Below are 288,358 nucleotides of genomic sequence, written 5' to 3'. Positions count from 1 at the left end.
TGCCCAAATATGCTACTATTTTAGTTTAAACACATTAAAGTGGATGACAGGATGACCTGGTAAAACAGAACGTTTTTTACCGGCACAACGTACCTGCAAAAGTTCTTTACCGAAGTTCGGCTTACTTTTACCAGCAGTACAAATTTTTTAAGTAAATTATAAAATCGTTTTTAATACTCAATTAACATACAAAAAACAATACACATTGTTAATTTAGTATCATTTATGATATATAATTAGTATAATGATGAATTTGCTGTTAATATTTTGGAGCATAATGGTTGGAGGTTGTAGTAAGACGTAATAAGAATATCAAAGGCCATACAGGAGTAGGTATCATTTTGAACGTTTCGAATAAGTCTTTATTCATTTTCAACATCAAAAAATATATCTTGTTCCACATGTTCGTTCTTCATATTATTTTAAGGTCAACTCAATCCAATAGAGGCACAAGAATAAAGGTATTAACTTTTTACAGTGCACACTTAAATATTAAACAATCTATCACAAGGCGAAATAGTAAAACGACCTCGAGATTGCGTAGTACTTAGATGGATAAATACCAATGTTGTAGGAAAAACAACTGGACAATTTGCCATAAATGCGACGCAAAAGTGTTAAAGAAATTGCTCGTTTTACTTTTAGACGCTACGCCTCCCGCCAAGCCAAGATGAAAATAAAATGTAGCGCCTACAGGTCGATGAAGCGACGACATTCAGCATTGCGGTTTACCACTGCCGCTGCTGGTTCGCAGAAGTGAGGTCTTTAAACTCGGAGCTTCAAACTGCTCGCGGGGATCAAAGGCGATGTTGTGGCGGCTTTCAACTTGTTTGTAAACTCACAGCTTCTCTCTGGCATGAGACTGACAGCACAGGGCCAGCTGTCGGTTAACGCCCTTCAACATCACACTTACTCGGCCACATTTCGAGGCCGTTCGACCAAGGCCGGCACCGTTTTCTTCCTAGTCTAGTTTGGTTTCGTTACGAGTTTGCCTGTTGGTTTGTTGACTTTATAAAATAGGTCATCCTGGGTAATATGACGTCATTAAATGGCCCAGTGGATCATTTGACGTCATAAAATGCCTAACTGGATTATATAACGTCATTTAACACCACTATAGACGATACGACTTCATAGGCTACAACGTCATTTAGAAGCTTAGGCTTACCGGCACAATACCAACGTTTGACGATGCCATGTGGTTTTAAGAACGTACCAAGCGTCTTAAAGCATTGAGACCAGATTATTGTGTTTAGTTAACCCAAGGTCTCTGTAGCGGGAATTTTATAGTGGTGTTATACAACAGGATATTCAAAAAGTGATGCAGAAACGCTAAATCTTGTCAATATTAAAGCACGATTAGTCATTAGCACCTGATTAGGCTGGTTGTATTGGAAAACATAACAGATTATGTTCTAACTTGTTTTTATTCCTTAATCCGATAACAAGTCTTATCACCTACAAAACGTACTTTATAGCTACAGAATTTTACTTTCGGTAACTTATCGTTAGTCTTTTTTTAGTCCTGCATAACTGATGCAAGATAAACAAAAAAAAAATCGAGTGGTCATTTAAGAAAACAGTCTTTTTCCTACCTTAATCTGATAACAAGTCTTATCACTTCAAAAACGTACTTTATAGCTGCGGAATTTGCTTTTTGTAACTGACCGGTTAGTATTCTTTGTTTTAGTCTTGCTCGACTGATGCCAAATAAAAATAAATAAACCTCTTATTAAAAAAGTGATAATGTTTTTTCCTAAATGTTCGATTTAAAGCTGGAGTTAAAAAGCAAAATACCGCATTTTTCTACAAAATTTTGTCCTCAGAATTTAAAAGAACCCCATGCGTAGAGTATTTGTGGCTTCAAGTGCTCTGCGTACACAAAGAAAACAGCGAGGCCATAAACTTGGAAATTCACTGGTTTTAACGCTTTGCCGTGGCCACATGAATGGCAAGAACTGGCGGTGCAGACTGGAGCCGTCACTACTAGCGGACTGACGGTTCCATCAGGCAGAAAACGAGAAAGTGATTGGATTTCAAACGGGACCACCTAAGCGGGTGAGGTTTTGGGTGGCTGCTTTGAGCAACCAGCGATCGCCGCAATTTCATTCGCACCTTTGGCGATTTAAGTGAAACAGTTTGGGAATTTTGGAAAATGAACAACGGGTAGATTAACAAGCGAAGTTAAGAAAACAAAAAACGCCTTAAAATATAAATACCTTAATAATTACAAATCCTATACAGGAGTAAGTTGAATTTTGTGGTTTGATACTCATTTTACGTCTAAATATATCCGCTAGCCATTATGCTACAAACAACAATTAATCCTGAAATTCGCTTTTTTTCTTAATCTTAACCATTACGTTTGTTGCGCGCCCGTCGCCCAGCCGTAAACCAAACTTAAAATAATATTAGGATTACAAAGTAAAACCAAGACGATAAGAAATACTTAAACTTTTTCTAATTAATATGTGTTCTTTATGAATTCTTATGGCAACCGGCTGGAGTTGTTTGCAAATTGTTTGACCATAAATTGCATAAACAATGTTCAATCTGCCATTATGCTTGGAATTTAATGATTTAGGCGCAAAACTTGAGATAAATAGCTGAAATTTAAAAAAACATGGAAATAAAACCATTTAACGCCATGAATATAAGTCCAAGTCAAGTCATTTGTCCATAAGACTTATGTTAAGTTGACTCATTTTAGCAAAACGCCTTTAAGTCATTTAAAACAGCGACCTAAGTGCATTTAAGTCAAGTCACGGCCTTTTTCGTTTACCACCACTTTAGGCGGAAAACTACAACCAACTTGATGGAAACGTCATGAGTAGGATATTCCCTAAGCCCAACGTGCTCGCCAATGGGGGTAAATTTACCCACGTTGGGGGCCAAAGCAAAACCCCAGTAACCGTATAGTTTGGGGTCGCGGCCTTGAACCAAACAAAGAACACTTTCACTTTAAACCCAGGTAAAGGTCAGTTCCCAAAGCTTTGTGGAGACGAGGTATTTTCGTCAACAGTATTGAAGTGCCTTAACTATGTTTGTTTTTCTTGCACGGTGAAAGCTACTGGTGTGCTGTTGCAAACTTCGACTCATGTGGTTATTCTTTTGACAGCTTGTGGTTTCTTGGGCTTTCTGCTTTGTCGTATTGAATCGAATATGTACGCGCATCAATTTTCTTTTGACGCGATTATTTTATAGGATTATTTTTTTTTGATTTGCCGCGTTTATAAAATTATTTTTTTGCAAAATTAACTTGTTAAAAGCAAGTAGTCCCGTGATTTAAAAACTGTCTGCTTCAAACTAAGGAATGAGCTTCGAGAGATTTCTCAGGTGCGCCGTGAAAAGTTTTGTTATTTTGAAAAATAATGCTTTTTTAGACTTGTATAGACTACGATGTTGAGAGCGAACTAATCAATATGTAGCGTGTTTCGAGCGATTTATGTACGACAACAGAATAATCTTTAACAAACCTTAGAAAAACATTGAAACCCATCTGCATCAGACTTTGAAAACAATAAACACAAGGTCGTTGCAAGTTCAAAATGGACAAAAATATTTTAGTTAAAAGAGGACTTCATATGGATTGAACACCGAAATACTTGACCTATGTTAATTCTTGATCCGGGAAAAAACAAAAAAAATGTTTCTTCACGCACGTGTGGGTCGACTGTTCGCATCACTGCATTAAGCTGGTTGGCAAACAAACAATAGACGCCGTATTGAAGTTTTATGCACAGCTATATCATCCTTGGAACACGATACACGTTTTATGGCAACAAGTTTAAAAATATTCACTGTTTGTCGGAACATTTTAAAGCAGAGAAAAAGCATACGAGTTTATCGTTTGTCCCGGCTTCTTGTGTATACCGAAATAAACGATCATTGCTTTGCTAGAGTTTGTCGATATTTTGGTCAGAATAACGCCAGAAGACACTTTGTTTTTACAACCTCCCAAAAAATATAAAGCCTAAACACCTTATTGCCGAAACGTGTGAATAAAAAACATACGTCTGATATAGCTTGACAATAAAGTTTACGTCGAATTACTAGAACTTTTTAGCTTTGAGAATCAGTATCAAGGTACATTACAGATACGTGTTTACTCTAGTGTATACCTATAAGTCTACCATACATTTTAAATTTTGGTTTATTATCTGTTTTTATTTAGTTTCCCATAATTAATTTGTAAAAAAACGCCGAAAATCAGTCATAATTGCATTCAGTTGGCGCTTGTTTCTCAGGGGTAACATCTCTTGAAGGTATACATTCTTAACATCTAAAAACCTTTAAAAAAAAACGAGAGAACAAAAAATGCTTCAAATATTGTACCCGGAACGGTATCCAGTTGGCGCGTATCTTTCAGGGAAAACAAATCTCCTAAAAAAGTAAACGTTTAACTAAACCAGGGGTTCTTAAACTTTTTTTACCGCGGACCCCTAAAATTCCTTTTTGGCCTCGCGTGGACCACGTAGGGAAAAAAATAAAAAATGACGTCCTAAATTGACGTCACAATACAAATAACCTTCATAAATCTGCTGATTTCGGTCCAAAAATGTGAAAATGTGAAATGGAGTCTCAATACATTCAGTCCAAATCCATTTTATTTTTAATTAAATTGTTTTCTTTGAAAAAATGGTAACTCCTTTAATATACACTAATATTTCAATTAGGCTTTCATGGACCCCCTAAAACTAGTTCACGGACCCCCAAGGGGTCCATGGACCCCAGTTTAAGAACCCCTGAACTAAACAGAGAGACACAAAACACGTGGATTTTGCAGTGGTTGAAATGGCAACGCGCAGCATTCAGCGTTTTTACGCAAGAGGGAGACGAAAACTTTTGCTTAATTTTTTGAAAACAGAGAGACACAAAAATGCGTCAAATATTGCAGTCGGATTATCGCCCAGTCAGCATTTTTTTTTCGCATCCCCAAAACAAACGCACAAATCAGCTTCTGTTGACAGCTCGCATGCAGCAAACTTTGCTGCGCTATTCCTAGATTCGCGCTCTCGTCTAAAACTGGTTTCAAATTTCCCAAACACGCCTTTCATCTCAAATCGTATCTTCGTACAAGAGAGGGTCCAAAAAGCGAAGTCAACCACCTCGTTTAACATTCCGCAACGCCGGAGGGGGGCACGTGCAAAATTGGGACCCAGGCCAGGCCCCCCAAAGTGGGGGTAACGACCCCGTGACCCCTCTAACCGAAAACAATGGCAGCGCTTTCATGGCATTGTCTTACGTCATCGTTTTTTTGTTTGTTTTATGCGAAATTTTTAGAGATGCTTTTTTTCGACGAAAGTTTACGAAAAAAGTGGAATGTGAGAAAAAAGGTCAGCACAACAAAATTTTAAATGATTAAGCCGCATTGTTTAAGAAAGATTCATTGCCTTAATTGGTTAAAAGCAGTCATCAAAATTTACTTACAAAAAAAGTCGCTCAACTTGGAACAACAAAGTCCACAACTTATTTTTATTTGTTCACAAATTTCACGTCAATTTTGAACGAAAAGGTGTGGTTTTTAAAAGTGTATCAACAATCGATTTAAATTTAACTTTAAACCGAACTTTGCGTTTTTTTTACAAAAAGTGTACCCCGTAACCTCGGTTTTGCAAAATATTTATACTAGGGGGCTTTCAAAGAAACTTGCTGCCACGCAAAACGTAAAAAGTTCCACTATATAAGAAAGCGTATACGCCTAATGTTTTTTTCTCGCAAAGCTTACGCGGATCTAAAATAGGAACTGAAATAAAATAGTGCCAAGCGATCTATTATTGCACAAGAGCTGTATGTTCAGTTTTAAATTTGAACCCTAGATGGAACAAAAAATGCGTATTTTTAAAGAACAATGTTGTTTTTGGTTTTAAAATTTTTACCTCCAAACAAAAAATTGTGCGCCTGTCAAACAAAAAATGATCCTTTTAACAGTCGAAACGGCCTTTTTCCTCTGCACCGACGCCCACAAGTTTCGCATCAGGTGTCAGCTGCGCTGCAAAAAGGCTGGCAGGCAGCTGCTGACTTGTGGTGTCGCCAAAACAGCGAATTCACGACCCGTCACAAATGTAGCGAACCGCGGTGATTTCGGGGCAAAGCGTCAAGGCATTGGCGGAAAATTGCCTAAGCCGTAAAAAGCCGTCTTTCAGATGAAACAGTTCCCCGAAATCCTGGCAGATAATCGCTGGATTCGCTGTGTCAAGTCTTCTTAATGCGCTTGGCCTTTTCACCACTGACTCTGCAAAGGTCAAACCCCCCACTGTGACGCAATAATCGAGCCGAACGTAATGCGTTTATTCGTCACAAAAGGGCGTTGTTATGCTTGAAATGCACCAGACTTTCTTTGTAAGGGATATTTGCAAAATCTATTTGTACTTATAGGTGTGTTCGATAATATCGGACCGAAGCAAATATCGATACTGAGTTGCATCCGATACTAGGGTGGTATCGTTTCCGATTCGTTTCAAATTAATTAAAGCATTTCAGCCGTAATTCTCGGAACAAGTGACAATTTTTTACTACTTTTTTTTTTACTTTTTTTTTTATGGGTATGGCGTTATTTCGTATCACATAGGCGAATATTTTGCAAAAAAACTAACTGCGGAGGACCAGATTAAACAATCACTTTACAAGTTCCTTAAAACATATCGCTTTAAAATCAAATTCAAAGCCAAAAAGGTCGAGTAAATCGACACAATCTTGATAATGACGTTTTCGAACTTGCATCATTTTCAGTAAATGTGACACAAGTTCGTATCGAAACGTCTTATTCAAGACGATGTCGATTTACTCGACCTTTTTGGCTTCCCAATTCATTATCAAGCTACATTACAGATCCGTGCATGGTGCGCCCAAGTATATCACTACACCCTTATGAATAACTTTTAAAATGGCTCCAAATAGAAGTAAATAACAAGTGTTGAGACCAGACAAAAACTGACTAATGATTGCAATTTTTTTCATTTATTGATTAATCTACAAACGCTTGTCAATCAATCATTATTTATTTTTACCAAATAAGGTAGCTCAAGAGCGCCCCATGCGACTACAACTTTACAAATATCAACACTTTTTTTCTTGTGTATGCTTGGAGTTTTACACACTTTTATAAAGGTTCTCATAATAGGAATAAATTATATCTGTGGTTGTGTATACGTTTAAAGGTGCAATATTGTTTCGCCCTGGTGATTTAGCACTTCACAATAAAGCTCCAATACAGTGCGTTGTACGTTTTAACAGTTCGAGTTAGATAAAATCGCCCTTTATGCTTGGACTTGTACGATGGAATACGATGGTGTTTCTGCGGCCCGCTTGGTGTCTTCAATCCTCTAAAAGTTGTAAAAATGTCAATTGAAACTTCGAAACGACAAATAAATTTGATACATGTTTGTTATCCTATCCAGCGTGCCGCTACCGCTGTTGTTAGCGGTTTAGGTGCAGCGCTTTGGTGCGACACTGGCACCACAGTCTACCCTGGTGGTTCTCAACCTTTCATGAGTCGCGCCCCCCTATCATTTACACTAAATACTCTGCGGCCCCCCTTGTTCACAAACCACATAATTACTGCGCATAATGTTACAAGAGAGGTCTCTAAAGTCATAATGAAAACAACAAATTTTTGTTTAACTGGCTAATATTCAAAATAGGACATGCAGGGGGGCCGAGGGCCACGGTCGGGAAACGCTTTTCTACCCTGTCCCTGCACACTACCGAAAAACTGTGCCTTGAAGTAGAGCATTGCGCATGCTTAGGGTTGTCAGAATTGGGCGACAGTTTAATTTGATTTGAATCAACGACAGTTGTTCACGTGGTGTGACTTATTTAAATTGGTTCTAAGCAACATTTCTCCGAACACTAAATTAACCAAAGCAATACTTACATATGGCTAATATTTAGTAAATGCGAATTATTGAAGCTATTCTTGCTTTACATGCGTTTCGTTCACTGTAAGCTTACAAAACGTTTAGTGAAGAGAATTGAATTGCCAAACCTTTGCTGTTAAATTTACGCTTAGTATTTGGGTGGCCGCGAAAAAAGATTGAGAAGCACTGACTTAGATTTATTATGTGTATTCTTACAAAAAATAATTAATTCTACACAAATCAGTATATTTAACCGCCATAAAACAGTTATTTTCTAGATAATTTCTAAATAGTTTTATCTTTTATCTAAGACTAAGTAAATACCCGTACTTGCTAAAACGTTTTTTCAAGAGCTTTTCGAAAAATAAAAAGGTGAGTGAAAACACTTCAATGTATATCCGTCAGTGTTGTAATGACTTAAGTCATTGACTTGACTTAAGTGCACTTAAGTCACTGTTTTCAAACGACTTGACTTGACTTAAGTCTTTTGACCAAAATGACTTGACTTGATTAAGTCTTTTGGACAAATGACTTGACTTGGACTTAAGTCATTATGTCAAATAACTTGGGATTAAATTAAGTGTTTTTCATTAAAATTTATTTTAAGTTTTGCACATTAAACACTTTAAGTGCTGTATATTGCGTTTGTGTTAGTTTTTTAGTTAAAATGTTGCTTATAATCGGACAATTTTACCAATTTCAATAGTTTAACAATTTACTTTTATGTCAATGACATGACTTGAAATTGACTTGTTCTAATTATGACTTGACTGGGACTTAACTTGCGCAACCGATGACTTGGACTGGGACTTGACTTGTTATTTTTGCAAAAGACTTGACTTGGACTTAAGTTATTTTTCAAATGACTTGACTGGGACTCAAGTTATTTCAAAATGACTTGTTTACAACACTGATATCCGTAGTTCAAAACGCATGTATACAATCTCAACGAGACACAGTTTGGCTACTCCTTTGGCAACACATGACGTCAAACTACAGAAAGGAGGGAATAAATGCTTTATTGGCATAAGGATATAAGCAAAGGCGACGGTATGCAATCACTACTGAAGTGAACAATATGCGGCAGTTACAACGCTTACGTTCGATGTGTACAGCAAAAAGTTACAAAACGATCAACTTTTCGATGCTGTATACAGGCTAATATGTTGCGGGAGTGCAAGAGTTAAACAGGTTAGATTTGATGCTGGGTTCGTGCTTAACTGAAAAACACAGCGACGAAAATAGACTGGCAATAAACAAAGGTTGCAAGACTCGTATAAGGAACATGGTGTTTAGGTTTTTGGACAGTACATGCATCTTTTAGAAAACTTGAAAACGAAATTTCGAAAACTTGAAAATAAAATTTTAAAACTTGAAAAGGGGTAAGTTGTTAAAAAACAACGGCAATACGAAAATTCACCAATTAAACAAACAGACTCGCTTGCATGTCTATTTTCGCTGCAAACGGTAAAGGCAATTATGTGGGTTTACCGTAGATCACACTTAAGGTGGCTATAGCTCATAGTTTTGAATGCAGAGATTGGTATTCTTGCCGTAACATCACCTAATCATTTCAAGTCGTCGGGCCCTTTTAGCGGCTATACTTGGACAAAACATGCAAAGATGACATGCAGACGCGGACGGAATAATTAGCATTGTGTGCACGCGTTTATACAGCGCTATGAAATCTGATTAAAGGGCTTTTTTAGTAAAAAGGTTTTAAGCCAACGGCAGCTGCTTACTAGCGCTGACTAGCGGTTGTTTTTTGTTTGTTTTTTTACTTTAAATTTACACAAGTTTGTTTTTCGACTAAATGTGAGTTGTGCTTCACAAAATCGTTGTCAGGGTTACAGTCAGAACAGGGTTAAGGGGTCGGGGAAAAAGGGCTAAATTAGCTTGCAAAACAGATTACACACATGGGTAGACTATGCACGGATCTGTAATGTAGCTTGATAATGAATTGCAAAGCCAAAAAGGTCGAGTAGATCGACAGCATCTTGATTAAGACGTTTCGATACGAACTCGTATCATCTTCAATTAATGTGGAACATTTTGGCTTTGCAATTCATTATCAAGATTACACACAATTATAACATTTAAATTGCGAAAACAGCACAGTCAATTTTCCAACGAGTCTATATATATTATACACTTGAGAGCTATTGGAAATAGTGCATATGAAACTGTTATGTACAACTGGTTACATGATAAGCATAAGATAACGCAGAAACTTGAACGATAAAACAAGTAAGGCACTTTGTCATAATCGAGCTAATCATTATTTCGCTAAAATTGAAACGAAAAACAACTTTAAAACATGGAAAAAAAGAAATAAATGTAAAATTTTCGAAAAAGTGTTTGTTTTAAAAATGGAAATATTACGTTGTTTTTTCAGATTTTTTTACATAATCGTACGATTTAATAGATTTATGTTTAGACTACTTGGAATATGATGCAACAAAAAAAAACTGAAACAGAAAACAGAATTGCACTCTCCCTGTGAAGGGGACTATGTTATTGAGTGTTTTTGCCCCAAATAACTGGAATATTTACGTTCTATCTGAAAATGCAAAAAAAATATATTGGAAATTTGGCTGAAAGAAATGCTGTTTCAATAAAACAACCAACAATTTTTGAATAGGTTACCATACAACAGGGATCACCAAACAACGGCCGCGGGTCAATTAATCTGTCCCGCGGCCCATTTCCTTAATAAAGATAAACTAACAGAATGTGTCGGACCTGAATTTCTAGCTTTGCTAGATTATTTTGCTGTTACTGATCAGGAATTAAGGTCGACATTTATTTTGCAAGGGTCAAGGTGATTTCTATTTTTCACATATTCAGTGCAACATAAAGATAAACTACACTTTGAATGTTGTCGAATGCAATTCAAAATTAAATTTTATGTAATTTTAGGCTGAATGACAATTTATTAAAGCTAATAATTTAGTTTTAATGCATGTACTTTTTATATTTGTTTCGCATAACGATAATTAAGTTGTTAATAAAGTTCGAAACAATTTTTACCGGCCCGCGATCGTAATTACTACAATGGCCAGTTATCACAGTTATCCAGTCATTTATAAAAAAGTGTTTGGTGGCCACTGTTACGAAAAAAATAAATTGACGTTAATTAGAATTTACGCGTTAGGAAGAATGTGCGTTGATGGAATGAAAAGTGTTTGGCAAGCGGGTTTTGCACGGAGATAAATTGAACTTAGAGATTCAGAGAGTGAAGTGGGTTTGTGAGATAAACGTGAATATGTGATTGGGAATGTGACTTTGGCGAGCTTAACACTGAAATTAGAGGGAAGGCAGTTTAAATGGTTCGTTAACACATTTGGGATAACACAAATGAAGTAGCTGCGATTCTTAACTAACCGGGGCATTTTTAGCTGAAGCAAATTAATAAGAACATAACTAAAAGTAAGATAACTTGCACATTATAATTTCGGGATTCCAAATTAATAATACATAACATTTCTAAATTAGAAAGAAAAGATTTTGAATTAGAGAGACATAATACCATAATCTATAGTTGCTAATATTCCAGTTGCTCGTAATTAAACAACTTGGTAGAAAAAACTAAATTTAACTTTTTGAAAAATATCAAAAAGTTCAACAGAAATGTTAGTAAAGTAACAGCAACCAAGCTTTAAACTTTTCCGTTTTCAAATCATTCATCTTTTTAGCCTTGTCGTCGTTGCGTGGGACGTTTTTGGGAAAAAGCAGAAATATTTTCGTATGTAGAACATTAACAGATTTGTCCGATATTATCAGATCGAAGCCGATACCCGATACTTGTTCGTAAAAGCGTTTAGCGATCCAATAACGCATTTTTTAGCCAAAGCTATTTTTGTAACAAATATAATTTTAAAAACGAATTTAAATTTGCGAAAAAAATACAGTTAAACCATTTTTTTCGAACTTTACATGCTTCAAGTCCAGGTATTTCACTAATTTCAGCTTTCTTTCGCAAATCGGATAAAACGGCGATACGATAATATCGGGTATCGGTATGGGAACAAAATTTAAAGTATCGGACATTTCGATAAACAACACGCATATATAGGAAGAAACAAACTATAGTCGAGAATAAAAAAGTTTACATAGAAACAATAATACTATTGTTTACAGAAACTGTCTAGGATGTTTGTGTTGTGATCTAGCGGGGGCGTTGTCATGACGACAAGGCCCCAACTGCAGCAGATTACGTCATAATGTACAGATTACGTCACTATGTACACATTATTTCATTATGTACAGAAACAAGCGGGGTTATAAAAACTAACGGCAATGTACAGAAGTCAAACAAAGTGCTGGGGACCAAAAAATCATCGAAAAATAGAAATTAAATCACTTAAATCAGTGAAAATATAACGAAAAATTATTAAAATTGATAAAATCCTAATTTTTAAAATTTAAAGGAGTAAAATATACTGTCATTTTAAAAAGTAAAATTTGGTCACAAAACGCGGTAAATTTACAGTAAAAACAAGTGTGCAGAATTGGGGAATAGCTACACTCTACATATTTACATGGAAGTTTCACAGAAACAAAAAGCAAATCTCCCGTTAGGCGCAGCGCGTAATTAACGCATGCTGATATTTTCGCGGCGATGTTGGTTCCTTTCGGACAACAAGCTTCCAAGTTTCAAAGATCGTCGCTCTCCGGAAGAAGACTTTCCTCCAGGTACTTCATGGATCGAGTTTGCGGATAGCTCTTGTGCGGACTTTCTTCGCGGAGAGCTTTAAGAACTTCCGACTCTTCTCCACTGTCTTCCCTATTTGTCGGTAAAACATGTATGCACATATAAACTATATTTCAGCTGTGATAAGAATATCAAAGCCCATACAGAGGATGGTAGTATTTCGTGAACATTTCGAATAAATCCTAAGATAATAGCTGGAGGTTGTAGTTAGACGTAGAATGAATATCAAAGCTCATACAGAAGTAGGTAGCATTTTGTGAACGTTTCGAATACATTTTTTTCAACACGTTCAAAATGCTACCTATTTCTGCATAGGCTTTGGTAAGAAAGTAGATTTTCTGTGATCACATAAACATATTTGAACATATTTCCAGGATTTTCTTATTATTTTTTCGCTTACAAAAAAGCGAATCCAAAACCGTTGGCAGCAAGTTTCTGCTTGTCGATCACTGTTCCGCTGGCGCGTATAATAACAATAAAACTTAAACTTCAAAAACTAGAGTAAAACCAGAAAGAAACATTTTTTGAGGAATATTCGAATAAAGGAACTGACGATGCCAGTATGGGTGAAATATATATTCCTATAAAAAATGTCTGATACTGTTTTGAATCGGGTTTTTTAACTTTAAATTTTATTGTCGGTAAAACATGGATCCGAGATGCGTTCCAACACAGAGTTGCGAAATTTGTATTAAGAAATATTAGCGTTCAGCCTGACGGAAATATGCTGAAAATTGCATTTCGAACAGTTTTAAATATTTTTTCTTTTGAATAAAATAATGTGCCTGAAGTTTTTAAAACGGCTTTTCGTGTAATTTGGATGGGCAAAAATATTTTTTGTTTTAATAAAAGAAAAATGGTAAAAAAAACATTTTTTCTGGTTGCACGTCAAATATATTAAACTATAAGTACAAGGCTTGGAACTGTAGATCACTTTGCTTAGAACAGCGGTTATCAACCAGTAGGCCATGGCTCATTGGTGGGCCATGGAAACTTTTTAGATGGGCCACAGACCAATTAAAAAAAAGCTGGATTTATTAAAGAATTTAGTTTCATTTGTCACTATACCTAATTTTACAGGAATAATGGCTTGGGGAGGAATTGAGTAGGAATGTAAATTTATTGTTATACGCTTCGCTATATTTTGTTCTAAACCTTTTTATAGTTTGTTCTTTCATAAAAATTTTTTGGGCCACAGAATTTTTGTACAACGAAATTGGCCACGAAGGTTGAGAACCACTGGTTTAGAAGGTATACGGTAAATATGTTTCATTCTTTGCGAGCATTTAAGTATCTTATTTCAAATGGAAACCTTAAGATAAGATTAGATACTTGCAATTAAAAAGAAACCCAATTAATACATTGACTTCAAGTATTGTGTGTTTTACAACAAACGCCATGTTTACTTAATTCTTTGCATACTATTGAAAAGTAAAATGGTGTTAATGTTATTTACAGGAATAATTTATTTGAGGGTTGTTTCCATGTAAGGCAACGCTTTGTTGTACTTTGTGAGATAATACGTGGGTGTAAAACTACTTCCTGTGTTACTGGAAGTATATACAAGCGTTGCTAAATTCGGGGAATGAGTCATTGTAATATAACCAACATAACCGTTTTCAGAACACGCCACGGTTACACAATGTACAGCGTTAAAAGTGATTTCTGCCAAGCAATACATAAACAAAAGTATTTATGTATCAAAAGCAGAAGTCAAAAATACTTTTTAAATACAGTTTGATTTTCAGCAAACTAAATTTGAATCAAGATATGGCCACACGATTATTTCGGGTTTAGCATCACAAATCAAATATGAAAAAGCCTTTCACTTCGTTTTTGTTCTTTGCGGAGATCAGTTGTGAAACTTGCAAACATAATTATTGAGTTTAATGTTATGTGTGAGTTGGTGGTTAGGTGACAAATCTATATGAGACTGTGTTTTTCTATCGTTTATTGAACCCACATTCTCCGGCAAACTAACAAAACTACTACTAACTTTAAAAAGCGTTTTTATGCATTCCTAAAGGTGAAATAGATCAGTGTTTTTCAACCGTTTTGGGCGGCGACCCAATTATTAAAAAATGTTGTACGGCCGAAATAAGCTGTGAAACGTTTGCTGTGCAACTAGTAATAGGGATGCCGATAATATCGGATCGGTGACGACACTCGATGCGAAGTAGTAGTATCGGTACACGTCTGATACTAGAGTCGTATGGGCGTCCATCTGATACCAGTTTAACACACAAATGTCAGACATATTTGGCGATCCAATGCAGGGATTATACCCTTAAAGGGTAAATTTTTAAGTTAACAACAGGAAGTAACTAACGTGGGGAATAGCCTCATGACCCAGTTTGGAAGAGATGCAGAGTTTGCCGACCCCTGGGTTAAGTTGTCAATATTTGCCGGATCCGACTTATAACCTATCATTTATGGTAGAATCAAGTTAATATATTTAGAAGTGATTGCATCTATTTAACACATCTCAACAACTGGAAGTAACCAAACTTCTGATGTATAAAGTAAAATTTGGCCCACTAACCTAAAAATACTTTTTGAACGTTTCAATTTCTTGTTTTTTTCCTTACTGTCTAAATTCTAAATCATAGGGTATCGGTAACATGATAAAATGTCAAGAGCACAACAACTGCCTTTCTAGAAATGGACTAACAAATCCTTATTTTGTTTCACAGACTCAAACTTCGCACAAACCTCGATGAATTCGACTTAATTTGTCCTTGGTATGACTGCTGGGCGTTCTGGGCGGAGTAGAGACCCAACGAAGTGCTTGGGATCACTTTCTTTGCATCCTTGACACCAGGGGGCGCATAGCTGGGGGTGGGCTTCGGTTGCTGCCAGAAAAATTAGGGGGTCACAAAAAAGAAAATATAGGGGTGTTTGAAAAAGGAAAATCGGGAGTAGAAAAAACAAAAATCGGGAGTCAAAACAAAAATAGGGGGTCATTTTATTTGAAAAAGAACTTTGGTCATTTAATTCATAAAACCAAAAGCAAAGAGAAAAAAAATAGGGGCATAAAATCCGGTTTTAATTTTGATATTCGAAAACACGAAAACTGTAGAACTAAAAGTTTTTGCTGATAAGAAAGCGCTAAAAATGCTTTTCAAAATTTCAGAATGGATATTTGCATTGTTCAGAAATTTAATAGGAAGAGGGTAAGGGTTAAAATTGTACCGGTATACAAGCAAAGCCCATCGATGTCCTTACTAATAAAAAAACGGCTAAATGCGAAATGCTGCTTCAAATTTTCGTAAATTTTTATGTTTATAAATATTATTGAAAAAAAATTGCGGAGAAATATAACAACTATAATTCGGGCATGATATTAACAATTTACAAAATTGAAAATAAGTTAACTCTTTTATTATAAAACTACAAAGTCACGGTAATAAATATGATTTTAAGTACAAGGGAACAATACATCCCACATTACAGAATATAATAAAATAAAAAAACTGGCTTCTTACATGTTCGCCGTCATTCTTGATGGCAACTTTGCATCTGCAAGATTTTGACCCATACTTGTTCATAATGGTGCAGGTGTAAGTTCCCAGTAGCTCATTGGAAAGCTCACCAAGCACAACTGTGTGGACGGGACCTGAAAGTTCCATGAAATTAACATGGTGTTATACGATTTAGAGTAACACCTTTTTAGAAGGGATTTTTAGTATAACACATTTTTTTGGATTTGATAGAAGGTTTTGTATTAATGTTTATGTCGGACAATTTCAGAGGTCCACTTTTGTGTGCATCTTATTGGGAATTTAATGAACTCTTCTAAATTAATTCTAGTTTGATTGGTTAATATGACATCTTCAAAATTAAAATTCAAGAAGTCGGTGTAATGTTTTTTTAATAGAGAATTGAAAGTTTAGGAAACGTTTAAGTTGCTTTGTAACTTAAAAAAAAATAATAAAAGTTATATGAATATAGTGTTGCTGCCAGGCATTATATTAATTATAAAGAGGGTTCTTCCGACAATTATCTATTATTATAAAGAGGGTTCTTCCGACAATTATTTATTGTTGAACAAGTTATATGTGTGAAAAATAAACTAAGTCAAAACGGCAGTGGTTTAAAAGGTATTCCAGTTAAACTAAGGAATTTATGGTGTAAGTTTTAAATTGTGCCCTAAAATAAAAACATCTACTACTAAAAAAAGACGAACATTGATAACAACTGAACAACGACAATTTGTTAGAAAGCGTTCAAGCAGCAAGTATAAAACACGACTTACCGTTGCTTAAGAAGCGTATGTCTTTGTCCTTTGATTCCCTGGCGGGCCTGTTGTTGTGATACCAATGTACGGTGGGGGTGGGCATATTTGAACCAAGTCGTATCTCAAGTACAGCAGGGTCACCAAGGGGGGAATAAATGTCCTTCAATTCCTGGGTGAAAATATCATACGTGTATTGTTGTATTGTGGTTATGCATAGGCCAGAAATAACCAGCCCACAGCTGTTTAAGATCGGCGGTGTGCTGAACGTCAATATATAAGTTCGTTTACACTAGAAAAGCGATTTTGTCGGTTGATATTTTATTCGGGTGATCTTATTATATAATATCCTTACATTTCTAGACGCCTTTCATTAAGCACAGACTGGGTGTGTTCATTTCGTTTTCGAAAGAAATGCGCTGATAAACTTATTTTTTTGCAACGACAGTTAAGGTTCTCTTTAAAACATCCTCAAGCGTTCCAATAATGTTTTTAGTCGCAATATTTTCCTAGACGCAGGAAAAACCAAAACTCAGAACCTTTTGGTGGGCCGTAAAACATTTGAATTGGCAATGTTGTAGTTAAAACGTGTAGTTTTCGGGCTTTTAATCCTACCAACAGTTAATGAGAGGCGGACATAGAGTTTTGTTTGTAATGGAAAATAGGTTTAATGACATTCACTTAGAAAGTGTTTTAAATCCCAAAAATAATTGTATTTATTTGTTTTAACTTGAAGTCTATAAGGCTTTATCAATACTCTTATTAAAATGGTGTAATAAAAAACTTAAACACGATAATTTTTCACTATAATCAATAGTTTCTGGGGTAATTTGCGGGCCGTTAAACTCTCTATGTTATGTTCATGTTTAAACACGAAACGAATTTGTGCGAATTGCAATGAAAAAAATTCTAACATACTAAGTTACAATGGAAGTATTGTTAATAGTTACCTATACAAAAATGTGGGTAATAGCCTCATGGACCAGTTGGTAAAATAGGCAACACGCTCAATAATTTTAAGTGGGGATCGAGTTGCTGACCTCTGGTATAAGTTGTTAATATTGCGGATTAAACTCATAACCTATCATTGATGATCGTATAAGTAAATAGATTTTAGGAGCTTCAGCAGAGTGATTGCATTTATTTAGCAAATCTTCTAGTGTAAATAACTAGTGACTCGAAAATAGCCTAACCAATTACGTAGCTGTTAAACTGCTGGAAGGAACCTAGCTGAGCAAAGGTATATGTATAGAATGGGGTGACATTTATTTAGGGCAAATGTATAGGTTGTGGCTCTTACTTTTACCAAGTCACCCCGTTACAAACTAAAATAAATCAATTATTATGCCATTGTTACCATTTTGACAAACTAATATAAAAGCCCATACAGAATTAGAGAAGTGGGCATTTTAAAGTTTTACATGAACTTTGACAACATAATATGTCTAAAACCTTTAACCCATATACTGCAAAATATAGCTAAAATTTAGATAACCGTTGTAAGCTTAAATACCATGTTACTATGACACCGACGAAATTTGAAAATAAACAGATTTAAACAAAACTAATGTCTTTTGAAAGCATAAGAGACCACAAATGGCCATGGGGCAAAATACAATGCTTTTAATCAATCATAGTAAGACAATTTATAAAAAAAGAAGTCTTTAAATATAACTCAAACCCCCTTAGCTGTTACTGAAATGTATTAAAAGGGTAAGGCCTAAAGAAAACAACAATATCAATTTTCAAAATTAAATTGACACAAAAACAAACATATACTTGAATTTTTAAATATTGTCAGTGTTAAGATTAACAGTGAGCTTGCTAAACCGCATTTTTATGTAAGTACTTTATGACCTATTTAATTGTGTGATCATTCTATGACTTGCGGTCAAAGGTCACTGAGCACATGGTGCCTTGACATTGTAGTTGTCCTTACGGCAGTTGGTGTTACTACCTTGTCGCGGTAGGAGCTCGTGTTGTTAGTTACTTGTAAGTGTTTGGCAATGATGTTTAACTTACTGATTCTGTTTCTGTTTAAAACATTGTTTTGTATTGGATTCATTCGAATTAAGGAATCCACTTGTTTAAGCCTTTACGTGTTTTAATAAATTCCTGTACGTGTACACTGATAAAGACTTCAGTATCGGATCGGATCCATTAGTTTTCATGGTAGCAGAGGATGGTTACAGGAAACCAGCTGTAAACACACAAGATGGCAACAAGTGCAAAGAGATCTCCACCAAAGTTTAAAGACGACTTGCCTTATTCTGCATGGAAAAACAAGGTACAAATGTGGCAGCTTGTCACGGGCGTCGTCAAGAAAGAACAAGCAATTATTGTTCTACTGGAGAGCCTAGAGGGCAACTCGAAAGCGGAAAAGGCTGTTTCGCAATTAACGCGCGAGGAACTACACGCAGAGAGTGGAATGTCCACGTTGATTGGAAAACTCGATGCAGCGTTTAAGACGGAGTCTGTAGATGATGCGTACTCTACATACACCAAGTTTACAAGGTTTGATAAAAGTACTGATATGACGATGATTGACTACATTTTAGAGTTTGAACATTTATCGCATAAGATGACGTTTCACGAGATGGAATTGCCAGATACAATTCTTTCTTTTAAACTGTTGGATGGCGCAAATTTAACTTCTAAAGAACGACAATTGGCTTTGACATTTGCAAGTGATCTTAGGTTTGAATCCATGAAGTCTGCTCTAAAACGCATATTTACTGAAAGCCCAATTTCTGATAAACTGTCACAATATATTGACGTCAAAGAAGAATCTTACGTAGCCAGTAATCCAATACATCGAAAAGGTTTTGATAAAAGAAAGTTCAATCCTATTGATAAGTTTGGGAAAATATCTAGATGCGTCATATGTGATTCTAAAATGCATTGGGCGGCAAAATGTCCTCACAAAAGTTGTAATACGTCTACTAATGATGTTTCAGACGGTGAAGTCAACATTGTGCTATTTTCAAGTGTTACCAACAGCTGCGTAGCTGAAACCTACAAGTCGGCAGTTATAGACGCTGCTTGTTCGAAAACTGTCTGTGGTGAACGGTGGCTGCGAAATTATTTATTCAATTTACATTCCAAGTATAAACGTGACGTTAAAATCACTCCTTCGCGTACAGTTTTTAAGTTTGGTGACGGAAAGAAAGTCATTTCCAAATCCCAAGCCCTAATTCCTGCTTGTGTTGGTGGAAAATTGTGCAGCATTGACGTTTCTGTCGTCAAGAACGACTTGCCTCTGTTACTTAGCAGGTCGTCACTCCAGAAAGCAGGTGCTGTACTTGATCTTGCTCGTGGTCGAGCAACAATGTTCAACAAAGACGTTGAACTGTTTTTGTCGTCGAGTGGTCACTACTGTGTTGGTGTTATCCCGAGGAGACACAACCCTGGTGACAACCACTTCCATGGTCGGAAGAAATGGAAAAGCCCTGGCAATTTGGCCAGATCGTCGTGCCCAGTAAGAGTGGTACCTAAGGTTAGCGAACGTAGTAAAGAGCACACTAAACGAGTTGTGCGTGTAATCAGTAAAATCACAGATGCAGCGCAGTACGAAGACTGTGGTGAATGTCCACATCTCTCCAATGATGAGCGGAATCGATATTACTTCAACGCGTGTAAAGAATGCAAGAAGGTAAAAGGAAATATATCCAATGGCTGGATGCTTCGCCCAGATGATATAAGTACGGTGGTCGTCGAGCGACAGATGAGTTCGTCAACATATCATCGGGTTCTTACTTTACGTCCTGTCAACTTGAGGTTGATCGGTTGCTGTGATGGTATATGAGGGAGCCAAGGTGCATTGCTGTACTGACGGCCCCTATTGTGCGTGTCACATCAACGCAGTAAATGAGTTGGTGTTGGGACGGACTGTTATGTTTCTATTCTTGCGTTTGCTATACATTGCCGAGTGTTCGTTAATCTTTCTATTCGTTGCGATTCACTTTTTTAAGAAAAAAATAACAGTGAGTTTGTTAAGATTAACAGTGAGCTTGCTAAACCGCATTTTTATGTAAGTACTTTATGACCTATTTAATTGTGTGATCATTCTATGACTTGCGGTCAAAGGTCACTGAGCACATGGTGCCTTGACATTGTAGTTGTCCTTACGGCAGTTGGTGTTACTACCTTGTCGCGGTAGGAGCTCGTGTTGTTAGTTACTTGTAAGTGTTTGGCAATGATGTTTAACTTACTGATTCTGTTTCTGTTTAAAACATTGTTTTGTATTGGATTCATTCGAATTAAGGAATCCACTTGTTTAAGCCTTTACGTGTTTTAATAAATTCCTGTACGTGTACACTGATAAAGACTTCAGTATCGGATCGGATCCATTAGTTTTCAGTCAGCTTTTAAGATACTTTGTTGAAAACAAGTGGATTTCTGAGGTACACTATGTACAGATCTGTTATGTATCTAAAATATGACTGTCATTACACAAAAATGTTGAGTAAATCAACATACACTTGATAAAGACATTTTTGCATTCGATCATCATCAGTTAATGCGACTAAAATATATGCAAACCTCTTATAAAAGGTGGAACGCAATGCTGATGATTCTACAAGTGGTTATCGAAGTATCTTTATCAAGATGATGTTGATTTAATCGACCTTTTTGGCTTTGACATTCGTAATTAAGGGAATTCTTACCTTTGCAAAAGTAGGTTCACCGTATCTCGGTGCGGCGGAGCCTTGAAAGAACTTGCTGATGTTGCCGACAGCTTTGCTTCGTTCGCCATTCTCAACTTGGGCGGGGGGTTGTGGTGAAACACCGTTTGTCGTGGAACTACTAAATCAAACACACGGTCTAGCTGTCTAGTAAAATGTAATAAGTTAATTTTCCATGTTGTACATGTCAAAAAATCAATAGTATGTTAAAAATGTAAAAAAAATTATATTACAACAACCATCATGTTTTTTTTATTAGTGCACAGACGTCTAACACTTTATGGCCTGAATTATATATTAAGTTTTATTTAATATTACCTGTTCATTAGGAAAAAGGAAATTACTTTAATTTACTTATGTGCCTTACAACTATATAAAAAAAAGTATATAAATTGTATTAGACCAATTTAAAGGTAAAACCATTTTCCAGTTTGTTCAAAAATGTTTTTATCTTGCCAAATAAAAAGAAAATAAAGTTGAATAATCCAAATGTCAACACTAAGTTTGCACAACGAATATAAACACCTACTGTACTAAATATATACCAAGATATCTTTAGAAAAACTTTAAAAAAAATCTTTTTTTTTTAGGAACGATTACAGCAATATAAAGCCTTAATAGCGTAATGGTTGGAGGTCTAGCTAGCGTAGGAACATCAAAGACCAGATGAAGGAGGGAACATTTTATAGTTTCATGACTTTATCCGTGTTAAAAATGAATAAAGAGTTACAAGACAAGTTCAAAAGTTACTTCTTTATATGGGGGCTTCAATATTTCAACTTAGACAATCAAAGCCCATTTATTTAAAACTTAAAAATTTACACTTAAGTTTGTCATAGTGCCAAGGGGAATGCTCAGAAGTTAAATTTCACCACAAGAATGTTGTAATGTATTTTAATAAATTCCCACAATGACAATGTTTCAGGCTGATTTACTACAACTTGTCCCAAGCACAGAAGTACTATAATTGCCCACTGAGAGCCCATTCACTGCCAGTGTATTGTGACATCACAATAGCAAAACAACGACTCTGGAATGCAAACAATCGGGGGCATTGAGAGCTCTTGGCTGAGCGGCACAACAAAGTACATTCCATGGTGGCTAGGGGAATGACATGTGTGTAAAACAAACAAGGCAAGTATCTCACACTAAACAGCCAAGACAAACTGTTAAAAGTCCCATGTTCTTGATATTTGATTGGCTGGTGAATAACACCCTAGTGGCACTTAACAACAAGTGTGGCATCCACAAATGATGTAATAGAATAATGAAGTTAATTATAAAAGCCATGCAATGGTTTAAAAACATTTTAGAGCAAAATAATTTGGAAATTACAATCTAATTAATGTAAAACAAAAATTATTTACTGAATCATCAAAAACAACTGAAATGAAAGTAATTATTATGTTAAGATCAGTTTAACAATTTAAGAATTACTTTTAAACAACTCTTTTAAACAAAATTTAGACATTTTTTTCTGGTTAAAATTATGCATAAAAGCCTAATTTTACCCTAACCCTCAATAACATAAAATATGACATTGGCCTTTTAGTTAGTTGGTTTTAATGGCATTCAAATATCTGGTCAAAGAAGTCCTCAGACACTCAGGTTGCTGTAAGAGTAGCTCCCTATACACTGGAAACATGATGCAATTCACTATAAATAATTTATTACTAAAATGAGATAACATGTAATAAAATCTAATACCAAAGTTTTAAGTGACACAAGTTTATAGTATAACTGATTTTAGATATTTTTGGAAACAAATGATTTATTATGTCAAAGAATTACTTTTATGTCATTCTGTTAAAAAGTAATTAAAATTTACCAAAGTTATTTGGGTGAGGTGTTAAAATGTTATATATGTAATTGTCACTCATTATGAGTCACAATTTTACAAGAGTTTCTTTCAGGGATACGATTCATGTATGATACACAATAGGTGAGGTATGTAGTGATGTAATGATAATAATTATTATAATTATTAATATGAAATTTTGAATACAACTGAAAGTCTTTAGTAGAATTGTAAAACACAATCAAACCTAATGCAATTTGTAACACACAGGATGGGAATTTCCGTTGGTTGTTAGTTCAACATGAATTGGTTATTTATATAAAATTAATGATGCTTTGTCACGTTCATAAAACTAGCCAAAAGAACAAATGTACAAAAAAATAATAAAAATTGAAGAACGGACACAAAACACATCATAAAGTACTTAACTATATATCTACAAATTTAAAAAAGACTTACTGTTCTAGGTTTAATGTTGATAAACTTAGTTAGTTTAACTGCTTGCAAATTTCTTAATAAACTTTCTAAACTTTGTAAAAACTACAAACCTGTTTTCGTGTGTCGGCCACGTTTTAATTTCACTCGCTTTCATTCCACCGGGTGGCGCCTCTTTGCTTCTTTCTTCTTCTTCCAGCATTTCTTTGATCTCCGGAGTAATCGTCACTGTTTTTGTTTCGTCACTTCCCATGGGCGCTGATCACATTATGACATCACAGTTAGAAAAATATAAGTGCATCATTTAAAAACGATTTTTAAATCACATTTAATTGAAGCCTAATTTCATAAGTTTAAAACACAAACCTTGGAAAACATTTACAAATGCACCCACTCTTAATCACTAAAAAACTCAATTATGTCTTTATTTAAATTGCCTTGATTTTTACAATGTGGCAGCACACAGTTAAAAAAACATGCTAACACAAATATCAATACCCACAGAAAGCAGTTACTGGCAACATTGCTTGTATAAATAAATTTTAAACAGCAGATATTCTTAAAAAGAAATACTGACAAATACCTTGGACTTTTATAGGTTAATAAAGCCCACTTTTTGCTTCACACACCTCTGTATGGTTTGACGAGAGCTTTGTTCATGGCTTTCGACTGTTGGATAGGTCCATCTTTTTGCCAATCTCCCGGGTTGTCATACTTTGTGTAGCGCGACTCTCCTGGCTTGTACGATGTGTCACTAAAAAATAAAAAAATTCAAAAACTTGCTAAGAATCTCCAAGAATTTTCATAAGATACATATAGCCATAACTCTCCCCAGTTGGTTTAAACACAGACTTATAAAAAAGGCAACCTCTCTTAGGAGTCATCAGTTTTTATCAGTTAAACTTTAATCAACTATAGTATTTCTTTATAACTATTGTAGTTTAACTGGTTGGTTTTTTTAAAATAATAAATTCTATTATCTTAATGCAAAGCAAGCATGTTTAGCTTACAGACACTTTTTTAGAATTATGCCAGTTTTATATTTAAACATTTTTCGAACAATGACAGGTTTAGTTCTTAGGACACCGTTACATAGCTGGTAAATATCCCCAATTTTTGCCTATACGCTCAAAGTGGGCAAAATGAGTGAACTAAAACAACAAGTGTGATTCAAGGCATTTACTTCCAGGGCAAATATCATGTTAGCCACAGGAAGTGTGTTATGAGTGTTATATTGGGGCTAAGGCATACATATATGAATTTACTCTTTCATAAGCTGGACATTCCAATGAAATGACATAGCGTCTGCAAAAATCACACGTGGTTTATATTGTATTGTTTGGTATTTCTCCTTATTGGCTAAAAAACGGACTTGAAACTGTTTAGTAAGACTTTTTTCTTGTTCCACGATCTATGCAAATTAAACAAATTATTTTTGTAATTTTAAAATAACTTTATTTGTTTGGGTAGAATTTGCGTTTAGGTTAGATTAAGTTATTATTGTTAAAAAATGTTTTTCAAAGCCTATTAAGTTATTTACACAATTTTAACTTTTTGCTTGATTTTAAGATGCTAAACTCTGCAGTGTTAAAACAAATACATGTTTTTTAATCTTAAAATGTTTTTGGTGTTAAGGTTTAATTTTGTTAGATGTAACGGGATAAGAATTTTAAACAAATTTTAAAGTTTTGAGTATTGTCAAAATGATATCCAATTGCTAATATATTATTTTAAACTATTTGAACTTCAAATGCACCACAACAACTCACAAACAATTTGCATTGAAAAAACAGATAAGTCAACTATATGTGTTTATGAAGTTCACTAACAGCATAAAAACTCAAAGAGCTTTACGTAAAACAAGTCAATTAGCAAAGCTCATACAGAAGTTAGTAACATATTTTGAACCTTTTGAATGAATCTTATTTCACATTTAACATGGCCAAGCTTTGTGTATATTAATTCTAAATCCAACGCAGTCTGCATTTCATGGCATGGCAAGATCTCGGGTGTGCAGCCCGAAATTTCTAGGCGTGTAATTTGGGTTAGCACACAAATTTCTTTAAAAAACAAATATCAGGTGTGCACTTGCCACAGAATGCAGACTGGCGTCCAACCACAACCTCAAGCCATTATGCTCGAAAGAAATTTATACTAATATGTTAACATAAAATAAGTACCTGACTTTAGGAGTTGTATCAATATACGCTGTGTTTGCTACAGGTGGTGCACCCGCTGGCTTCGGTTTACTAGAAACATAAACGAAACATTAAAATGGAAAAAATGAAACGAAAACATGTTTATGAAAGCACTGTTACAAAAATTGACATTATAATATGCAGAAAAGTAACTTTTTAGGAGTTTTTTTTTTTCTTATAAGACAGCATTTTGGAACACAATACACAGTTTTTTTTTAGTAATTCCAATAAAAATATTTTTTTAATTAAAACTAACATTTGCTTCCAAATTTGTATACATTTTTCTAGTTGGAAATTTATTTGCTACAGCTGATGAACAGAGTGTTTCAATTTAATTAATGTGGGAGAAACAAGAGGCACGTTTTGCAAACATGCAGAAGTGATCAAAACAAACTTTTAAAGGGGATTGGGCAGAAATGACACGGTGGCTTGAAGTGACGTATACACAGGAAATGCAAGCAGCCGAATTGCCATATTGGCCTGGATTACCGCGCAGCGTAACTAATACCAGCACGAACTGGCTGTTATGAGAAATCAGGAGAAAATTACAACAGATTGCTGTTGCCCATATAAGGAGCTCTGCAAAGTGCCTAAAGCAAACTTGAGCTTGTGTCTGGCCGGCAGCTAAGTACCACTCTCTCTCTTCTACACACTGATTGAATGAATAGTGTTGATTACACCTACTATTTAAACAGCCATGACCTGGTGTAAGTCACACCTCATTTGGTGGACACTCAAATATAACAGATGAGTAATTTGAGTAAGTGGTTAATTCATTTCAATGGGAAGAGATTTTTGTCTTACACTGTTTATTATATACTTTTTTTTGGTTGATTTTGTAGTTGAATAAAACTTTTACCTGTAAATAAAGTTACTTTGCACAAATATACATTACAAAATATTATACCTGAAAGTATCACCCTATAGTTCGAGAAGATGCAAATTTCAGCAATATCACAATGCTATACTAAGTTCACAGCTATTAGCAGAAAAACTAAGCATTAAATTATTTACATATATAAATTATTTACATACTGTTATTCAATTAATACCTTTTTTTTGCCATTCATGCAAATACAAAATTGAAATTAACATGTTGGTGATACAGATTGAAAATATTTTCCATGAAATATTGCAAAGTTATAAATATTAATAAGAACTAAATTCATAAATATTAAAAAGAAATAAATTTAAGATGTATGTAGTAAGAATATCAAAACCCATATAGAAGTAGGTAGCATTTTGAACATTTCAAATATCACTTTATTCATTTTCGTTGAAAGGCTTTGATATTCTAACTACATATTTGTAACAGATTGTACAATGTGTATATGTTGTTTGTAACAACAACAAAGTAAAGACTTATCAAGCCCATACTGAAGATAGGTAGCACTTTGAATATTTCAAATAACTTTATTCATTTTTAACATCTGCATTTCCAGTAAGGACTCCAGAATGGCTTGATTACAGAATACACATTTTGTAGACGAATGTTTCAGTTACTTTCTTTAATATTTCTACTATGTCTTACTACAACATCGAACCAGTATTCTCACAAATTAGCTAAGTTAATCAAATTCACCTCAAATGCAGAACTAAGGTCGAGCCTGCGTTCTTAATCTTGTTCTGAGCCTCGTGGTGGCCGAGGTTGGAGAAATCTTCCCCGTTAACTTTTTCGATCACGTAGCGCTCAACAACTCCGGACCTCGAAGCTTTTCCTCCTGCCGTCACCTGAGGATGCAAATTACACTAGAGGTCACAAAACTTTTTCTAAAAGGGCTGGATAATTCCCCCCCAAGGCATGACTGTTGCGTGCCAGAAAACCTCGTAAAGTTGAGAGTATATATGATTGTATGTGTATGTTTCATTATGAACAAATTAGAAGTGTAAACTGATCGATAGGACTTACTGTATTAAGGCGCATTAAACCCGAATTATTGAATGATAAATTTGTTTTTTAATTTTGATAAACAATAAATTGATTTAATGATATTTCACAAATATTTAAAAAATGGCCAAATTTATATCTATTGGTTGTTTATATTTTTTGTGCAAGGAATTTCAAAGGCTAAAAATGTAAAAAACCAACAAAAAAAAACAACATTTCTTTAAAATTTTATAGAAAATATACATATAAACTTTTAACGAAAAATAGAGTAATTTATGTTTCCACAGTTGTTTCAAATGTGTTACAAGAAAGTTTAATCAAAACAAAGGTATACTGTTAATATCTCATCAATTGACTAGCCATACCTTGGCGACTGCGAGTGGTTGATGAAAATCCTTTCCACCCTTCATCTTAAAACCCCAAGGGGAACCCCCTGTCATTGTTATCATTAGAGCCATGTTTAAAATATCCTACAAAAAAAAAAAAACAAGGAAGTTGGCAAATTAAAATTATGAAATCGTAAATCGCGTTGTCTTTTATTTGCTTTGTTAACCAGCTTAAGAACAAAAAAACGCCTTGCTAATTTATTTTTTATTAAGGTCTCATGTACACCTTATAATAGGAATCCCACCAGCTAGACTTTTTTTCAAATTTAGGTGGGAAATATACTAATTCAGGTTTGTACACAATTTGCTTTGCAACAAATCTCCGGTGTAAGCTTGCCACATAATACAAACTGGGTACGAGGCTAGTTTTTCCAATGTATACAGATATATCATTACAAATTTTCTGATAAGAGAAAAAAATCGAAATGGTACTCAATTATTCCACATGTTTAACAAGCAGGATATCCATGCACTTTTGACTTTAAGTGCACAAAGTCAATCTGATTTTTTTAAGGTATTTTTAAGCTGGACTAGAATTTGACCACATTTTCGCCGTAAAATACGACCAGTAAATTTACCACAAAAACTGTAGATTTGGGTGTGGGAATTCAGCCGACAAAATTAGGGCGTAAATCCTTGGTGGCCACAAATTATGTAAAAGTTTCCAATGTGGGTCAACACATGTCATACTTTCTTGACTGAATTGTTCACAGTTAATTTTTCACACTGCTGCATTTTTGTAAATTGAAAGGATTTTTGTAAACTGCTGAAAGCTGCTTTGCATTACGAACTGATTGAGTTTTTGAAGCTTTGTTACAGAACCAAATAACAGAAAAACTTAACTAAACCAAGTGCTTAAAATCGTTTTAACTTTCTACAACATATTAAAATAAACGCCATTAACTCCAATAGCAAGTTAAACGCATTGCATAAATTTAATTTTAAAAAAGGCCGCAAACTTAGAACAACAGAACAAAACAAAAAACTTGATTAAACAGTTACTTCAGGAATTATGAACACCTGCTGATCTATTGCCACAAAAACGGCAACGCAACCTGTCAACGCTGCAACAACGCAATAAATCCATCTGCAAGATAAAACCTGGCGCCGGGTGGCGAGCCAGAAGTGCAAACAAAACGTAAAACTTCCTCGCCTTGGTTTTTTTTTGGAACATCACGAAAAAAGACAACTGGGACTTACCCCAATAAGCTACTAAACCAGTAAGGTGACGCAAAGAGACTTTGGTTTCAATCTCTTTGGGTGACGTTTAAAGTTTAGACAAAATAATACAATTTCAAATGAATCTACCAAAGAGTATGTATTGTATGATAGGGCGTTTAGAACAATTTTATTTCTAATGCTAAATAGCTTAACAAACGTTTTTGATGTTTTTCTATTGCTGCAAATTTCAAGTAGGCCTACCGGGTATATAGATAGGCCTATTGATATTATCAACAGGGGCGGTAACATTTTCCCACCCGCGGTAATGTCGCGGGCCAAAGCCATTTTCCATTCTCAGAGAGGCCTCGGCCAGCCATAATAAATTTAAAATTATAATTTTTTGTAGTTAAGTTAAAATGCAATTTTAGGATTCAATTGAAACATATGTTTTAAGTTGGCATATCAGACTTTTTGCATTTAAAAATGTGTCTAATTGTATGCTAGGTAAGTTTGCGCGAAGCTCGAATAAAACGCATTTGTTTGTTTAAAAATTTGAGTCCACACAACAGCTACAAGTTTATTTAAAATAGCCAAAAATATAGGAACTTATGCCCATTAAGAGGCGGCGCGCCGGATAATTTGCATTGTCAGACTTCGAGCCGTAGGTTGCCGACCCCTGTCACTGCTAACTGTGACCTTTAACTTTAAGCTACAGCGATATAATCAGCCACTATTAGTCAAACTTGGCAAACAAAAAGGCAAAGATTGTTTAACTGTAAGGTGGCGTAAGTGAGCTATGTAGATTTTATTTATCGATGAATCTTTTTTTACACAAGGTTAAAGTTTAAATGTTTACTATGCAAACACTTTCCTGTATCAAAAAAAGAAAAAAAAGGTAAAACGTTTTTGCAGTCACCTTTTATTTATGTTCTATTTGTCAATATCATAGATTTTTTCAAAAACAATTTAAAATTTCAAGAAAACACCGCTTGCGTCGAACGGCTTGTCGCCGCTGTAGGTGACAATAAATACTGAAACATTATTTAGCACCTTGTACATTTGTTTTAATATTAATATTGTACATTTGTTTTTAAAATTATTTCATATTATTTAAACTTCCGATTGCAGTAGGCCTACAGCAAATTTTAAAATAACATTTTTTTCGATAGAAGTTATAATCTCTTCTTAACGTCTTAATCAAATTGGTGTCGATCTACTCGACCTTTTTAGCTTTGCAATTCATTACCAAGCTACATTACAGATTCTTCATAGCGTACCAAAGTCTTGCCATTAATATCAATTTACGACTAGCTATATAGATGTGAAAGTAAAAGTAGCCAATGTGGCAAAAATACCATTTTTTGATCTCAAAAAGACTCTATTTTTCAGCAGGAAAAAGGATCTTTATTTGTCGGGAATGGTTACACGAAAAGTAACGACAATCATATTCGGAAACAACTGGAACATGCAACATTTGGTAAAGTACAATAGAAGAAGAAAAGTCAATGAAAACACAGTCAGGTTTAAAGGATTAGGCAAAAGGGCATTTTATGGTATTTCACTCTGACCAAGTGTATGACATGTCAATCTACTCTGACCAAGTGTACAACCAACAGGCGTACTTTGATCAAGTATTATGCACTGAACGTATTGTTTGCAAAATTTCAAATTAGAGGTACTGAATTCATTAAAGGTAAAATAGTAGAAATGTGTTCACTGGTAAATGCAGCGATAGATAAACGAAATATTTGGAATACTGTCCATTAACTATATTGCAAGTCTTTGAAGTCATGTTATTAGGCTAATTCAGTTATGGCCAAGAACACAGCAATACTTTTACCAAATGCAATCTATGTCTGGTAAACTTCGAATTAAACAAATATAAAAAATGTAGAATGTTATTTAGAAGTGCAACCATGTCGGGATGTCAGAAGTTTTATAAAAATAAAATTCATATCTGTTTGGTCTAACACATGGGTTCTTAAATTAGGGTCCATGACCTCTTGGGAGTCCGTGAACTAGTTTTAGGGGCCCATGAGGGCCTAATGGAAATAGTACTGTATATTTAAGAAGGAATTAATTTTTAAAATAATTTTAATTAAAATTAAAACGGTTTTGTGCTGAATGTAGACTCCATTATACTTTCACAATTTTTGGACCGAAGACGGCAGATCGGTATTGTGGCGTCAATTTATGACGTCATTTTTAAAAATTTCTCGCCTACCGTGGTCCATGCTAAGCAAAAAAAAATTAGGGGTCCGCGGTAAAAAGTTTAACCCCTGGTCTAACATTATGTTCGTGTGTTGGAAGTGAAGGGGATTGAATGATTTTAAAAGATTTCAAAGATTCTGTGAACTACGAAAGATTACAATTGATAGCACAACTGGAAATACGTAATCAGGGTAGCGTGGATATTTATAATTAAATCACTCGGCTATTTTACGGGCAATATTTTAGTAGTCAGGCGGGCATTCTGCTATGTGGTTTATATTTCGGTTATCTATGGTTGTAAACCAACAAAAACAACGAAATCTTTGTGGGTTTCTTGGCGAGCAAATGTGCGAACCAGAACTTTCGTTGCACAGCGATGTCCGTGCACTCGCGTTACTCGTTGCTAATCGTACTTGCTCTATATAAGCAGTGTTTCTTAATCAGGTGAATGATTCACCCCAGGGTGAATAACGTTTTTGCAGGGGTTAACCAACCAAAAGGGGCGAATAAGGGTGAACCGTCAGAAATGGATGATAGCTTGCGAAACAACCTAAGTCATTTTGCGCTGTTATATATAGACGAAATAGTTTTATCATATCATGAAACAAGGGTGAATGAAATCTGGAGATAGATGCTAGGGGTGAACAAAACTAAAAAAGTTTAAGAAGCACTGCTCTGTATCATCTCGTACTCAGCATCTCGAGTAACTCGACTCGGTTGATTTCCCCGTTACCATCGTCGTCGATAAACTTGATCATTTCCTCGAACTAGAAAATAAACACGTGAGTATAAGGGGGAAGCAGTTTGTGGAACTTTACAATAGAATGAATATCAAGGCGCATGCAGAAGTATAGGTTACATTTTGTGAACTTTTCGAATAAATCTCAGGATAATTTCTGGAGGTTATAGTTAGACGTAGATTGAATGTCAAAGCCCTGACGGAAGTAGGTAGCCTAACATTTTGTAAATATTTTGAATCAATCCTAAGATAATGGCTGGAAATTGTAGTAAGATGTAAAATATAAAGCCCGTACATCAGTAAGTACCAATTTGAAAGTTTGGGAATAAAAACGGTTATTTTTTTCAACATCTTAATCTTTTTTAATAAAAACTGCGAAAATTCCTGAATACAAAAAATTAGGGGTTATACTTATTGTCAGTCAAATACTAGCGTCACACAAAATTCCCCAATAGCATGTGTGGACATTTTTTGACAAGAGGTTGCACGCGAATAACAAAATTTCTTGGGAGGGCCGGGTCAAAAAGCGAATCCAAAAAAATGTTGGAATCTTTTTCAAAGAAAGCTCTAAAATAATTGTGAAGTTGCCTTACAACTTTACAAGTGTAAATTCTTCAATCAAATATTCCCAAATCAGGATAACAACGTAGAGTTACTGCTACTTAACAACACGGAAAATCAGCCGCGGGCGCGTGGAATTTTGTCTGGCCTGTTTTCAGTTATCTGATTTTTAACAAGTATGCCTTGTCTACATATTTCGAAGTGTTTAACCGTGTTCTATGCTCTGTGCAAGAATATACAATGGTCGGGTGAAAAAGGCGCATTTTTGATTGGTATTACGCCTGGTAACAAAAGCTCATCGCAAATCGTGTAAGGGCGAGGAGACATATTTCATATTTTAAACATTCAGTTTGCCATGGGACAATAGCATTAGCGCATTCAAATTAATTTAAAATGCTCCTCGTCTTTCGATAGCTGTTGGATTTTTTCAAATTTTGTAGGAAGATTTACCAAAGCAATAGCAATAAATCTGACCATGTGACGATTGCCACAGCAATTTATCACGTGAGCTCTTCGGAAGGTTGGGAACCAGGGTCGGATCCAGGGGGTTTGCAGCGTTGGTATGACCCCCCTCCAAAAAAAAGGCGTTTGTTTGCCTATTTGTGTTGTGTAATTTATTGTTGATTTTCTTGGTTTAATTTGATTTACTTCACTGCACTTCACTTTTTGTCTCAGTTCGTTTCTTTCCGTTACACCTTTGCGTTTTCACTTCTAATCACTCATTGTTTTACACTTTTGTTTTGGCCCAGAAGGACATTCCTTCGTTTTGGATGCAAACCGTTTGAGAGAACGAAAGCAGTCTTGTTTTAGTTGTGGTGTGGGTTGGTCACGTTTTTGGATCAAGCTAGTAGCGTGCGCGCTAGCTGCATTCGCTCAAGAAAAAGCCATCGTTGGCGTTCGCGCCACTACAATATATAAGTTTACAATAAATAAGTTCTCTAATTTAGTTGTGTGCGTACACGAGGTCAGCGACAGGCCGTTAAGCACGAACAGTATTTTTGGCGTAACATTTAAACCAAGTAAATGCAAGATACCTCATCGAGGGGAGCCATCTCTGTGAGGAAGTCGTTCCAGATGTTGCGGAGGTCGTTGACGTCGATGGATCCCTTTTCATCTCGATCGAAGACCCGAAAGATGTTGCATAAGTCCTCGTCTTCGTTGTTAGCCTTGTCGAAACTGCCAAGAAATGAATTTGTACAATCCCTTCCAAGGTTTTAATGAATCAGGTTACTTTTTAAGTATCCATTAAGTACTAAGCATCCCTCCTCTGTTCCATGTGGTTATAATGATTTAGGAAACTTTTTTAAAAAGAAAACGATATTGACTTGACCTGATTAGGTTTTGTTGCAGAATATTATAAAAAAAAAACTACGAACGATTGCTTTTATATGTAGTAGTTTTTTATAACTCTTAGAAAGTAAAACTGTTTATAACTTTTATTTTACAAAAGACTGTAGGCTACTAAGCTTTTGGGAATTTGTCGTTGAAAAAAATCAAACAACTTAAGTTTGTAAATGCATCCGACAACATTTCAAATATATTTTATCTCACTAGGGGAAATTCCGAGGGATGCGAGGGCTGTCAAATTTACCACGCGGGCCCTAGTTTGGACACCCCTGTAGTAAAAAATGCCAAATCAACAAACCGATTTTAATAAAAATATTAAAGTCATTATAGGCCTATTCGATAAAATCGACATTTCGCTGTTACAAACGTTTCGGCAATACCTCATGCCATAATCAGTGTGAAAATACAAGTGAAGATAAAAACGTCAAAACACGCACAAAAGAAAAAAGGACAAAATTAACAGGAAAAGAAGACGATGTAACGACACCGAAGTTAGTCACATACACTCAAGCCGCACCCGACTATATTTAAAGGATGAGTGATTGCTTTTTTGGAACACCGCGCCATCTCTTGGGAGTAAACCCTAAGGGATGTGAAAACAGTCTTTTAAAAGTTTAGGCACTAAAATTAGCGCCTTTAGATCCGAAACGAAGATAAGGTTTTAGTCACGGTTCTCTCAAAGGTCAGATATTCACGCCTTGTCGGATCAATATTCAGGGTACCGTACTGAAAATATTCTTCAAGAGGATAACATTTTAACAACTTAATAAATTCCAATTAACACATGCTATAAGCTTAGTATGTGTATTCACAACAGAATCTTGCCTCAACAGAACACATCATGCCGACGATCAAAGTTCTAAAATTTTTAATAATTTTGTTTTATTTAACATTTTAATATTTTAATTTTTTACTATATATTTGTACAGACAAACTGATGATGCCAATTATATGGCGAAATGCATATTTGTATTAAAAGTTTTAGAACTTTGCTGACTGATTTTTGTTCGGAGCGGTGCGCTTCTCAAGCTTTTAACACATTTTCAGGTCAATTAACAGTTCTTTTATACGTTAACCGTAACGGTTTAGATTTAACTTTTTATCAACCATCTTTTCATGTTACGGTAAAAAAGGCAAAAATCCGAAAAAAAAGTTCTGTGAAATCGTTATTTCTAAAATATCATAGTTGGTAAACGAATAAACACCCTGTCGCAGCCAGGCAGTGCATCAACTGTAAAACTGTCCTTTCGGCAATTCATTTTTAATTAATATATGACGTTTCGATAACCTATGCAGGGAATATTCATCAGGGAAATGATAACGAAACGGCGGTATATTTAATAAAAAAATAATTGCCGGAAGAGCAATTTTAGGGGGGCAGACGTAGACAACTATATTTTATGTTGGCTTTTATAAATTAAAATTGGAATTAGAATTGGAATATTTAAGTTTTATCAAATTAGATAAGAATTGGAACCGAATTTCTAAAAAGACAAATTTTGCCTAGAATTTTAACTGGAATTACATATAATTGTTTACAATCAATTTAATTTAAACCACAAATTATTCTAAAAAGAATGTTGTAAATATGTTAGTCCCAACTTCTATACTGTTTAGCAGTTGCTGAATGTAAAATTAACTACATTTTAAATGAAGTTCTTTGTTTTGACAGACAGAATAAAAAATGCCATTGGACAAAATATCATTTTTGGTAAAACCCAAATTAGATTAGAACTAGAATTAGTCGCATTTTGCTATAATTCATAGAATTAGAAAACAAAAATTATCTAGATAATGAATTGCAAAGCCAAAAAGGTCGAGTAAATCGACAGCATCTTGATTAAGACATTAGAGATCCGTGCATAGTGTACCAAACTAAAATTGTCTAGTTTTCCAAGTCTGACATGGGGGAGTCTAGCCCCCTAATCGCCCCTTAATAGCGGCGCCCTAAACCCCGGGGACTTTATTGCACTCGAGAAGTTGGCGCCAACACCGGGAAAGTAATTTTCCTCCGATCTGGAAAACTCAGGGGCTGTAAACAAAACAAACGGTAAAGACTTTCCCGGCTTATGAATTATTGATCCTTTCCTTTTGGCGGAAGGTTGCGTCCCAGGAATGAATATTTGATACAATAATAACTGTCTGCACCGCAAGCAACACCGGCCAAAGGTGGGCGGGAAAGCACCCTCGGCTGCAAAAGTTTGCGCTGCTGTAATGGACTTGCGAGAAGGAGGCATTTCAAGGACGGACATATTTTTGTTTTTGTCGCTTTGTTTTAAATGGATGTGAGGATCCTTTGGGAGGGTTTTGATTAGAAGAACTTTGAATCACTTGATATCAGAGGTTTAAGTAGAACGAATTTTTACCTAAAAGTAGAATGATTTCGAATCTAAAATGATTTTTACCGAAAAGTAGACGGATTTTTTTTACCGACCAAGTTACGTAATACAAGTGACCGTAGGAAAACTAAGGTTATCGCTCCATTCAGTTCACCAATACGCAAACTGAAATCCTAATACGTTTAAAGAGATGGTGGGCTGGACTGGTGAAAAAAAAACATAACCAAGATAAAATATAAAAAAAAACTGTACGAGAAATGTAAATCATTAACATTATAATGAGACCAAATCAATTTAGATATTCTTTATTAAAAGATTCTCTGCGAACCCTTGGAAACTTTCTCAGTTTGAGAACAGCGTGGCTAGTAGATTTACGCCTAAGCATTCTCCCCCACAGGTGAGTTTCGTCTCACGTTCCCTGGCTCAAGCACTCTACTAAATGAGCTTCCTATAACCATTCGTCTTTATTAAATCCTAAGCTGATGAATAGCGATCAAGTTTCCCAATTGAAACCGCGTTTCTTCGTCCTATGCCCTTCAGGTTACAGCTTACAAAACTCCCCCGTCGCTTCAAGCTAAGCCTTTAAGGTTCCCGCTAAGCCTACTTAGAAGATTGGAATTAGGGGATAATTTGTCCCTTGGAATGTTGACTTTGGCGCTGGTAGTTTTATAGCCGCAACATTGTATCGGCAATTTACCTGTTCCCTGCGGTCACATCGATAGTCGTTATTGCTCGTTTGTCATCCTTTTAAAGGCAAGGCGTTTAAAAGCGTGAAATTAATACTCTGCAGGTCTTATAAAACGAGTCCCATAGGTACGCGACAGATATATTCATATAGATGAAATTAATATTCCTACTGTTGCGCAGTTTTGTTTAAAAAAAAGGTTTATTATTACAAGAAAAATCGAAAAATATTTGGTTTTAAATATGTTTTGGTTTTTGGGAAAGACATTAACTTAGTTTACAATTCATTAAATTTTGGAGTAAATTTTGTTTACCCAAATGTAATAATGGGATGAAAAAGTTTAGACAGAAAATTTCGCGTTTTGAAATACTCTGGCGAGTGACGAAAAATGTAAATACTTCAGGATGCTTGTAAAGCCCATATTATTTCCATAATTTGCGGGTGGAACTGAGCTAAAAAACAAAACAATTTTCAACTCACTATCCAATCATGATGATAAACTCGTTGAAGTCAATCTTTCCATTCTCATCCATGTCGACCTGTATAAGAATAATGTAGTATGTAGATTTACTTGGTTTTCCGACCGCAGTGGACAGGGTTGTAATGACTTAAGTCCTTGACTTGACTTTAGTGCAATTAAGTCTCTGTTGTCCACAACTTGACTTGATTTAATTTAAGTCTTTCGGGCAAAATTACTCGACTTTAAAATTAAGTGTTTTTATGAAATACTTTTAATAAAGTTAGTTATTTATCCGTGGGCAGATCTACTCGTTGAACGTAAAGCCCTTTCGCTGTCCTTGTGTTATTTTATGCTATCTTATTTTCAATGTTTGCAAAGATGCATAAAAATAAATTTAATGTTAAATCTATCCCATCTTTTGAATATTAAATATTTTCTTGCTATTTGCTGCTCGACACGCATAACATCCTAGCATCAAACTTGTACCGATACTACCATTTAGCTTAGGGTATCGGCACCGATCCGATATTATCGTACGTCACCAGTAGGGTTGTCGATACTTGACATTTTATTCCGACAACGATACCCGATATTTGGGAGGAAAAATATCGCGATCCGGTACCAAATGACGTCATTACTATGGTCAAACAAGCAAAATAAATGAAATTTAAACCTTTAAATGTATTTTTCAAGGCTATTAGGGTAAAATTTGCTTTGCGTTGAAAAGTTCTAAAAAAGTTAAGTTACTTTCGGTTGTTAGTCTGGGCTACTATTTATCAATAAATTTATCTTTTAAAGTTGGATAGCTGAACTTTATCGCAAATGGTGGCTGTAATTTTTTAAATTAATTTGTTATCAAATCGGCGCCGATACAACCAGTGGTGGGATTCAATTTTTTTGTCAGCCGGTTCTATCACAAAATTCAATAGATAAGATGCAAAAGTTCATTGACATTAACCAGTAGTGCTAACTGGTTTGCTGATCTCAAAAACCTTCGTGGGACGGTTCTATAGATCCGGTGCGAACCGGCTGAATTCCACCACTGGATACAACCCTAGTATCGAACTTTAACCGATACTACAACTTGCATCGGGTATCGACATTATCGGAAATCCCTAGTAATCAGTACAGACCTGGTTGACCAGTTCCCTCAGTTCAATATCGCTGGGATTGTGACCCAAGGTTCGCAGCAGACGACGAAGCTGCTTGGAGCTGATGATCCCACTCGAATCCTGCGAATAAATGCAAAGTTCAAAGTGAGTTGTAAAAGGTGCTAAGGTTTCCAAGTATGTTCAGTGTTCACCTGACTATTCGAACCGAAACAATTTGTTTGACCATTGCTTAACGTAAATATTCCAGATTGGAAACTTTGGATATTGCAAGGCGATATGTTTGTGCAGCTTAAAATTGGAATTCTGCGGATAAAGGTAAATATTCAAATTGACCTATTTTGCTTGTTTAAGCACAATTATGTCATCTGATATTAGATCGCACCGCGATACTGGTTGTTCAAATACATCTGTTATCGGATATCGACACCATGTGCTATATTGGTGAACGTTTTCGATCAGCAATCGCCTTGTGAATATTTTATTACCAGCGATAAAAATACACTTGTATTCAACCGAAAGAAGTTTGTTTGGACAATAGTGTTCAGTAACAAAACGTTTACTTTTGATTTGAACTGGGGTTATGTATGTATTGCAGAAAGGGGGTTGTGAAAAAGCCTATGGTCACCCGTGAGACCGACTTATTAACCTGTAATCAGTTTGAACGTGGAATAGATTCCGAACTTTTAAAACAACCTTATATTGAAATTAATTTGATTTTTACGCTATTCGATCTTGGCCTTTAGGCTAAGGTCAACCCCTGGAACTAAAATGCAATTTTTAACAAAAAATGAGTTACATTTTTTATTTTAACCTTACTCGTTTTGAACAGTGAATAAATATATGGCTTTCAAATGCCTTAAAACACAAGCTGGCGTATTTTACTGCCACGCTCGGACGCATAATAATTAAAAGCTTTAGCCAGACACGGATTTCAGAACAAAATATATACAAAAATCTTCTTAAAGGGCGTCTCCGCTGACCTTTGGCAAAGTAATTCAAAGCTCGTCTGTTTAGCGACAAGTTTCCGCTGGAATCAATACGTTGGAAATATTGTGTCGCCCGAAATCACTCAAGCCAACTTACGCTTGTCGCCTTGGGGCATTAGGGGCGGGGGAAGCGACATTTTGCCGCGTACCGACGGACAATGTTCGAACTATTGATCCCTGGTGATAATTACACGCGGGTGAATGTCGAGCGATCCTATTGGTCGAAAGAGGAGGGCGCAGAATGAGGAGCAAAGTGGGAGTAAGAGCAAAGTGCTTGCGAAAATTTAAAGGGAATAGCCAGGGTTACCATACCGTGCTTATTTCTCAGATTTGTGCTTATTTTTGATGACAGTGTCTTAGAAAACATAAATGTGCCTATTTCTAGGAAACGTGCTTATTTTTGAGTTGTGTGTTTAGTTCGTCTTATTTTAGAATTTATTATTCAATATACTGTTCACTATTAATATACAGAATTTATTATTCAATTACTGTTCGAACAGTATTATTCAATTACTGGTGAACCCTGGCCAAATACATAACGGAAGTTTCGCCAATTGAACCTAACAAAACTATTTTTTTCTTGAACTTTTGCTTTAAGGTTCATAACTAACAACAAGGTTTTTGAGAGTATTGTATTTGGATGCCTCCCCACAACAAAGTCCTGGGTCCGCCCGCCTTATCAAAAGTGTCCTTATTTTTTGGTCTTAGCAGATGGTAACCCTGGATAGCGCAATCAAACGTTCGTGAGTGGTGTCCCCCTTGTATAGACTCTAAATACTTTTGTACTGTCAGTCACAAAAAGATTAAAGATACACCTTGTTCTGTTTGTATGATAGTCTTAAAAATAGTTGAGGGGCACGATTTTGCTCGAATATGAGTTATGTTTTAATCAAATTTTACGGCCATGTTGACAAACCTTGTCAAATTTTGCGAAGGCGTCTTTGTACTGAATGATTCTAGCTTCGCCCATTTCACAAAGAATGTCTTCGAAGATTCCCTGAAACGACAAACACCAGTTAATAGCATTATATTAAATGTCTTGCTAGAAACGTGCGTTTTACTTCAAACCAAAATCCTAACAAACTTTCGTACAACCTTGCTACATCTGATTAAAGGTTTCATGCCACACTGTGCCATAAAGCAGTGTTTCTTAATCAGGTGAATAGTTCACCCCAGGGTAACTAAAATTTTTGCAGGGGTGAACCAACCAAAAGGGGTGAATAACGGTGAACTATCAGAAATGGAAAATAGCTTGCGAGCAGGGCGAATTTTCTGTGTTTTTGTGCTTTCATAGCTTAAAAAATTCGAAACAACTAAAGCCATTTTGTGCTTTTATATATATAGACGAGATAGTTTTATCATATCATGAGACAAGGGTGAATGAAATCTGGAGATAGATGCTAGTGGTGAACAAAACTAAAAAAGTAGCACCGTCATAAAGCACGCTTTTGTACACAAAATGTACTTGTTAAGTGCAGACCTCCGTTTAAACTTGTTCGGACCTTGCCTTTTAGAGGCCCTAAGCACTAAGACTTTGGTGTCTTTCGAAATGTATACACAATAAACCACACAAGATATTATCCATTAAATAAGCACAACTTGTTTCAACCGGCCACTATTGAGGTCTAAGTCGTCTGGCCAACTCGGTTTATTTTTTTAAACACTGAAGTATCATAAAAAAAATGGCTATGAAAACGTATGTGGTTCCCTAAGCATGTGCTAAGTTTATCCAGTATTGGTTGTTGACTTGTGTGGGCGGAGAACACCGAAAATAGTTCAGTTCATCATAAATTGAAACAAATAAACTGTTTTCGCCACGCATAACCCTAATATTTAGCCGAAAGCGAAAAAGGCGCAAACGTCACCCACGTGTTAAGAGCCTTAATCGCATCACGTGGCATCAAGTTTGAATGCCTGAGGTACAAAATCGAATTATAATGGATTTACCGGTTCGCCGAAGATAAAAAAGTTTATTTCGGATTTTATTGGGAGTCCGTAAAAAGATTACATCAGAAATGAAGGTAGACGCCTCACGGTAAAGTCAGAAGGTGAGCAAAAATAGAATAAATTGAATCAACGCCGTAGTTGTTTCTAAGTATAGTGCCTAACGCAACAAAATAAGGCAAAAATCACTCGTTACATTTCTTTATTGCCTTAATAAAGCTTCCAGACGTGGTATTAGGTTTTGGGAAAGTTTTGAATGTATGGATCATTTACCCTTCAACATTTTTACTTATTTAAACAAACCGCAGAGGACAAAAAATTGTTCTATTAAGGTCAGAAAAAAAATTTAATTTTTTAAAAGGTATGTTAGACACCCAACGTTCACACTTAAAACATCACCTAATGATACAAAAATCACCTAATAATGACTTTACCATTAAGAGAATGTTCACAGGTTTAACAAAACAATTCCGGCACTGGTAAATATCGCAAGTTGCCGCCATGGCCATTTAGGCTGGCTAAGAAAAGTTAAAAACGTTTTAAGAAAATCATGCGCCTTTTCTTTAAATATTGGTCATTTCGGGCAAAAATACGTGAAGATGACAAAAATAATAAACAAAAATTATTAAACATAGCCCAATGGAAATATGTTGTGTAGAAATAATACGTTTTTTTCAAATGGAATTAAGTTCACAAGTATAAAAGGTTTACTGAAAGATATTAGGATTTAAATAGGCGAAACACCTTAAGGTTTTCTGCAAGAGGAATTTCATTTCAAGATGTTCGATTCTTGCATTTCAATAAGGTGTTTAGGAACCTACTACACTTGTCGAAGGGTCGCAATTTAGGAATTCAACTGATAACTTAGCACCCTTCCAATTAATATCGGATTAAAATTTATCGAACAAGTGAAGTTTTGTAGCAGATGAAAAATTATCCATCAGTATCGACCTTTTTGTCCTATACTGGCAGTGGCTTGTCTCCACAGCAAAGTATTTCAGGTACAAAAAGCACCTTGGCCTTATTAATAACAGAGTATAGGGGTTACTTATACTTCGATTGTGATCTCAGTTGTACGGTCAGCCAATGATATCGATTGATAAAAGCCCTCGCGATGCGAACTAAAGTTCCCCAGTGCGTCACACATGGTTTAATATAGACTCGAGAGACAGAGTTTTGGAAACATATAGTGGTGCAATTGGAAAGCGGGCGCACCTTAAAGCAAGGTAACTTTGTCAATTTGGGCTCCGGTTCAAACTCATTATGGCCGTTGTTTATTATTATTCAGTTTAGGCAAATTTTTTGTCTTCAGAATAATATCTGCGAAGAAACAGACAAGTCTATTGCCGAAAATTTATATCTGCGAATACTAAAAATTATGCTAAACTTATTACAAACAAATCAGTCCCATAAGTGTTTAAAACGGGGCTCTTATGAGGTTAAGGCAACACCATGCAATAAACAAAAAAGCCACATCAAAAGATTAGACGTGTGTGTTCTAACTAAATGAAATAATAAAAAGCGCATAATTTTCAACCTTTTAATTTCATAATAAAATCTAATGAGCTGAGTCCTGATTCATCGGTTGAACCCGTGGTAGTTACGGGCCTGCGTTATGAGTTTGAAAAAACGCAAACAAGAAAACGATTCTCTCAATGAAATTTTTAGTGGACTATATTCCAATAATTTACCAGAAAAAACATTCCAGAAATAACTCTCTCAGGTCAAACATTAAAGCGGTATTGTAATGTAGTTTATTAATTTGTGAGATTGTGAGACCGATAAACAACTCGAACTGCGTTGTAACCTTCCCACTAAGCGATTTTTATCCAATCTAAATAGGTCAGCATTCATGGCTAAATAAGATTGGCAACGGGTCGGCGCTGATACTATACTTCCTTAAATATCGGACGAGCACCAATAATATCGTTTTGCTTAAGCTACCGATTGGACATTATTGTTATGGGACACCTCTATAGTTGTTGTTCTTATAGTTGTTAAGTATATTGAAATTAACCGCTGAAACCCACCTGCACCCTTCGTGGGTCGCTGGGTCCTACAGTCATCAGTCTTTCACTCAGGGCCTTCTGCTTTTCCTTGGTTGTTTGCTGCTGATCAGAACTGTTCTTGTTGTTTGCTGGTAAAATGCTACGCGATGACGTGGCACCGACCACGTTGGCAACAGCTAGAAATAACGACAACAAACAGTGCTGCTTATTGCAAGAATTTTGCTGCTTGAATAAGCACTTTAAGCAACTGATTAATGACAAAAAGTACATAACTATTTTTGCGATTAGTTAAGTCGACAATCTAATCACTTTTTACCGTAACAAAACGAGTTGTCAAAAAAAAATCGCAAGAAACAAATGAATATGGGAGAGTAAATATAATAATAATATTCTCCCGACCGAACCCAAACGCTAACTCGCACATTAAACCTAAAAATGTTAGCAATATAAACCTCCAGACGAAAATGTTGTAGGAATCTTGACCAGCGCCTTTACTTCAATATAGTTTTATGCTTCAATTTACAGTTGAGTATTTTTTTGTATTTTCAAATTAAAGGAATTAGTTTGAGGCCCATGGGTGTTATTCAAAACTACACCGAAAAAAAGTAAGATTACAGGTAATAAAAACTCTAAGCATATAAAAATTCGACACTAAAAATCTTGTTTAGTTTTTCTAAACGTCAAATTAGCAAACAAACATATTTTTTTAATTCTCAGTAACCAGATGTCTGTAATTGAGAAGATTACTTAGCTTTATCCTAATTTGATTAACATGAAAATTTAATTTGTTTACCACGAAACTCGCAAGGACCGTGGGGAAGATTTGTAGGTGATTATGCGATTGACGTTGAAGAATCGATTAGAATGCTAAAGCCTTGCGGATCAAGATTAAGTCAACTGTGCGGTTAGCGTGCTTCCTGGGCAATTATCATTACTCCGAACCGGGTTCATTTGATCGACCGAACCAGAAAAGGGTTTAAAACCACCACCTGGACAGTTTGGAAGCTTATTGTTTTGTTTGTCATATGCGCAAAACTTCGAAAGTAATTTAGTATTGTTTAATTTTAAAACGCGCCAGTATATGAAATATAGCTAAGGATAGTTTTAAACGTTTAACTCCTGAAATTATTTTAAATATATATAACTTTGTAATAATAACAAATCTGTATAACTGTGACGTCACAATTTAAGAAACAAAAGTCGGCCATAAAACTACTAAATATTATCTTAAAGTGCAGTTAATACAAGCTTTATGAACACTATAACACACACACACACACACACACACACAAAACACACGCACGCATGTTATGGACGAAATACTTGTGGCTAAGGATGTTCGATAATATCGTATTGGACGGATAACCTATGCCAGATAATAATTATTGAAATTAGTAATTATTACGTCTAACTACAACCTCCAATCATTACGTTCCAAAGTTGGCAAAATACTATTTTGTGTTAACTAAAAAAATGTTTTTGTTTCTACTAACTATTTATCAATGTGTTTTCTATGCTAGAAGGATAATCTTCTCAAAACAGCAAGTGCTTTGATGTGATGCTTGTTACAGCCGCCACCAATACCAAATTAATGTCGAGATTTCAGCCATTGTTTGCAAAAACGCAGCGATTTTAACTTTGAAAGGTAATTTGATTATAAAAATAGTAGCTAGAGGTAACTACTAACTAGAGTTCTTATACCGACACATCGATGTTTTGACAAAAAAGTTCGCCATTTAATCCAATACAAAGTGATTTGATAAGATAAGGATCTTTCAAAGGCAATCTTAATTTTTCAACGTTATTGGGCCTAAATTTGCTAAGATATACTAGTTTTAATACATTTAAATTTCAAGGAATAAATCACTCGATTATAGATTGCAAATTTTAGCTGAAATCCCTATATTAATTTGGTATCAGATCGGCGCCAATATCATTCTAGTATCGGACAAGTAGCGTTACTATCAATTGACATTTGGTATCCGCTCCGATCCGATATTATTATATTATCGGAAATCCGAAATGTGAAGTATTGTGCGTCTGACAATAAGCTATACTTAACCAAAAACAAGAATAAAATTCGTACGTTAATTTGTTATCGGATCGGCACCGATAGCACCCTAGTATCGGACGAGTACCGATACTACCACTTGGTATTTGGTATCGGCTCCGATCCGATACTATCGGGCGACCCCTAAGTGTGACCTACCGTCTGCAAGAGCCGACTTCACCGACCCGCTCCTCGACATTGCTTTAGTTGCAACATTGGTGGTCTGGTTGTTAGGCACAAGTAGGGGTGAACTGGTCACACTACTTGGGGGTCGCAGGGTCCTTTGGATGGCAGGGGAGCTCGAGCTTGGATCACCCAGGGGAAACACCTCACCCTGCTGTTTGCCACCGTGAACAAATGAAGGCTTAAACTGAGTTTCTTTCTCTTCACTGCCATTCCTTATTTCCGAGGGGGTGTAAGTTTGTGTAGCAAAGGTAGGCCTGAGTTCAAGCTCGTACTTATCAACGCTGTGGGTCGGGAAGGGTCTTCTGAACCCGGGGCTAAAATTACCCCGCGGGGGGCTACGAGTGACTTTGGGTAAAGTCGATTGCTTTACCAATCTAGGCCTCTCAACTTGCTCATACAAAGCGGGGAGCCCTCGATCTAAAGAACGATTTGGGTTCGGGGACCTTGAGTAGACAATCACAGGCCTGTCGTCGTCTTTTTCATCATCCTGGGGGTTCGTGTCCCGGTGGGTGATTGGTGAAATGGGGGCCCATGGCCGGTGGAGCTGTCTGTGCAGAGGGTGAGGGGGCAGATGGGGTGATGATTGAGGGGTTACTTCTTGGACGTAGTTGTTGTTTGTGTATTGCTGAAATTGTAGTAAACTGATGAGTTGTAATGTTTAAAAAAAAACAAGAATCATGTGTAAACGACGAAACAAGAATGTGTAAACGAATTAAAGGGCAAAGTTTTTTTTACAATGTTAACCAGTGATGTTGACAAGCATTTAGAAAAAAATAATATATGTCATTTCCAAATGATATAAGTTATTCAGAAATGAGATAAGTCATTTTTAATAAATAGATCTTTATTTACCCAAGAATAGGTAGCCTACAACAAACCATTTTTACGATAAATACGATTAAAACTTAGTTTAAAGTATTTGTCAAAGTGACTTTAGTCTAAGTAAAGTAATTTGCCTTGATTCAAGTCAAGTCATTGAATAAGTTCAAGTAAGTCAAGTCTTTAATTTAGTCAGTACAACGCGAATCTTAGTCGCAGTCTATTTAAAAACTAAACAGTTTGAACTGTGTTGGTTAATGTTTTTTAAGGTTGTAAATAGCGCTTATAATTTTGAGTTAAAAAATAAAATACACGCACAGAAAAATATTTCACGTACCGGTATATAGAAATTAACTGACGCTACTTTTGTACCCTTAATAGAAATTTTAGGTGTGTTTCAATAGATAAGCATGTATAAACACTCATTACGTTTGAAGTGTCAAATAGTATACAAACTGACAAACTTACAACTCTATACATCAAGTTACGGTATAAGTATAGGAAATTTCGAACTAGACACATTACAAGAATTTTGCGTGCCCAATAACTTGGTAAAGTTAATTGTACATGCCGCTTTAGAGATATAGGGCTTACAAAAACGCAAACCATACAATATGATCCAACCGATCTTATGATATAGCAGTTTACTACCAAATGGCAAGGTAGAATTTGAGCTTTACACAGATCGCAAAAACATCAAAGAAGCTGTTAAAATGACTTGAGAGAATGGCCTTGTGTCACCTAGGATCCGGGAACGTGGTTTTAAGTGACGATCGTAACCTATGCACAGGGGTTTGATATTTGCTCTCAAAATTGAAAAGGCTTGCTTGGTGAATGGTTTAAAGTTGTGTGGTACATTATTACCGAAAAATTACCACTCCTTTTAGTCAAAATTATGAAGTTATACTGCGTCTGTCAAACGCTTTATCAGTGTGGTTCGCGTCTTTTTAATGTATAGTCACCGATGAAAACAACTTTATAGATTTTAATTAAGCACTTAAAAAAAGGCAAAAAGTTTATCTTAAAACGATACGTGATGAATTAATTATGCACATAAACGAGACGCATATTCCTTGAAATTTATAGTTAATTTTTTTTATGCCCAAATTACAATTTGTTAAGTTTATGAACTCACGCGGTGTAACAAACCCTAACACTCAATATGCTAAAAGCGCGAAAAAGTTGTGGAAAAAGTTGGCAAAAATTCTAGTTTGTAGAGGGATGACTCCCCGTAAACTTTTTAATAACTTAAAATACATACCTGGTGTGATCTTGTCTTTGACATCTGTTGTCCACCCATGCTGTGTCGGTTGTACCTGCCAGTCGTCGTATCACTGAAACTCGGGCCTCGCTTTTTGTAAACTGTCCGCTTGCTTAAACCATCGTTCTAAGCGCAAAAGATGGACAACGCATTAATAGATGAAGTGATCAGCAAGTCGGTTTTGTGGCAAATGAACATCTATAAAAACACTAAGCATCAAACAAGGTTCTTAAAGGTTTGTGTTGGTAAAACCAGTGCAAGGATTAGCCAATATACACAGCAAAACACAAAGTTGAAAAATTCGTACGTCTGGCTTAGAACCAGTGCAATAATGCATACTTGGTCATGTTAAAAGTTAGTAGCACAACATGTGTCAACTTCTTTTTGGGTTTCGATTTAATTCTACATCTAACTACAACCTCAAGCCATTATAATAAAATTTATTCTAAACGTTCACAAAATTCTACTTATACTTCTGTATGAGCTTTGATATTCATTCTACGTCTACAACATCTAGCCACAATCAAAATACAGATTCGAAACATTCACAAAATGCTACCTACTTATGTTGTTGCCGTTTGTCTCCTATAGCTTAAAAACGCTGAAACAAAAGGCTAAATTCGCACTATCTGTCACTGCTTTGCGACGTACAGGCATGATCTACTCTCATAAGAAACTGCATAGGTTTCTGCGCACGGCACATTTCAACTGAAGTTTAGTGTTTAGAGCTGGATTAAACCGCGATTACGCTCATCTCACAGAAACCGCATAAACTGCGACGAAATAATCTCAGCGCCTATGACGTTGTTAATCTTAGCTCAACACAGTCCACGTCGTACCATGAAGAAATTTGGTTCCTAGCGAAAAACGTCACAACTGCCAAATACCAATTTTGAAGTGCGGTTTTATGCTTGCTTGGCATAGCCCTATGACCATTTTAAAAGCAACTGTCATCTCTTTTTCAAAGCAGCTTTTTAATATGTTTTTTCTGATAAAAGTGTGATTGCTGCCTAAGTTAGATTGATTTTAGTACAGTAGGCTAACGTGTAAAAAATTCTGATCGAAATCTTGTTTACTTCAGGAGATATTACACGATGAAATTTCAAGCTGCATACTTCCCTTTGGTCATTATTGTTACGTTGCTAACTCAACTGTATGCTTTGATAATAAATCAAGTGGTCGTTTGTAAACGGCAATTTAAACTGGCCTGAAGGTAAAACTGGCGCAAAATAAGGTAAATAAAGGTCCTGGTAGCGGGTTTCTTTTTTTAACGTGTTCTTTTGACATTTTTCGTTAAATGTAGATCGTAAAACAGCTCATACCCCGCCGTTTATGAAATGAAATGCAAACCAAATTTGAAGGTAAAATAGGCGCAAACCATAGCTAAAAATAGGGCCTGGCCGTTAATTCCAAAGTGGTTACTCTTTAAAGCATTTTGTTATGTACTTTTGTGGTCGCACGGCAGAGCAACGCCTCGACTGGCTTGTTAAGCATTCGTGGTCAACTGAGAGGTTCGTTGATTGCTCGCTGCGTGATACTCAATGCAGGAAAATTGGAAAACGACGCAAGGTTTGGAGACACTCTGCGGCCCAGTGAGCAATTGATTCCACGCGCGGTGCGTCTCAATGCTTGATTGGCGGCAGAATTCTAAAGCCGCGAAAGCGTCTGCGGTTTAGCGTCGAATTAGCGCCCATTCGCCATTGTTAAGGTTATTTTCGTCGCAAAATGACCAAGTGAATTTGAACGACTTGTTTGTGTAACTGTTACTGGCCACTGCAGGTGCGCATAAATGTGTAAGCCACAGAAAAACAACTTTCCTTCGTAAAGCGCTTGTATTATCACGGGTAAAGATGAAAAATGCTCTTAAAAAGTGACTCTTTGAAATATAATTTCGAAAAGTAAAAACAATATATTTGTCGCTCTCAGATGAATAAATTTTTGTTTAAAAAACAAAGATTCAACTACATTACAAGAGTATTAAAGTACTACACCGTTTCTTAAACCTTTTTTATTACTAAATTTACCTAGGCTAACTGTACAATATTTATATATCAGTTTGCCTATACAACAAAAACAGACGTAAATGTTAAACCGTGAAATATGTTCAACTAGTTTTTGCCAAAACATTTTTTGATCCGCCAAGCAATCTTTCCACATAAAAGATGAACGCATAGCTACAACTTAAACCAGTTGGCTCTTTTCAAGATTTAGATTTGTGCAATGTCCCACTTACATAAACTAACGTATAGGACGTTTATTATTTGTAGCTTTTCTAAACTTGTATAACATAAACAACTTACTTAATTAACACAATGTAACAGACAGAGGTGGTATTATGCTAACCATTAGTAGTGCATCCTTAACCTTTCTCTATTCCTGTAAGTTGATTGCCGTTCTGTTGTATACAATAGGCCTACACATTAACGGTGGATCAGATATCAAAACACGCAACCTAAACAAATAGATTCGGATTCAATTCTAGAGTAAACCAGCATCAGCCTAGTAAACTTAGCTTAGCCCCGCAGTAACTGCTTATTCTCTGCTGACAGAAAATTAGGCTACATTTTGAGATACCGGGAAATTCCCGGAGAGAAATCCTCAAAACATCTAGATAGGAAAACGCGGACGAAATGCGTGACGCTAAACCAGTGGTCTACACCAGTGGTTCCCAACGCATGGGTCGCGACCCAAAGTTGGGTCGCCTGATTATTTTGGAGGCTCGCTTGTTTTTCAGGCATATTGTATCTTTTCACAAAACTGGAAATCATAATCACAAAATATGGAAACTAAACAGCGAAACCGGCTGGAAGTTAAAGCAGACATGCGTGACTCTATAATATGCTCAATCAAAATAACGCCTCGATTTCAAAAACTCACTGAGAGTAAGCGAGCACAACTATCTCATTAGCAAATTAAAAACATATTATTTTCGGAAAAAGTAACTGCTTTTGTAGTGCAGTTTGTTTGCAACGCAATCTTGTATTTGCTTGGGTCCCAAGATTATACCAAATTAATTTTTTTTTCAAAATGGGTCGCCTTAAAAACGTGTTGGGAACCACTGGTCTACACCCTTTTTGGCCCATTTTCCTTGCCCAAAAATTCTGTGGCTGAAAAAATTTATGAAAGAAAAAATGTAAATTTAGAATAAAAAAACGCAGAACATACTTTAAAAACAATTTATTTATGTAACCGTGCATTAGTGAGATACTTGCTGTTCAACAATACATTTACATTTCAGATACACTCTTTCCCAATTCTTCCCAAAGCTACTGCTCCTGAAAAATTAAGTATACTGACACACAAAAACAGTCTACACTCTTTCAATAAAAAATACATTTTCTAAATTGGTCTGGGGGTCACCTAAAAATGTTCCCACTGGTTGAGAACCGTTGCGCTAAAGCACAACACAGCAACCCAGTATGTAATTACCTGCTAGAACGCACCCTAAGTTCCTAACCCAAATACTGTTAGCAGCATAAACAATTAGGTAGAATTCTGTTAAATTATTGCTGCAGAACAAGCAAACTAACAAGCAGGGTTGTATCAATCTTCGTAAACCAGCATCAGTCTAGCAAACTTAACTTTTTCCTGCACTAACTGTTCATTCTCTGCTGTTACATAGTTAGGCTACATTTTAAGACACTGTTTGGTAGTTTTTCTAGTAAGAAAGCCTTGAAACAGCCTAAAAAAACACTGCCAGTTTAAACACAAATCAGCGAAACGCGGACGGAATGCGTCACGCTAAAGCATCTTAGCACAGCAATAGCATGCAATTACCTGCTGAAATTGGTCTTGTTCTCTGCAACCGGCACAGTTATCCTGGTTCCCGCCGCTGCCTTTAGCCTTCGCGACGTTAAAAGCAGGACTCGAGATTCGAGCGCGCGGCCTCAACATCTCGCTGACGTCACCGATGACGGCATAATGGTCGTCATTGTTGTTGGCGTCGAAGTAAATCGCGCGATCATTCTTGGGGTGCTGCGTCACTCGAGTCTGATAAGAGTCTCGCGGTTGTGCAGCTGGAGCCTGAAATTGAAGGCAAGAAGGTAATTGTGGGTTTGCCGACTTGCGCAGTCTTCGTATAAGAACGTCGGGGATTACCGCAGTTTGATTTTGTGACGTTAACTTAAAGGCGGGCAAGGAAACCAGTGGCTCTCAACCTTTTTTGGTCTGGTTGAGAACCATATGGCTTCAAACGAAACTATTATGCTCATATTAACTTTTGTTTATTAAAAATGATATAACCTTCGTCAAGCTTTTCGCTGTTGCAGTTTAAATTTTTGACGAAGATACCATCAAAGTTGGGAAAAAAACAAGTATCAAATTGCTTCGAAAGAAACCATTTTGCTCATATTTACTTATGTTTATTAAAACTCAAAATAATATAAACTTTAGCTGCAAATTTAGATTATGGGTCGATCAAATGTGACAAAGAACTTCGCTCTCGAGAGAGTTGAACTTCCGACAGACGCAATAATACTACACTTGTGTAAATTTGTTTTGCATACTTCTATTATGACGCCATCTCCGAACCCTTTGCGTCCACCCGGGTCCACCCAAATCAAACATATTGTTTAGGGATACACGTTACAAAAACCTGACAAAATACATGTTTCGATTTAACATCAGAATTAAGCACAAATAAACCACGAATATAAATTCTTCAAATTAGTTTGTTTCTATGCCACTATAGACATATTTTTACCATTCAGGATGCTTTTTTTGTTGATAACCTTTTCATCGAGAAAACTACCCATAATTCTAAGTAGGCCTACAGATAAATTGGTAAATGGCCTTACACAAAATGGGCCATGGACATTTAGAAGTTCACCGTTTCTGATCAAAAGCTACATATAAAAACAATAATGAAAATACTGAAATCGAATAAAGCCATTAAAGAGGCAGGTAAAGTGTGTTTGAAGGTCAAAAATAATTAGGTTCACCCTGCGTTAAGCCCAAATTATCCAAATAAAATCCTTTTCTGTTTTGCGTTGAAGTTAGTAAGATGCCAAGTGTATCGGTACTACTCGGATATTATCGGTGCCGATCTGATAATAATTTGAATTAGGCATTTTAGAAACGATTTGCGATATAACGCAGAAACTAAGAATATAAAAAATGGGGATTAACAACTGGGGTAACTTCTTAACGAAATAAAAATATTGGCCCAAAAACGTGGACAAAGTAAAACGCATTTTGTTAAATTTTTTATTTATTTGGCTTGGGTGGGCGTAGTAATGACGTCATTTGGTTTGGATAGATCGCGATACATTTTTGTCAAAAATATCGGGTAATAGTATCGGAATAAAATGTCAAGTATTGTATATCCTTATATGGATCAGTAGCGAAGTTCCTCTATTGATATTCGTAAATGCCGTATTCTCCAAGGCATCTATGGCTGGTGCATTGACGATGCAAACTAAAGACCATTGTTCATAAATCCCTAAATTCCTAAGGGACAAAGCACCGACTAATGCGGGTCAGGTAAGGTCTGTGTTCTCAGTTCATGCATAATTGCAAAAAGTACCACGTCGTAAATCGTGCTGTTGAAACGGATCGCAATACAACTTGTTACTAACACGTGATACAGTCCCATTGATTGCACTTGAAGATAAATTCCGAATTAAAGAGCATAATGTCCGGAAGTTGCAGTTAGTCGTACAACAAATGTCAAAGCCCATACAGACTAAGGTAGCATTTTTGAAACGTGTTAGATATTTCTTGCATGCTGGAAATAAATGAAGAAAAATTTAAAACATTTAAAATGTGCTGCTTACTTATGTATGGGCTTATACTGAATTCCGAATTAAATCAACCTTAAACTAGAAACAACTAACAAAACTCAACACATGTCAACAAAACGTTTACTTTGATATAAACAGTACTATATAGGTTAAGAAAAACATTAAAGCTGAGTTTTACCACTTTTTTAGTTTTTTCATTCTTCAACTACATTTGTGAGCACTTTTCAGGCCTTAAATCTCAAATCCTCCACAGAGCTGGCTTGTGTTTTAAATAGATAGAACATTTTAGGAATAAGATCTATATTACTTGAAACGGAAAATTAGATTGATTTTATTGAGATTTTTAGGTGATTGAGATGTGGAAATTTTCCGAACAGTATACAACACACCATTTGAGCAGTAATCTAGTTATTACTAAATGTTAAACGGCTAAAGCGCTTAACAAACAAGAAGATTTTTCGCACAAGGGTAGGGGTAAAAATTACGATTATATTAAACATTTATTTGAGGAATAACTATCTTGAAACGAAAAAGAGCCAAAACCTAGCCTACATACGCGTTTGAAGTGACCCAACCCTTTTTTAGGTTATAAACGGTCGTACGTTGATGAATTACTAATTCACAATGATGGATTACTGGTCTTTCTGTGTAGACATAGCACCTTAGGGACCATGGCCCTTCCTAGGAAGAAATTCCTGCAACCTAATGCAAACGGATGCAACTATTTCTCTACTGTTAGCTACAGCATGGCAAAGAGTTTTAACGAAATCTTGAAAATTAAGGATTGTCAAATTAAACAAGGCAATCGTGTCACTTTACGCAATTCGTGCGAATCTTTTAAAGAATCACACAGTGACTATCATACCAGTACAATAGGCTTGTTTAACCTAATACTTTTCAAAAACAAGCTATTCGAATGTATTTTTACCACAAATTTCCTCAAATAATAGTTTATCGGCAATTTTTTTCGGGATTGACAAAAGGTTCTTTGCGCTTAGCTTCGTAAAAAAAACAGTTTTAGACGCTGTTTTGCAGTGTTTTAAACAAGTCATTTTGAAATAGCTTAAGTCCCATTAGTCAAGTCATTTGTAAAACGACTTAATTCAAAATTCTGCCATTTTGAATAAATAACAAGTCAAGTATCAGATCAAGTCATCAGTTGCCCAAATCAAGTGATTTATTGGATAACGTTAAACCGAAAAATCATCCGATTATAATAATCATCCGATTATAAAAATAACAAGTAGTTGACTTACGTCATTACAACACTGTAATCTTTGTGACAACAGCATGAGTCCAAAACGTCAAAGCAAACCAAACTAGACTTCTTGTTTGTAAAACGTCTTTGTCTCGCGCCCGTGACAATCTTGGTCAGAGGAAAGTTGTTTATTTTATAAACATACAAACTTGGGGAGCTATGGTTTAAAAGTGTTTATGCCCCAAGGCCAGTAGAGATGAGTTATTGCATTGAATTTTGTCGAATTTAGGTTATCGTCAAAATCCTATTCAAACAAAGTTTTTGAAGAAGTGAAACCAATTTTCTTTAAATATTTGTCACTATACCGGGCCTAAATAAACTGTAACAGCAGTTATTGTTTTTAGAGATTTAAAAAACAGCGCGTAACAGATAAAGCGTTCTGCTAAGTAGCCTAGATAGATTGACTTAATTTATCCTTCATTAAATACTATTGGTTTGGTAAAATAAACGCAATACCTACATAGCAACTTCGTTCCGAAATGTGGACAATCGAATTAGCCAATAACACACAATTTGGCCCTCACAAGTTTTTGCATCTATTTTTTAGAGCTTATAGCCACTATTCTTGAAATGTTTTGCATATTTGGCTGAAAGCCATTTACACCCAAGTTCGTATGAGTTGTGAAACTCTCTATGGACTGATAAGCTTAAACTTATCGGATTAAATTCAAAAACAGCCCGAAACGATATTTTACTACAAGCTTTAACGTCAGCGCAGCTAAAGAGGAAATATAAAATTAGATTTAACCTTCTGGTAAGTTTTCCAACCATATCACTACAAAACAGTGGAATCTCGCTTACCTAGGCAATCCCTTATTACGTAAAATTCGAATTAAGAATAGCAAAAATAACTTATTTTTTAGGTCAGTTTTTAATTAGTCATGCTGCTATTATGACTTAATTTAACAAGATTACCTATAGCCTTGATTATGCTATCTTTCTATCGTAAAAGGCTAACAGATAATGCGCGTACAGTCAAAACAAGTAGGTCCCCTAATTTTTAAGTTATAAATCAAATCCGAAAAAGTTTGAAATCAAACCAATAGAATTTCAATCTTGATGAAAAGTAATTTCTCAAACATTAAACTTTGCTACGTTTTTAAGTAATAAAATTTATAATTTTATATGGAGCCCAACTAACAAATGTAACCGAGAGAACCCCTAAACCAAAAAATATTTTTTTAAAGTTTTAGCCCATCCAAACCTTAAAAAATTATCATATACATAAACTCAACGGCTGATCAAACAGTATAAGTTTACTTAGTAATAAACATTACTATATCACGGGACCTTTTGGAGAAAAACTTAAAACCGAGTTTCAAAAGTGTTGTTTTAAGACGATTTTTTTTTCATTTTCCAAAAAATATCCATTTTGAGAGCATATTTTAAGGCTTAAGTTTTAAACCAAGACGAAACTAGAAAGTAGTACCTGGTTTTCGTTCGAATCGTTGTGAGTAGGCAATCTTCTTTCCGGTCTGCCCGGGTAAATCCCACATCCAGGTCGAAGGTCAACCGGGGTGAAAGGTCGCACCTCAGCGCTCGACTTCACAACTTCGCTCTTCGACATGGAATCAGTCATTTTACAAGCGCCCCTGATTTCAGGGTTGTGCTCGTCGGTCACGATACCCTCGTCGGTCGAAGGTGACCTTGAGTAGAGCGGCGACCTTGAAGGCACCTTGAGAAAGTGCCTGGACTGGGTATCGCGGTCCAACGACCCGTGTCGGTCACCTTCCTGTGAGCCCTGTGGTATTTTGAGCACGCACCCGGATTCAGTCGATGACAAGTTTCCTTCTTCTGAATTGACGCTGGAATTCCGCGCCAGCTGCTGCCTGTTCAGCCACGCAGAGCGCTTCTTTACAGCACAACTTGAAATGGATCGCTCCTCGTCCAAAGAAAGCGCTTTCGTTTGCTGACGACGCCTCTGCTGTTTTTTCTGCTGCTGTTGTTGCTGTCGTTGATCAAAGTCCTCAAGGTTTTGCGACATCTCGTTAAAACCGGATAGCGCTGTTCCAGCTTGTCTTTCAGCCGAGCTGTCGCGAGTGGCGGGAATAGCAGGGCCGCGAGCAACCTTTGGCGAGCCGCAAACGCCTTCTTTCCCTGCCTTAGCGGCTGTACCGGCAGCCGATGCTTGTTGCTGCAAACCGCGCGACGCCCGCGAGAGATGACCGATGCCACTCGGGCTCTCGCTGTGGTTTCTAGCTGCGGGCGAGCGGCCTCGGCGTACAACCTGCTCATGAGGCTCAGGCTTGTCTCTCGACTTCGATCCGTTGCTATGGGGATCAAGAAATACGTCATCGCTTAGGGCTGGACTCACGTTGAACACACTTGGGACTTCACTTTTATCGTTGTCGGGTTTAGAGCGGGGAGACTGGCGGCTTAGACCGCTACTTCTGCCGCTATTTCTGCTGCTGTTGTTCCTGCAGAGGCAAGACCTGGCTCCTCTGTGCGTGTGGCGCCCTCCTGTGGCTCCCTGTTGGTCCATGACATCTTAATTTGCCCGGGCACTCGCAAACGACTATCGGATATATCCTCAATAAATCGCCGGGTGTTTTTATAAAGGTCCTTTTTCACAGTACAGCTATAGCTTGAAAATTGAATCTTAAACCTTTAGTCCAAAGTCCTTTAAAGTTGCAAAACATTGTTAGTCAAAGTATTGAGTCAAATTCGCAGCAGTCTCAATAGCATTTTAAAAAGCATTTTACAAGCTTTTTTTAATATTAAAATATAACGTTGGCATGGTTGAAACAGAGCTCTAATAAATACCGGCCTGCAGTAAGTTAACTGAATCACGCAGAACTAGAGAACAAAGCGTTCAAACTTACTTGCGTAAACAAAATTAAGTTTTATGTATTCGACTTCACATTAATTTGGCTGTCTACCATACATTATTAACGCTCCTGAAATTGCCGATATTGCTATACGACAAACATCATCAATTTTAAATGCGAAACTCTATGCGGGTCAATAAACGGAGTCACGTCGGTCTACCCACAATTGACATTTTAACGATGAATAAAGGAAGGTATATAATAAAAACGCGATCTTAGCGAAATTTCGAAAACATTTTGAAAAAATTCCTATAAGCAAAATAATTATACACAGCAAAGTAATCACAAAGTTAATAAAAAAAAGTCAAAAACATATGAAATCAGTATAGATTAAGTAAAAAGTTTAAAAACGAAACAACCAGGCTGTCAGAAGGAAACTATAACTTTCTTTAAAGTGATGTAAACCAGAGCCGCGCGGACAAGGCAACCTCTGACTTGATATTTATATACATATATGTATATATATGTAACGACCAGTGTGCCTTTGGACATAAACCTTCTCTCTGGTTTGAGCATTAGATCAGGGGCAATTTATAAGCACGGAAAGGGAAGGGCGGGCGGTCGTTACTGGGCCAAGATCAATCTAGACGCCAGCGATGCGGCAAATTAGGCGAAACTACGCGAGAGACCATCTTGATTGCGGCCGTTCCATTTGACTAATAGAAACCGCTACGGTTAGAGAAAGGGACTGCTTCTTTATACATAATGGGCTTTTGGCTTAAGGCCGGGAAATCTGCAGAATAAAAAGTAGAGCAACAAAAATAAGACTTTATTTTGATCAATGCGCAAATATAATAAAGCTGCCTGCGATTTTCGGTGACTCACTTTGATTTTGATAGAAATCTTTTGAATTCTAAACCAATTTAACAAAACTGAGCCATGGAATCGACACACGGGTATATTCTGTGATCAGCCATGCTGAAGTAATACTGACTTACGATTAAGACATACTTAAAATATTGATAGAGTTTTGTAATAGCTATGGAGGCGAATGTTGAAATACATGCTCACTACAAGAAAAATAAAAATGTAAAAATTTCGATATTTTTTTGTCTCTAATCAGAATGTCTTTGCAACAACAAAAAATAATACGTCTGGTAGCAACAGTATATGTATAAAATGTTAAGCCTATGTTTCCAGAGTTCTAAAGTTAATAACAAACCTTAAGGATTTGCAAAATTTGTATCAAAATTCACCGATAGGCGAACATAAGTATTTGAAATACAGTAGATAGTCCTTGTTTCTGTCTAGATCAGGGATCACAAACTGCGGCCGGCATAATTAACTCGATTTTCTTTTAGAATAAATATTTCCCTCACTCAAGGAGAAGGTGCCAAAACTTAAAAAAAAAAAACTTTTTTTTTAACGAAATTTAATCATTTTTTTTAAATTACAAGAAACATTTAGGCCTTCATAGACCCCCTAAAACTAGTCGACGAACCCCAATAGCTCCATAGACTCGAGTTTAACAACCTCTGTCCTAGACAGTTTTGTGGCGGGAAATGTACATGAGTGCAAGGTGGAAAGAGGGTTGGTGTTTCGAGCGACAATTGTTTGATTGGTAAACATGAGGGAAGATTGTTTGTTGTTCACATTCTGAAAAACATTGTGATCCAGTAATAAAATATTAATTTACAGGTACGATAAACTGCTGCTAGTCAAAAAACACATTGAATTGCCCCCCAGGGGTTTATATATGTTGTTTGATTCTTATCAAAACGTGTGAGGGATAAGCGCTTAGCTCACAAACACACGAAAAAAGCTTTTTAGTCTTGGCGAGAAATCGATCGATCAAATAGAAAGAGGGCGATGTTTCAGCCTTGGATAAGCAGTCGTTAAGGAGTTTCCCCTGTTTGGCGTCTTGTTTTACCTGCTGCGCATGCGCAGAACCTATGTATCTATAAGCCAGGGGTTCTTAAACTGGGGTCCATGGAGCCCTTGGTGGTCCGTGAACAAGTTTTAGGGGGTCCATGAAGGTCTAATTAAAAAACTAGTGTATACTTTAGAAGTAACTAATTTTTCAAAGAAAACACTTTAATTAAAATTAAACGATTTTGCACTAAATGTATAGTTAGACTCCATTTAACATTCACACTTTGCGGACCGAAATAAACAGAGTTATGAAGTCTATTTGTATTGTGACGTCATATTATGACATCATTTTGGAGCATTTCTTGCCTTACCGGGGTCCATGCAAAGCAAAAAAAAATGTAGGGGTCCGCGGTAAAAAATAGTTTAAGAACCCCTGTCCTAAGTTGACATCAAAGTTGTGTTTGAAATCCGGGAAGGTTTTCGTATGTTGTTAAACTTTTTGGTATTTAAATGAAACACTTGCGGTCTCTTAAAACTACTTAGCGGTCACCCAAACCAAACCTTAAAAAAAAACCTGTCGGTGCCGATCCGATACCAAATTTATTTAGCAATTCATCCAAGATTTGCGATTCCACCTTGAAAGGAAGTTACCAACAGGAGGTAACTGAACTTTGTAACGCTTAGGTAAATTTTAGCCTAACAAGCTGAAAAAAAATATTTTGTTTAAGCATAGTTATGACGTCATTTGATGTCATATAAAAAGCTTTTGGGACTTATTTTTTGACAAACTATGTGTGCACAGTTAGATTTTTTGCGTTGGCAAATAATGGCGAAAACCAAACGCGCCGGCTACTCAACGCTAAGAGAAGTGCGTTGCGCCGACTACGTAGACCCCAAAACTGGACTTAAACCTGACTTGGAGCTCTCCTTAGTCCACACTTCGTGCCAGCTGGTGTACAAAAAGATCCCGCCCGCTGCTAAAACGACACAGCAGCCACAAAGCAAGCTATAGATGGACTGTGAAAATTCGCGTTTTAAAATTAGACTAGAATTAAAATTAGTGCAATTCAGTCTAAGGACTACGGATGTCCGATAATATCGGGTCCGACCGATCCCGATGCCAAGTTGTAGCATCGCTACTTCGATACCAGGGTGGTTATCGGTGCCGATCCGATATTTGACGTAGGAATATCAGTCAGGTTTTGCGATCCAATTGTTTTTATCTTGAAACACAAATTCATCAAATAAAAGTAGGTTAAAAATTAAACGTATCTAACCTAATAGCAATAAATAAATTTTGACATAAAAATATGGAAAACGTGATATTTGAACGATTAAATTTCATTTTTATTTGCAGGATTAAAATGTCAGTTATGTGACATTCCTTTTAGTATTATAAGAAAGCATATTCGGAGAGTACAAAGCTGGTACAAAAATGCCAACGTTAAGGTTGAAGCAAGACAGATAAAACATTAATAAGGTGCCATGCAGAACATCTTTAGGATTATTTTAAGTATGATTTCGAACGTTTAAATTTTTACAACTTAAAATTTAGTATAAAACACTTTTGTTAGATGGAATAATTAGCCCACGTTCAATATTTGCCGATTCTAATCCTTGCAAACGCAGTTGTGCAAACACTTAAATACCCGGGTTGTTCGGTTCTAATACTTCCTTGCATTTCTTAGCATTAAATTATTAATAAGAAAGCAACCCGAACTGTCTCTAGTCTGTACTTCGTTTGATTAAAACTTTAGCAAGTTTCTATTTTCATTTTTTTCGTTAGCAGTTGGCAAACCACGTCCAACTTATTACACACAATTTCGAAAAAGATTCCGGAGCCAATGCTACCTTTCGTGCAGCTGTCCTGTAGACTCTGTAGTGATATTGGTAAAATGTCACAACATATAAAACATAAATTTGCTAAATGTTTTAAGTCAGTTTTTCCCAATTAATTGATTGCGACCCAAAATTGTGCGACCGTTTGATTTGGTTGGGTCGCCGACTGCAGTAGCTCACGTTGTTAGGTTAATTGAGATTGGTTCTCTAAAAAAAGTTGCAAAAATTTGAAAGCAATGCGAAGACTTGACTCATACCGATTAAATTCGAATTTATCATTGCAATTGTCTTCTTAGTGTTTTTTGTTTCGATTACGTTTACAAGAAGTCCAGTGAAGATAATTGTGTGGCCAAACCTTCGCTGTTAATCCCACGCTTAGTATACGCAGCGAAAATGTTGAGAAACACTGTTTGAAGTGGTTTGCGAACATTTCCCGTTTTCCATACGCGCTGTAGGCAAGCATTGCGATAATGACGCCTCATGCAACTTTAATGGCCAAGTCGTTTGGTAATTGTCTTCAGGTTTCGAACTTGCAGAGTATTTGAGGGGGCATGGGGGGATATTTCACCCCTGACATTTCGAAAATTCAACTTAAAGTTATACATACCCTTACAGCTGATAATTTTATTTTTATAAAGTTGAACTTTTTTTCAGGTTGCCGCAAAATTTTATGAAAAAAATTGAGACATGGAAATACATTTCAGAGAAAATTTGTTGATTTTAGAGACCTATAAATTTAAGCTGGACATAAAATAAAATTCAAAGACTATTTAAAGACCCGGTATGGCTGGAGGTCGTGAGTTCGAACCTCACTGCAGACTAGTTGTTTTTCAATACTGCTCTGCTTTCATCATTGATCGACAGATTCGGTTATTCTGCGACGGCTTTCGGTGTACTAATGATACGGAAGGCGCAATCCTTGGTAAAAAAACAGCTTTCGAGGCACTAGACCACAGTGCTGTTTTTCTATTTTTCATTAAATACATTTTGTGTATCTTTTAATCCCTATTCAAAAACTTAGAAAAACAGAGGTTTTCCAAAGACCTTTCAATATGCAAATCAATTCAAAGACTTTGTGCCAACCCTGTTTTTAAACAACATTTTTTTCCCAAAAAAAACGCACAAATTTGGTGATTCAAACGCGACTGATGTACAGCTTGATGTACAACCGTTTATTTGTCTGAAAAAACTAGTGCTTAGCTTTAATCGGTCCTTGGCAGGTATAACAAGGTCAACATAACGATTGGATACAATTCGTGCCAGGGGTGAATCCAGCAGACACGTGACCCCCCCCCCCCAAAAAAAAACGTATACTTCGCAAATTTTAACTATAAATAAAAAAATGTCTCGACCAATTTTTAAAATAGTGTTTTAGCCCAAAAGCGTCTTACGCACTCTCCAAAATCAAAGCTTGACAACTTATTTAGAGGCGTTTTGTATAATGCGCGAATTGATAACTTTTTTGTAATGTAGCCCAACAAAATAAACGAATTGTATTGTGTTCTTAATGTTACTTTTCATTACAGCAGGTTTATATGTAACTTGTGACGTCAGGTTATGACTTAACTTTGTGACGTCATCTGCAAAAAAAATTATCATACATGCCCCCCCAAAAAAATCCTAGTTCCGCGCCTGGCCTTGACTATCATGTTTGGGAAATAAGGCCAATGATTTCTACTTACTAGGCTAAATGACGATTGAGCGGGCCGATCGATAAGCAACCTTTCCTTATATTACTCTGATGCAAAGCTGAGAGACGAAACCGCAAGTTTGATATCAAACGCCGCATTCAATTTTGAGACTGCCGTCTTTTGGGTCGATAAATTATGCGCCTCTGTTGATTGTTGGCCTTGAAAGCGTTGGTAAGGTGTGAGGCATAACGGTGATTTTTTTGAATGATTTTACCCTTTCTGTAATCCTTCAAGGCACAAAATTTGTTATTATTTTTGCCATAAATCGGTAATGTTGCATTTGAATTAAACACACAAAGAGGGTCATTTCTGATGATGTTGTTCCACACATTAACTAATAGGTTAGGTTATCTTGCTTTAGTTAAAATGCATCTTTAGTGGCGAACACACAGTAACACTTCTGTGGAAAAAGTTTTTACTTTTTAAATTCCAAACAAAAACATTGTTAGTTGTCAAGTCTGTCTAATAAGTAACAAAAAATCACAAAAAATGATAAAAAAACAAAAACGAAAGAAAACAGCAAGAAATGGGCATTAACCTATACCTTATTTGGGAATTTATATGCCACTGTTAAATGACAAATTTCATTGATTTCCAGATTTTAAATTAGATACAAACGCGGCTATTAAGAAAGATTGGACCAGTTAATATTTTAAAAGTTCAATTGTGCATGTCATGCATGACCGGGCAGGCGCCCTTAACCGTGTCGAGTTAACCAATCAAAAATCGAAAAGCAATCAACTCAGTTGTTTCTAGTTAATGAAGATGAGTTGACGCTTCAGTCAACTGATGTGTCCGAAAACACCAATTAAACGTCCCACGAGTAGGAAATAGATTTCCGATACTTATACAGTGAGTAGACAGTAATTGCTGGCGCGTTTTTGTGACCTATTCGAGGTAGCGCTTCTAAATATAACAATAATGAAGGGAATTTTAGAGAAATTCTTTCAAACGACACTCTGGCCCGTGGGACGTTATACGTTTCACGCCTGTTGTGTAATGCACAATCACGGGTTGTTTAAGTTTTTTTTAAGTTAATTATACCGCCACACTGAAATAACAGTTTGCAAACCATGTAGCTGCAAGGATTAAAAATGCCGAGAAAAGAACTAAATAGCAATAAAGAAAAAATAGTAGTAGGGAAAGAAATAAAAGGAAAAGAAATAGAAAAAGGGGAAATAAAACGGAAAGAAAAGGATAAAAAACAACCAGGAAGGAAAATGGAAAACAATTAGAAGTCTCCTCTGACGTTGCCTTGTGACGTCACAGTCAGTATCGCATGTAATCGTTGTTGGCGCTCTTTATGACGCAACAAGCGAACACGATGCACGTGGTAATGGTGGCGGCAAGAATGAGGCCGATGTAAGTGACCACTTTCACGTTGGACCTGAGGGTTAAGGTTAAACTCACATCACTCAAGTCCGACCAGTAATTACTAGGGCGATTATTTACTAGTCAAAAAAAGTCAAAATCGTTTACAAAATTAAAAAAAATATATAGTTAGCTTTTTGAAATTCGTCGTTCAGTTGTTTTGAAATTTATCGTTCAATTTTATCAACAAAATAATTAGTTTTGATTTATGTTCAAAGTCATTTTAACCGTATTATATCTTTTTTAGAGCGATATACGGTATAAAAAAACGTGTGATTAACGACGCCTAGGTTATTTAAATCATTTCTAACAGGTCAAAATGTTGTCAAAATTTAAAATTTTTAGGTCAAAATTTCCTAATTTTTAGGTCAAAAAATAATCGCCCCAGTGATTACCCATTTTGCACTTGAATGTAAAACATGACTTAACTTTTACTAAACTAAAAAAACTAATCAACGTCACATAAGTGTAATATTTTGTTAAACTTTATTTTATAGTAAAATTTGGAACAAAACTCTAACATTTCAAAAAACCTCCTTCTAACGGAGGGTATTATTTCGACAGCGTTGACATTTTTTAATTTTTTTTTAAATTAATCGTCGTATAAGGTTTTATATAATGTTGGTAATAAAATGTCACAAACTTAGAGAATATTTTTGAACAACATTGACTCAAAATATTCAAAAATAAATGCGCTGATTATAATCCACGTGTGAGTTGAAAACTAAAATACGACAATTTGTTGAAGTAACCTAAAAAAATTTTTGTTCAAGTAAGCTAAAAATGTGATCTTCGACTAGAATGGTTTTTAATCTTTAAAAAAATTATAAAAAAAATTAACATCGATTTTATTAATAACACCACTCTAAATGCAATGTTGAAAATCACAAATATATTATGGCACTGACTGGGGATGTCAGATAATATCAGATTGGAGCCGATACCCGATGCAGTATCGGTAATTGTCCGATACTAGGGTGGTATCGATGCCAACCCAATACCAAATAAATACAAGAAATCAGCCATGATTTGCGAACCAAGGCAACATTTTTCCTCGAAATATAAATTAATGAAAAAATATTTGGCTAACATCTGGTGGCAAACAAATTTGGTAGCGCTAAAGTACGTTGTAGCTTAATATTCTGAAATATTGTCTTCAAACGTTTCAAATTCATCTTTTTTCTTTGTTGAGTATAGCAATGACGTCATGGGGTATAGGCTCGGTTCGCGATACTTTTATTTCTAAATATCGGGTATCGGAATAAAATCCCAAGTATCGGACATGCCTTTCACAACCACTGTAGGACTTTGCAACTGTGGGTAAACGGCAAACGCCTTGTGCGTTGCATTTCTATCCCACCTGAGGATTCTCCACACAATGGGTGCGCAACCCTCCGTGTATATGTCGAGCTCTCCCGAGTCGTGCTGTATTCCACAGCCTTCCTCGGGCACAATACAACAACTGTCGGGAACAGGGTGAGATCCAGCCACTTGATCACTACAAGTAACAAATAGGGACACGATAAAATATACAAAGAACAATGTCTAAAGCAGACTAATTTATAATATTAGAGTGTTAAGACCAGCGACATAATAAAGCCAAACACGCAGTAATATTGATCACAAAATAAGATCAAACTGTCGGAATAAGTCCTACATTTCATCGGAGCTCGTTTTGCTCAGTTGGTAGAGCGACGGTCCCGGTATGACCGGAGGTCGTGCGTTCGAACCTCACCAAAGGCTAGGTGGCTATGTTGTTTTTCTAGCCTGCCCTGCTTGCATGATTGATCGACAGATTCGGTGAGTCTGCGAAGGCTTTGGTGTACAAATAATACGTAAGCCGTAATCGTTGGTCAAAAAGCAGTTTCCGAGGGGCTAAATCACAGTTGTTAATACACAGTTAAGTGTGATTGTGTGTATATCTGTCGTTGACAAAGCGATCTTTAAAAAATGGCTGATGGTAACAAATTACCTCTCTTGCGCTATCTGGTGGGCGGTTGCGAGCCAGGCGTCACTCTGTTCCCAGTCGATGTACGACTCAACGCCACAGCATTTGATGTTGGTCTGTATGACATCCAACACATCGGAGGTTTGGTTGTAGGTAACCATAAGATCTGCGCAAAACAAAGGAAATATGTTATTGAAGGCCCATTTACGAGACAGCTGCGCTGAGCTGAGCAAAGCGTAATTTGCATTTAATTTCTATTGTTTCGAGCGTTTCACGATTTGCTAAACTCAAGTACCGTGCAGCTAGAAAAAAGTACGCTTTGGAGCGATATTCAAGCTTTGCTCTACTGCCATTGAAGCGTGAAAGTGATTTTGCTTAAACTGTTACGCTGCCATAGTCAGGGCTGCAGAGTGTAACCCAAGCCCGACCTCGTCCAAAAAAATAACCCCGAGTCCGACTCCGGTCAAATGTGCGATTTCGTCGAGTCCCGAGTCCGGCCCTGACTCTGCAGTCTGTATTTCTCCAATTTACGTAACTAAAATAAGGTGGATATTCAGCGATCCACTTACAGTGGTGTGGTATAATTTATTTACTCACAATACATAGTTGGAAAATATTCCACCATATGATATTCCGCCTTTACAATTTAGAGTTGGCGGCCACATCACTTTTAAAATTCAGTACCGCGCAAGCGCATGTCGGACTCGGGACTCGGGTAGTTTTACGTGGCCTTAATCGAGTCCCGAGTTCGACTCGGCAGCCTTGGCCATAGCACTTTTCACGTCGAACTAAATCAGAAACTTCCAATTCCATGCAGGTGCCATTAAACCAAGGTTTAACAAACGGCGAGGTTGATTCTGCAGATACCCGGTATATTTCCCCAATAAACCTAGAATACAGGTGAAATGTTTATGAGTGCAAATTCAAACTTAATTATGATGAAATTTCTTTACAAAGCTGTACTTAAATTTCCCTCGTTTAACGATAATAATCGATCAAGTTAAAAAAGTACGACAAAAACTTTTATATCCGGCCTTCAGTTATCCGGCCCAAAAATCTGGTGGCTCCTGCCTTAAACGAATACCAGTTGACAGTAACCAATATATATACATATTACTTAAGTAAGCAAGCAATGTTACACAATAAGATAGCTATGCATATTGCCCGAATTCCGTGATAGCAGACAAAATTACAAATTGGCGTTTGTTGAACTTTCACGGAAAAACTAATTTCGATAGACTCTTTAATTTTTTATAAACTTAGTCCCGATGACTTTCGCGATAACTCCAATACACGTGCCCTAATTTGTTTCTAATTAGACGTAAAAGAGTTGTCGACCCAGAACGTGCAAAAATAGCGTATTTTGTAATATCCTTTCCAACATTTTTGGCGTGCCTTCAAGTTTCTTTTTCAACGCTAGGTAAATATATAACATTCTTGTGACGAATTATGAAATATTAAGTGAAATCGTTATTTGACAGTTAATGTTTATTGATCATAAACAAGTACACTATAATGAGAATGTCTATAGACAAAATTTAAGCAGTATTTACCCCGCGACGAAGACGAATTTTTTGTACAATGTGCGCAAAAATGTGCACGCCAAAATGTGCAAAAAATGTGCGCACATTTTAAAATAGCTTAAAAAATGTGCGCACATTGTTAAAAAAAGTGCTCATATTTTTGAAGGCAGTTAAAATGTGCGCACATTTTTTGCACATTTTCGCGCACATTGTGCAAAATAACGCCACGTCCCCTGTTGCCGCAACGGCCTCATTTGCATAAACCTAATTTGCCTTGTGAAATAGCAAATGTACGTTAATTTAAATGTCTAACCTCCAGTTTAGAAGCATAAAAAAGGCGTAATTGCAAAAAAGTTGAAGATTGAAGTCTGTAGCATTAATGAAAGACACACACAAATATGTGTTGAACAACTGTGATCTATAGCCCTTCTGAAGTCGATTCTTGTTAATGATAATGACTTACGTATCATAGCACATTGTAAGCCATCGCAGACTCACCGAATCTGTCGATCAATCATGCAAGCAAGGCAGGTTAGAAAAACAACTAGCCTGTGGTGAGTTTCGAACTCACGACCTCCGGTAATACCGGGACCGTCGATTTAGCAACTGAGCTATACAGGCTCAGAGGGGAACAATCATACGCTATTGCTTGCTACATTCTAGTAGTACAATCAACTTCACATTGAATGGTCCCGGTATGGCCGAAGGTCATAAGTTCTAACCTAACTGTAGGTTAGTTGTTTTTCTAGCCTGCCTTGCTTGCATCATTGATTTTCTAGCCTGCCTTGCTTGCATCATTGATCGACCGATCGTTGAGTCTGTGATGGCTTCCAGTGAAGGTAAAGTTAAACAATAAGTAAGTGGTTCTTACTGTAGAATGCCAGTTGCAGTCCGACTCTTACTGCGTTCTCTTGGATGAATATGAAGGCAGAAACTGCGACGACCGACGCCAGTATCACCACAAGGCAAGTAATGTACATCTAAAAAAACAATGTAAATAAGTTTGGAATTAGTGGGGTTTGCCGTTCAGCACTCGTAGTAGTTTTAATCTTAAGTATTTTATCTTAAATTTAACCACGTAACGAATTCAATTTTGCCTTGGATTTTTTGTAATAAAACAATTTAAATAGGATTTTATTATAAGACTGATGGGTTTACTAAAACGACTTGTTCATATTTCTACTACAAACGGATGTCCGGCAATATGGATTCTAATCAATGTCCGATACAATTAATCCAGGTACTCTATTCGATACTAGAGTGGTATCGGCGATAATAAATATATATATATATATATATATATATATATGGGGGCATTTCAAACATTGTTTGTATTCCTATGCAGCGCAATTGTACCCTGCCTGAACGGTTAACTTCTAAAAAAATGAAAATTCATTAATAAACTTCATTCGACTTAAAAAAAACCTAAAAACATATAACCTTCGCAACATAACTTTACCTCACACGTTTCGTTATTCGACCAGGGAAATAATTTCAATTGGTATTGGATCGGAAAACCTCTTTTAGCCTAAATCCTACAAAGTAACAATTTGCGCACCAGATGTTTAGCCCTGTACGTTACTTTCTAGACAAGGGGTTTTTAAACTGGGGTACATTTTAAGGAGGATACACGAGGACCTAATTGAAATATTTTGATGTATAATTTAACAAATCGAATTAAATTTTCAAAAAAACTACTTTATTGGAAAAATAAATCTTTCGAGTTTTATCCTATACTTCTCGTTAGATTACCTTCAGCATCCAGACCTTTTCGCCACACGCGCCGCAACAGCCACAAAAGCCTATGAAGACCACAGCTGAACCGAAGCCGATGAAAATCCATGGTGTGGCCGCCAGGAATCTCGAAGCTGTCCGCAGCTCATCTTGTACACAACAAACAGTCAAATTAAGAACACGCAAAACTTGTCTGTGTAATCAAATGGGCGGAATAATTACGCTGGAGGTTTGTTCCAAAACAGTTAAACTAAGGAAAAAGTAAGGAAAGCTTAAACGCAGGTAATACAATGAAGTTATTTTTTTTTTCTTTGAGTATAACCAGTCTACCTGCTAAGTCTTTTTCATATCTAGTCAATGTCTGTTTTAGTAACAATGAATATTTTTTAGTTTTTAGACTAAATTAATACAGTCCCGAATAACAAACATTTTGAACAAAGTTTAGTGTCAAATTTTACCAAAATACAAACAAAGTGCACATTTAAAATAATTGACTCAAGATTTATTCACTTGTCTAAGTTTATTGCTGAATTTGTGTTCAAGTTTTGTTTTTTACTGTTAAACTAAGAATGTTGCTGGTACGCAAGAAACAAATTTTACCGCGAAAATGTTTAGGGTGCTGCGCAGTTGCGAACCTCAAAGGGAACAAATACTCATAACTGCAAAAATTTACAAAATCCTACCGATTTGAACATATTGAACATAATCTTCTAGGTTTGTTTTGACAATTGCGCCGCCAACTATGCAAGCAATTCCGGCAAGAATCACGGCACTGTTCAGAACGATTAGAATCTTCCTTGAAAACTCGTCGCAAAAACCCATATTTTGTCAAAACTGCAAGTCAATGTCCAACGAAAGTTCAAAAATAACAACAAAAAATCAGCACATTGTGTATTAATCAAATTCATATTGTATTGTTGCGTAACAGAAGGCTTGTGTCTCGCCTACATTTCATGTTTATTGCATGCGTAGGGGTGCAAAAAACATCATTAATAACTATATCTAAAACATCTTTCAAATGTACATTTGTGGGCCTAGATTACGTCTTGTAAATGCGGTATCTATAACATTGATATAGCTCTTGAGCCTCTATAACTGGTAAGCAAAGAAAATGATTTTTTTTGTGTGTTTTGTCAAAAGCTCAATTCTCCGAATTTTCCATGACTGTGAAAGAATGTATTATTTGCTTTACCTATCATTTGCGTTTTTTAGAAAAAACATTATGCAAGCTTCACCTTTTGAAAATCACCAATTGCTGGGCATTCAAGGCTGGGTATGCTTTGTAGTTTTAACCAATGTTATTCTAGTATCATTGATTGAACAGAAGTATATAACAAATCTTACACTAAAATTTAAAAAACATTGTAATTTAGTCTTTTTTAAACAACATAATCTGCAATCAATGTTTTAATAAACTGAGAAATACTATTCAACTGAAAAAAGTCATAAAACTCATTGAATACAACTTAATATTTTTATTTTAAGTTTCTTACATAAACAAAGGAAAATAAAATTCAGTATAAATAATTTTAAATCTTGATTTCGGCATTGGGTTGTTGAAGTTGTTGTTTGACACAAGAAGCTGCAATGTCATAATAGGAGTACTCGGTGTGGTCATAGTATTCTTTCGAGTTGTATTTCGTGGGATCTACTTGGGAAGTTTGTTCGGAAGAAGGTTTTTCTGGTTCATCAGGTCGATTCAACAACACAGATGTTGTTATACCTCTCATTCCGTTTTGTAAAGAAATCCCCATTGTGCTCTTAATTAGCTTGCCACAAATTGATCCCAATTTTAAGCTGTTTGCAGCCATTTCTATATTTTGTTGCTGCTTTAAATAGTAAATTAAAAATATTGTTATTGTTTATTTTAGAATTTATTTTTTTGTTCCAACACTGTCAAGACATTTTTATTTATTTATATAGGATTTTAAAACAAAGAACTACAGGGGCTTATAAAGATCCAAAACATTTTTTTTAAACACAAAATACTGTAGTTATGCTAAAAATGACAGCACTATATGGCTAGTCTGCATTCTGTGGCAGGTGCACACCTGATATTTTTTCTAAAGAAATTTGTGGATTGATATATTGCTCACTTAAGGTAACAAAAAAAATAGCTAAGATGTGGTAGAATGTCAAACCTAAGTTGTGCAACATCTAAAATCGCGATGTGCATTGCCATGAAATGCATATACCGTTCTTTTTCAGATCTAGTTTATAGCGAATTAGAAATATTTAGTTAACCTATTATGCCTTTTTGTAACACAAGACAAGTAGAAGACTTATCTTCGGCTAATTGTGGTAACAGGTAAAATTGGTTAATAAAATATAAAACATGATATGCCTTTTTATAGTTTTGTTAAATTGTAACAACAAATTTAAGCATAATTAACATAACACTGCTTCTTGTTATGCATAAATGTAACTATTTGTGCCTTTAACCTAAAGTTTATATAGTTAAAAAGTTCAAATTATTGAGAAATCATTTAAACATGTTTTTATGTATCAGTAATGGGGGAATGCGACATCAAAATGCTCTATGCTTCCCAAAGTAAAACTCAACATTACTCAGTGTATTATTTTCCAAATACAGTACACAGTAATAGTTGTTACATTGTAATAAAAACGCACATCGATGTCAAAGTTGGCGAAAACATCCGTAAGGTTACAAAAATATTTCACTTGTAACTTCAGCTGCTTTTTTGCCATTCTAACGAGTCTCCATGTGCGTGTTTAATATGTTTTTAACTCTACACGGAAAAGGGAAATTACATCGATTTACCTAAATCACGTTTAATGGCTATTCGGGTATTTTTTATTTCCTCACCAAACCAGAGGTTTCATTTAGCCTTTTTTAAATTATTTTCTAAATAAAACAATTTGCTTCAATGTTTCGTATTTTGTTATTTTTAAGTTGGGTTATTGCTTGTAATCGAGCTAGTTTACCAATTTTAGTAGTTAAATAATTTTCAGACAAGGACTTAACTTAGAAATTAGAATTGACGTGCGATAATTATGACTTGACTTATGATTTATTAAAAAAAACTTGACTTGAACTCGAATTATTTTACGAATGACTTAACAGGGACTTAAGTTATTTCAAAACAGGGAGTCGAACCGTTTGACTTTTTCGGTTCGGGTTCAAGGATTTTTTCGGAACCTGGTTCAGTTCCGGTTTCGGTTCGGAGGAATTTAAAAATTCCGGTTCGACCATCGTTATTTTCAAAACCATAAAGTTCCGGTTCAGATACGTTATAATTTGCGTTAAATCTCAAAATGTGGGTTGATAAATATAGAGAATAATCTTTGAATTGTAAGTCATTTAATCTAAGTTACGTGACTTATTAAAAAAATAGCAACTCATGATTTAAATATCTAAAAAATAAACAATCAACAATTTTTTTATTTAATGTTCATATTTTTTTCATAAAATTTGGAACATGGCGTAACTTGACTCTGTAAAATAGAAGTTGTGACGTCATGCAGGAGCGAACCACTTTTATTTACAGGTTCGATTAAGGTTCAGGTACTTTCAAATTATTCAGTTCAGTTCCGGTTCGGCTCCTTAAAATCTTATAAAAAACGGTTCAGGTTCGGTTACGGTTCGGAAAAAATTGACCCAAAACCGGTTCATAAAGTTCCGGTTCGACTCCCTGTTTCAAAATGATTTGTTTACAACACTGCAAATCACCCAACTAACACTACAACAGTAATTTATATATTTTATTTCAGTAACATATCGGCAAGAAAACACATAAATAGCTTTGTAAAAATAGAGTTACTGTGTAGAAGGAATGTCAGACACTTTTAAAAAGACAAAAGCACAAGAATCGGACATTCTTTTCGTTGCTTTCAACAGTGTAGAATAAAAGTGCGCTGTTATTCTTCCTCTTTCAAAGATTGTCGGTAACTAAAAAGCAATTAGAGATTAGAAATTTGTGACGAAAGGATAAAAAACAACTTTCAGCACAAAGAAACGAGAAAAAATGCTGAAGCGTTACATAAATAACGCATTCAGTTATCACAAAATAATAGTAATAAACTATATCATTTTTCGAGACCCCTTAGACAAAATTCAAACTGTTTACAACCAAGCTACCGACCTAAGAAAAATCCTTGGGCCAACACTTGCGCAATACGATCTCAAAGCAAAATGATCAACAATATTATCACATAGGTCGACCGACTTTACAGCATAATTGTTGGAGGTTCTAGTATTCTAGTAAGACGTAGAACGAATAAGGCCATACTGAAACAAAAGTTATCATATGATATTCGAAACGGTTCTAAAAGTTGCCTACTTCTGTGTGCGCTTTGATACTGTTATCACGACCAATTTAGTAAAAAACAATTTTGTTCTACCTTAAGTGAACATATTCGATTTTTTTGCATAATTTATGTTTCAGCCTGCCTATGATGTCACAACAAGGCACGTGACGCTTAACAGGGAATGTCGGCGAATTGCCACGAGAATTACAACACAGAAAGTTCGTGAACCAATCTTTGTTTAAAGTCTGGCGGAATCTTAATAACGAAATCTGGCGTTAGCTTCTGGCACAAAGCCTAAGCGTCGTCCAGTTCACACATAATGCGATAGCTGCTGTTAACGGCAAATTATTTTGCTCCTTACCGAAAGCGTCAAAGTTGAAATTTTACAACTTTCCGCAAGCGAAAGCTTTTAGGCGTTGACGTTTTTCCCTGTATGCTATACTATAGGTGAAATCTACTGCCGGAACGTTGGTTTATAACACCAACAGCCGCCAAAATATTACGATCTACAATCCCACAAGAGATGCATTTGGTGGAAAATTTCGCCGTCCTAGTGAATTTCCAATGAAAAGCCCCTGTCTGTCATATACAAAGCATGATTTTAACATAGGATTTCGGCAAAAAAATCTGACTTTATAGGCGGTAACGAATTACAGAATGTACACAACTTATTTACTATCCCTGGAAAAATAGACACCTGGCTAAATATGAACAAACAAACGGTATTCTGTCATATGTTACCAACCTTGAGTCCTATTTTAATTAAAATGTTGCGACCGCGGGTATTCTTATAGCTTCTGTCTCGAGTACGCGAAGAACAACACACACCAATGACTTACCTTAGTATCCTGGCGAACAATAGACAGGTGGCTAAATCTAAAACACCAAACCGTATAGTCTCACGAATATTAGAAACCTTCAGGTCTATTTTTAACTAAAATGTCGCGACCGCGGGTATTCTTTTATCGCAGGTACGCGAAGAAAAACACACACCACGACTTACTAAACTCGGGTATTCTGGTGAAAGCTAGACGACTGGCTAAATTTGAACAACCAAACCGGATTCTCACATATATTATCTGCCCTATTTTTAACTAAAATGTCGCGACCGCGGGTATTCTTATAGCTTCTATCGCGGTTACACCAAACGTACAACGACTTACTTAAGTATCCTGGCCACCTGGAAGGCACCGGTCGTTCCCAGGCAAACGTTCACCGAGAATAAAAGCCAGTTCTTGGGAATAATCACGAGCGAATAGCGCGACCATATGAAGCCGGTCGCCATCAAGGACGCTGATTGGTTGAGACTCAGCTTGTCTGGGGGACGGAAGTAGTCAGCCAGGCCAGCGATGACAAGAGCCTGTATTAGGGGGTTGAAATTACAGATCGCCTGATATCAACCGATACAGATGCCCTATTTTGAAGATAATGGTTGGAGGTTGTAGTAAGACGTAATAAGAATACCAAAGCCCATACAGATACAGAAGATAATGCTAAAAATGAATAAAGAGCTATTTGAAACGTTCAAAATGGTATCTACTTCTGTATGGGCTTTGAGGATGCCCTATTGCTTATGTTTATGATACACTGATTTTTTAACATGCCTGAAATATGCTTGAAGTATGAATTCATTCGAAATCCAAATAAAATTTGAGTTAATTAATCTATAATTAATAAACTCTTATTTTGCATGTTAACTTGGCATTGTTGAAGCCTACATTAGGGGTTTGAAATTTAAGATCGCCTGATGTCACTTTTTCGGACCTATGATTTTTTCGGACCTGATTGTTTATGTTCTTGCCAACCGATGCCCGATATACTGATTTTTTTAATATACCTGAAACATGGTTAAAATGTAAATTAATTAAAACCACATCCAAATAATAAAAAAAATATTAGTTTATCAGAAATTTTTTTATATGCATGAAACATGCTTGAAAATTACATTAATTAAACATAAAATCCAAATAAAATTTTAGGTAATCAAACTATATTTATTAAACTCTTATCTTGCGTTTTAACTTGGCATGATGGATTCCAAACAAAAATTTCGGCCAAAAAATTTTTTGCCATAAAATATTGTTCGAAATATAAGTCAAATGCCAAAAGTGCCAAAAACATATTGGTAGAAGCAAAATATCGACCAGTATTATTGCTAAAGGAATATATTAGTCTATCTCTAGTTAAAACAAATAAAATTTTGATGCATACAGATGCTCGGCAAGCCATTTGGTCTCCTAACCCAGGCTTCAACAGTTTTGAAAATGTAATCTTACTGTTTTACAGAAAATATAACTTACCAAATTAATGAATTTGTTGTACTTAACACTGATTAATGTGTCAATCAATGTTTAATTTTCAAGGAAGGACTTGAAAAACCTGCTAAAAATTAACATTACTTGTAAAAGCTAAATTAAAATACCCATTTGAAGCCAGGTGCCCAAAAGTGGATTGTCTTCAGACCTAAAAATATAAGATATTCGTTAGTTTCTTTGCACAATTTGGTGAAATATTTGGTGGAACAGTTAAAAGAATAAACAATAAAATACTAGACGAAAAATTTATATTACTTTAGAAATAATTAAAGTATCCTTTGAAACAATAAAAATAAAGATGTTGACTTTTGATATGTTAACTAGTGCTTACAATTAAAGTTTTTTATGTTGTTTGTGAATTTATTGAGAGAAAATGAATTGATTTTGAAAAATGAATATGAATTGATATACAAATATTGTATAGTTTAAAATGCCACTTGTATTTCCCAGTGATTGGAAAGATATCACTTTACCGCAATCAACACAAAGATATCAGATTTGCATTGAACATCACAATGCATTTACCTGCTGGGTGATTCCATCTTGCCTTGAATTTTTCGGACATTCGACCTTGAAGGTTTTGGTCGACCTTCACAAGGGCTTGACGAATCCGGCTAGCCATGTTTTTAAATTAAATAATTAAAATAACCTATAACTAATAATAAAGTAAATCTGCATATAACATATTTGGTTGTTCCACAAATTAACACTCATATTAATAAATACAAGTTTCACTAATCATATAAATAGGTTGTATTTAAAAAAAAATAATTGACGTTATAAGAATAAAATAATAAGCTAGAAAACAATTTTGTTTAATAACACAATTTATGACCTAAAAATAAAACAAGAACAAACAATTGCAAGTATCTGGGTAATTGTATTTTAAATTGAATGAAACCTGAACTTACAAAAATGCGAGTTTGCTTTGAAGGCGCTGGTCTGAAATCCTACCACAGCATTTAAACAATTATTAAAATAATACACAATATTTAGGTTAGGGTGTGGGTTAGTGTTTGGGTTTAGACGGGTTAAGCATTATCATTAAATAATATATATAATAATACCTTACCCCAACCCAAACCGACACCCTAACCCGAATAATATGCGTTTTGGTAGGATTCTAGACCAGCGCCACTTTGAATTATGTTAACATTTTTGGTTAGAATCTACTCAACGTCAGAATCCTCACATAAATTTCTGATTTTACCACCAGTAGGCTGCTTAACAACCGTGACTTAATATGGCTTACAAACGCGCAAAACAAGCTAGCAAAAAGGATAAGATATGTAGCTAATGAAGTCTTTTCTTAACCTTCTCACATTTCACTACAACGAAAAATAAACAATTGTCAACATCACCTAAAAAAGTCCCCAAATAGAGAGTAATGCCATTTAACTTATTTGTTTTACGACAAAAAAACAAACACGTCTGCGATAAAGTAGGTAATAAAAATAAAAAACAAATCCAACGACGATGTTTGCTTATCTTTAACTTGTAACACGTTATCGATATTTCTTTTTTCTTATGGTCCCTTTGTTTTGGTTGGGCATTTTTTCGCCGACAGTTTTCGGAATCTCGCTTGAGCGGTTTCTTTTTTCGCGGGCGCTTTGGCCGTTTTCGTTTTATTTGACGCAAGGATTATTGGTTTAAGAATTCTCCCGCAGTTATTTTATCAGATTGACAGCTTTGCGTTGTATATGCATATTGTGTTTAAAATTATGCAAATTGCAGTTTTTTGTTGTTATTGTGATTCGGTTTAGTAAACAAAAAAGTCTAAATGCATAGCTGCGTTTACATAATCGAAATTACAATTAAATTACTTTGTATGACGGCTAGTAGTATAACTATTATGCGAATTTAGAACTACGAACGTAAATTATATCTTGCTTGTTTTAAAAAAATTGCCTTATGTTTATTCACCAGTGTTATTGTTGCTTTCAAGCTATTTAGGAGTAGCTTATTTAAAATGGACGTAAATAAGGAAACAAGCAGCATTGACCCAGATATTAACGTGTACATTGATGAAGCAAGTAGAGTCAGTGCATTGGATCTTTATGAGGATTTACTTGTTGTTGATAACGCACAGGGAAACTGTCTTACAATTGAAGAGGTTTGGTTCATGTTTTAATTTTGTTTGTAAATCATAATTTAGCCTATTCAATGAATTTATATTATGTTTTTTATTTCATCTTTTCTATTAAAAAGTTAAGCGCTTGTCTACAATCCTACCACATTTTGATCCGGGATTTTTATTGCGAGCAATAGTTGGGTTAAGGTGAATTATATTATATTTATTCTCCGATATGTGCAATTTCATTTTTAACAATTTGTTTCGGTACTTTAAAAATATGTTGTAGGATTCTAGAACAGCACCAAAAGTGTCATCTTTATTACTTATGTGAAGTGATTAATTTTTACACAGAATTGTTAAATGAAATGAGTTTAAAAAGTATCACATTTTTTTTGCTAGATCAACTTGGAAAAGCAGCAATTAAAGCAGCAAAATGAACTGCTTATGCAACAACTCTCACAAGCTACAGCCAATGTAAATAAAAAAATAAATTGGTGTTTACATAATAGATTATCTAGAAAGTTATTTCATTGTATTTAAGTAGTTTTAATTTACAAAGTGTTATAAAACCGGTGTATCAATTGGACTTATTCTACATGTCTGTAATAATTTGTTTTTTATATTTAGCAATTATTGCATATTATAGCATAATGTCAGTATGCATTGTTGCACAAAACACCATTGGTTTGTTGTCTTGTCTATGCATTATTCTAGCAGATCCTAGATTTCATGTTTATTTAATATATTTTGCCTAAAAAATTTGTTAACTTTTAATCTTTGTTTATTGCCATAATTTGTAATTCTAAACAAGGTAATCAGTAAAGACAAATTATACTTTAACCTGATGAAGCACGGTTGTGTAGAAGCTTGTCGAAAATACAATTTATCTTTATATAGTGCTGCTTGATTACATGAGTCATAAAACAAACTTATGGATTACTGTATTTGTACACTTTCAAATTCATAGATTTTTTCATACTACCTATATTGTTTAACCCAAACAGCTTCGGAACATAACAAAGGAGAACACGTCGCTTAAGAACAACTTTACCAGTCTTTTAAGTACAGCTAAAACGGAACTGGAGCGAAAAAATAAAGTGATTGCAAGATTATCAGGAGCTCCAGAGATAAGGTCAGCTAAAAAAATTAAAATTGCTCCTTTTATTAATTAAGTTATTGCAGTTTTGTGTAGAATATAGTAACTTTGCAACAATGCACTTTTATTGTTTTTTTATTTGTGCTTCTGCATGGGGAAATTTTATATTAATAAGGAAACTTATACTTTACATTATGTAATGAAAAATATTTCATTGTTTGAACCAACTGGAATAACAACATAATTCTTTAGAAAAGTTGAATATATTGCTGATGATTTTTAATATTTTAAATTAGACCAGCCAATACCATTCGCCAACCTCCATCTCTGAAACCTAATCAAAAAAATACTGCATCTTTGAAGGGAAAAAGAGTTGATGGTAAGTGGTAACAGATATATGACATTGTTACTGTATTTTTCATAAAATTGTAGTATTCATAATTAAATCCTAATATAGGGATTGTTTTTCATTGAAGGGTGTAATGCCTTGACATTTCTACTCTATTTTACTACAACTTCGTATTAATCAAAGATAACACAAAAAACACAAAATAAACAATTGTTTAATTTCTTAGTTTGGTGTACTATGTGCCTATTTATGGAAATTAATTTCGTGTGAAATTTTAATATTTTATTTGTTTGTTTAGCTGCTATCTTTATAACAAATAAGTAATGAATATAATATTTACAATTTTATGCCCTACAGATCTACTATTTTTTTTATAAAATTAAAATTCATGAAAACTTTGTTTTCGGTAAGTTGCATAAACTAATTAAAATTCTTGTTTGACCTTCCAGAACCTCACAGAAGCTTACAAGATGAAAGTTTTCTCAAAGACCAACCAGAAAAGTTGGTGCAAAACAGGGAGAAACATCCACGACAAGTTGCCAACGATAATCAACTAAAACGCAAGCACACGCAAGCCCCTGCTAACTTGGATGCTAAAAGGTTGCGAGCAGAAGAACAAGACATTCACAACCTTGCTTCAAGTGCAACCAACGTTTCCCTACCTAGCTCCGCAGAAACAGGACCGGTTCTGTTGAGAAATCAAGAAAGAAGAACCGACTCCAGTCAGCGAGTAAAAACTGGATTGTCTGGACAAATTACAGAATCCTATAAAGGTCATAGAGATAGAAACAATCCACAGCTACGTTCTGAATACTCACAATCCTCTAAAATCAGCGAAAATAACCATAGAGGTAACCGGATCACTCCTGAAACAAGAGAGTCTACATCACAAGTAAGATCAAGGCACTCCGCTGAAAGAGAAAGAAGAAGTGGTTCAGGGAAACGACACAGTGGATCTAGAGAAAGAAGTGAGCGCGAAGCAGACAAATCTTACAAATCCTGTCATGTGAGAACCACAACAAAAAACTACCCTGACAAAGAAAAATATTCCAATGCCTCGACTTTAGACAAGCTACGAAACATGTCCGAGGAAAAACGGAGGTATGAAAACAAGGGGAAATACAGACAAAGGTCACCACACGTCGTAGGCAGAGGAAAAAATGAAAAAGAATCAAGAAGTTCTCATGACGTGCCAAGAGATCCAAGGCTACGAAATAAAATGATGTATGAATCCGACAGAAGAGACAAATCTTATAAAGAATCTTTAACACCAATCAATTCATCACAACGTTATCCAGGAGACAAACATGAGCGAAGCAAGTCAAAAAGTTCGGAACGCACAGGACTAGATTTACGGGAAAAATTAAAATCTAGTGGGCAGTCAAAACCGCAACAGGACCGCAATTCAAACACAATAGAAAACCGGTTGTTGAAAGACAATGTGCAATCAAAAAGGGATCGATATTATAGAGTAGAAAGTTTTAACAGCGCCCAAACCTGTTCACCATCTGAAGTAAAAGATTTTGAAAATCGCCAAGATGTTGATGCTTTGAAAGAACAGCCAAGCTCGAATGGCAATACGCAGGACGTATTGAACATAATACGAGCCATCGAGGAACCATTGATACAGCAGGCCGACTCTTCCACGGATGGAAACCCAACAAGTTTCGCAAGTGTAGAAGTTAGTAAAGATCACATGACATCCACAGCAAGGCCAAATCCTTCAACACAAAATTTATCTTTTCAAGATAGAAATAATGGGGTAAATGTCACAACTGTTAGTGAAAACAACAGAATACCTGATGAAACCAGGGCAGGCAGTGCTTTTGATATGCAGAGTCTCGATATTTACGATCAACTGGATTTCAATGAAGATTCTCTTGGAACTCCAATGCTTCAGTCGCCGGCAAAAGCCACAAGTGTTACTGACAAACAAAAATCAAATCCTAAAACGCTACCAAATAGAACTATTGATAAGCCTAAGAGGTATACTCCTTTGCTTGAGCTACCTGTTAAACAAGTTAATAAGAAAACGGCAGGCCTTATTTCTCAGAAACCTGCTGAGGCAACTAAAACAGTGTATAAACCTATTGCTAAGAAAGTAACACCTTTAAAACCTAAAACCCTAGACATGAAATCCAAACCTGAAAAACTGGCACCTTGTAGATTACCACCCAAACCACAATTACCAACTATTCCCGATAAAGAAAGTAATTCTGCCACGGAAAAAGCAAATCCAACAAACAAGGCAACAGTGAATACAAAGCGAAAAAACACTCCACTGAAAACTAGTAGAAGTGAGGATATTTTAAACTCCAATTCAACAACAATGGACAAAGGTTTATGTTCCTCTAAAAGTTCCAATGTGATTCCAAAACCAATTCAAAGAGAAATACGTAATCAAATCCTTACCCACAGCCCTGAAAAGGTAAAACCGGTCCCTTTGCGCAAATCACCAAGACTGCATAAAAAGCAACTGTCTTTACTTCATTCTACTGCGGACAACAGTTTTACCAAGGCGTCGTTGTCTGAAAAGTTTGCAAACGAAAAACTGAACTGTACCAAGCAAAAATCATCTACTACTTCGGCCATTGTGCACAGTCAAGCCCAGATGGCATGTGTTGCTAAAGAGACACAACCTGTTTCTACAGCTGCAACTAAGATAATTCAACATGATGAAAACATTCTAATTGATGTTGAAAACAATCATCATGTCACTCAGAAAAAGGATATAAGTCCATCCCAAGAAAAATCCCTTGAAAGTTCATTGCGGACTCAAGTTAGTAAACCAACCACCCCGGTTGCCTTTGATAATAATCAAGTTGTTGAAAGCAAACGTTCGACTAGTCAGAAAACTAAAGACAAAATTTGCAGTCCAACCCATGGAAAATCTTCAAAGAAAAGAAAGTCTACCTCAAACACTGATGTTGCTGAAAGTTCAATGGCAAGAAAATCAAGTGAAAGTTCACGAAAATCTAAAAAACCTGCAACTCTGGATGGTTCTGACAAGGTGGGAAAATTTTTACAGCAATCAAGGCCAACCCCTGAACTTGCAAACACATTTTCTGCTGCATCTTCCTCCAAACAGAAAGAAAACCTAGTAACACCTGAGAAAGTTGCACCAAGCCTGCAAACGCACTTATTTTCACCTGAAAAAGTTGAGCAAAATGAATCAAGACGACACAAAGTGAAAAGCTTAACTCCAAAGCACAAAAAACATGTAACTTGCTCTGGCCATACAGAAGGCCTTGAAACATTTAAGTCACCGCCGTCCGAACATTGCCATAGCGACACGATTGTGGCTGCGAATTGCAAAACACCGAAAGGTCACATCAGGGTCATCAAAGGTCAAACTCCCGAAGGAGTTGAAAAAATGGCGATGGCCAAAAACCGAAGAATTGAAGAAATCAAGAAACAAAAATCTCCCGTAAAGCCGGTCCCGAAAAATATCAGCACTGTGAAAGGTAAGTAATAAGGTATTTTTTTTATTATGTCTGGCCCAGAATTTCGAGCATTCATAAAAAATGTTTTTGTTTTTTGTGGGCCTTAAGAGGAAATACTGCTTACCTAACAATAGAAAAATTTTCCTGATTGAATTAAAACATGAAAATAAATTACCATTGTATGAACATAGAATTTTTTTATATCAACGGTCTGACCATTTATTGTCAAGGCTTGCAATTAACCGACATTCATGAAATATGTTTTTTGTGAGCCTTACAAGGGAATATTGCTTTACTAACAATAGAAAATTGTCTTATTTAATTAAAACACAAAACAAAATATAAACATGAAAATAATTTGTTTTGTTTGTCAACAGCTCTGGTGCCCCCTGGCGGTGGCGAAAGTTTCATGCATTATTACAGGAATGCTTCGCTTCAGTGCTTACTGCACCTTGCCAAGAAACGAGCCACTGACAACTCACAAGGTAATTATTATTTTATAGTTTTATGTTTATATTTGCATGATAAGAAAAGTTAAGAAAGTAATTTTATTGTTAGACTTCGATATTTGCATCATTGACTTGAAAACTTAAGATGCTGATTAAACTTTAGTATGTTGCTAATATTATGTGGGAAAAATAAATGTTGAACATGACAAACCCAAACCGATTTGGTCAAATCCCGCCTATGACTAAATACCTGTCTTGACAAACTTCAAAAATGATATAAAACAGTTTGTAATAATATTGCCCACTCCCCCCCCTGGAATTTCAAAATGCGATTATTAGTATTATTTATAAGTGTAATATGTATCACTTAAGAAGGTTAAAAACATTATACATTATCCATTGCCCCCAGAGGCGTATCCAGGGGGCAGGAGTTTTTACCTCTTTTTTTGTAAGTGATATTATCGTTTTTTGTTCGTTTTTGTCATGTTTAAAAACTGTTCGAAGCGGCTACTTTTTAAGTAATTGGGTCACGCGTCTTAAGCTAATGCGAAACCAAAATCGAGTGCAAAACGCCGTTTTTCATCTTTTGTTTGGTCGACCGTAAATATTCTGCTTTAGATATTATTGGTTTGTAGCATTAATGGGTCTTATTGTGTGTTACCATTTACATGTTCCATGTTAAAATTCTAGCAAACAGTCCAACAGCAAAAACACAACCTTCAGAAGCAACCAAAGGCCGAGATATATGGCTGACAAGCCTGGAAGAATGCCAACAACGTCGCAAGCTCAAAAGTAGATGGATGTCCGAACGCTTGGACGAAGGAAGCAGTGTTCCACAACATAGAAATCACAACTCGGCACAATGCGAACAACATACTGCAGGGGTCCTTCCACCCAGTAAGTTGGGCACAATAAAAAAAAAACTCTTTTTTAATGCCGGTGGAGTTATTACTAATTGTAACATTTTTTATTCTGAAATTTTTTATGATATTTCAGTTTACCTTCCTTTTGACACAGTTTTTAGTGTAAAAAAAATGCAGTTTAACAATTTTGTATCTGGGAATAACTACTAAACAAATTGCACTATAACTAGCCAACGATTAGATCTACAACAGTGGTTCTTAAATGTTAACACCAGGTGACTCCATTTTGTTTCCTTGGAATAACCAATCTTTGTGGCTAGCCGTATTTGGCTATTTTCAAATCTACAAATCAGGTGGAACTCTATCTTGATAAGCTTTCGCATAACCATGCTTTATTAGGTTTGAGAACCACTGATCTAGTATTAATACGCATCATATTAGCCTTTAGAAGACTAACCAAAACCAATTGTATTGTATCAAGTTTTGACCAATAGAAAAATGCCAGCCTACACAGAGAATTTGACTTTCAACAACATTTTTTTTCTCAGCGGCGCCTAAATAAACCTGCATTGTAATCAGGCTAAATTAAACCGTATGCTGGGATAAATTTGAAATTAAAAAAAATGTCAATAAAGGAAAAATTGCAACAATTCATGGGATCTGCTCAACCTGAATGATTTTTTATGGAGTTAAAATTCCACCCTGGTTGCACTTAAAAAATGTTTCACTAAGCAAGAGCATTGAGCATTGTGTCTTTAAATTTAGCAAGGTCCCATTTTACTTAAACAAGCAAATTAAGTGCAGACCTCACAAAACATATTTGACTAGGCTCCCAAAAAAACATAACTTCAATCGAGCTGCAGGTCCAACATATTTTTTGTTTAGTAAGTAACTTTGTTCTCAGGCGAAACGGCTTCAAATACGTCCCATGGCTCAATATCTTGGACCAACCACGAGGCATCAATGTGCAGGTTTTTCGGGCTTGCTGATGTCGCTAGAATCCTGTCGCCAATAAAACTAACCCCGAGCAGACAAGAATCTAACTATGGTATTTTTTCGGTTTGTTTTAACTAAATATTTATCTTTGTTTTTACATTTTAAATATCTTGTTTACGGTTGCCAAACTTTGGTCCATCGTGGTTTTAAGATCAATTGTATTCACTGAAGCACATAATTTACATTTATTTTTACCTTACAATAATCGCTTACAGTGATCTAACAAATTTCCTTGTTGAAAAATTGATATCTCCTCAAATGAACAAAAGGGCCTGTCATGTGAAAAGTGTATATTAATAAAACTAAAAATAGAACTTCTTTGGGGATTTTGATAAATTGTAATTGTGGAGCAAATTATTTTTCTGGAGGAAAACAAACAAACAGTTTTTAATTTAATTTTGACAAAAAATATTTTGTTTCAGACGTTTCACATTCAACATTAAAGAAAGCCACACGCCAAGTCTTTGCAAAAAGTCCTAAGAAGAAAGTGCGGAAAAAATGAAGAGTTTTTGTTGTTTCTCTTTCTTGTTCTTTTACTGTCTTTAGATCGTTTTAAATTTTATGTTTTGTAATGTTTCATGAAAGCGTTATTACACTACATTTCTAACGCAATGATTTCAAATAGTTTTTTTTGTGTGTCTTAATTTTCACAAAATCTTACTTCAAATGTAGTTTTATTCCTCAAATATATATATTTATACCGAATTAAGTTTGGTTAGTATCGCCTTTTCTAAATCAACCCACAAGCAACTGTAGGAGTGTTGTAAACAAGTCATTTGCAAAATAAAGGTATTTTTAGCAAGTCAAGTCCGAGTCATTAGTTGTGTAAGTCAATTTCAAGTAACAGCATTGGTACTAAAAATCGAATTAAACTTCCAAAAATGGTGAAAACGTTCGATTCTGCACCCGATCCGTCAGAAATCAGTGCAGTTTTAAGCAAAAAGGTCTACGACAATCAGTGCATTCAAAGGATCAAAAAGTCCGACTTTTAGACTTTGAGGTCTTGGACAATGCACTAATTTGCATTAACAAATGTGCATGAGAAGATTAAGTTTAACAATACTTGACCCAACCAAACCCAAACGCTAACCAGCGCCCTAACCCAAATAATGTGCAATAAATTCATAATTATAACGCTTCAGGCCCCAATACCTCAATTTGTGACGTAATAATCTTAAATACAATGGACGAGAAACCATCTTATGCCCATCCGAGTTTGGGCTTTTTTCCCCAGCATTTAAAGAATTATTAAAATAACGCACATTGTTTGGGTTAGGATTCGGGTTAGCGTTAGGGTTTAGGTGGTCAAGTGTTATTAATCCTATCTCATAGTTTTTGTTATCTTTTCTGAACTTTTAATGAATATTTTTAATTTATCTACGCCGGGAGTTTACCTAAAGGTCCAAATCAGTGCATTGCCAGACTTTTCTGCCATTGGATGCCCTAATTGTCGTAGACGTTTTTGCTTAGAAATGCACTGATTTCTAACGGATCGGGTGAATTCTGACCAGTATTTCACACAACAAACACAAAAACCAGAACAAATTTTAACATGTATTACATCAATTAATTGACTAAAATAACCAATTTTGCTGATGTATTTTAATTAAAACACCTTTAGTCAAGTCATTTGTGCAAATGGCTTTAGTAAGTCAAGTCGTTTCGTCCAAAAGACTTTGGGCGAGTCAAGGTATTTAAAAACTTTGACTATGTGCACTTAAGTCATTACAACACTGAACTGCAGCGTTAGTTTCGCAAGTCCTTCTATGGCTAATTCTGCTTAAAATGTAATCGAAAATGTTTAAATAGACTTGCAACATTTATATTTTTGGGTGGTGTTTGAAAAGTAGTCTCCAGATATTTTCAATTTAAATATGTTAATCGGGATACAAAAGACAATAAAACTCAAGGACCAATGTGTTTTTATTATTAAGCAAACGTCCTAATATTAAAAGATTGGTCCCCCGACTGCATTTCGGTCAGTTTCGCCAACTGTCTTTAGGTGGGAAATTACTTAGTCATAACATCATCTGACGTGGCTTCCAACCAGTGTAGTAATAACAGGTTCTTGCATACATACCAGCAGGGCTGCGGAGTCGGTTAAAAATAACCTGAGTCCGACTCCAGCCGAAAAAATAACCCCGAGTCCGATTCCGGTCAAATGTGCGATTTCGTCGAGTCCCGAGTCCGGCCCTGACGCTAACAGCCTGTATTTCACCAATTTACGTAACTAAAATAACGTAGATATTCAGCAATCCACTTTAGGGATGTCATATAATTCATTAACTCACAATACATGTTTGGAAAATATTCCGCCATATAGTATTCCACCTTTACAATTTCTATTTGGCGGCCATATCAGTTTTAAAATTCGGCACTGTGCATGCGCATGTCGGACTCGTTTTACAAGGTCTTACTCGAGTCCCGAGTCAGACTTCAGCAAAAACAAACCGACTCCTCGAGTCCGACTCTGCAGCCCTGCGGACTCGGGCATAGAATTTGAGGAAGACTAACCGTATCAGACGTGCGCAGTCGTTTTATAGTGACGTAACACCACATGTTATACTATTAGACCGCGATCCAAACGCTAAAGTCCATTCTCCAGTCAGGTGTTCACTTGGAAGTAATGTTAGTGTTGACGAGTGGTGTGCAGATTAAAACTAGATCAATTTCCCAAAACAACCCGATCCTTTCATAAAACGGTTCACTTTAGCATGACGTCAGAACTGGTTTAATATACAAGTCAAGTTAAGCTATATTATAGTTTTTTATCTTAATATATATAAAACAGAAGATTTATGAGATGTCTGTCTGTCTGTAAAAAATATTGCCCTTACAAAAAATAAATTTTAATGTTTTTAACTTAAAATATGTTTGACGTGTTTAGCCGTTGGGTATTTAGTCCTTACAGCGGTTTTAATAGTGGCCAATTTTTAGTTTTAAGCGAGATTTTAATTGCGTTCGAAGAAGTATGGTACCGGGATTACGTAAAAAGCCCATCACATGTTATCACATGTTATAATTCATGTTAACGAACGTGTGTAACGTTCCAAGTAAAGACAGTTTAGCAATGCCAAATTAAGGCAGAGTTCGCAAAATATCGCGTTTGTTGTCGCAGTTTGAACAGTAAGCAATTTATATCTTTCAACGGGTTAAGGGTTTGTCAGACGTTGGACGCACCTTAATTTGGCGTTTAGTGCAGACGTAACAAACACTGTATACGAATAAAAATCAGGAAACCTAGACGGTATCGTACAAGAAACCTTCCCAACAATATTGTTTTTTGAAAAACACTTCACATTATTTAAAATTACTATTTAGTAACACACAGTGCAAACGTTTAGGAATAAGCAAATTTGTTATGACATAACAAAAATATGTTTGCATTATTTATGCCTCTTAGGAAGTTCTTTCGCTATCCGTAACATTACTTTTTGGGTATATTCTGATTACCACATTTATCTTCCATATTCATGGTATATAACATGGGGCCAGCAGTTTTTCCTGACGAAATTCAGGTAGACTTCGTACATTATGGTGATTGTTGTGTTGTAGTTAACTTTTACCCAGTTAAAATAACTGGTATATATTCTATTTAAACTGGGCAATGCCGGGTATTTCGTCTAGTATTAAATAAAAACGTTGGTTTTCACTTTAGATATTTCAATAAATAGCTGCTTGTTTTTTTAATACGCCACGAATATTAAATTGAAGAGCCACAATTCTGTCTGTATTTGTAACGCAACGATTGTATCCAAATCTGAACATTATAGAACTGTTTTGAAAATGAATTACATGGAACCGGAACTTTTACGAAAATTTAACACGGTTCGACTCAAGGATAAAAATCAAAACTGCCGATAATGTTATGTCACCAAATAAAACCTGCCGCGGACACGTTATTTCCTGTGTGCCGCAGATTTCACACCTCTGGTTGGTTAAGAAATCTAAACATTCAAGTAAAACTCCGTTGAATTCCGAGTCAGTGCTATTAATCTAAACATTCAAGTAAAACTCCGTTGAATTCCGAGTCAGTGCTATTAGTCAAAGAGGCAACCAACACAAAATTAAATTTTCAGGGAACTTTTATTGCAATCCAGCAAGCACGGAGGCGTTTATAGGTTTGCCTTCTGCGCAAGATCCCGCGCCCTCATTTTCTCAATCTTGGCAACTTTAGCGACGGATTTGTTGCCCATGATTCCACCTCCCCAGTGGCGACGAATCTGCAAATAAAAGTAAGTAAATTAGCAAGATAAATTAGCATCTCATGTCAGTTCTTACAAGTCTTTATCACATAGAGGGTTGCCACTTATCTTACGATTCATATAAATTTAAAAACAAGTCCTTACAAGCGGTGTTGTTATTGAGTTGGGAAGTTTTTTTTGACAAATAGACTTGACTGGACCTTGACTTTCGTTAAAGTGCTTTTATTTGGTATTTTTCATTATAAAATTGGGTAAATATCTTATGTTTTGTACATAAAACAATTTGCTTTTTTATAAATGACTTGGCTGAGACTTATTATATGATGAAAAATCTAAATGCAGGTTGAATTTTTAAAGATAAAGGGCGAAAATATAAACAAATTTATTATAAAGTCAATTATTTAACATAGTTTAACGTTAGGGATTAATCTGCATGGAATTTTGTTATTACTGTGGCAGCCCTGGTAGTTGCTCAGGTTATGAAAAGGTGTCATCCTGTTTTATTCAGGTGAAGAAATTCAACAAAGCATCATTGCAACATACCATCACACTATTAAAAATAACTAGATAACAAGGCATTACCTCGTCCAGTCTGTCGTTGTAGTTGGTTCGCACGGTTTCGACAAGTTTTCCGAGACTGCCTTTGTCCTCACTAAATAAATATTTAAAAGTTGGTTTAAGGGCGATTAACAATAAAATATGTTGGATATCAAATTTTGTTTCATTGGTCTCAGCGATCTTGGTGGTTGCTGTGTAATCACGGTCAATCAAGATAGCAAATATCATCTGTCATCACAGACCAATATTGTTCTATATAGTATCAAAAATTGATACAGAACATAAACTGGCATTGTTGGTATACATCTCTTAAATAGTTTTCAAGGCACTTACAACTAACACAAAGGTGTACACCTAATTTTCTTTGAAAATATCTATTCTATTCTAAAGTCTTTGCCAGTTTGGATAACTAATATTTACATGTTGACATTAACTTGCTAGGTTTGCAAAACTAATATTTACTTGTTGACATCGCTGATAGCCACACAGGTGCAAGTCTTGCGGTGAACCAGTCTTCCAAGTCTGGATTTGCCCTTAATGATGCAGTAGGGAACATTCATCTTGCGGCAGAGGGCTGGCAAGAACAACACAATCTGCAAACATATAAAAGGATAGATAATAATACTAACTCTTCAAAACAGAATTATAGCGAATCAATTTGAGGTATTTCAGGTTAAAACACAAAAATATTTATGTTTTTTTACAGATTTTAAACTAAAATTGGGTTACCTGATGTTTTGGGAATAGCTTGAATATACTATAAACACCGCGTTTAAAACATTAATAGTTTTAAGATACACTTCTAACTTAAGTTAAGGAATAAGTTCGAAGACTTGAACTACCAATTTTTCTTGAAGCAAGCTTAATTAGGGAATGTATTGCAAGTGAATAAGCGTAGGGGGGTTTTGCTAGGAAACATTTAAATTTCCGATTGGTCTCAGCGATCTTGGTGGTTGCTGTGTAATCACGGTAAATCAAGATAGCAAATATCATCTGTCATCACAGACCAATCAGAAAAGGTAAATAGTGCTATATTTATGCCCTTGAAAGTGTATTTAAAACTTTACCTCAATGGGGTCAACATCGTGAGCGATCACAACTAGCTGAGCCTTCTTTCTTTCAATCAGATTGGTGACCGTGTTGACGCCACTGGCGAGCACCAGAGGGCGACGTGTAGGGGTGTCTGGCTTTCCAGCGACCCTGTTGTATACAATAAGTGTTTGCTACAAATAAAAGTCAAAAAAAAAAAACATTAATAAACTAGAATTATTGTTAGTAAGAGTTTTAAAGCTACCTCAGACCGAACGGTAGTTGATATCACTTGCAAGTATCTAGCTGGCATAATAATGGCAGAATTATTTTGTCATCATTGGTAGCTTTACGAAACTTAGCACATTGTGGTGTAACAATCGTTAAAGCAGCTTATGTTGATCATAAGCATTTTTCCTCAATAATGTGTGAAATTGCACTATTACAAAACACAAAACTGTACAGAAGTTTGTTGCTCATCATAGTAACTAACCTTTCTTCAGCCCTCTTACGAAGTCGCTCGCGTTTGTCGAGTTTGGTCTCAGGCTGGTACTTCTTGCAGAGACGGAACAACGACGCAGCTGTGGTAGTAGCGAGAATGCGTTCAGTGCACGACAAGCAAAATGACAAGGCCAACGTTGGTCATGTCATATGCAAGCACATGCACTGGTGCGGTTGCACAATATTGAAAATAAAGGCAACTATAACTTGCAAGACTTAAGGTCAATACAAGGGACAGCAATATTTATGAATTTCTGCACAAAAATGTTCAACAAGTTAAAAAATGCAAACAAAATAGCAATCTTATTTTAGGTTGTTCTTATGGATGTTAGTATCATTTCAGATTAGGTAAGGGTTGTGTCGTCATGGACAACTAAGACAGATGTGGATAAAATCATCACCATGATACTTTTAATTAATTAAGGGTTCGGGGTGAACCTATTTGCAGCAACAATTTTAGTATGCTGGTTAAATGAAACTATTTTCTAATTTTTCTTAAAGCAAATGCACTTGAATAATATTAGGTGATTTTTATGTTGGCAGTTTCGATTAAAATCAATTCAACCAACAACCAAAATATTGTTTCAGTACTTTTAATACAAATAGTCGTTTGAAATATAACCTACTTTTGTAACTATTCTTTTACTTTATTATTATTCAAGGTAAAAAAAACAGCAATAAACATGGTTTTAAAAAAGGTTTACCAGTCTGCCTATCAAGTGTGCTGCTGAACTGGTTAATTGCAGGAGGAACCTTCAAACGTCGCTGAAGAACAACTTTTTGGCGCTGAAGTCTGATGTACTTCGGCCAACGTACAAAGTGGGTCAAGTCCCTTTTCGGCTGAATGTCTTGGCCTAAAAAATGTTTCAAGTTTTTAATATTGGCCTAATTTTTAGGTTACAATGGATTTAGGTTAATCTAGGGAAATTGTTTAAAGCCATCTCAGATCGAACGGTAGTTGATATCACTTGCAAGTATCTAGCTGGCATAATAATGGCAGAATTATTTTGTCATCATTGATGGCTTTAAAAAACACCACATTTTACAATGTATTAACAACTGTGCGTTTTTGTATTTAGTGTTGCTAGAAAAAAACAAAAAAACATTTAAATTGGTTGGTATTTTTTAAGACTTAACTTTATGCGGAAGCTACATGGCGCTGGTCAAGAAACACACAATCATTGTATCAACAGACAATATTTGGGTATCGCGACAAAATCAATATCGCAGGTGGACGATTGAAAAAATCCTGGTGCAATCAAGGATAAAAAACTGCATCTCAGGTGCACTTAGTTTCAAATGTACTTGCATATAGTGCACTGTAAACTATGCCGACTGGAGCATCAAGGATTTTTTTACGTCGTGCACTTTTGAAATGATGAAAAAACTTGTAGATGCGCTTTCCATATTTGCGGTGTCGGTTAGTGTTTGGGTAAATGTTTCCAGATAAAAAAAGTAAAAAACGTTTTTAAAATGCACTTGGCCACAGATTTTTTGCTTGGCCGTTTAGTTAAAATTCTATACACAGATTATTAGCAAAATTTATTATTTTACATTAATAAATTATTTTTAAATGTTCGCTTAAAAGATGCCAGTATAAGGTTTGTGCGAAAATTTCAGGTCAGTAGTGGGTGCTGGTCTAGAATCCTATAACAACGAAACATTATTTGGGTTAGGGTGCGGGTTAGCGTTTGGATTAGGGTGGGTCAAGTATTATTATTAAAAAACAAATATAATAATACTGGACCCAACAACACCCAAATATTGTGCGTTGATCTAATAATTGTGGTAGGATTCTAGATCACCGCCCAGTAGTGTAATAACTTCCATTCTAAAAAATTTATTACACTCAGAATAACCGAGGTTCTGCGCGGACAATAAAAGAACATAAGCTTTAAGACCAGATTAAAAAAAGTAACCTGTTTCACTCAGATGCAGCGCAAATTGTTAAGTATCTTTATTAAAGACAGGCAATTTAAAGCAAAAAAACGCCTCAAAAGCATAAGTAGTGAATTAAGAAAAAACTATGCGCTGTGCTATTAGTTAAAATAACATAATTCCACAGACTAATAACATCCAAGAATAAATAAAACAATAATGCTTGACCCACCAAAACCCTAACCCAATTAATGTTGGCAATATAAACCCCCGGAGGAAAATGATGTAGGATTCTTGACCAGCGCCAGTAAAATTTTTAAAGCGATAGTAAAACACAGAAAACCAATAATTACAAATTAATAGTCCTCGTGATAATATATTCTATAAAATTATTGTTGTTAATCAACTTACCTATTCCGAAATTCTTCGGGCGTTTCTCGAACAAGGGATTGACGACTTTTTTGGCACCGGCCTTGCGGGCCATTAACGGTGCGGGCGCCACACGCTTTCCACGGGCCTTCTTACCTTTGGGCTGTAAAAGCAATCGAACATTGTTAACTTCAGTTAAAAAAAACGCATCAGAAAGCTCAATTAAGCGCGGATTTACGCGGATAACGAACTCACCATTTTGTTCGGTTGTCACTTCAACTACGAATCGAAAAGAGATCGAAACATTTCTTTCTCGCCACATGCTTAGCATATGCAGCCATGCGAGACAACCCCTTTTTCCATTTTATTTTGTAAGGGGCTGTTTTAAAAACTATATTATATTAATATATTCTCGTTTTTATAATGTTACCTAAAAATTAAAAGAGATTATGTAACCAGGCAAAAGACAATTCTTAGTGACTTCACGATACTGTATTTAAATTAGATAAGGCCTACGTTTAGTTCGCACTGGAAATAAATCTTGTTAGTTTGTTTGGGTGCACAGTTGAAATAAATATATTTTCAGAGAAAAACAAAGAGCTTTAAACTAGTCTTTTAAACATCGCTGCCAAGAGGTCAATGTATAACAGCAAAATGTAACATTTGGTCGTTCCTACATAATTTTCAATTCCCGTTTGAAGATGTAGAGGAACGACGCATGTCTGTTTGTGCTTGTAATTATAGCGTGTTCGCCTGGCAAAGGGTTAAATATTTCACCTCGATACTCATTTCCTTTCCTGGCCGTTCTGGCAAATCCAGTCGGCATTTCGACTCAATTAATCCCCATCGCAGTCGCTCTTGTGCTATATAGTGTCACGCTACTGCTGGATAAAACACTACAGTCAACAACGCACGCCTCACTTGCGAAACCCGTTTTTACTGCGCTGTAAGCTATTTTATTAAAAGCGAACTAAGCTGAATTATGTGAATGTACAATAAATCTATAAGCGACCTGACAGTATGCACTTTGAAATGCTATGACAGTTTGTTTAGTTTCGATTTAGTGGAGTTCAGATAGCACGGTGGTCATGTCTCACCTGTTGAAATATACATTGGTGAACCCGACTGAGATATGAACACGCAAATAAATCCTTTTGTTGAAACGTTTGTTGACAAGTTTGTGCCAGCGTTATTGCTTGTTAATTGGATGTTTGATTCGATGTAATGCAGAGAAAAATCGTTTGACACTTTAAATTGTTAGTCACGCAAGACTGTTATAGTTATTGTTGCAAAATTATGGTCTTTTTTGGTAAAGTTTTAAAGGTGAAAATATTACTATCGAGGTTGAACACTTATCGTGATATCTAATTTCAAAACCAATAAACGGATAGATTCCATCTCAACCAGCACTTACAGAAGTCGTTACATCAAAAGTGTCAAAGCCACTGGGGCGATTGTCTCTGGTCACGTGTTATGGTGATTGATGTTTTATATCTCACCCAAAATAACCCGACCACTTTGTCTAAAATCCCTGCGTCACTTAACCGTTATGTTTCATTATAGAAGGAAGACAGAGCAGAAGGCCAAACCTTGTTGCAAATTCCCAACATAACGCGAGATTTATCTCATTTGTGACTGCAAGCGAGCATGCTCTGGGTATTATAAACCCATGATTTTTAAGGCCTTTGATGCCTCATTTACCTTTCAGACGGTGTGATATAACCGTCATGTAGTCCACATGAAGTTACTAGCACGCAGAGAGTAACTTTCTAGAATGACCTTTTGCGCCAAGGTTATTATGTCTGCTATTTAGGGAACCCATTTAATGTGGACTATAGGCGATGTAATTTGTTTTCGCGTTTCTGAGATTAGCACCTTACCTCCGTTTAATTGGTATTTAGAGCAAAAGACTCTAAGCAACTAACTTTTTTGCGATCTTAAATTAGAACTGCGTTTTAAGACGATCATGTTCTGCATTATAGGCTATTCAAAAGTGTTTTGCACTGTTGTTTGTTGTGCCTTTTAAGTACCATTTCAAACGTTTCATCGTGTCGTACAACCATCTACCCCTGGAGTTGTTCGTTGGCCGCCAAGAAAAGGAATTCATGAACGCTCTTCGCTCTATTGAACACCACGATTCCCAACACGTACTGCTTCCATATTGCACAAACGTCTGACGTTCTGCGGTTGTTGGTCGACTCGTGATCGGATCCTGGGAAGATTTTGAAGAAGAAGCGCGGCCCAACGAACTGCTCGGAACTTTTTTCGTGTTCCAGGGAGGAGGGAAATGATGTAGAGGTCCCACCGTCTGTATTTGTTATTTACTGTGTTCGTTGTGCGTGTGCTAAATGCCTGTTTAAGTCGTTCTGGTATATTTCCTTTCCCTGCATCCTACTCGTTAACTGGCCCGTTTTAATCCTCAACGCATTCGCTTTGCAACGTTAGTCATGCCCTTTCTACTGCAAAACAGTCAACGATGCACTCCTTACTGGCAACACGTGTTTATACTGCGCTGTAGGCCATTTTATTGAAAGCGAGCTATACTGAATTATGTGAATGTACAATAAATCTTTAAGCGACCTGACAGTATGCACTTTGAAATGCTACGACAGTTTGGTTAGTTTCGATTTACTCATGTCTCTACTTGTTAAAATATACAAAGAAAGTAAAACATTGATACAGTAGAGAAAGTCAATGTAACAAACTATTGTTATAATTTAAGGAACGTGATTATAACTATGTTTTATCAAATTTGAACAAGCAGGTTATAAACTCTTTGGAGCATCGTGTTCTTTACAACCAAGACTATGTGAACACATGTATAAAGTATGAACTAGCGCCCCTAGCGTACGGTCAAAACAGTTGTAAACAAAACACACGTGGGTATAGCAGTGGAATTGTTAGTGTTACACGCTATTTATATAATAAAGAAACAAAAATAAGTCGTTTTCAGTTTACTACATAAATCAAACAAAGCTTACGGGCGCTGGTCTATAATCCTACCACATTTATTAAATCAAAGCACAATGTTTTGGGTTGGGGTGCGAGTTAGCGTTTGGGTGTGGGTTGGTCAAGTATTATTATATTCATTATTTAATAATAATATTTGACCCACCTTAACCCAAATAATGTCCGTTGTGGTAGAATTTTAGACCAGCGCCAGCTTACGTAATGTAATAAGTTTACATAATGTATATACAGCACTTTTTTATAATATATATATACAGCACTTATTTTACGTGTTGATATTGAACAATTTTGTTGTAAAGCAAAAGAGTATAAAATAAGTAAGCTTTTCTGGGCGCTGGTCTAGAATCCTACCACAACGAAACACCATTTGGGTTAGGGTGCGGGTTAGCGTTTGGGTTAAGGTGGGTCAAGTATTATTATTAAACAAAGAATATAATAATACTTGACCCACTCACACCCAAACGCTAACCCGCACCCTAACTCAAATTTTGTGCGTTGATTTTAGAACTGTGGTAGGATTCTAGACCAGCGCCCTTTTCTGAAATCGTTAATTAAAAAATTGGTGTTAGTTTGCCAAAAATATTTTACTCAGCATTAATCAACTTACCTCATTCGTCTTGTTAAAATGCCAGGTCTCAACAATAAATCGCAATGCCAGCAACTAATGCTAAAGTGTCCAAAGGTGATTTAGATAAATCCGCCAAATCTGAAAAAGGTAACAAGCGTTCTGCGGCTAAGGGAAATTCATCTAAACCGAAAAAGCAGATCAAAAAAGGCAGACCAGCTTGCTTAAAGTCAATTCGGGAGGAAGAATGTCCGTTCAATTTCTCGTCACCTTGTTGTTTTATGAAGTCGTTATTGTCGGAGGAATGCAAACTTGACGATTTTTTTAAGAATTATTGGGAAAAGAAGCCCTTGCATTTGCCATCTGCGAACAGAGTTAAAGGAACTGAAGAAGTGGGTATATACTGACTAAAGAAAGAATAATATGAGTAAACTAAAATGCAACATCCTAATTGACTAATGCTATGTTTAAATGGGAAGAGGCTATTTGGTAAATAATTAGTTGAAATCAATATATAGTCACTAATGCGTGTATGTGTGCAATTGAGGTAAGCAATTAAGCATTTCCTGTGTTTTTTTAACCCTCTAACAGAAGAGTTAATTAAAAATTAAAATAATTCAAAAATCCAAAAATTAAATTAAGGAATACCACCACCCGAACCCAAATAAATGTATATACACTAATAAGTGTATTCTAGGATGAGTAAGCCAGGCAAATAGCCACTTCCTAAGTTCAGTTATACTTCACTTAAATCTAAAATTTTTTGGTAATAATTTTAAAATAATAAAGCTTATATGAACCCCAAATTGGCAAATATAATTTTGTTTTATAAACTTAATGCTGCTTACTAATTCCAGAACAAAGATTCACCTTGTACGAAGCTGCAGAACTATTTTAAAAAGCTCTGCAACCCAGAAATTCTTAAGGAAATTGTTGAGTATCATCAAATATCATTTGGCACCGACTTGAATGCATGCAAGTACGATGGGAGAGTGAGAGAAAATTATCCCAAGGAAGGTTTGCTCGAGTAAGTTAGTTCTGCTTTTAATAATATGTAATATTCAGCTTACGCATGTAAGAAAACATAGCACCTTCCTCATTTTCAGCACTCTTAAACATTAGAAAAAGCATCTGAGGATGCCATGACATCTCAGTAGTAAACACTGTTTAATATCATAAAATGTCATTTTTAGGTCGTAAAAAGCAAGTTATTTATCATTTTAACCAATCTTATTAGATAATAACCTAAAATTGCATCGTTTTTGCGTATTGTTAGGCGAGATGAGCTTGGTACAATTATGGAGGATTACGACATGACAATCCAGTTTCACCAACCTCAGCGTTTTCACGATGAGCTTTGGAGGATTTTGGAGATAATGGAATGTTACTTTGGTTGCTTGGTCGGTTCCAACGTTTACATGACGCCGGAAGGGACTCAAGGCCTTGCCCCACATTATGACGATGTTGAGGTGTGATGTGAAATTACGTTGTTACTTTTTAAATTTAACATTATTAGCTTTGTGAAATTTTGTGTTGTTAGTTTTTTTAAATTTTCTGTTGTTACTTTTTGAAATTTTCCGTTGTTGCTTTTTGAAATTTTCCGTTGTTGCTTTTTAAGCTTGATTTACAAGTTGCAGTATAGTCATATATGGCGTGATTTAAAAACAAAACATAATTAACTTTTCTCATAAAATACACTTTTAATTAAAGTTATTTTCTATATATACATTGAAAAATAAGTTAGGCATACATTGGAAAATAAGTTAGGCAACACTTTTTATAAATACCAGTTGTTGTAACACTTTTTATAAATATACCAGTTGTGTTGTAAAATAGTCAAGTTACAAAATTCTCAAATTTTGAAAGGTAAAAAAACTTGTAATAAAAATGTGCAAAACTCAGTAATTATCTCATATAAAACTCGGTTATTTTTTAGGTTTTTGTTTTGCAACTACAAGGCAGCAAAGACTGGAAATTATACAGCCCAGTTCAGTCACTTGCTCGCGAATGTAGTGAAGACCTTGATAAAGATATAATGGACCGCTTGGAATTAATTATGGAAGTAACTTTAAATCCAGGAGATGTGTTGTATTTTCCGAGGGGCACTGTACATGAAGCAAAAGTCAAAGAAGGTAGTAATGTTGAAAATGAATAAATAGATATCCAATAGTCAAAATGCTTCCCACTTGGTATGGCCTTAAATATATTTTTATTATGTCTATTTAAAACCTTCGACCATTATGCTCTAAAAGTAGTTAAATCTTAAAATAAAGATTAATTTGGTAAAATATAAGCTTGATTTAATATGGTAATGTTTTTGTTTTGTTGTGACTTAAAAAATTATTAATGTTAATTACTAATCTTTACTGTGCAATTGTTACAATAGTAAAAAAACCTGCTGTTCCTGAAAACTGTTGTCATAATCTCTGGAAATGGTGTAAAAAAAAGTATTTTACAGTCATAAAACATTGAATACTGCTGCTTGATTGACTGAATCAATAAAAATTACAGCCTTAAATATAATAAAGATTTATTTAAAAAATTAATTTAATCTGCTGTTTAGCAAGTGTCAACTGGATTTAAAGTCGACTAAAGGCCATAAATTAGTGTCACAATTTTTCAGGTTCTGGCTGTTCGACGCACATTACAATCAGCACATACCAGAACCACTGTTGGGGTGATTTTCTAGTAACAAGCATGCCACACTTACTAGACCTCTGCACAGATGAGCTGCCTTCATTAAGAGATGGACTCCCCGTTCAATATCGTAATAAGGTTAGTAATTATTTTGTATTAAGTCCTATTTATATTAAGTTTAGCAATCACTATTTTGTTGTTTAATAGTGTTCTATAAATATTGAATGTAAAACGTTACCTGCAGTTTCACAGTAAAAGTTTAATTAAGAAAAAGTTACCAATTTTGAGTTATTCCACACTTTTGCCTAATTTTGGTTAAAATATAAGCTGTTAAACTGTAGGCACTGTCCGTACTGCAATCATTTTTTTCAGCCAATGATTTGTCAATGTTTTAATCTATTTATACTCTGGATTCGGCAATTTAAATAATATATATGATTTAGCGAAAAGCTTTAAAAACCAATACAGTTTCTACCAGGATATTTTGTGGTAATTGTGTTTAATAACATTTTTTGTGTCATTTAAGCATTCAACGAAGGAAATTGCAGAGAAATTTGTTCAATTACTTGATACTGCCAAAGAGTATATTGTCAGCAACACGGAAGAATTTGAAAGAAGCAGTACAATTGCATGCGATTTTTATGCCAATAGATTACCTGCATACCTTTCAACCAAGGACCCTGTTGGTAATTATGCACACTACACAGTTATTAAGTTACAAAACATTGTCACAATTGAAATTATGTTTTAGGAAATGTTGTAACTATAGTAAGTAACGCTGAGATGAATAAAGACCAAGCCTATCCATTATGAAAAAAATAGTACTACATGTATTAAAACTATCAAACTCAATCGCAACTTGTAAAATCAATGCTAAAAAACGAAACTTAAAGCAGAGTACTTATTTTACATATTGTATAATGTTTAGTAAAAATGAGAAACATGGATAAAAATTTATATACAAATTAGAAACACTGCTAAAAGTTTATTGTCATTTTTATAGTCTTTCTTGTGCTACTTTGGTGCAAGTTAATATTGCTAATATCTCGGCATACCGAAAGCTTATATTACAGCTATATTAGTCTCCCGCATTACTATGTTGTGACCATTACGCCTGACTTTATTATCAGTAAGGCAAAACTAAGCAGGTACAACTTATGATTCGGTACAACTTATGACAGCCAAATTGCTAGTTTCAAGGCCAACTTGGCTGTAAACTTCGCTGCAGGCCTGCGTTGAAATACTACTGCTGCGCAGAGGCAGCGACAAGTAATTTAGTAAGTTGACAGATCAGACAAACTTTTTGAGTATAACTTTTGAGTATAGTAATAGCTTTTGAGTATAGCAAAAACTATCTGAATTTAATAAAAAAAGACTTACATAATTTCAACTGCAATTTTAGGCCAAGTTTATTTTTGTCTAAATTATGAACAATGTAAAAAGTTTCCAAAGATACAATTTTGCCTAAGCATGATTTTGTATTTAACACTCTTAATATTTAGGTACTGTTTTAAACAAAACAATATAACAAATCATGTTGTATGTTTGGTAGTCAGTATTTGTGGCTGAATAATTATCTACAAAATGAGGACAATAAGAAGTTTAATTTAGGGGTAATCTAACACCTAAACCCAACTTAACATATTTTCTTTGCAGGTAAAATGCCGAATTTAAAGTCGTCGATACGCTTCGTGTTTCCCGATCATGTTTTAATCTCGAGAGGCAAGGGACTCTCCGAGGAGGCAGAGACACCGAGTGACGAAGAAGATGCTGATGATGAGAGTCATCTCTTGGACTGGGATGCGAACAACAACATGGCAGCCAAAGCAGATGAGGAGGAGACTTATATTTATCACACTACATCAAACAATAGATCCACGCATATGGTTGGAAGCCCATCAGTCCAGGTTGAATATAATTACTAGGAATTTTAACATATTTTAATGTTTGTTTACTGTCAGGTTTATAGAGCTCTTCTGGCAAATGTAATTTTTATTCCGACGTTTCGACGTCCTATACAGGTCGTCTTCATCAGGGTAAATAACACTATAGGACGTCGAAACGTCGGAATAAAAATTACATTTGCCAGAAGAGCTCAACAAACCTGTTTGTTTACTGTGTTGCACATCGTGGAAAGTTATATGCCCACAAAGAGTTTTATGATGGAACAAGTAGATAGACTCTTGTCTGTATCAGTCTAAAAAAGCACTGGTATTGTTGTGGACCTCTAATAATTACATTGTGGATTGAATATCGTAATAAATATCTAAACGAAAACTGCTAAAAGGAAATTAACAATCAATAAGGTCAATAATTTTTTATTTCCTCCACGTTTTTATTTCCTTAACTTTACATTTTCCACATCACCTAAATTAGTTTGATACAAAAATTATACCTTATGATTCAATTTTTTTATATACACTTGAGGCCTAATTTACTGAGTTAAAAGAGCATATAACCGTATACGCAGCTATATATGTTGTAAAAGTCAATTATGCATAGGCTACATGAACTACAATTTTAAATTATTTTAGGGAATTTATATAAAAAAGTTAATGCAATCATGTAAAACCTTCTAACATCCAATATTTTGACCTCTCCGTAGATTTTAAGTCCTGCAAAAATCTTTGATTTTAGCAGCGTGTACCATTCACTTTTTTATCACAAAGTATATGCACACCAAATGCGGACCACCCCTGGCATAATCCATAACTGTATTAATTGTTGTGTCCTGTTTTCATAATCCAACCTATTGATTTTGTCTTTCAGCCAACAGCCCTACGGTTTCACATCAGCTGCATGGAGCCGTTGAAAAAGTTGCAGCGCAATGGTGCCGAGTTTATTAAGGTGGAAGAACTGGGTCTTCCGAAGCACACTGGACTTGATATGCTGGTTGGCTTGTGGGCTGAAGGACTTATTGAATGCTTGAATACTGAGCAATCCTAAATCATGTCATAAACTATGTTTACCTTCTCAATTCTCATCTATATTTTCTTTTAATGTCACACTATTCTTTTCAACGTTTTCGCAATGGTGCTGTTTTGGGTAATTTTTTTTCTTTAGTTAACAATCTTCGTTTATTTGGACAAATAAAAATCACCAAACAAAATGTAATTATATAAAATATGGAAGATATTCATGCATCAAGAGCAGTTACTAGCTTTCAAAACGTGAAAAATATTTTAAAATCACGAACAACGATTAGGCTTTTATCTCTTTCAATTGTGAAAGTAATTTACACATACACAATGTGCCTGACTATTAGACACACATGTGTAGAATGTTCCACAGGCATCTTGGGTCACGAAAAACCATCACACACCAATTCTGTGACATCCACAAAACTCCATATGCAAATATTTACCGATAAACAAAAACAAAAAACAGGCACCATTTTCTGGTTATCTTCGCTTTTTCTGGCCTTTCTTAGACTTGGAGGGACCTTGGCTGCCACCATCTCCCCCTCCCCTTTGTGTACGCGTTTTCAGTTTCGGAATCATTGATCCCAAATGCAGAAGCAGGGCGCCTTTGCTTTGGATATCAGAATTAACAAAGCTGCCATCCACGTTGGTTAGGAGTACGCGTATGCGTCCACGGTAAAGAGCATCACTCCTGTAAAGCTCGCGCGGGTAAACTTTGTTCTCAACAACTGGTTTTAATCCCGCAGCGGCACATACATCCTTGATTTCGGAGAATGTCGGATTTTCGCAGGCTCTTTCCTTGGGTATTCTTCTGCCCTGAGCAATGGTCTTCTTGCTGTTCAGATAAGCTGGATAAATGCACAAATGGCCGCTCAGGTTGACTTGTGAAGTGGATGCCATTTAGATTTAATATGAACCTTAAGTTGTTTTAAGTTAAAATTCGCTAAAAGAAAGAAGTATAAAGTGAATTTCCATCAAATTAATTGTTTGTATCATGCACATTTATAACTTGTTGCTTTTGTGATTGATTTTATGATTATTAAGTGCTCTAGTCTATCTTTGGCAGACTTGAGATTTGAAAGATTGGCAGATTGGCCTGGTGTTCGGGGTAAAAAGTGGAACAATCAACCTCAGTAATAGCCACACATTTCAGGGAAAATTATCCTAAATTTGTTCACCCACATAAACTTATAAAAAATTTGAGCTATTCTTCTACTGTTCCATTAGTAATTCATTTGATCACAGTAATTTTATTCTGTTAAACAACTCCAAAATGGTACCCAAAGTTTATTATCCGGAATAAAGGGGCAGTACAGGAGGACTGTGGTTCCTTTTAGTCAACAATTTCTGGCATGGTATGATTGCCCCAAAACCTAAAAGTTACGGAAAAGCACTTTGGTTGCGGCAAGTCAAGTATAATTATTATCCTAAGTCAATAGATTACCAAAAATACATATTGTTTCAAATATTTTTGTCATTGCGAGTAGCTGCATTAAGCATAACGTCATAACTTATGCTGAATTGAAGTTTGGACTCAACATTTTTTGTAATTATTTTCCGAAAGTTACATCATTGGCATAAAATGTCGCTGTTATTCTTTCCAAACGGGACGGCTATATCAACTGCAAACTAGATTAATAATAAGGATAAAGTCATTCAACCTATCGATCACTGAACCTGGACATGTCGATATATACTTGAAGTGTATTGAGTGGTAAAAAAAACGGCGCTCTTTCACTATTGTACGTGAAAAGTTATGCAAAAAACAAAAAATAATAATACCGCATACCACAACACATATTTTTTGGGTTAGCGTTTGGGTGAGGGTGGGTCAAGTAATATTATGTTTATTATCAATAATAACTTGACCCACCCTCAACCAAACGCTAACCCAAACAATATGTGTTGTGGTATGCGGCGTTTGAAGAAAATTTTTTTTTATTAATTTTTACGTACAATAGTGAAAGAGCGCCAAAAAAACATAAGCGCAAATCTTTGGTCATGCTTATGGCTCTGGGTGTAACACTTTAAATACCGCTGCGCGAACACTTTTATTACAGTCTGTCTATCGACAATCAGTGAACAGACAAGTGTGATTTTTTTTTTGATTGGGGCTGAACAAAATACTGACACATTTTAATGCATTTTGCTTCTCTTTACTTTGAAACGTACCATCGCTTACCAAATAGCAAAAAGTTTACAAGCAAGCAACATTGTTACCACCACGTAACTGAATGAAATATCGACGCCATTGTTGGTCATTTAAAATTAAACACAATACTTGTAAAAACGTGAAATTTTGACGTTGAAAAAACAAAAATAAAATGTTTAATGAAATATTTAACTATAGGCGGCCTCTTATTTTATTGTGTTTTTTTAAATAAACATTATTATAAGCGTTTCGGGTGGCTGAACATATTGCTGATAAATGTCTCGGTTGACTGAACAATATTATGACGCTTTTTGTATGCGGGAAATACCCAGGGTAGAAAACCAACTCTTTCTTGCGTTGGTAACATAATAAAGGTGAATTTAGGGAACTAACCATTACGTAATGTTAATAAAATGATACTCGGTTCCTGTTCTGGACATGTATAAAATGCTTTATAATTCAAGTTGCTACGGAACTAGTAAATGTCAGTGTTGAGGCTCAAATGTATAACATAGGCATTACAATGATTACAAAAACAGTATAGCAGTGTAACTTGTAATAACCTGTTGTCTTGGCAATCACGTATACTGGTTATAAAGATCATGTTGGTTTTGCATTTGAAATCATTTTGTCGTAGAACAGAATTAAACTTTCTGAGTTTAGGCAGTACTGTTTTAGATATCACACAACCAGTGATTTTCATGAAATGTCATCTATGATGGCAATGGAAGGTAAAATGGTTTTAAATTTAGTTTTCTATAATGCAGCATGAAACAATGAGTCGAAAGCTCATGTATATAAAGTACTCAAGTTTGCTTATTACTAAACACTAAAATCAACCAAGTCTACAAATGAAAGATGCACACACATACGCGTGTCAACAACTGTGATCTAGCCCTTTTGAAGCTACTTTTTGACCAATGATTATGTCATATCATTAGTACATCAGATAGCCATCGTAGACTAACCAAATATGTCTTCTACATTCTGTTAGTACAAGCAACTTCATATTTAAAGGGATCTACTCTGCCATATCTGGATTGACGTATGGTTGTTTCTCGAGCGGCAGTCGTGCGTTCAAACCTCACCACAGGCTAGTTTTGTGAACTGAAAGCAGCAAGCAACGGTGCTGTGGTAGTTTCTCAACTCGCTCCTCTCTGAGCCTATGTAGCTCAGTTGGTAGAGTGACAGTCCCGGTATGGCCAAAAGTCATGAGTTTGAACCTCACTGCACACTAGTTGTTTTCTTGCATACCTAGCCTGCATTGTTGATCGGCAGATTTGGTGAGTCTGCGATGGCTTTTTTGGTGTACTTAGTCTAGAAATGAGTTGCAGTTTATTGTTTAAAGAAGAAAAATCTTTTAAAATTTTGGCATTTTAGATGGCAAGTGAATAATTAAATGCATCATACTAAACCACATAGACAGCTTGCTTGTTATACTTCTAGTGCAGTTCCAATAGTGGATAAACCATGCTATTTTTAAGCAATAAAATTTATCTGTATGTTTCAGTGTCTTAAAAATCTCTAGTACATCAAAGATAGGAAATGGCAGAAATGGATATGGAATTGGACAGTGATTATAAGCTTCCCTTGAGACCTTGGCTTATCAGGAAACTTGACAAAAATGAGATACTAAACTTAAAATGGCTTAATATGCCAGAGCGGACATTATTCAAGATACCATGGAATCGGCAAGGGCAAGATCCAAACTGGGAACAGGAATATCAACTGTTTAAAGTAAATTTGTTTTTGGTCATGTCAAAAAAATTCCTTTCGAGTCGCATTTTTGTTTTTAAATCATAATTTGTGGCTTTCTTGTTTTTTTGTGTTTCTAATTTATTCCAGCCTAATGGATGGAGGTTTTAGTTAGACATAATATTAGTTTTGAAACCCATACAGAAGTGGGTAAGTAGTTATTTTACAATTCAAACAATGATGAAAGTGAATAAAGATTTAATTCAAAAGTTTAAATTGTCACCTACTTCTGCATGGGCTTTAATATTTATTCTATGTCCAACAAAATCTCCAACCATTATCTCAATATTTACTAGAAGCATGAACAAAAATGGTAGCTATAGTTATGTATTGGCTTTTATATTCATTTTATATCTAACTACAACCAGAAGCCATTATGTTAAGAGTTATTAGAAATGCTCACAAAATGCTGCCTACTTTAGGATGGGCTTTAATATCACAAAATGTTTTGCTTCAGGATTGGACACTTCATAGAGGAAAAGACCCCGAAGAGCTAACTTGGAGCAAGATGAAAGGAAACTTTCGAAGCGTTTTGAACAAATCAAATGATTTTGAAGAAGTTAAGGAACGAAGAGTTGAAGATCAGCAAACGGGAAACTACAGAGTCTATAGACTTCTCAGTCATTTGGAAGTGAAAGGTAAGAGCCATGTAAACTAGTGCTGTGTAGACATAGGAAGTTTTAATGCAGGATAAATGCAATGAAGCGGTGTTCTAAAGAAGTCAGTTGGAAATGACATAAGTCCCAATTAATTCATACTTAGAGCAAGTCAAGTTCGTGTTGTAAAAAGTATATGTTATACTATGCAAATTGGTAAACATGTCTGATTATGAGCAATAAATTGGGAAACATGTCTGATTATGAGCAATAAATTGGTAAACATGTCTGATTATGAGCAAAATACATAGAGCAAGTAGATTGTTTTATGTGTAAAAATTAAGATAAAGAACACAATTTTATATAAAAAAATGCTTAATGAAAACACTTCATTTCAACCCAAGTAATTTGTCCAAAAGACTTAAGTCAAGTCAATTAATTTTGTCCAAAAGACTTAAGTCAAGTCAATTCATTTGAAAACAGTACTTAAGTGGACTTAAGTGAAGGCATTGATGAAGGTTATTACAAACTGCAAGGAAGTCAGGAAAAAAAGTTTAAAAGAATTAGTCAATGCGGGCAACTTATACTTTAAACTATTGATCAAACTGGAGTATAAGCGATAATTAACAATCAATTACAAGTTTTTTCCATTTGTATAATTTTTCTGAAGTATGGAAGTTTTTGTCAACTTGAAATATCTGACAGCACTTTATTGTGCTTTTTATCATTCTGTGGTGTCTTTTCAATATTACCATAACACTGTGAGTGTGTCAGATCTAACCTAAGTTACACCATAAACTATCATAATGAAAACATTTATCATGTTTCCCTAAAGTTTTACCCTTCATTGTTATCATGGATGATGCCATTAGGTCCTAACTTTTAAACAAAATTAATTTGGTTTTGCATGTTGTGAGAATGCTTTACTGCCTTCTTCTTAAATGTAATTAAACCCATTTTCAAGTGAAAAAAACCTAAAGTCCACCCCTGATAAACTTTTGTTACAGTTGTTATTATACAATGTTGCAAAAACACACACTATTAACAGCACAATTCTCAGTTTTAATTCAACAGCTAACTGAGACCTTTCGGAGTTGGGCTTTGACCCACGACTAGAAAATGGTTTTCTACATTTTTACACTTTTACATTTCGTGATATGTATGCAAAAATAAACTGTGGTAATTTACCTCTTGTTATATTTTACAGCCAGGACAAAACAAAGCAATAGGCAAAGGCAGATATCAAAGCAATCAAGCAGCCCATCTAGCCAGAAAGGTGGCATTAGTCCAACCGGTCATGGCGAATGTTCCACACATGGAAGTTCTCCTGGTATAATACTTTATACTATTGCAAAATAGTAGGTATTTGTCTAAAATTTATATACATTGGAGCAGAACGTGGGTGTGCTGATAAAGCGTTGTTTGACGTAATAAATTAACCTCCATTACTGGCTTGGAATGCAATTAAACATAAAATGTTTAGTAAGTGTTCTTGTGACTTTTTGATTGAACCAGTGGATTGAGAGTCTCTGAAGAATATTTTAGTCTATCACGATCAAATATAAGTTTGCTACACCGTAAATTACCTTTTTTATTTAATGATTTTTGCTTAAATTTCAATGTAATGTTTTAGCCTAAAGACGCTGTTACACTATACTAAATGGTTTGTTTTAGTCGTAAACAGCGCAATAGCTGTTTTCTAAAAGATGTCTCATTATTTTAGTAATTAGTAATCATTTTTGTACTGGTTGAAAACGCCCTTGCATTTTGAAAGTTCTTCACCGATTAAATACAGTTATCTTGTATTTTGTTAGTTAAAGTCAAGTTGCTATTATCAAATAGTAACAATCAGCTACTATACTTGTTTCAAAAACAATGTAATTATAAGGATATTTATTTATTACAAACAATTTATATGCTAATATAGAATTCACTGGTAGGTTTTGTTGCATCAACTCCACATGAGAACAGGCAAAATCCAACAAATCAAAACCAAGTAAGAATACATTTGTACATTTGTTTGAAGGTTACATTGGCATTTCTTTGAATTAAACTAATTTGACCACCCACTATTTTACTATTCTTTCAAATTAAGCATTGATTTTACATTTTGTTTTAAGTTGGTATCGGAAAATTTTCTGCCTTTTTATTATTATCAGAAACACTTTTCTTTATAAAAATCTTGTAAGAAAACTTTATATTTCAAGGAACTTTCACACCCAGTTATGGAAACAAGTTACAACGGCTTACAATCAACCTACAGTCTTAATCAGGGACAAGCCATGCCGTCAGAATCACCAGGATATGAACATTTCAATCAGGAAACTGTTGTGTTTTCACCAAACATCCTCGCATACCCCGACATGCTTGAATGCCAAGCTCAAACATATCCCGACCTACCACAACTAAACAACCTTCTGTTAACACCCGGAAGTCCAGACGCTTTAGAAAATTGTAAGGAAAACAACTGTCTAGAACAGCAGCCATCTGCTTATCAAGCACAAGGCAAGGATACCAAACAATTTTTCTTATTATTAGCTATTAGATATTTATATGAAACATACATACTTCAAAGGGTGTCCATTTAATTAATCACTTGTATCGTAGTACACAGTCTTTAAGAGAATAAGTCAGTCAATTCAATATGCCTAAAAAATTATGTCTAGCTTACAGTGAGGTTTAAACTTTTTAATTAACAAGAACCATAAATTTACCAACTGAGAGCAATATGTATACAATGTCCAAAGTTTACTAATAAAATGTTGTTAAAATTTAATTAATTATTATAGTTGTTTCTTGTTTTACCAACAGTTCTATAATTGGACCATACTTAATGGCAAGAGATTGTAATAAGGCATAGTAAGAATATCAAAGCCTATACTAAACTTAGAAATCATTGCTGTGCAATCAGAATCGTTTGTTGTTCACCTTTCGCATTCACGCAGATTCTCGTCTTACGAACACCGTAAAGTGTGACTCAAATATTCTATTAAACTAATAAAAACAGACGCATGTTGTGTAGCAATCCGAAAAAAAAAACACAAGTGCAATATGCTATTTTTATGTTGTCCTGATATCATCAATTCATTAAATGAATTGTAACTTATTTTGATATTTTATGTTTTGCTTGCTTATTATTATTTTATGTTTTGTTCGTTTAAAACTTTATAGTTTAGACCAGGGATGTCCAACCTGCGGCCCGTCTGAGATTTTTGTGCCGTCCGCTAGTCATTTTCACTCCCAAGCAGTATTTTAAAATTTTAATATTAGCCTAATTAAAATGTACCAGTCAGCTATTAGGGGCGCACTAATAGTATTGTATGGGTAAAAAAATATATATATAATTCTAAAGGCCCGTGATAACTCTAAAGAGCAATACTTAATCTTGAAACGTAATAGATTCTGCGGCCCATTAAATTATTTCAAGTGTTAATGCGGCCCACTATAATAAAATGTTGGACATCCCTGGTTTAGAGAATCAGGTCGCCAAGGCTATGTTGTTATACTGACATTTTAGTTTTTGGGCCGCCGCAAAAAAAGTTTGAGAAACACTGACCTAAGCGAACAGTTTCTAAAACAATTGTTGTTTTCACTATGGGTTTTAAAACCTATTTCACTATGTGTTTTAAAATTTCTCACTGGTTCTGTTTAACTTATTTATGTCTTCATAGTCGAAGTTTAAGTTTTTTTTTTAAATATTATATATATTTTACAGAAAATGAAATTTCCCACAACATGACCGCAGTTGAACAAGCTTTAAGATTATTGGAACTAAAAAGTAAATCTTGAACCTTTTCTAAATTTTATATGCCTATGTTGTTTTGTTTAGTATTTATATTTTTTTGTAATTACACTTTTGTTGCTTTTAAAGGAGGTATTTTTATTTGATTTGTTAGTCCTTTTACATTAACAAGTTAAATTTTACATTAACAAGTTAAATTTTTTTTTAACTAAAAGTTTAGTAATGAAATAAACTGAGCTGCTTCTAACTAGCTTGTCATTTACATGATTGTGAAAAAAGTCTTTTGCTCTTATTAGTCACCATTTTTCCTAAAAGCATTTTCCAGCAGTTTATTACCCCTTTTTAAAACCAATGTCCAAATTTTTATTTGCTTTAGAAAGATGTCTGTTATGCTACAAAGTGACCCTTAAATACTTCGGCGAGGTTGCAAAAGAGGAAGTCTTATCTGACTTGAGTGTGGCTTTGCGTATGCACCACGGCATTGATTTGAATCAAATGTATGAAGCGTGGATTAAAGAAGGCAATTTGCGCCAGTTTTTGGAATTTAAAACTTGGCAGTTCCCTGCACCAACAGGTAGTTATTGTACATCATTTTTCAGTGTTGCAATGACTTAACATCAATAACATGACTGGACTTGGGTGCACTTGAGTTATTGTTTTCAAATGACTTGACTTGGTTTAAGTCCTTTGGACAAATGACTTGCTTTGAACAAATGACCTGCGTAGGAAATGTTTTCAATATGCATTTTTTGCATGGTTATTTATCTTATTTTTGCATGAAAAACATTTTCCTTCTAAATGTTGTAGTTTATTTAAGTTATTGCTCACAACCATATGAGTTTAACAATTTTAATAATCTAATGTTTAATTTTCTATGACCAGGGCTTACTTGAAATTTACTTCCTCTAATTATGACTTGACTGGAATGCAACTTGTTATTTTACAGAAAACATGACTAATATCAGTTAAAAATGTATTGCTTGCAATACTGTCATTTTCAAATTGTTAACTTCTCGTCATTGGTAGCTCATTACATTAAGTGTTCCTAATGCATAAAGGCAATTTTAATCATGAAAATTTTTAAGCATTTCTGAACTTTTTTTTTACAGATGCTTAAAGCATAGCTAAAATGTTTTTTTTTTCTAAATGTTGCTGGTTTAATGCTCCACTTGCAACTAGGGTTGCTTTGTTTAAAGATGACGATAAACACCTTAAAACGGTCCTGGATGGATGTGATCTTGGTGTTATTATTAGAAGTGATGCTGATGGAAATATCTTCATTACAAGACTCTGCAAAGCACGGATATTTATCTACAAGCAAGACTGTTCGAGTGATGACATTGTAAAACCACAAAGAGGCATAGAAACACAAATATTTTGCTTCCAAGTGTTTTTTAATGAACTTATGAAGTACCAGAGAAACGAAGTTGCAAACATTCCCCAAGGATGGGTTACAATTTTCTTTGCATGTCAGCCTCATTCCAGAGAATCGAATGGTATTGTAAGTCTGACCCTGACATCTAAAACTGCAATAAAAATGAGAAAACATGCTTCCAAAATAACTTTGACTCAGCCAGAGTATAGCAACTCAAACTCTTGCGATCGTCTTATTAGGGAAACTAGTTTGATGAAACTATCGCAACAATAGTCAGTTGCTTTTAATGTGATTCTGTATTTGATTGTATATTAAACTGACAAAAAATCAACAAGGAATATATGCTTTTTGGCTGGAGGTTGTTACTAAAAAGTGACTAAAAATTCAAAAATTCAAATGAATATATGTTTTTGGAGGATTTGGCTGGAGGTTGTAGCTCGAGATAGAATGTATATCAAGGCAATAGTTATAAAAATTAATAATATACAACCTATTTCTGTATGGGTATTCTTATTCACTCTTCGCATAACTCCAACCTCCAGCAATTATGAATGTTTATTGTATATATATATATATATAGTTTTCTTTTCACAATTATTTTCTTTTTTTGTGCCTTTTGAGTAAATTCTATATCAACATACATACTAAGGCTAAATAATTGAAATATGGCTTGTGTACCGATAAAAACTTTTCTGAACAACCTGTATTGTTCTGCTTAAATAGTGCGACTGAGTATTTAACTTAGATTTTTAAATATATATATACTTTTAAGAATTTTTTCTATGTCTCTTACTTCTTTCTACTGTTTTCTTCAAAGAATTATATGCAATTTATAAGCATATGTTTTTGCCTCTTTTCAACCAGCATTAATTGCTGATAAGAACTCCTTTCATTTTGTTGTTCAAGAGAAACACACCAACCCACTGTATATATGTCATTAAGTTTTAAAAAATATAGCAATGCCCAGCCATGTTTTATCACAGCATTTTGTTTTAACGGTTTCTTATCATTGTGTCTTTAATTGCAGCATTTTACTAGTGTTTTTCATTTTATTAAGCATGTTTCACAATGTTTTCTGTTTTATTCTCTGCAGGAAAAAAAATTAGGGGAATATAAAATTTGTAATTAATCGATTGGAAATCAAAGAAAAGAACAAGGTGGATATTTCAAAGATTTAAGATTTTTTTCATTGTAAAGTAAAAATTTTAATTCATTTAAGTTGTAGCTTGGCCGTACAATTTAAGAAGACCTTCTCGAAAAAAAAATATTTATTTAGCTATAATTGGGGGCATGGGTTAAAAATTAAAGTGTTTATTTAAGTTGTATACCACAGTCATCAGATTCAATTTAGCTATGTTTTATAACTTTGTTGTAATTTATTGCAGCAGAATGGCTGAAATGGATATGGAATTGGACAGTGATTATAAATTTCCCTTGAGACGTTGGCTGATCAGAAAGATAGACAGAGGTGAAATAAGAAACTTAAAGTGGCTTGACATGCCTTTGCGGACATTATTCAAGATACCTTGGAATCGACAGGGCCATCCAGATTGGGAACAGGAATATAAGATCTTCAAGGTTTGCCTGTGCTTTAAAACCTTACCTTAGTTCTGAAATTTGAAGCATAATGATTGGAGGTTTTAGACAAAGTAAGAATATCAAAGTGCATAAAGAAGTTAATAGCATTTCGTGACTGTTTTAAATAAATCGTAAGATATTGTTAGACATATGGTTGTATAAATATGTTAAAGTTCATAGAGAAGTTGGTAGCATTTTATATTATGACTGAAGGTTGTAGTTAGACATAGTAAGAATAAAAAGTCTATATAGAAGTAGGTCTCATTTTGAACGCTTTGAATATATCGTTGTTCATATCAACTGGAGTCCTTATTTGTTTTATCTGTACAACTATATTCCTGGTTGTAAGAAACATATGAAAGAATTTAATGACCTTGAGGGTTTTTTTCTTTTGAAAGGCAAGTCTAAAAAAAGATATGGGAAACATTTTGCTTGTGCTTTCCTATGTAATGCACTCAATTGACACACAAAACTACACCTTTAGGCTCATCTTTAGAATGCATTTTTTGCACTAAATTGTGTTTAACAAAATCCATCCTTAATGATTCTCTGTTCTCTATTAACGATATTTTCTGTTTTAATATTGCTTTTTTATTTTCTACCAGTTATGTTGTTTTGACAGGACTGGGCAATTCACAGGGGAAAGAATGTTGAGGAAACAGATTGGACTAAGATGAAAGCAAATTTTCGAAGTGTTTTGAACAAATCGAATGACTTTGAAGAAGTTAAAGATCAAAGAGTTGAAGATCAGCAAACTGGAAACTACAGAGTCTATAGACTTCTCACTCATGTACAGGTTAAAGGTGATGACTGCGTCAGTCAAAAAAAAAACATTTCCCAAAAAATACTGTTAAAAATTAACCCAAGGCTTACTTTGACTGACTCCGGTCAAATGTGTGATTTTGTCTCATTCTGTGTCTGTCTCAGACTCTACAGCCTGTATTCACCCATTTGCATAACTAAAAATAATAGGTAATCAGCAATACACTCATAAAAGTGTCATTAAGTTTATCCAGTCACAGTATGTGGTTGAAAATATTTACTGTATAATTTACAGTTTCCGACCATATGTGTTTAGTGTTACTTAAGTTATGAGTCCCCACTCCAGCAAATTTAAGCGGCTCTGTTGAGAGTTAAACTCCACTTTCTTTGCATTTCCTTAAATTAAAAAAAAAATTTGTGTGTCAATTTAGTAAAATCAGCTCCTTAAATACACCTGAATATTGCTGTAGCCACAAGGGCAAAAGGCTGCAGGGTGTTGAATGTGAATAAACTAGTTTGTTTTTTGTGATTTTGTATCTTCGGATTTGTTTCAATATTTGCTCTACATACAGAAAAAACAAAGCGGGCCAACCAACGGAAAAAGATTTTTAAAAAGTCAAGCAGTCCATTAAGTAAACAATGTGACATTCTTCCAAGCAGCTGTAGTAGCAGTTCTCCACAGGAATGCACTCCAAGTGAGTAGACTTTCTAATTTACAGCTTTGTATTAAAAATAAGAGACATAAGTGAAGAGAGATATAATGCCATATGTATCAGATTTAAAATATGCAATTTGCCTGTTCATTAAAATTATATTATTAGTGTTAAATGTGTAAGCTTCTTGCATTTTATTGTCCTTTAGTTTGTCAGTTCCAACTGTTCACTGTGATATATAATTTATAATATAGATAGACAGTCCAACAATCGATTGCATTTGGTGTGTAAAGCTTTTGTATAATATTAACAAATCCAATAGAATTGGCTTGCCATTGGTGTGTTTCATTCCCAAATTTAAGCACAAATAAAAAATCTTGAAAACTAATCAGTTATACTGTGTTGTTATGTTTATTTGAAGATGTTGCTGCTTCGATTTTGCCGGAATGCAGCCAATGGTCAACAAATCAGAGCCAAGTAAGTATATATAATGTTGTTTCTTGACAAGTCTACTAATTTGCAGCCTTTTTACATTTGATTGTAATATTTAGCTGCATATAGACAAGTGTAGGTATTTAAATCCATTCCTACCCTTCGTAATCAATGGTTTTAATTTCGGACTCAGGACTTAAATAAGACTTTAAAACTACCCGAGTCCAAAGTACGATATAGTAGCAATTTTCTAAACTGATAAGCTCAAAAACTGTAATTGAAAGATGGAATAGCATGTTGTAGAATATTTGTAAACCGCGTATTGTGGGTCAATGATATATATGGCCCTCTAAATGGATTGCTGAAAATCCACCTTATTTAGTTACGTAAATCGGTTAAATACAAGTGGTTGAATCGGAAAATGGACTTGTGACTCGAGGATTGGACTCGGGTTGTTTTTATCTTACTCCACAGCCCTGATTAAAACTAATTTAATGCAAGGGTGCTATTAGCCATGATTAAAAATCCACTTTTTCGATTCATTTTTAGAAATAGTTGGAAATGAACCAGACTTCAACAAATAGTAGTGTCCTAGAAAAAAAGTTCATATTGGTAAAAAATATATTTGCCCCATAGAAATAATTAGGTTTTTCTCAGTTTGGTTTATACCAGTGGCAGTGGTTACAAAACTTTTTGTTTTTTCCTCCTAACACTGTTTTAGACATAATCTGTTTTTTCTTTTGTTAGGATTTTGCAAAAAACACCATAAGGTCACAGTCAACATATCATCTGGAAATAAGTGACACAGCACTGCCAGATGAAAACAGAAGCATTCTACTTAATCAATGGCCTTCTAGAACTATGCAAAGTACCCAGATGCCTACTGGCATGTCAGGTCAATGCCAAATATATCCAGATTTCAGCCAATTAAAGGAAACACACTACAGGCAGCCATCACCACCAATGCAAACTCCTTCCTTTTTTGAAGATAGTGAGGAAGATATGTTTTTAACAGCACCTTTGCCAAACCAAAAGCAAAAAGGCGAGAAAGTTGAATTGTTTTTTCGGTGTATTTATTTAAAAACATAAATAAAAAATGTGTCAGATTTTATTTCCTTACATAGTTTCAAAACTGTGACTTTGTTTTTCTCCCCCGACATATGTGTTTAGTGTTACTTAAGTTATGAGTCCCCACTCCAGCAAATTTAAGCGGCTCTGTTGAGAGTTAAACTCCACTTTCTTTGCATTTCCTTAAATTAAAAAAAAAAAAATTGTGTGTCAATTTAGTAAAATCAGCTCCTTAAATACACCTGAATATTGCTGTAGCCACAAGGGCAAAAGGCTGCAGGGTGTTGAATGTGAATAAACTAATTTGTTTTTTGTGATTTTGTATCTTCGGATTTGTTTCAATATTTGCTCTACATACAGAAAAAACAAAGCGGGCCAACCAACGGAAAAAGATTTTTAAAAAGTCAAGCAGTCCATTAAGTAAACAATGTGACATTCTTCCAAGCAGCTGTAGTAGCAGTTCTCCACAGGAATGCACTCCAAGTGAGTAGACTTTCTAATTTACAGCTTTGTATTAAAAATAAGAGACATAAGTGAAGAGAGATATAATGTCATATGTATCAGATTTAAAAAATGCAATTTGTCTGTTCATTAAAATTATATTATTAGTGTTAAATGTGTATGCTTCTTGCATTTTATTGTCCTTTAGTTTGTCAGTTCCAACTGTTCACTGTGATATATAATTTATAGTATAGATAGACAGTCCAACAATCGATTGCATTTGGTGTGTAAAGCTTATGTATAATATTAACAAATCCAATAGAATTGGCTTGCCATTGGTGTGTTTCATTCCCAAATTTAAGCACAAATAAAAAATCTTGAAAACTAATCAGCTATACTGTGTTGTTATGTTTATTTGAAGATGTTGCTGCTTCGATTTTGCCGGAATGCAGCCAATGGTCAACAAATCAGAGCCAAGTAAGTATATATAATGTTGTTTCTTGACAAGTCTACTAATTTGCAGCCTTTTTACATTTGATTGTAATATTTAGCTGCACATAGACAAGTGTAGGTATTTAAATCCATTCCTACCCTTTGTAATCAATGGTTTTAATTTCGGACTCAGGACTTAAATAAGACTTTAAAACTACCCGAGTCCAAAGTACGATATAGTAGCAATTTTCTAAACTGATAAGCTCAAAAACTGTAATTGAAAGATGGAATAGCATGTTGTAGAATATTTGTAAACCGCGTATTGTGGGTCAATGATATATATGGCCCTCTAAATGGATTGCTGAAAATCCACCTTATTTAGTTACGTAAATCGGTTAAATACAAGTGGTTGAATCGGAAAATGGACTTGTGACTCGAGTGTTGGACTCGGGTTGTTTTTATCTTACTCCACAGCCCTGATTAAAACTAATTTAATGCAAGGGTGCTATTAGCCATGATTAAAAATCCACTTTTTCGATTCATTTTTAGAAATAGTTGGAAATGAACCAGACTTCAACAAATAGTAGTGTCCTAGAAAAAAAGTTCATATTGGTAAAAAATATATTTGCCCCATAGAAATAATTAGGTTTTTCTCAGTTTGGTTTATACCAGTGGCAGTGGTTACAAAACTTTTTGTTTTTTCCTCCTAACACTGTTTTAGACATAATCTGTTTTTTCTTTTGTTAGGATTTTGCAAAAAACACCATAAGGTCACAGTCAACATATCATCTGGAAATAAGTGACACAGCACTGCCAGATGAAAACAGAAGCATTCTACTTAATCAAGGGCCTTCTAGAACTATGCAAAGTACCCAGATGCCTGCTGGCATGTCAGGTCAATGCCAAATATATCCAGATTTCAGCCAATTAAAGGAAACACACTACAGGCAGCCATCACCACCAATGCAAACTCCTTCCTTTTTTGAAGATAGTGAGGAAGATATGTTTTTAACAGCACCTTTGCCAAACCAAAAGCAAAAAGGCGAGAAAGTTGAATTGTTTTTTCGGTGTATTTATTTAAAAACATAAATAAAAAATGTGTCAGATTTTATTTCCTTACATAGTTTCAAAACTGTGACTTTGTTTTTCTCCCCCGACATATGTGTTTAGTGTTACTTAAGTTATGAGTCCCCACTCCAGCAAATTTAAGCGGCTCTGTTGAGAGTTAAACTCCACTTTCTTTGCATTTCCTTAAATTAAAAAAAAAAAAATTGTGTGTCAATTTAGTAAAATCAGCTCCTTAAATACACCTGAATATTGCTGTAGCCACAAGGGCAAAAGGCTGCAGGGTGTTGAATGTGAATAAACTAATTTGTTTTTTGTGATTTTGTATCTTCGGATTTGTTTCAATATTTGCTCTACATACAGAAAAAACAAAGCGGGCCAACCAACGGAAAAATATTTTTAAAAAGTCAAGCAGTCCATTAAGTAAACAATGTGACATTCTTCCAAGCAGCTGTAGTAGCAGTTCTTCACAGGAATGCACTCCAAGTGAGTAGACTTTCTAATTTACAGCTTTGTATTAAAAATAAGAGACATAAGTGAAGAGAGATATAATGCCATATGTATCAGATTTAAAATATGCAATTTGTCTGTTCATTAAAATTATATTATTAGTGTTAAATGTGTAAGCTTCTTGCATTTTATTGTCCTTTAGTTTGTCAGTTCCAACTGTTCACTGTGATATATAATTTATAATATAGATAGACAGTCCAACAATCGATTGCATTTGGTGTGTAAAGCTTTTGTATAATATTAACAAATCCAATAGAATTGGCTTGCCATTTGGTGTGCTTCATTCCCAAATTTTTTTAGTTTCAAAACTGTGACTTTGTTTTTCTCCCCCGAAAAACGAACTAGGAATAACATTTTTATATTGTTTCTATTTCGTTTTTGTGTTTTTTGCCAATCTATTTCATAAAAATGTATGACGACTCTAAACTGTAAACCATGTGCAAAGTTTTGAATGGTATATGATGTTTTTTTTTAAGTGGAAACCGAGCTATTGAGGGATGTAGTTATGGCAGAGGACACTTCAAGGACATTGGTCCCAGGTTTGTCTGTTTTTTAATTGTGTGATTCGCCTTAACTTCTTTTTTAATTGTTTTATATTCCTGTGTACTGTTCAGTGCTGTGTTACGGACAGTGAAACCTGTTTTACATAATAATTTTACTCGCAGAAAATGGATTCCATTGCAATGAAATGTTACTTAAAAAAGCACTGAATTGCTTAGGAATCCCAAGTAATGGCTTGACTCTATTTATGTCTAAATCAGCAAGTTGCATAATATATGAGGTGTTAATTAATAATATGAGCTCCTTTGTTGAATGTTATGTGCATATTCCTAGATAAGGTTAGGTTTAGAACTGCAAACTTTTTATTCCCTGACTACTTGGAACCTCTTCACTAACTCCGATTGGTCTGTGGATCCCAGTACGGGAACCACTGCTCTAAACTATGAAATTCAAAACTCAAGGAAAAGTTTATGTCTAACTAGTAAATTGTATATTATATGATGTATTAATTAAATTAATGATCTCCTCTGTTAAATGCTATGTGCTTATTTCTACCCTTGTAGCTGTTAAATATTGATGTCAGTCAAATTTTAAAGGTTGAAATTTTTTAAAACTTTTAATGATTTAAATTAACCATATTTTGGGTTAGGTTTAGAAACTTTCCATTCACTGACTACCTGAAATATCTTCAATAACCCCAATTGGTCTGTAACCACTGCTCTAAATTAATTCAGTAGTAAAATCATAACTAATCTTCACAGGAGAATCTATCTTCAGCTACCAAGCATCTATTCAATACAATGACCAAGTGGTCAAAGAAGAAGTTTTTCCAGACTTACGCCAACCCTATCGTATTCACTATGGCAGTGATGAGGACCAAACTCTTGAAGCCTTGGTGAAACAAGACAGTTTGCCACCTTTCTTGAAACAACAAGCATGGCCACTTCCTCCTCAGCCAGAAAGAGGTATTTTTTATATTCTACATGAGTGCTTTTCAACCTTTAAAATTTCCATCCGCACTTTTTTATTTTGGAAAATTTTCACCGGTACGAAACAAGCACAGCAAGTTTGCAACCTTTAGTTTATTTTCAATGTAAGGGTTTGTGTATTAAAACCATGAGCCTAAGCCTTGACCGAGATAAAATAGATAGCTTGAGCTGCATTGAACCCCTAAGGGACTATGTTACTATATTTGTAGCACATAAGTGGGCCACCAGCTTGTTTGATTACTATATTTCACATATGGAAACATCTGCACAAGTGCGTACCATCCCACAGGTTGAAAAGCACTGTTCTACATAATATGTTATGTCTAATTTAATTTGGTCCAAATATCTTTTTTGCACTAATATATAAAGAGTTATATGAAATGTTCAAAATGTAACCTACTCATGTATTGGCTTTGAAATTGTAACTTTGTCTTACTACCTCAACCTCCAACCATTATTCTAAGGATTTAAAGAAGTTTTTCACCAAACCCCTAAAGTGTTACAACTGGCATCTTCACCATTTTGTGATACAGGTTACCACAAATCTAAGTAAATTAAAGAACTAATACTGATGTTCTCCAGTACCCTCCTATATTAACAAACACCCTATTTGTCACTGCCAATTAAAGGGGAATAAAAACTTCGCTAAAAAGTGTGTCCTTTTTTGCTTTTACTTACATACAAAACATACCAGTTAATTTTTTATTGCTGAATATTCCTTTGAAGCATTTTTTTAACTTTGCCAGCTTACTTAGTGTTGAAAATATCAGTAGGCTCTAATTTATCCCCTTTACCAAAATAATCCATTTGTGTTGCTTTTGTCTCAGATAGTGACAAGTATGTGCAAACTATTTTGAATGAATGTGATCTTGGGGTTGTAGTAAGAAGTGATGAGAATGGAAATATCTTTGCCGAAAGACTTTGCAAAGCCCGAATCTACGTTTATGAACAGGAGCTTTCTAGTAATGACATTATAAAACTGGAAAGAAGAGAAGAAACACAAATATTTTCCCACCAAGTGTTCAAAAAAGAGTTAAGAAAATTCCGTGAAAAGGAAAAGACAATGGCCATTCCTGAAGGAAAAGTTAAAATTTTTTTTGCAACTGTTCCCCATTCAAGAGATTCAAAGGGTGTTGTGAGCCTTACGTTGACATCTTGTGTTGCAGCAAAAATTGCACGAAATGAAGTTGGCATCTTACCTCAAGTAGAAGTTAGCCTATCAAACTCATTGGATTACCTTATTAAATCAACTGATCTTATACAAATAGCAAACAACAAAAGATAAAGCAGCACAGTTCATGTTTTTTATTAAGCTCTGCATTTTTGGATGGCATACTCTTTTTATCAGTTTGTTTTTCATTTATCAGTATGTGACATTTTTACTTTAATTTTAGCTTTAACATTTGTTTCAGTTTAACACGTAGCGATATTCTTTGAATGGTATGGTAAAATTGCTTCTTGATTCCAGTTGTTTTATTTAAGGTTGAAGTGAAGTGCCTTCAACACTTATCTTTAAAGTGAAACAAAATTGCAGTTTAAAATATTTGTATCATTATATTTACATTCTGATTAAACTCATAACCGTTTTGCTAGTACTGCAGAATCCCTTTTTTACAAAAAATGTTATTTATTTTATTTAGTTCATGTAGTGTAGAATGTTAATACAATTGTTTTATTCTTTACATTATATGCAATTGTTTTTGTTTCTTTTTCATAAATAGTTTAGTGTATAAAATTTGAGAATAGCACTGCAATGTTTTTTTTACTAAAACAGTGTTGAAATGCATGTACATGATTTGTAAGGGTATGCTTGTTACTGTTTACCAAAGTTTGTGTCATAACAGATATTGTTGATGAAACTCACAGTGTGAAAATTGATCACCTAAACAATGCATATTGTTAGTAATATTATTTAACTTAAAATGTGATTTGCTAGTAGTATTTCTTTTACCTTATGTTGTATTTCAGCAGGTAAACGTTAGGATATTTAAAATTCTATCTATTGTAACCTTAAACTGACCCAACAACACAAGGAGATAATGGCACACAACATTGGAGTAATTTTGCCAAACTGGCTTCGAACAAAATTAAACCAAGGCCAAAACCTCAACCTTGTATGGAGAAATAAAGAACAAGGAATATTTCAAATTCCATGGAACTCTAAAGACTCTCCTTATTGGGAACAGGAGTACTTGCTGTTTAAGGTAAAAAAGTATTTAAAGGAATGACCAATTGTGTCAGTTTATGTCCAGCCTTCATGACTATAGTTTTAGCAAAGATTTTGATCAATTTTAAGGGCGGTCAATGTGGTTATATTTATAATAAAATATTGCGAATGCAACACATTTTCGAAACACAAGGTGATTTATTGTTTCAATTTATTATTCTGCCAGTTAGCTCAAAAGCCTGTCCACATACTGAAAAATGCAACATAATCTTACAGCAACAGTAGTCAATCTTTTGTCTGTAACCTGGACATTTGATGGGATCTGGATACAGTGGTCCACTAATTCATTGCTATATGAGTTTCTTATTTTGTTTATGTTGGCTAAAAGTTATATGTAAACTTCAAGATCACAAAATCAAATTTAAAGCTAAACATTATTGTTTTATCATGGATAATAGATTTCTAAATAAATTAATATAAAAATGTGACTTTTTTAATCATCTTGATATCCACCTCTTTATAGGAATGGGCGGAGCGAGATGGAAAATCATCTGAGAAACTTACGTGGACTACATTAAAGTCTAATTTTCGAAATGTTTTAAATAAATCAAATCACATTGAAAAAGTTTGTGATGAGCTTAATAAGCAGACAAATAACTGTGTAGTCTATCGATTTAAAACAAAACAAGAAGTTTTAGGTATGTTATAATTTGTACCTATATAGGTAAACTTAAATTTTATTTTGTTTATGAAATGGTTTTACAGATACAATTGCCAATCAGAAAAATAAACTGCAAAAAAGTTAGTGTTTTTTAGTTGTGTGGTTGTAAATAAAGTTATGACGTCATACATTAAAGCATTATACTTTTGAAGATACATCAAGAAAGACAAACAATGGAGAAAAAGCAGCAGAAAACCGAAAGCCACAATCAAATGCACCTGTGAGTTAAACGCGTATTATTAAATGTGCAATATTGTAGATTTGATCCCTTAAAATCTATGTAAATTACTTTACTAATAGCACAATTTGTAACTAGGTAGAGTAATGCAACAATGTCCAAAAGCGAAATGAATTGTATTGACATTTAAATGCCACAAACAGACAATTTTCATATATTTTTTAATCAGGCCATAATCTCACAAAAGGAGTTTACCGCAATAAATGAAGATGTTGAAATTCCAGACAGAACAAGAATTCATAACAGCGATATTGAATACATACCTGATGGTATTTTATTTTTTACAATTTTTCTCAATTTTGAAGGGAAGGGAGGATAGCTGCTATTTGTTTATGTTTTGGTGCGGCGTATACATTATAATGTATATTGGTACCTGTATAACATATAGCAGTGGTTCCCAAACTGTGGTACGCGTACCACCGGTGGTACGCGAGAGTCTTTCAGGTGGTACGCGACTACGTATAAATCTGCGAAAACTTTCAACTTTTAAAACTTTCAGATTGGGTATTTGCAATGTTGCGTTTTAATTACCTTTAATTTGAGGTTTCGTACGTTTATGACGTAACACTTAGCTTGTTGAAGATAATAAAACGTTAATTTTTGGCTGGTTTAATATGTAAGTAGTAATAAACTGAAGAGCAGCAGTGTAGTATTGCCATATGTATAATGATATTTCGTACATATTGAACTACTGTAATTTCTTTTAAAATAGAGGAATAGTGTGAGAATTTAATTTTGTTTAATTTAACTATACTAGGAACATGTCTAAACGAAAGTACAGCCAGACTTAGGCTACATAAACTACGGGTTTATCGCTATTGAACACAATAGAGAAGTTGTTCCGCAATATGTTGTTTGTATGAAGGCGCTTGCTAATTCAGCTATGAAACCAAGCATACTCCCGACGACATCTCAACCAGCTGGTCGCGAAAAAAACAACTACATCCATCGCATTAAAACTATTTGCTGTGTTTTGCTTAATTTATGGCTTTTAAGTCTTCCTGGAATGATAGTTGTTAAACTCTAATACAGCTACATGCTCATTTTCTTATCTATATGCTAAAATAGGTATAGTTTGAGATATTCTAGTCAGATGTAACTTAGGTGGTACATGAACACTGTACAAAAGCTCAAAATGGTACGCGAGAAAAAAAGTTTGGGAAACACTGACATATAGGGACTTGAATTATTTTTTTTCTTGTAAGCTAAGCAACTGAAATTGGTGGCTCCAGTCGAAACTGCAGGAATAATAAACATTTATCACCAAAAATTTAAGCCAGCTGGACTTAAACTAAAAATATGTTTCTTCACATACTTGTTTAACAGAGTTGTCATTTATATTTTACAGTGTGTATGCAATACATAGTTTTTATTTCTAGTTGAAAGTGAAATAACAGATGTATCGATGCCACAAGTTTCAATGACTGTGCTTGATTGTGCATTGGAAACTTGCAACTTACAAAGTAATGAAAAAAATTAAAAAAAAGTTTTATTGCCTTTAATCACACTAATTGTTTCATATGGTTTAAACATGTAAACTTTTACAGAAGAGAGCCTCTATATTTACACTGTGTTGGTGAAATATCGTGAACTGGTAGTTTCTCAAGGATTTTATGATCTAAGAAATCCGATTCGGATTTTCTATGGAAATGGATTTGAACAAACAATTTCTGTTGTGGGCCACTGTGACATTCCAGTCTTTCCCAAACTATTTGAAGCAACTCCAGTTGAACTCCCCAAATGCACAGGTCAATGTAACAGTAGTATGAATATTGTTGTTTAATGTTATAAGGCAGTGGTTCTCAAATTTTTTGAGCGCGACCCAAATCTAAGTTTTATGAGCATGTCACGACCCAAGCCTCAAACATCAAAAAATGTATTTTTCTGGTATGCATGAAATAAAAAAGACACGACCACCAGATATAGTAGCCTACACATTTCTATGAAACAATGATTGATCACAAACAAATGATTGATTGATTTTATTGTGATTGGTGAAACTGAACTTTTTCCTTTATAACATCAGTGTGGCTTGTTGTGGTGACTAAAATCTTTCTTAGCAGTTACTGTAGTTGGCTATGGCTATACTGTAGCTGGCTGCTATCAAAACGTTCATATAACCACTTATGATGCAATAATCCAGGTTACAGATTTGAACCCACGTGAAAAGCTTATCGTGCAATAACTCAGATATGATTGAATTGAAAATACGTGAAAAATGAAATGAAAAAAGTTCGTAAACACAGGATTGAATCACCATAGAGCGACCCATTTTTTGACCCTGTGCGACCCATGTTTGGGTCGCGACCCATACTTTGAGAACCACTGTTATAAGGTAAACCCGTAGGACTAAATCTTGCTTGTTTTTCTGTTCAATATTACAATGTTAACATCTCATATTATTAGCTGTGTCAAAGTGGCTTCCAGCTTCTACAGTGTTTCTAGTGAAAAAATTAAGAAAATGTGGAATGTTGTTTTTTTAAGTTAAATTACAATTTTTAATTGTTGGTTTAAATTATTTGAGGGAGTCATGCAAAAATACTTTTTTAGGAAATGCACTCAAAAGATTTTTAATATATTGCTCTACAGCAGTGGGTTGTAAACTTTTTAGAGAATCTTACAAAACAAACACCTAGTTTTTTTGTTTTTTTTTGGTTCTTAATTTCCCGCAGTAGGAAAAAATATCATTATAGACCTCTGTAAAAGGACAAAAACGCACACACATATAACAATGTGACATATATATATCTAAGTTCATCGAAATGGGTTTAATTCTTTCACATTATTCCATTTATCTTATTTAAAATTCCAAGTATCGGACATCCCTAAATTATAGGTTTTCATCTGAAAGGTTACTTGATCCTCATCGGTAAAACAAACTATACCGGTAACTCAATAGAGGGGATGAAATTGTAAATTTTTTCGAGAAACATCGTGTCTTTAATTTGCGGAAAACTCTAATACTACTTGCCGGCCCTGCTTTATAACCCATCAGACCCTAGAGCAGCGGGTATTAATCGAGGAGGCCAACCCCCCTAGGGGGGCGCCAAGCAATTCGTAAGGGGGCGCGAACTCTAAGTTAAAATTTACATTTTTTACAATGATTCCAATGGTTTCGTTCAGGTTGTCCACCACTCTTACAGCGCTGTATAAACTCTGTTTTTGCCAACTTTAACATTGAAACTGCAAAAAAATTTCTTTTTTCTCGTCTACTTTTTCTTTTTTACTTTTGATGACTATATTTTAGCCCATAGTCTATTTGAGTGCCATTGCATGTTTTCATATCATCGAAGGTATATTGGGGGTATATTTTAAAAATGCCTTAAATATATGTGTATTGTGTTCTAAACTGAATTTCTTTCATGCTTTGCGTGATCAACAACAAACTTCACTATTTTCAAGTTATCTTAGTGATATTTAATTGAAAATGCCTAATTGGTTTTCGTAGGGAGGCACAAGGCATATGAACATTAGTAGAGGGGGTCGCAGCTGAAAAAACTTAAGAACCACTGCTCTAGAGTGACTTTGACTAAGTTGTTTCTTAAAGGCAAATTTTCTTATTTCAGAAAATGATGAAAAGTTACAGGAATGTTTAGGAGAATTACACCAGGGTATTGTTCTCAGAACTGATCAACAGGGAAATCTTCTTGGCACAAGATACTGTAGATCACATGTGTATTATTATGAGCAATCACAAACTGGAGATGTCTTGAGTTTGAAACGAAAAGCTGAACAGCAACTTTTTAATCATGAAATGTTGATTAACTACTTGCAGTATTCCAACAATTGCCTACCTAAATGTCAAATTGAATTGTCTATAGGAAATCTTCCCACCCAGCGTGATTTTGTGACTGTTACAATCACATCAGATGCAGCCTCCAAGTTCCTAGACTTCGCAGATTCTGGGAGTCTCTTTAAAAGCAATCCAGACACTTTAGATAAAGTTGTCGCTGAGACTCAGTCAATGAGTTTAGAAGAAACTGTACCTGCTCATAACTAGATTAACATTCTTGAAGGTTTGAAATATGTGTATATTGTTTAGCAAGATTAACAGTTTTGAAAATGAAATACTGTCAGAGTGATTTTTATTTTTTTATTGTTTTGTGACAAAGGCCACCTTCAACGGTATATGTTTATTGTTTAGCCTGCATTGTGTCCAAATACATACTATGTTGTTTAGTTTCATTTCCATTGTATTTTTCCATTATTTATAAAGGATTTTAGCCTATTAGATATTAAAAGTATATTTATATTTTTGTATTTTAAATTTTCATGTTTGTGCTATTTGTAAAGTAACTGCTCTTTTGCCAAAACAAAATTAATGTCTGTTATAATTACGTTTGATTCTACTTACAAAGCACAATTTTTTTTCCACTATGCTGTGATTGTCTCACATTACACAAGCTTTTTTACACTGCTTCTAAAATCTTTGTGATTATAACATTATCCAAATGGATTTGTAGATGGATTTAGAGGACTTTAGGCTAACTATGCGACATTTTATGATAAATAAACTTAATAGTGGTGAAATTTTAAACCTGCAATGGATGGGAGAACGCAAAGAAAAGTTTAAAATACCATGGAATAAGCAAGGACAGCCAAGATGGGAAGAAGAATATGAACTATTTAAGGTTTGTTGGATTTTTTACTTTGTTTACTTAAACAGTATTCTTTTGGTATGAATAAAGATCTTATAACCATGGTTTACCAGAAATTGATGTTTTGGTTCAAAATGATATAAAGTAGTAGTGGATAAACCTGTTTGGTAATTATAATGGATGCTTTTTATGTTGGCAACAAACTTAAGCATAGTTGTTATCAGTGTTCTAAGTGAGCAAAGTCACTGTTTTCAAATGACTGGACTTGTGACTTGACTTCCACTCACGACATTATGTCAAGTAAATCGGTTTGAAATAAAGTGTTTAAATAATTTTTTTTATTGGATCTTTTTATAACTTACTTGCAATGTTACGTTTTTTGTTAACATATTGCTCATTTCAGACAAATTTACCAATTTTAATAATTTAACATTTTATCTATATGTAAATGACTTGAATTAAAGATGATGTACTTCAATAATGACTTAACTGGAACTTGACTTGAACTTAAGTTATCTTTTAAATGACTTGTTCACAACACTTGTTGTTATTTAATGACCAAGTTTAAAAAGGCTGTGGGCCTCAATTATATAAGAAGGTTTGTGTTATTATTAAGGCCTGGTATGAAAGAAAAGGAAATAGTGTGAATGGTGAAAAATGGTCAAAACTGAAAGATCAGTTTCGAAATGCTCTGAACAAATCAAATGATTTTGAAGAGATGACAGAGGAACATCGTTTGAATCAACAAACTGGAAATTACAAAGTTTACAGAATCCTAAATCCACAAGAAACGCTTGGTTGGTATTGTGTTTAGATGTCCTATATTTAATATTTTATTCCAAAATTCACCGATACAACAATTCTTAGATAAAGAGTACTGCTTGTCCAATTCAATGCCAAATGACATCACTACAGTGATTAAATAGGCAAAATTGTTTAAATTTAAACATACAAAGTAATGTTTTCAGGTTTTTAGCCACACCTTTACTTAAACAATAAATTGGTCAGGTGCCCAAGATTGTTGGTTTTCAAATGAAAAATTGTATTTCATTTTATATGTTTTTTAGATTAAATAATGCATTGTGTTTTTCTTAAATTAACAATCTTGTTGTTTTTTAATTAAGCCAAGACTGAGCGAAACAGAAAACGCAAGACTTCTCAAAAATCAGGATGTTCACCAACATACTCCACAATTTCTGGTAAAACATTCTCCAAACGAATAAAATGGGCAAAAAAAAAATAACATTAATGTCTTTATCATTGTCTATTTTTGAAACACATCATATATCAGGGATGGCGAACCACTGTCCCACGGGTCCCGAAGTGACCCGCCACAGAAACCCACTTATCTCTCTACAAATGCCGAAATGTTATCTATCATTTTCATGAAAGGATAAATGTAAAAAGTTTCTTCATTAGATCGCACTATACTGTTTAAATCAGCGCTGGCAAATCTGTGGGTTGTGCAAAAGTGTATTAGGGTGACGAATAGGCCTACAATAACTGCACGTCAACAAATGCGTGCAGAAAAGCAGACAACTATAAGCATTTTGTTTATAACTGTAACACGTAAAGGGTGGCGATCGTTTTAAAGGAAATTAATAGTTCGCTAACTAACTTATAATTAAACATAAGACCCACTTGTGCATTTTCTAAGGATTAAGGTCGTGTTTGTGACCCGCACGATAAAAAGGTTTGCCATCCCTGTTATATATCGAAACCTAATGCTGTATTATATAGATATGTAACCTCCTTTACAGCAACCATTTATTTATGGTTTTATACAGGATCTACAACTTCACCTTTGTATCAAGGGCGAACATTTTCCGATGATCTAACCCCCTCTAGTGGAAATGGTTACAGTTCAAGCAACGTAATGAATTCCGAGTTAAATGTTGTATTTATTAGTTTAATTCTAATTAAAATATTTACTTAAATAAGACTTTTTATGTATCATATTATGGATTAAAATACCTAAAGACACAAAAAAATGTAAAAAAGGGTACATCAGCTGTGGAGTCGGTTAAAAATAAACAGAGTCAGACTCCAGCCAAATGTGCGATTTACTAAAGTCCTGAAGCGACTCTACAACCTGTATTTCACCGAAACTGGTAAGGGGGGTTCAGCAATCTACCAATAGGGTTTTCATAAATTTCATCCATCCACAATATATGGTTTGAAAATATTCCACCATCTGTTGTTCCACCTATACAATTTAGGTTTTCAAAATTTTTTATCAGTTTCAAATTTTGTAATGCGTCTGTCAGACTCCGAACTCTAATAGTCTACCCAAGCCTGACTCCGCAGCCCTGAAAAAAGTCCCCTCAGAATAGCAAAACAAAACATTAAAGCTATATATTTCTAGTACCATGTTTTTTCTTATCAAATCTTAGTATAATCAACCTTAAATTATGCTAACCAACTACATTTTTAATACAACTCATGTCTTGAATATTCTTTACAAATATTTGTTAGAATTTAGACTTGATGGACCTTATAGATGGAGTTAATACGGATATTCCAAGCCCCGCTCAAACCAGCGTAGAACCCAACTGTCCAAATAACCATGATTTCGCAACAGTAAGCATTAATGGAACAATTATGGAAACTTCGCCTCAGTTAACAAGTTTTCAACCTTCGATAACTGAAGGTAAAATTCTAGTCATTCAATATTACAGTCAAAATATCTATTTATAAAAAAATTGATTTGTACGCATTTTTTGGTAATAATGGCACTGTTATAACCTTTATTGGACCGAATGAGTCAGCCATCGATTATATTTATATGCCTGTGGCCTATATGCCTAATGGAGCAAGCTTGTCAAAAGTAAAACATTGACGGCAGTTTTGATGCAATTTTTTTATGCAACTTTAAAATTTTAATAGTGGAGGTACACCAGGAAATGTATTCTTCACTAATTATATGGATTTTCTCAAAATTCAGACGGTGTATATGACAAGGTAAAGACTAACTACAACTTACCAGCTACTGTGCACTTCAGTATAGTTACTAGAAGCAAATAAATAATTTATTTGTTTATGTTTACAACACAATGTATAAGATGTAGACCAGGGGTTGGGAACCTGCAGCCTGAGTCATTTTTATTTTTGGTATAAAATAAATCACTGCCAAAACATGTAGTTGCCATCCAGAACTTTTAAATACAAAATTATAAACAAAAGTCGTGTTTTTTTTCGCCTGAAGTGTTATTGCCTTAAGTAGGTCACTACTGATAAAAAATATTTTTTTGTTGTACGAGCCAAGTAATACATAACTTTGCACAGGACCAAGCCAACCCACATTTCCGGTAACAATTCTGGATTGTGTTCTTGAGAATTATATGATCAACAGTAAGTTATTATAAATTAGCAGTAGGGAAATTGTTTTTATTAATTTATTAGTTCCTACAAAGCGATAACAAGACAAAAAACATAGTTAATAAAAGTATTAATGAAAATTATTAGTTGATAAATTTAGTTGATAAAGTGAAATAATGTAGCAAAATGTTTAAATGTAATAATATAACCCCAAATAGGCAACAACAATAGATTTGTAAATTTAACACCTTTGACATACATTTAATTTTAAAAATAACTTTATCTATTTCTAGTAAGTATTCTAAATACATACAATAAAGTTGTGCAAAAGATTGGGGACAACAACATGTTCCTTGTTCCCGTTTACGATTTAACTCTCAAATAATTAAAACAGCGTATGATCAAAAGAAAAAACTTTAGTGTGCTGGTTTTAAAGCTAAGATCTACTATTGGGCTGTTTGATAAGGCTGTTGGGCATATATTGTTTTCGTGAGGGATGCAACAAACTCTGTTTTTGCTGGTATTTGCAGAAGCGGAACTGCCAAAATGTGCTGTGAGTCTACATTACCGCAATGAGCCAACAGGGAAGAGTACCTTTGATTTAAGCACACCATGTCGCATCTTTTACGGACTGGATGATCACCAATCATTGAGGGTTGCAATCGATAAGCCAGACTCTCTTGACCATTTTAACAAGAAACCAATTGAAATTACGAAATACGAAGGTATACAGACCAAAAGCTAGCAAAATACATCCTCTAAACCAGGGCTCCCTGAACTGGGGGTCACGACGCTGTTAAGGTTTGCGCAACGAGTTTAAGGGGTCGCGAGTAAGTCCGTCTAAATTTTTAAACCAATTATGTGTCAGTTATGCATGCTAATTTATCAGGAGTTGGACTCGGCACTCGGTTAATTTTTTGTCCGGAGTTGAACTTGGGTTATATTAAACAGACTCCACAGACAAGGCCCTGAATCAATTCCATTTCAAGCACTGATGTTCACTCGTATTTCTATCTCACTGATTTCTAAATTAGTAGTAGGTTGTAACAACTAAAAAACATTTAGGCACAGATGAGAAAATTAACTTCGCACTGAAGTTCATGGATCAGGGAATCGCGCTAAGAATGGATGAATTTGGCAATCTGTTTGGAACACGACTTTGTCAGACACACGTGTATCACTTTCACCAATCTTTAGCCTCAACAACTGCCTTGAAGATGGAAAGAAACAAAGAAACACTTCTGTTTTCGCATGAAGCCTTCATTGAAGATATATTAGCACATTCAAATGATGTAAGGAAATCATTGCCAAGCAACATAACAAAGCTTTATGTCGGCACCAAACCAAGTTATCGGCACTCCTGTGGTGTCGTTACGGTCACGTTGGAACCGAGAATTGCTGAACTTGTTTCAGAGAAATATCAAGACAAAACATTGAACCTGATGTTCAGCGATCCAAACTCTCTTGATCATGTGATCCGAAAAGCACAAAGCTTGAGCCTGGAATAAAATTATCGTTTTTTTAGTTTAGGCTGTGATTTTATCTGGGCTTAATTTTGAAGGGGCAATCATTCCGCAATTGTATGTAGGCCTACAGTGTAACTTTTATACATAAAAATAAAATTATATTCATTTGTATAGAGTGCTTTTGAAGATAATTGCGTAAAAATTGGTAAAAACAAGAAATTGTTTCAATTTTAGCTTCTGTATAGCTCTTTCATTTAACTATTTTTTCCATGTGTGATTAAACTAAGAATGCCGTAAAAATGATGTAGCAATTAGTAAGCCCTGCTTTGTACAAATTGTTACCTAATTCTATTTGTGTGCATGGCATATTTAATTTTTAATCACATTGTATTACTACTCTTTCTAACAAGGCTGGTTTTGTTACCTATGTTGATCAAGAACTAATAGCTGTAATATTTATGTAAAAGTGGTACATGTTGTTTGTTGTTATTTTTCTGTTGTAATATTATACTTGGTTTTTATGATACAATTAATAAAATGATAACACACTGATAATTCTGCTGGTTGAAGTTAGAGAACGACCAATATTACTTTTTTGGACCGATACCCGATTTTTTATGTTTTTGCCACCAAAACCTGGTGCAGATTTTTATTTACCTGAAATATGCTGAAAGTTTTAAATTCATTGAAAATAAAATGTTAATTTATCTACTTATATTTACTACTGTTATTTTCCATGTTTTAATTTTTTGAAAAGTTATTAGAATTTTTTGCCAAAATTCACTAATACGAGTAAATCGGTAGAAGCCAAATATCGACCGGTATTATCGGTCTATCTCTAGTTAAAATTATCTGGTGGAGCATAGTACTCCAAGCTAAATGTATTATTACTAACAACTATGAACATACTTTTCTTTGAGGTTGATAACGTACAAGAATTCTCAACTTAAAACTGACAAACACAAAGTCATGATTTAGCATGGTATAGCAGTTCACTGTCGTAAACACATAAGGTAAACATGGCTTTGATTTAATTGAATGCACAGTGAGATAAACATAAAATTAAATAGAAGGGTATTCCACCCATCAGTGAAAGTTGCTATAACTTACATTGTAAATGTTGCCAATTTTGCTGGCACAAATCAGGAACTGAGGGAAATCAACGAAACAAAAAAAGAAAAATCTTTAGCAATAAAATATCTAACTGCAATTAAAGCAAGCATTTTAAAGAAAACAATTTAATTGTGGTATATTAACCATTTAAGGCAAAAATACTACATACTAGATTAGACTTTGATCAAGAGATTCTGTTTATGGCTTTTTGCAAATATGATCACACATATTAATGTTTGCAAAACCATTTTAAGCGCAAATAGTCTTTGTAATTGTGGAACCAAAATATTAACTAAAAATGTACAGTCAACTTGCATAATACAGTAACAAGGCTTCAACTATTTTCAAATACATGAATTGATAAAAATAAATAATTAACACTTACTTACAAAATCTTTGGGAATGTATGGGTAATATTTATTTCACATTATCAAAATTTGTTTCGTTTATTTATAGTTTTGCTATCAAATAATTTTGTCTATTTAAATTCCCATAGTATGGTGAAAAATGAACGATACGCTTTCCTAAAATTGTAAAACTAATCAAGTGGCAATATTGAAGATGAATCTCTTTTGCATCTGCAATAGAACTGTGTTGGATCGCAACAAGGCAATACTTTCATCGATGTTGAAAAGTCGGCCCTCGAAGTGTTATCGTGCTTAACGTCATTCAGAAAGTTGTTTCTCATGTTGGTGGCATTGGTTATAATCTAAGCGACAAGATATTTGTGTCACATGGTTGCCACATAATTTTATAAACAAAATACAAAGGCTTTTCAAAGAAAAATTTGTAGGTTTTAAACGACCTAAAGTTTGATTGCTTCACGTTTTTTTAATGTAACTCAAAATAAAACAGTAGAAATGTCACGGTAAACACTATTTTAAATATTTTTTTTATTTGTTTAGAAGCACTTTCTAAAACATAACTTAAGCTCACTATTTAAAAACTTTCGGAAAAACATATACTTTTCAAAGACTCGTTGATATGTACATAAATTCAAAGATATTGTGCCAATCCTGGTCTCATTATCACCACATTTGATTACCAAAACAAATTTGTATTGTTTTGCCAATTTATTTTTATCTTAAATGAAAAATAATTTTTATTGATGGATTGTTTGATTGACTTATCTGATTAACTTATTTGAGATAGCAAAAGTTTATGGGTACACTATGCACGGATCTGAAATGTAGCTTGATAATAAATTGCAAAACCAAAAGGGTCAAGTAAATTGACAGCATCTTGATTAAAACGTTTAATTTATCAACTGAAGATGATACAAGCTCGTACCGAAACGTTTTAATCAAGATACTGTCAATTTACTCGACCTTTTTGGCTTTGCAATTTATTATCAAGCAAAAGTTTATGTTTTCCAAAAGTATTTATTACATAAGGTATTTAATGATTAACTTTAGGCATACGTGACAGCCATCCCATTATATAATAAATAGCTAGGATCAGGGTCATGTGAATTACACAATACATGTCTCATTTAAACTATACATGTGTATTTAATTGCAAATTAAAGCCGGTACAACTTTATAGTTGTAAAGTGTAAAAACTTATCAAGTTTTCAACTTTGACCTAACAAAGCATGGTTGTGGAAAATCTTGTCAAAAAACTTTTAAAAATTTAATACAATTTGTCGCTTAGCAGTGTCACTTGATTTCTAGATTCAAAATTAAACAAATAAGGCTATGAACAAAGAGTCTTTAAAAGTAATTATTTTTAGAAGAAACACATCAAATTATATTATCAAAAAATCAGAGGTGTAATTTACCTGGTCATAGTTCGCTGTAGTTTCTTTGGTGAGAAGCGTAGTTTCCGCGGGGTCCTTTTCAACATCAAACACCAGGGGTGGGTCATGGGTTAATTGGGGGGCAAACTTCCCCGAACAATCTGGCGCGTGACCCCCTGTTTTCCAGAACACTTTGTAGGGGCCTATGCGCAGTGTGTCTATTTCACCAATTGGATTTGTGTCTCCGCTGTTTGGGTGAAAGAGTTCCTGTAAAATTAAACAAAATTGGTTTCAAATAAATTCCAACACAACTCAAAGAAACACCCTAATTTTCTTTGATTCTAAATCTTTTGATTCTGGTTGCATTCTCAGTGATTGAGATCAGACTACGGACATCAGATAAAACGGTTTTGTGTTACTCTTAAAATGTTCAGTTATACAAGATATTCCCTAATTTTATTTCTTATAAAACCAATGTGGACAACGTTTACACTCAATAATAAAATTTAGCCCATAATAACAAACAGTCGCATGTCCCTGTGTTAAAACATAGTTTACGCCAAGGTTGAAACAAATTTCATTAGAGTTCAAAATACTCTAGCACAGCTAGCAATTCAGGTCAGACACAATTAACAGATCTTAAAATATATATAATTATATATATATAAATTTCGCCAACAAAGGCATCATCAGTATATGTTAATTCGAATGAGACCTGAATTGCTAGCTGTGCTAAAGTATTTTGCTGTTACCGATCAGGAATTAAGGTCGACATTTATCTTGCAAGGGTCAAGGCGATTTCTATTATTCACATATTCAGTGCAACATATTTCATTAGAGTGAATTACAATCTTACATAGTGAGCATTTGAAGTTTTGCCTTGAAAGAACTCAGTCAGATCAATTCCATCGTATTTCCGATTTGGTGGCAGTTCAGCTCCTGACAATGAGAGGAGAGTCGGAAAAATATCGAGGGCGGATGTCAAACTGTTGCTTGTCGTGTTTGGTTCGATCACCCCCGGCCAAACGACCACCGTAGGTTCCCGATGCCCGGCCTCCCATGTGGACGCTTTGGCCGTGGTTCCGCCCCCGTATTTGTTGGTCTGCCATGAGCCCAAAAATGGCCCAGGGCTACCACTAAAAAATAAAAAGTTGAAAAAATAAATAAATAAACTGTAACAGAATGCTATAAATTGTTGAAACATTTTAGTCAAGATATGTTTGCAGATAATTTGTTTTCACTTATTGTTTTGGCGGAAATCGTCTGAACCAAGCATCCTATTCTATCGCATTGTTGTGAAATCTTTAACCCTCGCTTAATTGCTTGTTACTTACCGCTTCATCGGAAATCTTAGTTTTTTTGCTTTCCATAACATTGTTTAGTAACCTTTAAAATTTTTAAAAAGAGCCATTTGGTCACGTTTTTTAAAGCCTATCTGAGCCACCTTATTTAGCATCTTTTGTTTTTTTATAAAAAACATATATATGAACACAGAAATAGGTTTCAAACTTATTTTCTAATGTGGCAAATTTAAGTGTTTTATACAAAATAGGAATTTTAAGGTATTTTGTTTACCCATATTCATATCTTAAAGATGATGGACCAATTAATTTAGTTCATGCAAGGCATTTTTGTCCTTTAAAAAAAAGGTGCGACCTTACTTATTTATTATTTTTATTTAAAGAAAAAGTTCTTCAAAGAAAAATCAGCCAGTGTTAAAACTTATAATATAAAATATTCATTTCGCCAAGTAAATGGCATCCATAAATTCAAAACTAATACAAGCTACATGTAAAAAGTCAACCACTAAAAAAAAAATAAAAAAATTATATGTTGGCATTATGTGTTCTGTTGGAGGGCAAGATTCTATTGAGAAAAAACATACTAAAGAGAAATATATAAGTTACCATTTTCTTATAATCCTCCTTTATGTATATAGAAATCTTAAAGTCATTTTTTGCTCACCCATATTCACACTTGACCGACCAGGGGCCATTGTCGCCAGTGAACCATGTCAAAGTGTTGTCGTAAACTCCGCTTTGCTTGAGCGACTTAACAACTCGGCCAATCACGTCATCCAACTCGTGAAGCGTGTCGGAGTAAACCGTGCGAAGGTTGGTTGAGTTTGTAAACCTAAAAAAGTTTCAGTCGTAATCAGTGAAAGAATTGCCCGGTACTTGACACTGTGTTCCAATAACGATCCCCATATTTTGGACAAAAAAAAGTAAATATTTTGGACAAAAAGTATATTTTATTAAAGTAGAAACGTTTCCAGTGTAATTTTAAGTGTTAACTATAGCCGAACAAATACATATACCAGACAAACAACAAAGGAAAAAAACACAACGGACCATGTTTTTTCTTCTTTTATTGTTTGTCTGGTATAAAAATATTTTTTGCCTATTTACACTGAATTTCCACAATAACTGTGCTAGAAACTTGGTCAAATTCTGGGGCTTTTTGACGCCTTGTTCAAAATTTATTGAACAACAATCAATTGAAGAAGTGACTCTCAAACTATGGCTCATAGTCGAAAATTGTTTCGTCGTTCAAGTGAGTTGGAGCGCTGACTGAAGTAGTTTTCTATGCTCTTTCTCGCGTTTTGAAGATGAAGTGACTATGTAACAAACTGCATACCAACGTTAGACAAATTCCCTAAAAATTAGTCCACAAAACATATAACTAACAACAATTACAAAAGAGAAAACACAGAATACTAACGTACTTTTTGGATAGAATTAAGAAGAAACTTACCTGTCATCATGGGCCAATGGAACATGCATGTGTGCAAAAGCCATATAAAGCAGAAACGGCTTTTTTGACTTAACAGCTGTTTCAATGAAGTCCTGTGCTTTTTCGGCGTATCCGTCTCCGAGTTGTTTGAGATCAGCCGGTTGTTCAACGATGTTGTAATCATCGTACAGAGGAAGGGCAGTGTAAAAGTAACCACACTCTTAAACAAAAAGTAAAAAAAAAAGTGTTGTGTTTATCGCACGGAAAGTTAAATTTTTATTAGGGAGGGGAGAATTCATACAAAATCTTGAAATGCAGCATTGCGATTAATTTTAAACTTAAAATGGAAACTTTTTTATAACTTTGCAGTCCATAAAAGCTTTTTTAGACAGTTATAAGCTATTACTTATGTGCCATATTTATGCAGTTAACATTATCACAAAATATGTTCTTACATTCTCAGATCTAGCTCAGCTGTAACAAAGAAAAATACAAAATTTTTATTTATGACTATTTCGAAAGTTCAACAAATAATAATTAGTAAGAAAACTAAAAAACAATAATGTAGATTTAAGCATTTTAATTTCTTTGACAATTTACAAATTGCAACTAATATATTCATTTGATAGCAAAAGTCACCTCCTCTGCACATCTTTAAGTACCACTATTCAAAATTAATCTTTGTTGATAGCCATATTTGTCTAATTATAAATCTGGAAATCAGCTAGCACTGTTTAACGACAAATTGTGTTAAAATTTTAACAAGCTTTATCACAACTGTGATCATAAGGTCAAAAAAGAGCTGCATTTTATTTTCCACCTGATAAAGCATTGTGCGAAAGCTTGTCAGGATATTAATACAATTTGTCCAGTTATCCAAAACTAATAAACCACTAACCGACAGCTTCTATGCTGTTGTTCCCAAATTCTTTCGGATGTTTTAGGCATTCTTTACACATTGGTTTGTTGTATGCCACGCCGTCGATGCATCCCATGTCGTTGCTGTAAGGAAGTCCATGGTAGAAGTCAAAGCCTTGCGATCGAGGATGAAACTTGTGTGTCATTCCAAGATGCCACTTTCCTTTTAGAAAATACAAAACAACCATACATATACTAGGATAGGTAATGTAAAACTAGGATTAGTTGCTGGATTGCCACACATATTTATAAACAAAGCTCAAAGACATTTCAAAAATTTCTAGGTTTTGACACAACACCTATGTACAATCATGTACTAGAATTAGTAGTAGCAGGCAGTGTTGTAATGACTTAAGTCATTGACTTGACTTAAGTGCACTTAAGTCACTGTTTTCAAATGACTTGACTTGACTTAAGTCTTTTGCACAAATGACTTGACTTAAGTCAATATGTCAAATAACTTGGGATTAAATTACGTGTTTTTCATTAAAATTTATTTTAAGTTTTGCACATTAAAACACTTAAGTGCTGTATATTGCGTTTGTGTTAGTTTTTTAGTTAAATTGTTGCTTATGATTGGACAATTTTACCAATTTCAATAGTTTAACAATTTACTTTTATGTCAATGACATGACTTGAAATTAACTTGCTCTCATAATGACTTGACTGGGACTTTACTTGTTATTTTCGCAAAAGACTTGACTTGGACTTGAGTTATTTAACAAATGACTTGACTGGGACTCAAGTTATTTCAAAATGACTTGTTTAGAACACTGGTAGCCAGTTGCCACACATGTTTATAATAAAAAGTTGGCATTTAAAGACTTTGTAGGTTTTTAAAGACTAAAATTTGATTGTTTGATGTTCTTTGAACATAATTTGAAAACAGAACAGTATAAATGTTATGCTCAACATAATCAAAAATATTGTTTCAATTGTTTTTTTAAACGCACTTTCTAAATACATAACTAAACCTGGACTATTCAGACTTTTGGAATAACATAGGATTTTTGAAAGACTTTTCAATCCGTAATACAATTCAAATACATTCAAAGACTTTCTGACAACCCTAGATATCATTATTAAAGCAAATACAGAAGTAGAGGTCAAATTTTTTTGTCTGTTTTAAATATCCCTTTATTTATTTTCAACCTAATTTGCAAAGGTTTATTGAAACCCTACGAAAAATGTTACTCTTTTTCTATATAGATATTGATATTTCTACTATGCCTAATTAAAACCTCCAACTATTATGTACTAACACAGAATTGTTTTTCTTGTTCCTAATTATTTTTTACATATACATATAAGATTTTAATTCTAATAAATGAGAAATGCCCAAACTATGTTGTGCACTCAATGTTTATATTGTGTTTTTTATATCATGGTTTTAAAAAAAAAATGTCATAAATAATTTTTTTTGGAATAAAAGTTATTATCTTGTGCAGAATACAATGCAAATTGCAAAGTGTGTTACAATAAGTTTAATATACATACAAGCATACCTATCATTCCTGTGTAATAGCCCCTATCTTTCAACACTTCAGCGACTGTTGTTTCGTTCAGTGGAAGCCCCCCAGTGGACTTAGGGTTAAAGTTGGTGATGACCCCGTTACGAACCCCCAGTCTTCCAGTAAGTAGGGCGGCACGTGACGGCGCACAAATTGATGCTCCAGCGTGAAAATCTGTCAATCTGGTAAAAAACACAACTTTTGAAATCAATTTATAAATTTAGCAAGAATTAGGAAGCCTGCTGGTGATGTTAAAATATAAATATTACAGTAACAATAAAATATAGCATTAATAACCTTGCACAACAAAATTGTTTCAACATTTATTGGCTTTCCAAACATAATCCTGTTAAAGTTAAACCCCTTTTAGTTTTTAACATTTATTATAAACATGAGCTAAAGCTTTATCGTTATATTTATATCAGTTATTTCACTAGGATTTAACTTCCTCCAATAATTACTCGACTAGGTCTTGATATTTTTAAAATACTTTGCTTGGACCCAAGTTATTTTATATATGGCCGACTGGGATTTGAGTCATTTTAAAATGACTTGTTTACAACACCACAATCAGACGACAGATGACTTGAACGGGTGTCAGCCCTCAGTTTCGACAGCCTTGCTTTTTTTTCAGACATTACCTGAGACCCTCGGCAGCCAGTTGGTCCAAGTTGGGGGTGACTCCCTTGTTTGGGGCCCAATTGGCCCCAAAATCGCCCCAGCCAATATCATCAGCAAACAAGATGACAAAGTTTGGGGGAGCGTTCGATTCCTGTATAAAATATTATATTGAATTGGTATATTTCAACATTCTGCACAATATTTGCTTAACCCACTCCATGCATTTACCAAGAAAAATACTGCAGAAAACTCTCAAAATAAATGCAGAATATTATTTCAAATAAAAAAAATTAAGGAATCTTACTTTCTCAAATGTCTGAGTGCGTGCAATTGCAAATGAACGGCCAATGAAAAAAGTGCAAAATGCTAAAACTAAAAACTGGACCGTTTGGAAAGACCTCCCAATCCCAATTGCATTAACCATTCTACCAGTTTCAAATCGTTAACAAGGTTTACAATTAAAAATAGCTCAAAGCTATTATATCTCTAGGATGAAATAGAAGCACACAGTTAGACAAGAAATTCAGTAGCTCGAACATCTTTAACAATAATGAGCATCCAACATGTTTAGCAGGTTAAAACTGTTTTAACCCAAGAATGTCATTTAAGCAAATATTACCGTAACTAAAATCACGTGCGAAACAATTTGTGGTTTTAATAAATTTAAATTTTAACATCGATATCATAACAGGGAAAGCACCACCAAAGCTGCAAAATTCTACAGATATTAATTTAAAATCGTCACTTAAGACAAGCAAGTTTCTACTTTAAAAATGACATTTATCAATTCAAAAATAATGTTAACTGATCAAGAAGTACTGATAAAAAAAAAACTGCTGAGTATTTTGACGTATTTAAATCGGAAATATTTTTAGTTTACTGCCACGTATTCCGTCACGTTTCTGCAGTTGCAGAAAATATTTTGTGATCGAGGTTCGTGTTAAATAAACCAGATAATATTTAGCGACCTCAAACTTACTTTCTTTTAATTACATGCCTTAAGGACCTAGTATCCATTTTAATTTCTGTAAAAATGTTTGCCCTGTATTTAAAACATCGCGTTTATCACTATAGTCGGTCAGCTTTTTATCTCTGTTCCCGCGACTCAGTGGAGCTTATTTAGGATAAACTAGGACACTTTATCCAGTTACAGTGTAACTGTAGAATAATTATTTTAATAATATTAGAAGGCCTACTTTTTGTTTTAGTATGGTCAATTAAGTGGGTCGGGCTATGACTTTAGTTAGATGTACTATGCATATTAAATGACGGTCGCTGTCGTTTTATAAATAGCATATATACCTATGTATTTTACGTATCAAAGCGTATTTTGTGCAAAGCACAGGTAAAACTTTTGGTGGAGCCTCAATGCAGGTCAATTACCGCCCTGGTTCGAACCAGTAACCTAAGAACTGCGCAAGTTTGTCACAAAACTTTAAATCAACAAGCAAACGATAAATGAAAATAGCTTGCCTAAAACCCTGTAAAAACAACAAGATTGAAGATCATACTGTTAGGGATTATTTCTTTATTATGTATCTTGAAAACGTCATCCTAGTATGACAGAACCTTAACTGTGATGATGATCAGTAGTGGTTCCTTCTGAGCATTAAGTTTAGTTGAGTTTGAACTTGACCTTGATGATTGTTCGTGACGCGTTTTACGTCATTACGAGGAAGGAATCACGTTCTGAGCAGTTAATAGAGCTTCTAATAAATTTTTTTGGATGCTTTACACAAACTTAAATAATACGCCTTCTTCAATAATCCAACGTAGTACTATTATGCTGTTTGAATTATAATTTACCGCTTTTCTGATTTTTTATGCAGATTGTGGAATTGATTTAAACATTTATTGATAAAACAAGGTAAAAACATTAATTAATAATTATAAAATAATGCATAGAATGGTTTCTAAAAAAAATGGTTACAAGCATATTGGCTGACTTATTTAAACTTTTACTGTTATCGTCGTCGCATTTCAAGGTTTAAAAATCCAGATGATATATTATTACTCTCTATAAGTAAGGTGCCGTCTAGATTCGAACCACGAACCTCAAAAATTTGAAATTTTTTTATAAAACGTTGGTTTAGAAAACAAACAACAAAAATTTTTTACACACTAAAACCGATTTGAAACACCCAAACATTAAGATCATACTTTTAGGGATTATTTCTTTATTATGTATCTTGAAAATGTCATTCTACTATGACAGAACCTCAACTGTGATGATGATCAGTAGTTGTTCCTTTTGAGCATTAAACTTGGTTGAGTTTGAACTTGACCTTGATGAATGTGCGTGACGCGTTTTACGTCGTAACGAGGAAGGTTTCATGTTCTGAGCAGTTATAGATTTGTTTGGAAAAATAATCTTTATATCTTTAAACTAGCTGGAATTTATTTAAGTTCAGAAACGTCATTGTTGTCATGAATATTCCGAACATATGGACATCTTGTTCTGAGCAGTTAAAATTACCGCCCGGGTTCGAACCAATGACCTACGAACTGTGCAAGTTTATCACAAAACTTAAAATCTACAAACAAACGATAAATAAACATAGATTCACTAAAACCCTGTAAAAACAACCTAGATTTAAGATCATACTTTTAGGGATTATTTCTTTATTATGTATCTTGAAAATGTCATTCTAGTATGATAGAACCTTAACTGTGATGATGATCAGTAGTGGTTCCTTCTGAGCATGAAGCTTGGTTGAGTTTTAACTTGGCCTTGATGAATGTTCGTGACGCGTTTTACGTCATTACGATGAGCGAATCACGTTCTGAGCAGTTATACATTTGTTTGAGTAATTAATCTTCTTATCTTTCAACCAGGCTGGACTTTAATTTCAGAACTACTAGGTTATTGGTTTAACTTTTAATAAAAAATAGATTTGCGTTTGTGTTACGTCAATAAGCGTTTTTTAAGAATCCAAAAGAATAATATTTGCTGCGTTTGAATAACAACTTACCATTCTAAATGTTTGTACTCACGCAAACTTTGTCACTAACTTGACCAAGGGTAAATATTTATTAATTTTATTATTATCATCAGTTCCCAAAAGAGCTAACTAAGCCTTACGTTCCAAGCATATTATGGCAATATTGCTTTGAAGAATAACAGTTTCGTCGTCGAATTTTAAGGTTTAAAAATCCAGATGATATGTAAATACTTTACATTAGTAAGGCACCGCCTAGGTTCGAACAATAAACCTCTGAATTTTGCATTCTTTTAATAAAACGTTGGTTTTACAAACAAACCACAAAAGTGTTTTAGTCATCAAAACGAATTTAAAACACCCAAACATTAAGATCATACTTTTAGGGATTATTTCTTTAGTATGTATCTTGGAAACGTCATCCTAGTGTGACAGAACCTTAACTGTGATGATGTTCAGTAGTGGTTCCTTCTGAGCATGAAGCTTGGTTGAGTTTGAACTTGGCCTTGATGATTGTTCGTGACGCGTTTTACGTCGTTACGAGGAAGGAATCACGTTCTGAGCAGTTAAAGATATTTTTTGCCAAAATAATCTTTATATCTTTAAACTAGCTGGAATTTATTTAAATTGAGGAACGTCTATTGGTGTCATGAATATTCCGAGCATATGGACATCTTGTTCTGAGCAGTTCAACTTTCAAAATAAAAAAATACATTTTCATTTTAGCGTAGTTATTGCAGCATACGAACAAATTGAATTTTCTGCAAAGCACAGGTAAAACTTTTGGTGAAGCCTCAAGGCAGGTCTATTACCGCCCGGGTTCGAACCAATGACCTACGAACTGTGCAAGTTTTTCACAAAACTATAAATCAACAAACAAACGATAAATGAAAATAGCTTGCCTAAAACCTTGTAAAAACAACAAGATTTAAGATCGTACTTTTAGGAATTATTTCTTTATTATGTATCTTGAAAACGTCATTCTAGTATGACAGAACCTTAACGGTGATGATGATCAGTAGTGGTTCCTTCTGAGCATTAAGCTTGGTTGAGTTTGAACTTGACCTTGATGATTGTTCGTGACGCGTTTTACGGCGTTACAAGGAAGGAATCACGTTCTGAGCAGTTAATAGAGCTTCTAATAAATTATTTTGGATGCTTTACACAAACTTAAATAATACGCCTTCTTCAATAATCCAACGTAGTATTAATTATTCTGTTTGAATTATAATTTACCGCTTTTCTGATTTTTTATGCAGATTGTGGAATTGATTTAAACATTTATTGATAAAACAAGTTAAAAACATTAATTAATATATAAAATAATGCATAGAATGGTTCCTAAAAAAAAATGGTTACAAGCATATTGGCTGACTTATTTAAACTTTTACTTATCGTCGTCGCATTTCAAGGTTTAAAAATCCAGATGATATATTAATACTCTCTATAAGTAAGGTGCCGTCCAGATTCGAACCATGAACCTCTAAAATTTGAATTTTTTTTATAAAACGTTCGTTTAGAAAACAAACAACAAAAATTTTTTACACCCTAAAACCGATTTGAAACACCCAAACATTAAGATCATACTTTTAGGGATTATTTCTTTAGTATGTATCTTGAAAACGTCATCCTAGTATGACAGAACCTTAACTGTGATGATGATCAGTAGTGGTTCCTTCTGAGCATGAAACTTGGTTGAGTTTGAACTTGGCCTTGATGAATGTTCGTGACGCGTTATACGTCGTTACGATGAGGGAATCACGTTCTGAGCAGTTATACATTTGTTTGAGTAATTAATCTTCTTATCTTTCAACCAAGCTTGACTTTAATTTCCATGTTATTAGATTAATACCTGTATTATTGTCATGAATACCGTTCTGGGTGGTTGAAATTTATAATACAAAAATTAGATTTGCATTTTTGTTACATCAATATGCTTGAAGAATCGAAAATAATACTATTTATTGCGTTTGAATTACAATCTACAATTTGAGTTTTTTCTCACGCAACTTTGTTACTAGCGTGCCTATAGGTTTAAACATTTATTAGTAAAAATATACAATGGTTCCTAAAAAAGTTTTTACATGGGGTCCAAGCATATTAACTGACTTATTTTAGCATTTACTGTTATCGTCGTCACATTTCAAAGTTTAAAAATCCAGATGATATATAAATACTCTACATTAGTAGGGCGCCATCTAGATTCGAACAATAAACCTCTAAATTTTGCATTCTTTTATTGAAACATTGGTTTTGCAAACAAACAACAAAAGTGTTTTCAGTCGTTAAAAAGAATTCGAAACACCGAAACATTAATATCGTACTTTTAGGGATTATTTCTTTAGTATGTTTCTTGAAAACGTCATCCTAGTATGACAGAACCTTAACTGTGATGATGATCAGTATTGGTTCCTTCTGAGCATGAAGCTTGATTGAGTTTGAACTTGGCCTTGATGAATGTTCGTGACGCGTTTTACGTCGTTACGAGGAAGGAATCACGTTCTGAGCAGTTAAAGATTTGTTTGCCAAAATAATCTCAATCTTTAAAACTATAACAAACAATAACTGCATTTTATTTAATTTCAGAAACGTCTTTGTTGTCATGATTATTCCGAACATCTTGACATCTTGTTCTACGCAGTTAAATTTAATATGAAAAACTACATTTGCTTTTTAGCGTAGTTATTGCAGTATACGAACAAATTGAATTTTCTGCAAAGCACAGGTAAAACTTTTGGTGAAGCCTCAAAACAGGTCAATTACCGCCCGGGTTCGAACCAGTGACCTACGAACTGTGCAAGTTTTTCACAAAACTTTAAATCAACAAACAAACGATAAATAAACATAGATTCACTAAAACCCTGTAAAAACAACCTCGATTTAAGATCATACTTTTAGGGATCATTTCTTTAGTATGTTTCTTGAAAACGTCATCCTAGTATGACAGAACCTTAACTGTGATGATGATCAGTAGTGGTTCCTTCTGAGCATGAAGCTTGGTTGAGTTTGAACTTGATCTTGATGAATGTTCGTGATGCGTTTTACGTCGTTACGAGGAAGGAATCACGTTCTGAGCAGTTAATAAAGCTTCTAATAAATTTTTTTGGATTTTTTTTCAAGGTGTTTGTGTTTTAAAGCAAACAAACGAAATGTTGTTAAAATATCCTGTTCACACGTAGTCATAAAGCAAGGCGTCGTTTTGACTCGCATACAGCCTTTTTTAATAATAAGTTTATTAATAGGTTATGAAGTATTCTCATAAACACAAGTATATCAATTTCCAGTGTTTAAATTGTGTTGGTTGAAGTATATCTGCTATCTCTTATAAACGCGCTTTTGAAATATTGGGTCTTGCAGTAAACAATTTTTCATTGATATCACACTTTGATACATTATCACGTTGTATAGTCCTTTTTGTTTCACGTATTGTCTACCTGTTAGACTGCCCTTGGCATTTAGGACGTATGAAGTATGTTTAGCATTCTTGCAAAAGAAATCAAATACAACACTTACGTTAGTCTCGGGAGTTTATTTTAAACAGTGTTTAGACTTGAGCTTTGATTACTAAGGATTGTTAGTGGCTTTAGTAAACAGAATATCGTTGTCTGATGAAAATGACGTGCTATTCGGTGAGAATTACAAAACGAGTGGAATTAACAATAGATTTAATGCCCCCGGCACCTTTACTTTCACCAAACGAATAAACGCGTTTTTCTATTTTTTGAGCTGATACGCGTCATCCACCAAAAACTACTGAGTCATACTTAAAAAACAAATAAAAGACTCTTTACAACCCCAAGAAATCGGTTGACAACGTTGTGGTTGACAACAATCGATTACACTTTTTTGAACTTTTTGCGTTCAGCTTTTGATTTTCACTTGTAACCTTCACCAAGTCAGTTTCAGTTTTTCGATTCAAGTCTTCAGTTTTTTCCTTTTGTAAAAAAAAGTTGAGCAGTTTATGCAAAATTAAACCTTACGTTTAGGACCTTAGTTATTGTGTACTTTGCAATGTGACGTTTACAAGTTAGTTTTAGCCACAGTTCGTCTTTGTTAGCTTATGTTTTCGTTGTGTACTTATTTAGCGCCAACAAAACAAAAAGATTTGAATTCTACTTCATTATCAGTACTTAAACTTACATATCTTATTTTGGAAACTATATCTAATAATACAATATATATACTGATATATATATATATATATATATATATATCAGAAGTGTTAAAGTTTTAATCAAGACTTTTTTCTTATAGAATAAACCTGCAATACAGAAAGGTCGGGTACTATTCCTTATTCAAGGTGTTTGTGTTTTAAAGCAAACAAACGAAATGCTGTTAAAATATCCTGTTCACACGTAGTCATAAAGCAAGGCGTCGTTTTGACTCGCATACAGCCTTTTTTAATAATAAGTTTATTAATAGGTTATGAAGTATTCTCATAAACACAAGTATATCAATTTCCAGTGTTTAAATTGTGTTGGTTGAAGTATATCTGCTATCTCCTATAAACGCGGTTTGGAAATATTGGATCTTGCAGTAAACAATCTTTCATTGGGATCACACGTTGTACAGTACTTTTTGTTTCAGGTATTGTCTACCTGTTAGACTGCCCTTGGCATTTAGAACGTATGAAGTATGCTTAGCATTCTTGGAAAAAAAATAAAATTACAACCTTTAAAATATGCTATTTCTCGGGAGTTTTTTTTTTTGTTTGTTTAGACTTAAGCTTTGATTACTAAGGATTGTTAGTGGCTTTAGTAAAGGGAATTTAGTTGTCTGATGAAAATGACGTGCTATTCGGTGGAAATTACAAAACAGGTTGAATTAACAATAGAATTAATGCCCCCGGCACCTTTACTTTCACCAAACGAATAATCGCGTTTTTCTATTTTTTGAACTGATACGCGTCATCCACCAAAAACTACTGAGTCAGCCCTAAAACAAATTACAAGACTCATTATAACCCCAAGAAAACTTTGGGTGAATCAGCTGTTTTGGTGCTGGAGTTTTTCGGTGATTTCTGTGGTTTAGTATATGACGCAGAAACGGGAATTTATACGTACCGACGTAACATGCGCGTCATGATACGGATGGGTGGTCACTTTAAAAGCTTATATATATAAAGGCATTTCACAAGCGAACCTATTACTGCCAATCAGCGATAGGACGCAAACAGGTATATTTCAAAGTTTATAGAGCGTCTCGCGAACGGAGATCTGCAAACAGGTTTTAGGCGCAAATATTTGACTTGTCGCACTGCGCTATTCGTTCATATGACCAGCAGGGCTTACCTTCGCTGGATAACAAACAGCTTATGGGTCGATGGGTGCATGGTGCGCACAATTCCGATGTAGAGTCAGGTTGGAACCGTGCTGTGCGAAAACTAGGATTAACTCGGCTTGATGGATTAATAAGTTTTGAGCTCGTGATATATAGAAATGCTGAAGCGACGCAAGTAACGGAATAAACTACTGTGCAGTTGTAAATGCGTTTGAAAGCATTCTTGCTGGAATAAGTTTATTGCTGATCGTAAAAGGTCACGCTTTTGTAAATATTAACGCAATTTACTGAAGCACAACGTACAAGACTCGTGGTTCTGTGAAATACATATTATTCTACGTCAGAGCTGCTAATATGGGTTTATTTAACAGTCTTATATATTAATTTACCGAGTTGATAAATTGTTGCTAGGCAGTCAGCACTCAGTTTCGTGTAGTCTTATTTAAATTGCAAACTGTTTGGTATTTGCTAATTGCAAAGACTGAATCAATTTATAAGGTAATGCATTTCTGCATTCGGATGTGAAGAAAAATGAGTTAAAAATCGTTGCATAAATACCGAAGTTTTCTTGTCGAATCCAATCCTTGTATGTGATGCTGGAATAGACTTGCAAACTTTTTAGGGGCGGTAACAATTTGCACTGATTTAAGCATTGTATAAATGAGCGGCCAAGTTTAAGTCTCCAAAGTCCTATTTGCAAAGCAGGCTATTGTATTTACGTTGTAGGGATGGCCCTTTGCCCACTTGGTGACTTTACAGAGGCAAATGCCTTTCAATGGTACAGTAGGACAAAGGACTTAAAGTTTGTAGGTCTGGTCTTTCGCGAAAACTTTTCACTGTTGTGTGCTGTGCAGTGAAGTAGGCCATTTAAATGCTTTGAGGTAATTTTTTATGTAGAGCAAAGACGACGTAGTGATCTTCAGCTATTTAAACCAAAAGTGCAGTGAAATAAGTTGTTTTCCAAATGAAGGATCTTGTATCTTTTAGAAAATTATAATTTTCCTAAATAACATCTATTATTGTATTTTACCCAGGCTGGAAAGTTTGGCCTGCGCGGGGTATCCAAAATTTATCCAAACAGCGGTCACAGCTGCAAACCGCGGTTTCAACCGCGGTCACCTGCGCACATTTTGTAGAAAATGTGTTCAGCCGCGCAGATCTGACTCGAGCAATCGCGCAAAACTTCAGCCGCGCATTTTTTCAGCTGCAAAATCGTCTCCCCCGCGCAATATCCAAAGTTTCCAATCTGGTATTTTACTAGACAAAATATGCTACCTGCAAATGGGATTTACCGCTTTTAAGAAAAGTTTTATGTTTAGTTTACATTAAACTTGTCCTCTGGTCGAAGAATAGGAGGCACTCTTAAGTAAACAGTCACAGAAAAATGTCGTTAACATCGGGTTTGTTGCAAACCTTTGTATTCTTCTTACGATTGTAGCAATAACGATGCAGATCAGTTCCTTTTGCTACTTAAATAAACTAATTTTAGTGTTGATGACATTTTTCTCAAATTTTACTAGAGTAATATATCGACCTAACACTTTGATTGCAAATATTTAACTTGTAGACTGGGTGCGTAGCGCTACAATGTAGCTGTAATATAGTTTGTAGATAATCCACTGGAAGTAGGCTACTGTGAGGTTAAAATTTGGCTTCTAGAATCTAGACAATTCCATTAAGTTGACAAGCCATTTGTTTTAAGTAACTGAAAACAAATCATTAATAGTTACAAAAAAATTACAGATGGTTGTACCAACTTTCCCAAGAATTTAAAGAATTGCTCAAGTTCCAAAAGCCTTAACACCATTAAGTGTTTGGGTGGTAAAAGTGGATTGGAATTTCAAGCTTACCTTATTTTTTATTAAGATAAGATAAAATGCAAAGGCAAATCTAAAAAAAAATATGATAAAAATTTCGTAGTAAATGCTATACTCATAAATTTCGGAAGAATATACTAACACATTTTATTATACAATTGAAAGCTCACATTATAGAATATAAATCCAAAAAAATATATAACAGTGAATGACAGTAGATTTAGTTAGAAGCCCCGCTAAAAATAAAGTGACATAGAAATTACATGGATTAGTGGAACATTTATGTATTATGAAGAATATATTTATTAATAAAAAATTGCAGTGAATGCTGATTAAGTACAGCCTCCCCCTGCGGGTTTCTTACGCCTGTGCTTTGACATTTACAAGGCGGCCGAAACCTGGGCGTGGTTGTGGGCTGCTACATTAAATTCGCTCCACGCTTTTCCGCAGTAAACCTCGCTAGGGCAAGTCTACCGCAAATTGAACTGCTCGAAATCCAGTGCTGCCTTGAAACCGTCCTCTGCGCCGCAAAATGGGAGAAAACGTTCCAACGAGCACATCGTTCAGCACCGACCGCCCACCAGCTGTGTATGAAGTGGTGATCGACGCTAAACAACTGGAAAAGCTCAGCGACGGAACAGACAACCCCGCCTTTAAGGTAATCAGCGCAAAATTTTTTTCCGTGTGTCCGTGTGCCCGTGTGCCCGTGTGCCCGTGTGCCCGTGGGCAAGCTGATGCCCGATACCAAATGATAAAATCGGTACTCGGGCGCTTTCGGATCTTGTAAAGTATTAGGCCTACTTAAAAATCGAAGATAAATAATATTTTTCACGCTAGAAAATAGATTTCGGAATATTCTAAAAAGTACGTTTGGACGTTTTTATATTTGATCAATTTTGCTAATTTGATCGCACTAATGACGTCGTCTGTATCGGTTTGGGCGAGCGTTTGCCCAAAATATCAGGTATTGAAATGAAATACAACGTATTGGATTACTTTATCAGAAACACAAAGGCGACCGGTAAAGGTACACCCTATAAAACAAGGAATATAAAGTTATTCTTTTAACATTTGACCTACATTATTTAGAACAGAGTTCTTTTCACACGGCCAAACACAATTTTAGTTTACAATGGAGCAGAATCGAATTAAATACAAATTATTTTGACCGCAAGGTGTCAGCATTGAAACCGTCTGGCCTCTTCTACAGTCACGTGACAAAAAATGTAAATGACGGACTTTATTTGCATTAGCACTGTCATACGCCCTATTTTAAAGAATTTTGACCTTTTTTTAATAGGATATTAATGGACCTCCAATTCTACTGCAAAAAGCCCAAATGCCCTCGTTTTGTAAATAAGGTTTTATTGCTTATCTTTTTCAAAGGAATTTTTATGTGACCTTTTGATGTGAGACAAATTAGTACAGCGGATAAAAAATTATAGAAAAATTGTTGCTAATTCGCTACGGTGAAGTGAGGATTTTAGAAACGGGTATTTCTGCTGAAGTATCAATTTATTTACTTTGTTTCTTGTTGACAAGTTTTTTATTTCAACAATTGTGACGCAGCAAATGACGAAATAAATCAAAGCGGCACAAATCTTGGTATTTGGAAAGTTTGCCTTTATGAATAAACAACAAGGTATTGTGAACTGGCCAGACATAAAATGAATTTTACAAAAAGCATAAACATCTTAGGATTACGCATTAAAGCTACAATTTGGCATGAAGTATTTAGGTATAGATGTTATTGTGGAACTGCGTCGGTCAAAAACCCTTTTAAAACAAAAATGTGCCAACGTATACAGTTCCGGTTTCTCATGACCTAGAACGCACCAAACATGACTTCCGATAGATAATGTGACTTAGCTAAAATGTCAATTTACACGCATTGTCAATTCAATTGTCTTTTAACTTGGCTGAGATGCGAATCTATTTCTGAGAGTTGATCGCTGCATGAATGGAGATAAGGTTAGGACACGCGGTGTGTGTTTTTCTGGCCACACTGCTCGGCAAGGCTATTCTTAAGACATTTAAGTAGGTAAAGCACATTCAGATTGCAAATCCTAAATTTTACAGATAAATCGGTTTTAAACAAGTAATGGGATCTCTTCTTAGTTAGTATTAAAAGTGTGGCATTGGTATTTACCTGGTAACACAATTTTAACATAAAAACAATTTAAGAAACGTATAAGCATGAAAAACATTTATAAGTTTGACTGCGAAAGAAATAAAAAGGTCGAAATAATTTACCAGGGCCTGCGAAAATTGTATTCTACTTTTTAAAGTTTAAATTGACCCAGATTTCGCCAAATTAATGCCAAACAGCGATTTAAAAACAACAGCAAACTCATTTCACCCCAGTTGTGACTGCCCTCTAGCGCGCTTCGCATTTTCAAACGTTCAGTTTGGTTTTGAGCGGCTGACCGGCTGTAGTATTTCCCGTGCCATTCTTCTTACATTAACCCAGTCGTGATTGGCTGAAATTTTACCACACGCCTATCTGCTTAAAGTAAAAATCCAGTAGTGAAAGTAATTTTACCCAAACTTGTTAAAATCTGTAGAAAATGTATTAATTTTATTTAAAGTTTGTTAAAACATGTAGATTATGTTGATATTTAAACGAAAAATGGCAAAAAATTAGTTTGAAAGGCTGTTGTGGAAATTCCCTTTAAAATTTCGAGTTTCATTGATGCGTCACACACGTGTTGGTGCGGAAAACTACGCGTCGTTTCGCCGGCTGGCGCGAGTTTGACGGTTTCTGAATGGCTTGGCGCCTTCTTGGCCCTTCGAATTCGATAAAAGCGGGAATGAAATCGAAAAATGGGCGCTGGCTTTTGTTGTGATTTATTTCGCGCACAATTTGATATTCGAGTGATGTTATGTCGTTGTACGGGCGAAAGAATAAATGCGGAATAGTCACTTATGCCTAATTAGCCGCCTGTCTGTTAGAAACCTTTAAAGCTGTAATGGTTTTAGGTTAGAGATTGTTTACGAAAAATATGGCTGTGCTATTTGGAGCTTTATTATTATTTAACATTGATATTCCCCTAGTTTTTAAAAAAGCCAGCCTAGGCCATAAAGGATGTGTAAATAATAATGTATCCGTATAGTGTAGTTAAATACCCCGTTACGTGCTAAACATTAGAATTACAGCGCTATGAGCGCACATAATAACAGGAGGTATATATCTAAAAATTGAAATGCTGCCATATTAGAAACCTCGCACCCTAACACAAATATAGTTATTAGTATAAACTCCCCAAAAAATGTAGTGGAATTTTTGATAAGCTTCTTAAAATTAAATGATATCATTAACAGCAAGGTATTTATAAAATAGCAACACGATAGTAATTGAACAGATAAGTTTAACACAAATCTGTATTTTCTGAAGTTTTGTTGCATGAAAGAGTAAACAAGATATTTCTTGCCTTAGATAGTGTCGATACTTCTTGCCATTTTTTGCTGCTTTATTTAAATTGTAAAAAAAACTAGTTGTGACCTCCTCGGGTTTAAAAAAAATCACCGAAAATACCTGAAACTAAAGCAGCATGAGTGCTCCAAACGGTCATCTATCTGGGCCAGTACCCTCCCACAGACGAAGCATAAATTGCAGCATAGACTTTTGTAAATCGGCCTGTCAGGCTCATGGGGTCGAAGAACTCTGTGGATGTAAAGAACCCGACCTCAACGACTCCAACTGCCCGCTGCTACCGGCCGGGAAAACCTCTCACTGTGTTGTGGACATAGATAGGAATGGCAGTAGCAGCAGTAACTCGTCAGGATTTGCATCGTTTTTATCAAACAGGGTGGGAAAGCAGTTTGTTTGTTGTTAGAACTCTCGTCCGGAAAGTACGATAGATCTTAAGGAGATCTTGTCACTGCACGGCTGAAAAAAATCGTGGTGTCTGTTAAAAACAAATTGCGGGTACACTTACCTTACTTTCTATAGTGGTTCGACAAAATAGACAACTTTTGTATTTTGGTCCTTAATATTTTCATTGTAAATTATTATAGGACACAACATTTGGTAATTTCTGCATCAATGCATTTCACCTTACGCTAAGATTTGAAAAAAAAAATTATATACAGTACTGAACATTAGCCTTCTGTAACTACAGATAAATCTTCAATTGATTTACTTAAAAATTTGATGAAACAAACTTTAATACCTTTTAGTAGTTTTGATTTAATAAAATATTACTTTAAATTCAAAATCTAGGAACATTACAGTATGTTTGGCACTGGCCAATGATTATGTCACATTCTTTAAATCCGACTCTGATAGCTTTTTGGTAGACTGACTGAACTAAGTTTAAAACTAAAGAAACTCTTCTTCCTAAAGAAGCTTCCCTCGTTAAAATTTTGATTGATTGATGGCTTAACTTGGAAAAATTGAGCTGTCAGTTTCTTCGTCCGTTTTTTGAACAAACGGCGAACCAAAACATTTACCTTCCTGTACATCCTTGTCATGTCAACCCACTGCTCTTCAGCCAATCTACCCACTTGAGGCAATAGATAATAAACTTGTTGTTTTAAGACATACTTGTACTTTGTGGGGGAAAAAAGGCCATACCAGGTCACTAGTTGCCCCACCCCTTTTTTGTCATGCATTTAGTGTTTTTGTTCGAGTGGGGAACAGTTCAGGACTTTTGCTGAACCTTTGGCTTCGAAAAAATGACTGAAAATCATCATGCGTTTGTGAAATTGGTATATTTTAAAAGTTGCTTATTTGTGTTTGTTGTAGTTGTTATTGTCAAGTAGAAGTGTTGTGAGTTTGGTGAATTTGCATAAAGACAATCTGGTTAAAAAATACTCATTTTAATATAACAGTTTGCTATAGTAAGTATGAAATGCGTAGATTGTGCTCTATAAATTTTACAAGTTTCTGTTGCAAAAAAGGGTCAATTCTTTTATAGTTAATTTCTTTTATACTTGAAATATTTGCATAGTTTGTTTTATTTTTAGTCTGATGACTCAAATGGCATTGGATCCAGCCAGAAAAAGTTGATGTCTACGCCGGATTCGTCGAATGACGACTTTCTCAAGGAAAAACTAGATGACGGGGAATACGAAGAACTGGAATACTCTGGCACTTCTCCTTTACGGTAATGTCACCTGGAAATTTCAAGGAGATGTGCAGGTGTTTAAAAAACAAACGTGTGTTTGTGCAGTTTCATCACAGAACCGGTCAGACTTACAACGAAGTTCTTCAGTACCAATATGAAGATTATACTGAAGATATTAGGAGTGCTGTTCTTTATAGGTAGGAAAAGTGTTGTGTTTGTGGCAGCAGGTTTTTAAATCTTACCCAAGTGTGGTTTTTGAAAATTTTGATTCTTTTAAAAACCATTAAACGCTTGTTTTTTTATCTAAATAAACTGATGCTCCACCAACTGTTGCTAACCCTTATATTTCCTTACAGCATTTTTATCTTATCTTCCCAAACGTTCACAAAATGATACCTACTTCTGTACGGGCTTTATTATTATGTTTAACTTCAATCTGAATCCATTATCTTAAGATTTATTCAAATGTCTACAAAATGCTACCTACTTCTGTATGGGATTTGAACCTTTGATATTAATTTTACTTTGCACCACCACTTTCACCCATTATGTTAAGATTAAATTTGAAATGTTCACAAACAGCTAGCTACTTCCGAATTGGCTTTAATATTCTTATTATATATTTACCTCAAACTTTAACCTCCAGTCATTATGCTTCAAAAATCACAATTGTTTTCCATTTTTTCCCAAGGTATCACAGCCTACATGATTGTGGCATGCACAAGGAATTTAAGCCGTGCAATGCCCCTTCTTGTCATTTGGTGTGTTGTTGTTGGTTATAACATCTACGCGCAAATTCGAGATCGATTTGGAGAGAGTATTTGGTTTGTCTTTAAACCAATGTTCAATTGGTTTGGCAGCAACATGTACTGGATCAAATGGTGGGTAAAATTTGAACTGTTTAAGGAGATTTTAGGTTCTAGTAGGCCTATGTGTCAAATATACCCCTTGGCACGTATATTGGTAAAATAGCCCCAAAATTCAATTTATTTTATACAAAATAAGCAAAAAATGTGTATGTCGTAAACCGTTACAGGAGTAAAAAAATGTATTATTTTGATGACTACAAAATAAAATTAAAATGAAATATTTCATATAGTTTTATTATTACTTGTTTTTTTTTTATTGAAATAGTTTTGTAGACAGTTGTGTAGGTGCAAACCAGTTTATTATTCTGAGCACTTTTTTTTCTGTTTTTTTTGTAGTAACACAAAAACCCTATAAACCCTGAAAGAAAATATAGAAAACATATGTAACACAAAATCTTAATTAGGGTAGTGTTAAAAATTAATTTAAAAGTTTCAGAAAAGTGTAAGAACATAATTTGGGATACAATATTATTCAAAGTCCTAATGTTACTGCCTAAATAACTAAGCAGATTTAATTTGACAGGTATTTTTTAAGAGGACTGCAACTATTTATTTTTGAAAATACTCATAGTAACTTTTAAACTATATTTTTTTAAGAGACTTTTGGATAAATTTGTCACCTTAAAGTACACTCTAACCAAGTTTCTAAGTACATAAAAAATCATTGCTCTGACAGAATTTTTCGAGGTTCAGTTAGAGAAATTTGAGTACCCTATTGGTTTCGCAAAACACCCTAAAATAACCCCTACGTTTTGGGGTTTTAAAAAATAATCTTTGCAAAAACATGATTTTTTGAGATACAGTTTAAGAATGTGGGTGACCCTTTTCTCTAAAACGCCAACTGGCGGAAATTTTTTTAATATCAAACCAAAACCCGAAGTATCTTTTATTGTGACTGATAACAGTGCAGATTCCATGTTTGCAAGTCAAGTTTTGAATGATACAAATGTGCACATAAAATACGGAAAGCACTTATGTTTTTATTCAAAGCATTATGGTTGGGCCACGTTCACTTGGTTATAAAAAAGACTTGTAATTCGTTTCGGCAAGTGCTGGTTGGTAGAAACTCGCTTGACTGGCAAAAAATTTGATTCAATTTCAACCCTTGCGTTATGTAAAAATGTCTGTAAATTAATGTTACTATAGCTGTATTTTTTTGTTATTTGAGAAGATAAAATCGCCGTTAAGACTTCAATGGCTTCTATCACGATTTGGAGTTTACAATTGACGTAAGCGAAACCGACTAGCAAAAACTTGGGATTCATTATCAACCCTGATAGTATCTTTCTTTTTGTCCCCAGGATATTCATACTTCTGGTGATAGCGGGTCTAGCCACCTGGATTGCACTTGATACTTCGAAACGACCAGAACAGCTCGTATCAGGGGCGGGATACCTTGTATTTCTGCTTGGACTCTTCGTTACATCAAAGTACCCGGACCGAGTAAGTTTGCCAGGGATGTGGCTGACAGGATGCAAGTCGCATCGTTTAACAGCTCCTTCTTCCTGTTAGTTTGACGCGATCATTACTCTATACTGTTTCTTCGACCAATTGCCGTCTGCAAGATGGCTCCTGCTAAGCACTGCTACGCTTGCAACACAAATGCATTTAAGAAAATTGCGAAATCTCTGCATTAGAGTAATAAAGTAATTAGCGAGTGTTCATTATTTAGGCTCGTCCGGGCAAAAACAACCCTCGCTAAAGTATCACCACGCTTCTGCGGTTTTTCGTATTTAACCTGCCTTTTTTTTTAAGTGCGTTTATATACGGCAGCTGTCGGCAAACCTTTTTGTCGCCCAAAAATTTACTTTTCAGAGCTATTGAAGGCCTGCTACATAAAACCCTTACAAAAACAGGGGTGGATTCAGGTTGTGTTTTGTTTGAAATTGAAGGCATTAGAATGACGTCACAAAGTTACGTTAGAAAACAATGTTCCTAAAAACACTCGCTATGTTCGAACAAACTCGTGCGCAAATATTAAGCTAAAATCCAGTCTAATTGCAAGATTGCTCTTACGAAGCACTGTTACATTTGCGACACAAACGCATTTAAGGAAATTCTGCTTGTAGTCAACCTCCCCCCCTAAAAACAAACAAAAATAACACCTCTTAATCTGAAATTGTGACTCTGCGCTTCTAATTGCCGAGTTTGTCGCCTGCTTTATAAAGTCCTATAAGATGGATTGTTTTAATTGCAAGGAAACGTTTTAACACTTAGAGTTCCCGTTTTGTGGTCATAAATATAATTACCGCGAGCGGTCAAAATGACCGTTTCATAAAGAATATAAAAAATACAAGTCCAGAAAAAATGGCCCCTCAGCCCCCCCCCGAATTGTTGACTAAAAATTATGAACTTGCTAGTTACTAACTGTGACCAGCCACTGCAGCAATTGTTCCGTGATTGTTTTGAAACAATAAAAAAATCAGTGTCGCCTTTAAACTTTATTTTCGCACCTTTCGGCTTAAAAACTTTCTCCTAAAATTGGCAAATCGTAACAATAATTTCAAAAAATTACTTCAAACATAAAAAAAACATAGTTTTGAAAATCTATGACCTTGTGTCTATACATGGTAATTCGAGAAGTTTCACCTTTGGTTAACTAAGACTGTGCTACAGAAATTATTTGCACATTATTTGAAAACTTGGTCGAAGTAATTCGAGAAGTTTCACCTTTGGTTAATTAAGACTATGCTACAGGAATTATTTGCACATTATTTGAAAACTTGGTCGAATTACAAGGCATTTGACGTCCTACGAAAAATCCAGGGCGTCTAAAAACGCTCTGCACACCCACGTTTGCCCCCTACGACCTTAACCCACCGCGTGCAACTTGCAGGTCATCTGGCGTCCAGTCTTGTGGGGCCTTCTCATCCAGATTTGCTTCGGAATGTTTATTCTCCGCACAGAAGCAGGGTTCGAGGCCTTCAACTGGGTCGGAAACCTCGCGCAGACCTTCATCAATTACGTGGACGCCGGTGCTGAGTTCGTGTTTGGAGTAACCTACTATGAGCACTACTTCGCGTTTAAGGTAAGTTGTGGAAGTTTGGACAGTACAAAGTTGTCAGCTACGGGAAAAGACGGTCGTGAGTTCGAACCTCACCACAGGCAAGTTTTACGATCAGGATACAGCAGGCAATGGTGCTATGGCTGTTTTTCGAATTTCTCTCTTGAGCCTGTGTAGCTCAGTTGGTAGAATGACGGCCCCGGTATGACCGGAGGTCGTGAGTTCGAATCCCACTGCGCACTAGTTGTTATGTTATTTTGCAAGACAAAAAAGAGTTTTAAAAATATTTCTAGTTTAATTGATATGATTTAGGTATTCGTATTTCTTTTTGTTGAATTTTTTTATGGTTTCTCAAAACTATTGTCTAATTTTGAGCTCGATTTTAAAATTCAAGGAAGCGTAAGAACACATAGCAGAATAAGTCAATCGATTATTATGCAAGCAAGGCTACGTTATAAAACTAGCCTGCAGTGAGGTTCGAACTCACGACCTCTGGTCACACCGGGACCGTCGCTCTACCAACGGAGCTACACAGACTCAGAATGGAAGTAGAGACACAATTGGGCTACTTATTCGGTTAGTATCTTAAAGGCATCCGGTGTACAGCCTCTTTTCTAGAAAAGTATAATGTCATCTGCATAGGCACCAAACTTTTAAAATTTTGGGGCGTGTTTTTCTCACCAGAGCAAAAATGATTATTAATCACATAAGTAATGTGAAAGCTCTTGGATAACGGCTAGTGTTGCTCATTGTAATTGAAACAAACCTTTTAGCATAGCGTAACTTTCTTACGGTGCCTTCAGGCTTTAAATGCTTCTATTGGAATCGGCAAAATTTGACATTAAAACGGAAAAATTGCAATTACGTAAAATTAAAATGTCTATTTTGGGGATTCAATGGCATCGTGCCTACGTGGTAATTCAGGGAACGTTTTAACACTTTTAGCGAACTAAAACTGAGCTACAGGAAGTAGTTTTGCAAACGAATTGATAACTTGGTCAAATTCCAGGGCGTTTTGACGCCCTTTTAGAAATTCAGGGTGTCAAAAAACGCTCTGCACACCCACGTCCGGCGCCAATGTTCGCCTGACCAAGTGACCCAGAAAGTATACTTCAGATTTTTAACGCTATAACCCTCGAAATTAATCCCGATTTATTTCAGGTTCTGCCGATCGTCCTTTACTTCAGCGCCTTCATCTCGATAATGTACTACCTGGGAGCAATGCAGTGGCTCATCTTCAAGATCGCTTGGTTGATGCAGATCTCACTCAATACTTCGGCTACCGAATCCATGGTGGCGGCAGGTGAGATAATATTCAGTTAACTGTGTTTAATTTAGGAGTTCTTAAACTCTTTTTACCGCGGACCCCTAAAAAAAATTTTTGCTTCGCATGGATCAGTTTAGGCAAGAATTTTTTTGTGATGACGTTATAAATGTACGTCATAAATCAAACAACCTTCTGAAATTTGCTGTTTCTGTTCAAAACATATCAAATGAAATGAAGTCTCAAGTATATTTAGCGTAGTTTTGATAACCTATTCCTATTTAGACATCATACCATTTAAGTCGTTCTAAAGAAACGTTATTCATTTAATGCAAGACGTACAATTTTTGTCGTCTGCTTTCATTATGACGTTTGGGAAACGTTTTGAAATATGTCTACCTTATTCTTAATTTATCATTACCAGTTAACTTTGTTGGCTTGCAACACACCAAAAAAAATCCAAAAATTTCGCAGCACATTTTAGACAAAATATTTCATACCGAACTTGACCATAATTTTATCAGTTTTCAAAAAACTGGTGTGTATTTAATTCTATGTTTGCTTGACATGTTTGAATGCCAGCGGTTTTATCGTTTCCAAACTTTGCAATTCTGTGAAAAAATGTTGCTTTTTTCAACCTTGAACTGTCGAACAGTCTAGCACTAGTACAAACGTTTCCTCAACTTCAAACCTTATTTTCTAAGCCCTATTTATTAACATCATCATCATCATCATGTAGTGCCATGCCTGAACCAGGCTTCGGCTGCCATGAAACACTGGTTTCTCCATAGTTGTCTATTCCTTCCAGTTCAAATATATTCTCTGTTTTGTTGTCTAAAAATTCCCTCAGTTGATTGATGAACATTTTTCTTTGCCGTCCAGGTGATCAATTTCCATATATTTTGCCACATGAAATTGTGTATTATTTATTAACAAGCACTGCTTTTAATGTGAACAAAGCCGAATGTGGTTAATAATGTTTTTTATTGAGTTTACACCAAAGGTTTAGCAGTTCCAAATCAATGGTAACAAGCTTTACAAAGCCATAATATTTATTCGTTTTTTCTTTGCAGGAAACATCTTCGTTGGTCAAACCGAATCTCCTCTACTGATCCGGCCTTACATTGACGACCTTACCACCTCGGAACTTCACGCTGTCATGGTTTGTGGATTCGGTACAATCGCAGGAAGCGTGCTGGGAGCTTACCTAGGATTCGGGGTACGTTAATGTTTCTGTTGTAACCATACGTTTGTCCCTTTTGATTTTACAAAACGTTTGTGCTAAACGATACGTTTGTCGTGACGATATGTTTGTGGTATTAGGCTACGTTCGTAGTATACTACAAGTTAGTGGTATTACGATACGTTACTAATCATAAGTTACAATTCAGCAGTTACATCATTAAAAGTTATACTTTAAGTCATTAATCGTTACATGTTACGTCATTAAACGTTAGTTACGCCAACAATCTGTTTTTTAAATATACACCAAAATTTCAATTAGGCTTTTATGTACCCCTTAAAGTTATTTCACGGAACCCCAAGGGCTCCACGTACCCCAGTTTAAGAACCCGTCGTGTCACATTTTGGCGACCAAACGTTAGCCGCATAATACTTTTATATGACATAAGTTACCTTTAAATTCTCGCAGATCTTTGTTTAGCCATTTATAGAATCTAAGAGAAATAGATTTCGCCAAGACGGCATATTTCAAAACGTGCTATAGGGGTTCAGTTATCAACCTAACCGTGTCACAGTTGTGTTCTGCGTTCTGTTTGTCGTCACAACTGATTCAAATACGCTTATTTCTTACAGATTCAAGCTGTGTACGTGATCACTGCTTGCGTGATGGCAGCCCCCTGTGCTTTGGCCGTCTCCAAGCTGATCTACCCCGAGACGAAAAAGTCCAAGTTTGCTACCTATGAGGGACTTGTGCTGGAGAAAACGTAAGAGAACTTTATAAGCTTTGTGATGCTTACAAATTTGTGGCCGGTATTTTTTTAAACCGGTGTTTTAAGTTACTAAAAAGAAAAAGTTTACGGTTGACCAGAAGTATAAATATCCGAAAGCCATTGGTTGATGAGATATTGTTCGAGGCAAAATTATACGCTGTAGAATGCTAATAAACAAAGTTTTTCAAGTTTGACCAAGTACAGCTAAAAACAATTTGGAAAACGTGACAATTTTTGTTGTGGAGCCAGAGCCCATTTTTTTTAAGTTGAAATTTTGTCTGCTCTAGCACGAAATAATTTTAAATTGCTCAAATAAAAACTGCTAAACAGTTGTGACAAATGTACTTTAATTTAGCTTAAAAAAAGTTTCGAGCCAATGTGTTTTTCTGTGGCTTCCTGGTGCCAACCAGACTCGGGCATTTTAAAAAATTGCGATTTAAATTAAATTGATTGTAAATAATTAAATGTAATTCTATTTCAAATTTTTGGTAAAATTCGTTTATTTAAGAATTCGGTTATTCTAATTCCAATCTAATTGGCCCATTCTAATCTATCTAAAAATTTTTAACTGAAACAAAACGAGTCGTCCAAGTCTGTCCTATTAAGCCTGCTTTATACGCTTACTTACCTGACCAACATCTTTCAACAGCGACCAACGCAACATCATTGAGGCAGCTTTCGTTGGGGCTTCACAGGCCATTCCTCTTGTGCTTAACATCGGTGGAAATCTGATTGCCTTCCTTTCGCTTCTTGCTGCCGTCAACGGATTCCTCGGCTGGTTTGGAGGTCTCCTCGACTTTCCACAACTCAGCTTTGAGGTAGACTTAATAAAGCTTTGAAATCAGGTGGCACTTATGAACGACTAAGTGTGTTGTAATGTTGTTAATTTTTCGCACAACCTAATTCATCAGCTCAAAGTATAAATGAAAGCATTAACAATATCTAATTTTGACCTGATGAAGCACGGTTGTGCGAAAGCTTGTCAAGATTTTAATACAGTTGGTCCTTGACCAGTTCCACCTTAATCCATATTTAAAAATAGACAAATACGGCTATTAACAAAGATAAATAGAACATGGCTTTGGAGTAGAACCTAAAATGCTGCATACAAGCTCGAGTTTGAAACATTAAATTTGAGTTAGGTTTTTGCATTGTCACTTTTAGGTAAGATTCAAAATAGCGGTTTTAAATTAAATTAAAAAAAAAATTGTGTTTTTGCTTTTGGATACTTTTACTACGAGGGATTTATTTTAAAACGGTGTTTGAAAGAACGATTTTTAAGCAGTCTGCTCAGGTACACTTAGTTATGGTCAGGTACATTTAAAACATTAAATTTGCCACAGATCTAAAAACCGTAAACATTAAATTACATAAAAAATGCTTTTTTAAAACGTGTTTTTCTTGATAAATTTAAAAACAGTTAATTTAAGGTAGATTTTGAAACAGTGAAAAAAATATTCTAAAACTGTGACTTCAGGATTAAATAAAAACTTTGTAAATCTTCAACCAAACTCATTTTAATCGAGTAAATCTTCAACCAAACGCATTTTAATCGAGAAGTAAAGAAAATATTAAATATCTTTAAAACTGTGACTTTGAGATTGAATAAAAAAGAAACTAAATTTTCAACCCAAAGCTTTTTTACCCAGAAGTAAAGAAAATATAAAATATCAATAAACCAAATTGATGGCAAGCAAACTAACACAGCACAGACGTCAGTAGCAGTTCCCTGTAGCGCAACATACAGCTGTACAACCACGTACCCACATTGCGGTTAAGGTGACCTGGAACTGTTTTCACAAGGTCTGCTCGTTCCAGCATCGCTTGTTTATACAGGCAGCACTTATACGCCCTTCTAAGCTTTATTATTCATGCTGGTTGTATAGAAATGCGACTATACCTAGATTAACTAATATAGTTACAATGTGTTCTCTTTATGAAGTGTATTTGGCAAAGCAACTGTATTAATTTCCACAAAACTATTGAACCAAGATTCTAACGTAAATTGTTTTTGCTTTATGAATCATTTAGTTAACTTTTTGTAGCTTTGTTTAAACGTTAACCAAAAACTTAATGTGTCTCTAACACAAGTAATTGATGGACACTTGTTTTTTGGCCTATTCAATTGTTTAAGAAATATTCACCACAATTCACAACAAAGCATTGCCATTGCTAACGGTCGATGTACTTTATTTTCCAGCTGATCTGCTCGTACGTTTTCATGCCTGTCACTTACCTGATGGGAATAGAGTGGGCAGACTGTTTCAAGGTGAGGTAATCGGTGATAGATCAACAACTTTAGCATTGAAACCTAACTTTGTGGTTTTTTGGTCACTTGTTGGCAGTTTTTTTATTGCATTGGTCTTTCGGGCCGCTGTATTAAAAAACCACAAGGCACTAGCACAACCCAAAATTCTTAACTTTGAACAAAATAGAGGTATAATTAGTTAATTACACATCTCAGTGTAAAAAAAGAAAACTAAAGAAATCAGAAATACCCCGTTACAAAATGTTTTTTACTAAAAAGATAAATCTTAATCGCCAAGATACAATAAAATCAAGGTATTCCACCTCTCAATTATTAATTTAAAATTCAGAAAAATCCTCCTTATCATGAAAATAATAAAAACGTGGTTATCGAAATTTCGAACTAGTGATTTAACTGCATGCGTCTTACTCATTTCAAACGGGCCATACTACAAAAAAAACTTATTGGAATTTTGTATTGTATTGGACCGTCTCAAACAAAAATCCAAAAGGCACGAGTCACGACCCTAGTTTTTTAAACTTCACATAAAATTGGTTTAATTGCACATCTTATTATTAAAAAAATGAAAGTAACGATTTAAGAAACCCCATTTTACAATTAGTACAAACAATTTTGTCTACAGTATTTAAAACGGGAAATATACGTTCCTATTGGTGTTTGTGGACCAGTACATAGTTGTACATTGCAGCTTGTTACCTGCAGTTGCAGCTATTGCAGTTTATACGTGTTTTAGTGTTTAGCAAAGCGCTTAAGTTTATGTTTACGAGCGCTCATTGTAAATGGGACATGCTCGCAATAAAAATGTTTGTTTTAAGGTAAATACACGCCTGGGCAGTGTTTGGTGGTTTTAACGGAAATGTCTGTATGATAATATATATTTTAAAACAAGTAAAATGACTAAAGCTCTTAGATCCTATTTAACCCCCTTTTATTTTACTGATGTCCAGTTTTTATACAAATTTGTTCACTTAATATCAGTTTTGGGTCGAATTAGTCAAATTAGTGCACTTATACTAGTTTTTGATCAAAGGTATGCATTCAAAAGCCGTATTTAGTCACATACCGCGCCTAAATACCTTTTTGCTCAAATTCATGCTTTAAAGACCAGTTTTTCGGCAATTTAATTCACTTGAAAAACGTATTTAGTCAAGCAAGTGAACTTGGCATCGATTTTGTCAAATTGATTCACTAAAGACACGTTATTGTCAAATTAATGACAAAAATATTGATTTTTGTCCTGATTATTGTCTATTTTTATCGACACGGCCTTACCGGATTCTTTGCAACGTGGAATATTGTTTTATAACAGACGGCGATTGAACTTTGAGCTGTTTACTTTTGACACGCCCCTATGCAAACCTACTCGTCATTGAAATGCGTAATTAGATGAATGTCCGCCTCCTGTGACCAAACAATTGCACTGTGACGCAACACGCAAGTTGACAGTCGATGTTTTTTGTTGTTATGAATCAAACTTTTTGTTATTAGGATTTTGAGCGTACTATGCTCTCGAAGCATTTCAAACATATTGTAAGACTATTACAGACCTTATGGAATTTGAATCTGAAAATCAGGTGGCACTCTTATCGACAAATTGTATTAAATACTTTCGCACAACCGTGCTTCATCAGGTCAAAGTAGAAAAGTTAGACAAATATGCTTTCAAACAAAGATTCATAAGAGAAGTAGGTTAGATTTTGAACATTTCGAATAACCCATTCACTTTCAAACATGTTTCAAAATGCTATGTACTTTTGTATGGGCTTTAATATTCTTAACCTGTCTTACTACAACCTCCGAACAATATGATCCGGAATTTCAAACAAGGATTTGCATTTTTAGTTTTACATTTCTGCTCGCAGCTTGGTAAGAAGCAGCGAGGTAGTAAGTTGCAGTCAACTTAAAGTACTTTAATGTTAAGATAACAAAAAATATAAAATTTGCGTTTTTAATTTCATTTGGTCGCTTGCCAAACTTTTGTGGCATAAAAAAGCTATTATTTTTTTCCAATTTATTTAATATTATGCTGTAAAAATGGGCGCCCATATGGCAGTTTGCAAAGCGACCCCCTGTTTGCAACGACAACGTTCAACAATATTAGAATCACAAATACTGGAGATCATAAGCTTGGCAGTAACGTAGCGCAAGTTAACGGTTTAAACTATTCCACATTTGTCATTGACGCGCCAGCTCAGTAGCTTTGTAAAATTATAGACAGGTCACTCTTTGTCGTGACTCGCAAGCATATAATTAACCTTATCATAAACATTGAACACAATCAGCAGCGTTAAAAAATTGTTAACTACTAAATTAAAATTATTAACTAACAACTCACAATCTTACAATCGTTTCAGTAGGCCTAAATAAGTGAGTCAATGAACCTAGTGTACAGCCCATTAACCCTGTAAGTTCAAATATTGACTTTGCTTGCCACTACGGATAATTCTAGGTATAGCAACACACTTCACGATTGGTTGGGAAATAATTATTTGCCATTGTGAAAACAGTCATATATATATATGGCTCATGCGTCACGTATTCTTTCAATCGAAGTTTCGCCTATTTGAAACAGATACGTGCTATTAGACTGGATTTCAGATAATATTTGCGCTCGAAACAACAGGTGTTTTTAGGAATAATTGTTTTCTGGTAAAATTTTGTGTGATCATACTAAAACAGTGCGGCCGCGGCACTCTGAGGTGCCATTTTTGAAGCTCAAGGCAAACAAGCCTTCGTTTGCCCATTTAGGCGCACGCCAATGTATAAACAAAGATGTTGTCCACAGCTTAGCAAAATTGTTTATTGCTCAATGGTGCCGAGAGATATTTCAAAATCTTTGGGATTCCAATTTTTGCGCTATCGGTAAGCTTCTGGATACATTTTTTTGTGTATGATAAACGTGCAAAAGATTGAAAAGTTTTTTTTTAACCTTCTTGCACATTTAATGTGCTGTTTCAATCTCGTTTATTGTAAGGTTACAGTTGCCATCCAGCAAAATACGAGCAAGGGTGCCGCTATGCAAGGGTGCCGCTATTTATAATTGCTATAGGGTGCCCCAAGACAAAAAAGGTTGCGAAACACTGGACTAAAAGGTTCCAAGCCCCCTAAACAAAACTACTGGGTTTTCACTATTGTCATAAAAGTTTTACGTGGTGGGCCTTCAATAGTTCTTGAAAGAGTATTTTTAAAGTTTGCCGACAACTGATTTCAAACTTGTTCACGTTTATTGCAGGCAGCCGAGTTGGTCGGTACCAAGGTCTTCCTGAACGAGTTCATCGCTTACGAGAAGTTAGCTGCTCTCATCGACAACCGAGACAATGGAACAATTCCACGTGTTGACCAAATATCTGGGGAGGTGCTCTGGATTGATGAGCGAACAGAGGCCATTGTGACGTATGCATTGTGCGGGTTTGCCAACGTTGGCTCGCTCGGGATCATGCTCGGGGGCTTGGGTGAGAATGACCCTTTGTTGTTTTTCTGAAGTCAGGAATGCCCGATACTTGACGTTTATTCCGATATTAAATGACGTCATTACTATTGCCGAAAATCCAAAAAATTAAATCGATAGGTTTAATGGCAATGGTTTTTAGGTTATAACGCCGAAATTGGATTTTGTAGTACGAAACCCATTGATTTTTTAGTTTTAATTTCGTCTTACGTTAGATCGCAAAACTTGGCAGTAATGTACAAATCAATTTGGTATCAGATCGGCATCGATACCACCCTGGTATCGGACGAGTACCGATACTACTACTTGGTATAAGGTATCGCAGCGATCCGACATTACCGGATGTCTCTAGTTGGTGCTAATGTTTTTTTTCTTCTATTATTTAGGTGTGTCGATTTGTTAATATGCCAGACTTGTATGAAATTGGCTTTTAAAATTTTAACTTTTTACTGACAGATCATTTTTTTAAGCAATATTAGCCATATACTGTATGTCTCCGTCTAATGTAGGGGTTTTATTTCGCTTTTGTAGTTCAGAAAACAGTTTTAAAGTTTACTTTTTGCTTGTTTTTTATTTTTGTAATATTTTTTACTTGAAACAGGTAGCTGAATTAGCACAACTAAAAAAAAGAAAAAAAAATTCTTTGGACATGAATACAACACTATTTGTTTAATTTAGAGAAAACTTTAGGAATACCTCATTTCTAAGCAACTATCTCACAAGGCAATCAACCCAACATTTTTATTTTGTTTAGTAATAAAGGTAAACAGTTGTTTATTATCAAACTTGCAGGCAGCATGGCGCCCCAGCGTCAAAGTGAGATGGCAAAGATCATCATAAGAGCGCTTATCGGTGGAATATTTGTCAGTCTGCTCAACGCTTGTGTGGCCGGTAAGACTGCGTAAACTTTGTCCATCTGCAAACCTATTATGCAGCGATCCAAAGACTGCATGTGTAGATTTGGCGACTGGACTTTTTGTAAGCGTAAAGTAAACGATACAAAAATGATAGAAAACCATTAAAATAATCAAATCTATTTATTATAAACCAAGTATTTGTATTGCTTCCGTAATTTGCTCAGAAGTCAGAACCAATCTCAGTAAATGTAGCAATGTGAACAACTGCAGTCAGAGACCCAACCTCGTGAAACACTGCTATATGTCAACTACTAATGTATAGGGTTTTTAAAAAATAAATAAATATACTAAAGCAAATAAATGCAAACATGACTAGCAACTTAAACGTATTCTACCAAAAAGTAAGAACCACACCATGGTATTAAACAAAAAATGTTTCGACTTGTTACCGCGTATCAGTCCAATTCAAAATTATCGGACATTTGTTTCTTTCTACTCTCCCTCTCATTCATATCACACCATAAGCTACAACTGGAACTTAAGATAACAAGAATATCAAAGACCATACAAAAGTAATAGCAGTTTGAACGTTTTAAATAAATTTTAAGATAATGGCTGGAGGTTGTAGAATGAATTTCAAAGCTCATACAGAAGTAGGTAGCATTTTCAACGTTTCTAATATCTCTTTATTCATTTTTAACATGTATGAAGAATTATTCGAAACAGTCAAAATGCTACCTACTTCTGTATGAGCTTTGATATTCATTCTACGTCGAACTAATACCCCTAGCCATTACCTTAAGATTTAGTCGAAACGTTTTCAAAATGCTTCCTACATCTGTATGGGCTTTAATATTCTTACTGCGTCTAACTACAACCTCCAACCATCATGCTTGAAAATATTTTAAAACGTACTTTAGGATTCCTGTACGTCCCGAGGCCAATCGTGTGCGACAATATTCTTGCCACTTCGAATTGGACCAACACCGAACCTGACCGGCTGCTGCAGTGTTGTCTCACCCTGGAAGGAACAAACCTGTAAGTTGTGTTTTGCCCAGTGTTGTCATTTTGAGCTTTTACACTTTAAAAAAAAGTCGGCACAATTTTTTCGAATCAGCAGAGAAATTATATTTTTTTTAAATATTTTTAGAAATGTTTTTTAGACACATGTTGTTTTTGTCCGAATTGTTATAATTTTTTCTCCTGTCTATTTTTAGTGCCACATTTTCGACAGGGAAGAAAAAGGATTTACTTCAGTTTATTTGGTTTCTTTTTATTTTTTTATTTGTGATTTAATGCGCTACCCGCGCCATGATTTTCGCGCAAAATTGGTGACATTCAATTAATGTGACACACATTGGTTATTTAATGCACTGTTTGCGGAATCTTGTTATTTAATATCATTAAGTCGTCAAGATAGTCATACGAAGTGACTGCTTTAATTTCCAACTCCTTTTCTAAACCAGTGGTTGTCAAACTTTTTCACCAAGCGAACATTTAGCTTCCTTAAAACTAAGGGATCCCATCATATAAAAAAAAAACAAGAAAAAATCGCACTGTGCGAAAAATACACTTAGCACAGTGGTTCCAAGGGTTATTGAAAATCCTTTTGGATTCCAATTTTGGCTCTATTGGCAAGTCTATTGCTGCACCTTACACTTATGTGGTTTACATATATTTTTATCGGATTGTTTTTTTCTCGCAGAACTTCCATTGAAGCTGCGTGTAATTGCTGCAGTGGAATGTACCTCAACTCATCTTTGTTATCATACTGTACGCCTTCTCTGGGTTGCTAGCATCCACGTACGGCCGCATTGTGGGCCACTGTGAATTCCGAGGGTTCCGGGTTCGATCCTTCGCCCTGCTTTCGAGTAAAAATCTTGCTGTGTTTGCTTTTTTCATCCTTTTTTTCTCCGCGTCGTGCCACGATATAGTTAAAAACGTTTTGTCGTACACAGGGATGCTCTGAATAGTGTTGGGAGGTGCAATTTAATTTTTTAAACAAAGCTTTAAGGTTATGGGGTTTCAATTTTTCGCCTATCCTAATTTGTCACGCAATAATTTCCAGGGTTGCCACACAGCCTTTAAAAACATCTGTAAAAGCCCTTGAAAAACCTAATGTTTTTTCAATTTGGTTTGAATGGTATTTGAATTAATTTAATGTGCAGCCTAAGTTATGTGTTAAGTGCTGTATATTAAAACAAATTTTAAACTATATGTTAGTGTGTTAAACATGGAATTTATACATTATACTGTTTTTTCGAATTATAGTGAAAACACGTTTAGTGATACATTTTTAGGTCCCTGAAAACCTATGAATTTGCTTGTTTTCGAAAAGTATTTTATTTCATAAAACTTTATTTAAAAGAAAGTATAAATTTCTTTGGTAAATTAGCGTGGCAACCGTAAATGCCACAGACGCTGGCGTACAGCAACTACTTTTGAGTCAATTTTTTTTGTTGCTACTTATTTGGTGACAAGTGTGGCGTTAGATTAAAAAAATAAACTGATCGAAGGTAATTTCGTGCCCATGGTACCGCAGACGTTCGTGCGTCGTTTATTTCACGTGAAATTAAAGTTGTGTTTATTGAATCCTGTGTATAGAAAGCGTTACATGACTGCTTGCGTTTTTTAGGTTTTTCTTCAATGTTAGACGAACGCTTAACTGCTATTTTAGGCTTCGTTTAAAAACGATTTTTACTGGTTTCGGTTTAGTTGGTTGCTCGTATTATTCCGTTACTGTTTTAACATTATGTACGTGTTGTTATTATTGCTTTTAATTATACTGTTTATGTCAAAACGTCTTGTGTTTGCGTCGTATTATAAACAGCATGCACCAGGCCCGCTATTAATTTCCCTGTTTTCACTGTCATACGAAAAAAACAGCGATACTGACATCACGAGAAAGCGGTTACGTCACGAATCTTTTTCACAATCACGAAATATGCGTTCTGAAATTTAACGACCAAACTTGGAAATTAGATTGTTAGTTTGGTTATCGTCACGTAAAACTTACACATCAACTCAATACAGACTATTCCAAAAGTAAAATATTAAACTTAAATTCAATTTAAAGCAGGTAAAAATATCAAAGCTAACATTTTTAAGTTCAAATTGCTACCTACGTCTGCATGGGCATTGATATACTCCAACCATAATGCTCAAAAAATTTTACGCAACGAAGTTCTGTTGTAAATTACCAATTATTTCAAGCGCGCAATTACTTTAAATGTCATCTCAAAAGAGCAACTGTTTTTTTCTGTACGTTTTTTCCGATGCTAATTTTTTCATACATTACAAAGCGATGACAATCCCAAACCATTACGTTACACGCGATGAGCAATTCCGTTTGCATATGGTCTTTTCATGCTTTGTACGCTCACCCTCTTACACGTTTATTTCTTGCTGTTATCTCGCTATAAAAGTGTCACTCAGTTGGTCTTGATATTCCTCCGAAATTTTGTATAAACACCAATGCTAGCGTACTTGCGTTTAAGGTTTGATGATTATATTACTATAGAGATCAGTTTTATCAGCTTCTACGTACAACTTAAGTCGTTTTTAAATGATTTATAGATATCAGATTTTGACAATTAAGGTTTACAGAATCTTAGTATTCTGTTGTTCTGCTAATTTCCTCCGTTTTAATCCAGTTTTGAGTGTTTTACGCTTAGTTCGTCATTTTAAAATATTTACCTTTTTTTTTATGTCAATCCAAAACTGCTGAACGAACAATACAATTCCCGTAGAATCTATACAATGCCAAAATACAGCTATATCTTACCATAATTACCTTTATATGGGCAAAAAAGCGTTTTTATTGCTGCAAAATTGTACCAAAACCTAATTTATTCCAGTTGCTGTTCGCTGTATCAAATTTGACGTGCTAACTTTGTGCGTTTTGTAAATGATTCAAATTGTATAAAAAATCCCACCACATTCTTTCAATGGGTTGCTATCTTCATGTAGAATATTCGTGCAAAATTAAATGACTCTTGTGTTATTGGTAGCATGCAGCTGTTGCTTAAGATAAGTTCCATTGTTTTTCAAAATGGTCGGCGTTTTATTATTTTGGAACGTGCTTGTTTTTCGTTACGTGCCTTGGTTGTATTAAATGAACCCAAACGAAATTAGGTCACTATGCATGGATCTGTAAAGTAGCTTGATAATGAATTTCAAAGTCAAAAAGGTCGAGTAAATCGACATCTTGAAAATGACGTTTCGACACGACCTTGTTGGTTTTGAGATTTATTAATTATATCGACCAAACGAAATTATTTTACGACATTGCAGCTATTTTTCTCAGTAAAGCCAATAAGAAGTTTAGCAGTACCAAATATTTGACATTCATAGTCAGTTCAAAATCTCCTTTACCAGCACTTGCGCAGTTTTAAATCCTTTATAGTTTATCGTATATTTTTATCGATTCTACCATCTGAACAAAAAAGAACAAATGACTCGAATCATATCAAAAGTTCAGTTTATTAAAGACAGTAAAAAACAGAAGATACATTTAATCGAAATTAGTGCCAAACAATTACATTGACGGATTTAGCATAGCAATGTAAATCGTTTTTTTTTTACCAAGGTAGTGTTACCAAAGTAAGTAAGGTTGGCGTCGGTGTGACCCTAATCAGCCCACTTCAGGACTGTTGTAAGATATCTATGTATTTTTTATATCTATGGTTTTGTCTTGAATTAGTGCATCACAAATAATAATTTTGGCAGTATTTCAATAAATCATTTTCGGGTTCGCAAGTCAATTTTGGTTAATTAGGGACAATGTTGGAGCGAAATAGTTTAGGTAAAACGCCATTAAAAGATTTCAAATTGTTGTTTAAAATGCAACTTGATTAAATTAACCGAAAAGTGTATTCCATAGAAGTTTTCCGTTTTTGGGCTTGCACAAATGCCAAGAAAAAAACAAAAAAATTTTGGGACCACTGGCCTAGGGAATGCTTTTTGCTTTCTCGAGATAATGGAGAACAAATTTAAAATCAATTCTTAACATCCAAAACAGTACTTTAACAAGCCTCAATCTTTCTGTTCGTAAGCTGTTAAGTATTTTTTAATAATGAAACTTAATGAGAAGGGTGTGCCACCACTAATAATACATAAATTATATCAGTTAATAAACTTAAAAATATGTTTTGGAAACTTTCACACGTTCCCCAATTTAAGAAACCATGCTACAGCCTTAAAACATAAGCTGAGAATAAAATAAGTGGCTTAATATCAGATTCAAAATTCTAGCTTAACATGTTTGATACTGTAAATACCATATTTAGACTCAACCCGTTTTTTTTTTACTATTATATTAAGAGTTTTCTGACCATGCCCTATTTATTTGTTTTGTCAGTCCTGTTTGTAAAATCTGTATTTTAAAATTAGAGGTATCCATTTTATCATCAACCGTGTTTTTACTGGCTCTAAGTTCAATACCACAACTCTAAAACGGCGTACACTTGGGAAAACAGGCAGCGACAGTAATGACGTCACAATGGCAGTCGGGCGGCTTCGCGGTCCGCAGTTGACCAGTGTCCGAGGCGTCGGTCATCTCTTGGCCATTCGTCCCAGTCTCATGTCTTTCTCGCGCTGAAACTGTCGCATGTCGGTTCGCTCAAGAAACTGAACTTTCTCCAGGTAGCTGAGAGTAGAAAAGTAAGAATTTAACTTTTGTCTAACAAGGGTTGTCTTGATACTAGGGTGGTCGGTGCCGATCTCATACCAAATGAAATAGGAATAAGAACTTGATGTTATTATTCTTCCTAAACATGAAGCAAAACTGGTCTAATTACGCAAACAAATTGCCTTTAAACGTTTCATTTTCCTCTATTTCGCGTGTTTGAGCAATGAGCATAGTAGTGAAGTCATTTGGCATCGAATCGGATTTTCCCCCCTAGTAACTACGCATGTCCGATAATCTCGGACCGAAGCCGATGCTCCATAACTGGCCACAGTGTAGTTTTATTTTTTGAGCCAAATTAAGAAGAGCTATATCCTTGATAAGAAGCCTATAGTGCAGGGGCTCTTAAACTTATTTGCGGTGTTAAACCATCGTAAAAACGTTTGTTAAAAATAAAGTCAACAGTAGGTTGTATCTTTATAAAACCAAATCCATCGGCGGCAGGTTTTATCCAGTCGATCACTGCTCCGCTGGCGCGTATATTAACAAGTAAAACTCATAGTTATAAACATAAGTAAAAACAGAAAGAATTTCATTCCAATTAAGGGACTGACGATTCAACTTGGCGAAATATATTTTCCTTCTAAACAAAACGTCGAATCCTGTTTTTGATTTATGTTTTTAACTATGAGTTTTACTTGTTGAGAATAAAGTCTTACCCTTCCTTTCCTTTCTTGTAGCTTTGCAGTTCATCTTCGATGCCTTCGTCAGTTTTGTAAGTGTCCCAATCTAACTTCGATTTTTCCTGGAAATAAGCAAAGCCTGTCATAAAATCACTAAACGAAGCAATCAAAAAAAAGTTGTATTCAATTTCAGAAAAGAATAGATGGAGTGTCAACCTTTCTACTTTAAGTGTGTCCCACACAAAAATTAGGAATGCCATAAAATAAAAATCTTAATTCGGATCAATCTAAAGACATTTGGTGTTGAAAAAAATGTGGAGAACCGAGTTTGCAAATAGGTAAGTTAGAAAAAGTGAGGAACACTAGTTTGAAGCAAACTCACCAGAGTACTTAACTTTGGCTTTTTTCCGAGTTTGCCAAGCACACTTCCAATCCCACCACCGGGACGCTTCTTAAGAAAACCTGTTTTAGTTGGTCTGCAACAAAATAACATATCTTACTAAACACAACAAAACCAATGTCTAAGGAAACTGTACTTTACGCAAAACAGGTATTTATTTAAACGAAAACACTTACTTTTCTTTTGAAGATTCTTGTTCTTTTAAGTGGTTTTGTGCCTCCTTTGAATCTTTTTTAACCTCTTTCGTAACCCTGCAATGAATTAACAAAACTTTAACTTCAATTAGTAACAATCAAAGTATGGCTTTGTGTATTGCCATTTTAAAATTTTAGTATGTTATACGAAGCACAAAACTACAAAATAAATACAGTAAAGGTTTGCAAATTTTTTTAAAAACTTTTTTAGAAAAAAGGTTGACGCAGGTAATTTCCAAATAATACTTACGTCACGTCCTCTCCTGCAAAATTGTAAACTTTAGTAATCGTGACAGTGTCTTTTAACTTTTGAGGTAATGAAGATGTAGTGACACCGTTGCTCTTGTCAATGGAGTTTTCTGAATTGGTTGGCTTAAAAAAATAAAACAAAATCTATATAAAACACTTTTTTTCGCTTTTTCTATAACAAAACTGTATAATAAAAAAACTATTGGCAAAACTTAAGATGCACATTATCATAATTATGCAGTCTTTGTTATAAAAAATATATTTTAAATAAAACAATTGCTGGATGGTACTTTTATAAACCTTGCATTCAGTTGGAGTCTGTTTCACATCTTGGTCTGCTTTCGTCTTGTTTTCTGGCGCTTTTGAATTTGAAACTCCGGCTTTAAAAGTTTCCCAAAGATTGTTCGCCTTTGCCTTGTCTTGGGCTTGTTTTACCCTTTAAATAAAAACGTTTGCAAAAATAAGTAATTTTGTGCAATACTTTTGTGTTAAAAGCTTGGTGCTGGTCTAGAATGCTACCACTTTTTTTTCAGTAACAAAACGAATTGTCAAAAATGTAATGGCAATTTCGACTTTTGTTGCACCTGGTCACCCGGATTTTTTCAGTCGTACATTTCGTCTGGGGGGCTTATATTGCTAACATTCTTTGGGTTAGGTTGCAAGTTCGGGTGGGGCTGTTTTATTCTCCTATATTTATTTGTGCTTTGAAATTTTAATTTTAACAAATAGTTTTCTTACTGTAAAAATTAAGCGGTAGGATTCTAGACCAGCGCCGCATTCTCATAATATGTAAGCATTGTAATATTAAGTGTGCAATATTATTAGTTTTTTTATGTTAGTTTGAATCATTCAATGTAGACAGGATTTAAATACATTTTACCAAGTTCAACAGATATGCATATTTAGCAAATTAAAGTATTCATATTTACGGGTCGACAATTTCTTCTTCTGGCTGGGTTTCAGTTTCAATTGTTTCATCTCCTTCAGAAATTTCGCCTGAAAACAGAAGAGAACTTATTGATTTTGCGTCGTTTTAATGCTGGAAGCCCTAGAAGCAAAATTACACATTACTGCATTCTAGTCCACTTCTATTGAAGAACTTTGACAAGAAATGTTACCAAAAAATTGTGCAATTTTGCCGCACCAGGAAATATACATTGAAAAACAGCCCTTTGGGCAAATATATTGCAAAATTTGGCATATGATGATGGCCAAAATATTTTTTGGTGTAAATGTTTGGAGGTCAAAAAAATAATTACGTGAGAAATGAGCATCAGATTAAAACACTCTTAAAAGTGGTGGTATAAAGCTCATCAATTACAAAAATGACACAATATTGAAAACAGTATTATGCGTACAAAATAAATTATCTTGGCGCTAATCTAAAGTCCCAATACTTGCTTTCAGGGCCCTCTTTCACTATTGTACATGAAAAGTTATGCAAAAAAAAAAAATAATAATACCGCATACCACAACGCATATTGTTTGGGTGAGGGTTAGCGTTTGAGTGAGGGTGGGTCAAGTAATATTATGTTTATTATTAATAATAACTTGACCCACCCTCAACCAAACGCTAACCCGCACCCCTGACCTAAACAATATGCGTTGTGGTATGCGGCATTTGAAGAATTTTTTTTTAATAATTTTTACGTACAATAGTGAAAGAGCGCCGTTTACAGTACGGCAATAAAACGTGTTGTCAAAATCAGGATTACCATCTGGTACGTAGTCTGCGTCGTCAGCTGAAGAACTGTCATCTTCTTCGTTGGAAGACATGTTTAATTCTTAACCTCCAAGTGTAAGAAACGTAACGTTTTCCAAAAACACGCCAAAATGTCAAACAACCATTAAAAACTTTCTGTTCTATACAAAGCAGAAAGTGAATTCGTGCGTGACCATCGTCGAATCATTCGATTAATTATGATTTGGAAAGTGCTATTTTTTCTTGAATACAAAAATAATCTTAATTTAAAAATGAAAATAATTTCTTATCCACCGACTAAAAATTCACAAAATTTCAAAGAAGTTTGCGCAAGTCGAAATCGCTGACTAACGGTGACGCAGCAGGATCCAAAAATAAACATGTTAAAAGTCACGTTTTGGTTTCAATAATTTCATTTTAACAGAACATTAAGGTTACTTTGCAATTACTGAGGTAAGATTTATTTGGCGACATTGTTAGAAAAGAACATGGCAGACGCTACGAAGTGCAACTCAAGCTTGGAAGCAATGCAGCCATCCAAGAAACCAGTTGGAGCTGACGGAAAACCGTTGCGACCTTGCTGTGTTTGTTTGGAAACAAAGGGCATTCGAGACGAATGGTGAGTTGAATAATTTATCGGTGTATATCTTAGAAATGGCTATTTTGATCGCCCTTTTACGCTTGCACCTATAGGTCCTGTATATAGGCTCATTGATATGAATTAGGGTTAGCGTTTGGGTAGTGGTGGTAGTATTAGGTTTAATTTTTTGAGTTTTTTTTTTTAATTTTAAGATCGATTTAAAATACTTTGTCAGCCAAGTAAATAGCTTCAGGAGGTTCCTATAAGCTATTTGATCAGATTGCTCTTTTATGCTTGCGCCCGTTAGTGATTCTTACAACGATTGAAATCATTTTCTGTCTGGGTGAATAGCCTCTTCCTATATATTATTTTTGTCTCTTTGCACACCATTTTGAACCACGACAAACATTGGAATAAAAGATCTGTCTATCTACTATCACTGTGGAAAGTATGGCAATTGCATTTGCCAGTTATTTTTACTAAACCCAAACTGACCATAAAAATCAAATAGTTTTTCCATATATGTTAAATAAGCAGGTTGCATTTTTACCTTTTTTGTGTGCACTATCAATGGTCAGTCTGCTTTTCGTGGTATTTCCTGCCAGTATGGCAGAATGCTGGTGACTTGGCGACTATGTCGACTGAAGAATGAGCCAGAAAACCGAAAAAATTGGTGGAAAATTTTTATTTTGAAAGATACATTTCACAAAAAAACAAAACTTGTGGTTATTTCCACACATATTCAATCCCATATATTTTTGAAATATTTGGGAAAATTACGCACTAAATTGACCGGCAATAATTTTGTTGTGACATTTGGAAAAAAAGTTTGAAGCATGTTGTTTAGTAAGCCAAAGTTAGGCATATATTTACGTATATTTACTCAATGTCGATGATATAATAGTTCGCATGGGGATGTTGAGGATTTTCCAGGCCATGCTTCTCCACCTAAGGCAGGGGTTCTTAAACTTTTTTCACCGCGGACCCTTAATTTGTTTTTGCTTTGCGTGAGATGATGTCATAAAATCATAAATTGACGTCAAAATACAAATAAACTTCATAAATCAGTTAATTTCAGTCCAAAAACTGTGAAAGTGAAATGGAGTCAGTCAGTGCAAAACCGTTTTATTTTTAATTATATATACTGTTTTCGTTAAAAAATTGATTACTTCTTAAATTTTTCAATTGGGCCCTCATGGACCCCCTAAAACTAGTTCATGTACCCCCAAGGGGGTCTCCCAGTTTAAGAACCCCTGACCTAAGGCTTAAACTATATTTTAGCTGTTTTAATTACGTAAACACAATTTTTTTTGCTCTTCGCACAAACTTTTGGCCTACTTTAAACTTTGGCCTACTTTTTTTTATAAATATCATTATTTGGAGCAATATTTATTAAAAAAGGTGATACATTTCGTAGGCGAACACATACTATATGTTTAGTGGGGGTGGGGCGACCAAAAAACGAAGAATTTAGGCCCAAAATGCTTGTCACCAGAAGATTCTGCCAGCCTGCTTCACATACCACAATTTAGCTTTTTTACAAATTCAAGTGCACTCATTTTTTCTGGTAAAAAATTGGGTGTGCACCTCAATTACAGAATTCAAACTTCAAAATCTATGCACCTTGATAGCACATGTGCACATGTAAAACACACCCTACATCTAACAAAAAGTGCTTTGATGAAATGCAGACTTTTTTATTAGTGCACCCAAAAAATCTTGTTCCCGTCGATGAATCCACCCGGCCCGCCGTCTCTTAGACAAATCAGACACGAGTCTATTTTACATACTTTTTGATTAATTTAACTACGTAATTGCGAAAAAATTTTGCGCTTCCCGCGAATGTTCATTATGCGTTTGGTTTCTATACGTATTGATTAGGGATGCTCAAAGTAGAATATCGAATCCTTGGATTCGAATCCAGATGGGATTCGAATCCAATTCTGCCATTTATTTCGGGTAATTGGAACCGATATAATTTAATGTTTTACCGCGGATTGTTGCGCCTAATTGCACAAACGCGTGTGGTAAGTTGGCCTGTCGCCGCGGCGACCAATTTACAGTGCTTGCTTTAAATGGAACCTTGTAGTGCACTGTCAGCGTTTTTTCGGGCGACCAATTACCGCGTCTCGCGATAACGTTCGTCTAATAATAAAGTGTCAATCAAGCGTTATTGGGCGAGCGGCTAACGTGTAATGTCTGGTGTGGAGTTTGCAATTTCCCTAAATGCGTTAAGTTGCAAAAGTAACATAGTGTTGCAAAACGTGCTGGCCGTCCACAAAATGCCCTATGGGGTTACTTAAGGTCAACTTTAGGCCAATATTCAGGGAAGTTATGTAGTTATGCACCACGTAATTGTCAAGAATTCGTTATGTCAATAATAACTTTGTATTCTTTGCAGTACATCACATGACTGCATAGCAGATCATGTTAGTCAAAAAAGAAGCAATAATACTTAATAATGCCTTCAAAATCAGGACCGAATTGCTTAAGACTTTTATGTGCAGTGTTGCATTTGCTCACTTTTGGCAAAAATATAAGTTTTGGACACAACCTGGGCAGTTGACATATTACAGTTTACAGAACGGCTTAAGATGACAGAACTTTGTTAAGAATGTTAAACATATGAGAGAGTTTTTTTATTATAATGTTCACATGTTAGAAAATTGTTTGGGCTATTTTTTGCTGTGATTGTGGGCCCTGTAGTGTAGATTAAGATTAATCCCTTCCCCAAACAAAATCGAGGATAAATAATTTAATAAAAATATACTAGGATTCGCTATTCTGGATTCGTTATTCTAGATTCGAAACCTATTATTCTAGAATACCTTGGGATTCTACTTTGAACATCCCTAGTATTGATGCTGCCTTTTTTACCAGATCAGCGATTCTTTACCGTTGCGCCGTGAAAGGCTGCCAAGTGCGTCGCGGACAAACGGAAAACGTATTCAAAATTATAGGACATATATTTTTTAACATTTTTTTATTTTTTTGGGCAATGTAATAAAAAATTTAAAAGAAATATCTGTATACCAAAAAAAAATTGTGCGGTTCGCTTGCCTGGTCCGCCTTGACTTAAAACGGTTAACAAACACTGAGCTAGCTTAACTTTGAATGTTATCGCGTTCCCTCAAAGTAGTTTTATTACACTTTTCATTAGTAGTACGGATGACGACATGTGAACTTTAATTTTTAACCAATCGAACGCTTTTTTTTCGCGCTTTGCGTCAACACTTTACTGCCTCTGTAAATGTAATTAAAACGTTTTTAAATGCAAAAATATCCGAGGCCCGTCTGATTGACAGTTGCTCTAACATTTTAATAACACAATTCTTAGTTAACATTTGTGCGGCCCGCAGAGACCGTTCTGAGTTTGGTTTTGGCCCGCGATTAGAAAAAGCTTTTTAAAAATATCTCTACATAAACAACTGTTGCATATAAAAAGACAAAACTTAGTAGCTGAAAAGGAATTACACAGTTAAAAGTTCTATCTTTCCAGTCGTACTAATTCTGCCAAAAATACCATAAAATTATCTTTTTAAATATTTTTTGACCTAAAAAATAAGAAATTTTAACCTAAAAAATTGAAATTTTGACCTAAAAATAATTTATTTTTTAAAAAATTTTTCCCTGTTAGAAATACATTGATTTAAACAACATATTGTTGTTTGAAGTACTGCATTAGTGTCTTGGCGCCGTCAACCACACATTTTTGATATATTACTGACTACAAGTCGAACACAATTATCATTTTTTTTGTCGGTTTAATGCAAAACTCATGAAAATACTTGGTTGGTAATTTTGTCATTTTAAAAAAGAATAAAAGAAAAATATAAATATTTTTATAATTTTGCAAATGATTTATGTACATTTTTATTCAATTCTGACTTAAAATAATTTTGACAAACTTTAACCTAACGTGTAAATTTTGACAAAATTTTGACTCTTTTTAGCAAGTCAAAAAATAATAAGTTATTACCCTTGAAAATAACCTAGTAACATGGTAAAATATTCCCATTGCTTTAAGTTGCTCACCATTGGATTGGCAAATATTTACAAAAAAGTAACAGTCCTAAGTGTGTTTATTGCTTACACACATTTTCTTGCATTTTAGTATCATCAATCGCGGCCAAGATAATTGTGGAGATTTTATCGATGCTCACAAAAAGTGTCTTCGGGACTTGGGTTTCAACATTTGACAGCCTCAATTTTGTTGTTAATACTTTTTCTTTAATTTTTGGTGCAAATTTTCTAGTTTAATAAACTTTAGTTAGCTGTGAATATTGGCGTTTTTCAAGTTAATTCTGCAGCAGCAACGTTTAGCTAGAGATCAACTGGATTTTGACACTTACCTGACGGGGGTCTTTAACCGGATCACTGTGGGGTTTGTGTCCTGGCATTTTTTTACCTGGGTAAAACCGTTTTTTTTTTGGCATAAATACTCATTTACACTGATATTAACACTTACACCATAACCAAAAAGGTAAAAATGTTAACCTTTTGCCGATCCTTTGGGGGAATGGTTGTCCTGAGGACTGGGCTCAAACAATACTGACACTTCAGGCATTCCCGGCCTACTTTTTGGGCAGTGGGAAGAATACGCCACTTACATTTATTTTACATTTTACTTTCCTTGCTTTCTAAAGAGATCAACTGGGTTTAAATGTTTGACCAAAACCTAATTTCTACCGATTTCCAAAGCAATACCAGACATCGATTTTTAATATACCAGGAATATAGTCAAAATTTAAATTAATTAATTAGAAAAATAACATTTCAGTTTATTTATTAAACTCCCATTTTACATTTTAACTTGATGCTAAAGTTGTATCATATTTTTGTAGTAAATGTCTGCAGAAATATCGTCCAAAATTTATTGGTATATCTCTGATTTGGTGTTTTGGTAAATTCTCTTTAAGCTCACCACTTGCGGTTAATAAAACAAGTCTTTAGTCGCATATATGCTTTATTATTGCACAAAAGAATAATACAACGCAAGCGGCACCCCGAAAAAAAAATCCATTTCCTATTTTAATTATCACAACAACACACCAACTTGAAAAGAACACATCAGAACATGTAAGAATGCATAGTCAGCCAAACGCAGGCCTCATCAAGAATTGGTACTTTTATCAACTTGGCGAAAAAAATATTTACATGCAAATTTTATTTGAAAATAATTGAGTATGAGTATTGAAGTTGGCATACAGACCCAAAACTACCCAGTATTTTCTATAATAGGGCGGCATATTACAGGTACAAAAAACTAAACTAAAAAACATTTTTTAAACACTTGACGTTAAGAAGCTTGCTGCCTCTTTTTTGTGGAGCTAGCAAGTTTTTTAATTTCATCAATCCTGTCGGAAAGTTCTTGTTCTGCTTCATCTGTCGGGACGCCTTTGCTTTGCAGCGATATCTTCTCCATTATAAGGTTTTGGTAGCTTTGAAGCTTTGTTTGTACATCCTATATACAAAAGAAAAATGATAATTAAGATACAAAAAATAGATATAATGCCATCATGTTTTTACACGAAAAATGAAAGTAGCCCTGTTGACGATTGTTTTCATAATATTGACAAGTATAGCAAAACCCTGCTCCGTAAAAAAGCGAGATTGAGCAACTTGTGAACAGTAGAATGCAATATGTCTCCAGTTATGAACAAGAAATTGCCACACCCTTGCAAGCCACCAATGACTTCAAATAACATTGATAAGGTATTTTCACAAATTGAAATGTGTATAAAGTGAAAACACCAATTGAACAACACTAATCACAATATTTCGGCGAAAAACATTTTTTTTACATCTTATTAAAAGACTGACTTTGATTATGACAGAAAAGCCAGAACATTTGTTTATTAAAGTAGGACTTTGAAACGTCGAAAGAATTGCCATTTATTACCTTTTCAATTAGAGGATGAATGTAGCTGATGATTGTAGGAACAAGTTTTCCTGGTGCGTTTATAATGTTGCCGGTTAACGTCTGAAAAATAATGGTTGGAGGTTGTAGTAAGACGTAGTAATAATACTAAAGCATACACAAGCCTATACACAAGAAGGTAGTATTTAGAACGTTTGAAAAATAATAAAGAGTTGATCGAAACATTCAAAATGCTACCTACTTTTGTATGGGCTTAAAACACAAATGTACTTTCATATTAATTTAAAAACTTTCTTTCTACGAACTTGAACTATATAATATTATATTTCATCTTTACAGGCAGTGACCGGCAAACTGTGGGCCGTTGGGTCGCAGAGCCGTTTTTCTAGATCAGTACGATCATATAGTTGTGGGCCACATGACTGATACATTTCTTGCACTAAATTTTAAAAGTTAGCGTGTGTGGCGTAACGTTGTGGCGTCATTTTGAAAATGTCCATGCCCCAACCCTAACACAAATTCTGGATTCTCCCCTGTTTTTGTAGTGATTTGTACGTAGTGGGCCTTTAATATCTCTGGAGAGAGTACTTTGGGGCGCGACCAAAACAGTTTGCAGACCACTGACTTAAGGATAGTCAGGCAAATCTTGCTAACTTGTTTTTCCGCTATAGAGTCTGACAGCAAAAAAATGTGTGTATATGAATCAGTTGAAATTGGTGACAAACCTGAAATATAACTGATGAGCAAAGATGAAGCACAAGAGCTGGATCCGTCTCTACTTCGAGCTGATTCAGAATTGAGATTTTATGCCCGTGAGAAAATTGCCTGTAATTAAAAAGTAATATTAGGTTGTAAAAACTCTACTAAATTTAAAGTGAAATTTACAATATGGTATCCCAAAAAATTGCTGTATTGAAGATTGTTGTTTTTAGGAGGATTAATTAATACACATCTTTGAACAGATTTAACAGCAGTGTTTTTGAAATGAAGCCTCGTTATTGGAGCAAGTTATCGCGAAGTCAAATAACTGATATCGAAATAAAACGATAATCCCTAAAAATAGACAAACACGTGCGATTTGGAGCAATAATTGAACTAAAACAACCTGTAGCAATCGAAATGTTTTCTGTGCAACAATTGAGATAAATAACTAAATTTTATTCAAAAAAATTTACACAAAAACATTCAATGTTGACCTTTAACTCAAAGATCTAAGTCACTGAGTGACCTTAGCAGTGTTGTGATGACTTAAGTCAATCACTCGACTGAAGTACACTTGCTTAGCGTATTACGCTCACCTATCCTTTTTCTTGTCGCCTGGTTTTAACATAAATGAAGCCGCTTTATCTTCGGCGCAAGAGTTCAGAACTTCGGTGAACTCTTCGAATGATTTCCCCGTTAAGGAGTTGTTCAGTTGGGAAAGCGGAGTTCTGACGCGTTTGGGAAATCGCGGGAGCATTTTTAACCTTGTCTAAAAAAGTGTTCGAGGTCTTAAAATAATCAGAGTAAAAATACAACAGGCAGAAGAGAGTTTTGTTTAAAAATATGCCTTTACCCAATAGTTTATATTAAGACCCAATAGCAATATGCAAGCAACACCTTGATATATTATTAACTAAAACTAGTTGAAAAAATAGTGGACATGCCAGATAAAACATAAAATACGTAGTGTAGTACAGTGATTGTTAAACTGTACGATGCAAAACACTTGTTAGGTGCGCCATGAAACTTTTTGTATCTTCCAAAAAAAGTTATTTGTATCAAAAATAGTCATACACGTGAGAATTTCGGACTTGAGTATGCACTAACCATTACAAAATTGATACTAATAAAACATTTACATGTAAAGTACTTGTCGACGGTAAAGGTCAACTGTAAAGCTACTGTATTGTTGTTCTGTTAAAAGTGTGCTGCGAAATATTTAGTTTTTTTTTTGTATGCCTAAAAAGTAAGCGAACATCTGCTGTAGTGGCACAATTAAAACTAGAAATTCTTTGATTATACCTCTTGTGTTACGTCTGGTGCAATTTCAACGTTGGACATAAACTCACTGGCCATCATAAGGAAAATTGCGTTTGTTAGATCGGTGCAAACTGTTTTGAGAATGTGCTTCTGGATTATAACACCAACGTCATCTGATAAAAGGAAAAATCATTGTGGACAATTAACAAATACATAGCATAAAAAAATAAACCATTTCTTCACCGATTTGGTTTCTTAATTCTATTTATTTTTAGGATCAGATTAGTCGAACATTGGTAACGGTGATTTTTAATAATGATTCATGACAGCTTATCACTTCAAAATTATAACTTAAAATCGTCCTATTTTAAAACATTTAATTTTTTTGATTAAAAATTGAAAACTGTCCACCTAATATATCTAGAGAAAAATCAAATAGATACCAAAGTTGCAGTACACAGTTTTATTAAAGCATCATTGATATATTCATTTTTGAGCAAAAAAAAAAATATTTTTATTAGGTTATATCTTCCCTATTAATACATGCTTCTAATACTAACCGTTGAAGCAATTTACACTTTCCGATGACAGCCTTGCCATTGTCCAAATAGCATTTATTTCCTCCTCAAATTGTCTTCGCGACTTTGGTCTTCTTGGCTTCTCAGAAGTTTTTTCATCTGCTTTTTTGTCGCCATCTTCCTGCGTTGGCTCATTTTGTTTTTGTGCCGTCATGAGGAATACGGATTGAACAGCTGACTGGTAGGACTTTTGCAACGGTCTGAAACAAAACCCTAGGTTTGGAACAGCAGTCACAAAACAACATTTCCGTTTGCCCAACAATATATTATACAATAGAGATCATCAAACTGCTAACACTGCAAAGTTATTTATACTGACCCGCAGCAAATATGAAGTGCAGTTAACATGTTGTTGGATGTAATTTCCAAACAAAAATTATGTAATGTAAAACTGAATTGAAGGGCTGCCTGGTAGGACTTTTGCAACATATGATTGTCGTTGTATTTTTAGTGTTTAACTAATTTTACCTGTTCAATTTTGCGGCGATTTCTTGGACAAACCCGTCGGGGCACTGTGGAAGCTTTTCATGAAGGATGTCAGCGATTTCATCCACGCTGAGAAAAGTAGAAACGTCTTGTGTGGATTTTTGTTTGTGGCTCGTTGTTTTTTCGTCTTTTTCTTCTTGCTCCTTTTCTACAGGGAGAGTTTAGTTTTAAAATGTTTGCGGCAAAACAATATACGAAACAAATAACAAAAGGTTGCATAAAACAGTGTTGTAAAGTCCAAGTCAGTTAATTGACACAAAAATAAAACGTTAAACTATTAAAATTGGTAAACTCATCCGAATAAAAGCAATAACTCAACTAAAATACCAAAAATTTTTTTTCCGTACAAAAGTTGAGTCAATCTATTTAAAAATATTTAATGAACATATATGTGATGTAAGCGATTTCCTTCAAACGAGAATTTAGTTGTGGCAAAAATATACAAATGACAAAACCTGAAACTCGACTTATGAGCCGTAAATGTTGAATTCTAATAGGTAACCCAATCAGTATAAATTTATAACAGAAAGAACTTAACCCTTTTCTACAGGAATAAATCAGCTGAATTATATTTGTGACACAAAAAATATACACAAATTTTAGTTGAACACAACCTGCAATTTGAAACTCTGATTGTCAGACATGTAAGCATTTATAGTTTAATTGCGAATTGTTCTCAGTATAAATATTGCAGAACTTACTCCATTTTAGTCTTTTCTTGTCTTTCCCTTTTGTTTTAGCTTCTCTGGCCCCGACCCCGGTTCCTCCCCCACTTTTTGTGCTCCCCGAACCTTCAGTAACCTTCTTCTTGCGGTCCTCTGTAACATTTAAAAAAATAACCATTTTAAAGTAGTTTGTGGATTGGTGAAATAGTTTAGCTCACAATGCTATACTGCAAACCAGTGATTCTTAACCAGAAAGGTGTAATTTAATTATTTAGTTAGTAGGGGTAGGGCTTTTCAAATGTTTAAATAATTTTTGTTGTTGCAATTTTGTCATTCTTTCAAAAAAAATTGATGCAATTTTGTCATTCTTTCAAAAAAAAGGTTAATTGATATACATTTACTGACTCTCGGGGGTATTGCCACCAATAAGGTTCAAATGGTTAGTGGTCATTTCCCACTTAAATTTACCTTTTCTGTCTGAACTTTTTGGGTCAGTATAGCCGGCTGACAAAAATACTTTGCGTTCTTCCTCGGTTAAAGCAAGCACTGATGACTTTTTGGCTTCCTACATGGTTGAAATAAACATAAGGCAAACTTAAAAGCAATAACAGATTAAACATTTCATTTTGTAAAGAATGATTCATCTAAAAAAGGAAAAATATGCAGTGTAATCAGATTCACCATTGATCAGGACCCCAAAATTTAGTAATGCCAGAACCAAACTCCCGTTTAATGAAATGTGATATCACTAAATATCCTACTTTAACTAACTTAAACTAATGTTTTGAAAACATTGACGAAAATAGAACAAAAATGAAAGATATTTTGAAAGAATACACTATACCTCAAAATATTGACAAATCTTAGCAATATTGGTGGAATAGAAGCCTTGAATATAGAGGCCGATATATCTGTATCACCAAATTTGACCAAAAAAATCTATTAAATCTGTTATAAAAACAAAGTCAACTCACCTGATCTGCTTTCACATTGATAATGGAGGTGAAAAATTGCTGACAGGAATCCACGAATGCTGGGTTGCAAACGTTGGTGTTATCCAGTATCAGGAAGTCTTTCGCTGACTTGTCTTTTTTTCTGCTCTGCTGAACGTGAACCAAAAGCTGGTGGCAGTCGTCGTCAGTAAATGACGTCGGTAGAAGGGTCTAAAAATACAAGAGAACATTAAATATTATACAGCTACAATAAACAAGGTACTGTTAGGATTGAAATATAAAACTTCAAATGCAAATATAAAAAACTAAACATTTTATACTACAATTGTTTAATATTGCTAAAGGTCTTTATACTTTTCTGGCATGAAATTAAGTCCAAACACTTTATTAGAGATATCAAAACGAAATATATTTCATCTACTATTGGATCACAGGTGAAACATGTCTGAGTAAAAAACATTTATCACAACAAAGCCAAAAGAAAATCAAGTTAAATGAGTTAAAATGTTTGATAATTTCCCATGCCTACTGTCTAAATAAAATTGTCATAGCCTTAGGATATATTATGAAAGATTTTAAATTGTGATCATAATGGCTGGAGGTTGTACTAAGAAAAAAAAAACAATAGCAAAGCCATACAAAAGTAGGTAGCGCATTTTGAATGTTTAGAAATTACAAAAATCTTTATTCCTTTCAAGTTTCAACCTGGTAATTTTGATCTCAATTTCCCAATAAAGGTCAATGTTGAGTCATAAGTTGGTTAAATGGCTTCATATGCCGTTAGAGGAGAAGTAAAAAAACAAGTAATTTTTGAAATATCAACTTACCATTGCATCAATCCAATCTCCTGCAGCCAATGTTTCATCAATTGAAGCAACGACACGGTCCACCAACATTTCTCCGGTACAGAGGGTCTTAAGGAACACAAGTTTTCGGTCTGACCCCAACCTACGTTTTAAGTAAGAAGGCGAATCGCTGATGCCAAGTCGGGAAACTGCGTCGAATTCTGAAAAAATAAAATTTACACAGACACAGTTTTTTTAAGGTTTGACTGTGACGTCTGCTGTTAAATGGAAAAAAACACAATTTTATACCAGTATGTAAAATAAAATTCCCTGTTGCAGTTACAGAAGTAGACTATATTTTAGATAAACTGAAATATTGCAGGTATATTTTAAAAAGAGCTAGAACAGATACATTGGTTGCATAGCTGATAATATCAGGCAAATGACAATTTCTAAATCTTCCGATTTATTGCTTTGGTATCTTTAAATTTAAACCGAAATTTATGGAGGATAATATTTTGGAGGTTTATATTTTATTCACTACTAAATTTGTTTTATGGCTGACTGATTGAGCAATGTTGTTTGCTTACTGTTAGTTTAAGATCGTGTTATGCAAAATAAGAATTTAAAAACTTTCGCAAAAACATTCAAAATTAATTAGCAGTATTGGTTCGAAAGTGCTAATGTTTAACCTCTAATTTGGATTATGTATTCATGATTTTTTCAAGTTATTAGACATTTTGAGTAGCTTACCAACATAGTTGTTTTGTGAAAAGAAGTTGTCGATCCACTGATTTTGAGTCTGGGTGTGAATCTCCGGAAGAAATGTTGACTTTTCCGAACGACCACCGGTCATTTGACCTTTGATTCGACCTTCATCGAGAAGCTCCTCCACAATTGCTAAATCAATAAAACTTTCTCAGAGAGCTTGTTTCAGCGAAGTTATAACAATTTGAAGACAAAAATTAATGATTTTTATCAAATTTGTCTGTAATGTTTAGACTAGTTTTTCTTAACCTTTTTCCTTTCTACACCCATTTCAAATCACCAAACAATTCTCGCACCCCCCTTTCTAGATTTGCTTAAAATACAAAACCATTGTAATTTTATTTTTATGTTAACACAGTAACAAATAAGTTGAAGTTAGTTTTACATTTAACTGACCAAGGAAATAAATTACAGTAATACATATTGTGTGTCTGATTCAGCAACCCCGCGCACCTGGTTTAAACCTTTAAGTCCTCTTTTATTTTTAATGTAATCTAGAAATGGTACTAAATAGAAAAATGGTGTGCAAAACAGCTTCTTTTACCAATTTTTTTACAATAATTAGGTGAATATATTAAAATCAGGTATATAAACAAGTGTACATGAATGTAAACAAAAGGAGTTATACTTACTGAACAGCAGCTTGATTGAAATATCACATTCACTTGTAATTGCAGAAAGCATTAGTGGCCTGGTTACAGCGCTCAAAATTCCACGAATGCGACCCTGGTTAAATATATTTCTTATTTAGATAAAATACTTTCTAAAAAACGCAAACCATGATTACAAACCTTATGCCTTGCAATAAAAGCTTTGGTGAAAATGGCATCTTTGTTATGTTGGTCTATCTGTCCATCTATAATTTGGCCCATGCGTTTTGTCAGTTCCTGTATTCAAATGAGTTAAAAAATTGTATTTACTGAGTTAAAATTTGCACTCGCCAAAAATGTTGCCAAATTGTTGATCCAAAAAATTAACCTGTCTTTGTATTTCAGCGGATATACATGCATATTAAACCTTGATTGTTTACCCGACCATTAAATGTTTAGGACTTTTTACAACGTGTGATACGCACGCTGGTTAAATTTTAAAGTTGAACAGTCATATGCCATAAGCAATTTATGTTATATATATCACCCTTTTAGTCTGCGAAATTTTAGGATTGCACTCGCATTGGGAGTGGGCAAGTGCAAAATCCCAACCCTGATCTAGTCAATATAGTATTGGCACCGTAACATGCCACACCAGAAATTACAAAAGAGCTTTGGTTTCTTATTTAGGTACAGTTTTTGGGGAGGATACAATACATAATGCAGAATGGTGGAATACAGTAAATCATTTATGTAACAGTGTTTTATTGGTTTCGTTAATTATGAAAGGTTAGTCAACCATGTTGTTATTAGTTTCACAACTTTAAGATATGTACAATTAAGCCCATTGTGTTCTATGAATGCAAACATCCTTCTAAATAAAGTTAGTAATACAAACCGGCAAAAGAAAGTCCCCAGGCAGATCGTATGACTTGCTGATTTCTGCAATCGTTATTTGACCTGACGATTGCAATGTGTCATTGATATCTTCTGCCAGTTGATCCAAATAGGAACTTCAAATACAATTTTGGATTTAGTCAGTTAGGAGTTTTACAGGCAAAATATATGTTACAGGTGAATGAAGAAACCTATAATGACTATGAACAATGTTCGTTTACGTTAAGAGTACAATCAATAATCAAATGAGAATGTTTTTTGAAATTCAGTTGCTATGTGTTGAGAAAAAAATATTTTGTAATTTATGACGGTAAAAGTTTAGTTGATATGATCTATCATCTGTAAGATGATCAAGGGTGATATGATCTATCATCTGTAAGGTGCCATTTTAAGTCATGAAGGATTGGTAATTACTTTACTACTACATACATTTATGCGATGCAACTTTTATTTTATTGCATTGCGGACTAAAGCAAGCATGTCTGCCACTGACTGATTAAACTTAAAATCTAGAAGTAATTTGCTGATAAAAAATAATTGATTAAATATATGAATTGTACCTTTGTATTATCTGACCAAGTATCAGTTGTAAATTTCTATCTGATTTTACGAGCTCGTTTGCCTTGGCTTCAATGTGAGTAAAATCAACATTTAGGGCTTGTTGAATTTCCACTAGATTCACACGTCCTGGTAATAAAACAGACAACATTACACAACTGAAAACATAAATATACACAATCAAGCTATTCTGTAATCATACTACAACAATAACGGCACACATTGTATAGAACACATGATGCCTTTTGAAAGGCTTATTATTCATTTAAAGGGGATCAATAGTATGTATTCAGCAACTGAAATGTTTATATGCACAATTTGGACAATCTGTGATGAAGCCCCTCTGAAATTATATGGACCAATAGTAGCGGCCACATAATATAGTTTGCCTTCCATAAGGCATCATGTGTAACATGACACATGGTAAATTTAGCACAAATGATAGCTAAGTTGTAAGTACCAGTGTTGTAAACAAGTCATTTTGAAATGACTTAAGTCCCAGTCAAGTTATTTGTAAAATAACTTAAGTCCAAGTCAAGTCTTTTTGAATAAATAACAAGTTAAGTTCCAGTCCAAGTCATCAGTTGCCCAAGTCAAGTCCCAGTCCAAGTCATCAGTTGCCCAAGTCAAGTCCCAGCCAAGTCATAATTAGAGTAAGTGGACTTCAAGTCATGTCCTTGTCATAAAAATAAAACGTTAAACTATTAGAATTTTTAAACTCACATGATTATAAACAATAAATGAACTGAAAAATAAGGAAAAGGCAACATATAGCAAGCAATTTGTTTTTGTGCAAAAATTTGGACAAATAGCTCAATTTAAAAAAAAAATACTTAAAGAAATGCTTTATTTCAACCCAAGTCATTTGTTTAAAAGACTTAAGTCACGTCAAGTCATTTTGCCCAAATGACTTAAGTCAAGTCAAGTCATTTAAAAACAGTGACTTGAGTGCACTTAAGTAGAGTCATTGACTTAGGTCATTACAACACTGGTAAGTACAATTAAGGTTTTGTCCGTTTTTATTGGTTTGGCTAGAAAATTATGGAGGCCACAACTATTTAAAAAAAACAACATGATAGTTAGGGCGTACAAACAATGCAAGTCACCAAAAACATACCAAAAACTTACACTTTACAGCTCGCATATTTGTCCATAAGATTATTTACCTCCGTGAATGTAAATTTCATCTCTGATTTCTCTGCTTAAATGTTTAGGAGTTAAATATTCTTTTCCGTCTTGTGTGTGAATAACATCGATCAGCTTCATGTCTTGCAACTTGGATAGGATTTCTATGCAGTTTCTCTCGGATAATCTGATAATGTATTTTTAATATAATAAGAAAATATCAATTGTTGTTAGTGAATTCAACTTTTTTTTTGATTGAAATCTAATTTTATTCAATGTGTAAAATTATTATTATATTTTTACAAAAGCTTGGTAAATATTAGAAATTAAAGTTTGATGTTAAATATAAATACCCAGTTTTAAAAACTAGTTCAATAAAGTAAAACATATTACAACCCAAATGTTAAAATGCAAAATTATAAAATATAACTGTAGAATTGCAAACTCTATAACAATAATACATAAAATGTTTACACTAAAACAAAAACTGCAAAACAATAATACTTTTGAGCGGTGGTTGATTTCTGAGTTCTTTGAAAGGCTTCTTGCAATTTCTCGATTTCACTCCAATCTGCCATTGTGCAATTTGGGAAACTACAACAGAATATGAAAATTTTAACCTAAATTAAATAAAAATTAATTACACTGTTATGCTTTTCCCAATGTTGATCGGAAAGTATTAGCTAGCTTAGTACGTACAAGTATTAGTTGTGTTTAATTCCCATTTTGATTTTAATAGGAATATAATATGACGCTAATCGCAAATAATTTATTGTTTATAATAAAGCAACATTGAAATAATCTGGCGCTCTTTCACTATTGTACGTAAAAATTAATAAAAAAAATTTTTTCTTCAAATGCCGCTTACCACAACTCATATTGTTTGGGTTAGGGTTAGCGTTTGGTTGAGCGTGGGTCAAGTTATTATTAATAATAAACATAATATTACTTGACCCACCCTCACCCAAACGCTAACCCGCACCCTAACCCAAACAATATGCGTTGTGGTAAGCGGTATTATTATTTATTTTTTTTGCATAACTTTTCACGTACAATAGTGAAAGAGCGCCAATAATCTTTACATTATTTTGGTTAGGGTGCGGGTTATCGTTTGGATTTAGGTGGGTTAAGCAATATTATTAAATAATATTACTTGACCAACCCTAACACTAACAGGCAGCCTAACCAAAATATTTTGCGTTGCTTTAAGAATTGTTTCATCAACGTCTTTCTAAACAAAGCGAACCCACAAAACTTGCTGGAAGCGCAACAACAATATGTTTCCAGTAAATCCCCTTATTACGTCATAATAACATGTGTTGCAGCTTCACGCTTCATTTGCGGTCAGATTTTCAACGACGACATTGAAACAGTTTTGCGTTTTGTGGCCTATTGGGTCGTTTTTAATTTGTAAGGACGAAACAATATGCAAGAATCTATAAATATATTTGACTTGTTTGTATACTGGATGTTCATAACAAGAAAAAAGGCTGCGCGCAAACGAAGTCTCAAGCGAGCGGCATCGCAACAAAAGATGAACTCTCTTTCAAACATTGAGTGAGCAAGGGCCTCCCAATAACTATTCAAGGCATTTTTTTTCTTCAAAAACTGATAAATAGATGGGTTGTGGGTTGAAAATGCAAAGAAGTGCGATAATTGGAGACGGTGTATTGTCGCAAGTCGATGCTGTGATGGGTGGTGGCATTGTGGAGATTTGAGGGATTCCAGCCATAAGACCGAGATAAGAACAACACCAACGTCAGAATAAAACACGATTCGGAATAAGGCCAAAATTCGTCCGAATAAGACCTAAAAGGTCAGAATCAGGCCTAAACAGCACTTTACCTAACCCAAACCCCACCACTAAGTGCATCACTAACTCCCCTTATAATTTCAACACTAACTCATTTTCTAACCCCACCCATTACCCATTATTAACCCCAAATAGGACCAAAAATCCGGTTCCAAAACAGCGGCGCCCTGACGGCGCAGGTCACACTAGGGTGTCCAAACGTAGTCATTAAAACGGCCGATGCTAGACCGATGGCCCCCTCTACCAACGGGTTCAGGCGTTATTTTGGCCCTCAAGGCCTTCTTCCGATGAATTTAGGACTTATTCCGACAAATTTAGGACTTATTTCGATGAATTTAGGACTTATTTCAGATGTATTTAGGCCTTATGCCGATGAATTTAAGCCTTATTCTGATGAACTTAAAACTTATTTCGATAAATTTTGGCCTTATTCCGATAAATTTGGGTTTTATTCAGACGATTTTGATCTTATGCGATGCTGGATATTACTGCGTATTTGGCTGTATTATGCCTTGGTCTTAATACTATGGTTTTGTAGATTTTTTAGCTTTAGGTATTGTTGCTTTTTAGGTTTTATTGTGTGTTTCCGATTTGAGCAATGACAATGGTTGCACAGTAAGAATGATTGCAAGAGAGAGACGGAGCAATGTGCGTGAAGGTAGCGTGCGTCTCAAGCGAGCGGTCTCGCAAAACTCTTAATCGAAAGTTCCCAACATTTGTGTGTAACTCTATATAGATGTTTACCGTAAAATAAAATGATAATGATAACTATATATTAGAAAAAAAAATATGGCTATTTGCCTGGATTGGTCTTTAACACTTGCACCCATAAGTGATAAGGCATTTGTAACGAACCACACATTGACTTGAGGTGGGAGTTAGATTTCGGGTTTTGGTGGTGGTAATATTAAATTTAAATTTTGCCTCATTGCCTCGATTTATTCCTAAATTGATTTAAATTACTTTTTAGACGGGCAAATAGCCTCAAGAACTGCCTTTAGGCTATTTGCCCGAATCGCTCTTTTACGCTTGCACCAGTTAGTGATTATATGTCGATTTAAACTACGTAAATAACCTCTTCCAAAAATGTTTACTTTTCCATTGATGAGGACGTTTTTTAAGTAACAAATTCGTCGACTGCTAACGTTTTTAAATTTCTAAGTTCTTACCCAGGAGTAATTAGATTTTAGTCTATCTATTTATCGTGATTTGCGTTTATGCAGTTATAGTTAAAATGGAGTTGAATTTTGTTTTATGATTGAAGCCTAAAATTTATAAGATGTTTTCAAAGGTTGTGCCTTGTGCGGAATGATTAGCGTTTCCTCATGTTGTTTTTCTAATAGTTGCCGTTCACTCTTTAAACCTCATTTGCTTCAGCTTTGTGGAAGCGCAATAATGGAATCCAGCATAAAAAGACCAAGCTCCGACATGGCTGCATTCCGAGAAGAAGTAAAGAAGTCGAAGCATGTCCTCATACTATCGGGAGCAGGAGTAAGTGCCGAAAGCGGGGTTCCGACGTTTCGTGGAGCGGGTGGTTACTGGAGAAAGTGGCAGGCTCAGGATTTGGCGACGCCGGAAGCATTTGAAAGAAATCCTTCGAGAGTTTGGGAGTTTTATCACCACCGTCGTGAAGTAATGAACACAAAGCTTCCGAATCCGGCTCACAAGGCGATCGCTGCGTTTGAGGACTTTATGATGAAGCAAGGAAAAACAGTGGTGGTTGTGACACAAAATATCGACGAGCTCCACAAAATGGCAGGATCCAAAAATGTTCTTGAACTGCACGGCACTCTGTTTAAAACGAGATGCACAAAGTGTTCAGAAGTGAAAGAGAACAGAAACAGTCCGATATGTGAGGCACTGAGAGGCAAAGGAGAACCTGATCCTTCACAGAAAGATGCCAAAATTTCTCTGAACGATCTACCAAAGTGTTTATCCTGTGGTGGACTCCTAAGGCCTCATGTTGTTTGGTTTGGTGAAGGCTTAAATGAAGATGTACTTATCGAGGCCTACCAGCATATTGGCAAATGCGACTTATGCCTTGTTGTAGGTACTTCGTCTGTGGTTTATCCTGCTGCCATGTTTGCCCCCGAGGTGGCATCGCGTGGTGTAACGGTCGCCGAATTCAACCTGGAGCATACTCCAGCCACACAGAACTTCCACTACCATTTTCAAGGCCCTGCTGGTGAGTTAGTTTCACAAGCACTAGCACCTTTTTAGTTTTGTTTTCTATTCTGCGGGACTCTTTAAAATTTGATGCTTCTGTAGCCATTTGATAGAACAGGCTGGTAAAAAAGCATTTTTGGCCCAAATTTTTCAGTTTTAGGACCCAATTTTTTTCCAAACCCCTTTCAAATTGCTTTGGTAGCCAACTGAATGCCTCTTTAACTTAAAATGTGACTATCATGATTACTAATTTCAAGTCCATCAGGAGGAGTTTAGTCACTACCAGTCATAGTAAAACTACAAACACAAAACAATTCTATTGTCCAATTTAGGTAATTTTTAAATACTAAACACTTCATACTCCTAGCACTGCATTTTATTTAGACTGCACAATGCACAGCACACAATTTTACGTCAAATTTTTCTAAAAAATATTTTTTTTCACTATATAATTTATTTGTTCTTCTGACTAATTGTTAGGCTGAGTAGTTTGCCAAGTTGCCAGAATTATGTGACAGAAACCTAAACACAGATATTTATGAATGTTTTTACAGATATTTTTTATAGTTCTACAATATCATAATGATGTTTCAATTTTGAGTTGGACAAATTTGTAGTTCTTTGTTTTACACAATTCTTTCTTCCTTCAGCTTACTTATAGTTATAATCCTTTCCTTACTTACATAATTGTATTTATGACGCTAATGAAGCTTAAAAATAATTTTTAACAATGCATTTGTTTTGTAAAGATTGAAAAATTACCAATTAATTTAAAATGATTTACAATGGATAACTTACATTGATCTAAGTTATGTATGTCATGTATTCTGTTTGAATGCATTTTTCTTCATATTACATTCGCCATCATGGAAAGTTGTTTCCATTCTGGTGTTTCTATACTTTTATAGTTATACCCATCTTTTTGGGATGAACTACATACTACAGTTAACTTCTGTGCTGTACTTATCTGCTTTGTTTTTTTACAGATTCACAAAGTAATAGTTTAAAAATGATCTAATTATTGCAATATGAAAGACATAGGAAAACATACAAATTTTCTATATAAAAACGCACACAACCATGTTGGATACAAAGGTTTGATGAAAACACTGCATAAGTTATAAAACAAAAGTTGGCGGCGATGTTGAAATAAATAAAGAAAATATTGAAAAGCGGATGACACGTATGACGGAGGCAAAGGGAACTTTGCAATGCTAATAAATAAAAAGGCTAAAAAAAATCGAACTTGCAACAAACTGGAACACAGAAGACACAATAATAGGTGAAATTTTATAATGGTAAGAACAACAATAATAATAGAAATAAATGGACTAAAACGACTCCATAATAAAAAAAAAAACAATAATTGAAATTATTGGACTAAAAAGATTCAAAAATAAAAACAATGATAGAAATAAATTGACTAAAATAACTTGATAATAATAATAACAATATAATGAATGAATGGACTAGAATGGCTCAATAATAAAACAGTTGTAGAGATTAACTGACTAGAACGATTCCTTGCTAAAAACAAACTTTGCTTTGCAGTTCGAGGTAGTTTGGAAGCAGTGATGGCGTACTGAAGAAATGAGACCTCGTGGACCACAGCAAAACACCCCGATAGTGGTTCTGTAGCGAAGAAACAAAAATGGTAAAATGATTTCTAAGCTTGATTTTGGATTTGTTATATGAAATAGGAAATACAATTTACCATTTTTTTTCGATTGAACTTATGCATGAATACTCTGTTGCTGCTGTCACGCCAAAATTGGTCTGGCCAAAATCGGTCCGGCCGGATCGATTTTGGTCGTAATCAAGCGCCAAAACTGGCCCGGTTAGAGTTAGAGTTTAGGAATAAATAAGCGATTTTGAAGGCCGGACCAGTTTTGGCCTAGCCGGACCTGTTTTAGCGGCTGTTCCAACGCCAAAATTTATCCCACCGGATCAGTTTTGGCACCGGACCAAATTTGGCGTTACACTGCCATGCATTGTATCAATTGTTACAATTTACAATTGAAATCATGTATGAGAGGTTTATTCTGAGTTGTACACACTAAATGTTTTGGTATAATGGGTTCCAAATTTTGTCGTTTCCTGGATTTAAAGTGACATTTGACATTACTAATAGTAAGGCCAGTATTGGTAAATGACCAAAATGCAACGATTACAATTCTACATATATATTTACCCTGGGTGACAGGTAGCGGTGTTAAGCAGCAGTTCGCCAATTGGGGGACGTCCCACGGCAATCTTGCATCGTTCTAGTGACGTGGCCTTCTCAGTAATGTCGATTTCTTGCGCGCTGTTGGTCAGATACAAGCTCACAGTCAACAGATCGGGATTATTGCTGCTTAAAAGCTGTAAAAAAAGCAAGCGGTGTAATTTAAACATTGCCAAATGCAATGAACGAAGCATGCACACACATAAGTGTGTTAAGAACTGTGATCTAGCCGTTCTAAAGCTGCGTTTTGACCAACAATTACAGTACATCGAAAGCCATCGTATTGCCAAAATGCACGTCGAATTTATTTTTCGGAAAATAATCTGTTCTTATTATATTGGCATGTTTTGAGCATGCGAGACTTTAATCCAACTATTAGATTACTAATAATTCATGATAATTTCTTGACATTTTAGTAGTGAGGAATTTTACATTTGTGTTTTGCAGAAAGTATGCCGCGTGTGCTGAAAGGGTAAACACACTGCTTTACAAAGTTTCAATTTCCGTGTGAAATCTGGCGCTCCACGTAGCTAACGAAACTTGACATATTCCTTTCTACATTTAACAACAGCGGAATCTTTGAGCCTACAATTTGCCGAAAAGCTAAAACGCATCCGGTTGCACAAAGTTTTATTAATCAGTTGTTCCGATGACGCGTGTAAGTTTGCTTGTTTGACAAACCAAATAAAAATCGAAAGGGGATTGGATGAAATGGGGATAAATGGATCGAGCCTTCCGCAAAAATAATAACACTGTATTTTTTTCAACTGTCGAAATATTCCGCGTCAGAACAATTACCTTTTCGTGAAGCTGGTTTATTAAGGTGGCGAACCAATCAAAGGACGCCACGTCACGACACGCCCATATTAGGTGAATACGCCGGAGCTTCATTCGAGATATTTTAGTATCGTTCGTTCTGTGGAAAATATTTCAGGGGTTATTGCAAGCCGTATGAATTTTCTGCATAAATTTAGCCTATTTTATCTACAAATTAAGTCATTGATGTTCAAACTATACAAAAATTAGGTTAATGGCAGATCTTACAATTGCAGCACATCGACTATTTAAAACTAAAAAACTACCAGCGCGAATTAGAATAACCATTTTATTCCATATAGCCTTCAATCAACATAAAAAAAACAAAAAAAAATAGTAGAAATAAAACGATTATTTTTACAGTTTGTCTGGCTTTCAAAAAGTTTTTAAACCCTTTTTTCATTTTTTTAAAGTTTTAATTTTGAATCAGATCGACAAGTTTTATTAATGTTATATTGATAACCATATGTATTCAATCGATTTACTGCAAATGTTAGAGGTGCCTACTTAAAAAAAATATTTTCGAAAAGCGTACATTTCTACTCACAGGAGAGTATTCAGAATTGACGCAAAGGGTGTAATTCCGATTCCTCCAGCAAAGCAAACCGAAACCTTGTACTTGTAAATATCCTCCATAGGGCTACCGGTAGGACCCTCGACGAATATCGACGGAAAACGTTGAATTTCAAGTGAGTTTGGTTCAACTATTGACTCTTTGCCAGTCATCGCGATTCTAGTATCCATTTCAGCACCACTAGTTACGTCCTCAAGGCTAGAACCGCTCACATTATCGTATAAAGAAGCCACATCTGGGTCCAACGGCTTCGATAACTTCGATGGTTCCATGTTAAGTTGGCAGTCGGCGAACGAATCGTCTCTACTGCATCGTTTTGCTGTTTGCTGATTGGTTGGAAAGGTGGGCGTGTCGGGGTCGGCTTGTTTTGGCTTGTAGTTGCTCCAGTCGCCGTCTACAACTAAGTCCCTGAATTCGCCTGCGAAAAAACGGATTTGGGTTGTTTTACATATTTTAAAATGGATTTCTGTTTTTTTAAATGAAATTTTTATGACACAGTGACATAGATCAATTAAAAAATATTTTATGTTGCCCTGTTTATCAAACTATGCAAAATAAGGAGTCTGTAAGTAATCTTATGTAATAAATTTGACGCTTTTAGTTGAACTATTCATACATTATATAATTAAACAATCTATATACACAGACATGTACAACTGTGATCCAACTTTCATAAACAAAAATAAATACACTGTGTTTTTGCATTTTTACGGCAGCAGGAAAAGCAGAAAATATTACCAATACTCTTAAAGTACCGTACACATTTTATCTAAGTTAACCAACTTTTACTTATATTTGATCAACTTACTCGTCCAGTCGCCCAAAACCTTGATGTGGATTCCGAAGGTCGGGTCTGATTTGCTGGGTACCGACGTCAATGTAAAGGGGTGACTCTCTATCTTAGAAATGGACGGACAACGAAGCCAGATGCTCTGCAGAATTAGAAATAAATTGTTGTTTTTCGAAACGTATCGCTTTTTTGTACCTAGTTCCGAATGTGTTTGTATCTCGCATGAACACAAATGTGTGTGTATCTTTCATTGAATAGTTGCGAAGTTTATATATTTCATCTCTTTAGATTAATCGTGTTTAGCGACTCAGTGCACGGAATAGAATTTTCGTTTAAAAGAATATTTGCGACAAAACCGTTTGTAGTGAACAAAAACATGGGACTGTTGGGCCACTGACACTCGAAAGTTGTTTATCACAAGCAAATAGTTTATATACTTATAGTTTATATACAGTAGTATATATAAACTGAAGCTAAATAATTAGTTAAATACAATACTTAGAAGTCAATTTCATAAGCACAACCTCCAACCATTATGCTCCAAGAAGTACAATGTTTTTTAACCTTTTAAACAGGTCCCTGTCTGGAATAAAAATTTTAGCCCACGTCAAACCATAATGCGTACAGTAAATTGAACTTAAACGTACCTGCCCCGACTTGGCCTTGAACGATTTTTTCGCAATCTTCAGTTCGATGACGTCACCTGCATGCTGCTTGTATCCGATGATCGCAGCGTCGGTGGTGGTTGCAAAGAAGTGACGTAATGTGCGCTCGAGCAGGTAAAGAAGAAGCGGAACGCCGATCCAGATCCACGTCTGCGGAAGAAAGTTCCGCGTTTTACTGTTTGCTCAAAACGCTTTTAATAATCCGATTAAAGCAAAGTTGTTACGGAAAATACAAAACTTTCGTAACTGAACCACATTTTTGGGGGATTTTTTTTACCGTGAAGCAGAATCCTTAAAGTTTTGTAAGGTTTCAAGGTCAAAAAGGTCGTTTTCCCTGAGATATTTTAGATTTGTTTTCTCTACGTTCGCTGGTTGTCTAGAGATTCTTTAATGAAAGTATTTAATTCAGATTTTTCGTTCGAATAACAGAATCTGCCTAAATCCGAATGGTGAAAAACAAATGATTTTTGGCTCGGACCAGAATTTCGTTTTATTGTTTTCGAATTAAAATGTCATACCATTCGAGCGCACCACAAAAAACTAAACATTTAATAAATTGTTAGTTTCAATTTACTTTGGGTTTTCTTTCTCATGGTTTAGGAGACATTTATTCGATTAAACACAAAACAAAAAATTTAAAAAAATGTACGCCGACACATTATATGATAATATAACAAATTTGCAGCGCCCAGCTTTAAACTATTTTAACACGGACTACAAAATTTACGGTCACATAGGAATAAACTTATTATATATTATTCAAACTAAAAATAACACTTATATGAACCTCTTTGGGGCAAGAATCGAACTTGGGTGGTGGCTGTTTGCATTCTGCCACATCGATCCACTTTCCACTCACAAACACGCGAAAAGAGTCGTTCTTTTTCATCATTTTATGCTCAGGAATCGGCTCCGGTTCAGCAACCGCAAGTGGGCGTGAGAGAGAAATGTCCTCCAATTCATTAACCGCACGTGGGCGCAAGAGGACGTCCATCGGCTCTGGCATTAAGTTGATCATTTTTTTCTCGTTTATGGCGATTTTCTTCGGCATTTTGGGATTTTCTTCGGGGTGAGGGTGGGGCTCCGGTTCCGGGAGTAAAATGGGGGCGGTGACGTTTAAGGGGGAATCCCCAAGGGGCACGAAGCAGCCTGGTCGGTGTTCCTTTATGTTTGTTTGATATTTGATAACGCCGCTGTAGAAAAAAAACAATGACTGTTAGCGAATGATAGCCCCAGCTTGTGCCTACAGTAGCATTATGAAATAAGTATTTTGTGTTACGGATTTGTGGGTTTTATTCATGTAAAAAAAAAAATTTTATTTCATGTAAAAAATTTTTATTCATGTAACAAAAAAAACCTTACTAAAATTGCAATGTTGCAATTGTTTGTTGTGTTCAACGGTCAAAATTTTACGTAGTTCTAAAACAATTAGTATTTAACCCTACAAAACACATATTAATGAACATACATCCAAAAAGAAATATCTAACGTTACAATTTTTTATAAATTTTATAGCTTAAAATCAATAAACCTTCATTCTAGTAAACGGCAATAAAAACATATTCCATTTGTTACACGATACTATTTACCTTTAAAATTATAGTTAGGCTAAATCCTAAAAAAACATTTGTGTTACTCACTCGAACCCGTGAATGAAGAGGAGTGTGTAGAAAGCTATAAAGAGATGGTGAGTCTTCCAGAATCGTGTGTGGCTGTTTTTCCTGGAAAATAGTAAGAAATTAAACATACATCCTTGAAAAACAGCATGCAAACTGGAAGGGGTCATAAAAATCAAACTTTAAACGAATAAAATTGGTAAATAGCCTACGTCCGATTTTGAAAAATAAAAAAATAAAAAAAACGAAGCATATACCAAGCAAATTGTTTTATGTGCAAGAATGAAGATAAAGTTCAAAATTCACTACGATCCGACAAATAAACATATATCAAGACTGGCTGGTTAAATAGCTAAATACGCTTTACGGTTAACATACTGCAAACCGTTGTATATTTTTTGAAATACTAGAACCATTTAGTCCTAGTTTGTGCTCAATTTGACCAGGGTGTTGTACATACGATCGATTGTCGATTCGTGAACGATTGCGTATCCTAATTTCCGGTTTCGCTATGCACGTATATCCCATGTATACAATGGCAAATACCCAATTTTCTAAAAAAAAGCCTAATGAAACACTTTAAACCCGAATTATTTGTCAAAAAAATTAAGTCAAGTAATTTGTCCAAAAGACTGAAGTCAAGTCTCGGGCTTAACAACAAGAAAAACTTTTGTTAACATCTTTCAACTCACCTCATTGGTTTTGAAGCGTAAACCGAAATGAGAACAACACAAGTGACCAACATCAGACCAGTTATTCCCGCCACAGTTGTCACCAGCATGAGAAGTGGGTTCTAAAACACAACAATATCTTCAGTTGTGTGAAATATTTTACTACCGCTAGATGTCAGCAAAGGTGCAATTTATAAACTTCGGGGAAATGTTGTTGTTTAGAAAATATTTCGGTAGAACAACGCGCTGGAATTTAAAACGTCGATGAAAGAAAGAAAAAAATAGGCCTATTCTGTCCAATTGAATTTAAATTAATCCTCAGTCTCTCAGCTGGCTCAAAATGTACACCTAAAATTTATTGGCTAAACGTTGACAAAACAACATTGCAATTTGATGATGATTTAAAACGGAGGTAATTTCGACTAATAGGAAAGAAAATAAATACTTGTTTACTAAATTGAAATTAAATATCAGTCTCTCAATTGCCATACATGTTCAATTGTTGCTTCCATAAGCTATAATTTGACAAAACAACGCTGAAATTTGATCATGATTTAAAAGGAGATAATTTTGACCTAATATTTAAATTCCTGCTCAAATAATAATTATAGAAATCGTATAAAATGGGTCACGGACTCCATAGGTTCGTAGTTCGATTCTTACTTAAGAAACTTTGATTCTCACCTGGTCGGCGTACTTTGCCACGTTGAGGTCTTTGTATCTGCTGTTGAAACGCTTCGAGAAGAAAATCGCGTTGTACGCGTGCGCTCCACAATGGATGGCTGTGTGACAAAACAAGAGCAATTGTTATCACGTAATTTTGTACTAAAACAGCTAAAACGGGTTTTGCTGCTATTCGAGGTGAGAAAATGTACTTTGAAGTGTTTCGCTCGGAATCAAAATACCGCGACATGATTACGTCATTAAATGTTCAGGTTACGTCAAAATTCGGAATTTTTTGACGAAAAAACATGTTTTTTTCCTATATATATTTATTTTTGCCAAAGTGGCTTAAAACTTTTAAATAGTAACCTCGGAGGAATTTTTCGTGTCGTCATCACAAAATTTGTTTCCTGTCAATCAAAATATGGAAAAATGAATTTTGGTAAAACATTTTAATGGATCTCTTTCGCTGTGGAGATGGTCGCAGTTCCATTCCATTCGTTCTTTGTAAAGGCGTTCATAGCGACAATTATGGGCGTTACGTCAAATTTTTGAAAACTGTTTCGACTAAATAAGTGAAGCGATGCGAAAAATAACCTCAATAATATAAGATACCAAAAGTTACTCGCTTTTTTGCAAAACAACTATCGTGTTGTTGCTTTGGGAGAATTTCATTTTCTCAAAAATCCAACTGAAATACACCGTCGCTACCTTTTCGAAAAACAAATTCCAGAGCTACAGATTAATCTCGCGCTTCCTTAAATTCGCCCTATCTTAAACCCTGATTCATTCTAACCGAAAGTGACGGAGCATAAATTATTTTCAAAACACGAAAACAGTTTTGCGCCATTTAAAGTTAACGGGAAGTGAAATAACATAAGAAACTAGCACACTACTTTCAATTTATCATTAAACAGGACTTTGTCAACTAAACATAGCGCTCCATTTGGTAAAATTAATAAACTTTTGCTGCCTAAGATTGTATCCATTGTAAAATTGTTCTTCCGGCAAATATTTTTTCATTGAATGTACCAACATTTTGCTAGCATATTCAGGAAATCGTAAAAAGGGCAATGATATTGCAACGGGCGAAAAAAACATACAGCAGTCAAACACTTTACTGATTGCATCGTCATTTAGTTGCAGCAGTTGCGGCTTGCGTAGTGCACCACTTGCCTAGAACAGTTGGTTTAGGTTTTTATAGTGTATTCTTGACTTTTGTTGTGTTATGTTTTTAGATACTGATGATGCTTTATAGCGAAATATATTTATCTTTTTATAACATCCAAACAAACTGATTTTCGGTTTGCTAAGTTCTATACTTAGTTTAATCTTTATCATTGATGTGCAACCAGAATCGTTTGTTTTCACACTTCGGATTCAGGAAGATTTTGTTATTCGAAAGAATACTTTGATTATTAGCAGTTAAACAATAAAGAAAAACACTTGGTTAAATCTGGCAGTGCAATTATGAGTTGTTGCAGAGTTATAGAACTTGTTAAGGGTCGGCATTGGTTATGATTAATAACTTCGGATATTTGGGGTTACGCAACGGCCAAAAGCGTCGGGAGGAACCGGCGCAAAAACTCTGCAGTCCTGGAAATTTGGCAACATCAGTCGCACGCAACAAGGCCTATAGATGTCCGAATACGGCGTGCGATGAACTGTGGTGCGTTGTATTAAGAACCGCACTCGATGCTATCGTAAACAGACCTGGCTGTAGCCTTGCCAAATACAGCCATTCTACCTTGCTAGCAACTCACAACTGACAGCAACATATTTCAACGAGGTGCCACCGGATATTGGTGACCGCTGTATAGGCTCAGACTCATTTGGAAGGCTACTGAGGAGGCGTACCGATAAATACAAACAAGGTAGAGAAATATTCAACAGTCCAACAACGCCCTTGTTCATTACAAAGAGGCTACAACACCCAATTCAGACTACAGCATCAGAAAGTCTGAATTATGTGTAAGAATCAAAACATGAACGATTTTTATAGTTCTGTTTAATTTTCATGGGCCCCAAACAAAAAAGCACAGGTTTCATACTCGATGTTATATCTTCGTTTGATTCCTTGGCAAAAAATTAAAAAATTAATTACACATTTAAGTCTTAATTTGAAAGACGAATCTTGTACGCTATACGTGATCTACAAATTATTGCCAATCTAGTAAATGTTCTTTGGCATAAACTTGACTGTTTATTTTAAAAGCGTAAATCAAATGGTTAAGATAAAAAAGAAAAAAAAAATATTTGCGAAAACTGTGACAACTCCAATAGAAACAAAGTAAAACTGCCAGCTAAATAGCTTTGGCCCAGGGGCAAACATTTACAAGTTTTATGTAGAATCGTTCATGGCTATATACTTATTGTGAATAAATAATATAGCCCTTATTGCAAACACATATTGTTTTTGGCGACGTAAAAATAAGGATACGCCCTGCAACTGAAAATATATCCTTTTTTTCACCAAAGACCATGTTAAACTGTGGACTTTGAACCCAATCCATTGATATGAATCGCCGTCAAACGGGTCATTCATTCTCAATCAATGGAGCGATACTAAACACGCTATTTTGGTACACGCCCAGAATTCAAAGGTTCCCGACCCTATGTATGGTTTATCCTGCTTGAAGCCACGCAATATGAAGTGGATTATGGGGTATTGGGGTACAAAGCGCTCGGGGTTATGCGAACACAAAAGAGGCGGGGGTGGGGTATCCTGGTACCAACATAACAGCTGCATGGGCGCATAAGTGTACTATGGCGTTTAAAGAACTTTTTACTTATGTGACCTTATCCGTAAACCACGGTTTCGCGGATATTAAATGGGATTTGCCAATTAAAAACCTGAACTACGTACGACGTACTAAGAACATCAAAGCCCATACAGTAGTAGGTAGCATTTTGTGAACGTTTTAAATAAATCGTAAGCTGTAAATAAATCTTATCCTGGTACCTACATAACAGTTTGCTGGGCCCATATGCGGGGTAAATATGACGTTTAAAGAAGTTGCCCGTAGACAACAGTTCTTTTTACCGCCAGTTTTAAACACGCACCAAATCAAAACGTAAACTAAACAATAAAACTAGTTTTAAAACTGAGTGAAACACAAGATCAAAACTTTCTTCGAGGAATATACATTTCGTCTGAGTACGTTACGATAGTTCTATTTAGCCCACAAATCGCCAAGATCATTTTTCTAATGATGAAAAAAATGAGTAGACTATAACATTTATTTTACTGAACCAAGAGGAGAATCCGCTTTACTCCGCTGTCATGACATTACTGTGGTAACGACTCTTACATGTATAAGTGAAACACTTGCTTTTCAAAACAACGTCTTTTAAAATAACAGTATGTCAGGGAAATATCAATAAAAAATGCAGAACCTTTTAATTAACCAAGTGATAGACGAGCAATTTTTCGGTACTCGTAACTCGAATGAGTCGCTTTTCTCTCTTGTAACTATACGTGGGTGATCCAACAATGAAAACAAACCCAAGACCACACAAGTAGTCACCCACACAACCGTTGTTTATACTCGCGAAACAAGCCCTTAAACGATGATTTCGAGGACCGTGTGCGTTTAAACATAACATAACAAGATTGCACAAAGTTCAACAAGATCATTACTCATCACAGTTTTTCCACTGATGACTGAGGGAAAGTAAGGTAGTTTGGAGTTGTATACTATACCCAGCCTAATTATGTGTCAACAAAAAAAGTTCATTTTAATAAAAATCTGATAAAATATTCATTAAATCAGTCTTATGCGCTTCAAAAATAGTGCTATACACGTGAAAAACAACAGGCCATTTTTAGCTTGGGTTTCGACCAAATTTTGAATCTTGGAAACATTTCATCAAATGACTGAAAAACAGATTAATTGTCCATACAATCATTAGTTTTGTAATACGCTTTAAAATGTGGGCTAACGTGAAAATATCAGCCTATTCACATTATGTGCTTCGCCAAAGGGACTTTAAACCGAGGCCGGTCCATAAGTGCAATGTTGGCTAGCTAGATGAGTCATCCACTTGACTCAATTGAGCTACAAAAGCTTATATTAGACTCAAGTCTAAATATAGAAAGGACATTCCCAGCTGGGTTGGACGTTTTTCAACACATTTAGGCGCGAAGATGTTTAAAATCCGAGTGGTTTTGAATGAATCGCTACGTTTTTTTACATTTATTGGTAAAGGTAATAAAAACTTTCAAGAGTTAATTTAAGATCAAACTAAGTGCAAAGCTGAGAAACCAATAAAAATTTTAAATGTAGGCCTAAATTATATTTTATCCTATGAGAGCATGTTCATCAACATTTTAATTTTCATTTAAAGTTTCATTCAGACTATTTTATTCAAACTAAAATTTATTTAAGTACACTATGCACGGATCTGTAATTTAGCTTGAAAATAAAGAATCTCAAAGCCAAAAAGTCCGAGTAAATTGAATCATGTTGATTAAGTCGCTTTGATACGAACTTGTATTATCGTCACATTAACTGAAGATGATACAAGTATGTATCGAAATGTCTTCATCAAGATGAGGTCGATTTACTCGACCTTTATGGTTTCGACAAAATTATTTTGAATAAAATAATTTGCTTGAATGCGTTTGAATTACCAAATGAGTATTTGTGGGTGGAAAGTACAACCTGGTACCCAAATGTATTTCTACAGCCTATTTTATTATCCTAAACTGATTAATAGCCAACATGTTTGACGACATTTCGACTTTTCATCGCGCGACGTTTGTCTGCCATTCCGCGACGTTCCGTCATAATTTGATTGTCATCGTCACAATGCCTCGTTTGTTTGACAACAGTCGCCGAATCGCGATTTATCGTTTGGCTCGTGTTTTGCCCACAAGCACCAGTTCTGTGCGGTCTTAAGCGTGGGAACTAAAGGGGGTTGAAATTTGCGAGCATAGGTATGTCCGATACTTGATCATTTGTTCCGATATCCGATATTTTGGACAATATTTTTGCGATCCGATTCGATACCGAATGACGTCATTACTATGCTCAAACAAGCAAAATAGATGAAATTAAAACGTTCAATAATTTTTTTTTCTAGGATAATATGCAAAAATTTGCCTTGAAATTTAGAAGTTTAACTTATGTTGTCAATCTATTTTATTTTTTGTACCGATACTGCCTTGGCATCGGGTATCGGCTCCGATCCGATATTATCGGACATCCCCAGTTGTGCGCTCGCGGTGTATTTTCTCGTTGAAGTACTTCGAGTGAAGAATTTTTACGTTTCGGAGTACGATTGAAAAAAAGTAGAAAAACTTCAATTGCTTATAATAATTTTCAGTCAAAGGATCGGGTTTCTTGGAATGAATAAATTTGTGAGTTTCGCTAAAAAAGTTAATTTATTGAAAAGGATCTATCTTTGACTTGTATAACCTTAAACAAATATACAAAAAAAAAAACAGTTAGTCAAACTCGCTTTTATATTTCCTGTCCTAGTGAGATGGACTTAAAAAAAAAGTTGCAATTGCAGCGACGCGTAATATTATCCAACCTTCTATTTTTAGCACACAGGTAACTTTCGAGTTTCCCGACCACAATTCAATCGCGTTTCCGACCAAACATTAACAGAGACAGTTGCCCGGCTGTCCCGTGCACTGCGACATGCTCAGCGACAGCAAACCTGTGACGTAATAAAGAGGATCGCGCGCGCTGCTTGCCGCTTATACGCACCGGTAATTGCGGTCGGGGAATTCGGGGCGGCCATTGTCGATCTTGTTTTGTAAATGCGAAAGTTTTTTCCGGCCTTGGTATGATACGGGCAAACGGGAAGCATCCACTTGCGCGTTGTGACGTCACAGTGGGCTTTGTGCAGTTCTGGAACTCGAAATGCGCGGGAAGAGTTTGAAAAACATTTAAGGGAAGCCGGGTGGGATGTAAATAAAAGCGTGCGGTCAAAATGCACGTATTCCCATAGCGCTTCTATGCAACCAAATCTTTTGTTATGATGCTGGGGTTATAATTGCCTGTGGTGTCTGGCTTCTTAAGCTCCATACCGCCTTTACTGTTTTGATGTTAGTATTGCTCGTTTGATGCCTCCGATAATATCGGATCGGAGCCGATGCCCAATGGTAGTATCGGTACTGGTCCGATACTAGGGTGGTATCAATGCCGATCCGATGGCAAATTAATTTGTGCATCTTAGTCGAGGTGTGCAATCTCGCAACGTTTTACAACAATATTTGACCTATGGTCGTTTCAAATTATCTTTGTATGTTTTAATTTAATCTGTTTTTATTGTTTGAGCGTATGGTAATTAAATTATCTGCATCGGATCGGGCGGCCGTACGTTTTTTTTTCCAAAATATAGGTCAGCGTGGTCCAACTGCAGGCCCGCGAGCCAAAGTTGGCCCGCGAGTTCAGATTTTTTGGCCCGCGAACTGATAGTCAGTTTGGGTTCAATCTGCTAATTTCACTTCAATTTTTGTTTTTTTAATTTTTTGGTGTTGAAATTATTTCATAACTACCGTAACTGAACAAAGGTATACATTCTATAAAGTTAGTATATATGCCAAAGAGCATAGAGCATAGACTATGTATAATTTGCCAGCAATAAGCCTAAGAATCGCAATTTAAAAACATTGGCCCGCAAGATAAAATAAACCTTTTTTTTGGTCCGCGATGAAAAGTAGTTGGACCACCCTGATATAGGTTATCAGTTTTGAAATAAAACGTGAAGTATCGGACTTTCCTATAATTACAACTTATCAAGAAGACATATCTGCAAATAATTACTTAATCAAAAGTAAGCCGGAAAGAAAAAAGAGTGGCGACCCGAGGATTGGCGTCAAAAAACGATTGCTTCATTGAAATGAACCCGGAAATAAAGGCAAAGAAGATGATCTGATAATGGCTCTTAAGTACTTTAAATTGCAACTTGTGCGCCCCGATGTTGCAAGCCTGCAAATTTGCGCGCTACCTTACACAAAGCGCGCCCTATAAGACGCCGGCTGCCAATATGTATGAACTGCGTTGAATGATTGAGCATATGCGGTGGAAAATCGAATCGTAAATTGGGGTGAGTCATAGCAAGGGGACAATGCCGTTCCTTGTGGCCCTGAGGTCCCGGGTCCAGCGACTTGACAAGTTACGACACCTCCAGGGGAATCGGTAAACCCCGCATTACTCATTCGCCTCGGCTGCCTTTTGTCAGGCGATCTGGCAAAACGCAAACTATAGGACGAGAACTGGGTTTATCGATGGCCTTTTTGCGGCACTTTTTTGCAAATTTGAAAAAAAGGTAGGTGAGTTAGCTTTTGGCTGCTCATATTCTTGTCTTTGTCGCATTATGCTGCTGTAAGTTGGACTGGTTGAATAAGAACCAAACATGGGTGGCATACGTTTTTGGCTGGCAATACCACATTGAATATAAATCACTCCCAGACGACACCCTGCAATTTTAATTCTACAGTTTGCCTAAAAAAATTGGACTGTTTCCTGCTATAAAATGTTAAGGTAAAAATCATAAAACTTTTCAGGTAAAAACAACCGGCATATGTGTTAAAAGTTGAACAAAGCGATTGCATATTAAATTGCTCTTTTATTGTTCATTGCACTTGATTTAGTTAGTAATGAATTAAAACTAATTTTTTTAGTCCTTAAACCAAAATTTGATTTCGCAATATTGCTGTTGTGTGACATAAGCGCTAGGAGTTGAGCTCAGAGTTTAATATTGCAGGTCAAAGGTTTGCAAAGCATTGCAGCGACCCGCATTGAATGAAATAATAACTTCCGTACCGGGCATTAGGCCACGAATTAACTCGCATAATTGCTGTAATCCCTCTTAATAACGATGTCATAAAGTAATATAATTGAAATTTATATTTAATAATGCACAATTCGTTATTTAAAGCGAGTTTCAGGTCAAGTATGTGTTGAACAAACGCGATTTAAATTATTGCATGAGGTGTCGATTTAAAATGACGTGATGCTTTATTTTTCAACCGGTTTGAGCATTTTAAACCAAGCGAGGTTCAGAAATATTTGAAAATACTTTAACAGGGTCGAAAGTTGAATATCCCGCACATCACAAGATACCGAGTGCTCATTAAAGACATAAGGGCGCAGTCTATCGACACTTAAACACCGATAACCGGCTCTTGAACGCTTTGTAATCCAGTCTTCCAAGATGCAATTGAGCTGCTCTCGAAAAAGCACTTGCAGCACGCTTACCCACTTGACGTTAAGCGATCTGATAGGCTCAGCTGATCGTCACACGGGGTTAAAGTTCGCGACCCCTCGTTGCGGTTCGTTGCCGTTGGGTTGGCGGGCGATTTGGATTTGGGCGCTAATGTGTTTTCTTTAAGCAGTGGCGTTTTGCGATTAACATACCTTGTCGCGCATTAGTTAGAGGCGTTTTAGGCTTCGGCCTCATCTGTCTTTCTAAATTGACTTAAACCTATACTTGAGGTCGAACGAACTTTTCTGCACTTGGATGAAGTTTCAAGTGAAAATTCAACCGGCAAATATCAGGTTTCAGTTAAGTAGCCTCGTAAATGCAAACAATGCCCAAAGCAATTTATTTTTGGGACGTAAGGTTATTCAAATACTATCTACTTTATGTGGATATATATAGCATGGCTATATTGGAATTTCGATAAAATTCACCTTAAAATACTCAGCCCAAACTGAATTAAAATACCCCAAAATTTGTGAAAATATTGCATTATCCTAACATCACGTTGCAATTTTTTTGCCTACCATACCTATACTTAAGTTTGAATAGCTTGCAATATACAATGAGATTGACTGCTATGATAGGTGGCGTATTGGACTATATGTTATCGATAAACAGTTGTCGCAAACTTGACATTTAAGAACATGGAGCAAAAATGCTACAAATTGTGATTTGCAGTTCTATTAATACGGGTTTGCAATTGCTTGCATAAAATCAGAGTACAACTTCAAAATGAGCAGGTTCTAGTGTCAGATAAAACTGCCTCTGGTTCTGCACGAATCTGTAATCAATCTCATCGACAGCAACGTGAAATTAACTTGCTTTGCAGCTTGGCTTGTCAAATTGCACACGTGTAGGAATGCAGCTCATAAAGTGCGTTAATTCGGCACGAAACCGCGTGACTGTTAGGCAGTAAACACTTTATTGTTAGACGAGACACTCAATGTGTGGGCTTGGCCCGGGAACAACACCTACAACTACATTTGCTGTAAAAACAAACGCCGTAAAAGGGATTAGAGGACCCCTTAAAATGCGATAGAAGACTTTAAAGCCCTGGGTTGACTTGGGCTGTATGGGTCACATTTTAAGCTAACTATACTTGGGTGAAAGATCAACTTAGAAATTATGGATAATTTGCGGCAATAAATGTTGTAGGTTGTAGAAAAACGTTAATGATATATAAAATAGCACAAACATGAATCGTTAACATTGTGTACGAAGGTTTTATATGATTAAACAAAAATTATCCAACTCGGCATAGTTGAAAATTGCAGTTAGGCTGAGAATACGTATCAAATACTAAATAGAGGTGAATAATATTTCTTTAAACTTTCAAAAAATCCAAGTATGTAAAAAAAATAACTGTACAATTCCAGCAAACCTTAAAATACAATTCAAATTAGGTTTAAAATAAAGCCTTCCACTATCTAGATGCATTTTTTCAAACCGACTCTCTACACTTCAAATATCACAATCAATGACGTCACTACGAAACGGATCCGCGTTCGAGTGGCACCTGGAACTTTTGGCCTCCCGCTGGCGCACTCGGGCGCCGGTACGAGCCAGACGACCCAACCCTTCAAAACAACGTCAAGTGCACTGTTGCAAAACAATGGCGGTAACAATGAACAATGGCGGGAGTCGCGATCTATTTGTTGGAAAAGATGATTGTGGGTTTGGACACAAAAGCTCCAAGCAGTAGATGGCAATTAAGGCTTCAGCCTTGCTGCTAGCTGTTAGGCAACTTACTGTGCCATGTACGCGTTAGTTTGAGTGACAAGCACCTGCGCCGTTGTGACGTGATAAACGCTTGCCTTTCGAATGCATCTTTTAAAAAGTGGTATTTGGATTTAAAGCGCTCAGTCTGACGACAGAAATTGTTTGTTTAAAGCACTCTGCTGTGAAAGTTACGCGTATTTAGCGTTTGCTTTTCTTAATACAATTCAAAATTCGTCAAGGGGAACGTACTGATCCCCTTGCCTTATTAAAATAAGGTACCTCACCAATTTTAAAACAAGAAAACGGAAAAATTTTCACGGTAGAAAAATTACCCATTTAATCAGTACTCATACAAACTTCTAACTGTAGACTATACAAAATTTTAAGACTATTAATCGATAAAAATTGGAAGGATGTACCCCAGATAATAATCTATCGGTAACAAGATGTTGCGAAAAACTTTAAACTTATTTACGGATTTCAGGAGTCCGCGGAACCAGGTTAAACAACCACTGAGTTTAAGGTGACGTATTTGTTCAATTTGCCATTGAATTGGCGTCCATTGAATATGTTCGTCACCATTAAGCCAGTCTAAAGAAGATGTAATTAAAGCCAACCTACCTCCTGGTCAAGTTACGCGGTTATATAACGCCTTATTTAGAAGGATAGTCCTGCCTAATGCGAATTTCTGTAGGAAATGAGCGGAAAGAAGTGCTTAGAAGCCCAGTAGTAATTACAGGTGCAAGGTTTCGATAAACGGCATCGCATCTATAAGGGCTTTTGTCGTGAAGCTTTAATCTGGCGCAAACGTCACTTTACCGCATGAAAAGCTTCTCTTCTGTGGCGTTTCTCAAATATTGGCAACGCGCAGCTTATTTCATGATTGGCTGTTTAACTTCCACAAAGCTATTTCAATTTGTTTGTGCAAAAAAAACTAGATTTTTTCTTCCACACATTTCAATTTTTGTGGAATTTTTTTGACACATTTTGTTTCTGTCTATTTGTTTAGTCAGGCAGTTTGTATATAACTTTTGGCAAGAAAGAATAGAGTTGAAAAAATAATTTTTTTTGTTACAAATGTTTTGGTTTAAATAAACGTTTGTCTAATTTCTGCATACGAAAATTCAATTTTGAAGGTATAGTGGTTTCACAAAAGTAAACAGTATTTAATTCGCCAGTCTGGGTCTTGAAATAAATTCTGAGCGAGTGGCGAGGTAAAAGGTTGACAAGCACTAATCTACCGCATCAGCCTTCCCGCGATAAAATCTACCGACAGTAACACTTCTGCCTATCCACTCACTCTCACCAGCTGGGCAACTTCGCACCTGTGTAGGCCGCGATAACCTAAACAGGATCAAGTCTAAACAGCGCTTTTTGTACCTATCTTTGTGAAGTTTAGTTTGTATGTACTCGATTTTCCCCAAAAAAGGTTTTTAAAGCGGAATAAATGGGCGTGAAATTTAAAAAGGAGCAGATTGAAACTTAAATTAGTTTAAGTCTACAATATTTATGACTTGTCAATGCAATGGTATTATGTGTGTATTTTGGTGAGTCAGATACTCCTTCTAAAGTTGTTTAATACTGGAAATCTAGGCGTGAATTTTAAATTTTGTTGCGATGATGTTGTAAGTAATTGTTAAACTATAATATTATCGGTTTGCTGGTGGGTGGTGTGTATTCTAGTCTCACATACATGCTTTCGTTTTTATTTGTAATAGGAGTAATCTATTTTTCAACCATACTTCAATCTTTACTTAAAATCCTAAAATTGTACTTGAAATATTTTAAGTAAACAGTGTTTACGTCTTGTCATTACACTTTCAACGTGTAAAAATGTACTTTTTATCCATGTTTTTTAATACACTGAAAGCCATCGCAGACTAAACGAATCTGTCAATCAATTTTGCGATGAAGGCAGGCTAGCAAAAACAACTAACCTGCCGTGAGGTCCGAACTCAAACCCTGCGGTTATACCGCAAAATATATGTAAGTGTTTATCTTATGGGTAAAGCGTGACTTCAGAAGGGCTAGATCACAGTTGTTGAACACGTATTTATGTGTATCTTTTAATATTTTTTAATATTCGGTTATTTATGAAGCGACGGTGGTCTTCAAGTTGTCAAAGCCACTAAAAGCCTTTATTAAATTCCGCCTCGCCTATATCTCTGCAAAGAGCCAAGTCGGCACATTTGTCATTCCTCGGATTCCGGCATCCGCCTATTAGCGACGCGGCGCAGATGTCGCCTACCAAAACCGCGCGATCTGCATTATGCACGTCACAATGGCTGATGGGCGTCGGACGCGCGACGTCTGAAAGTTGGCTGTCAATCAGCGCATAGTCGGGCGCCAAATGAATCGGGCAAAATTGATAACTCTGCGGGACTTTCGAATGCCGAATCCCCGCAGAAAAAAGGGCTAGTTCGACTTAATGTGCAGCAGGCCTGTTCATGCCTCCAATACATGATTCTACGCTTTTAGTGTCGTTGTCGTTAATGTGTAGTCTTTTTATATGTTCAAAATGATTTAAGAGTTATTCGAAACGTTCAAAATGATACCTACTACTGTATGGGCTTTGATATTCTTGCTATATGGTCTTTTTACCTTTACAATTAATTCAGTATATTAACTTGCTAACGTATTCTCGTTTTGATTTAATTATTAACCCTGTTGAAACGACGGCTTAAAACTTCGAAAGAGAGTTTTCTATCTATTTATCGTATGTTCCGCAACCAATAATAAATAATATAATCAGCGCTAAAATGAAACTAACCTTTTCAATTGTCAAAAAAACCTTCGGGTGTATTTACCAACAGTTAACACCCACTGGTTTAGGTATTCAAAACATGCCAGATTTGGCGGCCTAAGTACACAACATCACTTAAGCTCAAGATTTGCTCTTTATTTGGGGTCGTTGGGTTTAAAGGGGCTGCAGATATTCCCAGGGGCTTAACCCATATTGGGCCCCAATTCCCAGATAGATAATATAACCTATTATATTACGTTATACTACGTGGCGTGTTTGCATGTAAACACAGGGGTCTTCGGCTTAAATATTCGCAAAACGACTTCTGCGTCTGTATGCGATTTCACATAACGATGAAATACGTAACACTGAATATAGACTAAATGCTCTCTAACACCACTCGAACCGTCTATCATTCCGAGGTGTACAATTACATTTTAACGTCGAAAGGGAGAGAACGAATTTTGGGGTCGGTGACCTGAATGCAAAGCGAGATATTTTGCTGTCAGTTTGAGATTCCGACTTGAATTCGCCCCAAAGCCATCGAATGTCGTCGGACTCTTGAGTAATTCGCTCGCATTGTGCGCCCGCCTGTCTGACTGGCTAATGTAATTTGCAAAACGCCGTCAAGGCGAGACGCCTTATGTTGCAAGGCTATTCAGCGAAACTGGCTTGACGTGTGCCGTGTTTGCATACAATAGATTTGGTCCTGGCTTTGTATGCTTGGTTGGACTGTGATGAGAGTCGTATTTACTTAAGTCAGGTTACAGAGCTGTCCAAGCTTGGGTATTCATCTAATCTTCTAATGAAGGGTTTCCCAACCTCTTTCGGACCACGGACCACTATTTCTAAATCTGATATTTCGCGGGCCGCAGTACAAAGGAAAAAAATACCACAAAAAAATGACAACATCAATGGGGCGGGTGCGATTGCTTCTTTCTGCATAAATCATCAATTAGTTATTTGTGTTACACCTGTATTTTTCGAATGGCGATAAGCATATATGATTACGTCATAGACGTTTTTGTGACTTTTTAAGTTATTGTCATATCGCCATGGACCACCTGTGCAGTCGTCGCGGACCACCAATGATCAGCGGACCACAATTTGGGAAACCCTGTTCTAATGAATCACATCATAAACATATTTTTCAAGTAGTTTGGATTTTAACTTGAAACATGGGGAAATCTTTAAAGAAAGATTACTATGAAATTCTGACACTTTTAGAATGGCAAAAAGTTTCACTTAAGCGTGAAAAAAACGTAATTGCTGAAAAAAATAACCCACTAAAGCAATTGTCTTATGGTTTTGGTGAGTAAAAATAACAACTTGTGCTTTATTAAAGCAATAATGTGAATAACAAACCTGTGAGAAGGCACAGCAGGTATCCGCAGTAAATGTGGAAGGAGCGGCTTCGATCCAGCAACCTTCGGATTTGGCGACCAACACACTACAAAATAACAGATCACTTGTTTACAAATATAATAAACTTGTTGTTTTGTGGTTCAACAAATGTGAAAGTGAAATGAAGTATAAATCCATAAAAGGCGATCGCCCTAAAACGTTTTTTTAATTCGTTTTAAATTGTAGACCAAAATTTTTATTTGGATGTTATAGACCCCTCAGGGGTCCAAGCACCGCAGTTTAAAAACCTCTGCTATAGCTAATCGCCTCTTATTCAAGGCTGTACTCTCCTGCGTTCCAATGCCGCACGAGGCAAATTTATCGCCCACTTCACAATTCGCGGTCGGAAATTGCCAATAGAGAGCGCATTGTCGTCTTTATTGTCGCAATAAAAAGCGCCCAAACCGACTCCCCCCCCCCCTAACACCCCCCGCCTTGCGACTTTCCGTAAATTTCCGGCCGCGAAAAGCGCGATTTACGTCACATATTCGTCGGGGCTTTCGTGTCGAGAACAATGGAAGCGTTGAAACGGCGGAAACGATCGCTGTGTTCGCAACAAACCAAGTTATTCATCGCCGTAAATTATACAATGGCAAGTATTTCGTGAAAGTCCAGGTTCCCAGCTCTGAGAATCTGTTATCTTGGCTGGTCGAGTTGTATTTACGTGTTATGGAAAAATAAATCCGTGAATCGTAGAATCTCTTTATTAAAGAAATATTCGAAACGTTCAAAATGCTACCTACTTCTGTATGGGATTTGGTTTTCTTACCATGTCTGACTATACCCTCTAGCTCCAGCAATTATGCCCCACAAGAATCCGTGAGGACGCCAAAAAACGCATCAGCAGGCTTCATTCGTCGAGCGGCAAACATCACGATCCACTCCCCCAAAGATAAGCCAAGTAGCGTATTAATCGCGCAAAAGGAGGGAACAGAGGCGCAGGGGGAGGGCGTATCCGTCCCTTTAGCCAGCTTAACTGACCTTAAATTAGTAGTCCCACAATTTCTAAAGGTTTTATTTAAATTCTGCAAAAATTTAGGCGTGGTGTTGCAAAACAATATTGGTTAAGGTCAGACTCTAAAATCTTGATTATATTTGAATAGGATTCACGACTTAAAAAAATCTTGGAAACCAATACAATTTCGGTACGTTAACCAAAATACATCCGACTTTGTTTTAAAGCTTCACTTTCAATTGAAAACTTCGATTAAGTCCGAGACGTCAAAACGCATCAGCTTCAATTGTCGAGCGAACAGTACGCTGCACTCCCCCAAAGATATGCCAAGTAGCGTAATAATCGCGATAGAGGAGTGAACAAAGGCGCAGGGGGGAGGGCGCATCGGGCTCCGACCATAATCACCCGGAGCAAGGAAACCAAGCCAACGGGGATTCCCCGTGTGGCGTCTCGCTGCGCCGATTTGTTTGTTTACAGTAGCGGGACGCTAGCGCCGCAGCCGGCTTAAGGGAGGTGCAACGAACACGTGCTAATCAAGCGGCGTGTTTTCTTCTTATGGCTGCTCCAAAACCTCGCTTGATTTTGAAAAAGCTATCTTTTTTTCTGCACCTAACTTTGTCGCTTTGTAACGCTTTTGGAGTTTTTTTAGATGAAACGTTTTGTTATTCTTAGTTTTCCGATGTAGTCTTCCTTAAGCCAGCTTGGCTGACCACGAATCAGTTGTCCCAAATTTCTGTATAGGCTTTAAGCGCAACGCGCAATACACACACGCCTTGCTACCTTTCCAAAGCAAGATTTCCTATTCTTGCTTTTTGCCACGTTTTTAACAACAAGCTTCAAACGTTTTTTATCATATTTTTGTTTCCTTTAACAAGTTAAAAGCTGATTTACGGAGATAAACGTTTTAATTTTTACATATTTATCGTTTTATTCCACTGTCTGACGATGTGTTTGCGAGTAAGGCAGGTTAGTTAAAACCATCCTTAACCGGTCTTAGGTGGTTAAAAGTGCGACATTGATTATATTTGAACCATTTTCGTGAGCAGCCTTGTTTTTACTGCAGCGCAGATTTCTATTTGAGTCTTCTCTGAATTAAAGTGCTTTGGGAGAACTCGTATAAATGCCGTAACATTGCTTGGATTCGGGCAAAACGATACACGAAATCGCCCTAAGGTCTGTTTCAGTACAGTACCCCTTTGTGCAGGCAACCATGCAAATGGTTTAACGAATGTATGTCGAAAAATGCGATACAAGGTTTGGCGTATTATAGTTTTTTCAACTTTACGTAAAATAGGCTCTTAGGGCACCTTTTGACCGCGGAATATTGTGTCGTTTAGAAAGAGGGTTCGTTAAGCTGAAAAAATAACCACTAGTCTTAAAATAATCGGTTTTTATAAATTTTTTTTACTGTTTCCCTGCATAACAGCGTTTTTAGTTCGAAGTCATTTAACCCCATTTGTACTACAAGGGTTGTAATAAATAGTGCGTAATGGCTAAAGGGTCTGTTTCAGGTTTTGAAAGCCACAGTAAAGCTCTAAGTTTCTGGTTTTACTGGAATGGTTTGCCATTTTGCGTTTGTGATATAGTTGTCTGTTTTTCAACCTGCCGGTACATTAAAATCACCACAGTTTCCAAAATTCAATAAAGGCAAACTTACGTGGTTGAGTCCTCGGCAAGTTGTAATTAGTCTCTTGCACATTGGAAGCAACAGGGCGCTACAGTTGAGGTTGATGCAAGCTGCGCTGGCTCGACTAATGCACAGTCCGTACTGCGGACACATACATGTTCAATGTTCAGGTTTCATGTTATGTTCTATTATTTTACGTTTATTGTCCCCTAACACGAATAGGGTTTAAAAATTAGGGCGTTAAAATCGCACCAGAAAAAGGATAACAAGACACTTTTAACGTTTAGAATTTTTAAATAAAATAAAGTTAGTATAATAATTGTTTTATGAAACATTATACTATTAATTTAAACGATATTTTTACGCGTAAACATATCAGGCTTTAGCGTACGTTATCTTATTGTACAGGATCATATTGTTAAAAACAATGGATCTTCGGCCGTTTACAAATAGAATTTCATAAGTAAACTTGCAGTATTGTCTTTTTGTTTTATCAATTTTTACGTTGGTTATATAGAGCTGTCTTACCCCGAGCATTTGATGTAAGTAGTAGAACTGGGGTCCTGTGTAGTAATACATGAAAGTGAAATAAAAGAGAGCAGAGTTCACACCGAACCACAATATCTGTAAAATGAACAAAATCCAGCTGAAATCAAATGACGGGCATTTATTCGGTTATGGTGATTTCTATCTCTAAAAAGTAACTTTAGCGGAACAAAGGCACTTCAGAGTGAACTTAGCAATTTGAAACTTGACGCCTTCGCCTAATTTCGCTACTGTTTCAGCCTTTTCGCTTTTCCTGCACTTAATCCCGTCTGTCGGCGCTCATTAAAACGAAAACCACGCGCCATTCTATCCGCCCGCCCTCTTACATTTACCTATCGATCATCCGCTCCAAGAAGAAATAAACTTAGAACGGATTAGGGCTAGGAAAGTGTCGGAAAGGTGCCGGTTTGATGGACAACCGAAGAGGTTAGATTACTTTGGCTGCGAATTAGCTTATTATATGAGAGTTGGAAGCCCATTTGGAGGATTGATGACTTTTTGTCTAGACAGGAGTGAGTATAGATCAGGGATCGCATATCGCTCTACTTTACCGGGCGAGCAAATTGCCAATTTGACACGTTCCAATAACCTAAAAGTCCGGGTCCAATAAGGCACGGATTATAATATAACGGATGGAAAGTAGACTTATAGGATTTCGTTTCCAGCACTTTTCCCTTAGAACCCTTTAACTTGTCAAAAACGACTTAACTGAGACTTAGTTCAATTCAAAATGAATTACAACACTGTTAAGTTGACAATTTTGTTTTATTTTGTAAATGCTACGCTTTATTTGAAGAATTTGATATGCTGTTATTTCTAAACAAAGCACATTCAAAATTTGGTAATCAACTGCAGGTTGCAGATTTGCAAGATTCGGGGGCCTATACAATCGTTTATTTTAACGCTGCCATTAATCCGTCCATGGGGCCCACCACCCAGACCTGATTGATTCCAATGCTCCTAGATAACGACGAAAAGCGATGCGGGTTATTTCAAAGCACACCAATAAATTGAAGGTTCTTGCGTTTGTATTGTGTACCAGGTTCACGGAGTTGAGCGAACGACAACAATGCTTCGAGGTCAAACAATAGCATGTTGCGTGAGTGTTTGAATTGCGGTATCGCGACGTATGCATTCCGACTGAAACCACGGCTTTCCGACCAAGTCAAGTTTGCCAAGGCAAATAGGAACAATAGAGGACAACGGGCCTTTAAAACGCCATCCCCGTATAAATTACTGCTTCACTATATGCTTTTAAAGGTATTGAACACATGCCATGCCTATTCCTTGTACTTTAAAAATGGCATCGTAAGTATATCTTATTTAAATAATTTTTTTCGAGGCGGGGCTAATATGGTTCTACATTCATTTAAGCATCTTAAAAAAGTTTGACCTTGACAATAACATTACAAGACCATTCCGCTACTAATTATCAGGAGTTTTGAGGTCGACATTTGGTTGTGTCAAGGTTCCAATAATATAAATTCACAACATTAGCAAGTCAAAAAAATCACCAAAAACGAGGCCTAAACGGCGACAAAACAGACTGTTAATAATGCGAGCCCCAAAACCAGCTTTTAGCACGTGTTCGTGGTCGAGCGACCTTCCATAAAACATGGGAGGCTCGACGAAAAAAGGGCGACGCAAATTCCAGACTCACCGCCGTGAACAATTTTAGTCCCTCGTTGATCAGATAGAGGCGAAGGCGACGCAGCGTCGTTTTTCCTGGAAACATTTCGTTCTCAACGTTGTTTTTTTCAGTTGCACGTCAATCAAAGTCGGTCGCTGCTGAATTACTCCGCGGCGTTTTGAGTCCCGGTTGTCGGCCAACTTGTTGTGTCAGGAAAAAGGCGAATTTCATTCAAGCGATATCGAAAACTCGTTGATTTTTTACTGTTTTAGTTTCTAAATAAAAACAAAAAACAAAAGGTTTGCAACAAAGTCGTGCAATTTGCTAGAATTTGCGTCTTTTAAGTACAAATTAGGCTTTGAAAATGTTTGTTAAAAAGTTTCTCCGCTTTGCATTTGCCATGTCAAGTGAAATATTGGTAGTTTTTCTGCTACGGTGCATTTACTCGCTTTTGTGTTTAACCAGGATGTTATAAAACGACGCCATTGAATCTCATTCTTTTCCCTGTAAAAATCAAATATAAATTTAACTTATTCGAAGATTTACGCAATCCTAACTATACGTTTGCCCTTGGCATTATTCAACGTTGTTATACACTTTGTTGTTCTCGGTTGGAAAGCGCAATGTTGATAGGGTGGCAGTGCTGTAACGAGTTAAGTCAATGACTTGACTCAAGTGCACTTACGTAATGGTTTACAACGTTTTATTTTTATGCCAGTGACTTTCATTGGAGTTGAATTCCTTTATAAGGGACTTGACTGGGATTTGAGCAACTGATGAATAGTACTAGTACTTTACTTTTTGCAAAAGACCCGACTTAAGTAATTTCAAAACGACTTGTTCACAATACTGCAACGTGAAGTATGCCGTTTTTTCGCTCAATCCAGGCTTGCTGCATTTATTCCTTCGATCAAACTGGCTATAGACTATCCTGCAATTCTATTAAACCCCGCCTATTCACTGCAACTGCATTGAATCCACACTTATACGCACGTATATAATGAAAACAAGCCACGACAACTTTTAAATCATCTGCAGCCACACACTTTGCCTGAAGCTCCACTCGCCAGACGGTCGCTGGCCTACTGCGCGACCATGTTGGCAAACCGAGCAAGATATATCCTCTGCTTTGGCTGTTAAGAGAAAGGCCAAGCGATTTACACTTGCGAGTTTATGGCCCACGCCCGTATTTTTAGCGGCTGTAGACAGACACTTGTGTATCGCAGCTCTACAATGGACAGAATAGAAGCTCGACCGCTGTGAGCGATTGTGAGAATGGCGCGGACCGATGTAAACAAATCCAGCTATTAATTGTGCAGCTCTGGCTTGAGTCTGGACCCTTCGCAATTATCTCCGCTTTTTGCAGACGCGGCCGAATTCCTTCGCGGCCACATTGCTTGAAAAACTTATGCGAATCTGCTGAGCTGCGAAAGTGACACGTGGTATGCTTCACGCGCGCCAAGGTCAAGGTTCAAACTCGTTTATTGGTCGAAACTGTCCTACTTAAAAGCCCGCCAACAGTATATATTTTTCAAACGACTTAACGGGATGTTTCTATTTATAGAAAGAGTATTTTTGCTTAAGAAGGTGCGACTTAAATGTGCATTTGAATTCGCAGACGAAACGCGACCCTTTTTAGTTTTCTGTTTTTTGGACATGGGCTTCGTGTGGCCAATTTCAATTTAACAGATTACCAATCTTTCGAAAAGTTTGTATAAAGCTTTAACATTCTCTTATATTATCCCACTGCGTTGCCCAGTATGACGTCATAATGTAAATAATCGTTGTCCATGGGCGGATGACTAACACCCAAAGCAAGCGATAAAGGCGTTTCGCTATTGATTCTACTCTATGTAATTTAACTTGACGCCATTCTATTCGATTTGGCTTCATAGCGGCTTAGAGTAAATCACCGCGTTACGTTATTGTGTGTACTGAGGTTTAACTGTCAATATACCCAACGAACAATATCAGCTGAGTAAAACGACTCTGTTTGGAAATAAAGAAGGTATAGGGACAGGTATTCTTAGTGGCCTGCTCCTTCGAGTTGGATTTATACTAGGAGTGTGGAAGAGACTTAGGCAGCCTTTCGTATTGTCTTAATATACATTTCACACACAAAGTGTCTAACAAAAAACCTAAAAAGGATAACCTATTATCACTTATTATTCGCGATATTTCCAACATCAAGAAAAAAACTAAGGTTTAGAAACAGATTTTAGAGCTTGAAAGCATTTCCTGTACTTTGAACAACTTTTAGCGCCCATGTTGAGCGCTACTTTTGCATTGCCGTCCAATTTCGAAGGTGTTAGGCGAACCAGCTTAATAAGGACTATTAAAACAGTGAGAAGGACCTGGTAAATACGCTTGAAGAAAACGAAAGCTTGTTTTGGAAAGAAATTCAAGTGAGTGTCATCATAAACAAATCACGAATAACGAAACACAATTATGTGAGTTTCTATACGCCATCAGGAAACGGTGTATCGTGTGTTTTTACAATGAAGTTGCTTGCTTTGCCCATTTTTACACTGTTTTGTATTGTCGTTATCAAAATTTCACGGCTGATTTGTGATTTTCCACGCAAGACAAAGGGCAGTGCTTTGTTTTTTGTGGCGTATATTTCCTTGGTTGGCGTATATGAGCCACTTGCGTGTCACAGTGCCACATTTACCAACTAAAGGTAAGGGGAAAAAAGAGCGATATGCTTTTGAAGTGGTGTGTAACCCAGACAAATAAACATAAAAGGGTACACGATTCTTATATCAGTAGCTGTTTAATGTTGACAGCTACATTCCTATACCAACAAGACCCCGTTCGAACAGACTTCAAAGAATCACGTTTTGCTTATCTTGCAGTGCTCGAAATCTGTGTCATTCAACAGGGTCAGATATGACAGCTTTTCAAAATAAAACCTTTCGGTATACGAGCGTAGCGAAAGCGAAGATAAAATATTGAAAGCAAGATGACTTTCATACAAAGCTATGATAACATTGGTGTTTTTTTCCTATTTTTTTTCTAAATATCACAAAAATCCTGTAAAACATCAAATAAACTTCTTGTGGAACAAGTAATTACAAGTATTCTAAAATTTTAATAGAAATCAGGGAACTTTTACTGAATTCTGAAGTCGACAGATAATTTATGACTTGTTGATAGCATAAAAACTCACCTTACAAGCCAACATTGAACTTTTTCAACAAAACAACCTCGTTTCATAATTAGAACACATGCTATTTAGCTGAGAGTTCAGGTGAACAACAGACAAAGCTGCAAGTGTCAAAATTGACCTCCAACGCTTACCTTATCTCCTATTAACTTAGGGAGGACGTCTGTCAAATTAGCTCAAGACAGCAACCCGTCATTTGCCCTGACTCAATTGCCTGTTATCGGCGATAATTGATGGAAGCAGGCTGGCCACCAAGTATATATTGGACAAAAATGGCGCCCGAAACAAGGGCACTTTATGACTCAGTCGTTTGTTACTAGGGATGACCCTAATCAACAGTAGCGACTATAAGTCAAAATACACGCCTAACTCTAAAAGTCACAATTGGGCCTACAACTTATAATAAAAACTCTCATTTCGTCGTTTTTTTTTTACAACAGATTTATCCGTTTATACTGAGGTTGGAATGCGCCTGAACATTTGCTAATTCTTCCGGATGCTTAATCTCCTATCATTTTAGAGCTTATTAAAAGGTAACCACAAAGTCGGAAAAATACATAAACCGCATCAGTAAAAAACGAGTTATTTTGACCTCAGGGGCCAAGGATTGCGGTGGGGAAACCCCTGTGCTAACCCCTAAATTCCACTTCAAATTCATCTGAAAACCACACTTTTGTGTCTGTGCTGTACGCGAAAGACGTTCGTGTGTCGAAAACCCAGATGTTCGATTAACAACTCGCCGCACGTCAAACTCTAACAATAAAAATGTAGTTGACTATATCTGAAAGAATTCCCTGGCGTATGTACCATAGGCGCCAGACATTGATTTGTTTTCAACACCAACGCGCGGTGAACATTTGTACTTCATCACACGCCAAACTCCAAAATAAATCGACTTAAATCTTTTGAAAATAACTCTTTCGCGTATGTACTATAAACGCCTGACAATTATTTGTTTTCACCTCAGATGTGCCGGAAACATTTGCTCTTCATCACACGCCAAAGCCTAAAATCATAATTTTGGGCTGAAACCTTCTCTTCAAACTTAACCTTTTAATTTGCGGTTTACTATCCAACATCATTCGCGCTTGCCGTCCTTAAATCGACTGGCGCGGTTTCTTGGCGCGCCCTCGGTTTTATACCGGCTCCCGTCACGCCCGAACGCATACGCTTGGGATGGGAAACCGGGGCGACACTTGACAACAAAGAGCGCCTATGACGAAAGAAAGCCGCATCGGGTCGTCGTCTGTCGTCGACTTAGTTGGGATTAATTCGCAGTTTTACGCGAACACTTGAGATCCCCCTTCCCTTTTTTACAAAGTCCTTTTCTGCCGTTTTTTTACCCAAGGCTGGTTTTTCGTATAGCTAGAAGAGCTTTTGGGCTAAGCTAAATTACATGGTCGCCTAAAGATGCTAGCGCCACCCTTAGCTATGTTTTTCCAGCATTTTTGTTTCAATGAGTGCGAAAAATACACTAGGAAAAAGCGAAATGTTGAATTTTTAAACTGTTCTAGCAATCATGAGGAAATTGCGTAAAAATGACCTTGGATTGTTATAAATTGCTCGTTGAAAAGAAATACAGGATAAAGACCGAACATACAGTTTTCAAATGCGGGGAAAAAGCCTTTTTATATTCAAACGAAAGTACAGAACACGTTAAAAACAAATCTAAATCACAACGAAATGTGCCTCAAATAGACACCGTTCGAGGTTGTGTAAGAAATCAAAATACTAATATAGGTTAAAAATTATGAATAAATATGAATAAAAAAAAAATAAAAATGGCTGTAGATTGTAAAACTCTACCAAGACAAGTGTTTAGAAATCGCCGCCCTGTGCGCGTTTGGAAATGGGCACGAAAAGCTGATTCATAACTTTTTAATCCGAAGTTGTGAGCCATGATGAAGCGGCAAAAGGTGAGAAGCGTTGTTCGGCGAAGACAAGAACAATTGACGCTTGGCCTGGCATTGTCTTATCGCGATGAAACGCGAACGATATTAACTGGAATAGTTCTGGTTTATGAACATCGTGTGACTGACTGTCAACCTATAGCAGGGGTTCTTAAACTGGGGTCCATGGACCCCTTGGGGGTCAGCGAACTAGTTTTAGGGGGTCCATGAAGGCCTACTTAAAATATTAGTGTATATTAAAGAAGTAATCTTGTTTTAAAGAAAACCGTTTGATTAAAACTAAAACGGTTTTGCACTGAATCCTATTTAGACTCCATTTCACTTTCACATTTTTGGACCTAAATCAGTAGATTTATAAAGTCTGTTTGTACTGTGAAGTCAATTTATGATGTCATTATGGATTGTTTTTGCCGACCGTGGTCCAACCTGGGTTTAGGGGGTTCGCGGTAAAAAGTTTAAGAAGCCCTGACCTATAGGTACCTTATGTCAAGCACAAAAGTATAGAGGCCTATTGGAACGTTATGTAAATAAAGAGCTTACACACGTTCAGAGTTATAGTGATATCCGATACATTTATTGTCGATAACGATTTCCTAAATTTTGGTCAAAACATACCTCAACAAATTCGATACGAATGACGTCATTACTATGTTGAAACATGCAAAGAGACATAATTAAAAGCGTCCAAGGCATATTTTCTTGGTTATATGACAAAAAATTGCTTTAGTATTAGCAAGTTTGGTTAAATGCAGTTGTTAACCAATCATTTAATAAATCTACCCTTAAAATAGAAATTACAGTGTTGGATCGTTACCCGTCAGATACTAGGATGATTCGATACCAAATCAATATGGAAATTTCCGCCATGATTTGCAACTCAACGCAGAGTTTTCTAATTTTTAATAGAAATTTATCAAAAAACAGTAGGTTATTAACTGGAGTAACTAAATTCATTGACGCTAAAGTAAATTTTGAGCTAAAGAACTGGAAAAACATTTACATGTTTCAATTTCATCTATTTTGCTTGTTTAAGCATAGTAATGACGTCATTTGGTGTCGGTCAAAAATAGTTTTTGTCAAAAATATGAGTTATCAGTAAATATATTATGTAATGTCATTCCTAATATTTTGTTATCAGGTAAATACCGATACAACCTTTCTATAGAACTATTGGACAACCTTAGATCGGTATACGTCATAGGGCAAGGTCCTGGAATTTTGTAGACCCCGCTAAAATCAGGGAAGTCCATATTGTAACCAAAGTCCAGTATCCGATTAATTATTATAAAACCCTTTTTTATTAAGTTATTTTCCTGTAAAATCCTACAAAATTGATTTTTTCCCGTCATTATTTATAAAAAATGACAGCCCCTACTTAGCAACGCCATTACAGACTTAATGATGATTATAATTACTTTTCCAATTGAATAACCGCTATTACAAGAATAGCTGAATATGTCACGACCTGACTGTTTGCTATTGAGTCATTGAAGAAATGCGTATATTGCGGCTTATAATATGATCTCAACCTAGGCCTGTAGTTTATTACGCTATTCAAATTAAACTAATTACACCCGCAATTTTGAAAGTTCATCTAATAATAAGGGCATAGAAAGTTTTAAAGAAAACTTTACTCGTTTAAAGAGTCTGTTACATGTCCTGGTTGGAATTTTTTATTTAATATGTTTAGTATTTATATAATAAACAAATACCATATTCAACATTTATGGTCACAGCAGAATTGTCTAGCAAAGCTAGTAATTCTGCTGTTACTGATCAAAAATTAAGGTCGACATTTATCATGCAAGGGTCAAGTTGATTGTCAACATTACACATTCGGTGCAACAGTATGTATGGTGCGAGAAACCTTTCTTATTCCCATTTAGTCAACAATCACTGTCATAATTTACGCCAAGATTCGACAGGTAAGTGAGAAAATAATTCTTTTTGACCAGAAATGCGATAAAACTTGGAACACTTCGGTCGCATTAATTCACCAAAATTTGACAGTAATTTCAAGATAATCCCTTCGAAGAGGTATTCCATGTCTTTTGAAGGGTTGTTAATGTGTGTTGATTTTTGATAAAGCGCTCTTGACGGAAAGGAATGCCAACTTTTTATTGACACTTGAGCCGATCTAGCGGCTGCAGTCTGCTTAAAGTTAAATCAACGTCAAGGCTTCAAATCCAGCACGGCGTGCTTCCGTGATTGTGTTTGTATTGGCAGCCTCTGAATAGCGCCACGTGCAGAACGATTTCCGGGGTTTGTTTGAATTAGGAAACTCTAATTATGTCAATGCTATAAGTCTCTTAAAAAAAATGACATGAAATTACTTACTGTATGTGTATGTACTGGTTACATTCAGTTTAAATAAAAAAAAAAGATTTCTAAGTGACTATACTTGTTGTAAATACACAACGTAAATTTATTCTTTACTTTTGTAACATGATGGCATTGTTGAATGTGTTTTACTGGCGAAATTTTGACAAAACAAAAGCATTAAGTACACCAAAGCCGAAAAGATCGAGTAGATCCACATCATCTTAACAAAGTTTCGATACGTATACTTGTATCATCATTAGTTAATGTGAGACACATTCATTATCAAGCTAGATTACAGATCCGTGAATATTGTACCTAAAAGCGTTAAACTCGATTAATACAGTTTCTAATCTTCAAAAATAATCTTCAAAGGGTGAAATTGTTTTTTTTGTCTCAATACAAAAACAAAAAGTTACTTCCTTAATGTTTTTAACCAGTTGAACCGACTTCTTACACCCCCTTCCCCATTTTAATTCCTTCTCTAACACCCCAGTGTTTTAGCATAGGTGGAATTGGTAATTCAATTAGGTACTTATCGCACTCTACAGTGAAGAGAAAACCTTTCTTTGCAGTGAAAAGCAACTTTTCCTTTCACAGCTGCCGATATTTGACCTTGAGAATCGCAATCGTCAAGGTCAAGTTTTCAACGGCCACTTGAGAATAGCGCTGAACCATTGTTACAAACCGCTGAGCAGTTGTGACATCACAAACGACTTGAAACCGAGAATTATCGCTCGATTTTATCTGCTTGTGATGTAAATATTTTTGCTTCTGCAGAGAGAACATTTCGGTTGAAGTCGATTTGAAGAAGCAAGATTTTGTAAACTTTGACTGAGAGAAAGTATCTTTGCCCTAACCATGCATTCGCTTTAAGCGCACAAATTCATAATTTTTGTAATACTTTTTATAATACCGATTAAGAAAATACTGTTTAACTTGTATAAATGATGGATTGGATACTGTCAATTTTGAAGTTTCTTTTGTATGCGGTTTATTTTAAGTTTTATACATTGAGTGTTGATAGCTGTAACTAGGGTTGTTCCATAATTTTGTATTTTACTCGATACCCGATGACAAGTTGTAAGTATCGGCACTCGTTTGACAACAGTATTGTTTCGGCACCGAAAATATAAGAATTTTAAGACATGCTTTGCAATCCACGCAACGTTTATACTTTGAAAGGAAAATATATAAAAAAAAGTTGGTAACTTTCGGTCTTATAACCTGGTAAAAATAGGTACCTTTAAAAGTTTGGATTTTATCTATTTTGCCTGGTTGAGCAAAGTAACAACTTCATTTGAAATCGAATTGGATCGCGAAACTTTTTGTCTTAAATATGAGTCGAAAAAATAACAAGTATCAAACACCACTCTAATTTTCAAATTAACCAAGGTGGTTACCACCTTTTTTGAGTGTGTTATTTTACAAAGTATATCCCCAGTTTCGTTAAAATTGCTTAAAAAAATGACATACTTGGGTAGCTAAACATGAACACATCATGAGCGTATTTATTACATCAGAATCGCGAATAAAACGCAGCGCACAAAAAATTCGAATCCACGAAAACGACAACAGAGAAATGTACGACGGGCGATACAAAAAACAGGAATCAACATTAAAGCACTTCACACTATGCCAGGTTTGGCGTACATCGGCAGATGGTAATAGTTGTAGCTGAGGAAGCTAAGTAGACGAGCCTCTATCGCCTTGCGCTGGCCGGTAGATATAAAGTGCTCGCGCAAGGCTGCCCTCTGCTGGCCGCTTATGACTGGATCTTCGTCCACCAGCTGTCGCACTTTAGCTTCGAGCGATTGAAGAGTTTGGGCGCCGGAAGGAGTGGTTGAAAGAAGGTCGCGCACCTAGGGTCAAGGAATGGCGTTTAACGACATGTGGGAATCAAAGAGAGGGAGATAGTGCTTTCAAACAACATATTAACAACGAAAATAAAGTTGAATGGTTATACCAGGCAAAGTATTAAGCAATAAGTTTATTTTGCTCTGTTAGTTTTTCTCACTTCTCTTTTCTTACATTTAACGGTTCGATTTTGAGCCTAATGGTTGGAGATTGACGTAATAACAATATCAAAGCCCATACAGAATTAGGTAACATTTTGGACGTTTTGAATAAATCTTTATTCATTTTTAACAAAGCCTGACTATGGGTTACAAATTATGGAACCATTGTACCTTGAAAGAAACTGTAGAATCTACCAGTGTTGTAAACAAGTCACTTTAAAATGTCTCAAGTCCCGGTCAAGTCATTTGTAAATAACTTATGTCAAAGTGAAGTCTTTTCCGAATAAACACCAAGTCAAAGGTCCCTTCAAGTTATATTTGAGTAAGTCACCTTAAAGTCCTTGTAATTAAAAAGAAACGTTCAGCTATTGGAATTTGTAAAATCGTACGATTATAACCAATTAATAAACTATTAAATAAAAAAATACAGCAAATACCAAGCAAATTATTTTATGTGCAAAAAATTAGGAAAAATAGCTCAATTTTCTAACAAAAAGATGCTTAAGGAAAACCTTTTATTTTAACCCAAATTATTTGTCCAAAAGACTTAAGTCAAGTGAAGTCAATTAAAAACAGTGACTTAAGTGCACTTAAGTCAAGTCATTGAAGTTATTACAACACTTGAACCAACACTACAGTCATAATAAAGCAAAGTTTTATGCGCAACATCTATTGCTCACCTCTTGTCTATAACTAAACCATAAAATAAATAAAAATGCCACATATACCAAGTCATTTCTATTACGTACAAAATAGCTCAATTTTATCAAAAAATGCACTTCATTTCAAGCCAATTCATTTGTCAAAAAGACTTAAGTCATGTATTTAGTCGGAAAAATTTAGATTTAGTCGGAAATACGGCCACGTCAAGTTATTTTGCCTAAAAGACTAAAGTCAAGTTTTTCAAAGTTAATTGAAATAATTACTTAAGTGCAGTCAAGTCAAGTCATTGACTTGAGTCAATAAAACACCAGAATGTACACTACAGTCATTAAGCAAAGGCTTAGTACCAACATGTATTGTTCACCTCTTGTCTGAAATCGTTGAATCGATCGTGGTAGATTGCAAGGCACCAAGGCTCACGGAAGAACGCGAACAGGTCTGGTATGAGTCCCTCGGCCACCCTCGATAGCAGGTTGTTCAAGTAACGCTCGTGCAAGTTGTACAGCCGAACCAGGTTGCTCATCTAAAACACATGTCGTCTCATTGTTATGCACGCTCGATTGTATGGACGCCATTTTGGGTCCGGTAACATTTCCAGCTTGCCAAAACATGAATATTTAAAGCATTCTTTGAAAAGGATCACACTTTGCATTATGCGTTTTTTAGGTCTACTTTTTTGCCCTTCCAGACATTTTTCATTTCCCATGCGACCCGCTGTCAAAACTAATTTCCCACCCCTGGCTTAAACCTAGTTCTGTCAGAATTAATTTTTGTAAAAGAAAAACAAGCTTTTCGTATATAAAACTTCATCTTACCGGCAGGTCGACCTTTTCCGGGTTCACTAAGCACGTGATGGTCTCAACGCGTTTGTATTGGTTGATGTGGAGCCGGAAGTAGTCTCCTGACTCTGTTGACCCGGTCACAATCTCACGCCCGTGGTCCGGATTGTCTAGTTGCGATGCGTAGGGGGGTCTCTCCCCTGGTTTGCGAACGTGCAAGTAGCGGTAGCCGCCCGGTAGCTCGCCGAACACAACCTGTGGGGATGTCAGTGTTGATAAGGCTTAAGTCAATGACTTGAATTAGTGCACTTAAGTCACTGTTTTCAAATGGCACCGAGGTTGTTCATTTTAGGCTCGTCACCATTTGCATTTTGACCGAAAATTTGTTGACAAATTCGAAAATTTTATTTATGGGCAAGTCTTTAAAAAACATAGAATTAAGTGCATTGAAGAGAAGTCATTGTTACTATTTGATGTGTAAATATGAAACTAAAACATTTAAAAACAGCAGCAGTGCTACTTCATAATAGTTAGTTTTCAATTTTGTTTTCAAAACTATTTTTACCTGTAAGATCAGCCGTAGCTTACCCAGGGTTAATTTTGGGTGTTCGCCCAGGTTTAGGAACCCCAGGAAATCCGATAAATTACCCTCTCGCTCTCACCTTTGCATCGTTGTAGACTGGGATAAGTTTCTCATGGGGGTCCTCCGCTGGGGCCAAGGGGCCCGGGGTTCCAGGCTTCACCGTGGTGGCGGGGGTCGGGGGAGGGGGGTCGTTTACCCCCTCAAGTGTCGGGTCAAATAGGGGAAGCACCGACATGGCAAGGCGGAAGCCGATTTCTCGAGAGCTGCGAGAAATTAACGTGTTTTGAACGTTTGTAAACGTGTAAAAACTGTTATTAATGAGGGGATTCAAGTATAGATAGAAATCGCGACGTTTCGGCAGCATATGCCAGTTAATTTAAGTTTACCAGCTGCCCTACGTTCACAACAAAATAGCGATTTCCATATAGCAAGCAAATTGTTTTATGAACAAAAATTAAGATAGAAAACCCAATTTTGTAAAAAAACAAACAATTGCAAGCTAAAGAATTATTAAAGTACATATCAACGTATTGGAAGTTATTGAATGGTTTGAATTTGAAACTTAATGTAAAAACTTCATGTCAACCCATAATTTGACCAAACGACTTAAGTCAAGCCAAGTCATTTGAACTTAAGTGACTTAAGTCAAGTCATTAGTTATTGGCTTAAGTTATTACAACACTGTTACTTGGTATCGTGGGCTCGATCTGATGTGTTAGGACATCCCAATATTAACGACAAAATACCTGTAGTTTTCGTGACGCGACCAGAGTCCATCCACGTGATATCGTCGGGCGTACTTGGTCAGTGGTCCAGCTGCTTTAATTGAAGGGTCGTTGGTTGCGAAGTGGGCGTCTATGGTGAGGCGTCCGTCGAACACGAGGCACGAATCGTTGCAGGCGCGGAAACTGTAGGGGTCGATGCGACGGGGGTGGAGTGAGACCAGACCCATGCAGGGAAGGGACAGAAGGGGCTTTCTGGGGGTCGTGAAGGATAGGGAAGTAACCTTGGAGCCTGAATGAGTGAAAATGGCAAATGTAAGATAAGAACAGATAGAAAAAATGCTAAACCTTGATCGACAGATTCGGTTAGTCTGCGAAAGCTTTCGATGTGCTATTGATCGTTGGCCAAAAAGCGGCTTCAGAAGGGCTAGATCACAGTTGTTATTAAAAAAAACGCTGGCATTAGTCTTAAAGCAGCCGTATTCCAGCCTAAAACATACCCTTATTCTCACGCTGTTTCATGGTTAAACGTTGTTTTTTTAACAATTTTCAAACAATATCGGAAAATTTGTTTTTCAACCAAATTATTGACAACCTTAGGATAGAATTTTCTAGCTTGCATTGATTGACAGATTCGGTGAATCTGCGATGATTTTCGGTGTACTAATGACACGGAAGCGTCATCGTTGATCAAAAAGAAGCTTCAGAAGAGAATTGGTGAAAAATAACAAATATCAGACAAACGAACAGACAGAAGAAATGCTAACGCTTAAAACTAGTGGAACTGTTGATAAATTGTGCTTTACTGTTGACGAGCTTTCGCACAACCGTGCTTCATCAGGTAAGAGAGAATTATTTTTGATGGAAACTTGCTTGTTAGTGGGACTTGAACGGAATTGGCTTTTGGTAGGTAACAGTGCCAAAAAATCTCATTAAGTTGCGGATATTTAATCGCGATTTAAATTTAAACCATTCAATAACTTTCAAAACGTGGATATGTACCTTAACAATTCTTTAGGTTGCAATTGCTTGGCTTTAGTATTATTTTATAATCTAAATTCTCTCGTCAGGCCGAGCTTTAAGCTCAGTATTTAGAGAGCTTGTGAGTTTATTGGTTGTATTTTGACTGTAAACTAAAGAATCTGGTCAACCACCATGCCAAAATATAAAAAAACACACTTTTTTAATTTTTGTTTCACAGTTTTAGTTTTATTTTTTTACAGTTGTTTGTTTTCATTCACGAGGAATGATGAGATAAAAATTAAACCGCAGAATAACCAAAAGAGAGAGAGAGTTCAAAATGCCATTGATGCCATTGGTAGGTTCTGCGAATAACAACATCGACAATACTATAGTGCTGCCTCCTTATCGTTTTTTACTAGTTTAGTACAATATATTTTGAACTTGAATATATATTCCGGGTTAAAAAAAACGTGTTATAATCAACTCAAATCGTTTTACGCAAGAATTGGGCAATTTACTCACAGATTGAAATTAAAAGAGGTTATTTTCAAAAACACTCTTTTGTATATCAGGAAGAAAACTCAAACTAAAAACAGTATTGGCCGCAAAATAAAAGCCAAACCAGAATGGCCATATTTTTTTTAACCCAAACCTTGGACAACTTTTTCTCCACGTGAAAAAAATCAGACTAAAAACAGTATTGGCCATAAAATCCGTCAAAAATGCCCAATATGTATCGTAATTTTTATTTTATTTTTCCGAACCTTAACCTCGGACAACCTGTCTCTACTAACGGAGGTAGAGATCTGCGTTTTGGCCATTTTTTAAAACATAAAAAAAAACACTTACCTGTCGCTGTTTCCTCGCACTCCCATCGCGCCACCACGTGGTCGTCGAGCACGCGCACGCCCGCCCGCTCGATGGCGCTGGTGAGCGTGTCGCTTACTGCTGGTTCGTTGAAGGGGTCACCAAGGTACGCGTCATCGCCCACCGACACGGGTGAGTTGTGAGGAGGCGGACGAACAAGGATCAAACGCTTTCCCGGGATTCCACTGGAAATTAGCAGCTGGATTGCCGCGTATGCGTCGAAAGTTCGACCGTATACCACGACTGAGGGTGCCTACGAAATAAGTGGGCAGAATACTCTATTAAAAGATCACTATATCTTAATTTCGAATAGATTATTCATTCAGATATACTGAAAAGAATATATTGACGATTCCTTTGCTGGCGAAATATATACACCTTTTATGATCTTTTAATTAAGTGCGATCCGAATTACCAGCTTTGCTAGAGTGTTCTACTGTTACTGATCAGGACGCTCGACAGTTATCTTGCGAGGGTCAGGGTGATTTCCATGATCACATGTTTCAGTGCTTTTGGGGCATCTAAAAATGTTAACCTTAAAGACCCGTTTACATTACAGCTGCACTGAGCTGCGCAAAGCGTAATTTGCATTTAAATTCTATTGTGGCGAGCGTTTCACGCTTTGCTAAACTCAAGCCCGGTGAAGCAGCTGCAGCTAGCTTAAAGTTACGCTTTGCTAAACTCAAGCTCCCGTGCAGCTGAAAGAAAATACGCTTTGGAGCGATTTTCACGCTTTGCTAAACTCAAGCCAAGTGCAGCTATAGATAAACATTACGTTTTGTCGCGATTTTTACGCTTTGCTAAACTCAAGCCAAGTGCAGCTATAGAAAAACATTACGTTTTGTCGCGATTTTTACGCCCAGTGCAGCTCACTGCAGCTGTAGTGAAAACAATTCCACGCCCAGTGCAGCTCAGCTCCGCTCACTGCAGCTGTAGTGTAAACGGGCCTTAAGACCAAAGTTGTCGTTTGAATTGGTGCCCAATATGCAACTGAAATCTTAGTTTAAATACATTAAAAGAGATGGCGGGTTGGCCTGGTAAAAAAGGGCCAAAAATAGCGGCTGGATTCCTGCGTATAGGAAGTGGAAGTACGACCGTACACCATTACCGAGGGTGCCTGCGATATAAGTGGGTTAGGATCAGATGTGAAAATACAGCAGAATACTCTATTAAAAGACCGTAAAAGATATATACGTGTATTTCGCCAGTAAAGGTTGCGTGAGTATGTCTTAATTCGAATTTTCGATCTAAATATATATATATATATCTTTTAATATATTTTATCTTTGAGTATTCGGCTATTACTTATCAGGAATTGAAAGCAGAATACTTTATTAAAGAATATACTTGAGAAAAAGACCTGGAATGTTTAGATTTTTAAGCGAGCGCGTTTTTGGTGAAATTCCAAATAACCCTCGGGGGAAATATTCTACAAGTTAAATTGTTAAAAACTAAACAATACTTAAACGCAACGATGGAAAGTTGTCTCAGAACATTTACATCTTTAACTTATATTTATTGTTTTATTTGTTTTTAATGTTTCTTACCTCACTATCACTGGCCGTGAGCTCAAGCTTTGATGCATTCTTAGTCGCCCATTGTGACAGCATCTTGACGTCACAATCGTCGTTGAGTGCGATCACGTTTTCGGGGACCTGGGTTTTGGGGTCAAGGGGTTTTAGGGACGCCCCCTTGGGTAGGTCGTGGTTGGTGGCCATGTTGTCCACGTCGGCTCCGGTTGGGGCGGGGATCTGGGGGTAGAAGGGGAATTTAGGGGGTGTTCGATTGGAATTTGTGTGACGTCATGATTTTTCTTATTGTTAATAAATAAATGTTGCTCTTGTTCTGCGAAATTATGTTATTTTACAAATGTCAATTTTTCTGCATTGTGGGGTTCCTAATTGTGACGTTACGTTTGACACCATCAATTTTTACTTCTACGTCATTGTACTGGTGATCTGGGGGTGAAAGAGCATAATTTTGGCAGTGTTTGATTGGAATTTGAAAGTGTGACGTCATGATTTTCTATAAATGAACAAGGTAGCCTAGAAAAACAACGGTATGACCGGAGGTCGCGAGTTCGAACCTCACTGCAGACTAGTTGTTTTTCTAGCATGTGCATCATTGATCGACAGATTCGGTGAGTCTGCGATGGCCTCCGGTGTACTATGATGCATAATGCGTTATCATTGGTCAAAAAAGCAGCTTTAGAAGGGCTTATCACAGTTGGTTTACAGGTATGTGTGTAAACAACTGTTAATAAATTGGTGCAATTGACATAAATTGAAAACCGAAGTTTGAACAATCAACGCATGACGTCACGTTTTACCACTCGGCGTCATTTTTAATATTTTACGTTATTTAACGGGTCACAAGTACTGATTTACTCTATAAAAGCTTAAATGCTCGACGTTAAGTTGATTTTGGTAAAATTACTCAGACGTCTGGAAGCACTAAAAGATCTAACAGCAAAACAAAGATCCTACAGATGTATTTTACGAATGTACGTCAGTTTAGGATGAAATAATAGTTATATTAACTTAGAAACCAAAACTAAATGCCTAAAGGGCTTTTGTACCTTACAAATCCTATTTATTGACTCCCACATACCTGGTATTGCTGACCGGTGCAAAGTATTAGAAGATCGTAGGAAACTCTTGATCCATCTGCTGTTATCACCTGCTTACGGGGCCGGTCAATACCCGTCATCACACCTTAAAACAGCAAATATTTTTAACACTAAATCTGGATTTAATGAAATACTTGAAACGGCCATTTTTGAAACGCACATAAATAAGCAGCTATATGTCAAAAATTAGACCCGAAAACCAACATGTTTGGGATAAGCACATTTAACAAGAGTGGGACCAGGCTTTAAGTGTCGATTTAGCCAACTTTTGCAAAAATGTGTTTAACACCTGTGATCTTTAACAAAAATGGGCATTGTGTTCTACAAGAAAGGACAAGACACCCTTTCAGAGTCAGTGATGTTTTTTCTCCCCAAAAGTCTAAGGGTTTCAAAACGTGATTTTAGTTTGTATCCAAGGTCAGTAAAGTTATAATAAGGAAAAGGTGCAAGGCTACTGTCTACTATTACTTATTGATAAATTAACCTTTGTAGTAATAACTAAGTTTTTAAATCATGTCTATAATTTCTATATAATTAGGGGATCAGATCGGCACCGATTTCAACGTAGGATCGGGCGAGTACTGATACTACCACTTGACATCGGGTTCGGCTCCGATCTGATATTATCGGACATCCTTACTTAAAACTATTGATTTGTTAAGCACAAATACTTTGCTATCGGATCGGCACCGATACCACCCTAGTATCTGACGAGTAGCGATATTACCACTCAGCATCGAATATCGGCTCCGATCCGATATTATCGGACGAGTACCTATACTACCACTTGACATAGGGTATCGGCTCCGATCCGATATTATCGGACAACTCAACCTGCCAGCACACTCACCTTGCACCACGTTGACCCATGACCTTAGCGAGAGTCTGGCAAGATCATCGTCGCTGTAGTTGTGCGCAGCCGAGCGTAACGAGTCGGGGAGTCCCCTCTTGGAGACGAGAGTAAGGTTGTTGAAGCGGAGATGGGGACAAAAGCAGATGCTCTCCAGGAAAGCGATACCGAGGTCGGAAGCTCCAACTACCACGATGCGAGCGTTGATGGTCACCTGGCGATTTAGGGATGTGGTTGATACAAAACATTATGTTTGGGGTTGTCAACCCCGGACTCTTGGGGCAATGCACCGTTTAACATGCAGTCATACATCCAACCAACAGTTACGCAATGATGCTACCAACGCAGTTGCGTATGTCTTCGTATAACTTGCGCTTGTGAAAGTGTTTGACCCGCTTGCCTGTTGGGCGTAAAAGTCAGGTATATTTTCTTTTGTTAAACAAGACATGTCCTTACGCCTCTACGTCGCTTGTTTTTACAGTTTTTATTGTTACTCTGTTCCGATGAACCATGGTTATTTGAAAGCTCGTAAACTTAAAAATACTATTTGTCAACAGTGCAACTTGTTTTTGGATAAGACAAACATGACAATCAACTAAGATGCACACAGACGTGTTTAACAACTGTGATCTAACCGAAGATAACGGCTTTAGTTAGCTCAGTTGGTAGAGCGATGGTGTCCCGGTATAACCGGAGGTCGTGAGTTCAAATCTCACCACAGGTAGTTTTACGGTTGTTTCTCGACTTGATCCTCTCTGAGCCTATGTATCTCAGTTGATAGAGCGACGGTTCGCAGGCTAATCGCTTTTCTAGCCTGTGTTGCTAGAAGAACCAATGTTAAGTAAGCCATGTTAAACAGTACGTTGAACTTATATTGCCGGGAGAATTGATGTCACGTTGAATGGTAATATAGATAAGTAAACGAGTAAAGAGTACAGCAGAGTCCTATTGATGGCTAAAATAAGGCTGCGTTAAAGTCTTTGGATTAACGATTTTTCAGCAGAGCATTAAAAGTAGCAAATACTTTCAAGAAACAAACAAGCAAGAACTCTCTTACATGATTTATGAGGGACGAACTGCGTCAAAGGGAAAAATATTGCTTGAAGATAAAAACATTTTCACAAACCTTTGGTTCCAATGTCAGCTTCCTGTTGATATGGTTGAGTGCGTAGGGTGGCAAGTGAGCCGTGACGCGTTCCGAGGGGGCGTTGACCCCCAGTTCCTTGAAGGGGTAAACGATCTGGCGCCGGGCCCGAACCGGAACCATGAAGTTGAGGCCTGTGGTTCCGAAAAAAATGGTCGAGAAAAGATAAATAAAGCCGAAAGAATAGAAACAAAAAAAACATTTAAACACTTTTATTTGTTGATGAACATTCGCGTTTTGTTGTTCAGTTAATTTTTTTTCGTATTTATTTTTCTAAATTTGCCACTTAACCAGCGTAATACTAATAGGCCAGTTTTGTAAAATAGTGAGCTATGGTAAAATTAAAGCTGGTTTCAAGAGAATTTTTTTCTCAAATTATAAAATTTCAATTAAAAAACAGTTCATGAATTATCAAAAAGACTTTAAAATGTAAAATGTATAGCGGAGTGCTGCAGTTAGGTTATCGTTAATCCTAGAAATTCAAAGCCCAGAAAAATAGAGAATATGAGAAACAAGTTACAATACCACGTTATCAAATTGGTTTATTGTATTCACTAATGTACCAGCCTTAAAATTCTCTTAAGAGGAATTTTTGTGGTTTGTCTGACAAGGTGTTTTTCTAAACAGGTAAATCCCTTTAAGTCACCTGTGATGAGCGAATGTCTTTCAAGGAGGTTGGCGTCCACACTTTGCGGGTAAACAGGGTAGTAGATACACGACTTGTGGCCCTGACGTAACACGTCCTTGATAAAGTGCTTGGAGTAATGCTGAAAAGTAAAGAAATAAGTAAAATAATCAATCTTGGTTGATATCCGTATTTGTCTTATCACGTGGCTCTGTTGACAAAGATATAATAAGTATTGATATTTACAAAATATATTGATATTACAAAAACACTTCAATATTGAAGAAATCGTTTGGATTGTTAAACCAAAAACAGATTTATTATTTGCAAATGTAATAATTATACCAAGCAGAGGTTAAAAAAAAAATAATAAAATTTATTAAGTAACTAAAATCTTATTTGATATAGGAGGTAATCATGTTTTTCTACTGGGTTAAATAACTTTTATACGAATTTAAAAACGAAAGAAAATGAGTAAACAGAAAGGTCACTCTGACCTTGTGCGAAAGATCGCCAACTTAAAAATACAATTTGTCAAGGGTGCCCCACTTGTTTTCAGTAATTAAAATAAGCTGTCATTTGGGTTAGCATTAGTGTCATGGTTGCAAAACCGGCAAAGTCCTACATTGTACGACAATCCTTTTGTGAATGTTGGCTGGCATATTAGTGATGCTTTTCGATCTGTGAAATGTTTAAGGACAAACACTGGAGTTTTTCCAGCATCTCAGTACAAATAATTAACAAGATAAATGACAGAGTTCTTCCTTTATTTTCTAATTTTAAATTAAAATACAACTATAGTTAGCAGGAGGACAAAAAACAGAAAAATAACGCAGAATAAAAGTGAAAATTGCTTGAACATTAAAAAAGGCGGTAACTTTTTTTTTTCATTAAAAAAGCAAAAATTATTGAGTCATATAAATTATTTCTCCAATATACGAGTTTAGTTTACAAAAGCTAAGCTCGCTTTAACCAGAGTAAAAGTAAAATAATTCTCCCACAGGAACGCATAAAAATGTTCAGAGATGACGTCACGGACTACGTCATAAGGTAACTTCTAAAACAAGTAACCTTTGGAAACGTGGTTATCTGTCGTTCTAATTCACAAATATAGTCAAATATGCATCTGAATTGTTAGTTTAACTACATTCATTGAGATTGCGACAAGGCCTGGTGAAAAACGGACGTGGTCTCGTAAAACAACATTTGTTTGCCCTAAATTAGTCTTCCCCAACCCTTTTTTGTCTTGCAGCACCCTACAGAAATTATAAATAGTTCGCAGCACCCTTGCTACCATTTTTGCCGAGTGGATTAACTGGAACGTTACAATAAATAAAAGTGAAAAACTAGAAGCTAACTAATAGAGTTTAAATTGGAATCCCAAGAATCTTAAATATCTCCGGGCACCCTTAAGCGCTAAAAATTGCATCCTAGAGTCCCTAAGACCCCCGGTTGAGAACCACTGCCCTGGATAAGAAGGCAGACTTTGAACTTATCCCGCCTGAAAGATTGGTTTCAATCGTGACGATTGAGTTCGTGTTTGCCATGCAGTTCGCGGCAAGGCACCATAATCTAAAATCTTAATTTTCGACTTAACCCCAGAAACCATGGCAGCCATCGCAGAGCAAATGGCACCATAGAGTGCCGCAGACCCCCGGTTGAGAACCACTGTCCTAGATACTGAAAGAGGCAGTCTCTGAAACTTATTTTCACCTGGAAGATTGGGTTTAGTGCGAAGTGATGGAGATGCGCGTGCTCGTCTCTTCTGTGGTGGTTGAAGTAGATGAAGTCCTCCACGTTATAGTGGGAGCGAACGTGCTCAATGTCCTCCTCCCTACGCAAGATGCAGATCCCAACCACCTGGGGATGACAGGGATTTAGAAGGGGAAAAACGAATTAAAAAATAAACTAATTTGTTCTTACTACGTTGCAAATGAATAAACAGTTATTTAAAACATTCAAAATTCTACCTACTTGTTTATGGGCTTCGATATTCTTATTACGTCTTATTACCATCTCCAACCATTATGCTCCAAAATAAATTAAAAAAATGAGAAAAAACAAGTTGCTTTTAATCGGTTCACACATTTATTCTTTTTTTAGTTTGAGATAAATATGCAACATTTTGCATGTATTGTTTTAAATACGTTATTTTCAAGTTCGCACAGAAAAACTTTCAATAACCCTTTTAAATATAAAAAACTTGTTGTTTTAACATTACCGAGTCCTAATCAAACCAATTAAAACAAATAAATGTGTGTTTTATAGTATTTACATCAAAAAAATATTCTGCAACGTGTGCAAAGTATTTGGTTGCTATCAGTTAATCCGAATAACCACCAAAGAAGTTAATCTAGTTACTTGTACAAATATATGGAAATTAAAAACATTAGACAAGCTAAGCAGGAATACTAAAATCACTAGGCTTGGTGAGCAACTTTAACTAACGCGCTGAATAACTTCGTACTCCTAACCTGATTCAAGCAATCCGCCACAAAGGCTTGTATCTCAGTTCCATCGTCGTCTCTTCGTGCTGAGTTGAAAAGACGGAGATCTGCCAGGAGCTTTTCCTTTAACTCGATGTTGCCAACCAGTTTAACGACCTGACAGAAAACATAAGCTTGCTTCAATCCTTAAATTGTAGAGCTAAAGTTTTGGTTGCTTCCAATAAAAGCCTACTAGGAATAAATTTAGAGGATAGTGAAACAATTCAAAAGCTTGCTTATTTTTTGTGGGGGGAAGTACAACACATTTTGCGAGGAAGGTCTTAGCGGGTTGGTGACTATTCAAGAAACGGCTTGTTCTCTGTGTAACATGTTAAAGAAACGACTTGGAAATAACAGGGGTGAAAATATGGGGCTACAACGCTTGTTTGAATTTCATGGGGTTAATGTTGTGTTTGGTTTTGTTTCAACGCCTCCTTTGGTGAGTTATGCACGGTGGGCCGTGGGCCGAATTACATATTTAAGAAAAGTATATGTTCAATTCATGTTTAGTGAAGCTTGCTCTATTGTAAAAATCGTTATTTTCAAAAAATACATCTCATAGTTAAAAACCAGTTTCTCTTGACAATATAACAAAAATATACATTTAGATCCCTTGAAGATTAAAGAATGGTGTGAAAATTTACACCGAAATTTGTGTCCGGGCAAAATCAAAATAAAACGTCAAAATGAACATCTCTGCCAAAAACCCGACGTCTACTTATCGTATACATACCAATAGGTTTATTTAACACATAGCCACCACATTATGTACCTCTACCAGACAATAAATAAAGTAAAATATAAAAAACACCCCTAGTTTCGGGGGGTGATGACGTCACAGGCCTACCTTTTCGTAGTCACTGGTGCAGGCGGGCCGGACCGTGAAGCCGGAGCTGATTAATCCGTAGCGGTGGAATACGTAAAGTTCGTGGGGCACATTGGCCTTTGGGCGGGGGGTTACCCTTACGAACTGCTGAATCAGGGGGAATTCCGGGACCATGTGGGGCACCGTGATCACCGCCACGTCCTTGTCGGGGAATAACCTAAAAATAGGGGTAAGGTTGTTATGATTGGGGATGTACGATTTACTCGATGCAAAGTGGCACCAGTACTAATCCGATACCAAACTATTAGGAATTTTAGTTATGATTTGCAATTCAATGCAGCAATTGTATACATTGAAAAGTAAATTTGTAGAAAAAATAGTAGGTTAACAACTAAAGGCAACTTTTAACGATAAAGCAAAGTACAGCCTAAAAACCGGGAAAAAATACCTTTTAACGTTCAACTTCTCCTATATTTGTTTTTATGAGTACAGTAATGACGTCATTTGGTACCAGATCAGGTCGCTGTAATTTTTGTCAAAATAACGGATAACGGTATCAGAATCAAATTTAAGGTCTCGGCATCCCTACTCACCAAATATATTTTTGTATTTATCTGATGATAACCTAAAGAAGTAAGGAGAATATTTACATCAGATTTAAAAAAAAATTCTCTGCTTGTATTGTATGACTTTTTTCGCTTATAATTTCGGAAATTTCTTTTACACGCTATTACTGCTGTAGTTTCCTAATAGACTGTTTTTCAGTAAAAAGACTTAGTAGTCAGACTAGGTTGAGATTGAATAAAGAGATACTTGAAAGGTTCCAAATGCTACCTACTTCTGTATGAGGTTTGACACTATTTCTATGTCTAACAAAAAAAAGTCTGTGTACTCTGTACATGATACAACAACCTCGAATCATTATATGTTTTATTGGAAACTTTCATAAAATGCTACCTACTTCTTTATGGGCTTTGATATTCTTATTACGTCTAACTACAGCCTCAAGCCATTATGCTTCTAAGTTAAAACAAATCTTGAAAAACGTTTCTCTGTTGCGACTCACTTGAAGATGTGCGGCAGAAAGTCGGAAGATCTCATTTCGAATTGTTCCTCGATGCAGAAGAGCTGAATTGAGAAAGCGCTGGATTCCCCATGATATTGAGGCTACACGAGACAAAGCAACACGTTATTATAACTCGAAATATTCCATTTATATTGCTTCGAAAGTTACTTTTCACTTATATTGAGAGGTCACAGAGGAATTGTGGAGCACACTGTGTTCGGGATATGTTGAATGCCTAAAATAAAACCCCGAACAAACTAGGCATCTGTGCTTCGTATATTGAAGCATGCCACTTACGATCATATGGTCATTATGAAACTCCTGTGCTTTACAGACCGATGTACGTTAGGTATAATTTGAGTTTGGCAATTCTTAAACGCCTGAAAGCAAACCCGAAACATACTGGGTCTCCGGCGATTCTGTAATTGGTTCTTTTAAAATTCAACCCACAAGAAAGTCTGGCTGCAGCGGCCACCTTTAATAACTGTTGTAGTTGAAATTATTAGTTTCGCTTTATAGTAGGTGAAATAAATAAGGAAATCGAAATACAGGATGCCGATAAAGTTCAATATATAACAAAAGGTCATTTTAAATCCTTACGACGAACTCACCACTAAATCTGGCAGTGATGGCCACCTTCAATACTTTAACTGCAATTTTAAAGTGTCAATTTAGGTTTACAACTACAGGAAGTTACAACTACTCAAGCCCATAAAGTTTCCTAATTAACAGTACCAATTCAACTTTATCAAGTGAAAACATTAAGGAATTAAAAATACTAAGGCCCATAAAATTTCCTAAAAAATAAGCAATTCATGTAGTTGAACTAAAAATCAACCCATCGCAAATTCTTGCAGCGCTAGTCACCTTTTATACCTAACATGTAAATAACAGTCCAATTCAGCTTTATCAGGTGAAAAATTAAAGTAATTTAAAACTACCCAAGCCCATAAAGTTATAACCTCCCAAAACAAGCCATTCATGTACTTAAGTGATTCTCAACCTTTTATGGCTTACAGCACCCCTGAAAATTAATATAATAATATATGTTCGGTACCCCGACTGGAATTTTAGGATTTTTTTACTGAAATGTCACTATAAAAACGGAACTGGAAAAACACAATCAACTTAAAACAAGTATATGATTATGTCAATTGATATAATGTTTTTTTATCGTATACAAATAGTTGTATCAAGAAGCTCCTGATGTAATTGAACTAAAAATCAACCCACCACAAATTCTTTCAGCGGTGCTTCAACAGCAAGTGAGGTCGTGCTCAAAAAAACCTCCTCCGACTCCTCTGCTCCCTCTCCCTCTTGCTCATTTCCACTCTCCTCTTGGAGGAGCAGAGAGGAGGAGCTCGCTCCCATGTGAGCCTCGCTAAGCTTTGGCTTGACAACGTTGGCGCTCGAACTTGCTCCTACTCCGCTGAGAGAAGCATTTGATTGGTTGGGAGTGACCGAGGAGTGCTCTGTTGCCACGGAAACCGAGCCGACACGCTCCACTGAAAAGTAGAGGCAGTGTTGGTGACTTTTAAAGGAATTTTGACTTTTTAAAGGTTAAAATTCGTACTAAAACTAAAATTCTTAGCCTAAACTTAATACTTTTTTTATTACCATTTCTAGGCTTTTTAAAAGAGGAGTTTTGAAAAAAATGAATAAAGAGATGTTGAAAATGAACAAAGAATTATTCGAAACGTTTAAAATGATACCTACTTCTGTATGGCCTTTGATATTCATATCAACTCCACTTTTACCATTTTTAAAAAGAAACTAAAACGAGAACTTATGCAGCAGTTTAAAAATCAAATAAAGTCTTACCTTGTTTTTCGCCGATTTCCGATGCGCTCCTCATAGAAACCTTACTCGCCTGTTCTCTGACGTCACTGACTGACGGGGTCGACGTTGACCCCTTAACTTCCTGGGTCGCTGGGGCTACTGGGGTCTCAACAGGGGGCGGGGTCTGGGCCTTGGGGGGCTTTTTTGGCTCCAGTAGGTCATCAGGATGGGGCTTGCGTAATGCGTGGAAGCAATCAAGCTCAAAACTATCCTAAACATAATAATATTGATTTTAGTATTTAAAAGGTTTTCGTGGCTTCTGAGCTGTATCTTTGTCTTTTTTAGGGATAACATTTTTGCAATAAATGTACATATTAGAGTTTCGATTCCGATCAGTGTTTCTCAACCGTTTGTCGTCATGACCTAAATATTAAGCGTAAGGATAAAAGCAAAGCTTAGGAGACCCAAGTATCTCCACTGAACTTTTTGTTTAAAGTGAAAATAACACAAATAAGATAATAGCATAAATAAGTTACTATTAAATTAATATGAGCGATGTCGCTTCTGTATTTCCCTGGTAACCATTCTAAATAATTCTAAACATGGTGGACTACTGCAGTCGGCGACAAACCGAATAAAACGCAAAGGTTGAGAAACGCCGATTTAGATCACGTATTCCTAAATAGAACTTCACAATCGTCAACAAATTTCATTGGAAAACGCCTATGAGGTCTCTAGTTGATTCAAAGCTAAGCTTGTATCGCTTGCTATACGATATGCAATTAAGCTAGGTGCTGAAGTTACAGAGATACCTTGGTAAAGAACAAAACGTTTATTGCCGAAGGTTAGTCATTCATTATTTTTGTGGTAAACAATTACTCCCCACGGTAACTAACATGAACTAATTACAAAAAAATTTGATGAACACCAAAAATTTTAAGCGTCAATTAAAATGGCAAGTAGTATAATTTATTATTCACATTACAACGTCTTAATTATGGTGAGGAGATTTATGAAAGTATTACAATAATTAATGGTTACCGAAATTACCCTTTTCAACCTTCCCCATCGTGTTAATTTACCTTAGCAGCAACAGTAAGAACCCCTTTACATTTTGCCCATAGGCCACTACCTCGTACCGGGATGAAATACAAAATATCCTTATTTCCACCATCTCACCTGCAGCAGTTTGATGTTAACGTGCGAGCAAATACTGATGAAGCCGATCGCCTTTCCTCCAACTTCAGCAACCAAGGCGTGGTTGTCGTCGTTCTGCGCCTCGATCATCTCAGCCAAGAAATAGTTGCCGTACGACTGCAAGTATAGATAGGTAGATACTAATTGGTACATACGCTTGGAGTATTACAAGTCATTTTGAAATGGCCTAAGTCCAAGTTAAGTCATTTGCAAATAACTTAAGTCCAAGTCAAGTATTTTGCCAACATAACAAGTGAAACCCACTCAAGTGATTATTAGAGCAGGTCACCTTCAGGTCATGTCATTGACATAAAATTTACCATTTTATCGAAAAATAGATATAATGAAAATACCCAATTAAGTTTATTTGGCATAATGACTTAAGGCCCAGTCAAGTCATAAATCCGAAACGCTTAAGTCAAGTCAAGTCATTTCGGTGAAATGACTTAAGTCAAAACAATTCATTTAAAAACAGTGACTTAAGTGCACTTAAGTTAAGGAACCGACCCGAGTCATTTCAACACTGGTATTTTCTAACCTGGAACGGCGGACTTTGGTTAAAACAAAGTCTACACGAGTTACAGACGACGAATTTGTAATTGTTGTGGCAAAATTTTCGGCGTAATGTAGACCAAAAGAGATACAGTGCATCTATCTTTTAAGGTCTTAGGTTAAAAAAATGAACCAGTTTAAAACTAGCGTTGCCACACTGGGGAAAATATATTCAATTTAAACGTAAGCGCGCGGTGCTGATTTTACCTCTTTTATGGTTAAAGATCTTAGGCTGATCTTAAACGATAGATTTTAAACCGAAGGCCTACGTTGGGTAAAAGTCCCTTAGCTGATTGTTTTGCATAACCAATAAAAATAATAGCGAAGAGCCATAATAATCAATTGTAAAATTGTTCTTCCGGCAAATATATATATATATAATTTTTCCTTGATGAACAATTCCTGTATAGGTTATCGAAACGTCGGTATATTTAATAAAAAAAATATATTTGCCGGGAGAAAAATTTTACAATTGATACAATGCCTGGCGGCAAACAGTATATTCAAGAAGCCATAATGTTTGACATGTATGAAACAAATAATATTTTTTACCTCGTTTAGGTTATTATTTTACCCAAAGAACTTGATTAAAGTCAAGTATTTGAAAACAGTGACTTAAGTGCACTTTATTCAAGTCACTAACTTTAGTCATTACATAACTAACATAATGCTTTACAGGTATGAAACAACTACTCTTTTTTACCTCGGTCAGGTTATTATTTTACCCAAAGAACTTAATTCAATAATACAATGTCTTAAGTGCACTTTATTCAAGTCACTAACTTTAGTCATTACTCATTACAAAACTGCCATACTGCCATAATGCTTTACAGGTATGGAACAACTACTCTTTTTACCTCGGTCAGGTTATTGTTGAGTCTGTTGAAGATTGGAATGAGGTCATCGTGGTCTTCCACCACTGCTTTGCGGATGTGAAGAAGGGGGGCGTGGTCATGTCGGTGACAAGCGTACAGGGTGTGGTGGCCTAAGGGGTAAGGGGGGTTAGTGGGGTTCTGGGGAAAGAGGGGTCGCGGAGTATAGCACTGTTGTGAACATGTTGGTTTGAAATTGCTTAAGTCCCAGTCAAGTCATTTGTAAAATAACTAAAAAGTCCCATTTCAGTCATCTTTTCCACAAGCCAAGTCCCAGTCAAGTCATATTTAGAGCAAGTCAATTTCAGGTCACGTCCTTGTCAAAAAAACAACAAATTAAACTATTACAATTTATAAACTCGTACGATTAAAAAAAAATAGAAATTTTTTTTTAAAATAGTCCCAGTCCCAGTCCAAGTCAAGTCATTATTGGAGCAAGTCAACTGCAAGTCATATCATTGATATAAATCGTAGTTTTAAACTTAAAATAAACCGTGAACTCGTCCGATTGTGAGCACTAACTTAAAAACAATACAGAATCAAAAATTCTGTGTGCAAAAAGTCAGATAAATAGCATAACTTTATAGGAAAATGGCGAATGGAAACACTCAATTCGACTTAATGCCAAGTCAAGTCTTTTGTACAAATTAAGCAAAAAAAATTGTACATTTAACCTACTTATGTCAAGTCAAGGCATTGCAACACTGCATGTAATCATGATCAAACTGCATTTTAGGATTCACAAAAGGAGCAAAGATGCCCCACTAAACACCAGTTTATATCAGGCAAATTTTTACATTTTTATATAGGCAATAAAAATAATTTATGAGCGTTACCTCCGGGTCCTTCTTTCTTCACCGGTTCAAATATCTCGGTAAGCGCTGGTTCAAGTTGAATATCGGACCTCAGGGTGAGAAAAATAAACCTGAGTTCTGGCACTGCGTTGAACACTGTGCGAACAATCTCACTCGCGCAACCGATGGTGTAGTCATCCTTGGCAACGAAGTAGTGCAAAAACAAGCTGCAAAGAGCGAAAATTAGATTTGTTAAAATTATGTATGGTCTAAACATAAGGGCAATTACAAATAACTATAAGATTACCCTGAAGGGCTTTCCAAAATTAGCCAGCCCTTTAAAAAAAAATATTTTTAGATTTCAATTACCTTTTTAGATTGTAGTAAAAACGTATAAACATAATTCTTTTGAAAAGGTTGTCGGCATAATAAATCAATTGTGTTGTTCATTTTAGTTCTGCTATATACTATATATATTCATTTGGAAATTCTGGTCTTATTTGTAGATTAGCATGGTGTATAAAGAAACAAAAAAACTTACACAGTACAAATTTTGCAAACTGCATATTCATTTTTTTTTTTTTTTTTTAGATTATTTTTATCAAAACAAATACATAGTCAAAGTTTTCATTTGAAAAACAAAATCTGCCTGAATCCGAATGGTGAAAACAAACAATTCTGGTTGCACATCAATGATAAAGATTAAACTAAGTACAGAACTTAGTAAACCGAAAATCAGTTTGTTTGGATGTTATAAAAAGATAAATATATTTCGCTATAAAACTATCTTCAGTATCTAAAAACATAACACAACATAAGACAAGAATACGCTAAAAAAGCAGCAACTGATGACGATTAAGTTGCAGCAGTTGCGGCTTGCGTAGTGCACCACTTGCCTAGAACAGTTGGTTTAGGTTTTTATTAGCGTATTCTTGTCTTATGTTGTATTATGTTTTTAGATACTAAAGATGCTTTTATAGCGAAATATATTTATCTTTTTATAACATTCAAACAAACTGATTTTCGGTTTACTAAGTTCTTTACTTAGTCTAATCTTTAACAAATATATAGGTTATAATCATACTTTAGTGCCACTTCATATTTTGTAAAAGTTATATATAGAGCACAATCTGCAAAGTCAGTATAAACTTGACATATAAAAAATGGGGTACGAAAAGGTACGAAAAAGTTAGTGTACAAAAAATTTATGAGAAAACCCAAATTATACTTTTTGAGTAAATAAAGCAAGTTTACCTGTTCAATGGAGTTGCTTTGTCTTTTACAGCAAACTTAAGTTCGTCCATCCAGGATTCCCAGTTTGCCGAGTCACAAACATCAATTTGGGGATGATCAAGAAAACTTGCAAATCCCAACACCTGGTGAAAATCAAAAACATCAATTACACATGACAAAAACTTGCTAAAAATCCCAGCTAATTTAAAACTAGTTTATTAACTATAAAATATTTACATTTTAAAAGTATTATTCCTTTATATGAAGCCATCATAATTCCAAAACTTACAAAATGGTATACATTTTTATAATTAAGCTAAATTCAAGTAACGTACAAATTATTCTTTTAATGAAATGCAACAACATTTTCGTTTTGTCAAATTAAAAACAACCTAAAAAAAGTTGAAATAAAATCCTACTTCATTTTCTTCGTTGCTCAGTGTAACTGAAAGATTTGCTTTCTCGATAAGATGTACGATGTTGACTCTCCCAAACTGTGTGTGCGTTCTTCCGGCAACAAGATCAAGAATCGCAGGGGCATCCACAGATTCAGTTCGACGAGCATTTATCACCTTAAAAAAAGTTGTAAAAAATTAATTTCAGTTAGACTGAAATGGGGTAATAAGGTTGAGTCTGAACTATTTCTTATACAGTAATAGTTCTGTTACTAAGGAGTAAGAAAATGATTGCTATTTAACAACCCCATATGTTTGCCTGGGAAATAAGACAGATCTGGACGAGCATGTGTAAAAATATGGGGTTGAGTTGGTGCACCAAAAGTGTGCCAGCATGCTTAACAGTGTTGAACAAAAATTGGGGCATTTGTGATTTTGTTGGCACAGGTTTGGTTTGTGTCTGTAAAACTTGCAGGAGCAGTTGTCATACTTAACACAACTGGCATATGAACAGTGATTTATTATCACTTTGTTGTTGCTGGTAAATGAAGCAAATAGAAGTTAGGGACAATGAAAGACACACACAAACATATGTGTTTAATAACATCTGCGATCTAGCCCCTCGGAAGTTGCTTTATGACCAACGATTACGGCTTACGTATCAATAGTACACCGAAAAGCCATCGCAGACTCGCCGAATCTGTCGATCTATGATGCAAGCAGAGCAAGCCAGAAAAACAACTGGCCTACAGTGAGGTTCGAACTCACGATCACGACCTCCGGTCAAGCCGGGACCGTCGCTCTACCAACTGAGCTATGTTAGGGACAGTATTACTTTTGTTGTTTATGTATAGATTAACTGTTTTTCCTTACAATTAAAATTATTAGGTAGGAAATTATTCAGACAATACTTCAAATTAACTAAAACAAATTCAACCATGTGAAAAAAACATAAAACCTTTTTCATTCAAATTAAATACCTAAATTTATTGTGATATGCATTTGTTAATTGTTTATGAAACATATTGTTACAAACAAATAAATGAGTTAAATAAAAGTTTTAAAAGCATCAGTTTTACAGTTTAATAATAGTTTTACAAAAGGCGCTACAATATTTACATTTCTTTAAATGCTTTAAAACATACCTCTGTGGGACCATGTGAAGATGCAACGGTCGTCATTATTTACATTTATAAAATGAATCAAAACACAATGTTTTCAAGCCAAAATCTGACTCAATGGTCAAAACATTTGTTCATTCAAGCTTGACATGCGTTGCTATCGCAACTTGCCACTTGTGGCGTTACAAAGTAATTTATTTTTATTGGGGTGAATCAAGCGAGAAGCTAGTAGCGAAGGACATCGTACGAGAGACGGGGATGCGAACATTTTTTGCACAATGTGCGCAAAAATTTACACGCAAAAATGTGCAAAAAATGTGCGCACGTTTTAAAATGCCTTTAAAAATGTGCGCACTTTTTTTCACAATGTGCGCACGTTTTTAATTGCCTTCAAAATAGTGCGCACTTTTTTCTCAGAATGTGCGCACATTTTAAAGTGCTTTAAAAAATGTGCGCACATTTTTTTAACAGTGTGCGCACAATTTTAAGTGCCTTAAAAAAAGTGCGCACTTTTTTTCGGAATGTGCGCACATTTTGAAATGCCTTTAAAGAATGTGCGCACTTATTTTAAAATGGGTAATTTGCGCATTTTTAAAATGTTTATATATATATGTTTTATATATATGTACACTCTTTGGAGAAGTACATGATAATCATTAATGATTTCAACTAAAGTTGTAACATTGTACAGATAACTCAAACCTTTTTAGTGCGCACATTTTTAAAAGCACTTTAAAATGTGCTCACATTCTGAAAAAAAGTGCGCACATTTTTGAAGGCATTTTAAAATGTGCAAACATTCTAAACAAATGTGCGCACATTCTGAGAAAAAAGTACGCACATTTTTGAAGGCACTTTAAAATGTGGGCACATTCTGAAATAATGTGCGCACATTCTGAAAAAAAGTGCGCACATTCTAAAAAGAGTGTGCACATTTTCAAAAAAATGCGCACATTTCCTCGCGCACATTTTTGCGCACATTGTGCAATGTAGGCTGAAAATATGCTAAAGCTTTTATTTCAGTATTATTATTCTTGTACGTATAATTAACTTATTTAATATTCTTTTGTTTTTTATTATTAAATTCAAAATGTAAAAACAGTAACAGATAAAAATTGTACCGTTATAAATTATTGCATTACTTGTGAATAAAACAATGTGACCTCAAATATGTTGGCTATAGAAATAAAAAATATAAACAATTATAATTATAATTCGAAATATTAACGTTCATTAACTTTGCGAAGACCGTCTCAGTCCAACTGGCCAAAACTTTAGTTGGGATTTAAATCGTTTAATGTGACGTTATGTGGAAACAATAAACTCCCGTGCTAAACTTCAATCAATAATTCATCAAATTAGATCAATAATTAATCCGGCCAGACGCTATTGAAACTTAAAGCCCAATTCGATTAAAACCTTTTCTCGTCAAAAAAAGGCATTTTTTTTCCTGCTCGTAATGGTACGATTGGAACTGGTTAAAAATTAAATATGTAAGGAAAACAAAGGGGAATTTCTGGGCTTTCTGACATAATTTATTACCTAGGTATTTTCTCCCAAACCCACTTGGCACTTGACTGTATAAAACTCCAAATCGATTTCTATATTTCCTGACCTGACAGAATTAATTATCTCAGTTTCTCCATAAAACTAAGTTTAAATGTTAGGGGCTGTTGTTTGGGAGATTTTTGAGTGAAATTTCCCTGATAAGGGTCGTTGTTACAAAGGGTCGTAGAAGTAATGCATATCAACGTTTGGAACGATTTTGCAAAGTTATAGTAGGGTTTATTGAACATAAAGTGCCAATATTTGTGAGATCGTATGGCTTTTTCGGTGTATAGCTTTTATTAAATATAGGACCATGTGTGAATGTGACTTTAAGACGAAAACAACCAAATTTGTCACGCACACGTTGTTCAGTCAAGAATCTAGCGTGATAATACCTCTGTAACGAACGGAACGGTTAACGCATTAGTGCGATAACAAATAGATTCTTAGTGATCCAAATACAATTAACCTTTTCACGTCTAGAGTTCACTGAAGCCGTATTAAACATGGGACCAGTGTATTTTTAAGGTGTTTTGAGGGACCGAAACGGTCTTTTGGTATTTAAATGAAACACTTGCGGTCTCTTAAAACTACTTAGCGGTCACCCAAACCAAACCTTAAAAAAAAAACCTGCATTGGGACTATTGCCCGATGCAGGTTTCCTTATATTTTCAATCTAAAACCTTTCAAATAGACCGGGTTTGCCGAAAAGGCTGCATTTTTAACTTCATAAACTGGCTGTTTAGTTTTGAACCCAAAACCCGATGACGTCATGCATATGTAAAGTTAAAGGTTAGGAAAAAGCTTTTGGTGTGTTTGCGCATAAACCGAAAGGTGAATCTCACAGTTAAGGTGTTAGCCCAAGCGAAAAACTTTGTAGAAATCCTGCTAATACGCGTTGACCACATTGTGGGCCATGAAGACGCGGGTAGCTCTGTGTCTTTGAGCGATTGCCTAAACCAGTGTTTCTTAACCTTTTATGCTCCGTGGCCCCCTTTGATAGGCTCTCAACCCTCGTGGCACCCTGCTTATACTAGCATTGCATTCAGGTATTTTTTATTTGGTTCTGTTTTGCATTGAGCCAAGGGAATGTCATTACATACGCCAAGACGATTTCTGGATTTCGTTTTATTGCACACAGATCAGAAAGTCCAGCTTCGCAAAGATAGTTATAGTTGCGAATTAAACACGCATTATGACGGCCTTCTTGCTGAGTAGTGGATACAAATCTCGGATAGACACAAAAACCTGGAGCCAACACTTTTGTTATCATCAGAGCTGCGAAGTCGGTTAAAAATAAACCGAGTCCGACTCAAATGTGCGATTTAGTTGAGTCCCGAGTCCGGTGCTGACTCTACACAGCCTTTATTTCGCCAAGTTACGTAACTAAAATAACGTTGATATTCAGCAATCCACTTAAAAGTGTTGTATAATTCATTCACTTACAATACATGGTTGGAAAATATTCCACCACATGCTATTCCACCTTTACAATTTCCAGTTGGCGGCCATATCAGTTTAACAATTTGGTACTGCGCATGCGCATGTCGGACTCGGGACTTCTCTATGTTAATTCATTCGCACAACAACTGAAGATGAATGGTTTTGGGCTCGACAGCTGCCATGTCCCGTTGTATTTCACTGCAGACATTTGCACAGAATTGGAGAATGTATTTGGTGCATATTGCCAAAGTCAAAAACAGTCGACTTTAAATTTGCATCATCGTTATTTAGAAGCTTGTTTGTCGACAAGCAAAGTAAAACGTTCGGCATATTGAGCCCTGAAAGTACAACAACTTGTTGGCCAAGGGTTGTCCACTAGCCTATTTTATTGTGGCCGGCGTTAATTCATTTTGTGTAAAAAAAACAAAAACACCGCAGCAAAATTGTAGTTGCAACCAGAACTATGAAGGATATAACATAAAACTAATTAAACTTAATCGTACGGTTTATTTCGTTTTTTTTTAACCAGTCTTAAATGTTGTGCAAATCATAGGCCCTGCATAATAAGCAGGCGACGCCTTAACCCTGCTATGGGCTAATGTATTACGGTAAACTACTGCGGCAAATACAAAACAATACGCAAATAAAAACTCACCAAAACAGTTATTTGCCAATCTTTGTAAAGTTATAGCAGCTTTCTATTCTTAGCACTTGTTTGGCAAGATACATTTGTGCCTTTTCTGGTATTAATTATAGCGCCTTATTAATATGTAAACATACATCAGAAAAGGTTTGCAAAAATAAAACAGGACAGTTTTTAGGCACTTGTTTGAATTTAATATTTTATTGGGCGAAAGACTCCGGTAATGACTTGGTTAATGTCTTTCTGCTTGCAAACAAAAAAACGTTTGGTTATTTACTGAATCAAACATAGACAAGTATCACAACTGTCAAACGGTCTGAAACAAGTTTAGCAACAACAGCACAAATTACGATCTAGCACATTGGTTTTGAAGCCGTAACCCACGTCAGTGGTTCTTTTGAGGCATTTGCGTAATGTAATTAACGCCTGAGACGAACAACAACTGCTCGTTAAGGAACACACGGGAGGTTAAGCCGCTTCACCACCCCAGAGTACATGTGACCGCAAAATGAATGCAACATAGACCTGCGGCGACCAGGCCTAATGGCTTGGAAGTGGGAATTCAAATACGCAGAAATAGGGCGGTTGTAAATGGCTAACCGCTGAGTTGACGGACGTGGTTTCTTTTTACGGCAAGAAATAACATAATTTAGAACGAAATGCCACAAATTTGACGTTTAATTTAAAAACAAAACGCCCATTCAAGTCTTACCCCCATAAAACCTTAAGGGAGTTTTTCGGGAGAATAGATTTAACGAAGAAACTATTGGAAAACTTTTAAAGGATAGATAATAAAGACAAAACAAAGTGGGCTACCACTTTTAGACAAGAAAACAAAAAAGCTGTTTATCGGCTGAATTTTGTTATTCTATTGGTCAAAAAAGGATGGATACGACAAAGTAAGTTGCTATACAGAGTATAGCCTTCAAAAATTGGCTATTTAAAAATATCCACATGTGAGGTTAAAAAAAGTCCAGCGCTGTTCGAAATAATCTATTGCGAAAAGGGGAGCAGCAATCTAATAACGTTTGAAAAGGGTAAGTAAAGAGCAAATATTACGAAAATACATCTAAAAAATTAAAAAAAAACATTGAAACCACTCCTAGTGTTAATTATACGCACTCAACATTGTTATTGCTACACGCGCAAAAATTGGGAATTTTGTAGAAAAATTGAGTTCGATTCTCATCTGTGTGAAATGGCTGACGCTCATTTGAATTCAAACCTTTTAAAAAAAACTTTAATGCAAAGCCAAAGAAAAAAGCGGCATAAACCCGGACTGGCATTTTGCTAAAGCAGCGCATCGCGCGCGTTACGTTCATTTTTTCCCTCACGATGACCTAGGCTGGTCTCTGAGTCAGAAAAGCGCAGAGGAAGGCAGGCAGGTGACGGCTAAGCACGCTGGAAGAACCCGCGCGTTTCTGATGAGCTTTTGTAAGCGCTGGAAGCCTTCTCCGGTCGCTCATTTCGCTTTTGTCCAGGCCACTGCATCCTGAAATAGCTTTGAGTCGGGAATTTTTGCTTTGCAGTTGCAGGATCGACGTTTGGCTGCAGATTATAGGACAGCGTTCAGGCGAGGTGGCCTTCCGCTTTTGTAAGGCCCAGACTCGAGCGTGTAATCAATCTAAGCGCTGGTTTTTTGAGTGACTGCGCTTTGGGGTTCCAAACAGGAACATTGATGTCAAAGGCTGGCGGTGATGGCTGCAATTTTCGATTAGGGTTACAGCTTTGATGTCGATGAACTGCGAGTTCCAAACAGACATACAGTATTTGTTTTTAGTTTTTGTTATGAGGGCCAGTTTAAGTTTTAATTATTGTGAGATAAAATTGTGGCGTTAAATGTTTTTTCTTAAATGTTTTACTGTTCAAGGTTCGGTTAATGATTCGATTAAAGTGAGATAAAAATGTGTCGCAAACTGCCTTGTGTTTTGTGCTTTTTGTGAGGTCTAATTAAAGTAAAAAAACTGTATGTCACAGTTCGCAGTAGTAAAGAAATGCTTGTTAATTTGGCGGGTGTCTATCGACCGACCACAATATAACAGTGTTGTAAATTTTGAAATGACTTAAGTTCCGGTCAAGTCATTTGTAAAATAACTTAAAACTTGAGTCAAGTCATCAATTTAAGTAATTACAACCATGGGAAATAATCGGGTTATGTCCTGTTAAGTTGAGCTCCTGCCGATACGTGCTTGTGTATTGTCGTGAAGTAGGTTGTGGATAATAATGCCACGGCCACGGTTTTTTGTTGTCGTTGGGTTTTGCCACAAATGTTTTTTTTGCAATTCATATTGACCAGGGAGATTCGGGGAATACAGTTGCCGACAATTTTGAGTCATAAGCCTTTGTGCTTGTCAAATATGAAATACTTTGCTTTATTTGCTGAACGTGTAGAAAACCGTACAGCCACGCTTTGATCATGCAAGTATCACGCAAAGGTGGTTATATTGCGAACTTATAATTTAAGCCCGCGGCGAACAAATTTAATCCTTCCTATATCAAGTTTCCTTTAGCAGTGGCTTCAATGATTTGGTCGAGATATCTGCGCAAATGTATTTCGTGAATAACCCATAATATATTCAACCTAAATCTTATATCAGGTGCCTTCGAAGGCTATAACCGACCCGTTTGCCTAATCAGGATTGAAATGCAAGGAAGGCAAGGCTAGATTGAGACTAATTCTTATTCTACAAGCTTCGTTCTCTTGTCGTTATACAATCAGGCCAATAATTGTGGCTTAAATCGTGGTTTCCGACGATTTTTGCTCAATAATTAGCTGTTGCGCTCTTGATGTGAGGAAATTTCCAGGAAGCCAATTGAAAAGCTTATCGTTGTCAAGTGTTTAAGCGAAGTAAACTACGTTACGCCTAATTTCTAGTTGTGTTTTTTGCAGCTATCCGCTATGTCCATGGTCTTGACATTACGCAGTTAAATTCTAACCTTGACTGCTACGGGCTAGTTTGCCAAATATAAAAACAAATAACAATATTCTCTACGTTTGTGAAATGTGGGACGAGTTGAATATGTAACGGCAAAAGTTATTGAATGTATGACGTAACGACAAAACAATTGTTAAATGTGTGACGTAACGACAAAACAAATTTTAAATGTTTGATGTAACTACAGTACAATTGAAGTTAAAAGACAACGTAAGCTCAATTAATGACGTCACGAATTTGCCTTAGAATTACGTCACAACGGCTATGGAAGGCGAAATCATTGCGAATTGCAAAAAATGTTAAAAAAAATCACGCTTATTCGTGTTTATTCAGCGCCGATTTTTAGGGAATGTTTATAAAAGTAATACGAGCCAATCTTTCAAGATGCCAGAATTCTGATGTTTATAGTTGTGGCACTTCACCGAAACAACAACAAAAATGTGTGTGACTCAGAAGGCAGGATGTTTGGTTGGCGTTTGTTAGTTCGTGGCTTCCTATAACAATGCAGCCACATTCACAAAACACCAATAAACCCTTTAACCGACTGCTATGTACTATGTATTGCGGAGAAAGTGCACTAAATGTATACGAAAAAAATCGAAGTTTTTGCGTTTGGTATCTCATTAAAATAAGCTCATTGCTTTTACCAAAGTTCCGAGCAAGTAACACAAACTCTTTAATGCAGTGATTTTTAAAGTAAGGCATGGCTATATACATTTTGGTGGCGTCTGTATGTTTCTGTGAGAGCGTTTGCGTTTTCCCGTTTTGGTTCGCACTTCCATAGTTCCCGGCAAATAACACAGACTATTTAATGTAGTGTTTTCTAAAGTGGGGCCTGGCCAAATTTTGGTGGTGCCTGGTGCCTGCTTGTTTCTGTAAAGACAGAGCAAAAATATATTCTATTCTTATGGCGTATAGCAGCCTACTTTTGGTAAAAACAAAGTAGGACTGTTTTAAAAAGTTTGAACGTCACTACTCTAACTAATTAAGATGTAATATATGCTGAATAATGATAATGACTGTAATTTAAATCGAGCTATGGATTATTCCCTATTAAACGTTATTTATTTCCCGTAAATGGATCTGTGTCTCTGCAGTTCCGTAATACAAACCTGGTCGCATAAAAAGTATAAAAAAAACTTTTTTTGCCCTGAAAATTAGGGGCGCTCCTGCAGTTTAAACAGAGCCATTCCAAACCGCTTAAGGCAACTTTATTGTTTTCAATTGAGAAACCGCGAAGTCTTAAGCGTTGAACCTTTCAAGCGATTTTCGTTTTCGCTCTGTAGGAAACAAAATTAGTTGTGTTGTTGAGCTAAACAATCTCGAAATTCGGTATTCATTATATTGAATGGGGAAATAAATATTGGCAATGTTTTAAACAGGTATTGCAATTATATATTCAAGTTGAAAACTAATTAAAAAAATACCTCAAAAACTTGGACTAATGTCTTTTTTATCGCCGCGTTTTCTTTGAACTGTGATTTTGCACTATACAACGTCTCAAAGATTAAATATTTTTCAAGAGATTCAGTAATTGTGTTTTAAATTCCGCTTTACTCAGGAACACTAAAAATAAGTTAACGAGTAAAATGCATTCTTGATGTGTTTCCGTTAATTGTTGAAACAGCGCATATATTTTTTTCCCGCTAAATTCGAATACTTATTCATTATACCAGTCATATGTCCCAAACGTCATATAAACGAGAGCAATAACTTTCCTGATTTAACTTCAAATATGCTTGCTTCGCGGAATAATGATTAGCAATTCATAGTAAACAAGCTTCCGCATTTCTAAGCCTAATCAAGGCGTTCAAGAATTATCTAACGTTTCTTCAGCATTGCCTAAAACTACTTGGGCTTCGGCTTATTCCAGCGCTGTGTTTCTTGTGGTTAGATGTGTTAGACAAAACAAGTAGAGTGTCTAGTAAAAATATCAAAGCCCATTTAAAAGTAGGTAGCTTTTTTCACGTTTCCACTATCTCTTTTATTTCAACACAGTTACTGAATAAAGAGTTATTTGAAACGTTTAAAATGCTACCTACTCCTGCATGGTCTATGATATTCTTACTATAAGTCTTACCACAAAAAACTGTTATGCTCCATAATACAAGAATGATAATAATTATCGATACCAGTTTGTAGTATCGATACTACTTCGACAGAATAGTGTGGTATCAGTGCCGATCCGATTAAAAACTCATAAAAATAATAGCTATTGTTGATAATTCAGCGCATTTGAGTTTACATTAAAGTACATTTGAGTTTTTGAAAATACAGTACTAAGTGTTATGTCAACGAAGCTTATGCTTTATCGTTAAAGAAGAACATATTTTCCAAATAATAATTTACCTATTGGCAATTTGACCACAATATTGTACAAGTTTGACGTGAATGGAAAAAAGTATCAGATCGAAATCCTTATATCTACACCTGTAGTGCAGTTACACAAAGCCGATCAAGATTACTTTATCCGCAGCAGCATTCCTGAAACGAATCCACGACCGAAAATGTTCCGCCGCAATGCACTTTGTTTTATTTCCTCGCAGCTGCAGTGAATAAGTTCAACTATTGCCACAAACAAGTGTAGCGTTTAATTCGACGCACGCAAAGTTATCCTCGTCGTATCTGCGATGGCCAGCACCTCGGCCCTGCTCATGAACCTCACTTCGGCCACAGCGAGCTCAACCCTCACCTCCAACGACTCCAATGTGACGTTCCGGTATGTACAGGCAGCAGGGGTAAATCTAGGGGGAGGTTTGGTGGCCATGCTCCCAAAAGTGTATTTTTTGTGAATTTAAAGTGCGTAAATGCAAAAGAAGTTTTTTGCCTCTTTAACATACTTCATATTCTGACTTCTAACGTCTCATTGTGACGTAACTTCAAGCGGTAACTTGTGACGTCACATTGTGACGTAACTTCAAGAGGTGACTTCTAACGTCTCATTGTGACGTAACTTCAAGAGGTAACTTGTGACGTCACATTGTGACGTAACTTCAAGAGGTGACTTCTAGCGTCTCATTGTGACGTAACTTCAAGAGGTAACTTGTGACGTCACATTGTGACGTAACTTCAAGAGGTGACTTTTGACGACACGTTTTAATGTAACTTTGCTGCATCCGCTCTTGGTGGGCAGTGATTTGTTTACAATGTCATTTTTTTCAAAAACGAATTTAATCGCATACTACGCCCGAAACGCAGGTACTTCGGGATTTGCGTGGCCAGTTTCGCCATTGTTGTGGGTGGAATCGGAAACCTCCTTACAATCCTTGCGTTCGCGTCGAACAGGAAGCTGCGAACGACATTCAACGTTTTCATCGTGAACCTCAGCGTCGTGGATTTCGTGACAGCTACTCTCATGATGCCCTTTAACCTCGCTGGATACGTACAAATGAAATGGTGAGCAATATCTCGTTGTTGTTTGTGTACTGTGCAGCTCTGGATCAGCGATGTACGATAATATCGGATCGAAGCTGATACCCGATGTAATTGAACTTAAATTCGTCCGATAATAAAGTTCTTACGGTATTCGTCCGATACTAGTGTGATATTGGTACTCGTCCGATACTACACTAGTATCGATACTCGTCCGATACTAGGGTTGTATCGGTACTCGTCCGATAATTAGGTGGTATCGGTATTCGACGGTACTAGATTTATTGGTATTTTAGCTATAGTTTGCGACAAATGAGTTTTAACTTTAAAAATTTAAATTTATCACAAATTCTGCTTAGCGTTAAACCAATTTTTTTGCCTTATATGCTTATAACCTGATAAACAATATTTGCATTTTGACCTCATTAATAACAGTATTGACATCAATTGGACAGCCGTACTTTTTATCCTAACTATAGAGTACCCCCCTAAAAATAAAGCATACCGGACAGCTTTATACCTCTTACGAAGTATTTAAAACGCACGAAGAGCCAGAAATATGTCAAAACCGCGAGTTGTGTACGAAGAATTGCATCAAAGCTGAGAAGAGCTATTTACTACAACCTAACGCGTGTTTAGGATGATGCCCTACACGTTACCCCCTCCCTGCTATATTATATTGTCGCCCAGAGGAATTTATCATCGTTAGGATTCGGTTACCGCAAATGGCCTTGCGGCTAAAACACGTGGTGGTAATGGCGGCTAAAAACAGGTTTAAAGTGCATTGACTCTTAGGGCTATGGTTCGCCTTTCAAAATCAACTTAACATAACATGGGGACAATAAAAGAATATAATATCCGCTTTAAAATTGACAGCAAATCGATATGTTTCTGGATAACAACGTGAAAATGCAAGCCTTTTTTCTGGTGTGAATATTAGAGCGATAGAATGCTCTTCAAATAACATTGCAACATAAAAGAACAGCAAATTAATGACAGTGGTGAATTAAAAAGACGGCAAAGAAACGCAGGTTTAATTTGTCGGGCTGTTAATGCGTGGTGAGATATCTCCTACTTAGTCGCATAAAAACACATCACATTTATCGACGGTGGTGAATTAAATAGTTGGAAAAAAACGAGGGCTTTAGTTATCGCGGTGAAAGTTATTCTGTTAAAATTAGGAACTTACACTAGTGCTTACACTAAGTCATTTTGGACTTTAATTCACAATTATGTTAATTCACAATTATGTTAATTCACAAATGACTGAACTGGGACTTAGTTTATTTCAAAATGATTTGTTTGCAACAATTACGCACACCATAATACCAATGAAACCAAATAAAATTCTCTGCACACATCATTGGAATCGATTGATATTTGTGTGCACTAAAGCGCAAATCAACAAGAAAAGATCGATTTTGCCAAAATAACTAGGAAATCATGTAAACAACACTGATGTTGATGTACAGAATCGCATTACAAACAAACAAAGCGATCATTCGAATTTAACCGCGGCGCCGTTTCGAATGTCATCGACGGGGCCGCAATATGTCGTAACCCCAGACATTCGGTGAAAATAAATTCCATGCGTTCTTCTATCCTTTCTAATGTAAAACGCCCAGCGCGCCGCGTTAAACATTAAAATCAATTTGGGCGTGGTGTTACTTAATCTCTACTCCTGGTGTATGCGTATGGCTGGTTAGATGATCTTTTGAGCTACATAAACCTATAATAATAGAGCGTCGTTTCGCCACACGTGGCATTTTTGCAATTTCCTAGTCTGCAATTATCTTTTTTACACCATAGAAAAATTCTTGGGTTCGATGAATGATAATATCCTTGTATAGGATTGTCTGCAAAATTGCTAGTTTGTGTACCAGGGGTGAATCCCGGAAGAAAATTCACCCATTCTCCCAAAACTTTTTTTCTTGCTAAATGACATTGAATCCAGAAATATAAGAATCTCTTCACCTTTGATTTAAAAAGTTTTGCCAATTTAAACCAAATATCGACGTTTTTTCGCGTTTTGCGCGATTAGCCTGCAGTTTACCTGCATATTAGCGCACGGGCCAGCTTGGTAGGAATAATTGCATTGTGACGTCATCTCTAAAACTTTCATGCCCCCCTCCCAAACAAAAGTCATGAATCTGCCGCTGTTGTATACTTCAAGGAGGGCCAAAATAAATAATCCACCTGTCACTGTGTACATGTGTATATGCTATCTCGAGCCAACGGTAATGGGTTTGTACATTTCTAGACATTAAGTTCAAGTCTAAGTGTTTGTCTGGTTTTCTGCATTTGAAAATAAACGTGACTTGAATGCTGAGCGTTCTCATTTGCGACAAGCCCAATTTTAGGTCTATAATCTCATTAAGGTTGTTATGTTTATATATAAACATGTACATCGATTCAATTCTCTCCATACCTTGTTTAATGTTTATGTTGTAACTGGGCTATTTTTAGATCGTTAAGTCTTTTTCAACTAATCTTGGTGCAATTTGATGCACATAGTTCATGATAGTTAGGTCGTTCACCCAACTTTTGGACAAAATTGTTTCTGGGTAACCTAATATTGCTTTCTGCAGTAAACAGTTGCTTCGGAATAAAGTAAATTGTTTTCTAAAACGAGAGCGGTATTGTTTATGATTCGACTCCACTCCTTTTACAATACTGAGTAAAGGCGATTTTCAACATACAGTAAAATGATTAAACTATATATAAATAATAAAATGTCGTGCTAATGATTATGTCATTTGGTTCTTGAAACAGGTAAAAGTCTCATATAGTTATAATTCCACCCACACAAATTATTACGCAATGCGAGTTTATATCAACTGAGAAATACATTGAATTATATATAACTATTGATTCAATAGCTTAACCTCGGCACAAAATGTGAAACGTTAAAAGTTAAAATCGGCTTCGTTTTACTAAATTTCAACAGTGTCAGCCAAAATTTGATGCACATTTTAATACAGTTAATTGCAAATTTTTTTTCTATAGCAGACGAATATTTGTGATGGTTCTACGCCATTGGTTTCATAAGCAAAAAGGTTAAGAGTTAAACTAATTACTTCTAAAATGGAACGAATTTACTACAGTGTGTCCATCTATAATTATGTAATGTCGCTGTGAAATCGGAAACGTTAAATCTATCGTAATTACTTTATTAAATGATCAAATATAAAACTGGAACATTGCTGTTACAGCATATCGTAAAGCATTTCGAGGCCAAACTCAATCTTCAAATTAAACATGTAAGAAGAACGATAAGACAGCAATCCACATAGCAAGCAGGATTTCGATGCATTCACCTCTATGCCGGCGCCTATTTCCTCAATTACTTTTGATGGATTGCAAGATTGAAATTTTTGATGACGTAATGGCGAGCCCTTACTTCCACGACGTCACACAAGTAGTAGCCACTTCCCTTTCCGGGCTAAACTGCTCCTTACTAACTTATATCACTTCTAAAGTAGTTATCCTAGCGCTGTAGTTTAAAATAAAGACACATCATGAAACGCGTCCCTATACCACAGCAGTACTCAATTTAAAGCAACGGGGTTTTATCGAACGTATATAGCCACTGACTTCTAAGTTTGACACTTGTATAAAAGAACTTTTCCTCGAGTTCAAAATACATTTGAAATTTACATTTGGTTTTAGATCCGTTTATATCCTACGTATGTGTTTTTGTTTTCTAAGAAAGTTAATCAAGATCACTTCGACCTAACTTTAGTAAATGGATCGAAATAAACCAAAAATACAAGCAGCAATGAAAACTGCCCTGACCCTCTGGCTGGAACAGCAAATAGTGTTTATACAAAATGACATCTTGTCCCATATCGCAGTAAAATCAATTACTTGTTAAGACTTTAAGACCGTGCTTCACAATCCTATATTTGGCCGCGAAGCAACCAGTGGCGTTGTTACGTTACACCTTTGTCAAACGAAGCCATTTTGCTCGAATTTGGTGATATTAACACCCTCGCTCCCAGCGTATAGATTTAAAATAAGTTGGTTTAATGTGGCGGAGAAAGAATATCATTACGACAGACTCAATAATACTACACTTGCGTTAATTTTTTTAACTCCGCATCGCGTAGGCTACTGCTGGTAGTATTGCGTTTACCAAAGTTTTGGAGCCACTCGTTTAGCTAGATATAACTGAAGCCTTGCAATGACTCCATAAATTCTCTGTATGATGGGCATTGTTAAGTGTACAGTGTACAATAATAAGTTTTTCTGGTATATATTTGTTTGTCCAACGTTTCGGCTAACTATTCAGAAAGCCTTCATCGGGGAATGACACGCGTGGCCAAAAAGACGTAAAGTAAGTAAAATGACACAAAAAAGAAAAAAAAATGAGAAAAAATGCGCAATCTCCCTTTCTTACTTTTTTGTGTTTTTTTGCTTTACGTCCTGTTGGCCATGCGATTCAAACAAAGCAAATATATCCGAAGAACTTATTTTTAGTATAGTGTGCCTGTTAGCAACATATGTACAGTGTTTAAAGAATATTTTAGTTACGCAAGTGGGCAAATTACAGGCTGTGTAGTCAAAGCCGGATTCGGGATTTGGCAAAATCTCACATTTTCCTGGATTCGTACTCCGGTCATTTTTAACCGACTCCGCATATGTACAGTGTTTAAAGAAGAAGCGGAACCCGATCGGGTCTTAAACCGCCTTTCTTGGCTTAACAAGCTTTTCATCCTGCTTATGTTTAGGCCTTTCGGAAACGACTCGTTCACGACGAGAGTCCAGGCCTACAGCTACTTCTGCTGCGGCTACACATCAGTGGTATTTCTCATCGCAATCACAGTGAACCGCTTCATCGGGGTGGCCAAGCCTTCCCAGTACAACGATCTCTTTAGTCGGAACAGGTGAGTCTTGATGCAGCAGGCAACGGTGCTATGGTTGTTTCTTGACTTGCTCCTCTTTGAGCCTGTGTAGCTCAGTTGGTAGAGCGACGGTCCCGGTATGGCTGAGATCGAGAGTTCGAACCTCACCGCAGGCTAGTTGTTTTCTGAACTGGCCTTGTTTGTACGTTTATCCCGACTACGCCGACTGATTTCGGCAAGCCTTTCTGGATGCATAGGTTGTGCAAATCAGTTTATGCCATCGGTGTTACAAACCGCCCGAATTTATGCGGTAAAATTAATTTTCACGGCCACCGTGAACCTGTCATGTTGTGCAAATCTAATTGTTCCGGCGTTCATCCGCCAATTCTGAATCCCACAGTCATCGGAATTCGTGCTTTAAACGAATCAGCAAAACGCGCCACGTCAATCACACTTTTCCCGTTCCCTTAGCGTTTCGTTGAAACAATTATTCAATATACATAACGCACTAAACGGTAGGACCGGATTCAGGGTGGGGGAGAAGGAGGCCATGTCCCCTTAACTATATTTTGTGTCACTTATCATACTGTTAATATTAACTTTTCGCACGTACTTTTTTCGCCTTACTATTTTGTCGTCCGTTTTGGAAATTTACTAAGCCTATCAAGCCAAAAGACGTTGTGCATAATATACATCCAGGGAGGATAAAAATCATACGATTGTTTTTATGTGCCTAAGGCCTCACGTTTTCTTTAAAAATAACTTCTTTGTCAATTTAAACCAAAAAACGCATTGTTTTGACAGAATAAACGATGACAGGATTTTAGCTGTACAGTTGCGCACGCGTTTTCTGGGAAACAACGGGTTTAAAGATTAGTTGTTTTATGACACGTCATGACGAAACTTTGTGACGTCATCATCATAAAAATGTCCATGCCCCACAGAACTATCCTGGATTCGCCCCTGAACAACCAGCAGGTGTTTTCCTTTCCAAACTCCGTTTCTCAAACTGACCTACACATTGACGAAATTTTAAGGACTGATTAAAAAATCAATGTCTGGTCGGAAATTGATTAGGGCGGTGGGAGTGCGTGTTCGTAAAGTGCCACTAATCCCCGGATATACGTCAGGATTGCGATACTCGATTACTTTTGACGGACGCTCTCCCGCGGGAACAGAACTCGCAGTGTGGGTTGAAACACGGGGTTTCTGCACAAGTTTTGTAAATATTGATGATCAGTTACCGCTTCCTGTTTTCTTGTGGACTTTGTCCAAGCACTGTGCTATGTTAGGAATAGCCACTCGTTTAAATAACGCGAAACTTGATTCGAAAACTTGCATAAATAAATGTTTTCTGACACAAAACACGCATGTTTGCTAAACTAAAGCGGATTTAAGAACAAATTGTTTTAAATTTCCATCATAGATATACATTACTATAGGCGACAACGTATTGAACTGAATGCCAACATTTGTCGTTCAATTTACTCAAAATATAAATAGGTTTTCTTTTATTCAAAAGAAAATTTCCGCCTAAGAATGAACACCACATAACATTTGATCAATTTTGCGTGTTCGTGCATCGCAATGACGTCATTTGGTATGGTATCGCGATAGTTTTTGCCCCAAATATCGGGAATCGGGTGAAAATACTAAGTATCAGACATCCTACAGTGTATGTATCTTAATCGCCGTCCAATCGTGTAGCAATCCCTAACATAATTTTACGGCTTAAGATTCCATTCCTAGCAAGCGGACGCTTAAACAACGTAAGGACCGACAAGGCTTCACAGGCGTGTTTTCCTTCTATTTAACTTAACCGTCTATGCCAGTGGTTCTTAACCAAGGTTCGATCAAACTCTTGGGGTTCGACGCAGCTGTTTCAAGGGTTCGGCGAGAACGTCTTCTGAAACATAAATGCTGTTATTTCAAGCTAAATTCGAATCTCTTTTGTGTGCCAAGGTGTCATGTAACGTTATAAATAGAAGTTTGGCCAATTTAACTTATATAATTCAAGTTTATAATTTGAATATGTCCAGTTTCATCTGCTAGAAGGAAGAAACGAAAACTGAGCGAAAATCTGGGGTTCAACGAACGCTTGCACAATTACATAAGGGTTCGACAGGTTAAGAACCACTGGTCTATGCAATCCTTTACATAATTTCAAGACTTTTACATTAAATCAAACTGATATTTAAATAAAGTAAAGACTATAAAGTTGTGTTTACCTTCTACTTAAACGCGTTCATAGCCAACGCAATTGCACGAAATTTGCAAATGTGATTGAGCGGGCGAAAGGTTAAGGAGAATCGCATCTTGACTTGACAAGCGTAAAACACAATAAACGTTGCATAAATGTGCGGTTGCAAGGAAATGTTCCGTCAAACGCTCGTCAAAAATTCACCGTTGCCGCCCGATTTTGTCTCTAGATTGATCGCTTCTTTCCACGAATTATTTGTGTGCTAGATATGACCTGTCAATCTTCCTTTTTTTTCAAAATCGCTTATCAAGTCAGTCTGTAAAACCAGTTTGGGGTGAATCGAAAATGTCCCTATAGGTTTGTTAAAAAGTTGAACATTTTCCGACAATTATAAACCATATAAGTCTAAGTCCAGATATTATCTATTTGAAACTAGAACTTGTAGCGGCACTATACCGACCCGCAATTTATAGAAGAGTGTTGTGCGCCCTTTCCCTATTTCCTTGATACTTTTATTGCCGGTTCTTAAGGGGTCCTTTTAAATTCGGCGAACCTGGAATTAGGCTTGTCGGCGCCTTAACCTAAAATCATTCTTTTACTTTCGTTTTAAAGTTGTCCTAACATAACCATTCTATTTATAGAAAACCATTTATTTCATATTTTAAAAACTGGTTTCTTCTTTTTGATTTCTTTTTTTTTTTGTATTCTTTTTGATTTTAAATAAAACTTACAAAGCGTTTTTTAAAAAAACAGATTTTGTTAAAAACGAAAATTGCAAATACCCATTACTAAAAATGACCATACGTTCTATTAAAACACACAGTTTTTCTTTTTTCAAATGAAAATTACAAATCTTTATTTATTACAAAATTTAAATACATTCCATTAAAAAAATTTTTTTTTTTTTTTCTTTTTAAACGAAACAAAACAATTTTTTTCCGTTTATTCAGGCTAAAATCACTAATCCTTTTTCGCAAATCACTTTCAAACGAAAATACCCTTTTATCCCCAGACTGGCCATCACCCTGGTGGCCTGCTGGACCCTGGCCCCCATCAGTTTGTTCCCCTTCTTCGTGGGAACGGACTCCCTCTGTCCCAGAACACCAGGGGGCGCACTTACCGGGTTCCACTCCAAACAGTTCCTGTGTACCTTTATTTGTCTGCCACAGAATGGATGGTACATCTACATGCAGGTGGGAAAAAGTAGAAATTTGACAAATTTAACAATTTTTTTGAATTTTGCTTACTTTTAACAATTGAATTAGAAAAATGTAATTTAGGTGTTGTTAAAAGTTTTTAAAAGCAGCAATATGCTGATAATAAAATAGTCAAGTCAAAAAAGGTCGACTAAATCAACATTATCTTAATAAAGACGTTTCGATATGATCTTGTATCATCTTCAGTTAGTGTGACTGAGAAGTAAATGAAAGCATCACTTATAAGGTGGGACGCAATTGTACAAATTCGTTTGGTAGCTGAAGATGATACAAGTTTCGTATCGAAGCGTATATAGTGATCCCAAACAAGCTTCGAATTGCGCAAAACGTTACACATATGTATGCGCTCGTTGCGCGATAAGTAAGTTTTATTTGCCACACACAGGGATAAACACAAAAATCAAATTGTCGAACGCAAAACAATACTGGATCCTCAACAATAAGGCTAGAACAGCGATGGTCATAAAAAGACCACCTTCAAGTTAGATATTTTAAACGTGGGTTGCGAAGTATGTGGTTGTTGCGGTTTGAGTGGCAAGTTTACTAAATCTTCAATTCCTGTTACTGTATTTGCCATTTATTTCTTCTACTACCTTGGTACACTAGGACCACCTCCACATAAGACCAAAACGTATAAAATGCAGTCAACGACTATTTCGTGAAGTTAAGGTTATTCATTGTAGGGTTGTTTCACGGCCTGGACTCTATTAATTCGACAGCCCAAAGTGTTGATTTTTCCAACGCCCCTAAACTTTCAAGAATGGTTGTTTTGTTGAAAGGTCCGAGAATCCCCGGGGCTGAATTAGTCAGGCCCCGCGCCATTAGTCTACACACTTCACCTAATCCTATTAGTCTTAATAATTGAATTACCATCGGGCAAGAGAACGTGATTAAGTCTGGCTGTGGTCAAACACAATGATAGACACGCGATGCATTGAATTCCAACATGGCGTTGAGGTTTAAAGTCCCCTCAAAGCACGATCCATTTCAAAGTGTTATTCTTCAATTATTTTACTCTTAATCAAGTTGTTTTTAAGGTGTCGGTTTTGTTGACTTCTAATCAATGTTAAGAGAACGCTGCTTCAAATAAGTCTGTAAATAATAACCATAGCTGTAGTTGCATGTGAGGCCGTTTCGGTCGCTCAAAACACCTTAAAAAACACTGCTCCTAATTTTAAAACTATCTATATAAGCCTAATAGCACGGGCAAAATCGTGTTAAACGTCACTACAAGAATTATGTGTATCAAGTTACAGTTTTGTAGTATGTTTTAACTGCAATAAGACGCCCTATACTATATTGGGCTATGCCAAAACATCAAAGTTTAAAAACGGCAAAAGAGTTATAAAACTGCAAACATGTCTGTCAGAACCAAGTAAACGACTTTTGGTATTATAGTGACACAAGTGTTAATATACTTCAACAGAAGAAAGTTATCAGTTAATTATTATCAATTTAAAGCTGTATTTGGCATTTGTGTGGCTTCATATTACGTGGTGTTGTTACATTCCCCGATAAAGGCGTCCTAGATAGGAAGCCGAACTTTGGTAAAGGACTAAATACCAGAAGATTTTTTTCCAGTATCACTATGACTGTTAGCAATAGCATATTTATTGGTTTTGATATATTGTTTTTAAGTTAGTAGCTGCTACCATATCCGAACTCCAAGGCACCGCCTCCCTTTTTGGGGCGATCTCATCACAATTATAAACGCTCATCTGTTGTTGATAGCGTAAAACCCATCCTGTCATCTCATTAAAAGAGATGGCCTGTAACTGTTACCATCCGTGTGGATTTCACAGCGCGTCACACAAGAGGTTACTTAGGGTCACATCAGGCTGTAATCCACCGCCTAACCACACCGGCGTCGCTGGAATTTATCCTCAACCACAAACCTCACAATCCAAAACAGTCCATAGGCTTTGGAGCATAATAGTTTTAGGTTTTAGTAAGAAGTTTAAGGAACATCGAAGCCCATACAGAAGTAGGTAACAAATTTCAATAAAAATATGAAAGTCATTATATTCGGTAAAATCGACATTTAGCTGTTACAAACGTTTCGGCAATACCTTATGCTATCATCAGTGTAAAAATACAAGTAGCCTATTATTGATTTTATCTAATATAATGACTATAATATTTTTATTGAAATTACTAAAGAAACCCGCGTATTGTGTTCCAAAATGGGTAGATAATGTTTGATTAGATCATTTGAAGCGTGCAAAAATGTTAGCCTCCTTCTATTTGGGCTTAGATATTCCTATGCGCCAATAAGCCTGTTGCGAAATCGTCTGCCCCATAATCGTACGTTCTGTGTAATCTCAAGTTGCTTTCATGCTTTTTGTTTTGGGCGAATATACGTATCGGCTAATTTCATGGGTATTTTTACGAGGTTAAAAATTGGACACGCCAAGCTTTTTGACCATATTATATAAACGGTTGCTACCAGGATATAATAATTACCAGAAGAGATTTTCGATTTATATTAGCCTATGACTGGTAGAAACTGTAAAACCAACACAATAATAATTATCGAAAAAATAAAATTTAAATTATTAGAAGACCTTTTTTGAGGGTGCAATTCTGATCACACTGTTTATTTTTATGAAGCAGATGCAAACTAATAGGTGGATTTTTTACTTATAACTCGGAAAACCGAAATGTTTAAAATGCAAAAAACAAAAACAAAGGGAAAATGATAAGAGTCATTTGATGGTTACACATTAATAAAATGAAGCACGTAATAAAAAAGTAATTACGTTTTTTGTGGGACAGGGCATCAAAAGTTTTAACAATAAGTCACGCTCTTTGAGGCTTTTCTCTTTGAGGCTTTTAGTACAGAAGTGTAAAAACCCAAAATTCGAAATACACAGAATAACAACTTTAACCCATGAACACACATTCGTCGTGCCTTGGGCAGTTCTGCTTAACAATTAACAACGGGATTCCGCATAAATTAAAAAATATCCGCTCCCAGATTTCAGTCAAGACATCAACAAAATCAGCCGCGCTTATTTATAACTGTCACGTAACGCATAAAAAAATCCGGATATCCCAGGAGCTATAACAGCAGGCGTCATGGTGGTCTGGTGTAAGATCGTGACAGTTGCAAGCTGCCACGTATGGGATACGGTTAGCCACCTTTTCCGCCGTTTTTTCTGTCATTTACCCGCTCCTGATGCATAGGCTGGTGACTGGTTGGTGCTTTTGCCTGGTTTTTAACTTGCGCCTTAATTGTGACCTAAATAAGTGCTTGTCAACCTTTTTGTGAACTTACGTTTACTAAAGAATTTGTACACCCCAGTCTACGAAATGCACTAAACTTATAGAAGCATACAACCTGTTGTACTGCAAAATAACTATTAACCTTTATGAAGAACTAGTTAGTACTAGCACATCACAAAAACGATTATCAAGAGAAATATTTGCTTATGATGTCATAAATAGAATATAGTATCTTGCAAGTTTATGTAGGCTACGCTTGTGGTGCTATATATTCCACACTACAGTCAGTCTGGCAATTTACCTGTTTATTTATGATGATACCTGAAGGCTTATTATAATGGGTATTTTGTACGCCCCATAGAACACACTATTAACGTGGTACACCCTGGAGTGTACAATACACCCGGTTGAAAAGCACTGACCTAAATGAACTGTACTTTCTAACCCGTGATGAACTAAAGCAGTGTTACAACACAGTGGCGTAGCCAGCCGAAAATTTTTGGGGGAGGCCAAAAAGTTGGAATTTTTTGTTTAGCTTTTACCATTGGATTAACTGCCGTAACGAACACAAATCTTTACAAAAAAAATTTGTAAAGTTGTAAGAGCTTAGCAAAAATCAGATTCTTAAAGATTCTCAAATATCTCTCGGCACCCTTGAGCATTGGAAATGGCACCCCGGTTGAGAACCACTGAACTAAAGTATTCTTTAGACTTTTATGTCCATATATGGCATTGTGCCTGTGAATATGTTAGACTTTATATTTTTATCGCCTTTTACTCGCGCTTGTGCTTCTACTTCGTGCATTTTAATTGTATTTATTCTACATTGACCTGATAAAGCACGGTTGTGCGAAAGCTTGTCGACAATTCATTACAATTTGTCTTTTTTTAGTGCCACCTGATTAGAAATAAGACAAAATATGGCAATTTACAAAGATTAGAAAAATTTATAAAAATGATTTATTGCCATTGGCGTCACTTTTTTGTAAGTTCGAGGAGATTTCTTGCCTATAAACATTTAGTTGGTCATTTCCCGTGATAAACTTAGCAAAGTTTCTTCTGTGCTAACTAAAGGCCTCGATCGGAAATGATCTAACTGGCTGGTGACTGGCGGGTGTTTTTGCTTCGCTTCTAACTTACACCTTGCGACCTGTAATGAACTTTCTTACAAGGGTGAGCAATTTTTTTTGACAGCGGGCCGCATCAGAAACAGAAAATGTCTTAGCGGGCCGTGTCAAAAAAGGAACTTGAATGCACATAATACATAGTGTAATTTATTTTAAAAAAGATTCTTTAGATATCAATAGGTGAGGATACCTTACAACAGTTATGTATTCAATAAAACATTCTGAAATCAAGAAAAAATATGTTAAGGCCCGTTCTTACAACTGTGAACCAGGTGAACCTCTGAGTTTTTTGCGATTAGAAATCTGTTTAATATGACAGCAAATGCAAAACTTCTTAAATGTCAATCATCCCGGCAAAATTTAATGAGTCTCAATACAAGATTTTTTTTATTTATTTAAATTATTCTACACCCTTAAGTTGAATAAAAACGACGCTAAACCGCCGTGATAACACATTATTCAGTGGGTAAAATCCAACTGTAAAAATTGGTAACAAATACAACAAAAAACAGTATAAAAATGCTCGTTTTATTTATAAGGTTAAACGATGACTTTTCTTGACCCGTGTCCAACCATAAAACCATTGGCAGGTTAGCAGAAGGCCAGTGTTTAAATGCCACTTACCCGCATATTTCATTGGCGGGCATATTTATTAAGCTGGGGTCAATTGTTGCCTAATCAATGTAGGATAAAATTAAAACATGAACGAATCTTTAACAATCGCTGCGGATTCATTGTGGCTAAATTTGATTTCCAATGCGACCTTTATTTAATAAAATTCGGGGTTCAGGTAGATTCACCTTGGTTCAAACGATTTTACAGCAAGCTTTTGCGATTCAATGAAGAGAACACAAACCATTGTGGAATTGCGGTTCACGTAACGCTAAAATGTAGAAGCTAAAATATCACAATTGTTTGTTTACAAACCGACAATTGTTACGGCGGTCGTAGCACAATGATTGTATTATTATCAGTTGTTTTTTTAAATTGATATTTAAATGTCGCGCAATTTAAGCAAAATGTTAATGAGTCTTATGCAGTAATTTTATTCATATTTAAAAAAAGGTCAATATTCAAAGCAATGTTTAAAAAAGAGAATAAAAATTTGCAACCATTAAAGCAATGGTTTCCAACCAGGTATCCACATACTCCCAAGGGATTTAATTATTAAAATGTCATATTTCGTCAAAAGTTTTCCTTTGACAGTAGAAACTTCATTAGTTAGATCGCCAATCATGACAGAAACCCACAATTTTTTTGGTATCGAATCGTCACTGATACCACCCAACTGAGCATCTCTATAGGCGCCTATGCGATGCTATTAGACATCATTAGTCTTTACTATGCTTAAACAAGCAAAATAGATACTTAAGTTAAGATGTTAATTTCTTTACCAAAATCTTGCACCAAAATGTGCTTTAGTGTTCGGAAATTTAATTCCCATCAGTTGTTAACCTACCATTAATTAATAAATTTACGTTTCAAGACAGAAATTTCTGCGTTTCATTATTGGTCATCCCCCTTTGTCCGCCACGGTTTGCAATCCAACGTTTTCTACTTTAAATGAAGGATTAATAACTAGTAAATTCTTAATGAAAAGTAACTGCTTTTCGAGGCTGAAGCAAACTTTGACTTAACAACCTAAAAACTTAACGCAGTACTTTCCGCCTAAAATGTCAGGTTTAGGGAACAAAATAAAGATATCGACATAAAATGCGCTAATCGGAATAAAATGTGAAGTATCAGTCATCTCTGGTTAAATTTTACGTTTATTTGTCATTCCAGGTTACCAGAGTGGTGTTCCAGTTTCTTCCCCTTGCCATCATGATCTCATTGTACAGTTTCATCTTCTACAAGATGAAGAGGGGCCAGGAGCGACTTGCACAGAGCATGACAATCAGCAGACTAGCGCCGTCACTGCAAGCCTCACTGGCCGCCGGACCGCACAGCACTAGCGATGTAAGGAAATCATACAAGTTATTTACAGATTTAAAGCAACTTGATGTATTTTGGGTACAATGTCAGTTTTGTATGAAAATTAGCACATTTTGATTACTTTTCCCATGTTGTCCCCAGATCCTCCAGGCCATCAGCCAAGTATTGTTTGCCCCATTAATTTACGCCATGTATAATCTCAAATTTCGTTAATCACTTGTTTTTTTCTCACCTGGAATCGTATTTGATTTATATTATGCCTGGTAGAAACAGTAAAACCAACACAATTACAATTACCAGAAAAAATGCGAATTTAAATTAGAAATACCAGAAAAAATAACTCTATTTATTCCAGTTTGTTAATTACTTGAGTCAACGATTTGCCTGAATCCGAACGCCAACCCAAAAATTAAGATAATTTAAAAGTTTTATGAACGCTGGGCGAAAACTTCCTCTTAACGCCAGCTAGTTAAGAATTAATCATTTTATTAAAAAGAAGTTTTATACAGCTATAAGTATATAAAACAAACACTGTATTATTTACAAGTTTTTTTTTGTTAATTTACTGGAAATCGATCTTAAAAAAAAAAAAATTAAAATTTGCCTTTGAGTCCTCGGCTGACTTGGCCCAATAAAAAAAAATCGTAACTGAAAAAGCTAAATAAAGAACTTATATTAAAAGATAATGGAATCGATTTACTCTATCTTCTTCAACTTAAAATTGAAGCATACCTAAAATAAGCAGTTTGTTGAAATATGATGTTGATGATTTTTATATTTAAGAAATATGTTTTTTTTAAATACGCTTTTGTTCAAAACAATGCCTACAATATAAATCCAAAATTTGTAACCGTAAAAACAAATTGTTCCAGCGAAACTTATATTAAAAGCTAATTGATTTACATTTTTTCAACTTTGAAGCACACTTGGAGTAAGCAGTTCATTGTAAGTTTAAAGTTTTGTTTCGTGATTTTTGTAACGTGCATCAAAAATAATTAGGTTATTGTAAGATCTCGGCGCTGGTCTAGAATCCTAACACTTATTTTAATAACAAAACGAGTTATCAAAATCAATATTGCAAGGAAGAGATAAATATGGAAAATGAAAAGAATAATAATAAAGACACACCTAAACCCAAACGCTAACTTGAACCCTAACCAAAAATATTATAAGCAATATAAACCCCCAGAAAGAATTCTAAACCAGCGCCAAGATCTGTAAAAGCCACAATATTGATATTATAGAGCAACAACTTATTAAACAATATGGAAGTAAGTTAATATGTCGTTAGTTGTGAACTCACCATGTACGTTTTACAAAATATCTTTCCGACAAAAAAATCATTCAGTTGACCTACTTAACCTGGGTGAAATCTCTACATTAATTAGGTATAAGAATGTTGGGATGCTAGCTTCTGAATCCATTACTTTCCACGCAGGAATCCAGACGTGCGTCGAAAGAGGTTAGGAGGGCTTCAACTCAGAAAAGCTTGATGATTCGAAAGATGAGCAGCCAGAGTATCGTGCAGAGCCAGAGGTGAATAAACTGGATAATTCTATTTTTCTATTTCAATGAATTAGAGCAAAATGCGACTAATTATAATCTAATTGTGAATTGCTAATGTGCTCTAACTCTAGTTTTAATCTAATTCAGATTTTACTTACAATGCTAGGCCTACTTTGTCCAACAGCATTTTGGTTTTCTCTGTCATAACAAAGAATTGTAATTAATACTCTTTGGTTGGAGTGACTTGTTGGTGATTTTTACGTTCTGAAAAGCGTATTCTATGCTAAAACGTATAAAATTAGCATAAAATATTAACCATTGATTTTCTTATGACGATAAATTGCGATTTAAATGAAATTGATTGCGAATAATTTAATGTAATTCTTTAACTTCTTTTTTTTGAAAATTCGGTAATTCTAGTCTAAGTTGAGAAAACAAAATTGAACTTATTCTAATCGTATTTGGAAAAACTGAAATGCTCTGATTTTAATTCTAATCTAATTTTAAACAGCTAAAATAAATTTAGTTGTACAAGTCTGGAGTGAACTAACTGTAGCGGTTTCAGATCATTTTGATGCGCAGCCTGTACCAATTGACGGGTAATAATACGATACTAGGGTGGTATCGCGATACAACACTGCCTACAGAATAAAGCTTTAAACGCCTATTTTACCAGAAATTGGATTGTAGCCAGTTTATCAATAAAACAGTTTTGTATAATTTAAAAAAATATTAGGCCAATAAGTAAAAACATAGAAAATATTTTTTTTAATATATTATATTTGTTGTTTTTTTTCTTTTTCTGTTTACTACTCAAAAAATATTAAAAATGATAACTTACACCAAATTTTTAAAATTGTTGCTTATTATGATATAGACCAAGGGTCTCAAACACGCGGCCCGCGGGCCGCATGCGGCCCGCGAGAACATTTTGTGCGGCCCGTGTAAAAATTTTGGATTTCCAAGTATTTAACAATATTTAAGTGCCACATATCTTTTTTTATCAGATTTAAAAGTAAAAATTCACTCTAAAATTGCTTCAAAAAACTGAAACTATACTCACCAAACTTCACTGTCATATCACTTTCAAACGCTACCATTTATGCGGTAAAAGATCTACTATTACGTCACATTGCCTATTCAACTCTGTACAGTTGTTCATTGTCGAGTTGTAGGCTTTGATTGTTCTAGCCTAGTATTGAAATAAATTTCTATAGCTTAAAAAGCTAAATTACACTTGTCTTTTGCTTCAAAAATGAGAAAAATCACAGACGAAGGAAAAGTTTTTCAAGATAAGTGGGAGGAGTTATATTTTGTCACCGCGGTCAGAGGTACTAGTTATTGCCTTATTAGCCGGCAGAAGATCTCTGTTATGAAGAAGTATAACAAGGGTTTGCACTTCGAAACAATGCACCGCGATAAATAATATGCTTACCAGGGCAAAGTAAAAAAATATAAAGTTAAACCAGCACTTTGCAAGCTTTGTTTCTGCTGACAATTTGAAGCCCAATATCGATATCCCTGTCCTTGATAAACGCTGCCAGTAAAGTAGCCAGAACAAGTAACTATAGCCTAAAATCAGCCTACACGTGTTTATATTTTATTGTGTTCTTATTTATTGTAAATTGCGGCCCTTGGGCATTTTACACGTCCTCATTTGGCCCTCAGAGCAATTTGAGTTTGAGACCCTTGATATAGACATATTTCTCATTTAAAAACATGTAGATTTTAATGGTTTGTTTCGTTGCGCAGACGCACTAAAGGTGATATGAGGATGCTCGTGATAAGCATCACGATCTGCGTCGGTTTCATGATCACATTCCTCCCGAGCGTCATCGTGAGTCTCACGCCACGGTGAGTTAAAATGAAACTATCACGAAACTCCGATCACGACGATTGACGAGTTTATAGAGAGACCTTTGTTTTGCTCCATCCCCATAAATAACAAACTATTAATAAATTATTACATACACTATGCACGCATTTGTAATGTAGCTAAATAATGACTGTAAATATAAAAAAGGTCAAGTAGATCGACATCATCTTGTTAAGACGTTTCGAGACCTACTTATTTTAACTGGTGGTGATACAAGCTCGTATCGAAACGTCTTTATCAAGATAATGTCGATTTACTCGACCTTTTGGGCTTTAAGATTTATCAACAAGCTATTAAATTACAGTAAGTTTGAAAAACGGTGGTCATTTTAATTTCTAAAAACGGGTTAGACGCTGGAGTTCTTTAAAAAACTTCCGTTAAATTAGCCTTCCTGCTGTTTAAATATATGGAAACACTACAATAAAGAAATAAACTTTGACAAATTTTGACAACAATTTTATATGCTATATCTCTGACCGTAATTTAACGGAAAAATATTGCAGCTAGCCTTTCTACTGTTTACATTTTTTGAAATGCTAAATAATAATTATAGTGCACATTTTGCGTATATTTTTCATTACTTGAATACAGGTGACGCTTAATGACATTTTACAAAATGTGGTTTATTAAATTCTGTCATGTCTCCAGAGGTTTAGGGTCCAGAGGTTTAGGGTGTTTTAAAGAACTGAAAAGTCTCCTAAGTTTCCCTATCAGTATATTAAAGATAGTTTAGTTCCTTAACAACAGCAAGAATATACCACTAATATTCTCATACTTCGAAAATCACACATGATCTTTTCAAAAAAAAACCTGGAGGTAACAACTAAACACCACAACTAAGTCTGCCATGCTAATTTAACTATAAAAACCCTTTCGCTTAGATCTTGGGAGGTAGACGGGCAGAAGGTCTACCGAGATGTTCGTCTCGACATGCTTGCCTCCAACCTATCCTGGTTCAACTGCACAATCAACCCGATCATTTACGTCATCCTAAACCGCCGGTTCCGCAAGGAATATATCCGGCTTGTGCGCATGCTCTTCGGCCAAGTCAAGGGGGGCTTCGTTACCAACGGATCCAGTGTTTCTGTGAAGGAAAAGGCGGCCAGAGGGATCAGCAACAGCGTGTCAAGCCAGCAGGCAAACTCGCACCTCATCGTCAACAAAAACAACGTTGGCTCCGTAAAGCGCTAGAAGGGCGTTGTTTCTTTAAGTTGTAGCCTGCATAAATGTGAGGACTATGCGAGAGACAACTTGTGCAAAGTTGTGTAGAGTATAAAAGGCACAGTTTGCGCAATTGCAGCTTAATTACTTGACTTGCATTTTGCTAAAGTCTACTTAATAATTGGTATTTTTTGGCCTAAAACTCGGGGGTATAAATGGTCACTAAAAGAGAGTTTTTTATTATCACAAATTTTTTCCCCGCCTTTATCTGCAGAACTGGTTTACATACGAACTCACAGCTTTCAGTTTCCCAACCATTTTTTCTTGCCATGTCGTGCAATTTACAACCAGCTTTTTGTCTGCAGTTATGGCCGTGTAATGTAGTTCTGTGGCGTCGTACAGTTCGTTTCGCATTTCGATTCCAATGCCTAATATTCTAGGCTTAGCTCACCAAATGATGTCCTTACTATGGTCAATAAGCATATGATAAACTTGAAACTTGCACAGTGCACACCTAATGTTTTACGGGGTTGTTTAGCCTAAATTGGCTTCAGTGCTAAGGAAATTTGTTACCTTTGATTTTCAATATGTTATAAATCATGATAAATGAATTATTGGATTGGCACCAATACTACCTAGGTATCGGACAAGTGTCGATAGTTCTACTTGACACCTGGTATGAGCTTTGAAGCGATTATATCGAAATTCATTTAAGCAGTCCCAGTTGCATCCCCAACTTTTTAGACTCTTCATTAGAACTGATAAAAATACCGCCTCCCTTAAGCGTCGACGGCCACGATTATTCTTAGTTAGGTAATGCCTGGTAAGCTGAGCTGGAGAGATGTGTTGTGAAGCAAACATTTAAACCTGCCAAGCAAAATTATTTCAATTCGACGTTGCTTTCAAAAAGAACTCTCACATTGTATTGCCATATTGTGGGGGTTCTTAAAGTGGGTCGCAGGCCACTTCGCCAACTTGTTAT

At 35.6% G+C, this 288,358-nt stretch overlaps 18 protein-coding genes, 3 non-coding genes and 8 pseudogenes across 24 annotated transcripts; 15 read left to right on the top strand and 14 right to left on the bottom strand.

Moving 5' to 3' along the window:
- Nucleotides 1–8,862: 8,862 nt before the first annotated feature.
- On the bottom strand, nucleotides 8,863–28,275 carry LOC146137353 (uncharacterized). Its single transcript, XM_083393379.1, has 10 exons — nucleotides 28,177–28,275; nucleotides 27,506–27,654; nucleotides 25,906–25,974; nucleotides 24,355–24,479; nucleotides 23,839–23,983; nucleotides 21,475–21,613; nucleotides 16,829–16,979; nucleotides 16,059–16,189; nucleotides 15,286–15,425; nucleotides 8,863–12,645 (listed from the first exon to the last, which is right to left on the bottom strand). The coding sequence occupies exons 1-10, from the start codon at nucleotides 28,267–28,269 to the stop codon at nucleotides 12,516–12,518; spliced, it is 1,272 nt and encodes a 423-aa protein (XP_083249505.1). The 5' UTR covers nucleotides 28,270–28,275; the 3' UTR covers nucleotides 8,863–12,515.
- Nucleotides 28,276–30,760: 2,485 nt separating this feature from the next.
- On the bottom strand, nucleotides 30,761–48,205 carry LOC146137352 (uncharacterized). Its single transcript, XM_083393968.1, has 8 exons — nucleotides 48,068–48,205; nucleotides 45,961–46,612; nucleotides 43,773–43,927; nucleotides 40,715–40,795; nucleotides 38,834–38,932; nucleotides 37,721–37,779; nucleotides 33,904–34,045; nucleotides 30,761–32,336 (listed from the first exon to the last, which is right to left on the bottom strand). The coding sequence occupies exons 1-8, from the start codon at nucleotides 48,104–48,106 to the stop codon at nucleotides 32,250–32,252; spliced, it is 1,314 nt and encodes a 437-aa protein (XP_083250094.1). The 5' UTR covers nucleotides 48,107–48,205; the 3' UTR covers nucleotides 30,761–32,249.
- A 16,300-nt stretch (nucleotides 48,206–64,505) lies between these two features.
- On the bottom strand, nucleotides 64,506–70,634 carry LOC146137351 (CD63 antigen-like). The gene is made up of 6 exons (XM_083393872.1): nucleotides 70,496–70,634; nucleotides 69,831–69,961; nucleotides 68,950–69,058; nucleotides 66,580–66,721; nucleotides 65,968–66,105; nucleotides 64,506–64,623 (listed from the first exon to the last, which is right to left on the bottom strand). The coding sequence occupies exons 1-6, from the start codon at nucleotides 70,632–70,634 to the stop codon at nucleotides 64,506–64,508; spliced, it is 777 nt and encodes a 258-aa protein (XP_083249998.1).
- A 2,905-nt stretch (nucleotides 70,635–73,539) lies between these two features.
- On the bottom strand, nucleotides 73,540–77,060 carry LOC146137350 (uncharacterized). Its single transcript, XM_083393970.1, has 4 exons — nucleotides 76,922–77,060; nucleotides 76,504–76,544; nucleotides 75,245–75,441; nucleotides 73,540–73,722 (listed from the first exon to the last, which is right to left on the bottom strand). The coding sequence occupies exons 1-4, from the start codon at nucleotides 77,016–77,018 to the stop codon at nucleotides 73,692–73,694; spliced, it is 366 nt and encodes a 121-aa protein (XP_083250096.1). The 5' UTR covers nucleotides 77,019–77,060; the 3' UTR covers nucleotides 73,540–73,691.
- A 12,673-nt stretch (nucleotides 77,061–89,733) lies between these two features.
- On the bottom strand, nucleotides 89,734–97,788 carry LOC146137346 (large ribosomal subunit protein eL8-like). Its single transcript, XM_083393871.1, has 9 exons — nucleotides 97,784–97,788; nucleotides 96,358–96,514; nucleotides 94,249–94,369; nucleotides 92,664–92,813; nucleotides 91,952–92,039; nucleotides 91,497–91,629; nucleotides 90,892–91,022; nucleotides 90,454–90,523; nucleotides 89,734–89,889 (listed from the first exon to the last, which is right to left on the bottom strand). The coding sequence occupies exons 1-9, from the start codon at nucleotides 97,786–97,788 to the stop codon at nucleotides 89,782–89,784; spliced, it is 963 nt and encodes a 320-aa protein (XP_083249997.1). The 3' UTR covers nucleotides 89,734–89,781.
- On the bottom strand, nucleotides 90,339–90,409 carry LOC146137349 (small nucleolar RNA SNORD36). Its single transcript, XR_014501462.1, has one exon. It is a non-coding gene; the product is annotated as a small nucleolar RNA SNORD36 (small nucleolar RNA).
- Nucleotides 90,598–90,672, bottom strand: LOC146137348 (small nucleolar RNA SNORD24). The gene has a single exon (XR_014501527.1). It is a non-coding gene; the product is annotated as a small nucleolar RNA SNORD24 (small nucleolar RNA).
- Nucleotides 91,363–91,437, bottom strand: LOC146137347 (small nucleolar RNA SNORD24). The gene has a single exon (XR_014501528.1). It is a non-coding gene; the product is annotated as a small nucleolar RNA SNORD24 (small nucleolar RNA).
- Nucleotides 97,789–97,813: 25 nt separating the features above from the next.
- Nucleotides 97,814–103,348, top strand: LOC146137345 (ribosomal oxygenase 2-like). Its single transcript, XM_083394026.1, has 8 exons — nucleotides 97,814–98,133; nucleotides 98,599–98,768; nucleotides 99,018–99,210; nucleotides 99,678–99,873; nucleotides 100,365–100,516; nucleotides 100,905–101,064; nucleotides 102,035–102,285; nucleotides 103,148–103,348. The coding sequence occupies exons 1-8, from the start codon at nucleotides 97,828–97,830 to the stop codon at nucleotides 103,322–103,324; spliced, it is 1,605 nt and encodes a 534-aa protein (XP_083250152.1). The 5' UTR covers nucleotides 97,814–97,827; the 3' UTR covers nucleotides 103,325–103,348.
- A 408-nt stretch (nucleotides 103,349–103,756) lies between these two features.
- Nucleotides 103,757–104,241, bottom strand: LOC146137344 (signal recognition particle 19 kDa protein-like). The gene has a single exon (XM_083394117.1). It carries the CDS (start codon nucleotides 104,197–104,199, stop codon nucleotides 103,780–103,782), a length of 420 nt encoding a protein of 139 aa, XP_083250243.1. The 5' UTR covers nucleotides 104,200–104,241; the 3' UTR covers nucleotides 103,757–103,779.
- Nucleotides 104,242–106,965: 2,724 nt separating this feature from the next.
- Nucleotides 106,966–123,318, top strand: LOC146137343 (uncharacterized). The gene is made up of 19 exons (XM_083393868.1): nucleotides 106,966–107,188; nucleotides 107,664–107,844; nucleotides 109,010–109,132; nucleotides 109,743–109,798; nucleotides 110,010–110,307; nucleotides 111,921–112,118; nucleotides 112,741–113,191; nucleotides 114,305–114,497; nucleotides 115,120–115,300; nucleotides 115,832–115,954; nucleotides 116,334–116,389; nucleotides 117,092–117,386; nucleotides 117,773–117,895; nucleotides 118,275–118,330; nucleotides 119,033–119,327; nucleotides 119,714–119,836; nucleotides 120,337–120,399; nucleotides 121,123–121,326; nucleotides 122,178–123,318. Exons 1-19 carry the CDS (start codon nucleotides 106,997–106,999, stop codon nucleotides 122,633–122,635), a joined length of 3,669 nt encoding a protein of 1,222 aa, XP_083249994.1. The 5' UTR covers nucleotides 106,966–106,996; the 3' UTR covers nucleotides 122,636–123,318.
- A 69-nt stretch (nucleotides 123,319–123,387) lies between these two features.
- LOC146137342 (interferon regulatory factor 4-like) lies at nucleotides 123,388–134,512 on the top strand. Of its 4 annotated transcripts, XR_014501457.1 has the most exons (9): nucleotides 123,388–123,554; nucleotides 124,041–124,215; nucleotides 124,283–124,318; nucleotides 124,391–124,458; nucleotides 124,646–124,745; nucleotides 125,856–125,939; nucleotides 126,024–126,224; nucleotides 128,043–129,107; nucleotides 129,691–129,827. XR_014501457.1 is itself a non-coding variant. In XM_083394909.1 (8 exons), the coding sequence occupies exons 1-8, from the start codon at nucleotides 128,940–128,942 to the stop codon at nucleotides 133,898–133,900; spliced, it is 1,389 nt and encodes a 462-aa protein (XP_083251035.1). In that variant the 5' UTR covers nucleotides 128,490–128,939; the 3' UTR covers nucleotides 133,901–134,512. The 4 variants fall into 4 exon arrangements, 1 of the variants encoding a protein (XP_083251035.1); XR_014501458.1 differs by lacking the exon at nucleotides 124,283–124,318; XR_014501459.1 differs by lacking the exon at nucleotides 125,856–125,939.
- A 375-nt stretch (nucleotides 134,513–134,887) lies between these two features.
- Nucleotides 134,888–142,971, bottom strand: LOC146137341 (arylsulfatase G-like). The gene is made up of 9 exons (XM_083393396.1): nucleotides 142,797–142,971; nucleotides 142,513–142,643; nucleotides 141,866–142,053; nucleotides 140,341–140,523; nucleotides 139,464–139,662; nucleotides 138,675–138,842; nucleotides 137,566–137,845; nucleotides 136,752–136,976; nucleotides 134,888–135,680 (listed from the first exon to the last, which is right to left on the bottom strand). The coding sequence occupies exons 1-9, from the start codon at nucleotides 142,914–142,916 to the stop codon at nucleotides 135,510–135,512; spliced, it is 1,665 nt and encodes a 554-aa protein (XP_083249522.1). The 5' UTR covers nucleotides 142,917–142,971; the 3' UTR covers nucleotides 134,888–135,509.
- A 1,022-nt stretch (nucleotides 142,972–143,993) lies between these two features.
- On the top strand, nucleotides 143,994–144,190 carry LOC146137340 (small nucleolar RNA U3; annotated as a pseudogene).
- A 452-nt stretch (nucleotides 144,191–144,642) lies between these two features.
- Nucleotides 144,643–144,839, top strand: LOC146137339 (small nucleolar RNA U3; annotated as a pseudogene).
- A 248-nt stretch (nucleotides 144,840–145,087) lies between these two features.
- On the top strand, nucleotides 145,088–145,284 carry LOC146137338 (small nucleolar RNA U3; annotated as a pseudogene).
- A 517-nt stretch (nucleotides 145,285–145,801) lies between these two features.
- Nucleotides 145,802–145,998, top strand: LOC146137337 (small nucleolar RNA U3; annotated as a pseudogene).
- Nucleotides 145,999–146,361: 363 nt separating this feature from the next.
- LOC146137336 (small nucleolar RNA U3) lies at nucleotides 146,362–146,558 on the top strand (annotated as a pseudogene).
- A 450-nt stretch (nucleotides 146,559–147,008) lies between these two features.
- Nucleotides 147,009–147,205, top strand: LOC146137335 (small nucleolar RNA U3; annotated as a pseudogene).
- Nucleotides 147,206–147,745: 540 nt separating this feature from the next.
- Nucleotides 147,746–147,942, top strand: LOC146137334 (small nucleolar RNA U3; annotated as a pseudogene).
- A 371-nt stretch (nucleotides 147,943–148,313) lies between these two features.
- LOC146137333 (small nucleolar RNA U3) lies at nucleotides 148,314–148,510 on the top strand (annotated as a pseudogene).
- Nucleotides 148,511–156,079: 7,569 nt separating this feature from the next.
- LOC146137332 (sodium/nucleoside cotransporter 1-like) lies at nucleotides 156,080–174,702 on the top strand. The gene is made up of 15 exons (XM_083394882.1): nucleotides 156,080–156,337; nucleotides 157,497–157,636; nucleotides 157,703–157,794; nucleotides 158,289–158,478; nucleotides 159,768–159,909; nucleotides 161,303–161,494; nucleotides 162,632–162,773; nucleotides 163,808–163,953; nucleotides 164,550–164,680; nucleotides 165,336–165,504; nucleotides 166,887–166,955; nucleotides 170,188–170,407; nucleotides 171,196–171,294; nucleotides 172,181–172,298; nucleotides 172,966–174,702. Exons 1-15 carry the CDS (start codon nucleotides 156,080–156,082, stop codon nucleotides 173,054–173,056), a joined length of 2,199 nt encoding a protein of 732 aa, XP_083251008.1. The 3' UTR covers nucleotides 173,057–174,702.
- A 1,609-nt stretch (nucleotides 174,703–176,311) lies between these two features.
- On the bottom strand, nucleotides 176,312–180,268 carry LOC146137331 (heterochromatin-stabilizing protein CFDP1-like). The gene is made up of 8 exons (XM_083393867.1): nucleotides 180,128–180,268; nucleotides 179,342–179,408; nucleotides 178,713–178,848; nucleotides 178,414–178,535; nucleotides 178,146–178,220; nucleotides 177,952–178,045; nucleotides 177,606–177,691; nucleotides 176,312–176,907 (listed from the first exon to the last, which is right to left on the bottom strand). Exons 1-8 carry the CDS (start codon nucleotides 180,186–180,188, stop codon nucleotides 176,814–176,816), a joined length of 735 nt encoding a protein of 244 aa, XP_083249993.1. The 5' UTR covers nucleotides 180,189–180,268; the 3' UTR covers nucleotides 176,312–176,813.
- A 227-nt stretch (nucleotides 180,269–180,495) lies between these two features.
- On the top strand, nucleotides 180,496–184,995 carry LOC146137330 (cytochrome c oxidase copper chaperone-like). Its single transcript, XM_083394232.1, has 2 exons — nucleotides 180,496–180,733; nucleotides 184,809–184,995. The coding sequence occupies exons 1-2, from the start codon at nucleotides 180,603–180,605 to the stop codon at nucleotides 184,891–184,893; spliced, it is 216 nt and encodes a 71-aa protein (XP_083250358.1). The 5' UTR covers nucleotides 180,496–180,602; the 3' UTR covers nucleotides 184,894–184,995.
- Nucleotides 184,996–185,648: 653 nt separating this feature from the next.
- LOC146137329 (E3 UFM1-protein ligase 1-like) lies at nucleotides 185,649–196,558 on the bottom strand. Its single transcript, XM_083393575.1, has 18 exons — nucleotides 196,447–196,558; nucleotides 195,984–196,129; nucleotides 194,820–194,946; nucleotides 194,261–194,375; nucleotides 193,564–193,659; nucleotides 193,405–193,498; nucleotides 192,758–192,904; nucleotides 192,047–192,225; nucleotides 191,241–191,429; nucleotides 190,735–190,831; nucleotides 190,303–190,419; nucleotides 189,584–189,749; nucleotides 189,098–189,315; nucleotides 188,580–188,710; nucleotides 187,874–188,046; nucleotides 187,301–187,400; nucleotides 186,597–186,677; nucleotides 185,649–186,158 (listed from the first exon to the last, which is right to left on the bottom strand). Exons 1-18 carry the CDS (start codon nucleotides 196,518–196,520, stop codon nucleotides 185,994–185,996), a joined length of 2,415 nt encoding a protein of 804 aa, XP_083249701.1. The 5' UTR covers nucleotides 196,521–196,558; the 3' UTR covers nucleotides 185,649–185,993.
- A 2,494-nt stretch (nucleotides 196,559–199,052) lies between these two features.
- Nucleotides 199,053–200,842, top strand: LOC146137328 (NAD-dependent protein deacylase-like). Its single transcript, XM_083393604.1, has one exon. The coding sequence runs from the start codon at nucleotides 199,064–199,066 to the stop codon at nucleotides 199,973–199,975; it is 912 nt and encodes a 303-aa protein (XP_083249730.1). The 5' UTR covers nucleotides 199,053–199,063; the 3' UTR covers nucleotides 199,976–200,842.
- A 590-nt stretch (nucleotides 200,843–201,432) lies between these two features.
- On the bottom strand, nucleotides 201,433–226,936 carry LOC146137327 (NADPH oxidase 4-like). The gene is made up of 14 exons (XM_083393866.1): nucleotides 226,815–226,936; nucleotides 225,137–225,232; nucleotides 224,639–224,749; nucleotides 221,988–222,072; nucleotides 207,962–208,059; nucleotides 207,299–207,399; nucleotides 206,631–206,711; nucleotides 205,778–206,183; nucleotides 204,973–205,140; nucleotides 204,344–204,467; nucleotides 203,509–203,953; nucleotides 202,944–203,061; nucleotides 202,113–202,282; nucleotides 201,433–201,553 (listed from the first exon to the last, which is right to left on the bottom strand). Exons 1-14 carry the CDS (start codon nucleotides 226,887–226,889, stop codon nucleotides 201,433–201,435), a joined length of 2,199 nt encoding a protein of 732 aa, XP_083249992.1. The 5' UTR covers nucleotides 226,890–226,936.
- An 8,724-nt stretch (nucleotides 226,937–235,660) lies between these two features.
- On the bottom strand, nucleotides 235,661–258,456 carry LOC146137326 (cilia- and flagella-associated protein 61-like). The gene is made up of 23 exons (XM_083393680.1): nucleotides 258,368–258,456; nucleotides 257,247–257,399; nucleotides 256,849–256,970; nucleotides 255,637–255,821; nucleotides 254,786–254,913; nucleotides 253,359–253,493; nucleotides 252,222–252,450; nucleotides 251,634–251,905; nucleotides 250,401–250,501; nucleotides 249,356–249,551; nucleotides 248,497–248,625; nucleotides 247,736–247,882; nucleotides 246,044–246,164; nucleotides 245,380–245,531; nucleotides 244,254–244,467; nucleotides 243,385–243,488; nucleotides 242,322–242,525; nucleotides 240,757–241,027; nucleotides 238,969–239,236; nucleotides 238,302–238,485; nucleotides 237,676–237,894; nucleotides 237,225–237,383; nucleotides 235,661–236,041 (listed from the first exon to the last, which is right to left on the bottom strand). Exons 1-23 carry the CDS (start codon nucleotides 258,401–258,403, stop codon nucleotides 235,808–235,810), a joined length of 3,963 nt encoding a protein of 1,320 aa, XP_083249806.1. The 5' UTR covers nucleotides 258,404–258,456; the 3' UTR covers nucleotides 235,661–235,807.
- An 8,751-nt stretch (nucleotides 258,457–267,207) lies between these two features.
- LOC146137325 (G-protein coupled receptor 84-like) lies at nucleotides 267,208–288,099 on the top strand. Its single transcript, XM_083394042.1, has 8 exons — nucleotides 267,208–267,632; nucleotides 268,112–268,309; nucleotides 273,016–273,171; nucleotides 276,342–276,522; nucleotides 282,684–282,857; nucleotides 284,272–284,369; nucleotides 286,092–286,193; nucleotides 287,097–288,099. The coding sequence occupies exons 1-8, from the start codon at nucleotides 267,544–267,546 to the stop codon at nucleotides 287,404–287,406; spliced, it is 1,308 nt and encodes a 435-aa protein (XP_083250168.1). The 5' UTR covers nucleotides 267,208–267,543; the 3' UTR covers nucleotides 287,407–288,099.
- Nucleotides 288,100–288,358: the final 259 nt, after the last annotated feature.

Source organism: Ascidiella aspersa, chromosome 7 (assembly GCF_963924565.1).
Source record: "Ascidiella aspersa chromosome 7, kaAscAspe10.2, whole genome shotgun sequence".
Lineage (NCBI taxonomy): Eukaryota > Metazoa > Chordata > Ascidiacea > Phlebobranchia > Ascidiidae > Ascidiella > Ascidiella aspersa.
Note: the sequence above shows the minus strand (reverse complement) of the source record. Positions and strands in the feature narration are given on the sequence as shown.

Coding starts and splice junctions, on each gene's coding strand:
- LOC146137353 (XM_083393379.1), bottom strand. CDS start 28,269: ATGGCTCTAATGATAACAATGACAGGGGGTTCCCCTTGGGGTTTTAAG. Junction 27,655..28,176: donor AACCACTCGCAGTCGCCAAG/GTATGGCTAGTC, acceptor TTGCATCCTCAG/GTGACGGCAGGAGGAAAAGC. Junction 23,984..24,354: donor TCTCGTCAAACCATACAGAG/GTGTGTGAAGCA, acceptor TAATGTGATCAG/CGCCCATGGGAAGTGACGAA.
- LOC146137352 (XM_083393968.1), bottom strand. CDS start 48,106: ATGGGTGGACAACAGATGTCAAAGACAAGATCACACCAG. Junction 46,613..48,067: donor CAAAGACAAGATCACACCAG/GTATGTATTTTA, acceptor CTACAATTTCAG/CAATACACAAACAACAACTA. Junction 32,337..33,903: donor AGATGGCTCCCCTCGATGAG/GTATCTTGCATT, acceptor TTTATTTTCTAG/TTCGAGGAAATGATCAAGTT.
- LOC146137351 (XM_083393872.1), bottom strand. CDS start 70,634: ATGGGTTTTTGCGACGAGTTTTCAAGGAAGATTCTAATCGTTCTGAAC. Junction 69,962..70,495: donor TGTTCAATATGTTCAAATCG/GTAGGATTTTGT, acceptor GTTGTGTACAAG/ATGAGCTGCGGACAGCTTCG. Junction 64,624..65,967: donor ATTGTGTGGAGAATCCTCAG/GTGGGATAGAAA, acceptor CTTAACCCTCAG/GTCCAACGTGAAAGTGGTCA.
- LOC146137350 (XM_083393970.1), bottom strand. CDS start 77,018: ATGGCTAGCCGGATTCGTCAAGCCCTTGTGAAGGTCGACCAAAACCTT. Junction 75,442..76,503: donor GGGCACCTGGCTTCAAATGG/GTATTTTAATTT, acceptor CCCCTAATACAG/GCTCTTGTCATCGCTGGCCT. Junction 73,723..75,244: donor CAGGTGGCCAGGATACTTAA/GTAAGTCGTTGT, acceptor ATTGCTTTTTAG/TTACCGACAATCTTTGAAAG.
- LOC146137346 (XM_083393871.1), bottom strand. Junction 90,524..90,891: donor GCTATCAGCGATGTCAACAA/GTAAATATTAGT, acceptor ATATTTATTTAG/TGAGGACAAAGGCAGTCTCG. Junction 89,890..90,453: donor ACAACGACAGACTGGACGAG/GTAATGCCTTGT, acceptor TTTTATTTGCAG/ATTCGTCGCCACTGGGGAGG.
- LOC146137345 (XM_083394026.1), top strand. CDS start 97,828: ATGCCAGCAACTAATGCTAAAGTGTCCAAAGGTGATTTAGATAAATCC. Junction 99,211..99,677: donor CACATTATGACGATGTTGAG/GTGTGATGTGAA, acceptor GTTATTTTTTAG/GTTTTTGTTTTGCAACTACA. Junction 101,065..102,034: donor TTCAACCAAGGACCCTGTTG/GTAATTATGCAC, acceptor TTTTCTTTGCAG/GTAAAATGCCGAATTTAAAG.
- LOC146137344 (XM_083394117.1), bottom strand. CDS start 104,199: ATGGCATCCACTTCACAAGTCAACCTGAGCGGCCATTTGTGCATTTAT.
- LOC146137343 (XM_083393868.1), top strand. CDS start 106,997: ATGGCAGAAATGGATATGGAATTGGACAGTGATTATAAGCTTCCCTTG. Junction 112,119..112,740: donor GCAGTTCCCTGCACCAACAG/GTAGTTATTGTA, acceptor CTTTGTTTAAAG/ATGACGATAAACACCTTAAA. Junction 113,192..114,304: donor ATGAAACTATCGCAACAATA/GTCAGTTGCTTT, acceptor AATTTATTGCAG/CAGAATGGCTGAAATGGATA.
- LOC146137342 (XM_083394909.1), top strand. CDS start 128,940: ATGGATTTAGAGGACTTTAGGCTAACTATGCGACATTTTATGATAAAT. Junction 130,274..130,861: donor AACATACTCCACAATTTCTG/GTAAAACATTCT, acceptor GGTTTTATACAG/GATCTACAACTTCACCTTTG. Junction 131,725..132,359: donor TCAACCTTCGATAACTGAAG/GTAAAATTCTAG, acceptor AACTTTGCACAG/GACCAAGCCAACCCACATTT.
- LOC146137341 (XM_083393396.1), bottom strand. CDS start 142,916: ATGGTTAATGCAATTGGGATTGGGAGGTCTTTCCAAACGGTCCAGTTT. Junction 142,054..142,512: donor CTGGCTGCCGAGGGTCTCAG/GTAATGTCTGAA, acceptor GTTTTTTACCAG/ATTGACAGATTTTCACGCTG. Junction 139,663..140,340: donor CAACAGCATAGAAGCTGTCG/GTTAGTGGTTTA, acceptor TTTTTGTTTAAG/AGTGTGGTTACTTTTACACT.
- LOC146137332 (XM_083394882.1), top strand. CDS start 156,080: ATGAGTGCTCCAAACGGTCATCTATCTGGGCCAGTACCCTCCCACAGA. Junction 164,681..165,335: donor GGACTTGTGCTGGAGAAAAC/GTAAGAGAACTT, acceptor ATCTTTCAACAG/CGACCAACGCAACATCATTG. Junction 171,295..172,180: donor GCTCAACGCTTGTGTGGCCG/GTAAGACTGCGT, acceptor AACGTACTTTAG/GATTCCTGTACGTCCCGAGG.
- LOC146137331 (XM_083393867.1), bottom strand. CDS start 180,188: ATGTCTTCCAACGAAGAAGATGACAGTTCTTCAGCTGACGACGCAGAC. Junction 179,409..180,127: donor CGCAGACTACGTACCAGATG/GTAATCCTGATT, acceptor TTCTGTTTTCAG/GCGAAATTTCTGAAGGAGAT. Junction 178,536..178,712: donor AGACTCCAACTGAATGCAAG/GTTTATAAAAGT, acceptor TATTTTTTTAAG/CCAACCAATTCAGAAAACTC.
- LOC146137330 (XM_083394232.1), top strand. CDS start 180,603: ATGGCAGACGCTACGAAGTGCAACTCAAGCTTGGAAGCAATGCAGCCA. Junction 180,734..184,808: donor AAGGGCATTCGAGACGAATG/GTGAGTTGAATA, acceptor CTTGCATTTTAG/TATCATCAATCGCGGCCAAG.
- LOC146137329 (XM_083393575.1), bottom strand. CDS start 196,520: ATGGCAGATTGGAGTGAAATCGAGAAATTGCAAGAAGCCTTTCAAAGA. Junction 196,130..196,446: donor AAATCAACCACCGCTCAAAA/GTATTATTGTTT, acceptor ATACATTATCAG/ATTATCCGAGAGAAACTGCA. Junction 194,947..195,983: donor TGAAATTTACATTCACGGAG/GTAAATAATCTT, acceptor TTTTATTACCAG/GACGTGTGAATCTAGTGGAA.
- LOC146137328 (XM_083393604.1), top strand. CDS start 199,064: ATGATTAGCGTTTCCTCATGTTGTTTTTCTAATAGTTGCCGTTCACTC.
- LOC146137327 (XM_083393866.1), bottom strand. CDS start 226,889: ATGTTTCCAGGAAAAACGACGCTGCGTCGCCTTCGCCTCTATCTGATC. Junction 225,233..226,814: donor GACTAAAATTGTTCACGGCG/GTGAGTCTGGAA, acceptor TTCATTTTACAG/ATATTGTGGTTCGGTGTGAA. Junction 206,712..207,298: donor TACGCTTCAAAACCAATGAG/GTGAGTTGAAAG, acceptor ACTATTTTCCAG/GAAAAACAGCCACACACGAT.
- LOC146137326 (XM_083393680.1), bottom strand. CDS start 258,403: ATGACGACCGTTGCATCTTCACATGGTCCCACAGAG. Junction 253,494..254,785: donor TCAACAATAACCTGACCGAG/GTAAAAAGAGTA, acceptor CTATACTTGCAG/TCGTACGGCAACTATTTCTT. Junction 250,502..251,633: donor CACCGCTGAAAGAATTTGTG/GTGGGTTGATTT, acceptor TGTCTCGTGTAG/CCTCAATATCATGGGGAATC.
- LOC146137325 (XM_083394042.1), top strand. CDS start 267,544: ATGGCCAGCACCTCGGCCCTGCTCATGAACCTCACTTCGGCCACAGCG. Junction 273,172..276,341: donor GATCTCTTTAGTCGGAACAG/GTGAGTCTTGAT, acceptor TTTTATCCCCAG/ACTGGCCATCACCCTGGTGG. Junction 282,858..284,271: donor GACCGCACAGCACTAGCGAT/GTAAGGAAATCA, acceptor CTTTCCACGCAG/GAATCCAGACGTGCGTCGAA.